Source organism: Struthio camelus, chromosome 1, assembly GCF_040807025.1.
Source record: "Struthio camelus isolate bStrCam1 chromosome 1, bStrCam1.hap1, whole genome shotgun sequence".
Classification (NCBI taxonomy): domain Eukaryota; kingdom Metazoa; phylum Chordata; class Aves; order Struthioniformes; family Struthionidae; genus Struthio; species Struthio camelus.
In genome coordinates this window covers 202,429,021-202,717,378 of record NC_090942.1, presented here as the reverse complement: position 1 = coordinate 202,717,378, position 288,358 = coordinate 202,429,021, and the positions used below count along the sequence as shown (strand labels likewise).

The 288,358-nt window shown below is 38.2% G+C and overlaps 2 protein-coding genes across 17 annotated transcripts; one reads left to right on the top strand and one right to left on the bottom strand.

Moving 5' to 3' along the window:
* Window positions 1–110,109: 110,109 nt before the first annotated feature.
* SGCG (sarcoglycan gamma) lies at window positions 110,110–253,165 on the top strand. 15 transcript variants are annotated; one of them, XM_068930233.1, is made up of 14 exons: window positions 110,110–110,488; window positions 111,396–111,497; window positions 112,164–112,302; window positions 131,651–131,726; window positions 133,033–133,148; window positions 152,404–152,495; window positions 154,283–154,411; window positions 169,733–169,930; window positions 185,617–185,718; window positions 190,849–190,936; window positions 209,660–209,779; window positions 220,262–220,334; window positions 248,492–248,615; window positions 249,418–253,165. In XM_068930233.1, the coding sequence occupies exons 8-14, from the start codon at window positions 169,736–169,738 to the stop codon at window positions 249,589–249,591; spliced, it is 876 nt and encodes a 291-aa protein (XP_068786334.1). In that variant the 5' UTR covers window positions 110,110–110,488; window positions 111,396–111,497; window positions 112,164–112,302; window positions 131,651–131,726; window positions 133,033–133,148; window positions 152,404–152,495; window positions 154,283–154,411; window positions 169,733–169,735; the 3' UTR covers window positions 249,592–253,165. The 15 variants fall into 15 exon arrangements, with proteins under 15 accessions (XP_068786334.1, XP_068786335.1, XP_068786331.1 ...); XM_068930234.1 differs by lacking the exon at window positions 133,033–133,148 and having other exon boundaries at window positions 169,736–169,930; XM_068930230.1 differs by lacking the exon at window positions 133,033–133,148.
* Window positions 253,166–256,949: 3,784 nt separating this feature from the next.
* Window positions 256,950–287,626, bottom strand: SACS (sacsin molecular chaperone). 2 transcript variants are annotated; one of them, XM_068930222.1, is made up of 9 exons: window positions 287,515–287,626; window positions 287,099–287,249; window positions 284,294–284,381; window positions 282,371–282,456; window positions 279,428–279,539; window positions 277,956–278,102; window positions 275,263–276,745; window positions 272,666–272,757; window positions 256,950–268,663 (listed from the first exon to the last, which is right to left on the bottom strand). In XM_068930222.1, coding segments are annotated over exons 1-9 (13,725 nt in total). In that variant the 5' UTR covers window positions 287,517–287,626; the 3' UTR covers window positions 256,950–257,099. The 2 variants fall into 2 exon arrangements, with proteins under 2 accessions (XP_068786323.1, XP_068786324.1); XM_068930223.1 differs by lacking the exon at window positions 272,666–272,757 and having other exon boundaries at window positions 287,515–287,571.
* Between the last annotated feature and the right edge of the window lie 732 nt (window positions 287,627–288,358).

The window sequence follows — 288,358 nt, the reverse complement described above, 5'->3', positions numbered from 1 at the left end:
CATTCAAGATGACTTCACTGCACGTGAAACATTGGTATGAAATTCCTCAGAAAAGGGTACTTCATGAACAAGATTTATTTTTTCAAAAGGAGGGGAGAATATTTTAATAAATATTTTAATTACAAATAATTCTGTCAACATGTAATATATTGTCTCTATTTCTCTTCCCTGGAAATTTTTCCAACTAAAAAAGTAAATATTTACTATCAAATCTGGACTTAAGAGTTTCTAATCTCTTTTCTTTACCAATTTTTTATGAGTAGGATCGTCATTGTATGTAAATTGTAGTTATCTTAGTAAAGTGAGACGATTAATGTCATTTTCTATGCTGTAAGGCTTTGGTCCCTTGCTGGATAGTTATGTCTCTTCCTTACCTGCAGATGTATTTATTTCTTTAATGTACTGGTGTCATTATATCATTTGTTCACATAGAGAACTATGTGTCTTCCCATATTCAGTATTATTTTCCAAACCAACGCAATCTTCCTAGCTTGCTCTACAGTTAGTGTTGTATTCTTTCTCTACGGCCCAGCAGCTTGTATTAGAAAAAGTAAGTTTTAATTTAAGGTTAGCTAACCTGAGGTAAAAGTCTAGAGGTGAAAAGAAAGTACGAAATTTCTTTTCTCTGGAAAGCTGGGAGGGTATCAGATACATTATTAGCACAGATGATTCAAAAGAGTTGAAACCCTAAAGTTTAACTTAATGACTCAAACTCCATGGTTGTTAATAGGTTTTCCACTCAATTTTCATAGGTTTTCCACTCACTAAATCCTTATTTAGTGAGAATAAGCCCCTAATTAAAATGGAGTTTTCCATAGCATATATAAACCATTCTAAGCTCCATTTTGCCTTTTATTTTCTCTTCTGAGACAGAAAGAAGTTGAAATATTAAATATACGATTATGTCAGTGTCATACAGGTAAATATCCTACTGTAGGTGACTTCGGGCCAGTTTAACTCTTACAAAAACGGTATGGGTCTTTTCATTTCTCCGAGGATTCAGTTGAATAACTGTACATACACGACAGCATCTGAACACTCTCTCATGCTTCTTCTTTGCATAGCCTTTCTTTTTTTCCCCTCCTTAACTTTCTCCTGTGACCAAGGAAACAACCGGAGTGGGATTACTTTACGCAGGCCTGGCTCATTGACAGAATAACACCTGTGGAGTTTGGAGGAGCCTTGCTGGCAAGATAAAAATGAAGAACTGAAAACAGCAAGACGACTTCCACAACTGGGAATTATTTCTATTACAACAGTGGCAAGACACTGGTCCCAAAGGTAGGAAGGGTCCCGTTCTGTTAGCTCCTGAGGGACATTCACTGAGAAGTCATCCACCACTAAGGAGCCTGTGATCTAAGCAGGCAAGGCAGTGTGTCACCCCGCCTCAAAGCCTTGGCAACTACAATTTCAGCTCCTGGGATACACAGCAGCATGGCTGGAAGTCAAAAATTACTTTCTTTTAAAAAAAAGTTATATATAAAAAAAAGAATAGTTTAGAACTGCTAGAAAGTGAAGAGAGGAGAGTGTTATATACCTAACCTAGCTCTGAAAATTAAGCTGAGAGGCATCTGGACTAAAATGGAACTTATTTAAATATCAGAACTGTCTATACAGCAGTAATGTTTTGTTAACCCTGGATAGCTGGGAAGGTATCAGAAAAGAGTGAGTGTATTTTAGGTGTTTATTTAAGAAAGGAAGGGTAACCCTGGATACAATGGCCAAGATATCAAATTCCTTGAACATGTGAAACAACAGAACAGATTCATCTTTGAAGAACTGCAAGGTAATATTCTGGAGGTAAGAAAAGCTTTCTCAAGCATAGACAGCTAGCAAGAAAAAACATGCAGAAACTAGTTTAAAGACTAAAAAATGGAGAAAAAGTAAATTTCCATCTTTATTTGACTTGAAAAAAGCCAAAGCCAATGTTCAGTTATATATAGAAAGCACATCACAGATACAACTGTGGAAAGGACCACAGACCACTAAGCAATCAGGATGAAACCCAGTGTTGCTTTAGACTTCTAAGATTTTTTCTGAAGCAGAGCCTGCTATTGCATTCTGCAAAGCGCAGATGCACTATGCAATGTTTTGCTGCCTAAGCAAGGAGCTTATTTTGTGTTTTCCCCTTCCAGGTCTGAGGCAGAAATTAGTACAGCCGTCCTCCGTTGGCAGATGTTCATCTAACCTGTAACAACCTTTGATACCAGGGATTCTTCATTTCAGAGCCACTAAGGGTGAGAGGAAGCCTGGAGGTGGCCCAGCCTTGGGGTTGTGACCAGTTCTGCCAGGTTTGGGTTGGCCACCACCAGCAGGCAGCCGGACAGCTCAGCACTCTAGGGTCACAGCACAGTGCAGTGCTGGTTCACATAAAATAGCTATGAAGGTTTGCTCTCTCTCTCTGGATAATCCCTCTCTCTAGAGTGGTGCCAACTGGATGGCAAAAACATCATTTTGTTGATGATTCCTAGCTCTTTCCCCTGGCTGCACTACAAGGTGGGAGGATGCTGCAGCACTATCGTTCACCTCTGCCTGGGAGGGTGCTCCCATCGTGTACAGACCTCTGGACTTAATGGTATAGCCCTTGAGAGCAGGGCAACAAACTTGTAAGTGTAACTGTGGCGTGTATAACAAGAGCTAGTTAAACTAACAGCACAGAAACAGCTAGAGAGTGCTTGAATGTAGCAGTCAGCTGTATGAAAATGATAGAAAACATGCAGAGTTGCACCAGTCTCCTAACGAAGCACAGCCTGGTTCCCTCCTGCACAGAGTGCAATACACAGTACTATGTCTGCCAGCAGAGCAGCACATGTTGGACAACTTCTCCACCTCAAACAACAGTCACGACTGGTAGAAATGGGGTTTACTGGGCTTACCCAGCTCTTAGCAGGTAAAGAAGCAGTGTCAACATCCCTTACTGCATCTTCAGCCTCAACGTCACACATCCTCTCCTGCTTCCCCTATCTCCATCCTTCGGTGTATCATCTGTGAGCTTGCTAAGGCACTACTGCACTACTGCTGTTCCATCCACCCACAATCCTGCCCTCCATAACCCAGCAATGCCTCTGCATTCTTTATGGAGTCACTTGGAGCTCAGCAAAGTGACTGCATGCACAGCAAGCCATTGGGGAGGAGGGGTGCAATCATCTCGGAGGATGGTGCAGGGAGGCACAGGGGTGGCCCCAGGGCACTGTTGTCTCCCCCAGTCAACATGTGAGACATGTGAGAGTCCCATGAACAGATAGCAGTCTATCCTATTTGGAGGTCTCCTCTGATCAAACCTCTTAGGATGTAGTCTGAAGAAGAGCTAATCCAACCCAGATACACACCTGCATATTTTTGCAGAGAGTCGCAGGTATGCATGGAAGCAGGCAACAGAGCACTCACTGCGTTGTGTGTCTCCAAGCAATGCTCATCTTCCACACAAGTGCCTGAGGAGGATCCACCATTGCCAGGCCAATACAGGCACCTGCAGTGAGGGCTAGGGCCATAGGAATTGGGAACAGAGAGGAAGGTCATGCAACAGACCAATGGGAGTGAGTGGTTCCAAAGTTGTGTTGGAAGGTCTGAGGCAGGGTCTGCTTCGAGGACTGAGCACTGCGGCAGGGCCCTGGCAGGGTGAGCCCACAGCACTCCCTTGGGAGACAGAGATGCCTCCCTGGGGCAAATAAATACTCTTTGATACTGTAGGTATAGGTTTTACTGCAATTTAAGCTGCTTACTGCTTGTCCTATCATCGGTGAATAATTGACAATAGAAGTGCCTTACATGGCAAAAATAATAATCTTACAGTCACTTTTCCTCATAGATAATATTTTTAAGCCTCTTAATGTTTTTGCCTATTTCTTCCAGAATCTTTTTGTTGTTATTTTCCTTTAAGTGAGGCACTGAAAAGCAAGCAGACTACCACCACCTGCATCTCGCGATCACCAAATAGAGCAGAATAATTGCCTTCAATGTTTCACATATGACACCGCTATTAATACTTCCCAGAATTAGATTTTCTTTTCTGGCAAGTGCATCTTGTCATTGACTCCTATTGGGTCTGAGTCATCATTGAGTCATGTTCAATTAGCTTTTCCAATCAGGGTGATTTCAAACAACCTAATCAAAAGGTAGGAGAAGCTCCTTCTGGAAAGAGTCTGCTCTAAAAAGGAAGAATTAACTAGGAAATTATTTCAGAGCACTTTATTACTTTGCAATTCTATTATTGAAGAAAAAAATGATACCTATCTACTGAGTCCAGGGGAACGAATTTTATGAAGGATTTTCAATCTGTAAACCATCAAAACTTGGGAGCTGTGAACTACTTCTAAAAGATCTGCAAAATGTACCTACAAATGGAAAGCCTGTTGTCAATAAGACTAACTTCACTATATGGAGGTGCATCTTCTCTGGCAAAAGATATTGACTGGCCAGTCAAAAATAGCTGAAATTCTCGAATTGATTAAATTGCTAAGTAGATTTACTAGGTGATACGTATGTTCTTGATATCCAGTGTCACTCAAATCTTTCTGTTGTCATTTAAAGACAATCAAACACAAATGGAAAAGTTTTCAAAGGCGATTACCAAATCTGCTGAGCTGCAGTGCAGTGTCTTGAGAGATATATCCATGTACACACACATACATACACACGCACACACACACATATATATAAGGGAGAGTAACAGCATATTTACAGATTTCCATACAGATTTCCATACACAGATGTAAAGTTTTATAGATGCAGTAGATATAGGCAAAGGCTTGGAAAGATGGATCCGATTGTTTAGTCTTGTTTAGCCGAGCTGCTAGCTACAGAGAATGTTCCCTTTATCCACGCCTTTTCCCCATTCACACTTCTCTTTCTACAATAGCATTCACTCAAGACAGACGAAGAAAAGGAGCAGACTGTCTACACAAATAAATAAATAAATAAATAAGCCCTGAAATGGTGTGAGGTTACAAAGCAGAAAAGCGCCAGGAGAATCAATATTTAATTAACACCTCTACAATGTAGTGTGAGAGAAACCTCTAATAGGTATTACCTACCAACACAACGTAAGCTTCAGGGTTAGTACAAATACTTCATCTAAGGAACTTAGGCTAAATAAGAAGTGCACAGTATGAAAATGAAGATAAAAATAAGATAAAAGTGGAGGGAAATCTTGTGTTTCAAGCTCTAGAAAGAAAGCCAGATGATTTACTCAAGAGAGTACAAGGAACGACACATTGCAAACAAAATTTGGATTTTCTCCTGTGTAAATTGTACCTTCAAATTCTAGGCTTTCTGGTGAACAGGTTAGTTTACAAAATGGTACTGAAAGGGCAGCAAGAAATAAATATTTCAATTTAATGAATAAATGTTTCTTTGTCTATAAAGATTTGGTAGATGTTGAGAAATCCGCTCTGTGTTGCTGGCCTGCGCTGCTTTCTCAAATGGGTGAGTTAGGCTTTGTCTTTTAAGCAGCAGAAAACATTAGATATGAATTACTTAATTATAAGTATTTCTGTCATTTTATTATTGTAAAAATTTCATTATATACCCCAGTGGGGAGATACATATCACCACTTGGCAAACGGGAAGAAAAACACACAGATACACATAGTGTGCTCCCAAAGATAATTGGACTTAAAGGAAACATTCCTAATTATTTCGTTGGTCAACACAGAAGTCACAGATAAAATAACTAGCAAAGCAGAAGAATGTAAATGGTGATTCTCTTGCAACTATATAGGAAGCTTTGGGTAGTAATGTTATATCAGACCTACAGACCTGAGGAACCAAGGCTCCAAAGCCTGCCTACATTTCCAAAAACTCTTGTCACGCAAAAAGGTAATGTGGGGATACTCCAATCAGGCATATATAGGTCAAGTAGTTTAAAAATATAACCAGAGTCACCTTTAATCACTTTTTAAAGATGAAATTTTTTGAAAATTTGGCTGCCTGAAGGGCTGCTACTCCTGACCCCACTGGAGCATTCCTTGCTCCTGCAGGTTCAAGCTCAGTACTAGGACAACGTGATGACAATAACATTCTAGGTTTCCAATGCTTTTCCAGGTTTTCAATGCTTTTAAGGCAATAAACACGTATTTTTTCTTTAGAATAGTCTTGCTTTCGCCTTTTCACATTGTGGCTTTTAACTAGCTACATTTGGGGTGTTCCCACCGCCTGCTACTTTTTCTGTGATTTCTAATGTGTTGCAAGATGACGGTGATTTTTAGATACTTTAGCTGAGTTTTGCCTGGCTCAGTTTCTGAATTTTGTTATTCTATTGTTTAATAGCTGCTTTCCTTCTAATCCAAAATCTATACGCTGCAGTTTCTTCTGCAATAAGCAGTTACCATACTGCATTCATGTATTTCCAGGTTCCTACTTCAAAATTTTCTTTTCGTCTTCTTCAACCTGCGATGTTTTCTCCTTTAATCAGAGCTCAACTCTCTGATTAGGTCGTCTCCTACCTATTATGACTGAGGACCTAAGGAGAATTGCATAGAAAATACCAAGCCTATCAGCATTAGAAACTTCAGTATGGAGTCACTTAGCAGTCACTTCAGATATGCAGATAATTCAGCCTCAAACAGCCTCAGCTGCTGCTGCCGCTACCTTTTGCCATACTTTTCAATGATGGCTAGAGCTGGCAGCCAAGAGTGGACAGAGGAGTGAGAAAAACGCATTTGTGTCATCGTCTGTATTTAGGGTAAAATGCAAAGCAGAAGGGACACACAATTTAGATTGGAATTTGTAACCAAGCAGATAATTCACACACAATAATTCATTAGATTAATTTAGGCTCTTGGTGCACATTCAAACGCACAAGTTGACTATGACATCCTTCATTGTTCACATTTACTTTGCAAATATGATATATATAATTGTTTACATAAATTTCAGCAGCATTGCTTGTTCCATGGCGGTCAGACTGGTCACATGAAGATGCTTCGCTTCCACAAAGAGAATTAGTGCCTCAGCATAAATTCTTACACTCAAAAATTTAAAAATATATTCTCAAGTGTATTTATATCTTTCAGACTCAGTCTTCCGTAAGTATTTTGTGCCAAGAATGGTCAGTCATACCGCAGTTTATGAACTCACAAGGATGTTCTTATGACTAAGCTCATGCTACAGTTTGAACAAGTTACTTCTGCAGTTCTTAACTCCAGTCTCTGATATGCACCACTGAGGCAGATGTTTCATCTGCATGCAGATGAACTCACCGATGCAAAGCGACAAGAACCCCTTTAATATATGTTTTTTAACTTGTGTGTGCTGCCAACATACTGGCTATACACACTGGTAAACAAGGCCAGCTCCTGCAAATGAACTTGGGAGGTTTAAAAAAGGAATTTAATTAGTAGTATCCTATTATCCCAAACTTTCAGAAGAAAATAAACTTTTCAGTGACTTTTCCTAAACTGTGTTCATTTGCAAATTATTATTATCATTTTAATTACATGAATGGCCTTTGCTCAAAACATAGCCTCTACTTTTTAATAGCAAAGCTACAGGAAGACGCCAGTGTTGTTTGACTGAAGGTGTTTATAGTAGAGGCCAGCAGGATCTTTTATTGCACTAGTCATAGAAAGCAGTAGGCAATGCACTCAAGCAGTAAATACAGCCCCAAAACCCCGCTGAGAAAACGACCCCCTACCTGGAATAGCTCAAATTGTCCACTCTCAGTAGTGTCCCATAAGCTTTTATCATCTCTTTAGTTGCCTCACTAGCAAAGTTGTAAGTCTAGTTAGAAAACATTGGCAGTTTTTTGGAATATGTATGTTGTACCTTTCATTTTTCTTTGACTACTTTATGGAAAATGGTGCTTTAACTTTTATAGCTTTTAGTCCAGATCTAAAGAATTCTGAATATAACTTTAAAATTCTATAGAGTGATTATTTAAAATATAAAAATATACTCCTCTAGACTGTTGACTGAACTTATACCCTTTGGTGTTACATTATATTACAATGGACTAATAGTTTATAAACATTACTTTATATAGACACCTCCAGACTTAAATTTGCAAACTATTTTGCATGCTATACTACACCACAGATAGATCTGCAATACCTATAAGAGAAGTGTAATGTACTGGAGATCATTTCCTGAGCTCTGTACAATCTATATTCGGTATCTCACTACCCAGCTCAGTATTCTCACTGTCAGCTTGGGGAAAAATTTACAAATGATCACAAATCTCAGTAATATCAGCTGTCTGGACAATTGCAAATGTGAAAGAATCTCCAGAACTTGCAGTCAGTATTTCTCCTCAGCACAGACTGTAAGCTCATGATAAAAGTGATCTCACTGAGGTGAACGTCAAATATTGATTCGTGGCACTTTGTGCGTCTTCAAGGTCATTTCACTACTGCTCACTCTGTAAGTGGAGTGAGCGCTCAGTACCCTTTTCGGATTTCCTCATTTTTAATCTGTTCTTTCAATCATTTTTTCTTTTTTTGCTAGTTCCTTCCTAGAACCATTTTGATTCACAGTTAGGTGCCGTGTGCTATGCTGCCCCCTCAGCTCCCAAACCGAAGGAGAGCACTTAGTTTAAAGCTGTCCTCTCTATGACGAAAACAGTAAGAATAATACCTAGCTTGGAGAAAAAGGTATATCCAAAAGGTTTGTACAGGGTAAAGCTTTTCTTCCTAAACCTTTGTGCTTTTATTAATCAGAAGTCTAGACATTGCTTCAGCTAGTGATTTCCTTTACCTGGCTGTGTTTCACAGCCAATGATAGACATATTCTCCACGAATTTGCCTGCTCCCTTTGTGAGTCTACCTAAATTTTGGCCCCCACACTGTTCTGTGACAATAAATCTCACAATTTAACAGTATGTTCCATGAAAACACTTTTGGTTTTGGCCTCATAATGTCACCATTTGTCCCCAAATCCCTGAGCTGTGATGAGCAAACATTCCCTGTTCACCTTCTCCAGGTGGTTTAGGGGTGATTTTAGGGACTTCCAAGCTGAAGTAGACTCTTCTCATGCAGGAACTATTCAATACTTCTGATCATATTGGAGCCAGTCCAGTCCTTTCTCTGTTATCAGTTGTGGACCTCTCATGCAAAACCCATGAAATTTGGATGTATGTAGCACTTGTGATGCAGGACTGGACACAGTCTAGTTCATACGGGGAGTACATCATTTCAGGAATCTTCACTTGCCCAGAATGGGTCTCCTCCCTTCCTCTTTCTTGCATTTAGCAGTGCTTGTTTCCTGTCCTTGATTTGGATTTTATTGTTTCCTCCATCTTTTTCCAGATTCTCTCTCTCATTCTCCAACTCCAGTTTTACCTATTTATCATAGCAAAATGCTAAGGTGTACAACAGGAAATTTAAAAATACACGTTCTCTTCAGTGGCTTAGGAAAGGAGATATGCATGAATGGCCAGGCTACTCTAGTAATTTCTATGAGATCATCAGTTGGTAAATACTTATAGATTCACCCTAGATAATAGGCCAGATGTAGAAAGATCCAGATAACTTTTTCTAATATTAAACAGGCCAACATCAACTGGATAACCAGATAATTACCAGATAATATAGCTGCTAGTCAAGAGAATTGATTCCTGATCATCTTGCATTTTATTAAAATAATTCATACCAATGCAAACTACTGGTAAAAAACTTCAAAACCAAAGGAAAACACAGTGTACTGGTGTAATTTAAAATAGGACAGTGATGTTGCAGCTACCAGTTGTTAATCTGAACTATCTAAATCTCACTGTTCTGTAGATCTAATGCAGAAACCTCGTGAGGCAATGCTCATCAGTTCCAAAGCAGACTGCTCTCATTTAGGTCTTTGCTATAAACCCTGGAAAACTGATATAATGGTGGTATCTGTTTCAGGATGAAAGAGCCCAACCACTCCCTGATGCAAGACTAGGAAATAAAGTAATGCATTTTTATGAAACATGGAACACTTCCATTTCAAAACCTTTTATTCAAAAGATAATAGAATTGTTGAGGTCTGCCACCATTGTCATTCATTTTGTCTGTATGTACTGGGCTGACCTTGCTTTCCAGCCCAAGACTGCAAATTGCTAGCAATTTCTCACATCTCAGGTCCAAGACTATTAGAGTATTTGCCTAGTTTACTGTCTTTTCTTCCAAGCTGGAAGCAAGGACTCTCTTTGTGAACATAACAAGGTCAATTTTGTTCCTAGTTACTGGGAGGTTATTACTTTCCCTATTTTTGGATTGTTTTGACCTACAGTGATTATTTATGACAGCAATGATGTTATTGCCCAGGTCTGCCAGAACCATTTGGTTATTCTAGGCATGAGTCCCAGAGTTTTAAGTTTCCACTTGGAAGTTAGTATCTTGTTCCAGAGAGTGTATAGAGGAGAAGACTTCATAAATCAATACATGCATACATGAAAGAGTGAGCTGAGTGACAATTTTTAGAAAGCATCATATGGTCTATGAACTCTTCTAAAATACAGAAATTCTTTTCTTTTTTTCAGAGGTGGAGACTACAATATATTGTAGTAAAAGAGCAAAATGCTTGAATTTTAATATTCATTTGCCATTAGCATTCCATGTCCTATAAAAAAGCCTAATGACCTCTTGAACACTGTAGCAATTTCAGTCCATTAGTCTAATAGTCAGGGATTAAAAGCAGAAACAGAGATCATTAACCATGAAAGTTAAACACATCTGTTCATATTCTATCATTAAAATGACAAATATTTCATTATTTAAAAACTTAGATCCAAGTGCAGGGAGATTCAATACAAATTCAGCTCAATATAATGTTCTGCCCAACTTACATATTGCTCAGAGGAGGAATTTTATAGTAGTTTTGGTCTTAGATGCCAAAGAAAAGTTCTAGTACAGTTTCACCTGGTAGGTGCAAATAAGGAACCATACAGTGCTGCAGTGCTCCCACCATTGCTTCAGAAATAAAAGTGCACATTCAAAAGAGTCAGTGACCCTGATGCATCTTCCCACTGCTTTCAGAAACTAGAAAAACGGTGATGTTGTGTGTGAGTTCTCCAAAGTCACCAGCTGTTCCTCTGGCGAAGATCCACCTCCCCTTTCCTGGTGGAGCCTATGCCACTGTCCTAACAGCTGGGGTGACCAGCTCCTAACGTGATCTTTGCAGCTTGGTAGAAATAGCACACCCCAGATTCTATGAAGTCCCCAAAACTTTATAGGTGTGAAGCACCACTAAAAACACTGTCTAAGTTTTCCTGTTCCTTGAGGCATGGTTTACTCAGTGCCTGTCCTTTCACCTTGGGACCACATGCATGCTGATGACATTGCAGAAAAGAATAAATCAAGTTTCTCATAGAAAAATTAAATGTTTATGCTTGATCACAAAGCTGGAAACAAAAGTGCAAAAAGGAAAAGTAACAAAATGCTTTATTCAGTTCTCTCTGAAGCTTGTCCCTAGTCCTCCTTTTATCCAAGCTTTTGTTCTAGGCCGTGTCACAGCAACTTGTGCTGACAGGATAGTCCAAGAACATATAGGCATCATTTCACAGCACCAACTCTTTTATGGTTTACCGTTCTCAGTCATTAGCTGGCCAGTCCTGTGTCTCAGTTGCCCCCTTTTCTGTTCAGTCTACTCCCTGGCTCTACTTATAATGGTTTGTTATTGCTCTTCTTCCATCCAGGGTGGATTGTCTTAGTCTTTTTTAAAGTTATATACAGACGCATGCCTTCGTGGCTGTGTTATCCAGAAGGAATCTGTGTTTAGAAACAAAAATCCTTTAATAAATAATTACGAATTAATTAATAACTGGAGAAACAGTTATTAAACACTGTAAAAAGTATATTTTGTTTTGTTTTTTGCTTTTTCCTGTAGCCTCTGGAGCTGAACTTCATCAATCTCCCAGTCCGTGGGAGTTTTAGTGAATTTAATATTCTATTATAAATAGAAAAGATAACTACGCTAGAAGGGATGTCTTAATTAATAAATACAAGATTGTAAAGACTGTTAACATCCCGTGTAAACCAAGTAGTTTACAAAGTCTTTAATATCCTTATAGTGCATGGCCAAATTAGCAAGACACCAGTCTTACACACAGGCATAATTAATATTTCTGGAGTTTCTCATCCCCTCACCCTTACCTGCTATCAGTTTTAGGGGACTCTATTACAGGAGGTAAAACTCATGTTCATGAAAATGAGTCTGAATTCCACATTTATTTATTCTAATTGTCATTCTGAACTGCTTTTTCCTTTGCATCAAGTGCTTTGCAAAGGTTAAAGGGTGCAATAGAAATAACATGTTTATTCTGCTTAGGCTAAAGCATTCACTCCTGGATTCCTGATGTCTGGCCAGCTGTATCAATCAAGCTTGAATGCATGCTGAGACAGACAAGACAGTCATTTAGCTGAGGTAACAGGGTCAAAGCCAGAGACTTTCTGCCATTGTCCTCCTGGGTGAGCCTGGGTCATTCATAATATGGGAATGCATCTGCCCACAGTGGAGAGAAATCAGTGCTTCTAAAGTGACTGCTCTGTCTACCGGAAGCAGAAATCTGAAAAAGTGCCTGTTTCTCTCCAGTGAGTGTATGGGGTGCTCATAGTCACTGCCTGAGGTGTAGGCATCTATGCATCAGGTGTCTGAAGCTACATCTCCTGGTGAGTGATGAGAGTAATGCTGGCTTCCCTTCCTCTGGCATCTGCTCTTCTTTGGAAAGGGGGAAGAGCAGTGCCTGGGCTTTTCTGGCTGTTGATGAAAGATGCTGAGAGAAGAGTCTTTTCCATGTTAAATAGCCTAGCAACTATATTAGCTGACGGAATAAGAGATGAGGATCAGAAAATATTGTTAAAATGTATCTTCATTTAAAAACACTTACTGCATTTGCTGTCCCCTAAGCATCAGCTTATCAGATAAACAGTCTCCAACCTAGTACCAGATAACCAGTTAAAACTGTTCCAGATGCAACGAGAACTTCAAACTTCTCAAAGTTCACCATGAGTTCAGGGAACAGCCGTTCTCCATTTGTTTTTTCATCACTCTTCTGTCCATCTCTAGACACCCTTGTTCCCAGATTCACTATTCTACATGGAATCTCCTATTCCTGGAAACAAAGAGCATCAGAATTCTTGTTAAAAAATTACTACGTTTACATGAATTTTCCAGTCCAGTAATGCATATCTAAGTAGCGTGGATAATTCACATAATTTTTCATACTATAATCTAAATTAAGACAATCCTAAAATTGTTTTAGGGCGTTATCTGTCACTAGACAGGCATGTAAATGAATAAAATAACATAGGAAGCCATACTAAATACGAACCTCCACTCTTCCTATATTACACTCCCATTCCTTTTAGCCTCAGGCAACTGTGTAGTAGTGTGCTATAAGGTGAAAGGAGCACATCTGAATTCCTGCCTATCATCCTTCTTTAAAGAATATCAATAACTCAGAAAAAGGCAATCAGAGGAAACCACAACAGGTGACCCCCTTTGGGAAACAGGCTTGCCTACTCCATTCTTTTCCTTTAAGATGTAAATCCCCTAGTTCCCTTCCCAAAAATGAGAAAAGCACTTTTATGATTTGTGATTTAAAAATACTTGCCTCCTTATAAACAAAACTGTACAGTGATCTGGAGTATGGGGCAGAAAAGGATCTTGTGGTTGAGTCCCAGCTATCCTTGAAACCTCTCAAACCGTCCTCTCTCAAGCTAGTTAAATGCTGGCTTAAAAGCAAGCAGGTGCAGGTGCTCCTACTGCCCTCTTTGAAGGTAGGTCCAGAATTTGACTGCACTGGTAATTAGAAATCTCTCTCTCATTTCTGATCTAACCATATTTATCACCAGTTATTTCTTATGCAAACACTGCTCGTTAACTCAAATAACCCTTCTCCCTTTCTTATATATCCCCCCCGGTGTATTTGTAGACTATACTCCCTTTTGCAAAGTTACTTAATCAGTGTTCTTTCTTTCTCCGCTTATCTAGGAAGTTTTCCAAGCCTCCCCCTGTCACCGCATACCTTCTCTGCAGCTGTTCATGTCTGAAATCAGCTTTCAGAAATAGAGCTAAGCAGAATTATCTAGTATCTGAGATGTGGCCTCATCAATGGCATTGAGTCCTTCCCAGAATGCTTTTCCCAGTGAGAGCAAATTTGCCTTTTTATGGCTGCCAGATGTTGGCTTGTAGTTGCCCCATAAACAAATATTATGCCAGGTTTTTAATCATCTTCAGTCACTTCCAAATGACGACCCAATAGATGACATTTCTGTTATACGTATTTTGGTACACGTCCTTGAATTTCAACTTTCTGCCATTCCTGCACTCACAGGAGTTATTTACTTCTTTAGACATTTGATATCTCAGTCTTCCTTTTGTGTTTTTGATACTCCAAATTTCATGCATACACTCTCCTTTTTTAAGATGAGATAATTAATGAAAATATTTAAAAGATCTGTCCAAAAATTAATCCTTGTGAAAGTCCAGCAGTGACTTCCTTTTAATCCGGAATTTCCTCTTTTGACACCATAATCTGCTGCCTCCCTTCAGTCAGTTTCCTACCCTTTTACATTTCTCCTGTTAATCCCTTCGTTTTCCACTTTAATTCCTAATTCGCCAGGTAGCATCACAGTGGATATTTTACTGGAAACTAGTTATTAGAATGTTAAAAATTTGAAAATCAGCGGTGTTTCTTTTCTAAAACATTAATTTTCTCATCAAAGAATGTTTGTTAGTCTATTCCAGTCTATATGTGATAAATGCATGAGGTATTTATTGCAATTTCCATTGATTTGTGTTTAGGAGCCTTGTCTGCAGTGCTTTCCTGCAGCCCTGGACATGACTGAAAATGAAGTTCCTGTGGAAAGCAGTACTACTTCTATAGAAGTACATCTTGGGCCATGCTTGTAATACCAATGTTCAGTATCTGTTGTGTTACTTAATATATTGCTAGTGGTTGTAACTTATCAATTTTAAAATGACCAAGGACTAATTTAGTTAAGAGATCATCCATGTCATGAAGCTGTGGTCACCAGGGTGGCTTGCTAGAAATCAAAGTGGGTTAGTGCTTCCTTCTAGAGAGCTTCAATTAGGTGATGTGATCAATGTGGAAAACTTGTCTGCTAGGGTTATTGGAAAAATCTGCGCATGTGGATGGATGTCCCATACTAATGAAAGCAGTGGCTCTTCTGTAGTTGTTTGTCTAGCTGAATTCCAGCTGAATTGATTTTATGCCGATCCTATTTAGCTGGATTGTCAATAGAGTGCTATAGTGTCTGAAGATTTTCAAAGGTGTCTTCTTCTCACTTGTTTAAATTGACACAACTAAATCAAGATATATGATGGAAAAGTAAAATGTCAGTGATATGTATGAAGACTTTTTAAAGCAATTGAATTTGGAACATTGTGGCAACCGTAATAATTCTGCTACAGAAAACATATTTACATTTGAATTTAAGTCCTTTCAAGTCCTGTTGTACTGCATCCGTCCTCAGACAGCAATTTGTTTTCTTAGGACACATCCTAAGATGACAACAGTGCTTTCTCTTACTGTAGAAATAGCATCTTCCCAGACCATTTGTCCCAAATTTGGCCTTCATTTCTCCAACTCAAGGATAAAGACATCGTCTCCTCAGAAATCATTTTTCATCATTTATCAAGATGCAAATACTTTTCGGATAAAATAAAATGGATAATTTAAATGCAGTCTGGTTAAATAGGACATTGTGTTTCTCTCCAAATGAACATTACATTGCAATAACATGGGCAATAAAATTATAATTTCTAACTAATTCCTAAATGTCAACTATCCTTTGGAAAACTAATGAGAAATTTAATTGTTCACGGCTAACTTAGACAAAACTTAAGGAAAAAAAGTCTCTGTGGGTTGTAAGATCTGAATTTTATTAAAATCAATTATTTAATCTATTTAAATACATAAAAAAATGATTGGGCAGATGGCAAAGTATCTGCGTTTTACTCCGAGATTTGAGAGAAACCATTTCACCTAGTTCTGAAACTATTCACAGAACTCGCAGTTCAAGAGAGGAACATAATTTTTTACAACATTCATTTTAGATATTATGCTCCTTTACCTTCTGGCTGAGTTTTCTCCCTTTCTTCCATCTCCAGATTTGTCCCCCACATTTTAATATGTAAGAACAGAGGGCTCCCTAGTTTTACAATGCCAGTATGAGTGAGCTAATTCATGACATCACAGGGTAATGGATGCCTGGAGCTGGAAATGGAGCCGTGGTGGTGTCTTTGGGATTTTTCTGATATAAATTTTGTTAAAGGTAAGCCATTTAATTGTCTTAAAGACCAGTAAATGGTCTAGCAAATGGTCTAGCAGAGGGATATGCAAACTTCATCTAAAACTCAGACCTACTTGGCATGTGAGCTTTGCCCTTTAGATCAGTTCAGCTATAATGGATTCTTACTCTAATAGGAGTGTGTAAGTTTTGGTTTAATATTTAATACCTCAGCTAAAATCCTCTGACTTCTAATGAGTATGCTTAGCTGCTTGAAATTTTGTGATGATAAAAAGCAGAGCACCTATTCCAGTCAAGTACCCTTTTCCTCCGTAACAAGATGTGAGAAAATCCTCTTGACCTATACAAAGAAAATTGGGCCAGTAAATGTTGAACAGAGCATGTTGAAAGTTCACGAGGAGACAGGCATCCTCCAGTTGTTGGAAATGATTACTCTGAAACTTCTATGAAGTTTATAAGGTATACGGTGGATAAAAATAAGAGAAATGACTGGCATAGGCATTTATAACACTTTTTTCCCCTCTGTTTCAGCCTTCCCCCCTCAGCCCTTGTGAATTCAGGAGCATGGCACTGGTTTTTGTACAAGTGATAAAAGAACACAGACATTATGTAAATAGTTTCAGTGGAGAAATGAAGTGGAAAAACTCATTTTACAATAGAAAGAATAAATGATGTTACTTACCATTTGATGGGACTGAAAACCACTGAGCTTTAGAGATATCTGATCATTTCCTCAAGCTTCTAGATAGAGTAAGAAGCAATGAATTTTAGGCAATCCATTTCCGGACACAGTATCCCACCTCAAAGAAAAGTAAAGCAGAGGGGAAAAGCTGGGTGCAGCTTCTGATCTCTGTAACATATATACAGCCAAAAAAAACAATTTACTTCAGTGGAACTATCCTAGATTTACACCAGACTAACTGGGAACAGAGCACTGATGCCAGTGTTATCTGTGCTAGCTGATGAGTTCTTCATGTAGTTCTTGGACATATTTGCATTGATTTGAAAAGTATTCTGTTTCAATAAGGAATGTAAAAGCTTATTCTTTTTTCCCCTTCAGAGCGGCAACAATATTTGTAGGATTTCACAATAAACTACAAAGGATTTGTAAACATTTAGATTGTTTCAAAACCTGGATGGCTGTGATATAAAGCCTTTGTAAATCATTTCATAGCCATAATGGATTCTGGATCAGGCCCGAGTGGAAATGCCAACCGTGTTTATTATTGGCAGTGCAATCATGTTGAAAACCACAGGCGAGTGAACAGCTAGTTCACATGATAGGTCTGCTCTAGTCCCACTGAGCAGCGCTGGGTAGGGTGCAGCACTGGCCTGAAGGGCAGGCAGAAGCATTGGCACCAACTATAGCATCGCTGCCTTATGGCCTCCTCCAACTTCACTGCAAACGCGTCTTGGTCAGCTTCCGCTGGGCATTTCTGTCCTGTGATTCTGCAACCCGCCTCACTGACAATGTTAAGCGATGTGAAGAGAAACTTTGACGTATCTTCCATTTTAGAAAGGAGCCATGGTAAACTGGCCTTGAGCTAGTTGTATCTGACTCCAAGCAGATAGGCCTAGCCACAGTTAAAACAATACCAAGCTGTCATGTAGGGGAACATAAACTCATGGGCAGCTATTTGAGACCAGTCTAAGGTGCAATTTAACGTATTTATGCACACACAGAAGTTAGAACAAATAAAAAATATATATATGCACACTCAGACACGCACACACAAATATCAGAAACGAGATAAGAGCTGAACAAAAAGCATACTGAAGGGAGCACAACAGAGACTGCAGAAGAGTTCGACTTCCAGTGACTGCTTCCACCTCAGCTTCATTACTCAACCTATTTAATAAGTTATACAAAATGCTACTACAAAAACTACAGAAACACCGTTGCAGTTATTTAGTACCCTCTGGAACGAAGGTAGTAATACTGAACACAAGAATACTAATGTGGCCAATAGTCCATTTTACACAAGTTTGTCATAATAACACTGATACTTAATTGGATTTTAATGCAATATTACAAGGCAAATGCATATATTAAATAATATAATCGGAAACACTTCTTCATTCAAATAGTTCCATTAGTTTTAACATAATCTAGGATTGTAGTAAGTATCATTCGATAATTTAGTATCGATTCATTTTACTCATTGAACTGGGATTTTGTCAACCTTTTCAATTACTGCTCAAGAGACTCACTAGGGAAATTCACCCCACGCAGGTAAAAGCATTCTCTTATAGCAGAATGGTTGTTTTTATTACGTTTCTACTTTTGAGGTGCAATTATGTTATATGCTCTTTCACATGCATGAATACGTTTAAAAGCAAGAACCTACAATTATTCCATAAACCAAGCTGTTACAGTTACCTCGCTCAAAAATCAGACTCTATCAAAGCAAAAGAAAAATGGAGAAGGAGGCAGAGACGGAGAGAGAGAAAGAAAGAAGGAAGTTAGTAAGGAAAGGCAGTTGAGGCAGAATCCACTTCTGCCACCTTCGCTTCCAGTGAAGGATTGCTAACCTCATTAACAGCCCTGTCTGAAATCAATGTACTACTAACCTTGAACTGCACAAACAAAATCAATGCTTGAATTAAGACTTAGGGAAAATAAAGAATAAAATGAGAAAAGACGCCTGAAAAGATCCTGCACAATATGTTACAGTACAGTTCGTTCCGTATTCAATGGCTTTTCATGGATAATTTTCTGAAAAGCTTCTTAAATCTGCTTGTTTACTTTCAGTCTCTACTTTTCTCTACAAACTTAATCATCTTTGCTACAGGCCTATTTTTTAATGGCAAAACAAAAGACCAGGGCGGTTGGTTGCTGTTAGGAAGAAAAAGTGCCCATTTTGAATTTAAAATTAAAAAATGACATGAACATGCAAAATAGTTAGCATATAATAAAAATGAAAGTCAGACAGACCTGCTCCACTAACCTTGCAGGGCCTCTTTAATTAAACTGAAAAATTTTAATATGCTCCATTCACAGTAGAGGAAGGGAATTTGAGTATTAGTTCTCCTGACCTACATTTGCACTCGGTTTGCTTAGCAGAGAGGAGTCAGAGAGGTGGGACTCATAATAAGGAAGGGTTATCAGGATATGAATTACTGAATAAAACACAAGATGTGCAGCTTCTCATAAGTGATTGGGAAGTTTTCTGAGCTATCCAAGAAATTAGGAAATAGTGATCATATTATGATACCAGTACTTACAACACACAGAGCCTGGAGATTTTTAACAGTTTGCTTGTTGAAAATATAGGATTTTCACAGCACAAAAAGGATGAAAGAGCAAGTTCTTGTTTACACAGGCTTTTCTCTTGTTCTTATGGCCCACTGACTTCAATTGAGCTATTGTGGGATGTGCTTCCTTTTCATGCCTTTTACAAAAGTCAGGGGAAACAGAATGTAAAGAGTAATTTTATTGGACGCTATTTTCTTTATCACTGATTTTAAACAGCACAGCCAGTGATTAAGCTCATGTTGTGAACCTTTTTCCAGTGCGGAGTTATGCCCAAGGGAAGTCTGATTCACATCAGCTTTGCCTAACTGCTCCCATCACAGGAACTGCTTACCATTACCAGGGGGAGACCCGTGATCTGGCTTCCATGCTTTGGAGGATCTCTGAAACCTAATCCTGTATGTAAAATGAACACAGTTAGATTTTTCTTTAGTAACATATCACCCCAGCATGGTGGAAATTAGAAGTCCCCCTTTGTTCAGGTAAGTATAGCAAAGATAAAAATTTCACACTCCTTTATTTACCACCCAGAGATCCTTTGCAACTTAGAAGCAGTAAGAATAGAATTGCAGAAACATAGCGTTTTGAATTATTATGCATCAGTGTTGGAACTTAGTAAGGAAGGAAAGGATGCTCTTATTTTTAAGTCCCCTGGGGGTTTTCCTGATGCCAAATCCACCAATCACTTTAAGTAATCCAGCACTGATGTATATCTGCATGGAAATAATACTTGCACAAATTAGATCTGAAAGTGAAGATTCAAAGCAAAGATTTCCTAACACCAGTTTGGAAGTGCAAAGGACCTTAAATGTGGTTTAACTGTAATGTACATCCGTGTTAAAACATCTTAATAATGCCAGTAGCAGGTGAAAAGGCTTCTGTGCAAATGAGAATTAGACCTTTCATTGGGAAGCTGCACTCTGTGTCCACTTCTCTGAGGAGCTGAGCACCTCTAGAAGGAATTGAACATACTCAGTATTTTATGGGATCAGATTTTAACTAGAGTGAAAACTAGTCAGATAACATGAATTCTATAGGCGATTCAGCAATGTTCAGAGATAATCAGGTAGGCTAAGATTAAAATACTCACAGCTATCCTCAAATTCTGTTCCCTGGAGATGGTGTCTAATATATGTTAAATCCAATCAGTGCCTTTTAGCTTTCTTCCCTGTCACAGAGTTTCAGTTTACTAATTAGAAATGTTCAGCCGCAATTCCTTTACATCACTTTCGCACAGGATAGAATTCAACACCCTCTGAGAATTTAAAAAGGTTGCACCACCATTTGTCAAGGTCACAGCAAGAAAGGTTTTTCATTAATTTTAGATTGGCAAAGAATAAGAAATATTGTAATTGCTGCATTTAAGCCATTCACTGCACCAGTTCTCTTTCTACTTAACAGACAGCCAATTAGGGACTTTATTTAAAATGTATGAATTGCATGACTGTCATTAAAGCCATGATTCTGAAGAGTTCACTTACTTTTTTTAATGCAAGTCTTACAGAAATGCAATCATTTTGCAGGACAATGATCCAATCATTCAACATTTGGTAAATAAAAATGGCTCTCTATAGATTTGACCACAGGTGGAGCCTCCATTAAAACCAGTGCTGGGTTGGCCGAGCTCTGCAAGGCGCTGACTGGCCATCGTGCCAACCCTGACCATCTGCCTGCTCAGCCTGACAGAAAGACCTGGAAAATTCCCCAGACTGTTGTGCTTTTTTGGTAGAAAAAAACAAAAACACAAACAAATGCTCTTCATTTGTGAAAACTGCATGGAGCCATCTACAAGGCTTGTTGTTGGTTAGTGCAGCAAAACTGCAACTCAGTTTCAATGAAGACAAAGCCAAATCGTTGTGACCCTCAGGCTCGGCTGAGCATGCTTTCAACTTGCTCTCCTGAACAAATGTGGTAATCATGACAAATAGCTACATTTTGCAATCTTTGTTGCCATTTATTGAAAATTAGATGCATCACTTCAGATTGATTTGTTTTATTCCTTTTCTTTTTTTATGTTTTGATGCAGAAGAATAAATCCCCTGTATTTCAAAGCAACGCATTTACTGCAAAGTATTAGAAATTTGGTAGGCTGAGACTGTATATTACAGCACGTTTTATGTGTACTTGTTTCATCAGTAAGTACATACCTCTGTCAGGCAGGACTGCTCCTGCAGACTGTAGGAGTATAGGAAGTTTATCTTCCTGAGGATTGTACTGGAGATAGAGGTTCCTGTTTTACCAGGAGAGATTTGCTTGGTCATGTAATAATGTGCTAGCAGAAAAGCTTTCTTAGGGATACATCAAACTGTTCATCCTTTTGTTTCCTTTACTGAAAATATTTTGGCTTGTAATTTTGTTTTCTTTTGATAAGAACAAAATCTTTGTCCCATCTGTACTGTTATCCCTGTATTATTTGCACCACATGCGCCTCTTTTGTTGTCATCATACAGGAAAGGTGTTTTTCCTCATTACTATCCCTTCCCCAACACAGGTGTGTAACCAAGAAGCTTTTTTTCCCCTTGTTTCCCTCCTCTTCACTGGTCACCAGAACCACAAGAAGATTAGATATTCAAAACACAGAAGACAGCATGGGAAAAAATAGTCTTTTTTTTGACTTTTCCATGTGAATGTGAATATTTTTATAACTCAAACAATATAAACAATAAGATTGCTCAAAAATCTTATGTCAGTAAAAGAAGTTGCCACAAATGTGTCAATTTAAAAATGTTGAATTTAATGCATTGTTGTGCCCTTTGGCTATTTTTCTTGGGAGAAATAAGTGGGGACAGTCTATATTTCTGGGACATCTTGGCCCCATTTGCGTTGGTGTCCACAACTGCTTATGTATTCTTTCCTCATGTTAAACTATGCTATGGTTAAACTGTGGAGTTAGGTGCTTCTGTGTTTCCAGGTCTGTGCTCATCTGCCTGCATCTGAACTCTACGTTAAGTAAATCTCAGATGTGCTAGCATGTATCATGAGATCCACCACCTATGACTTCATTGATGAGGGAAGGAACCCTGCATGCTCTGACGGAAAGGCATCCGTAGCAAGCTCCAGACTGGTCACTGACCAGGATAATTAGGTTGTGGGGATTGCCACATCCCTTCCAGACAGCCCCAGCAGCCAATAGCATGCTGGCATGGACAGCCTGGGATCCTACTAGGAGTTGGGGTAAAGTGGGAAAGGGAATCCTACAATAATTTAAAGCACAGCAAATTCACTCAGACATGGGACTGTCCGATATCAAAATTTAATGTAAGAAGAAAATCAAGAGACTCTTCATTCACTATTATGCACCATATCGAGAAAAGCATTCATTCCTCAGAAGTTTTATGATAATGGATGTTTTATCTCAGACCAGCAGACAGAGACTTGCAAATTCATGAGAATATGGGCTTTCATATTCCTTTTTTTCAAACAGTCCTTCTTGACTGAAGAAAAGCTTGAAATCTCTAGGTATTCTAAAACTGAAAAGTCAGAATTAATGAAAAAGACCCAATTTTTTTCATCTCATAATTTTGGGCTGTGTTGGAAGGACTTACCCAAGGTTTCAAAAATCTGAGTTTAACAATACTGATGTAGGTTTTTTTTATGAAAAGCTTCAGCATGCCTAGCAAAATTTCCACTCATGGTCCCACCATAATACAATTAATGTGATAATCATGATTAGATATCAGATATCCTGAAACAAATGATTCCTAGAGTACTTCATGACATGTGTAGCAAGAAAATGAAGATCATTTTAATCATTTCTGTGTCTTAGAGCCTTTCCAACTAGAAGAGAAACTTTGCTAACGGAAGGTGAAAGTGCAGCAGAGTTCACCTAGAACAGAGCTTGGTGAAGACAATCCTATTGCTTCTCCTAAAGCCCCCCTGACCCCCCTGGCAAAGGTGTGAGATAGATGAGTCAGAGAGGTGGCAATACTGAAGAAATAAGCTGAGAGATGTCCCAGGAGAAGCCTATCAGGAGGTAAAACTGCTCCAAGGTTGCTGGGGAGGGAAAGGTGCTGTGGCTGCACTTGGGCAGAGTGGCCTTGTGTGCTGGGCTCTGAAGACAGCAGACGGGGAGCAAGCGCATACAGGGAAGGGAGGACGTTTTATCCATTGCCCAAGGACTAGGCTACCTTCGTGTGCTGCTGGTCTCAGTGCTGCCTATCTTTCGTCAGGAGGGACCTCTGTTTCTAGAGCAATTAAGAGTGAAGCGGTGGGTCCGAAAGACTGAATTCCTCCTCAGGAAGGAAACTCTAGCTTCTGGGCTGTGCCTATGAGCATGAACTCTTACCCTGTGTTACCCAAGCTACAACTTGCTTAGAGTAGGTTTTAGAAACCTTCTGGTTTAAGATTACTTCCACTGAAAACAGTTCTAGTTTCGATTTTCCTGTTCATAATTATCACTTGATTAGGCTACTCTTGTAAAAGCAGTAGTGATCAATTAAAATAAATATAAATGTAACTTTTTGGCTAGGACATGATTGACATCAACGTGGTCTGGGGTCAGACTGAAAAGGATGGCTAATAACACACCACTTGTAGTCCCTGTCTGGAAAACGGTGTAGATTATACTAACTAAAGTAATTTTTTCCACCCTCAAACATGAAACAGCTAGCTTAACAAATATTTTATTAAATGAAAGCAATACCATTACATTACAAAACCAGGATAACCTGCACAGCAAGGCTCAATTCTCCCTGCTCGGTTCCTACGAGCCTTCTCTTGTCGCATCCTGCTCCGCCAGCCACAGTGTTTAACCACTGCAGCTATACTAACTGTTCCCATTATTTCAGTGCTTAGCAAGAATACATATATCACTGAGGTCTTATGCAGGTTTTGTATAAAGAAGACTCTTTAACAGCTTCTTCTCCTTTACAGACGACAGGAGACTTTGGCAAAGCCCCCTACCCATGGTTTTATTTGCAGGCTACAATTTTTGGAGCCAAGCACTGGTGGCTATCACCTTAGAACAGATGACCACTCATCCCAGATGCATTTAGGCAGAGATAGCTGGGCTGCATTCCCATGTACTATTACAATAAGAAACTTCTGTGCATTTCTCTTACGTTTCCTTTAACAAAAATACTTCTCAAATAATAAAGCAACATATCTGTTTTAGGTCTAGCATCAGTCCCTTTCATTTGTGCTCCTTTCTCTCTTTTTTTTCTGGGCTACCTAGCTATCTGTGAACAGAGTTGAAATGTTTCACTCTTGTTTTAAGCCTTTACAGCTAGCCTTGTTATGTAAAAATCTGAAAAACAGTAACAAAAAAGAGCAGCCTTGTAAGGACTCAAAGCTTATGACATTTCTGAGTTACCCTGTTTCCTTAAGACTGAGAAATGACACAGATTTTAACAAGACGCCTCTGTCATTTCAGGTAACAGAGATGCTGTGAGCACAACAATATTGCTTTCGCTGGCCTAAAGTACCTCTTCTCACCTCCAAAAGAGCTGAGCAGAAAGAAACAACTCCTTTGCTCAAATCAAAGTACCTGATGGAGATTTTTATTTCCTACCTGCTACATTTTCAGGAATAAAGTTGAAAAAGAAAGTTGACTAAAATTGAGAAAAAAAATGCAAATCAGAAGAACAGCATTTGAGTTAACGGCTTCAATTAATTAGCCAATGTAAATGAAGGTAGGTCTTAATGACATTGATTTACACCATGATCAGGCCTGTTGTTTTGGTACTATACCAGTAATATATCTCTGAAGTTCAGATCATTCCAGTGTACCAGATAAGGGTCTATTTTGTTCAATAAGCAAATATATGCAGATACTGCTTCTACTTGTTAACAAAAGCTGAAGGAAAGAAGTATATCACTTTAGTCATTGTGCATAAAAATTGCACTATAAATTGCATGATGAGCCTGACAGGTGTAAGAAGTTATGTTCTTTGCTGTCTGTTTCAAAATCTTCACTAAGCATGACTAGCCCTGGGCATAGCTAACAAATTTTTACATGGCCAACAGGTATTAAGTACTAGTCCCTCCTACATAAAAATATCTCTATGGAAGTTTCCCAGATCTCTCGATCTGTGAAGCACTAGAAGTATTAAGCAAGAAGTAAAATACTTGTTTTATTTAGGAAGATTTCATTTCTGAGAGCTGCCTCTGCTGATTTATTCTTTGATATTGGTTACATTGTTTAGTGTTTAAACATTATATGTATTATACATGGTGTATACACACAATCAAAAACTACAAGTCTGCAGAATAAAGTCTGCAGAATACATTAATTTATTTTGCTTAGTGCATCAAAAAAATACCTCCCAACTTGCTTGCACACTGTACTTATCTTAGACTAGTTATTGCTCAGCTGGAGGAAACAGAGGTACAACAGTACAGATGACACTATTCCTTAATTCCAAATATATTAAAGTCTATCCTTAGCTTTTTAGTAGCACTGTGAAATTTTGTAATAACCTGTTTTTCCTTATGAAACTGTTGGGACATTTCATTCATTCTGCTAAAGCACTGAGATATGCAGCTGAGTACTCTTAAATATTCCTAAGAGTATGTTTCTTCAATATGACATTTCAAGTTTTTAAGACCTACACATTTGGCAAACATCTCCCTTAGGCTCATTTTGAAATATTTTTCCTCTGGGAAGCTTAAAATCCTTTTTATGTTTGCTGTGATTCTGTGGAACCTTAAGAATGACATTTGTGAATGTATGTGACACTGAAAGATGTTTTTGATGTCTATACGCAGGAATACATTCCCATAACAATATGTTCTGGTTTTATGTTTCCTTGGAAAAAAAAAAGTTGCAGTTAGACCACCTCGTTCTTTTCTTTACAAGAGAACAAGCAAGAAAAGGCGAACTATTTGACCTTAGCAGGTAGAACATACACTCCTAAAAATGTACATCATACTTTTCTCACCCATGTCAGTATCATTTATGCTATCCCGTATGTGATTTACAATTTTTGCTGCCTGTGCCCAGGAAGCATATTCCGTTTAAAAAGCTAGTGTTTGATTCCATGACAATTGACAGGTGCCTCATAAGGCCTTTGTTGAAAACATGCAGGTGAGTTATTATACTTTAAAACAGGAGACATGGAGCTCAGGCAAATTTTCCTCAGCACATGAAGAACCTGAGAGTTAAAGTCAAATATTATTTTTATACCTGCATAAAGGATAAAGACCAATTGCAACACCTGCAATAGACAGTCAAAGAAAACATACTGCCCCACATGCTGTGGTATAAATGTAAGTGCAGGTTTTTAGCCAGACTGGTTTCTTCTTTTAGATGCTGCTGACTAGAGCAGAATCTCGAGTCCGTGTAGTGTCCTTTTCCTTTTGCTGACAAGTCAGACAAGCTTTCTTTAAAGTATAATAAAATTAACTTGTAGGCACTTTTCCTTGTTTTTACAGTTAGCTATTTTGCTTGTTTTAAATTACCTCATTTGATGAGTAGTAAACAACCACTTTTAGTATTATTCGAAATTTGAATTTATGTGGTATCTAATATTCCAATCTTCAGGAAAAACTCAGGCAGCTTCTTGTGCATGTCAGCTTCCTGTGATTATTGGTACAAATTAATTTCTCTGTTGCTTTTACCTTCTCAGGAACACAAGGAACAGTGGTATCTTCTTAACCCAGTATCTGATTCAGCCTCTGGAATGCAGGTTCTGCTTCCACTTGAACAACTGAAAAAGTAATCCACAATGAGACTGTGTCCTACAGGTATAGAAAGCCTCATTTCTATTGTTTCCAATGAGAATTTATTATCTTTGTCTACCCAGAGGATCAGACATATATATTACCATTTTCATTAAGTGAAAGAATTTAGAATTTGTTCTGGTGCTCCTGAAATCGTTGGAAAGACTCCTATTGTCATAACCTTACTCTGGGTGAGGTCAGAAGCCCACAGTCAGACTGAGCAAACCAAATGATGAAGCAATGCAATCTAGCAGCCTCCTCTGCTCCCCGAGAAGCGTGGTTAAGCTCAGAAAGTGAGAGAGAAAAGACAGAGACCAGCAAGATGGTGTAAATGAGATAAAATTAAAGAAATAACTTCTTTTAATTTCTCATTTTAGTTCAATTTTGCAGGATAAAAGAGAGGGTTTTCTTATCACTGAAATGTTGACATGTTTTTAAAGAGGCTTTACTTGTTAAGAATAAAACCCATGATCTTAAGTGAGTAGTTTAAAAGTTTCTCAGAAGAAAATCAGAAAGATGGAACTTTTTGATCTGTTCAATATATTGATAAGGGCTGTCATAAATGAGAGCAGTTTCTTAGCTCCTGCTCATGCCTGATAAGGATACCCTCAATACCTGCTAATAATAACATTGTTTTTCATGAGCTGTATTAACACTGATTATGTGTTTGTTTACTTTTTCGTGAACCTGCAAAGGCACCACTGCTTTTGGAAATACGAGTATTGACATTAGAAATTTTTCTGTTATTGTGCTTTTGAATTCTTTCGGTCAGTAACTTACCTATATCCTGCCATGTTCACTCAGTTATCTGGTACAAAACAGCCAAAGTCATTACTGGAAAGCAGTGTTTCACTGTGCAGGAATCCACATTGGTTAATCATGCTCTAAATGACAAATCTATAACAGGTGGCAAAAACTCTCAGAAATTAGTTTCCATTTGTCTCTCATAGGACAGCCCAGGACCACATCGCCTCCTTACAAATATACAAAGATTTAGATTTAACTCTAACTGAGAGGGAAGGGTCTCAGCTGCAGCACCACCTCCTAAGCACTGTGGTTTTAAACTTGTTTTCCAAGGAAAGCATGTGTGATCCTATTCTGTCTCTGCTTGTCTGCCTTGCCTCCAAATATCTTGCCACCCCAACAACCACTAGGCAGTTGCACCCACACTGGGCAAAGCTGCCCCGTTCCCAAAGCTATCTATCTGGCCCAAAGCCCCAGGGAAACGGGCAGGTGAGGCAGCCTGCCCAGGGTCTCCACTGATGAAACAGCTGCTGTGCAAGTTTAACCTTGATTAGACATCAGAGGATCCACATGGAGTTAGCCATGATTAATACTGCCAAGAAATGAAGAGCTTCATTCATAGATCTCACTTGCTTAGACATCAAAGTCGACCAACCTCAAAAGAAATCTGTGGGGAAGCAGGTGTCCTTAGTTCTCATACTGATCATGAAACTTGTGCTGAAAGTTTCTCATCTGATTTGTCGCAAGGCTTGACCTTGCAGAGGGAACACGTACAAATAAGACAAAGAGCTGTAATTTTTTTCGTATTCCTGAAGTTAACAATGGGTGAATAATTAATATCAAATCATGTATTTGTTAAATCGCCTTGTTTTCTGCACACACCTATCCCCTCAAAAGAATACATTTGAGAAAATGACATCCTTTTTTCTAATATTTTCATAAAATCTCTGAATAGTCTTTGTCCTGTAGCTTGTTTGTGCAACATTCATTGTTTGCTGTTTGTGAATCAGAACTAAAACACTGCAGCTGGGCACAAGGTGTAATTTTGTTCTTGCCTCAAATAGAAAGTGAATACAATATGAGAATGGAGCCATCAGACCAAACTTAGGAATTCAAAAAAATTTTCTAGGCAATTTCTATGCAATATTTTGTCCGGCCTTAATCACAGGCCATGCAGTGAAAGTTTCTTGATTGTACCACCCTTTCTCTTCAAGTTATACTCTTTCTCCAAAGGTATCTCTTATGGAATGCATTCATTTTGTTTGTGGAATTTCTATGGATATTACCTGGAATTCTTGCAAAGCAAATGAGAAGAGAACATGCAATAAAATTACCCATTGCTGTTCTCATACTATATCTGAGAATTAAAAAGTATCATTACCCTTTTGGACGATTTAAGGTAGGGCTTTCCATCAGCTTGTTTTAGGGAAAGGAAGTATTTCAAAGAACAAAACTATAATTGGACAAAGGCTGAAAAGCAATTCAAGGAAGTACCACATGAAATATATAAATATTTTGCTTAAATTGTGCCCAAAATTTTGATCTAAATGCAAAACTTGGACCTATTGATAGCGTGCAAACAAGAGACAAATAAAATGTACTGAAAACATTCTTTGTGCTCAGGAGATTCTTACATGTTAAATTTGATGAATGATCCATACATACTGTTTACATTGTTTTTAACTACTGAGTTTAATAAAGGGTTAAATAAAATCATTTACAGTGCATATTATTTTCTTTTAAACTATTCAAATGAAAGTAACGGAAAAAACAAGGTAAACTATTCAAATGAAAGTAACGGAAAAAACAAGGGAGTTAGCAGATGAGGAGTGAAGGTTATGCAAAGAAGCAATCCAATCTTTGCTGCATTCTTTCTCATATATTTTTTGTGTTAATATGAAAAAGTAAATTGTTTCACTTCCTTTCAGTCTTTTATTGTGGTCAACCATATCTTGATAGACAATAACATTTAATTTTGCAGCTTCAGTTAATTATTCCACTGACATCCCTCTCATTAAGCAATTCATATTCTTCTTCCACCCCCCTGAAAAGATGTAATTTTGACTTGTATCTTTCTTACGATGTTCTAGATTCCACCCCCCCCCTTCTTTTTGATTAAAATTCTTCCTAACACTGGGAGTCCAGTTTGGTTTCATTTCTATTATTTTGTTAGAACTTTCTGCTTTCCTCAACAGCCTCCTCCTCTCTTTACCAGGCTTCTTACTGTGTCTTCAGAGGGACAACTCACAAAATGTTTTTTACTCTGTATAAGAGAAAGAAATCTGAAGACAAGTGTTCACATGAGCCTAAGATACATGATGAGGGACAATCTGGATTCCCGCTCAGCATCACGCACGAATGAAACTATCCTCTCACATGAACTGATTGTCGGCTTGGAGGCCACTAGGATCTGCTGGGCCTGGTTCTCCACATCATGGCCTTTCCCTGCAGCTGAGTGGCTTTTCAGGTCCCTCTGCACAGGCACAGTGTTGTTGTGGACGAGTTGGTCAGATACGGAAAAAGGATGCAATGTAAAGTGAGAATGAGACTCCACTGACTTCAGCTTAGTCTTGGTTATACCCATGTAATGCAGAGCAAAACACCAACAGCTCCTGCTCTGTTACGCTTTTTTTTTTTTCCATTGTTTTCTCTCTAATCTGGAACGCTTGAAAATAAGATCAGAAAGTGCATAACTAAAAGGGAAACTAATAATGCTTAATTTATGCAATGCATGGCATTTTCTGAAAACATTAAAAAATCCCTCCGAGGGCAAGAGGGAAGTGGAGAGGCAAGCTGTCCCGGCTTCGTCCCGCTGCTCCCAACCCAGTGGGCACCGGCCACCGCCATCACAACCTCGTGGCTGGATGCTTAACCCAGCACAGGCTGCCCTGCTCAGGCTCTCAGGAGCTGCAGGCAAGGCTATTTCAGCTGGTAGATTTCTCTTTCCTCACTGGACAAGCTAGCAAACTCACTGTTTTTGGAAGACACTGACCTTGCTCACTGGCAGCCCTGTGCAGGGACCTTCTGCTGCTTTCAAACCTGATCAGCTCCAGAGCTGTCATCAGAAGAGCCTGCCTTTGACTAAGTCCCAAACAAGAGGGAGGAGTATTTATATGGGCACGGGGCTGCGTCCTTAACTAGTCTGTTTGTACTTTTATGGTCCATCCATCCTGCAGCTTGTGAAATAGTAATTGTATTATTTAAAAGTTGATGGCACATGTTTACAAGAATGTAGCTGTTCAATTAAGTATAAACTGCTAGATTAAATAGCCCATTCACTGCAATCTAACTAAATGCCTAATTAAATAGCAAGTGAGTATTAAATGGATTTATTAAGGTTTAACAAATATGTAAGCATTATATATTAATACTTTAAAATACACTATTGATGTTTGTACCTCATCAGTTAAACCGTACCTCTGATAAAAGCACATTAAAAGTACTTACACTGTCAACAGACCTGCTCCCTAATTTATATTACATCAATAGTGGTTTATTTTTCCTTGTTTACAGCTCCCCAGACACTTACTCAAAACCCCCCCAAAATATAATATTCTGTTCCCAGCTGTCCAACTTCAGTAGAAATAAAATGCACATTTATTCACTTTAAGGTTTTTTGAAGGTACAGTCCAAGATACAAAAGCTCACCTTGAAGTTATCTGAAAATTTCCTATGAGAATATCACTGAAATTCCAGCATCTAACTGAAGTCTAATAAAACGTCTTCTTTATTATATGCATTTTATTAAAAAAAGCACAGCCTAGTAGAGGTGCTATAGCTAACATCTTTCTTTATGAAAAGTATGTTTAAAAGATTTTTTTGTTCCGTAACATAAATGGAAGAGGGCAGGGGAAGTGCTTGTTTCTTTCCTTCTTAAATAGCTTGAGCTTGGCATAAGTCTCGGCATGACCTTGACGTGAGCTTAGCAGATGTACTACAAGTACGTATTTACTAGAGCTCGTAAAACTCTTTGGAATAAAGGAGCCCATGAAGTCATGCATATAATACGGCCTTGCCATTCTACATCATCACACCGTCAAATAATATTGGAGTTTTCAAATACAAATCCTTGTCCTTCTTAGTAGCATGGCAAATAATTGTTATTAAATCTTTTGTTAAAGATAACAGTAGAAAGAGGTGGAAATAGTTACAAACATGAAATATAAGGCATCTCAGTATTTTAACAGTATCTTTCCCTTTCCTTTCAACTCTAGGTAGCTTTTAAGAGGAAGGAAATTATTTTCTGCCATCTTGACAGCTCTCCCAGGCAGTGTTTCTGCCGTTCTTTCTCCATAGCCAGTTTTAGTGTGAGGACATCATTCTGCAGAATTTCCTTTTGTAACGGTCAGTGGAAGAGTGGAGAAGCTCTTTCTCAGGCAGTGGTGGTTTCATGTCAAGCTATTTGGAGGTGGCTTTTTGACCTTTTCTGTTTGGTTTCCTGTGTCTTCTCAGGTGCACCACATGTTTACTCCTAAAATTTATTTTACATTCAGGATATTTACTCCTGAGATTCAGTTACTAACATTGCAACAATGCTAAATATTTATACATAGCAAACTGTTCAGGCCATGCACTGTATATGATACCACAGTTCTCCTTTTGCTTCTGTTAGAGTGCAAGTATTACATCCACATAGGGCTCTTGCAAATATCATCACTCTAAGACATTTGTATTCTGTTTATTCCTGCTGTACAGACTCCTTCAAGTTTAAAAGTACTAGTACCACGTGGGAAAATTCCACTTCTGACTTCTCTTTCACATTCTCCCTCTTTCCTCTCACTCTTCCAAAGGAGTTCATTCCTCTGATTTTCTCACTTGTGACCTTAATTTCTTACTATCAAAATTTCCTTCTGTTTTATCTTGCCTTCCTCAACAGCCAAACTGTCTAAATTTTGCTGTCACTCTGCTTATTTCAGTGCTGTTTCTTCTATATTGCCTGCAAAGTGAAGATTGCAGACCTTTCCACCTCCCAGGAATGCTGTGCTTTGCAGTTACTCAGGTGCTTTCTAAATATCTTGTTTCAGGTACCAGAATATAGTTACGTTAACATCAGGTAATTGTTATGGTGTGTCTAAAAGACACATCCTTCTTATTTCCATCCTTTGGTGGAACCAGTCATCCAGTTAATTGCACTTTCTGTCTTGTCATGAATTCTCACTGTTCCTTTCCTGGAGGATATATCTGTTGTACAGAGCAACTCTGAGATAAATAGCTCCTGTAAATAACTCCTGATATAACTTCTGTTTTATCCTCCAATTAAAAAAAAACCACACATTAATATATTCATGATCAAAGATACTGTGTCTCGTGAGTGACTAACCTAATGACATAGCGGTTTTTGTATAGTTAAAAGTTTCCTGGGGTCTTTGGTCACAATAATTCATCTTCATAGAGCTTGCCACTGTTTCCAGGCTATATTGTATGTTTTGTGCACGTGACCAGCAGTGATTTCTTCACCAGTTTCCCATAGTTCAGCAGGCCAGCTGCCTATCCCTGATAAATCACCGGTTTCACAGTTTTTACTTTATTTTTACTCCTCCTTCAGATTCATCCCTGAGAGGAGGATTGGCCCATTCAGTATTTTGTGCATTTTAGTCTGTTGGTGATGCTGGGGTCAGTTCTAGTTGCAGGACTTTCACTGTCTGTAATTACTTCTGCCTGTCTTTGGAAAAATCTCAGCCACAGGGCTTTAGCTTAGGCCCATCCCTTAAAAGAGCAAAATTGAAAAAAAAAAAAAAGAATAAGAACAACAGTAAGCAATGCAGGATGAGTTATGCCTACTACACTGACAAGCTCACCCTGTGGTGTACTGCTACCACAGTCCCTCTCCTTTTAAAACATGTTATACTTATTGCAAACTCTTTGAGTAAGGGAGAAGTCATGTTAGGTCACATTCAGCAATAGATCAGTTATCAGTCGCACAATCCCATTGTCCCGTTTCACTTCTTACCCTTACAGCGGAAAACTCCATGAACAACCAATCTTCCCCTCTCAGGCAACTCATGAGGAAAAAGTGAGGTCAAGGACATCTGTGACTATCAGCTCAAACTTTCCTTCACAGCCCCAAAGCTTATGCAAGAAGCCAGAAATCCTTGGGCAGGGAGGGAGAGTCCTAGTCTTTGACTCACAAGCCACTTTTCCTGATGGATGACAGGGCTCAGGTAACTACCAGGACCTCGCAGTCATCCTGTTGCAGTAGGGGTTGCTCCTGTGTCTGCTCCACCTTACAGCGGCAAGCGTTTTTCTCTCCATATCCTACAACGCTCCTATATAAGCTAATAGTTGATATTTGGCCTTAATGCTCATGTTTACCCAAAGCTATACTAAAAATAAAACTTAATTGGGATAATTTATTTACTCATGACCTCCTCATTTTTCTCGTCTAAAAAGAAATGAGCTGCTTATTAAGCCCAAGGCTACCCAGCTGCTGAAAATTACTTCTTGTCAGAGGAGGGCCTACACGTTAAGCCGTATAGCCATATGTTCAATGAGAATTAGTCCTTATTCGCCCAGTCAAATCAAACAGGATAAACTCGGGGGAGGGAGGAGGAGCTGCTGCCCTAGGTAAACCTTCCAGCCCTACCTGTCTGCTGTCGAATGCCGGGTCAACCTTGCCAGCTTGAGGTTTCCTGCACAAACAGTTTTACTGCCCCTGAATTTGGCTGCCATGAGCAACCACCTGTTCCTGCTCGTAGGAGAGTGCTTGCTCTGAGTTTGTCATGGAAACCTGGGTTTAGGGGAAAAGTTAGGAAAATGGGTTTTACTGAGCAATGGGTGTAAGGTGCCAATCACCCTGTCCTTTTTGTAACCCCGGTGAGCCTGCAGAAACCCCCCACTGCCACAATGTAAGATCATTAGCGGAGGGCTGACGTGTGCCCCAGCAGCCCGGACCGGTCGGTCCGCAGAACGTTCCAGAAGGAAGGTGAGTCTGCACGGCATCTGCAAACAGGTCCGCAGTACGATTAGGGATCGAGACCGGACCGCTAAGAGCCGGGGGTCTAGACAACTTTAACCAATCGCTTGCCTGCGGTCCCTAAGTGGGACAGGGATAAAAGGAGCACACGCGAGCCCAGCAGCGGCTTTTGTGATGGCAGTGGAGAGAAGAGAGCTGAAATCACAGAAGTGGAAGTGGCAGAGGTGAAGAAGAAGAAGAAGCTGTCACCACCGAGAGCTGAAATCACTGAGGTGGCTGAGGAAGAAGCAGCCCCGGCGGCCTTGTCCAGGGCTCCACAACACGAGGCAGCCTTGTCCAAGGCTCCCCCCGCCTCACCGAGGGAAGCTCTCCGCCCCGGCAGGCTGCGGCCAGCCCACACCGCCGTGCCCCCCGATCCAGGACACCGGGTCAGGCAGCTGGGGATCCCCCACCGCTAATAACACTGTCAGCACTGCCCTCCTCCCCGCTCCGAGGAGCGGTAACCGAAGCGGCACACCGGCGCGGCTGAGGCCTACTTGCCTCAGAGCACGCATGGCTGCGGCACGCTGCGCCCGGCCCGGTGAGGCGGCACCAACCCCCCCCCTCCCCGGACGTGACCTGCTTGTCCCTTCCTCCTCCTCCTCCTCCTCCCCCCAGCACCTTCCCACGTAACCACCAGGTACCTTCACCCTCACCGGTCTGAGCCCATGTCTGTATTTGTATTTACTGTAATTGTTCCTGTTCTGTGTTGCGCGGGGAGTTCAATGTGTGGTTACCGATTGATTAATGGCATATTGCTACTATTGTTGATACTATTACTAGTTTTTAAATGTTATTGTTACCAGTGATACATATTAAACGTTGTTATCTGTTTCTGGCCGTTAATTGTGAACCCGTTCATAAGTGACAGGGACACCTATACCGCCACCCGAGCCTTTCGTGTAGGGCTGTGAGGAGCAGAGCGTGAGGGTGCTCTGTGGTGGCTCCGCCGCCCCTCCCGGGCCTCCCGCGACAGACTTCAACAGCAACTTTCCAATATTGGAAAAATCTCTGGAAAAAAAAACAGCATCTCATTAAAGGACTCATTAAAAATTTCATGAATGTGAAATTCAACAAAAAGACAAGCAGGCAATTGATGTATAACTTGTTTGTCCTAAGAAATGTTCTTAGGTAAAATTATATACCACCTGTACCTAAAAACGTCAATGCAGATGTGCACCAACACTAATTACGTGTTACAGAAAGGATTAGTTCTGCAAGACGCATCCTGCTGAGAAACCAAAGGAGCAGAAAGAAGAATATTAATTTTATCTAAACACAGAAATCTATGAGGGCTAATTAGCCTTATTTCAAAAAAACAAAACATAACAATGGTGAGAATTAGCTTTGTAATGTTAAGTTGTAGAGGGACTTTCTGCACAGTCCAGAATATATTTAATTAGTTCTTGTTTTCCTACAGTGACATGAACTAGCTTAATCGTCCTGTTGCCATTTAAATTTTGTTTCATATTCATTTAAAGTTCTTTCAGTGCTACGATTGACAGTAGTTAGTGCTACATGCCAGACTTCAGCATCCAGCCCAATTAGATGCTGTTGTCCTACAAATTATTTTTAGATATATTTCAAACTCTCTAATTATGTTCACTGCACTGCATAGCAAAGAAAAAAATCATTGCTTCAGGGTCTAAAATACTATCCAGGGACAAAATAATCTACAGTGAGATTGTTGAATTGTAGATAGATAAAGGCAACCACACAGTAAGTTCTCCTAAGCTGTAGATGCTGGAATGGAGCAACAGAGTCTTTTTTTAAAAAATATGCTGTTATTGTTTAGCAAAATGCAGAATTCCAGCAGATGTTTGGCAAATCTGGAAGCAAATATCCAATGACTTTCTTTAAATTTTCTTATTTTCTAAAATGACTGGCTAAACAAGCCTGGGCACTTTCTTATGTGAAACTATTTCTAATTATTAACGAGAAAGATACTAAATCACACCATTGCACTAAAAGAGCTGATAATGTTAACGGTAGCCTCACCTCTCACTACCTCTCCCCTATCTTCTCTGGAAAGGAACATCATCATTTTAAAATCAAAAATACATTGAAAACCAAGCTCATGCTTAGAGCTGGATGAAAACACTCTGAAGACACATGTTTTCCATTCAGTCCTCCCAGTTCTCAAAATCAAAACATGTCACAGATACACTTTGATTTCAGGGATGCTGACAGAACAGAGGTCATGTCTCTTTCTACTACTTTGATTATCCTGTTCTCAATGGCACATCTACCAGATTGCTCTGGTGCTGAGTGCCTCGGGGTGTCAAGGACTTTTGCTTTCTGGATACTGAAATGTTGCCCCTCCCTGACAGTGGCCAGTGGTTTTCTTTGCTGTTGCTAGGAAGTTTTCCATATACCTCCTGATCTGATCATATCTGCTCCTAAATATCAAATTAAACCCTCCCTTATTTCTCCACTCATGACAATATTGTCAGTAAACCAGTCAGTATCTCTGGTCTAATCTCCTTTTACATCTCCTGGATATCTCCTTTCGTCCCACTAGTGAGAAGTTACATTTCTGTCTCACCTCCCAGGCTGTCTATAATGAATGAACAATAATAATATTTCAGATATTCCAGATGTCCCCACTTGGTGACAATGAAGATTTTACTAGCTATTTTAATGCTCTTTAATCTCTCTGGGTGGGATTCATTTAATGTCTCTCTATGTCTAAAGTATAGCTGTCTAGATTCAAACTAGTCATCTTTTTTAGCCAGCCAATGGAAACAGGCACTTTCAGGGTAGCCATCACCTGACCTATTTTAAGTATCTGTTTCAGGTTGAAGTGTCCCATGCCTTAGAAGTATCTGTTTCTTGCCCAGGTAAGTTCAATCTTCTGTGTCTAATCAAGCTCTTACTGCAGCCAATGACCTTATTTTTCTAATAATTCTAACCTTTATTTACAAAGTAACAAGACTAGGCATCTTGAAACAGATTGTTCATATTTGTTCAGAGGAAGTCTATTCAAAAGATCTTCAAAACTAGTCTTCAGTCTAGCAACCTGAGTTTTCCGCCCTGTGAGAAGTTCTGAGATTTTTAAATTTTTAACACTATTTAAACAAAACAAAAAGTTAAACTGTTGTCATTTTACATGAAAAGAACAATTAAGATGAGTTAAAAACAATCTGTCTTAATATATTTGAAAAATCTATCTTCATTTTTCCTTTGTTAAAAAGACTTCACATCTTAAGGAAGGCATGTCATCAAATTTGAAAATGTAATTGAAATTTTTATTTAAAGTTGAAAAAAACATGTTTCAACCATGTAAGTACCAAATTAGGAGACCTCGAGAGCCCGATCCTTTCTCACGTTGAGTTTTGCTTTTAATAGAGACATATTTTTCAGACCTCAGAGTCTCATCTAAGGGTTCCTAGGCATTTTCATGTCAACAAAACAAACTGAAGAAAAAAAAAATCCTAACATAGTCCAAGGTAGGTCAGGCCCACATTTTGTATTCGCTCTAGCATATCTATATTCATTTCAAACTCATTTTCTATTACTATAGTAAAACTGAGTGACTCAGCTCAATTAGCAGTTACCACAGATGTTTCCAGATTGAGGTGTTATGAGCTTGGTTCAAAGCCAAAAGTCACTCCAAAGGCCTTCTGGAGCAAAACCATCTGTCTCTCAAAGGCCAACACCTGTTCAAGGCAGCTCTTTAAACCTAACATGATTGTCCAAATAAACATGCTGCTCTAAGGCGCATAATGGTACAGGAAAACAGTACAGGGCAAATATTTTCTTGCAGCATCACAGTGGCCTGATACCCAAGACTTTCCCCATATACTCAAATCTATTACAGCGTGTCTAGGAAAAACCTACATAATAGGTAATACGTGATCATGTTGCCACAGTATTGAGCAGAATTGAGACCTAGTCTGATTTTATTCTGCACCATCTAGAGTGACATTTTAGAAATATGAAGCTAATTATTTTCCTTGTCAATTTGGCAAGAGTTGAATTCTTAATAACTGCAACATGACTTACCTGACCATCTGTATCTCTTTCTGCTGTCATGCTGGAGAAAGTGCTAGCCCTATGCTCAAATCCTGCTAACTCTAATTGATATTAGACTATGCAGGATCAAACTGAGGGGCTAGAAAACTTACCTCTTCTGTTATCCTAGAACTTCTAGCTCTCAAATTAATATCAGAAAGGTAGACTACCTGTAAATTATGCCATCTGCTTCCTGCCTTGTCAGTACTTTGTTCAGTGCAGCTTTAGATGTAAAATGTATGTCTTCAGTGCTTCAAAAAAAAACACATGCAGCCAATTTGAGTAAATGTCTTAGCTATGTCAATCTGTGCTACAGCTTTTCATTGCTAAAGTAATTTCCTGACCCCATCAAAAGTAAGGTGACCTCAAGGTTCTGGAAATACGCATTACTGCTATTTTAAACTAAAAATTCCTTCCTAAATAAAAATACCTTCAGGCTGAAGTTTCTCATATATTTTCTTGGCCCAAAGAATGGGTTTGGAAATATCAGTCAATCGCATTTGGCTGCTTGAGATAGAGGAATGTCAAAAAGAAAGGTCTCTCTCATATTTTAGGAACTTTTTTAATCTGCTATATTTATACTTGGGTAATTGAAAGCTAGCAGCTACATATATACATACCCAACTCTATTTCCCCATGGACTTAATCTTGTTACATTTCTTCATAATTTCTTATTTAAAAGAGGAATAAATGCGCAAATGCCAAAATTCTAAAAGCTTTGGTCCTCATAGGACCAGAGGGTAAAAAGCGTTAGAAAATAAAATTTGTTATAGGGGTCTCTTGGGAATCAGCTATTCTGTGTTCTCTGCCTGTGCTGTATGAAAAGCAGGTATTGTCTCCTGTTACTGATATTGCACAGAACGGGCCAACATAAAATCCTATTTTGTCACTTACAGACAATTTTCCAGGGTGTTTCTGTATTTCAAAGGACAGATAAATGGCAGGGGAAATTCACCCTCTTTTTAGGTAATACATAACAGAGTTGGGACGATTCCCTCTAAGGAGACACCTACTAACTGCAGACAGAACCTAAACAACGAGGCTGCACTAAATGCCTGATGACTAGACAGCTGAAGTTAGGCATGACGAACGCCACCTCACGAATCAAAGACTTGAATCTCAATTATGTTAATGTTGCACAGAAACCTGCAGGAAGTTTGCTTTAATAGTGACATGGTTGCGCTGTGATAGCTGTATTTCCTCTTCCCAAAATGTAACAGATATAACGGGAGGGGCGGAGGAAGCGGCGGCAGGCATTACCAATCACATAATAACTGACTATATAAATCCTTATAGCTTGACTACACTTGGGCAGAATGAATCTTTGTATGTTAAAACGGAGAAAACAAAGCATATAAAGGAAGAACCAGAGTGTCCTCTGGGAGATCAGAGAAAACAGAGAGAGGACAGAGTGCTTGGTACATCCTGAAGTAGGTAGCTCACGTACCTAGAGGTTATTTATCCCTAGCACATCTAAGACCATAGATGGAAATTGTATCTCTTCTGCAAAATAAATAGCTTAAACATCCAAGCAAATTGTTTGGAAAGTTGTAGTTCAGCAATGTGCAGTCATTCAGAGATGATTTTTTAAATTTTTCCTTTTTTTTTTTTAATTGAAGACGCTGCAGGAGAGGCAGGGACTGGTACATGGTGAGGAATCAGTGTAGCAGGAAGTTTTCAGTTAAGATATATTGAGGCATAGTGCATATTTAGAAACAAAATAAAATCATTTGCCAATCAGCGTTCATCCTATCAAACAGCCAAAGAATCACTGAGCTTACCAGGATTTTTGATAAGTTGAATGTCAATAACTCTTTCTTTTAAGGGAGCAGCTTCTAATTAGTACCATTGAAGGGAATAAAACTCTGGAAACACTTACACTGTATTAGCAGTTTTCAAGGGGAGTAAATAGAGGTGTGAAATATGGCTATTTTCAGCAGACATTTTTTGTATTAGACAAAAATTGTAAAGAAAAACATCTGTCAGATGTATATTTTTTGAAACTACATATCCGTTTAAGAATAAGGAGGGGTAATTAGTCTTGCTAATTTTTTCCATTGTTGTTATCATTTTTCAATTATTGTTCTAATAATCATTTTATTAGTTACTAATTTTTCAGTTATTGTTTTTCTTCAGTTTTTTTCAGTTATTAATGAATATTGATAGCATACGCTTCCAGCCAAAAAGAAACTACTACCTTAGGTGCTTCCTTAAATTATTACAATACCCTGGAAAAGGAAATTAGATATGGTGATACTTCTATTGTATATCATTTCATTATGAAAGCAAAGGTAATAAAAAGACAGTAGATAATGAAGTATCTAACCTCTTTATTTTCACAGTATGGTCAATGGTTTCTACTAGAGGAATAAGACTGTAATTTATTCACACTGTACATTTATTCCAGACTAAATTTCAAAATTCTTAATGAAGTGGTAAAGATTCAGCTATTTTAGCATGGTTGGATAACATCCCAGTGGAAGTGAGATCACCTGCTCAAGAAATTCAATCTTCTCCAGGATTGAGATTCACTTGCAAATATTAGAGGACATTCCTTTCAAATAAATCAGGACAGTATAGAGAAAGTTTTTCTAAAGGATATCATAAAACTGTCTTTGACAGTCAGCTGATAAACAAAACTGAAGAAAAGTTAAAACAGGACAAAGGATAAGAATTGCTAAGTGGTTCACAAGAATGCATGTCCAAAACAGTATATGGAGAAGTCACTAATATTAATGGAAAACAGCATGTGATGATAGAAGCCACCAGGAACCATTGCAGTCCTTAGGCACACACAGTGCTTTCTGAAAAAGGAAATAAAGTTGCACCTTCTTGGCTTTAAAGCTTAAAATGACTTGGGAAATACCTTTTATTTTAGATACAAAACCAATCAGTAAGTTATTTACAATCTGTGAAGCAGTATGTGCTACTTTTGCAGCCTTTTTGTAAGTAAAATCCCTCTTTATATGTTGGTCCTCAAAGGTCTCACATTACTAAAGATCTCTAGAAATAGCAAGCTTGCTAAAGCAATATGAAACCTACAGAGGTATAACACAAAAGAAGGTGTACTGAGTAAGACTAAATGTTCCTCTAGCCCAGTTTCTTGTTCCTGGCAATGACTAATAGTAAGCGCCTAGGAAAGAGGAAACAAGGGAACAAGCAAACAGTGATACCTCCCATATATATTCTTCCCACATCTAGAAGCTGTGAATCAGAGACTTCCTCAGGCAAAGGTTGGGTGGTTTTAATTGTTATTTTTGTTTAATAGTCCTGTGTGAATTTTTCTTCCATGCATTTGTTCTGCCTTTTTTAAAATCAGTGTAAGCCTTTAAAAGTAGGCTGTATGCTGTCTTGCATAGAGGAGCTCCACAGCTTCACCAGTGCTGTGCGGACAGTCACTTCTATTTTGAACCTTCTAATTCCATTTCACTTATCTTCTAAATGACAGCAAATATTTTTTCTCTCTTACCTCCTCTTTGGTATTTGTGATTTTGTAGAAATGTACTGTATTTCCCACTGGTCCTAGCTTTTTCAAACTGCAGAGCTGTAGCCTGTTCAGTTGTTTCCTAGGTAGAAGCCACTCCATAACTTTGATCATGCTTGTTTCCTTCTCTATACTTTCACTCCTAAAAACTATCAATGTAGTACGGGCACTGGGCTAATGAAGAAAACCTTAAAGAAGTGTTAAATATAAAATATGACAAAACTCTTGAAATCTGTATGTTTTCCAAATGTGTTTTTAATGTATTTTATATAAAACCTGGTCTTCAAGTGGCTTTAATGGTGTTATTTTGAGGGGGGAAAAAATCAGCAATGTATTGAAAGTATTGTTTTTGTCTCCTCAAAGTTACGGAAACTATTGAAAAAAGTCTGAAAGACACCTTGAAAAGGTGATCCAATCAATCTCTCTGTCCAAAGGTGGCGTTAGCTGGTTTGGGACAGAAGATTTTAGTATGAAAAACCTTACATACAGCCTTTCATCCGGCCATGCTAATGCTGAATCACAATAGAAAGGTTTCACCCAAACCAATTCGTTAAACTGAAATTTCTCTAATCTGACTTAAATCAGTCTCTCAGGCTATAGAAACCCTGGAAAACCTTATTCAAAAAGGACAGACAAATATGAGATCATATTGATATGATTATTGGAAACATTCATAATGGTGGACAAAAAGAAATAACTTTTATTAATATTTGAAAACATATAGAAAAGATGGAAGATGCCAGTTTAAACACTCACCCAATATAGATATTAGTCCTCTTAAAAAGATGATTTTTCTTTATAGAAACCCCAAAGCAGTTGTTTAATAATTAATTTATCACAGAAGAATTTGCATAAATTAATAAGAAAACATATATTTTGATATTATTATATATATGTTGTGGATTACAAGAAAGTCACAATTAGGACTTAACATCAGATGCTTTACTAAAATTATGTATTTCTTTAAATTTATATCAAATATAAATGCTAATTGTTTAATTTTTCTGGCTTGACCAATCATCTCTCCAAAAAAAAAAACTTCTACAAGACACCTGAACAGTTAAGCCTCTGAAACAATCTGGAGGAGTTTTATTATTTTAGATATTCATCCAGTATATCAGCAAATAACAAAAGATTTGATATCTGAAGGAAGCGTAAGGAAAAAAAGAAGCAATAATAAAAAGGAATATTTTATCAAGGTTATTTCTTGCGTTTACATTTCGTCCATTATCATTCCAGATAAAGCAGAGGATGGTGTTGGGATGCTTGAAATCAGAAAAGACTGTCAGTAAGCATGAATTCATTTAAATGAATAGACAAGAGGATTTAAATACTATCTGGTACTATCAAGTCAGCCCATTTGAAAGCAATAGTGAATTGAAGATGCTTTAATCCACCTTTTAAATTTCCAGGAAAATAAGGTTATGTGAAACTTGTAATATGAATCTTATAAAAAATGGGCTCTTCAAAACTATTGCCATATCTTTTGGCAAATGCTATCTTCTGACTGTCAGGTAGGAGTAAAGATAAGGGTTACTATTGCAAGTATTTTACCGGAAACCATAATCCCACTATTTAAAAATGAGAGCAGGCCACTGAACAGCATCGGCTCTTGAGCTCCAAGGGGCAGATTGTGAGCAAAACAATTCAATGGTGCTACGAAGCATGTATTTCCCTGCTATTACAGATCCATTGCTCTTCCCTGGCCTTTTCTGATTTTCTGAGGTCCATCTTCCTAGTCAAACTCTTCTTCACATGGCTGAAATGTTTCCTAAGGGAAAATATAGGGTCTCCTGATCTTGCTACACTGAGAGAAGACAGCAGGAATTCCAGACATTTCTCTTCAATCACATGCTATAAAACTAGGGATCTACTCAAAGCTAATATTTTTATTCCTGTGTGCAGACTGTCATGGATACAAGCTGACTTACACGTTGGACTCTCAAGACAGCAAACAGGCTGCACACATGAGTCTTATCTTCACCTTAATTTTACCTTTAATTTAGCTCTACTTGGTGTAGCACCTTGCTGTCTCTGAGCATCCTAGTCACAACATGGTCTCTAGGTATTATCACAGCCTGTCAACATGTATGAGGGTGGTGAGGAAACTCTGGCCGCTTGTTTCACATCTATTTCTTTTTAGTGTGCTGCTGTCACTGGGGCTTCAGATTCACCTGTGCCATTTCTATACCTGGCTACCGTAGCAGGACAGCTGGTGGTCTGCCCCTTTGTTTTGCTTTGCCATTGTTTTACCTTCCCTATTTGCTCCTTTTAACAATCTCCTTTGTGTAATGTCATAGCAACCAGCTCATCAGGAACACCAAAAAAGCGTGCCGCAGCCATAGAGATATTACAGGTATTTCTCAGTTCATTATTCAAACGTGGGAAAAAAATAATGAAGACCATTCATATCATGCAGTCACTATTATTCTGCGGGTTTCAGGTCAATGATGTGCTGTGTAGGCAAGAGCAACCTCAGTGAAGGCAATGCTGACATACACATCTGTGTTAGCAAAGGATTTTGCTCACAGTATTTTGACACAGAAAACTGGATCCAACAAGCACTGATAGAGAATGAAAAGAAAAGGCTTTCTGCTACTAAAACAACAAAGAAACTAACATAGAGCATGTATATGATACTCTACCATCTATATGGCCTGATCCTCTATTGTGCTGAGTTCCCAGCTACCGTTCATTTTAATAGGAATCTTGTAGCGTATTCACAGTCCTCAGAATGAGGATTGTGCTACTGTGATGGGTATACTAATCAGTAACATGTGAATACATTAAAAATAAATTAAAATGTAATGGGTTTATCCGTGTTTTGAAATTGCAATATGTGGATAAATTACGGACAGAGACATAATTCTTATCACGTACATACATGCACGCAAATACTTTCCTTTTTTGGCTTGCCTTGAGCAAAGATAAGATGAAAAACTTCTATTGATCATTTAATTTTCTGAAAGAGATAGAGGAACAAGTCTGAAATACAATCCTCTCATCATCAGGTTTCTAAGGTATTTCAATAAGATTATACTCAGGACAATGGGTAATGCTTCTCTCGTAAGAGAGCGGTGCTACTGTTCTCTACCTCCATTGTGACACTGTAACGTCCAGCCTTTTCAGGCAAGGTTATTGTAACATTTCCAGACAAAAAGCAAACCTGATGAATAATACATTGGAATTAAACTAGATTTCTGTAAGATTTTGTATGGTTCATGTGATGCAGAACATAAAAAGTTCACATAATTAAAATCTATTGCACTTGTGAATTTTACTGTGCCTGACATTTCAAGGTCCATGGATGAAGAAGCAGAACTTTCTTGCTGGTTTTCAGTTTATTGAGGGTAATGTGCTTTATTCCCTGGCACATTTGTGTTGTTAAAGACTCACAATGGGCTTATTAGAACAAATCTTGAAATGATGGCGATATCATTCACTCAGATTTCAGTGAGATCAGACTGAACGTGTTACAGAGAATTCAGCCCTGACCCAGCAGGATATGTCCTTCCCCTTCAGGTGTTTCTTTCATCCTGGCTGGAGGTGAGGCTCCTGGTCTAGTAAGGCATCTGGATGTTGAGCTATGTGAGAAAAGCCTGGGGAAGGACTTACCCTTACCTCCAAGCCAAAGGGTGGGTTTAGTCCAAAGGCAACTGAGGTGGTGCTGAAGGGGGACTATGAACTGTTCCACAAAAAGAGGGAAAAGGAATTTCATGGATGTTGTTAGAACCACAGGGTTTACTTTATAGCATCACGACACGTAGTATGTCCTATGTGCATCCCTGGAAGTATTTTCTCACATGGAATAATCCCATGCACCAGTACAGGCTGGGGGTTGACCTGCTGGAAAGTAGCTCTGCCGAGAAGGACCTGGGAGTGCTGGTGGACAAGTTAAACATGAGCCAGCAGTGTGCCCTTGTGGCCAAGAAGGCCAATGGTCTCCTGGGGTGCATTAGGCAGAGTGTTGCCAGCAGGTCGAGGGAGGTGATCCTGCCCCTCTACTCAGCCCCGGGGAGGCCTCACCTGGAGTACTGTGTCCAGTTCTGGGCTCCCCAGTACAAGAGAGACATGGCACTCGTGGAGAGAGTCCAGCGGAGGGCTACCAAGATGATTAGAGGGCTGGAGCACCTCTCCTATGAAGAAAGACTGCAAGAGCTGGGCCTGTTCAGCCTGGAGAAGAGAAGATTGAGAGGGGATCTCATCAACGTGTACAAGTATCTGAAGGGGGAGTGTCAAGAAGATGAGGCCAGCCTCTTCTCCATGGTGCCCAGGGACAGGACAAGAGGCAATGGGCAGAAACTGAACCACAGGAAGTTCCATCTGAGCCTGAGAAAAAACTTCTCGACTGTGAGGGTGACAGAGCATTGGAACAGGTTGCCCAGAGAGGTGGTGGAGTCTCCTTCGCTGGCGATATTCAAAACCCGCCTGGATGTGATCCTGGGCCATATGATCTAGGTGACCCTGCTGGAGCAGGGAGGTTGGACTAGATGATCTCCAGAGGTCCCTTCCAACCTAAACGATTCTGTGATTCTGTGATTCTGTGATGTTTGGGGCTGAGTCTAGAAGCCACAGAAGCCCAGCTTAGTCTTAAACTGTAGACTTTGTAAATCTGTAGTTGCAGATCTGTTCTGACATGGCAAATGACCCTGCTGAGGAATGCAATAAACTGTATATTGTGACTATGAAAGAAAACCAGATGACATTTCTTGTTAATAAGAATATAGACTATCATATGAGTATTGTTAAACTGAACTCAAGAGTCAAAGACCTCAGCAAAACATAAAGGCCAGACTCACCTAAGTCTTAGTCTGGATCCATCTGTGCTTTTCCCAGGCTAGATCTCTCAGGCTGGTGGGCTGCCAACTTGCTCTCTCATGCTATTTCCTGCATTTTTTTTCCTTAAAAAAAAAAGATCTATTACATGACTTACACTGAATGTTCATTCCAGAGGGAGCTTATTGTTAGTGTCCAGCGGATAATATTTCCATTGTCTTCCCAAGGTGTCTCTTTATACTAAAGCCTCATTCAGCACCTGGTTCATTATGTGCTAATAACTTCATGTCTCTGTCTCTCAGCCAAAGGCAAGATTTTAACCCTGTCTGTGCCTTATCAACAGCAAGCTGGGGAAATTTAGGCCCTGCCATTGTAAAAGCATTACCAGATATTGTAATTCTCGTCACCATTTGTGTATGCATTCGCCTCTCTGTTTTCTCAAGTTAATGATTGTTTCCCTCAGTAAAGTATATTTGTTTTTAAATGGGAAGCTCTGCCTGTTACAAGCGTGCAGGGAAGGGGCATTTGCATTTTATAGATGTCTGGGTGACAGTGGCAAGCTTACTTAGTGGCTGGCCACAAGACACCCCCGTTGTACTGAGCTGTCTTTCCGCTCCTTCTTAGCCACCTGGCCGGATTGCTGTAAGTCGCAGTGCTGCACCAGGACAAGATGGGTCTTTCTGGTGCAGGGAAGCTGCATCTTGGGCTGGTCGTTTATCTCCGATGTGAACTTTACATTATTACAGCAGTGAGTAGAAATATACACATCATTTGGTGCCTGAAATTTTCTAGACCTTCAGCCACCAGCTAGCAAGACTATTACTTAGATTTAATGTGAAATTATGTGGTGATACCAGTGTATTCTGCTGAGAACGGGAAGCTCTGGAAACAGCTTTTTTTTGTTTTAAGTATTGTTAGTTGTGTTAATAGTTTACAATACATGTTTCCACTGTTTGATTTTTACTGTACATTGCTTCTGTATTTGCACTACAAAGTAAATCTTTGAGTAATGGTGTTTGTATTACCTGTGTACCCGTATGAGGAGAATAACCTTGGGTTAAGTCTCCTCCAGGATTATGAAGGCCAAAGTGCAGTTCTGGGCTCTTTACGGCACCACAGGATGGCAGGCCAGGTCGGGCTGCAGGGACCTCGTCACACGGCGCTGCGGTGGTGCTGGCTCCAGCCCCGCCACGGCCCTGCCCCTGCCCCTGCCTGGCCACCGGCCGCCTGGCCTCAGCCCTCTCCCCGTGGCGGTGCCCAATGCCCCCTACCCCGGGTTGGGGCTGCCCTGGGTGCCCGCAGGCCCTGCGCCCTCATGGCGGGGGGACGGGCCCTGGTGGCCAGCGTAGGGCTACTGCATAAGCCTGCCGATGCACGAGAGCTCTGCAGTGCACACAGGCCTGGTCAAGAGGTATGTGTGGAAACCTGCTACACGCTGTAGCTTGCAATAGCCAGCTGACTGCCAAAGAAACAAGTGGCAGAAAGTTACAAGACCCTTTACAAGTTAATGGCCTTTTTTTCTGTTTTTCAGCTGACTAACAACTAAATATTCTCATTCGGTTATTGGGAGGAAAATGACAAAGCCTTAGACAGAGGGAGTGGATGGAGCAGCCCCTACACTTCTCTCCTCCTCAGTCTCTGTCCTTTGGCTTTCAGAGCCGAGGTACCAGAATCACTCCACCATTTTTCCAACACTGCAGACCTGACTCCAAGCCAGGTCTGCCTACGACCACTGGGAACAGAAGCTAGGATGGTATTTGATGTAGTTTCATACTTTAGCTGCTACTCTGCGCATCCACAGGCCTTCCTGCCACTTCCCATCATCCAGCTGCATTGTTTCTGAACAAGCACCACTGTGCAAAACTCACCGTCTGTGATACTAGAAAAATTTAACAGAAGCACTAGATTAAAAAATACCCCTTACTAAGTTGGCAATGTAGCTATCTATAAAGAATGTATAGAAAACTTTTTCCTTTAAAAGATGAACAGAAAATACTTGAGAGGTAAATTATTGTCCATGGCCTCTTCCAAGTCATGAGTCATGTCCAGAAAGCATTTGTGAGACTTCTAGCTGTCAGAAGCCAGAGGGACATTTCCTGCACTGTTTAATTTACTAGCCCAGGGGTAGCACCTCTGGCTTTTGAGACAGTCCTAATAAGCAGTGATGTCCTCAGAAGAACAAGTTCCAATCAATAGCTGGGGGTAATTTTTCCCATTGATCAGAAGAGAGGGAGAAATGAATATCAGGAGAGAAAATATGCAAGGGCACACAGTTGTAAATTGCTTTAAAACCTTAAGAATTGGCTTAGCTTTACCCAAAATAAATGTGGAGCCTATAAATACATTGACTGAAACAAAACAAAAAACAAAAACAAACAAAACCTGAATAAATCTACCGTTCATCTTGTGGTTACTTGGTGAGAGTGACAAATCACTTGACATAACCCTCACACAATTTAATATGGCTCGAAAAACCTGATAAAGTCTTCAATACAAGGGAGATGGTATGAAACCTTTGCTGCAATTAGAGGGGAAGATGCCCCTGGTTATGCTAAGAGGTGAGCTAACAAGTTCAGTCCCGGTTTATGTTTAAGAAAAAGATGTGGATGGGCTGCTGCATTCAGAGAGGAGGTCTCTCCGAGCCTGGCCAATGGATGCAGCTGTTGCTCTCCCATTTGCGGGTTCAGCCAGCAGTGAGGCTGAGCGCGTGTCCCAGACACACACACACACACACACACACACACACACAGAGGACACAGCACGGCCAGCTACAGCGACTGCCACAGACAAGGTGCTGCCTTGAAGACCATCCACATGTAACACGACCAGACCTCAGGTATAGAGAAGTACAGATAACCGAGTCCCCTTCTTCCTGTCTGGCTGGTCAGGATTGAAGCTCACAGCACACATGCCTTCACTCTCTGGTTCACAAGCACATGCACATTTGTGGATCTCTCAGATATGAACACAGCCTCTCTGTCCCTCTAATATCCCTGCCCAGATCCTAAGCCCTCTTTCCCACTATGTGGACCTCCTACTCGCTGGCTAGTCTAGCTTGATGCTTGCTAACAAGCAGATGCATACTAGTGAATGGTTGCACACACTCACACACTCGTCTTGCAAGCAGCCTACACTCCTAAATCCCTCGAATATCTTCATGGCCTCTCTGTCACTGCCATATCCCCTCCCAGACCCTGGGACTCACTGACTAACTGAGCTTGAAGTTTCTTAGCAAATTGCACACAGTCCTGCGCACAGCAGGTTGGGGGGAAAACCCTCTGCCCTGCCAGCAGCTGATGCCCAGGCATGCAGGCACCGTGACTGTGGTCCTGCTCCAGTGGTTGGGGCTGAGATCATCACTCCACTTTCGTTCCGGCCTCCCAGTAGCTGGCACTGCGTGCACAGGTCCCACAAGACCCAGTCCGTGCCAGCGGCTGCTGTGGGACCCTCACCTGCCCCAGCTGCAGCACCACAGACACTGGGGGTCCAACTCCCGTTGCTGGCCCCAAATTCACTCTTGTTTGACCAGTTGTGGGCACCTGGACATGATAGTACTTACCCATGGGGTAGAGAGTGAGACTACTCCAAAAAATAGTTAAGAAAGGATTTAATAAGAAGTTAGGATAGACAGCGGTGATGAGGCACAGGGCTTGGGCAGACAAGCGCGCTGACTGGAAGCTGCTTACACTGACCAGTCCCTTTTATGACCTCCTAGCTATTCCCTCGTCCTTGCTCCTCCTCATACCTAAACTCTCCCCAGTACATTTCGCATAGCCCCATCGGCCCCTGAGGAACAACCCCAAATCCTCATGCCTGCCACCGTATCAGTTGCAAAGTCCAGCTGTTCCAGTATGCTCCTATCTTCTGAGAAGCATGTGCCATATGTTTTGCAGTTATGATATGATTTCAGCTCATCTATATATCCACTATTGAATCTCCCTTTTACAATGTACTTCCACGGCCCAGCAGAATTTACAAGGTAAGTGGCAAATACAGACATCAAGATCTTCCTAACAAAATACTTCATTTTTATGATGATTGCTTGTGAGGAAATCAGACGATACGGGAAATTGAATAAAATATAACTCTCAAAACAGCTAAGAAATTCTACAAGCTTTTACTTTCTCTTTGGAAATCAATTTATTCGGAAAAATTGTCAAGGCCATTGCTTTTTAAAACTCATTTTCCACTTCTGTATCCTTGAAGCACATTAAAAAAGTTTACTTGATTAAAAACTGACCACTCAACCTTGTCAAATGCCTTTCCTGCATGTAAAGACAAAGGAATGCATTGAGCTAGTAAATTATAAAAATCCCATAATCCTAAGAGCATGTTTACAGTGTTTTCATTTTACTAATTACCAAGGGAGTTGGCATTTAATTACTTTTTATGATCACCACACAATATTTCTCTTTTGTCTTAGCTTTTTAGATTAGACATTTACTCTTTTCCCAAATTACCTGAAAGATCCCAAATAACAAGAGAACCGTGTTTGTCCAATATGATGAAAGATTCCATTTATCTGTAATCTCTGGAGTTTAAATACACTTTTAATTTATTTTTCACGTTGAGATTCTGGATGTATTTGTTCTTTGACATCACATTATTTATTTTGCATTTATTTTGTTTTCTTTTGAAGTTATTCAAACTTAATAAATACATATCTTACAACTTGGGCAGCTTTCCAAACCATTTGATTAATTTTTACTCTTACAGTTCATAATAACAGAGGTTCATCCTTTCTTTTCTACTCGTTGGACCTTTGCCTAAATTCGTATTCAAGCCATAAATAAAGCTAAAAAATAGTTGCCAGACTAAATTTTTAAGGAGTACATCAGAACTCTTCAAGGCATAAATAAACTTCTCCACCAATACTGTTTCTCCGCTTATGCATATATTTTGTAATTAATGCTATAAAATATATTCCTACCTAAAGTATATAAAAAGTAAAACGTGAAAATCAGTAAAACTGCTTGCAAAATACAATGAATCCACAATGCTATGTGGAAAAGTGTTCCCCATATTGTTTTGAAACATTAAGTTCTGAAGAGCTAGATTTTAAAAGGGGGAAAAACAGTTTTGTTGATGAAAAAGAGATAGCATTTTTCCAAATATTTAAATTTTTCCCATTTATTTTTCAAATTAGAGCTCTTGACATTTAGCTAAAAAAAAACCGCTCAGTCCAGAATCATACCAAAGAAAAAAATGTATCTCCAAGCAGGTCTGCTTTCTTGGATCTTATTCCTTACAATCCTCTGCTCTGTGTAAACATTTTTATAATGTTAACAAAGACTCCCCATGTCTTGGCAAAATATTTGTTAGGAAGCATACAGCCAATAATAAGCTATAAAACATAACTAAAGCTGCTTATGTCTACAAATAGTATTTGTTGAATATTTCTAGTTAAAAAATGAAAAATAGATACTTTAAAAAATTTAATAAAAATTTAATAAAAAATACAATTTAACTATTTTCTTTTGTATAGTCTCTTTCTTTTGAAATCAATCTCACTTTAAAATGACTTTTAAAGATAGGTATCCCCAAAATAAAGTTCTATGCCAAAGAGTTTTACTTAAACTTCATGGTGAAACTCAGAATATTTTTTCAGTTTTTTTAGTTTCACAGAATCACAGAATGACCGAGGTTGGAAGGGACCTCTGGAGATCATCTAGTCCAACCTCCCTGCTCAAGCAGGGTCACCTAGATCATATTGCCCAGGATCACATCCAGACGGGTTTTGAATATCGCCAGCGAAGGAGACTCCACTACCTCTCTGGGCAACCTGTACCAATGCTCAGTCACCCTCACAGTCGAGAAGTTTTCTCTCAGGTTCAGATGGAACTGCCTGTGGTTCCGTTGGTGCCTATTGCCTCTTGTCCTGTCCTTGGGCACCACGGAGAAGAGTCTGACCCCATCCTCTTGACACTCCCCCTTCAGATACTTGTACACGTTGATGAGATCGCCTCTCAGTCTTCTCTTCTCCAGGCTGAACAGGCCCAGCTCCCTCAGCCTTTCTTCATATAGGACATGTTCCACTCCCATTATCAGCTTTATGGGCCTTTACTGGTCTTGCTCCAGTAGCTCCATGTCTCTCTTGTACTGGGGAGCCCAGCACTGCACACAGTACTCCAGGTGAGGCCTCCCCAGGGCTGAGGAGAAGGGCAGGATCACCTCCCTCCACCTGCTGGCAGCACTCTTCCTAATGAAGCCAGGATCCCATTGGCCTTCTTGGCCACAAAGGCACATTGCTAGCTCACAGTTATCTTATTGTCCACCAGAATCCCCAGGTCCTTCTCTGCAGAGCTGCTTCCCAGCAGGTCAGGCCCCAGCCTGAACTGGTGCATGGCGTTATTCCTCCCCAGGGGCAGGACCCTGCACTTGCCTTTGTTGAACTTCAGGAGGTTCCTCTCTGCCCACCTCTCCAGCCTCTCCAGGTCCCTCTGAATGGCAGCAGAGTCTTCTGGTGTGTCAGCCACTCCTCCCAGTTTAGTATCATCAGCACACTTGCTGAGGGTGCACTCTGTCCCTTCCTCCAGGTCATTGATGAGTGAGTTGAACAGGACTGACCCAGTACTGACTCCTCGGGACACCACTAGCTACAGGCCTCCAGCTGGACTTTTATGTCACTGACCACAACCCTCTAAGCTCTGCCATCCAGCCAGTAGCCAGTTTTCAACCCACTGTCCACTCATCTAGCTCGTACCTCATCAACCCATAAAGAAAGGTTTGTTTTTTTTTTTGAAGGAGTATTGCCGCAGTGAGGAGGTCACAGTCCTGACAAAGACCCACAGTGCAACGTTATGTGACGTTCATTGCTGTAAAACTTTGAATCTGAGCAAGCGAGTGTCTCCAGCGCAATATAGCGCTGTTTCCTTCTGTCCTGGGCAAACCTGCAGTTTCCATGGTTACCAAAGGGCAGCCTAGCAGAAAAATAGTCAGCGTTCTCTTTCAGTAGACATTTTATAGGAGTATCATTTTGAGAAGTTAGTACAGAATCAGTCTGTTATCACACAGACCCATGGCCTCTTCATTGTGCTGTTAAGTTAGCAATCTATGCAAAAACAACCAATTTTAAGCAAACAGCACACAACAACTTCAAATATTTCTCATTCAAAATCATCACCTCTAGTAACAGGTCCACGATCTTTATTCTTATGTGATTCTTTCTAAAATTATAAAACTCTAGAACTATGCTTTATTTCATACTATTTCAAAAATGTTTAAAAATAAAACTACACTACAGAAATATTTTTGTCTACAGGATTGAGCTTTAGATTTTATTTCAGTTGCTTATGGAACAACAAATGCAATTGTTTGTATTATTTCTCCTCCATAGAAGTCCAGTGGAAAAAAAAAAGAAGTGCAAGCTAAAGCCTTTAATTGAAAGGCAACTCCTTCCTTTCGAAGCTGATTTCCAAGTTCTGATCTCAGTCTTCTGCAACGATACTCGGTCACGTCTAAGTCAGTTTAAACATGTGGCTATAGCAACTCAGTTACTTGTGGCTGGGGTGACGATTTTACCTTTGGTCTTGTTTTTATATTTCTGTCAGAGAAAAACTGAGATTAATAAATACTGCCATTTATTTCTGTAGAAAGGTCTCCATCGAGAGTGGATACTTAATGGTACCTGCACAAGCTGCTTCTCTGTATTCAGTGAACACTAACTATATGTTTGAATCTTAGTTATTCTTACTTTAATTTGTCAAAGCTATTTTCCACACTGATTTCCTAGGATTATAGTTAATTGCCTTCAAGTAGCTGCCCCAAAACAACATTGGCTGTAACCCAGCCTATGCATGCCTCGGCTTTCTCCTCGTACACTAGGTTAGAAAGTCATGAGAGTTCAGTAGGAAAAATCATGTTAATAAATAAAGCAGACCTACTCACTGCTTTTCTGAGGTTTCCTTTCACTAACCGCGCATCCTGAGCAGATCTGTCCCCAGGAAAGTCCTTTACTGCATTTGCTGTTCTCCCTGAATATAGGAGGCAGAGTTTAACATTTGTGACTTTGTAACTTTCCCTCTGGTTGTACAGAAGGTGGAGAGGCTGGAGTACAGAGTCACCCTTGACTCGTTCGTTTGAAGGCACACAGATAGTTCACCTGTTACCACAAAGGAAGAAGACTGAACAGAGCCAGACAGATTGTTTGCAGCATGGTTTTCTAACTTAAACCAGATTAAATTACTACCCGTAATTTTATATCTCACTTTTTTGACTCAGACAGAAGGAACTTCAAATACTCTTATTTCTGTGTATATTCCTTTATTTTAAGGAAACACGACTGTGTGCCGTGTCTTTTATTCCCAAGACTACCAGATTTATATTCTGAATACTCTTTCTTCTGATAAAGACTTGAGAGATTTTACTGAATCAGAGTAGCAGAATCAGGGACTGAAAACTAATTTTAGGGATCATTAAGATTTGATTTTGTAAGTGTTTTAGGATGGTCTTTAAACAGTATTAAGGTCTGAAGGGCCTGAATATGAAACAAGACATTGACTTTAATGGTATTTAAGTACATACTTAAGTACTTTGTTTAATAAGATTGGAATTTGGGCTTACTATTCCATATGTATTTAAGTATCTTGCTGAATCACGATCTTACTATACCAAAAATAATGGTGAGAGTGATGATGCAGTATGATTAGTTTATCAATGCTAGGTGCTGATAATAAATATGCACATCACAGACTATCAATAGCACTGCAGACCCTTCTTCAGTAACCATCCAGCCAGAAGGAGTATAGGTCAGAATGAGGTCTATACATAGTCTATAGCCAGAGCTAGGTCTTTCAGTAGTTTCTGTTGGAGCAGAAGGCCTCTGAAATAAAGATCATGTTTAAGGTGCAGCTCTAGTAGAGCTGCGTAACATGAAACTATCACTGCCCTGCTGTAGGGCTTAATGCAGCTGCAGGGATAGTCGTCTTCTGTCTTCTGGCTGTATCAAGTTACAGATTAACATATCATTTGGTGTCCACTATTTCCTCTACTTTTCATGTTTCTCTCATATTGGTTATCTCTGATGATTTTCAAGCAGATCTATTAGTTTACCTTTCTCTAAGAGGAATTCTGAATTCTCATTTACTGAATATATTTTAAATATCTCCTTATTCTCTTGTTATTTTTGCTTCCTTCCCTAATATTAACAACAGCTCTGAATTTAGTATGATCCTCACATTTAAATAATATGCTTTCTACTCCCTGAATAATCTTCTCTGACAGGTCTGCAGTCAATACAAATTGTATCTATACTGTGTAGATACTACAGCTTATAAACTAAGTAGCCATGTACTACTTTTGATCCTTATTAAACTATTGCCTTTTCTAAACCAGTGATTTAACATATATACAGAAGAATGTAGTAAGTCTTTATAAGTCTTTAATTTTGTCTTTTGCTTCTGAGAGTTATTAATATTGCATACCTTAACCGTCTTCATAATTATCACTTTTAGTTAAACTGAGAGCGTCTTCTCTCAAGTATTATGATAGCTGCTTTTAAAATGTGACTCTGATGAATAAACCAGATACAGAAATATGTAGTTTGCTTTTAAAAGGAATTCAGCAATTCATTGGGTATTTGAAGAGATTTTAATGTTACTGTTTATCTCAGAGAATAGATCTCGAAGCCACAATGAACAACTAATCAAGCAGTTAAAAATAAAAATCAATATTCTCATAGACTTAAATGCCATGATGTCTATTACTTGTTTTGAATATTCAGCCATGTGAATTTGTTCTCACTTTTCCTCAGCCACTTTGAAATGTGACCACTGCTCTTCCTGCCAGCAAGGCAGCTAAATATATTGTCAGGTAGCCTCTCCAGCAAATGTGGATTTCCAGTATGTTTGGCAATGTAGCACATTCTGCTTAGTATTTTCATCAGGATCTTCATGTTTCTCCTTTCTTGTGAAGATACAGAAAGCATAGTATGTCTCCAGCACTGAGATTTGCAAAACATTGATTGATCCTTGACAACAAATAAAGGCTAAAATGTATCAATATACCCCTAGAGTTTTTTCAATCAGCAAACCAAGTCTAATTTCAAGTGAGAGCAAACTATCAGTTACTAAAAGGATCTTGCACCTTGTCATGGGTGTCTCCTGTTGGAGTTCAGGGCACACCTAAAATTACATGGGGGCTCAGGGGTCCTGTGTCACCTTTATTGGACGTGATCCACCACATAACATTTTGTACTGCAGGACACTTGTCTACATACTTCCCCTCTGAGCTGGGTTGACTGCAGAGGCGATCTCCTAGATAAGGGGTCCTCCTGAGGGAGGTGCCTGGACCCCAATCACTGCATTCCCTCAGTCATTTCTCCAGGGAATTCCAAACCAGCAATACTCAGGGAAACAGGTATGTGGATCTAAAACATCTACATAGTTGAAGTTAATTTAAAAAATATCACTTAAACTATTACTTTTTAAGAACAATTATTCAAGGGCATAAATATTAGAATTTAGACATGTTACAACCTCTAATCTGTGATCAACGGAACAAAAGGTAAATTGTACCTTCAAATTATACAAGGCAGCACCCATTTTTTATTTCAATTTACTTCTACGATAATTTTCTGTAGAAGCATAATTAAAAGCCAAGCTGTGGCCCCTCTGGTAAATTAGCTTATAACCTCGTCTATTTATAGACTTACGTATTTAGATCTGCGTAAGAATTTCAGGATAGATGGTTACTTTGCTGGAAGATACAGCACTACAAAGAGGTATAATTCAGGATCCTCTCTTTGACAAAGGAAAACAAACCTTTTGAATTTAATCATGCTCATAATTTCTGTTAGCAGCTTCTTAGAATTAAAAAGTCAAGAGCAGAATTTATCCCCAGCTGCTCGCAAAATGCTCTGTAAAATCTGTATTGGAACAAACTCTGGAAATCCCTTTTATTATGAAAAAGCTGGAGCAGGGGAATGCAAGTTCAACATTTTCACAATTCAACAATTCAGCATTTTTAACTCTAAAACTTTTTGTGAGATGCACCCGATGCCCTGCTGAATTACAAAAAATATTTTTTCTGCTGAGGTTAAAAGGAAACCACGGTCCTTGGAACAAGTATCTTTTTCCATACAGCTTTTTCTTATTCCTTTCCAAACTCTATGCTGGATTTGAAGTAGTCCCCAAAACCTTCAGAAACAAAAGAGAGGGATTTAAGTAATTTAGAGAATAGCTCTATCTGCCTTTTAAATCTTCATTTTTGGCAGCTTATGATAACACTTTTAAATCTAAAACATTCTGGATTCTAGTGAATTTTTTAATTAACCCAATACCAATTTCAATATCTGCATCAGATTGTCAAAAATGACTGTGCTCTGATGTTTCTTTGATTCACTGCTTTTAACGATGAGTTTGTTTGATCTGCAAGCTCACATTTCATTATACTTATAATGAAACTGTGAATGATGAATTTTTAGGTTGATTCCACTGTTTTACATGAAGCCAGATTCCATCTCTCTTACTCATTTTATGACTAAGAGCTCCTTATTCAATGAGGTTTTTTTGTAATTCCTATTCATTAATGTACAGTGCATTTATCTTTTTTCTGAGGTAAGGACATGAAAAAAATCTCTAACTTCACAGAAAAAAACAGTTCTTCGCCTTAAGCCTTAAAAATAAGCTGCTTGTGTGGCTCTCAGTTCCCTTTTCCAGCTGTTCTATTTACCTACCCTGTTGTTGCTGATGGGTATGCTGTCCCTGGTCAGGCGGTTGCCTCTGAAGCAATGGTTTCTCTCTTTTCTGCTGCTACCTGTAAAATGCTTCTATACTATAGCTTATTATACTGCTAATACAATTGCTAATACAATTTTAGTATGCCCATGTCTTGGCTTTACATATCTACATAACTTATCTCTGCCACTCTTAGCATGACTGATATTTTTTGGTCCTAAGATAACGGATGTGTATAGAGAAATACATTTCTGTATTTGCTATTTAAGCATCACTTTTGCCAGCATAGTTGAGAATAACAGGATAAGCATGTACCAAATCTGCCCTTAGTCTGGCTAAAGTGTTGTTCAGCACATCCATATAAAGTAACTATTTTGTAAAGACCAGTGATCTGAAGCTGCTTACAGCCTTGAAGCAGTCCCTCACGGGACCTGAGTTCTTGAGCTGTTTCTCCTTGGGGTCATATATTAGTGATGCTGATTTGAGCTTTTTAACTCAGTCACCAAATGTCATCTATCTGGACAAGCAACTGTTATTTATGGGTTCAGGAATACCTTTAAATGACTCTCATCTTCACCACTAGTTTACAGAACTGGCAAGATTAGCTTAAAATGAATCTAGTAGCTATAATGTCACTAAAATACAGACACTTGGTTTATCTCCTTAAGAGTAATGTTTGGATTTAGTAGCAGATAGCACTTATTTTGAAGGGTTTTGGCTTAAGGCTGTTCTGTATTGATATTTGAGGATGTCTTAAAATGAAATCAATCTTTAACACCTGAATTTAGACCTTGCATTCCATTATAGCGCTGATACTCCACGGCTCTTGGATATCCTTCTGTATCTGTCTCTGGCTCTACAGCACATTATTCATCATAGAGCCTTGCAACCCAGTGGGAAAATTTCATTTACCTGCAAAAGGAGATTGGGCAGCACATCGCACTACGCAGCACTCAGACGGCATTTCCCCAAAATTAGCACTTTAACTACAAAGAGTGCTCTGCCGCCATTAGCGTGGAGGCTTTGAAGTGTTTCCAAACACTCCTTTGTTTTAAGAAACAGAGGTATTCTGATACTTGATGTTATTTTCCAGATTTGAATGCTATTTGTTGATACCATATAAGAAAAAATTACTACATACTTCTTTTAATAAGGGTAGACAAAATTCTGAATATATTTCAAGTTTGTTCAAAAGCTGACTACAATAGTGAATAAAAAGATTTGTGATCAACTCAGTAAAATTTGGATTGAGGCTTGAATGAATTACTCCCCAGGAATACCTACAAATAAACCTGCAGTTTACATATAGTTGATTAATTGATAACAACAATAATATTAGCAATAGTATCCCATAAAACTTTTTTACATTTGACTTAAAGATAGTTATTTTCGAGATACTTTATCATTTTCCTCCAACTAGCAAATCCATATTTTGCCTTCATCTTTTACTTGAAGTTTACACTCTCTCCATCTCAGAGGCCCCAATTCTATTTTATGTTTTCACCCAAGAGGAGAACACTTGTTCTGAAATCTACATTTATTGATCCACTAATGATGTTTTACACAACGGCTTTTTCTGTTTTACAGAATAACAAGTTCTAAAACTATCTCTGCCTTGACATCTTAACCCATTTTCAATCTTTAAAGCTTACTTTAATCCAAATGCAAAGGTTTCTATGTTGCTTTAAACTTAGGTCAAGCTTTTCAGCTCCAGACAGTCAGGAATATTTGACTTGAAGTCTGAGATCCCATGTAGTGCCTTGTGGATGTGACAAGTATTTAGGAATTGCATTCTGAGCAGGAGCGCTTCCTGAAAATACTTTGTTCCCAGAAAAATCATTGAAATATTCCAGTAATTCCCATCTGCTTTGTTGAGTCTGAGATGACTCTATTTCCCAAATTTACTTACAGATATTTTGCAGTACTCTGCCTGAACTTCTCACTTCCCTAATGGGGAAGGGATGGGACTACAACATCAAATCCAGATTTTCGAAAATAGCTTTGGAGATCATTTTTTGGGCAGGATACAGGGAAACATATACATATTTTTAAGAGAGTATCAAGCCTAACAGAAATTTACTGTGGAATTAGAATGGGAAACAGCCACTGAACTTGTAACAATGGAATAATGCCTCCCTGTCTGAACGGCCTTTGCATGTGAGTAGAAACAACATTTTAATAGAATTTTGTGACACTGGCTCTGGTGTATGCACAGCCTGAGAAAATTCACCTAGAGATAGGTATATTCATCTAAGTTTTCAAGGCACTGTGAATATCTGGAGACAAATGAGTCCTGTTGACTCTAGCAGACTGTCACACAGTTGAAGTACTGTGCAGTACTCTGAAACTGTAGAGTTTCAAATAGCTTTATCTCTCACTGCACAATCATATCATTTTTCATTATGTTTCTGTCTATTCCTTTCATGAAAATTATTACGTTATCAAGCAGAGCAGGAAAATGAGACATAGGACTTAGAGTTTCCTGCAAAAGACTGCCAGACATAATAGTTCCCTCTTTATTACACTCTTTCTTAGGCAGCCTGCCAGCTATCGTCTTTGGCCAAACAAAGCTCTGAAAAGATTTCAGAATCTCAGAATGTCTGTTTCAAACAAGGTGGTTCATTTAAACACTTTTCAAACATTATCTACTGCATTAACAATAATGCATTTCCCAGTGCACTTACAAGCATCCCATTAGGTTGTGCCTAAGAAAGAGGTGTTTGTTGAATGGTCTGATTGACCCCAGAGTTATAAAGCCAGTCTTCTAACCATGATGCAGAGAAAAAAGTAGCCTCAAATAGACTTTCTGCTCCTTGTTGTCAGTTTTGACTGCTTGGCTTTTTCCGGATTACTAAGTTCACATGCGTGCCATGTTGCCTTTTCTTCCTCTGCTGAAATATTTTTAGGGAAATGAGATTCTCATTAAGGGCTCTCTACATGGACATCTTCCTATTCATTGGGCTATATTAATGAGGAAATTATCTGTACTTCATTGATAGATTCAGTTTTAAGTTTATCTATTTATATTGGAGGAAACAAAGGGTCCAGTAAATACTGCAACATGACCTGTTACAGATTTAAATACACCATTGCAGCAAAGCATATAGTGCACCAGAATAACTACGTTTTTTAGCTTGGGGTATGGATGACTAATAAGACTTTTCCCAGATAGCATCTAAAGTTTTTGGCATCCTCATTTTTCCTTTTGCTGAAGCGTCTGAATCTACCTTTGGCCAATGCAAAACAATTCTGACTGCAGCAACACGGCAGTGAATTGAAATCACTCCAGACCTTCATCAGCTGGAGCAGTAATGAGAATTGCAGGAGGAATACAGGTCCTTACAGATGAGGTGCAAAGCTCCTTGGTGCAGCAGCTTTATTGATCTCTTCTTTCAGACTTTGGAACTAGAGGGATCTCTGTACTTCTTGTACAGCTAGGAAACCCAGCAAGGAGAGGCCTGTGGAAAAAGAAGGCCCGTTACCATTTTTTCATCTTCTCTTCTGAAAAGATTGTCTCTCAGATGGTTAACTAATTTTAGCTGAAATGGATAAAACTGTAGCTTGCTATATTCATAGCCCTTTAGAAACACTGCACTATGATTTCTGAAAGATCCTCTTTTAGAGGTTAGTCCAAAATTTATGTTAGCTTTTCTGCATAATGCATTCTTCTTAATTTCACTTGGTCTATCATGGAATTTCTACAGTAATAAGGTCACTTACAGAGCGAGTCTCGAATTATGAGACTGTTCCCCTTAAGGATGTAACATAGTAAACTTCCAAAGGGATTGAAAAATAAATATCAAAATATGATCTAACATTAAATAATTTGTTTCAAAAAGATAATAAAGTGTATTTTTAAATGATAGCAATTGCTAGAAGTGATTTGGAACTACAAGAAAATGTTCTTGTTTTGGAGCAGGACTAAGAGATGTTAATCATCACATTCTATATGAAATTGTATTTATATAACTTGTCTGTTTTGAAAAAATATGTTTTGGTAATTTGAGTTTAAAATGACCAAACACTGAGAAAAAAGATGCTTAAGATTAATGCAGATTTGCTTATCAGTCAGCTGTTCACATTTCTGTCAGGCACAACCAGTCACTTTGTGAATCCTTTCTTTGTGATCACACTGTAAGCTGATTTGAATACCAGACACATGTTTTATATTGACTATTTCCAAAGACCTTTATCTGAATTTGGAATCCTAACTACATATTTTCTAATTTCAAAGGGAGATGTATTGTTTACTTTTGTATTTGCACTTGAAAGCATTGTCTTTAATTATCAAGGTGAAAAAACAGTTAAAATAATCTTTTTAGATAACATAAATGAAATAATATGAATATTTAAATAATTTAAATACCTATTTACTTCAATATAAGCTTGAACCAAGCTATTTTTCTTTAACAAGGAGAAAATATTCCTGACAGTACTCTATAAAGATATTTTTTTCTTCAGAAAAAGTTAAAACAATTAGAGATTTTTCTCCCTCTTGGTGAATTTCCTCTTTAAGACTTTCAATAGATATTCTTGAAGATGCTGCAGGCTATTTTAATATAGCCTAACATTGTTCACCTTACAAGGCACTTTTCCCCTTAATAAATATACTGGGTAGCTTTTGCAGGATTCTTGCAGCAGCCTCTAGAACAGGGCAAGAGCAGTCAGGCAAAGAATCGCGGCAGAGTCATTAGAGGAAAGGAAAAGTATTGACCAATAACCACAGGTCCCCAAAAGACTCATAAATGCCCACAAAGGGTAAAGAATTTTTCATTTTTTCGGTCTAACTAGACAGTAAGGTGAGTGGCATCCTGCTTGTCTGCTTCACTGTTTCTTTCTCCCTGCGCTTTCCAGGGAGTCTCTCGAACACAGTTATCAGTTTATTAAGGCACTCGAAACAGTGTTATAGAAATTAAAAACTAACATAAGCTATTTGTCAATTCCAGTAATGTGAGTCAGCCAGAATATGCAAAACTGCATAGCCTGCAGTTAAAATCAGTGCCTTTCTGGAACAGCAACTGCAGAGCATTAGCTAGTCATAGCAGAAGAACAACAGTGGAAGTATTCAGAGCAATTCGAGGAAACATCGTTTTATAGCAGATTTTTTGGATAGCCTTGTATTGTGGACTAAGGATACTAAAAAAACAAGCAAGGCACTAGTATGATTGTGTAATACAATTAGCAAAGATCTCTGTTAGTGCTAAAAGGTGATAGGAGCGATGAATCAAATTCAAATACATATCGATAACTGCCTCAAATAAAAAGGAAAATTCATACTGATTGCCAGGGTTTTGAGTTTTCATTTTAATTCCACATGGTAATTGTTATGGTTTTGGCAATGTCGTTTATATAGCCAAGTACATAAATTAAAGTAATATATACGAGTATGTTTTATCGATGAACATTCTGTACTGCATTAATTCTTTACTGGAGGACTGGTAGATTTTATGGAAATGGCTGGTAATTCTGTCATCTGGTTTACAGGTCCCCATGATTCTCAGAAAAAAGCAGAATAATCTCAGAGCAGAGATTGCTCATTAGTGACACAGCCCAGTGACCCACACGCCTGAGGTGACGGGCTGTCGCGGTGCTGCCCAGTTCCAGGGGTTTTCCTGGGTTTTCTAGGTTTTGGGTACCTCACGTGCTACTCCTGAGATGAACTTCTGCCCTTGCAACATGAAGTTGCACAAACACAGACCATGCCACTTTAAAAAACCCAGAACAAGGAAGAGCAGACTTGGGACAGTTTCTGATCATAAGCTTCCGTTGGCTTCTTTTGCATTTTTTCCATGTACAGGAGTAATAGGCATGGATTTGAAGGTCCTGCCATTCCTGAAAGAGGATGTTTTCTAAGTCTGTGGATGAATTTTCTAAGCTTGTATCTCTCCATTTTGGTATGCCTTTAAAGCCATCTGGCAATATTTTTTTTAATTTACATCATTTAGCGATTAGAACTTATGTCAAGTTCTTTATTTTCATGTCGTCCTTTGACTTTTGATAGAGATTATATCATTTTCTCTACATTATTCCTGACATTTTGGAGCTACAGGCAGATATGTACCTTCAAAGCATGCGTACACTGCCACTGAGTGACATAATAAAGCATTTCATATTTTAATTATTTCCCCTTAACATGTTTACAGGCTTCATTACCTTTTTCTCATCCATTTAGTTGTTGAGACTGAGCACATGGAAGGATCAAACAGCACAAAATATTTCCAGTAATTCTGACTAAAATGCACAATATTTGAGTTATTCTGGTCTAAATGACTAAAAATATAACTTTCTTCACATTTAGCCTTCATCCGGGGCACAACAGCATTTGTGGGACAGCAGATGAGGCATCATTAAGAATATAACAAATAATTGCATCACAAGGAGCATAGAAGAATGTCACTCCTTTACACATTGTAATTTGCACAGGGCTACTTAAACGTTCATCTTTATCAAAGTAGCTCATGAGTAAGAGGAGCACAGAGCTATGTTTTTAATCTTAGCTATTTTCTAAACTTAGAAAATACCTTGTAGAATGCACCTCTTCCAAGTTGAGTGTGTTAGGCTGGCCAACAAAATAATATGACTACTGTCAGCCCAGAAGAAAACACTATTCAGTAATCCAACCAACAGAATTGTTTACTGCCTTTGTTTAGTATTCAGCTAACTACCAGATTCATTGCTATGGGGAACATTAACCGTTGTTGTTCCCTTTTTCTTCTGCGGCTGGTAGTTTTGTGGTCATTTCCTTTAATTCCTAAGAGGTAGAGGCTGCTTTTAGCCTGTGTAAAGCACCGCTTGTCAGCAAGATCGTGGGATGCAGCTTTGGGGAAAGCAATGATTCTGTGACCTTGGCAGGTTGATTGCCACCTGCTCAGTATCAGTCATTCTTGCTGGAAAATTAAATGAATAGCAGAATATTGCTGAAAATTATTTTCTGTAAACACTGAATTTCCATAGATAAATATGCTACAGCATTTTAAGGAAGTAGAAAAAAAGATTATAATTTCAATTTTGCTGATGGTCACTGTGTTTACAGCCATTATACAAAAAAAAGGATAACGGCTCCTCTTGTAATCATCTGCTGTCAGAAGGCGGGAATCTAAGCTGTGAGACACGGCTTAGATGTCTATGCAAGCAAATAATTTTGCACAACAGTGTGGATTAGTAGACCAAAGGATTTGGTGTTGAGCCCCCTTATCCCAGATTACCTCTGACTCAGAGGTTTTATCTGACTAGATGTAGTCTGGTCCCCTGGACCAAACACCACACGTACCTTGAACCAATTTGAAGGTCCAATCTTTGGTACCTACCGCTATGTGCGTTTCTGGTTGCGGTGCATGTAATACACCCTCGAGGGGGCTTCCCATTTAGTTTCCTGTTAAAGAAACTCACAGAATCGTTTAGGTTGGAAGGGACCTCTGGAGATCATCTAGTCCAACCTCCCTGCTCAAGCAGGGACCTCTAGAGCATATTGCCCAGGATCACATCCAGACGGGTTTTGAATATCTCCAGGGAAGGAGACTCCACTACCTCTCTGGGCAACCTGTTCCAATGCTCTGTCACCCTCACAGTCGAGAAGTTTTTTCTCAGGTTCAGATGGAACTTCCTGTGGTTCAGTTTCTGCCCATTGCCTCTTGTCCTGTTGCTGGGCACCACGGAGAAGAGGCTGGCCTCATCCTCTTGACACTCCCCCTTCAGATACTTGTACACGTTGATGAGATCGCCTCTCAATCTTCTCTTCTCCAGGCTAAACAGGCCTAGCTCTTGCAGTCTTTCAACATAGGAGAGGCCTCCCCAGGGCTGAGTAGAGGGGCAGGATCACCTCCCTCCACCTGCTGGCAACACTCTGCCTCATGCCACCCGGGAGACCATTGGCCTTCTTGGCCACAAGGGCACACTGCTGGCTCATGCTCAACTTGTTGTCCACCAGCACTCCCAGGTCCTTCTCTGCAGAGCTGCTTTCCAGCAGGTCAACCCCCAGCCTGAACTGGTGCATGGGGTTATTTCTCCCCAGGGGCAGGACCTTGCACTTGCCTTTGTTGAACTTCAGGAGGTTCCTCTCCGCCCACCTCTCCAGCCTGTCCAGGTCCCTCTGAATGGCAGCACAGTCTTCTGGTGTGTCAGCCACTCCCCCCAGTTTAGTATCATCAGCACACTTGCTGAGGGTGCACTCTGTCCCTTCCTCCAGGTCACTGATGAATATATTGAACAAGACTGGACCCAGGACTGACCCCTGGGGGACACCACTAGCCACAGGCCTCCAACTTGACTCTGTGCCATTCACCACAACCCTCTGAGCTCGGCCATCCAGCCAGTTCTCAAGCCACCTCACTGTCCACTCGTCTAGCCCACACTTCCTGAGCTTACCTAGGAGGATGTGATGGGAGACAGTGTCAAAAGCCTTGCTGAAGTCCAGGGAGACAACATCCACTGCTCTCTCCTCATCTACCCAGCCAGTCATTCCGTCATAGAAGGCTATCAGATTGGTCAAGCATGATTTCCCTTTGGTGAATCCATGCTGACTACTCCTGATCACCTTCTGGTCCTCCACATGCTTAGTGAGCACCTCCAGGAGGAGCTGTTCCATGACCTTTCCAGGGATGGAGGTGAGGCTGACAGGCCTGTCGTTTCCTGGCTCCTCCTTCTTGCCCTTTTGGAAGACTGGCGTGACATTGGCTTTCTTCCAGTCCTCAGGCACCTCTCCTGATCTCCAGGACCTTTCCAAGAGGATGGAGAGTGGCCTAGCGATAACATCCGCCAGCTCCCTCAGCACTCGTGGGTGCATCCCATCGGGGCCCATGGATTTATGGATGTCAAGTTTGGACAAAAGATCTCTAACCTGATCCTCCTCAACCAACCAAGGCTTTCTCCAGCCTTCCTCTCTTGTCTCCAAGGCCTGGAATTCCTCAGGACTGGCCTTAGCAGTGAAGACGGAAGCAAAGGCAGCATTCAATAACTCTGCCTTCTCTGTATCCTTCGTCACCAGGGCACCCGCCCCATTCAGCAGCGGGCCCACGTTTTCCCTAGTCTTCCTTTTGCTATTGATGTGTTTGAAGAACCCCTTCTTGTTGTCCTTGACATCCCTTGCCAGATTTAATTCCATCTGGGCCTTCGCCTTCCTTGTCGCATCCCTGCACGCTCTGACAATGTCCCTGTATTCCTCCTAAGTGGCCTGTCCCCTCTTCCACATTCTGTGTACTTCCTTCTTCTGCTGGAGTTTGGCCAGGAGTTCCTTGCTCATCCATGCAGGTCTCCTGCCCGCTTTGCTGGACTTCTTCCTCAGAGGGATGCACTGCTCTTGAGCCTGGAGGAGGTGATGCTTGAATATTAACCAGCTTCCTTGGACCCCTCTTCCTTCTAGGGCCCTACCCCATGAGATTCCCCTAAGTAGGTCCCTGAAGAGGCCAAAGTCAGCTCTCCCGAAGTCCAGCGTTGCAATCCTACTCATTGCCCTGCTCCCTCCTCGTAGGATCCTCAACTCCACCATCTCATGGTCACTGCAGCCAAGGCTGCCCCCAACCTTCACATCTCCAACTAGACCTTCTTTGTTCGTTAGTACAAGGTCTAGCATTGCACCTCTCCTTGTTGGCGTCTCCACCACCTGAGTCAAGAAATTATCATCAGTCCTCTGCAGGAACCTCTTTGACTGTTTGTGCCTAGCTGTGCTGTCTTGCCAAGAGATGTCAGGGTGGTTGAAGTCTCCCATGAGAACCAGGGCCTGTGAACGTGAGGCTACTTCCAGCTGTCGGTAGAAGGCCTCATCGATGACTTCCTCCTGGTCAGGTGGCCTGTAGTAAACCCCCACAACAGTGTCACCCATGTTACCCTGCCCTTTAATCCTTACCCATAGGCTCTCCACTTGCTCTCCATCCACCCTGAGGCAGAGCTCCATACATTCTAGTTGCTCCCTCACATAAAGGGCAACTCCACCACCTCGCCTGCCTGGCCTGTCTTTCCTAAAAAGCACGTAGCCATCCATGACAGCATCCCAGTCACGTGAACTATCCCACCATGTCTCTGTCACTGCAACAAGATCATGGCCCTGCGACCGCACACAGATCTCTAACTCTTCCTGCTTATTCCCCATGCTGCGCGCATTGCTATACAGGCATTCCAGAGAGCCAGTCAAGCACGCAAGCTTCCCAGCAGAGGTGCAAGAGGATCCTCCATAGCCATGTTCCATGCTGTCTCCCCTGGCTGTATGCACCCGCTGGAGGCATCCTGACCTGAGCTGTGCTTTACTGACTCTCCTGCCACTATACCACTCCCCTTCCCCCATCTTGCCTAGTTTAAACTCAGTCCCTAGCTACCATTGCTCTAGAAACTGAGCCAGCACATGGGAAATGAGAACGCCTTCAAGCCCATGCTGTTGTTCCAAAGCAAAACCCTGATGGAGCCACAGACTCTGGATGTGAGGAAGGCTACTGGAAATACCTGCATTAGATTTGAAGAGTCCACAGAGACACTAAATTAGTTTATTACTGAGCATGACTATTCTGGATTTCACTTAACTCTAGGTAAATGTTGAAAGTCAGAACAGCACCATGGTCAAGCTCCATACTAGTATTAGTGATGAGTAGAGGTGAAATGAAGAAATGAACCTAATTGCCCCCTATGGCCACATTTCTTTCATGTGATCACATGGACACAGATCTATTGATCCTGACTCCTCTTCTCTGGTCCTTCCTCCTTCTCCCACTGCACAGCGAACACAAAAAAGAGCCTAAAGCTGTCATGCTGCTGTGACAGACATTGAAATCTCCAATTACCAGTATATACATTTCTCAGCATGGCTAAAAACATGAGAGAGAATATAAGCCTATTCCTTTTGAATTTAGAATTAAAGGATGGTTTTTAAAATGAAGTAATTTTCTGGTTTTTGACATCTTAATTTTTAGAATTATTTGTTAAATATTGAGTGCTATTTAAAGCCTCCAGCTAGAGTGCCAGGACAGTGATCTGCAGCTAACAATATAATAAAACCTTAGTGAAAAATGTTGTTAAAAGAAAGGAGATTGCAGTTGTAGTTTCAGAGGCAGCTCTCTTTGCATGTTGACAGAGCAGGACTGAATACCTTTCTCTTTTCCTTTTTTTTTTTTTAATGATTCTACTATGCCTAAGGAGAATTTTATATATATATGAGCATTATAAATTGCTATTCATTAAGATCAGACACTATAACATTATTTTCTAGGGGATTCTATTGGCTTTTCTGAGCAGAATACCAGAAAGAATGAAATATTTATTCTATTGCTGTTTTTGTTACTTGTCGTGTTTATTTCAGATCACAAAAATTAATAGACAAATTTCTTAAGAAGTAAAAACTGAATGAGATTGGAAGCTGCTTTGAGGCTTCTAAGTTTTGAAATAATAATATGAGAATATTGGAGGATACCTTCATAATACTGGACAATAAAGGCAATAAACTTTATTTCAATTAAAAGTACCTCACTAGAATATCAGACTTTAGTTCGTAAAATAAACCGTTATCACAAAATAGTGGTATCAGCCCTTCAGGTTCCTGTGTAGCAGCATCGAGCGGGAGTCTACTGAATTCATTGTGAGTGGGTGCTATTTCTTCATAGTGGGGTTCATGGAGCTACTTTTAGATACTAGACTTTAGATTTTCACACAAGGTAAATCATCAAAGCTTACTGATTTCATGGGCATCTGAGAAAATTTACAGCCTGTCACTCTAGGTATGTAAATCCAATGTTCTTTACAGACCTGTAAATCCAATGTTCTTAAGAAAAGAGGGTAATTAATAACTATCAGGTAGGCAAAGGAAGATTAAGTGTGTCTAAGGGGATATTGTCTTCAATACAAGTCTGAAGTTCTTCTTTGGTCGTGGGCCATCTCCCTATCCTGTTACTAGACAAATGTGACTCAGTGACCAGATACTGATACTTGTTTAGGTCCCTTCAGTGTCCTGGCTACAAAGGTATTGAGATACATGACATCTACACTTGCAATACAAAGGATGAACCTTCAAATTACCACTTTGCATTTTAAATTGCTTTGTTAACAAGTTTTCCAGTTAAGGTACATCATGTCATTTGGAACTTTAGTGTCACTAATTGCACCTAATGTGTGCAGATAGTGAGTTGCCAAACTTATGCTGTCTGTCAGCTACTGGTGGCTTCGAAAGTTTAAGGATTTGAATATATTAAAGAGCGTCCAGAATTGAGCTCTCTCGTATGGCAGAGAGCTGTCTCCAAATGGCATATTTCCCTTGTCATACCCACTTCCCTGTAGCTCCAGACTAATTGGCCTGGAAAGATATGCTATGACTACAGTCAAAAGAAAGAGGGATGGGGTGCATCTGTCCCACCATATTGCATTGCTCCTGGTTTTACCCTAGTGTTCAGTCTTCTTCCCTGTAGATATTAATTTTTTTTGAGGCTGTTGTTCTGATTAGATCTTTTTGGATTTCAGTTGTAAAATAAACAGTAAGTTTCTACAATTGAATGTGTGTGCTGAAGGGATTTTGAGGTCAGTACTGCTTCATTCCTGCCCCTTGTCATACCACCTACAGCTCTGAGCCAGGAAAGATATCTCCTTATAGAGCAGCTGAGCATGTGGCTCCAGGACGCACTGTGTGTATATAGCATAGACTCCATTGAGGCCATATTTCTACAGCTATGGGTAGTTACAAAAGCAGACTTCAGTAGGTACACAGTACCTTTATGAGAAAGGAACCTGACTGGATAAAAGACAAGTTCCCCCAAAATACCTGAGCCCAGGACTTAGAAGACTGACTGTAGTTAGTGCAATACCTCAGTGAGATGCTTCACCAGCAGTTTTATGGCAGGAAAAGGGAATGAAAAGGTAGATGCCTAACAGAGGAGGAAAAGGAAGCGGAAATTGTTTGTTGGACCTCTATTGAGTCTGGTGCACTATGCATAGTAGTGCTAGGCTGTGCACTGGCTATGCCTGAATTACCCTGTCTTTCCCCAGCTGTTTCTGAGCAAATTATCCCTCTGTGGCCTTATGCAAGCTGCGGTAGCACAGCAAACCAAAAAGTTATGACTGGGGTGTCCATATCAAGCTGTTACTAAGGTCTTGCTATATTGCAGTCACTCAATAAACTGCATAACCGATTTTCTCCTCCAAGAGTCGAGGATCCTGGTGAGGTCCCTACTGAGGGCTATACCAAAGAGAGACAGAGTGACCACTCATCTTCCATACTACTTAATTGTTGACCTACTTCCTCGCTATGTTTTGGTCAACTCTAAATAGCTCTTTCCTAGACACATTTACTATACAAAGTGTTGGTCTTAAGTAGTGCAAATGTGGAACAATTTATATTACTATTTCTTGGGTTCTTGGTCCTCCTTTATTTATTGTTGGACAGATTGTCCAGACAGACCCATGCAGTCCCCAGGAGTAGTTATCTCAGGTAGGTAGTTATGGCTATTATACAAGTGGGCTCCCCCATGCCACCACTGACTGTGTCTCATTGGGGAAATAGGACTGCCAGGCTGTCCTCGGTGGAAGATGCTAGAAATCCTAATGAAATAGCCCAAAACAGCTTCCACGAGTCAGCATGAAGATCACCCGAAACCTGCAGGATCCAATTTACAATTTCCAGTGTTTGTTTTGTTGTAGAATTTTTGGTGAGCTGTTCGAAGAAAATACTATAGTGACTCAGACTGCTCTAGCTCAACAGGAAGTTTGCTGTGAACAAGTGACAGCTTGGGGTGACGGCAACTGATAGCCTACTGCAAATAAAGCTGGTCAGGCTTATGTCTCTGCAGTAACAGCATTCCCATTTGTGTCTGCAATGTAATCAAGGAATTCATGGAATTCCTGTCAGGGTACCGGACAAGAATGCCATATCTGTACCAAACAGACTGAGGCTTCAAGAGGATGGACACAAGCAGAACATGCCCTGCAGCTTTGGAACCATGAGACAACTGCCAATGAGGCAGTACAGGAGCAACAGCACAGCGCAGTTTTCTCATACTTTAGATTCACATAGCACCAAATTAAAAAAAAAAGACCTGTGCATGCAATTTCTTTCTTTCTCTTTCTTTCTCTCTCTTTCTTTCTTCCTTTCCTTCTTTCGACAAATAATCATTCCAGTCCTGAGTTTAGTTTCAAGACAAGACACAAGCTGTTGAACAACTCTCTCTTCTGCACCACTCTTATTCTATGCCAGTGGATGGAGGATCAGTGACCGAATTGAAATTGCAGTGATTTGTCCATGCAGTGAGGATAAGATTTTATTATCTGTAGTGCCTGCATATGAGTTACTGGGAGAATAGCCCTCTGTGTGCTCCATCCTAGTATATGTGAGATGTGTCTAAAATATAGTGGCAGACAGTTTTTCCATTATACAGACAATCCTGCTATTTAATTGTTGTTTTGTCTTTATATAACCTTGAGAGTATATCAAAATCTTAGTTTCTGATATTTATGAAGTTATTGTCCTTTAGGAAAAAGTCTGTTTACTGTTTATTCAGCTTTCAGAATTGTCATAGAGTGTATACTCAAGGAGAAATACCAAGGAACCTCATTTTAAAAAGCTTTTTAAAACTCCAGTTTACTGCCAGTGGTTATATATGAATCAGAAGTAAAATATATGTCTGTATTAAAAATGACAGGACATTTGCAGCTGGTTCCCTAGCAATAATCCAGAATGTAAAATAATGAAACAGTGTCTTAATTTAAAATTGCCTGCAAGTACTCAGAAGGAACGATCTTATACTTGTTAGTGCAAATCCTGGAAAGATCTCGTAGGAGGCTTTAACGTTTTCAGTTCTTGATTCTAAAATAGAATATGTTTTACTAGTTTTTCATAAATTAAATGATGACAATGTTTAGATAAACCAGCTATTTAAAATATTAAGAGCTGAGGAATTATAATTTTTATATGAGTTCAAAACAAAAGTGTGAAGTGGTAGATAAGGAATATGTGCAATAAAATGATACTGATCATAAGCACATACAGAAAGCTGTTTTTGAAAAATCTTATTCTTTTTATACTTGAAAATACAGAATGTATAAATGAGTAGGTCTTGACTGTGTACAAAATAGGTAACTACAAAAGATTCAGATTGCGTGACTGATACTCTTCACATACTGACTAAAAATTTCAAAAATATCTAAAATGACTTCCATGAAAGTCACTGGTAATTAACCTTCTACATTTCTTGGGGGCTTTTGACAATACTTAAGGATTCAGGCTAGAATTTTTATGAGCTTGGAAACTCACTTCTGGAACTAGATTTTCAGAAGAGGTTAGCATTCAAATCCCACTTAAAAGCTAGAATAGACAGTAGTATTTCAACAGTTCAGAAGGACATCAAGTTTTGCTAGAGCTTGCAAAGGTTATTTGCAATAACAACAAACATTTCTTAATCATTTTAATTAAAACAAAACAAGGGAAAACAAGAAATTGGTTGAGAAGGTCAAGATGAAAGAATCTTGGAAAGGCCTCAAAAGTAAATGAGTACTTGCTTCAGTTGTCAACACAGATAACGATGTTGAATTTAGGCGCAAAAGCAGGACAGAAAACAGGAATGGAATTATCTCAACTTCAGTGGAAGCAAAATCCCAAGACATCTACCTTCCAAAGCTTTGAAAGAGCTAGCATATGAACTTGCAGATTCTGTAGCAAGATTTCTCTAGCCTTGTTCAACAAATATGTTTACCCTGTTTAACAAATAAATATCCCCAGGCCATTGGTAGCCTATGTCTCCTAATCTGTTTGTGTGGCACTTTAGTAATTATGATTTTTTTTGTCTTTTACTGCCTATCCTTAGTTATAAGGAGTTATTCTGTGGATGATTGCTACAGGTGGCAGGTGGAACAGATGATCTGCAAATCCTTCTGAACTAAACATCTCATGCACTGCTGGCCAAAATTATAGGTACTGGATTCAGCAAGCCAGGTAGCCCAGTGTTCCACGTCCATCCCCTTGAGAGCAGCAAAAGTAATGCTTGTACTCTAAGAAGACAGACAAATGTGATCTGAGTCACAGCAGGACAAAATCTGAAGGATGTTAAGGATCTACGTTAAGAGGAGGCTGCAATAGGTAAGTGCTGAAAGGGAATATGCAGACAGATTTCTTGCATGCTTTGCTGTGAATGAGATCTCAGACTCGTCTTTTTTAATATTTGCATAAATAAAACTGGCACATCTTGTGCTGAAGATATATAACTCAGAGACAAAATTGATACTGAATGGAAGCTTGATCACTGACAGAAGGAGTTCGAAGACCTAACAAGTAGGATCACAGGGTGCCCTGTCCTCAGATATGGGTTAATCTCTCTGTTCTGAAAGCACCTCTGACTGGAGGTGCTTAGATCTCTTCATCGTCTACACAGGGAGCATACCAGTTTGTACCAGTGTGCCACAACAAAATGCAATACTAGGTAGTAATACCTGTACAGGTAGTGACATGTTAGAGCTGTTGCAGAAGGTGCTTGAGAGACCTCATGCTAAGTGTGATGCATAATTCTTGTCACCAACACCCAAGAGCTTACAAAAAGCTTTTCTGGCTTACAAAAAGTGCGGAAAAGCACCACTGGGAAAATAACCTGTCCTCAGAAAGGATGTAAAAGGCCTTGATTTCTTTGGCCTGGCAAAATTCAGGCTAAGAAAAGGTATGATTGATTATTATAAATGTATGCTGGGATAAATGCCAAGAGTAAATAAAACTGTTTAGGCTAAAGAGCAATGCTTTCACAAAAACAACAGGGTATAAACTGAATATCTTTAACATCAAAGTTACTGAAATAAACCAATCCACAGAGCTGCCTGGAACAGCTTTCTAGAAAAACCAATGAGAACAACAAATGTTAACATGTTCAGAATGGAATTAAATGAGTTTGTGATGGGGATTTGTGTGTCTTGTTTGCTTGCAAGGGCAGAGAACTGACTGCAGTGACTGAGGAGAGCTAATCTTCAGTGCTATACTCTTCTGACTATCCACCAGTGAACAAGGGGATTAAAGGTGCTTGTTGCTGAAATATCTAGAAAATCTGTTCCAGCTGCACTGATGAGCTGTTGAAAAAGGAAATCTGTAATTTAAAAATAAAATCCTGTATATATCTGGATATTGAATAAAGATCAGACAAAAATGACAGTAAAAAGTATAAAACCTCATGTGTACTGTGAAGTTCTTTCCCAGCTGAATTTAAATTTCTAAGGGTTGTTTCTCACTCTTACTTGGGAACAGAAGCAGTTCATCATGTCTTTGCAGTAATCTCCCTATCAGATGGCCAGCCAGTGATTTACTTTTGCAGAAATACGTGCTAGGAGCAAACAGCTCTTCTGTCATTCTAGCAGAAATAAATCATATAAGCTGGGGACTATAAACAATGTCAATTATTCTGGACAGCTCCCCCCCTATTTCCCATAACCTTCACCCCAAAACAAAGCTATTCTTTGTGTTTTTCATGGCATATGGTTATCATCTGAGGAAAAGAGATTCCTTTGAGTTGTTAGATGAAAAATTTATTTCCCATGTTCAGAGTAAGATAGGTGCTGTGGGTGCTCTCTGACTGATGGCACTTTGTTTTGTTTTATTTTGTTCAAAATCTGGAACTAAGTAGGGAAATGGATGTTAAGGGAGTTGGAAGTCCAGGGATAAGTTGTGGTGAATAAGTCTATATTAGCACTAGAGAACAAATAGGTCAGTGAGAGATGCAGTCAAGAAGATTCAGGACACATTAAAAAATAGGAAGAAAAATGATTACTTAGGTATCTACAGAAGACACATGAACCGCAGGCTTAATCACACAGATGCACGTGTGCTGTAATCCTTTTCAGAGTCTTCTGCATTTTAGAGTATAAATCCTTCATGGCTTTAAACAAAATGAGAAAAATAGTGAAACTATTTTCTAAACTTAGTAGTTGCCAAATAGATAGCACAGACAGCAATGCTTATTACAATTCGGTGACTAGTGAAATCTTTCATTATTGTAAGAGAAAACTCCTTAATTATATACCACTTCTAACATAGTATTGAGTGCTGTGAATCTGAGAGCATGGGAGAGCCTTTGTGGTCACGAATGAGCATTTTCTGAAAAAAAAAAAACTCTCTTAAAATTTATTTGAAATACAAGAAAAAGAGAATGCTGTAATTTATAAATTTGATAACCCTATAGCTCATGTTTCAGCCCTGCAGACTGTGCATATCTATATTCTGATGCTAGTTCGTATTAATGGTCAAAATGAAAAGTCCAGTACCCACCTGGACTTTGGAGAAAACTTTTTACTATGAATGTTCATGTTTTTGTGTATGAAATCCTGCTGAAATCCTGTAACTGAAGTGCTAAACTAATCTCCTGTTTTGAGCAGAGATTATGGCATGCTAATAAGGACTTCTGACAAGTGACTTGTATTATTTAGCAATTAGCAACTGCTGCTGTAGTAAAACTGAAACATCAACAAGGGTAAAATGTGAAAAACGATTTTCTTTTTTTGCAGTGTTGATTTGACGAAGGTATTTTGAAATACATAAATATATTTATTTTATATTTCCTCATCAGTAGCTTCAGGCAGTCCACCAACACCAATAATTTTCTCCAAATCTTGTATTGTTTAAGAAAGATTATAGAGGAGACCATAAAAATAACTTTCTAGCACAGGAAGCACTGTTTCATTCCAAAGTGCAGCTGAAGAATTGCCTCTTCCTAAGACTGTCTTTGCCTTGCTGTGCACATTAATTTCTGTGGCTTTCTCCCTTCCCTAGGTACACTGTCTTAGATGAACCAGTACAAGTGAAATAAGGCATGAATGCAGCAAAAATTAAGAATGCAATTCAAATAACTCAGCTCCCTCGTAAGTTCTGTCTGGATTCCCAACTGCATTTTGTCTTGTACTCAGAAGAAGCGTGAGGCATTACCAGGGACAAGACAGGAAGGACAGGCATCGTGCAGCAAGCCTCTGCTTCCCCCGGTCCTCCACTGCTGCTGGAGAATAAAGTTGCAGCTTCTACAACTTTATGCTGTAGTGGGACGGGGTCACCAAGAACCAGATGGAAATGGCTGACAGCAGCATCATTATACCATAGGAGACCAAACCCAGTGGAAAAATCTAGCTCAAGCAGGACCAATTAACACAGCATAATGTGATAAAAGCATTCCAGCTCTTCTTTCAAAAAGTCCAACTAAATATATATGCCTTTTCTCAAATACTAGTAAAAAATGCGGTTTCTGTTGTTTATGTTAGCAAGTAGGTCAGAGCAAGTAGGATTTTTCCCCCTATTGTTGTCCCCTGCTTGGGAGAAAACGCAGAAGTACTTTTCTGGAATGAGGCAGGGCTTGCGTAAAAGATTCTCGAAGGCAATGGAGAGTCTTCCGTTAACTTCAGTGGTCATATATATAACCCTGGGAAGTAGCATTACGTTGGGTTTCTTTGAGTAACACCAGTTCCAGCAGCCTATCCAAATAAGACTTGAAAAGAAGAAAGACGATGACAAGACCTATATGTGCTTGAGACATTACTGCTGCTTTTGGGCGTACTTGCAAAGAAAACTTATAAACAGACTCTAGAGAAAGTAAATTTAGAGTATTTTCCTTTAATCATCTAAGCAGAGATATTAAAGAGGGACTAGTCCCTCTTTAATAAGGGAATATGTCCTGAATCGTGCGAAAGATTTTCTTAGTTAGCAGTGATTATTTAGGGCTGTTAGAAAAAAAAATTCTCAATAATTGAGATACATGATGTGAGATAAACTTCCATAATATTAAAAACAGAGGAAAACTAATAGGCGAAGAACTGTAAAACTAAACACATTTTAAAATAAATGCTTATAGTAGCTTTTAATCAAACGAAAAAGAGAAGCAAATTTAGCCAGTTTATGATGTTGCCTTTAAGCTTTTATTTTAAAAGTGGTTAAAGTGTTGAAATAATTGTAATATATATTGCATACAATCCTTAATAATCTCAATATCAATAATCTCTCTCAGCATCTGAAAATGCCTGTTGTGAACCAGTAATGCAGGTATACAAAAAACTGTTGCCTTAAAAACAAACAAACAAAAAAAAAACAGTGTAAGGCAAAAAGAAAGTAAAATATGTTATGCATAATGGGATGTTTGGAATTTAAATTGCTTAGAATTATTTATACTATAAACTACCCACTCAAAAGGGGAAAAAATACTTGCTAATGTGTATGAAGTTTTTTCTACCTCAAATATAACCAAGGGAGAAATTTCAGTATCGTCTTCTGTTAAAGCTGTACTACCCACCCATGTGCTTTTTATGGTAGGAAAACTAGAAAACTTACAATGGAGCTGCATCTTGAGGATCTGTTGAAAACACGAAGCAGGGGACAAAACTGTGATGCAAATAAAAGTTCCTGGAGAAAAAATGGAGAAGCTATTAATTATAAAATGCCTCATCTATTCAGATGGACATAGGTTGCTCTTACGACTAACTTATTTCAGAGGAGAAGACTGTTAACTGTTAGATGACTATGACTAGAAAAGACAGGGACTTTGACTTCTCCGTCACAGGTGATTGGCATCAGCTCAGAAAGGCAGAGGCGCACAGGTCTGCAGCAAGCAGACCGCAGGTTGATATAGGTGAGACAACGGGTGACATTCATGTTGCGTAATTTGAGATGTCTACAACATATGCACTTCTGCGCTCCTCACTTTAGGAGTTCTTCACCAAGAAGAACTACAGGCTTTTAGGTCACAATTCATCTGGCTTCTTGGAGGGATCTATTTTAGGATAAGATAAATTGCAGCTCAGCTTAGACACGCCTGTGTCTCTCTGACTATGAGGAAAGCCCACCACGACTAGGTCAGGTGTAGCTCTCTACATTTTGTCACATGGATTCCACCTGCTCTGTGTCAAGTTTACCTTGTTTCAAATTCATGTAAAACTCTGAGTTCTATCTTTTGGCAAGTAAATAATATTTTGTGTTTGGAGAAGTCACAATAGCGCTCCTTAACTCTTGGCAGGAAACCTGTGCAGATATTGATGTTAAAACTGTTAGGCTTGCAGTCAAGAAGAAAAGATGAACCCCAAATCTTTCTCAGTGAATAGCTGGATTTCTGTGTCACAGGACTGTAACTCAAAAGGTGTCTACCTGAGGGCTATAAGGGATCTGAAGGATCACCTCCCTTTAGCAGAAAAGCTCTGTTCATCTGGGCAGCAGGATAAGGAGGCACAGCAGTTGCTCCTTATGCACGAGTTTCAATGATAATAAAACTTCTGTCTTGCTGCTAGAGTTCCAGTTAGTGGAGCAGAGCCGGTGGAATGAATTAACAGCTGAGCTGCTGGCACAGACCGCTGCTGTCTGACTTTTAGGCGTAGATGTGAAACCAAGGAACAGACTATAACATGGAGGCAAAATTCATTTCCTTAGAAATTATACACTTGCTCAGCATAGATTTTAAGTCTGCAAGTGACCCCATGCTATAAGAAGTACCTGATATGCTTAAATAAAGAAAAGCCATTTCTCTATATATCTCATTTTAATACTATGTTATTATATACAGTTATATTTTCATTTTTATATGATTGTATTAACCCAGTTCTGATGACTAGTATGACACCTAAATTTTCCTTTTTAGAAATTATGTATAGATTTCAGTTTGTGTTTTCTTGTGGAAATACTTACGTAACAAAAGAAATAGGTTATACTCAACAGTCAGGTAAAATTAAACAGCTGATTTGTCACTGATCTAATCCCCAAGAGTAGGCAGCAGCCTGGTCACAGCTCTTGACAATCAGACTACTTATTAAGGTCAATGAATATGGACATAACTCCATAGACCTTTCCCCTACACCCTAAATTTGTCTAGAGGCCTCATGAAAAACTGTATAGCAGAAACAAAATACAAAGAAACATCTTCAGGAAGAAACATTTCGTATAATAGACAGGCCAGAATACCTGAAACATTATCCCCTGTCATGGAAATAAGAGCAAGTCCAGGAGAGTTCCTCGGCTCCTGACTTCCTGCAACCAGCCTTCACAGCTGCAGAAGCATTACCCCAGAACGTATGGAAAAAATAGCACACCTCCTAAGGCTGCTCCTGTTTTAAAATGTGTTTGAACTATTTTTCTCCTCCAAAAATTAAATAGAAAATTTATGCTGTGGTATGTGAGCACAACCCCATGGTGTGTTTATGTTTATAAAAGCTTTAAACTGTAGCAAAATCCTAACCATCTACTTCAAATTTCAGGCAGTGTAAGAGAAAGGACACTAAGGCAAAGGGAGACAACTCTGAACTCAAGAAAAATGACAACCGACACAGTGTGTTCATCACAGTCAGCGCAAGGAAGAAACAAAGCACAGAACCGGGAGGAAAAGAATGCTGTCATTTTAAACCTAAACCATGCCGCTTCTTCCTGCAGAGACAGAAATAGTATTGCATTTGTTTGTTTGTTTGTTTTCTATAACACTTTCCACGTCAGTGTGATAATATTATTTGTTTCTTTGACATAAAATGATGAGAAATTCAGGTGAAATGTAATTAGCCCAGCTTCTCAGCTGGTTGTTCTAGCTCAGTCAAGTTCTCTGGTCCATTTTCGTCCCTCTTTAGTTATCTTTCATAATTGCACTGACATTTTTCCTTTCATTTTCTATAAAGAAAATCTTTCTGCTTTATTTTTGGACCTCGTTGTGAGAACCCAGGAGAGTGCTTTGTGGTGTAGGACTAAAATAAGATGTTATTAGTTCACTTAACTTTTTCAGCATCAGAATCTTGAGTAAGAGTATCGATGTCAAAAAAGTATAATGCGGAATTTAAGTTGATGAGGTTTCTGAATGTTCTTTCTGCTTTCCAGAGGAATAAGATTCATATTGCTACCTTCAAATGAGTTCATTATAAGGAATTTTACTCACAGCAGAATGATTGTGACTGTAAGATAACCTAGATAATAATAATTTTTGCTTTTTAAAATTGTATGCAGTTTTTCTTTTCAGTTATGTTGCCTACAAGTAAGTTTTCTCTAATTATCATTTTTTCTACAATATCTATCTTTGTAGTACAAAATCATTTTCAGAGTTTCAGATATTCCTACCTTTTATGTGGAAGAAGGAATTTGAGAGCTGAGCTTTTGTGGCGGTTGTTGTTGCCAGTTAACCTGCCTGACAAAGTAGCATGGAAACCCATCCTGCAATTATTACATGTGGGAACAGATGGTTGCACCCTTATGGAGCTCCATGGATGTTTATAGGAGTTCTTTACTCTTTATGACTCTAATAAAGTCTCTCTTTGCTCTAAATGCTGACAACTGCAAGATCAAGAGCCTAAAGAGTTGAACTAGATCCCAAGCTTTCATGTTATTTTGCTAATATGGTCTGTACTTTTGATTCAGGGTTATGCCAAACCAATTGAAGATGTAGAGGAAATGCACTTTTTTATTCACGAAATTTCAAGATTTTGAAAAACTTTAAAAGTCACAGTGTCAAAAAATGTATTGAAAACTTGTAGTTGAAACTGCAGTTGGATTAATTACTATATTTCATTTGCCATTTTCAAGGGACTGCATGTCAGTTTTGATCTATTGGGATTTGTCCTTAAATCTCAGAGGAAAAAAGGATAATATGAATAACACCTTAAACATAAAAAAGGTTAACTAGGACTATGAAATGCTGTGTGTTTATATATTCATTATATATTCATATCTTCCAAATAAGGAGAAGGTACTACCAGAGTATGACAATTTTGCAAGAGATAAGATTAACAAGTCTTCAAAAGCTATCAAAATTTCCTGGTTTTGCAGTGGTAGAAAAAGCTATATATAATTGGAACATTCTTTATGGTTTTATGAAAAGTTATTAGTCATTAATTGTTTTGAGGTCAGTAGCAAATTATTTTTTATTAGCAAAGTTGAGTTAGCTAATTTTCACTTGTGTGCGTGCTAAATATAGGAAGAATTCTCTTGATTCATGTAAGGAATATTTAGAACTTTGGGTTTTCTTGTATTTAATTGAGGTAGTAAGTTTGGATCCATATCTGTTGCAAGAGTTTGGATAGAGAATAAGTTTTGTAAACAAAGGAAGAAATATTAAATTCTATTTTTAAAGGTATGGGGAGATAAGGGAGATGAGGCTAGCACTTTGAATTAGTATGTGTTCTATAATTAATTACTTGTATTTTGTTTATAAATACTTTGATATTTCTGACAATGTATTTCTCATCCAGCTTACAGTCTTCTGTTTATTTTTGAGTAACTCATGAGCTTTTAAACAACAGACTTCCTCTTATAACATGAAATTGTAATTTGCAAACTTTAATTAGAAATCCACATTGTATTTGGTTATGTGTTACGAGATTACGAACTGGCAGTGTTCCGTCAAGACTGTTTTCCATATTTTGAATACTAGAACGTATTTCTAATACCTGTGCTCAGGTAAAATGGGGCAAAAACATCATTTTTACTTGCTTTGGGTTTTGTTTTTCATACCTGACCAAAGTCTGAACTACTGAGGAGTGACTTAGGTTCCATGTTCATATGTTATGAAAGCCAAAGATAATTAAGAAGTTCAGAAAGACTTGCTAAGATATTTGGAGGGTTCTCAGTGACTTGAATTTTTAGAATCAAAGCTGGTGATCATTCCCGAAGGCTGCAGTTCAACCAGAAGTTATCGGTTTGAAACAAGATTTCTAGTGTGGCTGTAGAACTGTATGACCTAGGTTGGGCAGGCAGGCAGACCTGTGATTAAAATTGCCTCTTTTGCTTTTAAAATCTATGAAAAAAATCCAAATAAATATTTGCAGTATTCAGAGATGTGTATTATCTGCTCAGCTCATTAAAACAGGCAATGGATTTTAAATAGTTGAAAATTCTGTATTTTTATACAATTTTTATGAATTATTTTATTATTTATACATCAGTTAATCTCATACAAATTGTTCTACTTTCAGTATGTGGTACCATCAGTGCCAGAATGTTTCATTTGAATTACAAGCTTAAGTACATTTCATTTGAGTTTTTAATTGTACTGAATTAGCATTATTTTCATGACTGTCTACATGGAACCTGAGTTCTAAGTATCAGGTTTCATATTTCGTAGGATATCAAACAATCCAAGCCACTGTTTTCTGAGGAAAGAATGATCACTTTCTCTTTGAGAACAAGAATGTACAGTGTTTTATTTCACCTCTCTTTATCCATATTTTTTTTAAATAATAGCAAATGGTGTATATTCTTATAATTCCTATATAAGTGGCCTGATCCTTTAGCAGACACAAATGCCCCATCACTATGGGCTTGATGCAGTACAACTAATATAATTACAGGTTGGACCGCTAACAGCAAGGCTAACAGGAGATGAATACAAGTGAGAAAATGTATTTCCTCTGCAGAAGCAGAGCCAGAGATTATTAGAGATGTTAAACTAGATGTCCAGTCTGAACAAGCCTCCTAGACTCCCTTTGATGTCACTAGAAAGGGACAAGCACGACATAAGGCAATTCCTTCATTCTATCCAAGATAGCTGCCTAAAATAGGTAGAACGAATTGCCATTGCAGTGTTTCCACTCCATAAGAAGAGGCTAAACAATTATTTTAGAGTAGAACCTAATGTTTAAAAGAACTGGATCTCAGAACTCCATGTTCCTAACCGTGGTTACATCTTGGAACCTAAGCCTCCAGCTATGATTAATGTAAACCTCACAGATGAGATGATAAAGAATCAGTAAAAACTGCAGTGAGAATAATTTGCCAATTTGAAAGCTTTGAAACTGTTTCACTTCATCTTTGAAGTCTAAGGGAGCAAGACTGTATCAAGTTCTACTTTTTAATTTAATTTTCCTTTTGTTAAATGAGTCATCTTTTCATAAGCACGTATCATCATTCTGTGACAAAAATAAAGTATCTAATAGCAAAATATAAGGTCAAAGATGAGCTTTGATGACATTTGAAATTTGATGGAAGAAGCAAACAATTTCACTAATTATGGTTTTCAATTGGATTAGTAGTTTATTATAGAATAATTTCTATTCCAGAAAAGAAAGACAGCAGATTATTAGTTACTTTATTATACCTAGCCATAATATAGTTCATAGAAGTCTCAGTAAATTTTTCAAAGAACATTTGTAACTTATAAGTTTAAATCTTACTGAAAGCTCTCATGCTACTAAATCACAGAGACTTAATTTTGATTCATTGTGTTTATCCTAACTGAAACTGTGAAAAACAGAACTGATTTTAGGTGACCCCAGATTTCTCACCTACTGATTTATTGATAGGGTATTTTGGTACTTTACCAATGTTTAAAATGTATATTTAACATACAAAAGTCTTTTCTTCCAAAGGCCAGCTAAGAACTATTTACCATATTAGTGCCATTAACATCCTCACCAGAGAATTTCTTTTGGTAAAAGCGTGACTTTCACTCAGAAATATTTTAACATGGATGTAGTTAGAATTTAGAATTAATGTGAAGAGTATAGAGAAGTGCGCTATGTCTAGTCAAAAGGAAAATGTTTGCTTGGTTGAATGACAATCTAGTGTTGAGATTAAAAAAATCTAGGCCTATTCAAAAAGTTCTCTTCAATTTTACAATGTTAAGGTTGGACTTGAAAAATCAATGACTAATTCAAAGAGTAACACAAAAATGAATATCTTAATTCAGCAAAACAAACTGGGGAGCATGAACTCCTCTAAAACACTAGCCACTGTACGCATTGAGCAATTCTTTAAACGTCAAGATAATACTGACAGGATTCACCCCTGCAATCATGCTTTCTCTTTTTTGGTGCTCCCTTTCTTCTTAAATGGTTCATCGGTACATAACTTCCATTATCAAATGTGTAGGCTTAGTCTCAGGACAATGCACAAAGCATAATATTGTAGTTAACAGTAGACAAATTAATTTTTCAGATGGACAAGCCTAGTCTAAACTGCACTAGCAGCTCCTTCTACTCTTTACCCTTTTCTCTTAGGTCGATTGAAAACAAAGTTACCGACAAAAATTGTCACCCAAATCATAAGAGAATAGTATTAAGAAAAATAAATGTTTACGTGGACAGCCTAACCCTGCTCTGGAACCCTAGAAAGCCCTCTAGTTTGCTTAAAACATGAGTCTAGTTCTTGAGCTTGGATTGTCTGGAAATACTGGGGAAGGATTTACGGTCATGGCAGTGACATCCAGTGTAGTAAAATGTGAACATAGGAAATAAGCTAGGACCTAGGTGCTGAAGAGGATCATCTCCTCTGATTGCTTTGCTCACAGAAAAGCCAGCCACAGAAGCCACAAAAACCATGTCTAGATAAAGAAAATACCTTGCCGTCTCCCACTTGCCTTGCCCAATCTTTTAAATGCCCAAACTCCTAATGTAGGCTCTAGTTAGAAACATATCTCCAGGACTGCTAAAACCAGCTTACGCTTACTGAACAGTGTTACTCTTCCTGAAGCCACATTTAACCATCTCTGTGTTCCTACTGTGTTCTGGAACAGGACATGTGCAACCACATGGAAAATCTGACCAGACTGAGAATTAACCTATCAAAGGCAGTTAGGAGTAAATCTTATATAAACTTGTAGCTTCCAAAGACATCCCAGTTCTAGTCCTGGAGCCACACAGGCTGAGGGTACCCAGGGCCGATATCGACAAGGGGTCCTAGTGGCAGCAGAGCTGGGCCTCGCTACTAGGGCTCGTCTCACTGCCTCATGCAGGACCAGGGCACTGGGGGCAGCTGAGGCAGCCCTGTGGTCCACTACAAGCCCACAGTGATGAGGCAGGGCCAAGCCAGGCCGGGTATGGCCACAATGCAGCAGGGGCTGCAGCTCAGGTGGGGACCAGGCACGAGAGCCTCAGTCGAAAGTAGCTCCCAGGGCTCCCCACGGCATCAGGATCCTTTCCCAGGGGTATCACGGGATGGGGCCACCCTCGGCTGCGCTTGCCCCAGCCCAGCAGCCAAGCCTCCTGGAGCAGGGGATGACAGGGCGATGAGAGTCCTTTGCGGTTTCTTTCAGATCTGCAACTCTTTAGGGGGGAGTGATAAAAGAAGAACTTGGTGGATTTGAAGCAATTAAATCCCTAACTGGAGATTTAACCACTGCAAATTTCTCACGCTGAAAAGGGAAAGCACTAGGAAGCATGCAGAGCAGATTGTTAATATGCTCTCTCTCTCATCGCCCATGCCAGTTTGGGGCTGGAGAGTTGAGGAGACTAGTGGTATGGCAGGGGAAGGTCCCTTTGCAATCATAAGAGTGGACTGAGATGGCAAATAGTGTTATCTTTCCATTTTGCACAGTGCCCTTCAGTAAGATTTTACCCTGGTTTATTTTCTGGTGCAACGGGCAGATGGAAGATTTTAATAGCATATATTTCCAACAAATAATTTTTCCAGCCACCCCTAAAATATTATTTCTTTATACCACTTAAGGCACTGAAGATTAAATGTTTCATATTTTAAAGCTATATTCCTGACTTCATGAAATAACAAGACATAGTTACATATAAGATTAATCTACTATTTGTCCTCAGTAACATACACTAGGTGATCTGCAGCCATACAGCATGGATACAAAAGGTCAGTTCTGTCAGAAATGTGTGGTAACTCAATAAATATGCACACAAATGGGGGTGAAAGTAATTATTTTGGAACTATAGTAGAAATAGCTTTGGTGTAGGACACCAACCTCTCCTCAACTGAAATCAAAACTGTTAAATTTCTAAATAGACCTTGCAGGCATGATTCCCTCGAACGATAGGGCCTGGCCTCAGTTTCTTTGGTCTCCTCTAGTTCCTAACTCAGCAACGTGCTAATGAAAGAGGACTTTGCCAATTTTGTCAGGCAGGTCCTTAGAGTATCTCTTCATGGCAAAGCTCTCTCCCATTGTAGTTTTATAATGGTACTGTAAAATGCTACTGTGTTGCTCTTTGGGAGTAGAGGTCAGACGCTTAGATCTTTTCTGTCATGCTGAGAGATAAAAGACTATTTTTATAACTGTTGTTACCTGACAATATCACAATTACCTCTTCTCAAGTTCTAGTTACACAGAGCATTGTACCTAAAGCCTTCTAGCAACAGACCTATTACAATGAAACAATTTCCTTTTGATGTGTAGATTGCATATATACATATAAATGTATATCTTTTGATGTAAAGGTTATTCTTGAAGTAGGACAAAATGGGCCTAAAGTTCCACAGTCAAGTTCATTTTCTCTTCAGAGTGTATTTTCTGACAATGTCTTTTATTTCGATTTGAAATCACACAGACAAACATGAAATCGTTATGTAACCTTACAGTATCCTCCTGCACCACAGAGATATAGAAAACTTCAGGAGGAAGGAGAGCCACACTGCAGTCCTAATGACCCAGAATATTCGAGGGACAGCAAGGCCTTTGAATAAACCTGGGGATCAGATGAGCAGGAAATGACTGAACAAAATCTTCACATTGATAAGGCATAAAGATTTGTTAGAATGTTTTAAGTGAATGTTGGACAAACAGTTTTACAGAATTTTCTCATTATTTGAAAGTATTTGTGGTTCAAAGAACATGACTAGTGCATGTACACACAGCCAGGAAGAAATAAGCAGGATTTTCTCTTCATTTTGTTCCTTGTACAGAGCTAGGTATAATTTGATTGACGTAAGAGAATTGCTTACCAACCGTTCTGAAGTGATCTGGACGATGGCCCTCTCTAAACTTTTGATAGCAGGCAGAACCATTGCTCCAGGCTGCATCCTCAGCAAAGCCAGAAATCTTCCCAAGACCCCACCACAGCCCTGCTCACACAAGACTCAGAGAGCACAGCAGACTCTGTATCTGTGATGTGTTCCTTTCCATGATCGGGTTTGTACTTTCTACTCAAATATTATTATTCTAGTTACGAATGTATAAAATATTTCCTGAAGATACCAAGGATATGTTTTGGGTCATCAACTTTTTGTTCTGGATTCCATCCATGCAAAATCTGCTTATAAATTGTCAATATGTTGGCCGTTTAATGTTGGTGAAACTATTTTTAAACATGATCTCCTCTATCCTAATCTTTTATCTGTTTTAGTCAAATTTATTTCCTTCTTACAACTTGTTACAACTGATGATAAACAAAGGGCCATTTAGCAATTTGTACTGGACTTGTTCCAAAGTTCAGAAATCACTTTCTCCCAAACTGAATATTCTAGTTGTCTTTAAAAAATTCATTTATTTCTTCATTGCTTTCCCTTCCCAGAACTGTATCAACTGTTCCACTTCAAAACTGAGATAAACTCTAACTTAGATTCTACAGATAGTCTTGCAATTTTTCCAAGGAACTCTTAGCAATAAGGTTAAATCTGAATTATCAAAAACTTTTCTGTATTAGGATAAATAAATAAACTATCTATTTCTATGTAGATGAATATGTATATACACAAATTATGTATTGTATTATGTTATATATACATATACATGCATACATACACATATCTAATCTGAAGAGGCCATAAGTATTGCATTTGCAGGTTTTTTTGATTGAATTTTAATGACTTCTAAATGAAAAGCAGAATACTTTGTAACAATGTATTTTGAAGGGCAAAGCACTCCCTTTACCTGCTGTTGAAAAGCATTTGGATTTGAAGTATTATTTCAACAAAACATAGCAACATATCAGTATTCCAAACCTTCAGTATAGGAAGACAAAGCGCACACAAAAAATAATTTAGGAAGAAATTATTAACTTAGATTTACATTTTTCTAGACTACTCTGTTTAGAACCTGAGTTCTTACCAAAATACTATGATACCCTTTTTTTACTTAAGGATGGTCTTCCTCACCCAAACTGGCACAGTTCACAACCAGCTGTGAAGGCTGAAAACCCAGACATCACAGTGGTTTCTAACACTACGAGTTTGTACAAGTTCCAAAAAAAGAGTACTGCCCACTGAGTCATTAATATAACCACATTCAGGAACATAAGTTTTTCATGACAGGGTATTCAATAAATGTGATTCCACTTGTCAAAATCAGAGGCCAAGGTCAGACGGCTACAGGCAACTCCTATGCTACATGGAATACATTGTTATCATCTAAAAAAATGATTCTGAAAAGTTCCTAATGTTGATTTTCTTAAATTGTTGTTTTCTGTAACTAGATGACAGTTAATGAGAAAAATGTTGCTTTGATGTCTCAGAGACTAAAGTAAAACAGAATTTAGGAAAAGAAGCTTTTCTATTTGTTCTCTTTAATTAGCTATATTATTGTAGAAGGCATGACCTAAAATAAATTATTTCTCTAAACACTAAGGTTAATTAGCTCACAATACCAGACACAATGTAGTACTAAGCCAAATTCATTGGAGGCCTTTATTCTGAGTGTTAGGTTTGAACAAATTATCTTTCACCTTCTCTTGAGCTAAAACAAAAGAAATAGTCTCACAGTTTATTGCTTAAAGAAAAAAAGCAAAATATTAAAATATTTTCCTTTTCCTCCCTCAGCCTGTACCACTGATCTCATCCAGAATCTTGTTTTTCTCCCGTCCTGGAAGGTACCTGCAACTTGCCTCTTACTCGCAGTTTTTTTTAAAAGGACAGAAAATGTTCATATAGGTAACAGATTATGACCTCTACTCCAGCCCTTTTAAGGAAGGGAAAAGGTTGCAGAAAAAGGTTCAGCATCCAGCTTGTACTGGGGTATCAGAAATGTTTTACAGGTGAGCTGAATGGCTCTGCCGCAAACAACCGAGGAGGTAGCTGAAAAGACCAAGTACGGGATCTCTACACTCAGATATACACAGCCCATGCAAATAACGCTGTGGGATGCTATGAAAGAGTAGAGGGGAGCAAATGGGCACCATGGACGAAGAAAATAATCTCAGAATTAAGTTCTGCATTCTAATTTTTATACCAGTGTCATCTTTACCAGTAAGGATTTTCTCTGTGTGCTACACCTCTACAAGTCTGTGAGGGCAGGATCAGACTGAATGATGCTCCATGGTTATAAGGATGCTACCTTTCAGTCCTACTAAGCACTGGCTACCAGGACAATGAATTTATGATTAGTATTATCATTATCAACATAGTACGAGGGGCAAATGGTGGATGGCTGACAAGTCAGAGCAGGCACTCAAGCTCAGATGTGAGCAACCTCACCACGTGGATGTACCCAGAGAACATTACATACATTCAAGCATATCACAAGAGCTGTTTTTTGTATTTGCTTCAGATTTATGACTCTTCAGCAGTAGTTAAGCCCTGTCATTGGGCTGCAAATTACTTCATTACAATTTTAATAAAGTCACTAGCATCTGCTAAATGCAGATATTTGTTTTCAATGTATAATATAATCAAATGAGAATTTCTTCCATAGAATTGAACTAAGTAGAAAAGAAAACTCTGAGAGCTTGAACAATTGTGTTAGGTGAGTTTTATAATGAAGGTAGTTGGCAATGTAAAACTCTTTGCCCTACAAAGAGGATTTAGGGATGGTTATTATTTCATTGTCTTGAATTGTAAAGATTAAGCATCTCATTCGAAATCAAGATAATGGGAGTGAAAATATTATTGAAAGACAAAAACCTATTTTTATCAATTACTTGTTCTCCTTTGAGCTTGTAATCCTCATCAAGAAAGAAACCTGTAAGTAACTGGAAAATAAATCCTTCAAAATAATTTTCATAGCTACTCTCACTAGAATAATTTAGACTAAACACCTCATTATATTAATGTAAATTAGTTTTTATTATACAATGGATACTCTTAAATAAAATCATGTAATTTAAATAAATTCATGAACTACCAGAATGTTTCAGGAATGTATGATTACCCTACGCATAGAAAAGGAAAAATGGGTTTCATATGTCACTGGGGCTGAGCAAAAAGTTACAAATATATGTGGTGTACATAATAAATGTATGTTGCACATAGGCATCCATGTATAGCAAAGGCAAATGGCTTGGAGGAAATCACTCTGCAGTTAAGATTTTCTTAAGTTCATGCTTCACATTGATGTATAACATTAATTATTATTAATATTATGTCTCTATTTTGCCTTTAAAATCTGCAAGGTCTAACAGCTCCCTAAACAGATATACTTCTGTTCTGAAGAGCTTGTATAAGAATAGGTCTTGTCATTTATCACAGTTGCTTAGCTCCATTTACTACAAAATAAAATACATTTTAAACACGGATTTCTGTACCAAATGATTCTCATTTGCTTTCTGCTAAGGATTAATATCCATGAAGACCCAAAAAATCTTTTTATATCTTCTTTAAAAGCCTCAGATATTTCCTCCTTGTATTGCACAAATGGATGATAGGAATTTTTACAAGTTTAAAAGTCATTGCCAACAGCAATGCTTAATTCCAGAGCATCATTTATTCCTCTGTTTGATTACTTTCCTTTCAGAATTCCTGCTATATGATCTCACCACAAATCTTCTAAGAATCAGCCAAACTGCAATCGTAGTTTAGTAAGAAATATGAAACACTTTTTCTCTTCAAGCATGGACACTTTCTGCTATGCTTAACATTCCACCAGTCCTTATAAATAATTACACATATAATTGAGCGGGAGGACCCAGGGTTTTTAAAAACTTCTAAGAGAAGAGAATAAGGCAAAAAGCAGGATCACAGTCCTGGACTTCAGGACAACAGTCGGTCACCTGTTCAGCGATATCTGCTTGGAAGAATCCCGTGGGAGACCATCCTGGAGAGGAAAGGGATCCAGGGGAGCTGGTTGATTTTCAAGCATCACCTTCTCCAAGCTCAAGACCAGTCCATTCCCACATGCAGGAAGTCAAGCAAGGGTGGCAAGAGGCCTTACATGGACGAACAAGGAGCTTCTGACTAGACTCAAACATAAAAGGAAGCATACAAAAGGTGGAAGCAGGGACAGGTCACCCAGCAGGAAGACAGAGACACTGCCAGAGTGTGCAGGGACAGGGTTAGGGAAGCCAAAGCTCTCCTGGAGTTGAATCTGCCGAGGGACATGAAGGGCAGCAGGAAGGGCTTCTACAGGTTTATCAGTAGCAAAAGGAAGACTAGGGAAAATGCATGGGGCGGAGACTTAATGACAAAGGGTAAGGAAAAGGCCGAGGTCCTCGGTGCCTCCTTTGCCTTGGTCTTAACCGCTAAGACCAGCCTTCAGGAACCCCAGGCCCCTGAGACCAGTGGAAAAGTCTGGAGCAAGGAGGACTTACCCTCGGCTGGGGGGATCGGCTTAGGGAACATTTAAACAAACTGGACCTAGACATGGTTCAAGGAACCTGATGGGATGCACCCGTGAGTGCTGAGGGAGCTGGCCGATGTCATTGTGAAGCCACTCTTGATGATCTTTGAAAGGTGGTGGTGACCGGAGGAGGTTCCTGAAGACTGGAAGAAAGCAAATGTCACTTCTGTCTTCATGAAGGGCAAGAAGGAGGATCTGGGAACTAAAGGCTAGTCAGCCTCACCTTGATCCTTGGGAAGGTGATGGAGCAAATCCTCCCAGATGCCATTTCCAAACATATTAAGGACAAGAAGGTGACCGGGAGTAGTCATGGATTTACAAAGAAGAAACTACAACTGACCAACCCTGATTGCCTTCTATGATGAAATGACTAGCTTAGTGGATGAGGGAAGAGCAGTGAATGTTGTTTAGACTTCAGCAAAACTTTTGACGCTGTCTCACATAAAATCCTCATGTACAAACTGAGGAAGTACGGACTAGAGAAGTGGACAGGGAGGTGGACTGAAAACGGGCTGAACTGCCAGGCTCAAAGGGTTGTGATCAGTGGCACCAAGTCCAGCAGGACAGTTACTAGCGGTACACTCCAAGGGCCAATAATGGGGCCACTGCTATTTAACATCTTCATTATTGACCTGGATGATGGCATAGAGTGCACTCTCAGCAAGTTTGCAGATGGTAAAAAACTGGAAGAGGTGGTTGCTAGACCCCTCTAGGTTATGTTGCCACTCACAGGGACCTAGACAGGCTGGAGAAATGAGTAAAAAGGCATCTCATGAAGTTCAACAAAAGGAAATGCTAAATCCTGCACCTGGAGGGGAATAACCCCATGTAACAGTACAGACTGGGGTCAATTGTCTAGACAGCAGCTTGCAGGGAAGGTCTTGGGGCTGCTGGTGGACAAGCTGGACATGAGCCAGTAATGTACCCTTGCGGCAAGGAAGGTCAGTGGTACCCTGGGCTGCATTAGGCAGAGCGTTGCCAGCAGGTCAAGGGAGGTGATTATTCCCCTCTATTCAGTACTCGTGAGGCCACATCTAGAGAGCTGTGTCCAGTGCTGGGCTTCCCACTACACAAGAGATATGGATATACTGGAACATCTGTTATATGAGGAGAGGTTGAGAGAGCTGAGACTGTTTAGCCTGGAGAAGAGAAGGCTTGGAGGGAGCTATCTTATCAAAGTCTATAAATACCTGGTTAGAGGAAGTAAAGAAGATGGAGCCAGACCCTTCTCAGTGCTGCCCAGTGATAGGACAAGAGGCACTGGGCACAAACTGAAAGAAAGAAAACTCCAGTTAAATGTAAGAAAAAGCGTTGTTTTACTGTGAGGGTGGTTAAACATGGAACAGATTGCCTAGAGTGGTTGTGGAGTCCCCAGCCTTGAAGATATTCAAAACCCGACTGGATAAGGTCCTGAGCAATCTGCTGCTCCCTATTGGACTAGACGATCTCCAGAGGTGCTTTCCAACCTCAACTGTTCTCTGATTCTGTGATATTTACAAACATGGGATCTCCTTTCCAAAACACTCATGAGTTTGAAAGAACAACAAAATATATGTTCTAATTTAATATTTCATAACTAAAATGAAGGTTTTTTCTTTTTTCCCTTTTGTGAAAAGGTGTGAATTTCATCAGAAATAAACTTACAGAAAATAGTTCATGTAAAATATTTATTTTGTTCATCTCAGTCTTATTCCAACATTAAAAGGTAAAAAGGTTTAAACTGTCTTTTCAATTTTAAAATGTGATGTTCTTTTTGAAAGCCATTCAAGAGCAACAGCTGGCAAAGAGAGGTTAGAATTCACTGAGTTTCCAGCATTTTATATCACAGCTGGGAATTCTGAAAGACTATTGATCCAAAATCCCCTTCTAGTTGCTAACTGAGGCAAGAATATCCAAACTGATATGACACTAAAATTAATAGTTCCAGGCACCTGTAGAAGTCTAGCAGAATTATTTCCACTTAAATGTAGACTCAAAATATTGTCAAAAACAAGGGAAAACATAAAATCAGTCAAAAAAGTACTTAAGCTGTAAACGTGGTCCTTGATTAACCAACAAATTTATTGTTTGTAAGATTTGCAGGTACCTTTGAGAACCTGTTTTCTTCAACGCCACTTTATAACGCACTTTAAAATGACAGACAGTGTGAGATCTGCATGAATTAAAGAAAAATCAATTAGAAACTAGGACGTCAGTCCTTCAGATTTCGTCCCAAAAGTCTTTATACTACATAGGTTACAGTGAGGATTAAAGATCAAGAGTTCAAAAACTAATTTATGTAATTTATTTTTTGATGGATGATTGATGAAAACTGTCAAAATCTGGAGAGTTACTATTGAGGCAATACTATAAAGTACTTAGGTGACTTGGAATTCCAAGTTCCAATTTTGCAAGACTGGTTTAAGGCCAGAGTTGCAAAGACATTTAGATGTAGAGGTAGCCATGAACAATTTATATGCCAAAATCTCATTACATTCCCACTGATCATCCATCCAGATTTTCTGCAATTATATAACTACAAAAATATGTTCCTAGACACTTAGGAACAAAGAGATTTGGACAGAACGTTCAGAGGCATGCAAGTGATTCAAGAGTCTTAAGTCCAGCAGCAGTCATCAGGACTTTAATGACTAAATCACTCTGTGGAAACAGGACAGGCTTCAAAGTTACCTATGTGTTTTTGAAAAGGCCACCGTTTTTGAAAGTTAGTTAATATTTATCTAGCCTGGTCCCAGTAGCCTGAATAACATTAGATTTCAAAATCACAAGGACAGTGATCTCACCTTAAAAATCTGTTTACTTATAAAAATTAATGCTCATACATGAAGACTAGCTACATAATTTAAAACCAATGTTGAAAAAACCATTAAGGCTGCAAAATCAAGCATACTGACATTAGAAAATGTTGGAATTAAGGCTTGCCCATGTAACTTCAGATATTTTTTCAGGGCACATAAATGCTGTGTTTAACTATATGGTTATACATTATTTTTCTCCAAGGACCCACCTTATTCAGAGAATGACAGTACCCACAGAATTAATCAAAGTTCTGTAGCTAATGATGGTGTAACGTGATTGCATGTAAATTTACATGCAAATGGCTGGTTGTGCCTCTAAGTGGCTACTTGTTTGTGTCACTATCTGATTTGCATGTGTAATCCCTGTAATTATACAGTTTTAAAATGTGAGACCATAGTGTTTGCAACTGAAAAATGTGACTTAATTCATGTATTAGTCATTTCTGTTAATCAATCATTTATTTACAATGTGTTTACATTAATCAGTTGCTCTTTGCATAATCTACATTGACACCTTTACTAGACGATTCATCCTGTTCCTTTTCCCTAATCATTGTGTCTGGCATTTGAGAGATAGAGACTACATGCACCTCTGCCAGAGAGCAAGCTCCTTGTCTTATGGCAGCAATCTGTGATTTATGTACTTTGTTCTCAATTACCTGTAAAAATCTAAAACAATTTTATAAACTAGGACAGATTTGTGCATCATAATTATTTAATGTCTCCTTTTCAAGTAATACGAGGTTCTATTACTCCTACTTACATTTCATGAAATTTGTTAAAAAATCACCTTTCTTCTGAGTTTGTTCTCCTGCCTGGCCCCTCCACTCTGTAAACTAAGATTCAAAACAGTAGTTTTATAGTTCACAGGCTGAAGTATGCAAGAAAAACATGAAGACATGTTATTCTGATCAAGCAGATATGTTGTATTCAACTTCTGCGATCTTTTAATCTCATTTTACATTTTTCATTCATTACATGTCAAATGCTCAATATAGGCTAATATATTTTTCTCAGTTCCTTGAAATATAAATGGGAGGACCAGATGACCTCCATTTTCTCTATGGAATAGGCTTTTAGTCTTTTGTGATCCATATGTCAGCTTGTTCTGGTATATCATGCACTATCACTTGTATGAATTCCAGATAACAAATGAAAAGACATCAGCAAAACATACCATGCACATGGCTTTCATTAAGACTAGGAAAACAAATAAAATCTATTCTGAGGAGACCTTTGCCCACACACCTCCAACAATCAGATAATTATTAAACAAACGTTAACCAGTGAAAAACTGAAATGGAATTGAGATGTTAGCAGTGATGGGCATAATTATAACATTTTTAAAGGCACTATGATGCAGATAACTTTTCACTGTGTATTGCATTAGGAAGCTTGTGATAGAAGAGCTAAGTATAAAAATAGGATCTCTGAAGCCATGAAGTTAAATAATCGGTCAGATAATACTTTTTAAAATAAATTAAACTTCATCTTAAAATTAATCTAGTCTCATAACAACAGCCAGGTGGCAGCATGCTTCTGTGATGACCTTTGATGAGACACATCAATGTCTCAATTTCAATCAGATTGAAAGTAACACAAAGAGAAAGAAAATATTCTCTGGGAAAACAGGATGCAACTGCTCTGCACTGCACTCCAACACTCTGCAACTCTTGTAATTAACTTGGAGATAATGCAGAAGAGAGTAACTGTGTGACTATTTTACGGTGAGATTGTTTTTTACTGCATGAATTTAAGTAGATTTTTACAATTAATGAGGTGGAGTATCTGTCAGAATATTCCTTATGATACGCCTTTTTCAGGAGAATCGTACCAAGTTGAAACACACTACTCGTAATTCTCTTCATCCATTACTCTGAATGTTCAAATCACCTAAAAAGCACGTGCAGAACAAATTCTCCTGCTTGGACATGGGAAGATAAAACAAGTGGGGCTGCAATGTGTTCTTAGAGCTAGTAACATTGCAGAAGGGTTTGTATCATTAACATAAACCTAGCAAACCTACTTCTCTCATGATAGATGAGCATAATATATTATAATTTGGTTTACTTTCTAGAACACCTAACCAGTCCTTATAACATCAGTGTGTCACTGGGAGCACATTTGCAAGATTAAAAAAAATTATTTTTTACTTTCCAACAAAAAACCCAAGTTGTAGTTGAATGAATAACTTCTATTTATTTTCTCAGTGCACTTGAGCTCTTTTTTCCTACCCTTTACTCTCTTTTTCCACATCCTTACCTTTACCCAAATTAATATTTTTTCTTCAGTGGCGTTTATCTCCTTAAGAAATATCAAACCCTACTATTCCTACAGCTTTGGAACTACCTCTAGCTTTATTGCCTAAGCTGGCTGCTAAATGGCTCTGTCTAATTTTTTTTTTCTCTTGTGCTCTGTTCTCTCTTTGTTTTAACTATGGGGTGGTCTATGAATACTCTTGTGTTATTGAAGATACCATGAGCTGCACATCTTACATTTCTCCATGCTAATAAAAGTTATATTCATAAATCTTCAGACTGATGTGTGGCAGCTTCCATTCCTTGCTAAAATGAAGAAATAAACCTGTGAGAGTTATCCACAGGCAATCAAGCTACAGTCAATCAACTAATGATCACTTTTCCTGTGAGCCTATTAAGTGCATCCTTGCATGAATGAGTATGAAATAATGCCATTTGCTCTATCTAAGGCAGATGACAGTTGAAGCAAGGGGAAAAAGTTAAAGTAATCTCCTAGAAAAGTATTTTCAGCTTCACAGTGTGTGCTTTTAAAATAACCCAAATGTGGCAGACAAACCTTGGAAAATTAAAATGCAAGAATCTCCACTGTTCCAGAAACAACACAACTATGATGAGAATTTTACTTGGAGATTTTAAGGTGTGTTGTATCACCTGAAGTTTTTTATCTTAAATGAAATATCATAAAAGTGCCTGATGGATGTGTGTGAAAGTAAGTTTTTTTTTTCTGATTTAACTCTCTCGAGTTAAAGTCTATGGCCCAGATCTTCAACTCAGATCAACATCATATCCAATAACGATAAAGGATCCATGCCAGTTTACAGCACAACTATCCCTTTACACCCCCTCCTCCCACCAAAATAATATTGGACATGTAGAACCATTTACTCCACTTGTTTCTCAACAAAAACATTATGCAAGAATGTCTATGCGTTTATGATTGTTTTAATATCTCAATATCTATATAAAAAATCTGGATGAAATATGTTGTATTTCTTTCCTTGATCTTATTATAAAATTATAAAATTGTCTATTACTGTAGTTCCTAAAGATTCTTCCAGTTTATTTGGCTTTAGTAGTTAATACGATCATTAACTATCTCCTAGAACCTTAGGTTTAGGCTGTTGAGATTCATCTGTTTTGTTGCTATGTTTTGATAAGACTGTCACCATGCCTTTTAAATTGTTTATATTTGCAATTGTTCATGTAACTTTTGGAATGTGTGTGCCCCCATGAGAGGTACGTGAAAACTCAATGCTTACATTAAGAAGTTTTTGCTAGTTGGAAACCACAATCTCAGATTAATTGCTCAATACATAGGGAAGAAAAGGGTAATCAAGAGGAAAGATCAGCTAGATCAGAAAGAAAGACACGAAGATAGCCAGCAAAAACTATAAGTAGGGAAGAAAATCCAAACAAAGCCCTTCAAAAAGAATTAGATGTCCTAACTCTGGGCTTGAGGGAAGCATTCTCTTCTACTTGTAAAGTCAGACATTAACCTATTAAAATACAGAGTAACTTAGTTAAATGTTTAGATCTGACGGTAAGATTTCAAAACATGAACAAGCGTTTAGATTCTAAATCTTTTTCTTATTTTTAACTATTTCAGTTAGTCTACTGAAACATAATACATCTTTTTACTAACTATGGCTTGCTCTTATCACTAAGCAGTCACATATACAGCACCACCACCACTTTTAGCCCCCAAAAGTTCTATTGGACAAGAAAAAATGAAGCAATATATGTTATTTGGAAAAGAATGCTATTAAAGCTATTCTGTCTCTGTCTATTAACTTACTCTTTACAACATTTACCTAATATCAACAATGGCCTAAGATCTGGAAAATACAGATTCAGATCAGGTTCTATCTAATTTGATTCAGGAATTTGAACCCAACTCTCCCACTTAGGAGAATGCTTTATCCACGGTTAAATTACAGGTTCAGATCAAGAGCCATCAGTGTCTTCACTAAAACTTTCAGAGTTTAATGCTTTCCTGAAGTTTAACTGAGGTACAGAATTTTCCAAATGTCCTCATCTTAAGTTATAGCCCTAGAAACTAAAATTTCCCTGAGCTACACTGGGGGAACAGAAAACAGGAAGCCTAGACCAAAACCCAGTCCCCATAATGAGTCCACATAGCCTGATATGGGATCCCAGCATAGAGAGTGAGCCCTATGCAGACGGTCCTGACCATTCAGAACGAGACTTCCTTAATTATTCCTATGCAAACTGTAACATTTTGTACGAAATCATCATATTTTCATAAGTGCAGGAGCTGATACTGAACTCACTCCTGTCAAAACCTAAGCAGTTCTGGGTATACCCAAAGAAAGCTGTGTGGAGGCTTCATCTAGAGCCTTCTGTAGAAATTTAAATATCTACATCATTAGGATGGCAGAAAAATTAGGATTTTGTCAACATCAGTTGTGCCTGAGTGTTTGAATAGACAGTTAGGGGTCTCAGGTCTCCATATACAGCTAGCTTTCAGTTTTATGATTTTTTAATGGAAGTGTGGATTCAGTAGTTGCCAAGTCCTGTGGTGTGGAATGGTTGCTGTTATTCTCAGATCACCGAATGCTAGGCGTGGTATGGAGTACTTGAAGGGAGCAACCTGAATGCCACTTTTGCCAACATTTTTGAAAGTACTCTATCACGACTATTACATATGTCATATAAATCTATATTGCTTCAAATGGGCGATTATTTTTCATTGGCTGTCTCTTTCAAAGTTTTTATCTCTCATAATTTAAAAAAATTGGCTTTACTTCATTGCTTTGTAATTGTCTTGCTAATTCATGACTTGCCTAATCATTATTGTACAACTAAAATAAGCATGTAGAATCCTTAAAAACGCATGAAATTTCAATGCTATAAAGATATTACTTACAGAAAGGCAAAAACCAGATGTTAGTGCAAAACTAAACGTAAATTTCAGGTATCTGACACAGCATCGTTTTTACTCTCTGAACATATGGATGAAACGTATTTTAATACACCGTTTCTCATACAAACTTTAGAAATAAGAAAGCAGCTACAATTAATAAAAACAATTTTGAGTGAAATTATAATGTCTGCTGAATGCCTTCTTGGGCATGCAGGCAATGGCAAATCAATTTCTAGTATGCTTCATGACAGCTGAAAGTAGCTGTGCAATACTTAAGCTGAAGCAGTTTAATTAAACCTTGGCATTTTAACAGAATAAAAGAAAATTAACTATCCTATTTCATTTCCCTATAGTGTAAACACACAGCATGACAGGCATCTGTGAGATATATAATTAATCCCACTAGTCAAGAAAGACTTTCAAGGACTTCCACTGATATACACAATAAAGTTTATATCCCAAAGATATTCATTATGTACCCCTCAAACTACTTAATAAGAGGATTTATTTTCATATACACTGTGGAACAGACATCTATGGCTACATATATACGTAAAGGTATTACATATGTATAGTTATAAGAAAAGACAACTAGAAAGAAGATAGGAAAACAAGAAGGAACTATACCTACTAACATAAAATTTGAGAAAAAGTTTGCAAAACACATTCCATATACTACAAAAAGTGAGTGTAAGCAAGTAGCTATATTTTTCATTATATTTTAATAAAATATTTATTCATTGGTGTGAAATAAGCGTCAGTGAGGTAAGAAAAAAAGCATAGCATCTTTGCTAATAAAATTGAATGACATCAAAGTATGTTATTGAACTACAGTTTATGTTTAAATTGATTTTAATAAAGCAAGTAATTCATAAGCCAATTTTCAATTAAGTGATAACTGAATGGTGACAACAGGGTGACATACTACTGCAGAATGAAGAGAAAGAATCAGAAAGTGGAAAAGGTCTTCACTGTACATTCTGAGGTAAAGAACAAAATAAGCATGTTACGAGTTTTGTTAGCCGGGAAATGGTTACTGTCATTTGAAATCCTGCAAGGTGTTTTAACTGACCTCCAGCGGCCCCCCCAGAAGGACACAGCTGTCCCACAAATCCTGTCTCACATTTGTTAGATCCGCATTGATGTATCAGATATGCTACAGCACACCACACTCACTTAGTCGTGTGAGCAAATGAGTCAAGTGCCATATCTCTATTGATTATAATGAAAGCTTAAATCTTCAGTTTAGATAGATATACATGGGTACTCTACATGAAGGTGTCCTAATCTCAGACTGAATCCCTCCATCAATATGGGAAACAACAGAATGAGGAAAAGCAGATACCCACACACAGGTGTCTCATGTCATTTGAGATGCTTTATGCTGTCCAAGGAATCCATATGGGGCTGCCTAGATAAAAAAGGACATTCAAGAGAATGCTACAGTGGCAGCTGGCTGCCAGGCTAAATGCCCTTAGGCCATCTCAAAGGGCGCTGGATGCCTACATACAGGCAACTGAACTGACTTAAAACAACATGTGCATGGACATTAGATACCTAAGACAAAACACCTAATTTTACAGGGTTTCTGATTTGATGTTAAGCTCTCTAGTCACCAGCAGTTCTGCACCTGCACGTACTCAGAACAACTCTGCTTCCACAACTCAAATGGAAGAGATCCCACTTATTTTTAAGAGAAATAAGTTGAGCAGTCCAAAGGACCCAACCTGGAAGCTCTGCTCAAACCACTCAGAAGTGCTTCTTTTAAAAATATGGAGCAAAGGTGGTGGTTCTGCATCTCCCAATATTTTACCAGAACGAACAGGCACCAGGCTCCCCACTCACTTAGAAACATATAACAATGTGTTATGTATATAAATTTGAAGTGATCAGCAGATATAGGGAAGATGAAGCCAGCATCTTCTTACTGGTGCACAACGATAGGATGAGAGACAGCAGACACAAACTGGAATATAAGAAACTCCCAATGGATAGTAGGAAGAAAAGAATTTACCATGGGAATAGTCAAATCCTGCAACAGGTTGCCCAAAGAGGTTGTGGAATCTACATATTTGGAGGTGTTCAAGACTCAACCGGATATAGGCCTGAGCACCTGATCTAACTACACCTGCTTTGAGCAGGGGTCAGACTAGGTGATCTCCAGAGGTCCCTTTCAACCTAAATTGTTCTATGAAGGTAATTTTAAGCCTATGGCCTAAGAGACACAAACACTTAGGTGCTTAATTCCCACAAAAATGCATGAGATTTCAGCTAATTCTCATAAATAATGCCCCAGGCCACAAAATAGGAACCTGCATTAGGTATCTAAGTCATATGCAAAGTACAGTGAAAATCAAGTTTCCAAAAATGAAATCCAAAATAATGCTCATGTTAAGCAGAAGGCTAAGAAACACTGACCACAGAAAGGTAACTAAACTTTCTTTCTGTCATTTTTCACCACTTCTAAACAACGAAACTAATGCGCTCTCAAACACAACAGCAGAACTGCAGGTCTAAGAAATAACAAGCTAACAAGAAACTACATTAATGCTTGCCCTTCATAACAGTGAAGGTTGAAATGCTGAAGCAGAAGAGGGAATAGCAAATTTTATGGGAGATTTTGAAACATTTTTTCTACTTTATGCCTATACAAACAACTCTTACCTTTTTTAGCATTTAGTATTTAACAGGTTCTTTTTAAATGAATGTATATTTTGAGAAGGATCTTATGCCATGCACTGGGTACACAGAAGACAAACCTATTTGGTTGTCCTTTTCAATGTCATTATTGGTTTATGTTTTACGAAAAAAAAAATTAATATTAAAATAAAGGCCGAGATACTTTTTTTAAAAGGAAGAAACTATGCTAACAAGGAGTTCTGTGATTTAATAGTGGCGTAGTGGCTTTCTTCATTACTGTTTATTCTTAATTATTCTCACTGAAAATTCTTATGCAGTATTTTTCTGGAGCTGGGCTTTAATTTTGCAGAGCTAGCTGCAATTCTAAAGTAGGTTTTTAGTATCTGGCTGCCATTTGCTACAATTCATTCTTTCTCAATGGGAAAAATGTCTGTCTCTTAGTTCTGTTTCAGAAACGTAGAAACACAAGACTGAAGGTTTGGTATATTTTCTTACAGGTTATTAAGTGATATCACACTGGCATCCACTTTCAGAATCCTTCTGAACTTCTATAAGAACATGGTAGAAATACTTTTATAGGACATAAGGGAAAAGTTAAAATGCAATGTGTCTTTCTCACCTCTTTTTGAGGAACACGCTCAGTCATAGCTCACATATCAGCGTCTAGATGGAAGGGTGAAAGTTGCTTTAATTAGGTATAAGAATTTTGAAAGATTCATAATTGTGCAAGGATTTTGTAGTGGTCCAAATGTTCTTGTTATAGTAAGAGCAGAAACAAACAATGACAGGTTGCACATCTTTGTTCTGTATGTGAGATGGTGGAAAAAGCACTCATTTCATTTGTAGTTAATCCTATCCTGCATCTCATTAACTGTGCTAAATGGTTTTAACTTTAGGTACTATCAAGGAACTTCTCTGTGTATTACAGTATATGAACTAATGGTCCAATGTTTAACAATGTGTATAACCAAACATTCAGTACAGCTGAAGTGAGTTGTATATATACCTAATAGCTTACAAACACAGTAGAATTCACATACTATTACGTATTAATTTGTCTCCATATTAATTGTTGTAATAAATAGTATTTTGTTTTGTTATTTTCACTAACTTTCCTTGTGATTCTTACAGGCAGTGGTGATATCTATACTCTTAGAAGGAAAGAATACATGAAATAAAGATGTACGTAAAAATATAGATCAAACAAATTTGTATGACAGCAATGGCACTAGACAGCAGGAATAATTCCAAAACAACTACCAGTACAACAAAAAAATGAGTTAAAATGATATTTTAATGTAGTATCAGGGCTGAAGCACTACATTTAATATCACTTTTATAGAAAGGTACATTTAACAGACATTATACACGAGGCACGTGTTCATCTGGATGACAGAAACAAGACAAAATGACTTCTCTTCAGGACTACAAGACATTCTTGTTAAAGTTTGAATGATAATGCAAAAGAAATTTCAAAAGTAATGACTACTGCTATAAAGAACATAAGAAATCCACATTTTCCTGTATAATGTCCTAGAAGGCTAAATCTTGTTAGGTTAACAGTGATGACTTGAAAATAAAACTGTTATGCCACATGCATGCCCATAGCAATTTGGCAGGAGACAGAACACAATTTAGACAGAAAAGAACTTAAAAAAACCTTGTTAACAACGTCATAGCCCAGGTTTTTAGAAAGGCACTAAAACGCCCACCTACAACCACTGCCGGAATACATATTATAAAGAGTTATCTTCTTCGTACAATTACAGAAGTATGGTTTCCAGTATGTTCAGTAGATAGATCAATTTTAAAACAAAGACAAGTATATCTTAGTTGTTGTATTTGACTGGTTCAAATATAATACACTACTTAACATTTTATTTTGTTATTTTCACCAGCTTTCCTTGTGATCCTTCCAGACACCGGTGGTATCTATACTCTTAAAAGGAAAGAATAAGTGAAACACAGATGTACGTAAAAATACATTAAACTATTACTTTTTCAAACAACTCTCAAAGCACTGTAATTGCTTTACACTGCATGTTTCTGACCACCTTTACCATGATACCACCAAAATATTTACTTGAGTCTATTGCATCACTGACTGACTTCTGTTAAACAGACAGAATTTTTAAATTTTCTTTAACTTCCAGTCAATGTGCATGGCCTAATGTTACAAGACATGTCGTAATAAAAGGTTAATTTTTAATGAATAAATCCCGATTTAAAACTGCACCATGGCACTTAATATCTAATTAGTTTATTCCTTTCTCCATGGATAGATAAAGAAAAAATGTAAAATAGCAATTGACAATAATACAATATAAACTAGTACAAAATAGGTAGAAATGAGAACACCTATTTTTAATTAAAAATTAAATTCTTCTTAAAGAATTAATTAAAATCTTGTGTGAAAGACACAGTAACTGGTATAGTTGTGATGTCAAGAGTTACAAAAGAATGAAAGCTGAAAGACATTTCAGGTTGCATTTTTTAACTTTATTTTTTGTTTGTTTTCGTCAATAGCTTTTGAGCTGCAACACCAAACTGAAGCTTGGAAAAGAAGGGATGTTTTCATTATAAATTCAAATCCTTATTCTTTTAACTATTAAAAGAGAATGTTTGTGCAACAGAAGTTGCCAGTTTGAGAATGTAAAAACTGCTGGGTTTTTTTCTGGTCTCGCAACTTTGAGGGACGTGTACCTACCTCCCGGCTGCAGGATAGTTAGCTGGCTAATTGTAACAGAGGAGCCTGTAAGCAGCTCCCACTCAGTACCAGCCACTTGGCAGCACTCCACCTACGTCTTTATCTTAAAGTGAAGCAGCAAGTTCTCACATCAACATCATTTTGTTTGACAATAGCAGCGATGCATAGAATTTTCTTCTAAGAAAATCCTGTAAGAGCTCTAAAGATGCCAGCAAACCTCTACAGATGGGGTCTCCATGTGTGCAATGTCCTGACTACAGTTCCATCTGATGCTGCACTACTCGGGGCCCCCAGCATCTGAAGAGATGCAAGGTTTCCTACGCTATCCTCTTTTTCGTTAGCTCCTATAAATGCTATTTTAATCAATACCTTACAGAGTCCTGAGTGCCTTTCTTATTGGGATCATGACAAACACTTACCCCAGTGTACTATAGTAGGCTCCACAGGAATATACTTATTGCTACTAAGTTATGAGAGAAGTCAATGTACTTCTAAAGGTCTCCCAAGGGCTTCAATCCTCTGAATCATGAGGCAGGGCCCTTTTCATGAACACTGGCCTTAATGATGAAGAAACACCTTGTCATCCTATACTCTGATTTCAAGAGCGGAGCTATTATTGATACCTAATCATGGTGCTGAAATAAAGCTGTGTCTTTCCTGGGGGGTAATTATGTGCTCTTTCCTGGGGGGTAATTACGTGCTTGCTGGAAGGTCTCTGCTATATATTTTGTATAGATCCTCACGGAAGAAGCAGGCGATGATACATAGCCCCAGAACAGTTACTGCATCCTCTAGTTCTGAGGTAGACCACATTGAATTTTTTGGACCTTGAATTTATACTGTCTGAATAGTGTCCAGGAAGACGGCCTCATAAAACTACTCCTCTTTTTCTTAGAGGAAAGCTGATCACTCAGGCATAGTCCCTCAAAACATTAAGAACCTTGTTTGCTTTAGTGCTCAAGACAACTGTACTGGATACGTAGCACGAGCCAGAGAGATTTCACCGAAATGATGTAGCTGTTTCACAGTTCAGTATACCTGCAGTCAGGGCAGGGCACCCAGGGCAGGGCTATGTGGGCAGCTTAACGGCGGCACAATGGCACAGGGAAAAGTCATGCAACAACTCAAAGGCTGTATCTTTGAATAACTATGAATTATGAGGCAGCTGGGTACAAGCAAATCCATGCCGTCAGTTTGAGCTAATCTCAACCCTGACCTTGAGATTTTTATTGGGAAAGTCATTTAGCCTCTGTTACAGCTGAGTATAGATTCAAACAAAAACATAAACAATGTGGCCAGCGAGGGGCAGATGGGGAAGGGGACAAGGATGGGGATGGGGGTGGAGATGGACAGGGTGAGCTCAGCTATTCACATGATGGCATAGATGCTGCAAAACCTAACTGATGAACATGGTAGCCAGTCCATTACAAAAACAGATGATTTTCAATTCATATCTCACTCCTTGTTTATTGCATTTTACAAGCAACCTGTCTTCAAAAACAAGGGAATGTCCAGTCACTCACTCAAAATAGATGAGTCTTCAGGGATTTTTTTATTGCTATTGATAATACAGTATTTCATTTTCTGAAAACCAGATTCTTATGCTTAAGTTATTACTACCTTTAAGTCTAGGTGATCAACATATCAAATTCTACTGCTGTCTCAGAGATTAAAACATACTGTCAACATTTTACTTGCATTGATGATTTTTAAAATCGTATTTTGGATGTACAAATTCACATATATTCTGGTATTTTAGCAGATATATACTTCATTTACTCAGTTGTTCCAAAAACTACTGTTTGCTTCTCGCAGAAAAATGTGCTTGGGTGTGTGTAATTATAAGAAACTGCAGTTTATAAAGGCATATACACCTAAAAATACACAGAAAATATATATGAGCAAAATGTGCAATGTTCTAGAAAGGTGAATATTCTTTAGCTAGTTTTGCTTACCAATGTCATTCTTGTTCTATATAATCTTCTCTGCAAGAAAGATTTTATTCGATCACTAGCAACTTTTGTTATGATATACAGCACTTTTTTTTAGAAAAAGGAATGATTTTCCTCCTGACTTTGATTTAACTTGCTAGTGTATCCAGGAAAATAATTTGAAGTACATTAGCTCAAATTGAGATAAATGAGGGTTCAAGGGAGCAAAGGAGATTTGTTACGCACAATGCAAACTGGTAGCAAACAGCTCCTCTGAGTAGGGCCTTTCACAAAATTTTTCAAGATTTGTTACAAATTTTGGTTGCTTCAGACTCACCACGCAAAAACAGGGACAGTAAAAATCAGAACTAACTTGAAAATGCTGATCGCTTTCTTTGAATGTGCAGAATTTTCACCGGTTATAATTTTGCTAAGTAGCAACTAAGCAGCAGCAGCTCCAGTGACCAAGGTGTCTAACTTCTCTGAACAACCTGCTAAACAGTTATTATTAATCATTATTTTCAACAGTACTGTAATAGCACCTCGAAGTTCAGATTGGCAGACAGTTTTTATGCAAGAGATGACTACTAAAGCACCATCCTATAGATCTCTGGTAACAACTTTTATAAAAGTATCTATGCATACAAAATATTTAAAATTATTTTTAGACATTAGTACAGTGATAGGATTGGTTAAATAGGGATGATCCACAATAAGAAGGAAGACTGCACAACAGAAGGCAGGAAGAAGAGTGAAGAGAGAAAAACAGAGAAAGATAAAGATTACATAGTTCTGCACTAAAGCAGTTTGATATTTCTTTTTCTTTCCAATCCATATCCTGACTAACCTTTGCAGAAGTGCCTACAATACCTTGATTATTATTAATCACTCATACAAATCTAGTGCCTGCCACTAGATAGTTTACTCTAGCTGTCCCAAAATAGCTGAGATTTGAGAAAAGAGTTGGAAGAAATCACTGACTGATAAAAGAGAAACACTTTAAAGTGGTGTAGGTTGTGCCAATAGGTTACAGGAAGTCACTGGGGGAAAATATTATTCCACATACAAATGATAATCTAGACAAAAATGTGAATTTGTTTTGATGTTCCCTCACTCAATACTCCCGCTCTCTTCAAATAAATCCTTTCCTGTAATCTAGGATTTGCTAGTTCTTTCAAGCTGCTACTTGTTCTTTTGATCTCTAGCTCCCTTCCTGTCCAACAATTCCTGCAGTGCCTCTCTTATTTCCTACTTCCCCATTCTCTCCTGCATATTTTCCCTAATTAAAACCATTCCCCCAAAATGCATTTGCTAATTCCCCCGATAAAGCAGCCAAAATTCTCTTCCATAACCATGATCTCAATTTCACACACATTTCTTCCCCAATTTCTTCACCATTTCCTCCCAAGCCTCATAAAATGCTGGCCTCCCTAAACCTCTTATCATGCTCTTCAATCCCTAAAACCTTGCATCTGTCCATTTTTCCTTTGTTGCCTGATAACCCTTTCTTAATCCTCTCTTCTCTTTAGCTATCCTATTTGCCCCTGCCTTTCCCAACATCATTCGGTTGTAAGATCTGTCAGAAAAAAAAGCACTTGCAATTTGTCTTCCTAATCTGCCAGCCACAGTCCCTCTCTGTCCTGAACAACTGCCCTCTTTGCTCTCCAGATCCCGTTTTCCTCTCTCCACTTTCCCAACCCCGTATTCCCCCGACCTCCTTCAGCGCCCGCCTGCCTTGCTCCTTTCCCGCCCTTCACCATCTCTGTCCTGCACCAGCTCCCATCCCCAGTCCCGGGGCCCTCGAGGAAAACCAGCCCCAAACCTCTACCACCCACACGGAGCCTGTCCTTGCCCTCCCTCCTCAAGGCGCAATGCCGCCCCTTGCCCGCCGCCCCCCTCCTCCCCTCGCCTCGCGCGGCCGTTACCGCCGCGCGGCCGTTGGGCCCCCGCGCAGCCGCACTTGCGGCGCCACCGCCTGCTCCCTGCCCTCTCTGGCGGCCGCGCCGCTGCCGTCGGGGGGGCCGGGGGAGGGGAGGGGCGGTGCCGCGCCGCGCCCCGCCCCGCCCCGTGCGGCCGTTGGGCGGGAAGAGGGGCGGGTGCCGGCAGCCTCATGGCAGCGGGGTTCCCCCGCCTCCCTTCCACCCGTCTCCACGGCTGCTGTGTGGCCTCGCCGCGGCGTGGGGGCGAGGGAAGGAGGGGACGGGTCGTTTCCCGCCCTCTGCTCGGCCTCTTCTCCTCCCTCCTTCCCTCCCCGCTGCTGCTGCCGCCCGCGGCGGCGGCCGCCGTGGCATCGGCGAGGCAGCGGGAGCGGCACCGGCCGGGACGGAGGCGCTGCCTGCGGGGAGGAAGCTGGATGAGGGTTTGCGCCTCCGGGCGGGCCGACCAGCCCCTCGGGCATGAAGGGGGGCGCGGGGACGCTGCGCTGCCCAGGAGCCGAGCGGGCACCTCAGGTAGGCGCCGCGCGCGCCCCCGCCGGTGCCGGCAGAGGGCAGGTGTCGCCTGGAAAAGTTGTTGTTGTTGTTTGGGGGGGGGGAGGCAGGTGAGGAGGCGGCCCCGGGTTTGCCAGAGAGCTCCGCTCCGCGGCGCCCCGGCGGCTGTGCGTTTCCCGACGGGGGCGAGGCGGGGGAAGCGCGGAGGTTTACGCGGCGCAAAGTTTCCTGCGGGCGGGGCCGGGCCGGGGCGCCGCTGCCCTCCGCGCCGCTCCGCTGCCCTCCGCCGTACTTCCCTGCCTTCCCCCATGGGGAGGGCGGACGCGATGGAAGGGGGGGATGTTGCCTGCGTTAATAACCGCATCTGAGTATTCTGTGAAACTTGCTTACCTCCCTATGTCCGTTCAGATTTTCTTGGAAAAAGAAAAAAAATTCACCAAAAAGAAATGGATAGCAGTTCACCTGAGATTTCAGTGTATTCGTTGTGCAATTATAAATACACTACCATCTTTTCTGAATCACGTTTTACTGGTGGCTTTTTAGAGAGGCAATTGCAGATTCAGTATAAAGTTTAATGAAATATGTGAGTTGTCATTAACAGCACTGGAGATTTAAATGCCACTTTAAGTGTTTCACTCCCTCAATGACATTTGTTTTCCTTTGCTTATCGTTTACATTGAGGACAATAAGACAGGTTTGTTTGTTTATTTTTTGTGCTTACCTGTTCTAAAATCACTTAAGGAATAAAAAATGAGAAGAGTGCCCCGCAAAGGTTATAGGTATCTTCGATACAAACTGCAAAACCAACACTGAATGACCTTAAGGCAGAAAAATTCTATACCTTCAAAAGCCCAGTTCCCTACCAGACCACACAAAGACATATGCATTGCAAAATGCCCTGAGAGTGAAGAGATTTGGATTATTTCAGATAAGTGAAGTCTGCTAAAGATGAGGTCTCCGTCATAAAGAATGTTCTGCTGCTGGCTCCATTGGTTAAATCAGAGAGAATCTACCTTTAGAAGTGTATCAGGTATGTTTCACTTCCAAATTCTCACGTGCGGACATGATTGCACAGTGTTTGTTGCAAATAACAAAGGAAGAATTAAAATGTAACAAGCTTGATTTTATTACATTTGAAAAGCAGATGTAGTTTTTTTGTTATTATTGTTAAATAATAACACAAATTTGGAACAAAGTGTAGGGGAGCCCTCAAAAGGAAGCAAGATTAAGCAACATACATGTATTACTGCAGATAATACCTATAATTACTGATTGATGGACATTGATAAAACAGTATACTTCAAATGATTTTCAGATTGGGAAACTTTTCTTAATAAATATACCGTTATGTCCCTAATAAGGTCCATGAAAGTTAATGACCCTGTGCAGTTTTGAGATGACTTTAAGTGTGCTCAGTTTTCATGTTAATCATGTATATGGACTTTTAATATGGCATTAATCTGCAAGAGGGCTGAGGAAAAAGAAGTAATGGCATATGGAAAACTTAAAATGCTTTCTACCTTTGTATTTTTTTGGTTTTGTTTTTTAATTGTGAACGTCAGATATAGTGTCTCTGAGCTTTCATGTAAGTGGCAGAGCTTATTCAATATATGCAACATTTCTTGTAAAATGTTCTGTAGTTCTTACTTCCTTAAGAAGGTAGATATGACTAGACGATTATCATTTTTCTTGACAGAGGAAACTTACAGCAAGCATTTGTAGAACGTTAAAAGAAGAAGGTGTCATTCCAAACTGTCAGAGACAAACTTTTCAACATGTTTTTGTGAAAATGAAAGCATCTCTTGTAAAAAAGACTTTTAGGCAGTAACTAAGAGGTAAGATAAGAAATAATATGGTGATATAGGATCTAATAATTTAAGATATTGATTACAGATTTATATTTGGAGACCTGCAGTTTTAGGGCTCAATCTTACAGACGTTTGAGTAATTTTATTCATATGAGTATTTCAGTTAAACTCAAGAAAGTACTGTTGGTGCAGTAGCACTTAACCTGCCTAGAGGTGGAATATGAAATTTTGCCATTTGCAATATACTGAAGCAAAATGCTTTGTTTGCTATTAAGCTGTCTGTTCTGATAACATATCCAAATAGTTTGTATGTAGTTATTGCTTCAAAAGCTGGTATCGTACTGGAAGTCATCGGCTTAAACAGAACTGTAGGTCCAGCAGACATTCTTTTACAATATGTGGAATCTTGAATAATGAAAAAGTTCTAGGAATTAGGCCAGCTGAAAAAAGGGAGACGTACAAAATGCTATGAAGGTGTGGAAGTGTGAGAAGTTTGCTAAAAGGGAAGGAGAGAAAGAAGTTAGGAATTAAGGGTGTTGCAGCCACAGACTTTTTCCATAGATGCTGAGTTACCAGCCTCTGAAGGTAATATCTACCTTGAGGATTTGGGGTAAAGATGCACCTGAATAAATAATCCAAGCATTTGCTTTTAACTGAAGACTCTGTTTCCATTTTATAATACGTTTTCCTTGTAGTTCTGTTTCCAAACCTTTTACTCCTGTATTCTAAAGTCTTCTCTTAAAGGCTTCTCTTGAGCTAGGACAGATATTTTTTTTTTTTGGTGTGTGTATAATTTCATTGTTAAAATCTGTGTAATGTGATGGAACTAGGTGAATCAAAGTGAAACTGGTTAACTGAGTGCAGTGTTTCTATAAAAGTAACAGAATAGTATGAAATGGAATACAAACTAGAGAAAACTCTGTCCAGGTTACAGGCTTAATACCCAGGCACTGAGGGGTGCATACTACAGAGCTATGGAACACGAGTGTGAGGGCTTGTATTGCTACCTTTGGGAAAGGATTTCTTCTGGTGGTCACAAGCAAGTACTATTCCTGCAGATAGCAGAGTAACTTTTCCCTTCGCATGCCCATTTTGGGTGTTTTTGCTATCTTCTCTTATATCTCTGTTCAGTATTCTCTCAACTGAAAAACTCCTAATTACTTCAGTTTTTCTTTTAGGTCATCTTTTCTAGACCTCTGGCAGTTATTGGTTTCTGCTGAACATCTTCCACTTGTTCCATATTCTTTTAGTAGCGTATCCTCTATAAAAAAACATAAACATAAAAATATTCTGTTTTGAAATCTAATCTTGTCTACATCCTGACTTGTTGTTTTCTTGAGCTAGTGTCATGCACAGATTTAAGAAGTATATGCTATCATTTAAGTAATTATTAAAATAATTAATATCATTTATCAGGACAGATTGCTGAGGAGCCCCACTTCAGAAAGTCTTGCAGTTTGTCAATGAATTGGTAGTGTAATAAAGATTCTCTGAATACAGTATTCTCAAAGTAAATTCTATACAAAAACTTCTGTTAAATAAAGGAGATTGTGTTTCAGTCTGTAAATGCTGCATAAATACATAAGAATGGATGTTATTGTCTGTTACCAACTATTCCAGAACCCAAAGCAGGAGTGGTACGTATTCCTATTGTGTAGGTTTTTGTTATAAAACATCTTAGTTTTTAAGGAAAGTAAGTATTAATTCCTGAGGCTTCTAGTTTAGAAATTATCTTTTATATGAGAATTATTCATTGAAGAACGAGGTACTTTTTCCTGACTATCAGGTCAAAATACTCCTGAGTAATGTACCTCACAATCATATCACGTATACCATTTGTAATTAGCATGCTGTCCACAAACGTCATGAAAATTATCTGAGTAATATGAGTGCTAGTTTTAATTTTTAGTTTTTGATGCTTACTCTTCCTAGTCAGGAAATAATGGACAATACTTTGCCTAATTAATGAACTGCTTCATTAACTATTGTATTTTGTATGATAACTTGTAAAAGTTATTCAAGACGAACACTTGTGCACGTTTATGAAGATATTTGAGGAAAACAACAAGTAGTATTAAAAGGTAGTTCTATTTAGGGGTATATGTCCTTGAAATATCTTACCAATCTAAAATCTCTTAATAAATCATCTTTGTTCTAAATTCAATGTTAAGTTTACCTGCTTTCTGCTAATATGTGGAGGTTTAATTTTAATAGCGCAATACTGAACATCCAGTTGTCTCTTTTCACTTAAGGGGAGAGCCACAGTGACATTCCAAATTAATATAACTGTCAGTGTTTATGTTGATTTAAATCACATAACAAGTTGAAGAATTTGTTTTATAAAATGCAATCATGCAAAAATATCCAAATAAATTACTTACTTGTGACTCTGTATTAAGCATTCACTGCTTCTCATGACCAACGTTTATTATAACATTTTTTTAGAACTTCATAACATCTTGACTGTATAAATTTGGAGAGACGGCTTCTATTTGTTGATAATAATGATTTATGGAATTTGGATTTGTATATAGTGAAAAACATTACTCTTTATTACCATTAAAAACCCGGTAAAAATATGTTTCTTTCTGTTGTAGAACAGTTGGTACTCCTTTTAACTGTCTTATTTTAAAAAATGTCAGGATTACGGAAATTGTGAAATGTGTACAAAACAAAAACGTAAATTACAAAATAAGATTTATGTAATTTTATGCTAAGCCCCATAATTTATATTATTTTCTAAATGAGTAAATTCTTTGAATTAATATTTAGTTCTTTCTCTAAAATTTGATTTCTTAGTTAATGAGCCTAATTTGCAAATAATTTGAAAAATGATTTGTGAATAATGCTGGGATATGAAAGATCATAGTATAATACTGTTTCCCTAGTTTGATTTCTAGATATAATACTTCATCAGGCTAGAACGGTTTACATGAAAATTTTTGCCTATGGATTTTTCAAGCTCCCTAGTTTTGCATAGTGTTACACACACATGCACACGCACGCACACTGTATTTGGTATTTTAAGCAGCTAGTTTCACAAACCTGTAAACATTTGAATCAAACAGCAGAGAGAATTAAAACGGAAAAATGTGACTGATTAAGTACATCTTGCTGTAATCTCCTGCTCTGCTGCCCCTTCCTTCTCCCCAAACCAATTGAAAAAGAAGATTGTAAGCAGTCTTGAAAAGAGTACAGAAGCAGCCCTACGGGATTCCTACAGGTGAGGGTAAACTGTGAACTGACGGGTTGAACAATGGATTGAACTTTGAAGCTAAAAATTGAAGACATTTGTTAAGAATAGCAAAAGGAACAAGAAAAAATATATAACCAGTAAAGGTGATGAATAATTTCTTTGATTATTTTTCAAGAAGCCAACTGACTATCTTAAGAATGTGTGTGCTTATGTCTTTCTCTATGTGGTTGGAAAGGTTCCCCTTGCAGTATTCGTAGAATGTGTACTTTAGCCCTCTTTCTTCTGCTCAGAGCACCTGCAGCTATTTGATTCCCCTTGACTGCGATGTTAAGATGAAATGTTCCACTGCTTTCCTTTGTGTTTAGTTACTTTCCTTACCTTTTTTTGAATTTTGATATTTCTCTTGCCTCCTGAGCATAGTCTCCTGCAGCAATATTTTCAGTGGCAAGGAAGTCTTCCACCATACTACTACTTCTGGCCAAGTCTAAGATCTTACCGTCTTACCTATATATCTGTACTATTTTTTCTCAAGGTGGCTCCAGCTGTCTTGGCATCATTCTCTTCTATAATTGCATCAGTACTGGTGGCCCTGAGATGCATAGAAGTCTCGGCTCCAAGTTGGAATGGGTTTGCATGAGTATGCAGTTACATCACTGCTCTCCTTGTGGTATGCGTGCCTTCTCACAGTGGCATCCACGCAGGGCCTGCCACCCTTTCCTCCTTATTTAAAACGGCACTGCTCTCTGAAGCCTTCTCTTGTTCAGAAAGAATGTTCTGCTTCTAGAAAATGGTTTGTTGTGTCTTAGCACTGGCCTGAGCCATGTTTTGTCTAAAGCGCAAGGAGTTATTGCTTTTCCTTGGATGACCTGTCTTATTCATGGACCTAGAACAAAACCAAGCTGTTACCAGCGTGATCAGAGGTCTCTCAGGATCTCTTCAGGCATGTGATGAGCTCATTTAGCATTATAAAGGCAGCTAGGACCTGCTGGAGCTGGAATAGTGAATATTTTCCTGCTGTCTTCCTTCTTTCACTGCCTCTTTGCCTATTAGGGATGTTTAAGGGGCCCATTCATGCAGTTCAGCAGTCACCAGCTTCTTATCCCCTCTCACTGAATGGGAGGATTATCGCTTTTATGTGCAGAGATGGAGAATACGTTTATGCACATGCAGCAGAATAGTTTGGCTGCTTTGAGATCTAGCTTTGTGCTCTTGGGATCAGATAGTAAAGGGTCTGGAGGCCATGAGATAGGAGACATACTCATATTCCTCCCATTTCACTTGAAAAACTAGCAGGTGTTTTTTTGTGTTTGTTTTGTTTTTCAGGTACAAGTTTAAATTCCTCTAGAAGATAGTGCCTCTGCAAAATTCCACACCGATACTAAAGACTCATCGGTGTTGGAGATGCGCCATGCTCCTGGCCGTGCTTGTTGCTGAGAGTAAATTGTACGCTCCACGTGCTTTGGCTTTTCATTTCTGCTGCTTGTCCTAGATGCAGTGTTCAGCACTTTCTTCAGATGCCTGCATCTCTTTGAAAACTCTCTTTTAAAGAAACACCTTTTTGTTTCAAGGACAGAGGGGGAACTCCTCTATTTTTTAAAAAATTTCCAAGACATCAGATATCCTTTTGAATCTTCCCTGTGAACCTCGGAGAAAGTAGGCATTCCACCAACTCTGTCGTCTACCTTGCCGATAGGATCTACAAGCCAGACTCAGCAGCTTACCTCAGAGAAGGTCTGTTTCAGTTCTGTCCGTGGCAAATACTCACCGAAGCCCTGCACACCGGGGTATCTCTGTAGTCCCACGTTGCAGTGTCTGACTAAAGCAAGGCCATCCCAAGAAGTTCTTTGGTTGCTTTGTTCAATGCAAATGAACTCAAATTCAATAACTTTAATGGTTTTGTCAGTGTGAAGAGAGCTGTTTTGAGCAATCTATAAAATTATTTGAGGAAATTATAGACACTCATCTTGTGATTCCACTAGCTTCATTGTGGTGGCCTCCAACCAGTGGGCATTCCCTATTGTTGGAGACCCAGCTATGTATGTTGACTTGTAGCGTATGGTACCGTATACGTTGCTGATGCTTTATATTCTCCATCTGATATTTAATACAGTTTATTCACTTAGATGGCAGCTGCTTGGTCATAGACTAATTATTTCTTGAGACATCAGGCCTTTCTTCTTCTGGCGGGTTAACCAAACCCGTGTCAATGTGGGTATGCCTCTTTGCTCTTTGCTGTCAGTGGCTGCGTACTGCATGGGCTGGGGCTTGCCTGGTTCAAGATTAACGGTGTTCAGAGAAGTAGTTGCTTCATTTCAGTGTTTTGTAGTTTCAGGAAGTCAAAAAATACGTGCAAAATATTCTTACATCAACTCTGGGAATCGCTGGTGACAACTAACAGTCCTGATTGATAGTACTTCATTACGTAAACCAACAAGAAAGGGTAAACAGGTTTGCTCTTGTTTGTCAAGAAACCTTAATGTTTTGGGTGCGTTGTATCATCAGTGAGATTCATTTTTCATCAGTTAGTTTATCCATCTCCTCTGATGCTAATAGATGATTCAGCAGGATTACACGTTTTATATTTTATAATCACATCTCTTTTGAAGCTGCCTTACTGTGGTTATTTTTTTTCCTAGCAGAATTTTTTTTCTTCTTACTATTTTTGCCAAAATGGAAAGATCATTTTTGTCATATATATTGTATACTCTACCCATAGAAGGAATTGGAGATCAGCCAATCTGGAAAATATTTAGAACTGGATATCTGCGGTCAAGCTAATCCTTTACAAAAGGAGATTTTTGAGTTCTAAATAAAGAAAAAATCTAATAAAGCCTAGAAAAACACTAAACCAATTTTGTTGTTGACCCTATACTGCATCATTTTGACAACTTTTCAAAAGAGCAGATGCTTATCTGTTTACAAGTGGAATGAGTTAATTGAAGTTGTAGTTGTTTTCCTCTGTTCCCAAGAATGGTCATACAGGAAACCCATAATTCACTGAATATAGGATCCTGTTGTTTTGGGGGGGGGGGGGGGGAAGTATTAATGTATTTAAGGTACAGTTGAAAATTTAAAAAAAAAAAAATATTAATTTCTTTAGCAGTTTGTCTCAGGCCAAAAAAGATTTACTTATTTAGCAGGTTTCCATCATCTTACTTTAGGTAAAGAATAGTCTACAGAAAAGCCTTAGTTATGAGAAAGCAAGATGACGGATAGAGTTTCCATTCCTAACTGCAAGAATGGTGCAAGCCATAGGGATCACTTCATATGGCCTATGTAGCAACTTACTTAGCCATTGAAATCCTAAAAACGTGCCTGGTCTTGGCAGAGCGTTTGAGGCTTTGGCTTCAGTATCCAGCTTCCTAAATAAATGAAGAGTTCTGAAGAATGTTTCTGACATTCTGCGGGAGGGCAGATTCTTGTCTTTTCTTTCAAGACTGTTTAATCATTGTAATAAATAATTCTTTAGTGAAAAATACATGCTTTGTGGGAAATTCCCCTTTTAACTGTTGTGACAGAACAAAGCTACCTCATACTTATTGATGAATCATTTGCTGGTTTTATGAAGTTTACATTCTGCTTTACGTTGTGATCAGCTTTCGCAGGAAAGGTGATGAGTGTCTTTCTTCCAGCTATTCTATAATAGATACTTTTTTTTTGATGAAGCAGACACTCTGAGAGCTCTTTATCTCTGAGTGAAAGATAAATGTAAGAACTTGATACTTGATACTGTGCTGGTTGAGAAAGCTCAGATTTTTTTTTGTTCTGGATTTGGTGCACTTCTCCCCCCTTGCCTCCCCCGCTGGGGTTTGATCACTTTGGAGGATCAGTTCATTGTTACAGGTATTATTTGTAGACACAAATTCCCCACTGAAACCTTTGTCATGTTCACCTCCATTCTTGCTTCTACTTTTTCTGTTTAAAGTTCTGCTCTCTGAGCAATGTTCTTGATTCTTGCTGGTTTTTTTTCTTCCTTCTCCATCATATATGTTCAATGAGTATATGCTTTTAAAGAGCTGCTTTAAAATTCAGAGGGAGCAGGCTTTCTAAGTTGCTTGTACCAAATCTGATTGTGGTCTATTTTGCTAGTAATGAATAGGGTGCTCATGACTATTCCTGCACTATCTTACAAAGCTTCAGCACGTCCACCTGTCTGTTGGCCTATAGAATGACATAATTCTAGAATACTGTTGTAGGAGATAATTCTTTAGGAGTTTTATCTGCTGAAATGGAGAAACAAGAAATATGAAAGAACAAATATCCCTAAAGTTCTTAAAATACTTTTTACCAAAAATTCTAAAATAGCCTAAACTGTAGGAAAGAAGATTCTCTTAAGGTAATTAGATACTTAAAAGATGGGAAGAGAGGGTAGGAATAATGCGCAATGTATAGTCTTTTATTATTATTATTTTTTAATTTTCACAAATGAAGCGGATTACCAGTGAGGTGTTGGGTTTAGAAGTGTTGGAACATGTGCTGTTCAATGAATTAATAAATTTTTTTGAAGAAGATAGTGAGTAGGAAGCTGAGAAGGTTTGCTGAATAATAGTAAATTAATCAAGATAATGCTAAAACAGCAGCATTACCTACTGGGCACTTACTGGGAACTTCCGTTCTCAATAAATGCTAAGTAGCTTCTCAAAGAATCTTTGCCTTGACCCTTGCCCTCAGTCATCTCTCTTTGGATAGTGTTGGGTTCTCAAATAGCTATTATTATTCCAGAAAGAAATACTGAAGTTATCGGACATAACTTTCTGAAAATGTTTGTTTACTGTTTAGTGATGGTCAGAAAAGTGAATGGAATATTAGGAATTAGTAGTAGTATGAGCAAAATAGAATAGAAAACTCTTACATCATTGAAGAAATGGATATGCTTCTGTTAATCTTGAATACCATGTGCAGTTACAGTTCTTCTGTCTTAAAGATATAAGAAGTTTGTAAACCATTCAGGGAAAGGTAGAAAACATGTTAAGGAGATGCTCTACTTTCTGTAACAGGTGATCAAACAAATTAGATCTCTTTGGCTTATGAAAGAGGTGCTAACAGTAGTATGATAGAAGCCAATGGCATTGAATGGCATGAAAAAGGATGAAGATGGGATCATTATTTACCATATCTAATTCTATGGGATCACTCAGCTTAATTATTTAATATTTTGTTTTGTTCCTGACTGAAAATGTCACTGTCAAATTCATTGAAGCAGGATGTTATAGAGAGGAGACATTCTGGCCTAGGAAGTCTCTCAGTCTCTGAGTGCAGAGGTGGAAGAGCATACTAATGGCAGAAACAGTCTGTTCTTGCCCTGTCTCTTACTTTCTTTTCCCCTTCCATGAACATCTTGTTATCAGAAACAAGATAGTGACTTGATACATTACCACTGTTATGTTCAGCTGTATGCTGTGTATTCTTTGTTTAGCAGCAAATGGATGTCTGTCTCAAAGGAATGTATTCAGATAGCCTGCTATCAGAGTCTAATTAAATTATCACATCAAATACAGTGTTTTAGTTCAAGAACATTCAAGGCTAGCTCCCTGTTCAGGCAGTGGGGGAAAAAAGTTGCAGCACAAAACTGAGATGGTCTGAATCACTTATTGCTCCTTTGAACGAAATCATAGCAGTCATTACATTAAACTTTAGTAGTACTTGATTTTAAACACCACCAAGAAAGTCCAAAAAGCTCAGTGTTGGGGACAAGTAGACTTTTTCAAGGATAAGAAATTACCAGGAGGTTTTAGCCAAGTATGACTTTTACAGCAGTCTTTCAGACAATTTACCCAAGATGTCAAGGGTGACTTTTTCAATTGCTAAAAATCAGTGTCGGGATAAGCACTGTAGGTGTGATTCAATTCTTGATTCAACTGGGCACTGCTTTGACGTCCATGACAGTACTGTAGTATGTCCGTGACAGTATTGCAGAGGTCTTTCTTGATTTTTAAGTACCAGGGCATACATAAAGAAACTGAACATACAGTTGAAAGCAGTTCATTTTAAGGAGTGTAGTCAATTTGATGTTTAATATTAACCATGCTACATTTAGGCTTACAGCAACTTGAGGTTACTGAAAATTTGAATTCTAACTTCTCAAAAGAAAAGCAAAGTCAACTTTACTCTGACCAGCAGTGAAGATAACAGGGCTTCAAGGAAAAGGCATACACTTATGGAGGGGGGAAAAAAGGTCATTCTTCTCTTCCTTAATAATACCCTTTTGTTAGCCTATAGCTGTCTTCCAAAGAGCAAATTTGACTGATGGCTGAGAGCAAAATAGCAGTCTCATCAGACCTGCTATTTGGGAGGAACTCATTATACTACTTCTGCAGTGTCTGAGTACCATCAGCATGGATTGCTGGGTTCTTAATATTGTGTAATTATGATATATGTCTGATTATGCTCTTTGCCCATCTTGCACCTGCCTTTCTAATCCCTGTTTAGGGACTCTTTTTATGAGATTAAGGAGAGATTGTACCTTTTGAAATACTAGTCTTTGAGCAATAAAGGAAGTCCCTATACATCATAAGTGGATTTTCACACTCATTGCTTTCTTATACTCGCAAGTGAAGGCTAATCTTAATTCTGAGACAAATGAAATAGCTATATTAAAATGGAGCATCCCTAACCTTAAGGTAAAGATGGTGCTCGATACCTATAATATCTTGTCATTTCAGCTAAATGATTGATAAACTGTTCTCAGTTTGCAGATCATCATTTCTTGTGGTTATCTATCTAAGGCATAGGAAATATCTAACACTTTTATAGTGGGAACTGTCACTGTCATTATAGAATGTCTCTTATATAACACTTGCTCAGTTCTTAAGAATATTTGTGAAGTACATGTAAGTGATGGCAACTTACTTCTGGCTCTGTCTTGGACTTTTTTTTTTCTATCTAAATGATGGGTTATGCATCTGGATGCAGCCAGTTCAGTCAGTAACCCAAAACCGGCAGCTATTGTTATTGTGAGCTCAGCTGAGTCCAAAAATATGCTAATAACAAATCCACTCAGTCTGCTATTCCAAGAAAAAAATGCAAGCATGCCTAAGTATGCCAGTAAATTCTTGTCTCAGGTTACTTTACTTGGCACCTATACATATGGCTTTGAGCATGCCAAACTTTTATCCATGATGAATGCAAAACTGATTGAAGTCTGTATATTGCCAAATAATCATTTTTTGGACATGCATGCTGATTCATGTATTTTCTTTAGACCAATCGTTAAGCTGGTGAACAAGTGCAGAAAATATTTCTCATTTTTGCAGCCCGTGTTTCCAGCAAAGACATTTACTGCTTCCACTCTTGGTTGACAGCTTACTTCAAGGTCCTTGTCTATCCAGAAATCTACTCCGCATGCAAATATTCAAGATCTGAGGCCATCTGTGTAACCTGCTTCTCATCCATCATTAGGGTCTATTGATTTTACTGTCGTTTTTCAGGCATAGTCTCTGACACGGGACCAGTCTCTTTACCATGAGTACTGCAACTTCCACCTCATTGTGTAAATGATGAGCACAGATTTGCTGAGAGATTCTCTTTGCGCAATGTGTAGAAAATCCTAATTAACAATAGAAGAAACTATACTAAAATTGCATACATTTTTGTATACAATTACATGGCTGCACACGAAATCCTGATTTCATTTAAAATGCAACTCTGAAGTTTTGGAATACCTGGTGGAGCTAGAGAAATATGACTTTGTAATGAATTCACTACAAGCTTACCTCACAGTGATGTTTACAATTCATTCACTTGTTCTAGCAATTCTATTTTCATTCATGTGGAAAAAAGCTCTAAAAAATTGAGACAGGTTTATCAGACAGAAGACTCTTCACTGGAGCCTGAATTTATCTTGGCAGGTTGAGCTACTCTGTTTTTCTTGTTCTTACTTACTAGTTGCAACAGTCTTGTTAGTATTAATTATTAGAGATAAGGAAGCTACTCTTTTTTTTTTTTTGACATGTCTCCTATATTCAGATTTTTCATAGATAAAGAGCTTACTGAAATTTCTTCTCAAATGTCAAGGTGTCCCTCTACCAATACCAGTGTTGACACAAACAAAATCCTTCCTGTGAATTGTTAATTTCCAATTGTATTTCAGACTTGCTAAAACTTTGCAAATGTGATATCGTTGTCAAAGGTCTTCATACATGCTGTCTCAGCGTTTGATCTGCGGTAGTGATCTGTGAGAAATACTCTTCTGTTAACTTTTGTTGACCAGAGCGACAGCATAATTGTCAGCATACATATTTGTTAAATATTATGCTTATGTTTGATGCCGATTAAAAAATTTAGGAAAAAGTCCCAAGGCTACCTTTTAAAGTAGATAATTGGGGAATAATTCACTTGCCTGAGCATTGGTGTCTGGACCCTTGCAGATGCCCTTTGGTGTCCTGTCTGGCCTGTAGTTGCTGCTACAGAAGGACAGGAGCCTCCCATATTTGCCGGCTCTATGTAGATGTCTTAGATACTCTGGGGCACCTAAAATGGCACTAGATGCAGTTGTTTAATTGAATCCTCCTCTAATTTAGTTTGATCTCACTCTAGTTTTACAAAGCCAAAACAATGATGCTTGAAAATTTTCAACAGCAAAATATACATATGTACATGAATTTGAGCAATAAGAAATTATTACTATTATAAATAAAAGCTATGATTTTTTGCAGATGCATTGTAAAAATTATTAATGTATATAAGCATAAAAATATCCCATATCTTGGCCTCTTTCCCCCTTCCTTCATCTACCATCTTGTAAGTTTGGAATCTGAGTTTGCCAGAATTTTATTGATAAAGGAAACAGACCAAGTGGCCTTGCTCAGTGATGTCATACAAATTCTGGAAATGTATGAAATATCTATGCTGCCCCAGTCAACACCATTGATTCAAAGTTACCAGGGTGTCTTTTGTTGATGCCTGAATGCTAAAAATGGAGAATATGTACATGCAGCAGCAGAATATGTGCCTGAGGGATAAGTAACCATTTCTTTCTTAGTTCTCTCCCATTCTACACTATTCTGCAAAGACAATGATTGTATGAAAGCAGTAAGTTAGCTAAAAACATGAATAAGGCTATTATGGTTATTTTAATTCTGCAGTCCTGGAGGGGGGAGGAATACACAGCTAACGATAAGTGAAGTTGGTTGTAGTAACAAGGTACCTTTTCACTCACCTACAATAGAAATCAAATAGCAGTTGCTTGATTCTGATAACATTTGGAAAGATTGCCATGATTTTGAGTAACTTTGCCAAATAAATCCATTTATTCTGTTCATCTGGTTGAATAGTTTATTAATATGACCATTATTCTAAAGATGTTAGCGTGTATTTCTTTTTCTACTGTTAGTTTAAAATGTAAACTCACCTAGTATTAAATACATAAATGATGCTTTTTCACAATGTAGGTTTTCAATGAGGAAAAACAGCCATGAAATTGAGATGCTTCACAAGACAGCCATTGATACTGAATGAGAAATAAAGACAACTGGTGATATCTCTAATAGTCAAAGAAGACTAAAACAGGACAATTCTAATAAAAATAAAAGATTATATGTTTTTAAGAAACGTAGTATTACATTATATGATTGTTCTCTAGAATCAATTGAAAGTAACAAGTGAGATATTTAAACTGAAACTTAGACTATTGATAATAGGCAGAACAGAATGCTGGTATTTAAAGATGGCTGGGAGATATTCACACCAGTTTCATATGTCTACTTACAATGGGCATTATAATTGCAACAATTTTCTGTTAAGGGTTCTGGGAAATAGTATCCTCTTTCAGTAGTTGAAAAAAGTCTTCACTGACAAGGAAGGAATGTCTTTGTCTGTAATACATGGTGAATAGCATGTATGTCTCAGAAGAGCGTGTCAGATCATATAGTTGCCTATATATCATAGGACATAATATCCAGCGTTGGAGATAGCTTTCTGCATAGGAATATGTACAGAGATAAGCAGATATTGGAGTTGCATTGGAGTTGTGGAAATTGCACTTGTTATGTCTAATATAGGGCTTACTCAGCAGCATAGCCATGGCGATGTCATGGGAAGATTTGTGCTATATGCTATGTTTGCTTGCTGTTACTAGCATAGTTTGAACATGTTACACCAGGACATGTTAAACATGACGTTATGCTAAGAGGACTCTTGAACCAGTTTATAAAATTGCAAAACAAATTAAGTAACTGAAATGAAGTTATGTATTTCTTTTATTGTGAAGACTTAAGTAAGATTCTGAAACTAGAGCTTGAATTGGTAGTAGAGCAACTGAAATAAGAGTTTAAATTTTTTTTGCTGCATTTTTTTGTTTCGGACTCCGTTACAAGTAATGTTTCATAGAACTACAGGGATCAGATATTTAATTAATAAGTGATGAATTCCTGATGATGAATCCCTGATTTAGCACACTTCGAAATGTTACAAATAGCTCTGGAAGCTATACAACAACAACAACAAAAATTAAATGTAAGTAGTTGAAAGGCCTTTTTGTCCAAGGAAAAGAAGAGTTTTGGTGCACATAGATAGACACAGGTGATCTCACCTCTAGAAACTCAGCAAAAGAATAACTTCCATTTCAAAGAAATAGATTTTTACAGTCTTCACTATCCAGTCAAAAACTGAACTGAAGTTGGTTTTGGGTAATGCAGAGATGGTAGTTTCGGTTGTCTGTGTTGACTTGTATCCAGGCAAGATAATTTTTGCAGCTTTCAGATTTGTAAGTAGTTTTTCTATTTTCATAAGTACTACTGAACTTTAAAGGATAGATTCTACTCGTCATAAGATGTAAATGAACAAGCTTCTGTTCCAAACTGCACACCTATTCTTTCAATTAAACAACTCCTTAAATTCTTGAAAGGAGTAAAAACTTCTATAAGCTTTCAATGCTCAGTAGTAACGTATGCTTCCCTTCTAGTCCTATAAAATTCTGGCATTTGACTCTTTTCTGATGGGATACTCTTAATACTCTTATTTTAGGGCTAAAATATTTAAATAACTGTTGGTTATGTGATGTTAAATGACTGCCATTGCCTTTATGACTTTTCTGTTATTTTATATAGCTTTTTTATTTAGTTATTTTAAAACTTGATGATAACAATTGTGTTACTGTATTGCCTCCTCACATGATTTATCTCTAGCCATCATCATTGCTATCCAATGTGCTACCAGTGATACTGATGGCATTAGTGGGTTGTCCTCTCTGCTATGCATCTATTACTACCAGTGCACAGAAATACAATTTTCGAAGGATATCCTGGCAGTTTGCTATCCTCCAAAACATTTTAAGGTTTGAGAATACTGAGTTAAATTTCAGATTATATATGGAAGTGTGCCTTTCCAGCTAACTGCTTGGCCTTCCTTTTCTTTATATTCCTGCTTATTTCTCCATATCTTGTTCTATCTCCTATTATCTGCAGTTGTTCCTTGCCAGTATGCGTTATCACTACGTACTCGACCTATCTTCTCCAGCTTAGCCTAGAGGAAAATGTCTCACTAAGTGATTTCAGGAGGTCATCCCAGCTTAGTTTAAAATAAGATAGAAATAAAACATTTTGTTAGGAAGCTTTTTTTTTTTTTTTGAGCTTTGACTTATTGAAGAGTGTATGATGTAGCTATTGAAAGGGGAAGTAAATTAGCAGATAGCCTTTCTGGTCACAGCTGTCGTAAGAAAGCATGAGGTTTGTTTCAGTCAGTTCTAAATTTTATATAGGTCTTCTCCATCTCATTGTTTCTGAACAGTGATCTGTCCCATTAAGTGAATGACTTTGTCCATTACAGAAGTGTCCATTTACAGATAAGAGACCACTTTAATCAGTAGTGCTTCTTTCCAGAATTAAATAAATGTAACTAAAGCTATGCTTCTGGTAACTTACTGTTCTTGAATATTTCACTTTGGTCAATGGAAGTAGTTACTCAAATAAGATACTATTCGATGATATTGGAAGTGCCTGGCATCTCAGAATATCGGCTCTTACATAGGAATAGCAAATCTAATGTAGATTTAATGTAGTGCATGGAATACATTGGTAATATGTTATGACAAAGTTATGCCCTATTATGTGCCTAATCTTAAAATAAAATCGTATTCTAATTTTTGTAAACAGATTAAATAAACCTCGAATTTCCATTGAATAGATCTTATTTACTGAGAGGAGACACTTTCCCTGCCATGTAACCTTCGTTTCACTGGTAGCAGTTATAGCGTTACTTAGAAGTGTCAGATTATATTGCAGCCACATGAGAATCCAATTTTCTCTTTTAACTTTTGCTAAAGATTTTCTTCTTTTGACCAGCCATGCTGAAACTGTAACAAGAAACTATTCTACTTTGCAGATAGGTGGCAGAATCAACATTTTTGTAACTACATAAAGCTGTTGTTTTCTATTGCAACTTCTGCGTATTACCGTGTTTGGCTTTAGAAAGGTATATCAGAATGGAATGCCGATTATATAGTAACCATTTCCTCAGAAGAAGTTCCAGAGAACTACCCGTTTAATACATACCTTTTTATAGTCTGTTTACGTATTTACTGCTCAGCTAGACTTGTCGATGCATTTTGGCACGTAATGTTTCCTGACTGCGCAAATCACTTGTTTACATTTACATCAAACCTGCATTGATAGTAACATTAAGGTCACAGTATTTTTTTAGCTTAACAGTGCAAGTGTCTTATCAAAATGCTTGGTGTCAAAGCAGCTTGACCTTGTATGTGATTACTAATCGAAAGCAATCCTAGCAAGCAGTGCAGGTATTTTCACTGAACGAAAAAATTCATTCAACAAACGAGGCAGCAAACAAGGTTGCTATAACCTTTCTGGCCAAGAGCAGAACATTTACCAAACTTGGGATTAATTTTTCCTGCGTGCATCTCTGCAAAGCTGTAAGTAAAATGTTAGAGACAATAAATTAAAAAAAAAACTTATTTCCCTTTGTCCCCTGCTGCTCCCCAACCCCTGCTGAAACATTAGGCTTACTACACATTCACTGTGGACTTCCATGTGTGCTACCTTAAGTAACTTGGTGTGAGCTGCTGCCATCAAAAATAATTGATAAGTTTGCCTCCTCTTTTTGCAAGATTTTCATGGGAGAATACAGGGAAAGGCTGTGGTTATTCTGTGATGGCTGTCTAGTTCCAGGCTTTATCTTTTCCTGGGGACTTATGGCCTCTCCTTTGGCGAGAGATTGGATATGCCATCATGGGAGAGGAAGTGGGCTCTTTGGTCCTTTGGCAATCAGCCCACTGGAAGTATGCAGGCACTCCAGAAGTGTTTGTGCAGTCTACTGCTTGTTCCTTGCCTTCTATCCCAAGGATCTGGAGAAAAGAAGGCACCAGTGGATTGTCCTGCTTTTGCCAATACAGCTAATTCAGCCTGTAGCCTGACACTGAAAGTATTGTGGAAAAGAGGGTATCTGGCAGAAGGCAAAACGCTAAATGGATTATATGCACGCAGTGCTAATGAACAGGCCCTTTTCAAATACCTGCAAGAGCAGATGATAAATCTCATATATTGCATAGGTAAAGGGACAAATTCTGTTGACTGACTTTCACTGATCTCAGCATGTAATAAATATTATATATAATTTGTAAAAATTAAATATTTGGAATATTAATATTCTTGAAATATATCACACCTATTTAAAGTACTGTGAGACTAATTTGGTACGGATGAATATATAGGTAATAATGGATATAATAAATATTAGTAGGTGTCAAGGACTGGTTACATGCTTCTGGATACATCCCTCTGAGAAGAGGGATCTTTGCAAATATATCACATGCCCAGGCTGTCAGCCTGAAAAATTATAGGTCACAATCAGCTGAATATATATTTCTTATATTAATGTGCTTTGGCAGACTGTTTTCAGGACTTTATAGCAGGAATTTAGGTTGCATTTATGATTTACACTTTCTAAAGTTCTTGAAAGATTTGCATATGAATACTGCATAGAAGTGTGATTTACCTTCTGCAGGCTAAATAAAGAGAATTCTTATTATAAGAAAGAAAACATGGTTTACAACATTGAACTTTGTGTATGCAAACTTACAGAATAGACAAGAAAATGAATACCATCTCATAATGAGGGCTCAGTTTTTCCACATTGACTAGCACATTCCATATCCCTTTATTCAAGGATACTTTTGATTGGGAATATCTTTTGGGAGGTGTTTTCCAGTGCTAAACGTGACCTGTTGTGCATAGTTCAGGAGGTCTTTAAAGTAATTTATGACTTTGTGTACTGTGCACATATGGTTACTATAAAATAGAAATACGTAATCCTGTGGCTATAAATCTTAAAAGTCCAAAATTCTTTCTTCAGTATAGAATGAAGGTTATTTTACATCTGAGATCACTGAATTTGATTTTAATGTTGTAACTTGGAAAAGGGTATAGATGGTCAACTCTCCACCTTTTTGATGACAGGCAAGAAAAATTGACAGGAAGTGGGAGATCCAAGTGAGGCATGTGGAGAGTGGTTCTTTAAGTATGCTGGCAGGAAAAGGAAGAGTAAGGAAAGTGTGGTCCTGTTGGAATTCAAATCTACTAATTCTGGATTCCTCTGAGACTATGTCCTTCTTAGTTACTGTTACAATTGAGTCTGTATATGTGTATCTTTATACTTATATATGAATTACAGATCGTATATGTGTATATAACTTTATATAAATATATATATGAATTAGAAATTGCTGTGATTGGAGGGAGTGTCTATAAGACTGATAAATCAGGCTAGTCTTAAACTTTAAAGTAAGATTTTGCTAAATTTATTCATTAACAACACACTTCGTACTAATAGTTACTTCCTACAGCATTATCACTACATATACAAAAAAGTTAGTCTTTACAATTACATTCTAGATTAGCTGTGAATATATAAAATCACAGAGAGGATGCCATACAGTTAGCACTGATAACTAGGTCCTTTCATGGTCTTAGACGTTGAGGTCAAGGTGGTTAGGCTTGAGAGCAATTTGATGAAAGAAGGTAGAACTGAAGCAGGCTTGTCTTCCGTCTTTCCTCTTCATGCTGGAAGTTCTTATACTACTTGCTTCCATCCCTGAAAAAGGGAGGGAGGAAGGGTGCTCGCCTGCTACGAATGCTACTTACCTTGTTTTCCTTTGTCTTGCCAGTCGTCCTTCTTGTGTTTGTGGCAGGCTGTTCCTGTCTCTTTGCAGTCATTTATCTTGTGCTCATCTCGTTCTTTGGCAGCTTTGTGTTACTTGGAGGTCTCCTACATGCAGCTAAACACATCTTTGTTTGCCCCTTTGGTGGTCACTTGCGTACTTATTTAAGTTATCTATGCATTGTGTCTGGCTATGTTGTCAGAGTGGTACAAAACACTTGCATACTGCTGCTGTTTAGAGTATTTGAGTACTCTTACATTTGGGTTCAAGGCAAACTAATATTAATCATACCCTGGTTAGAACACTTCTGATGTCTAGGTGTCACAGACCTCTGTTTTAGCTACAGTTACCATCTGTGTCAGGATAAGTCCGAGGAATCCAAGCTCTCTTATGTCTCATCCTTTGTATTCAATAGTTTCCTGTGACCAGGGTTTTCTTAGGACCCTTTCAAAGTTCCAAAGCTGTGTTGGAACTCCACTTGAATCAGAAAGCTGTTTCTGTTTTCTCCCCCAAGCCTCATAGTCCTCTCAAGGACCCCTGTCCTCCAATTTTATAAAACTCAGACCCCCAGCACCACCCCAGGGGGTGAATTCCCCCAGCAGGTTCTGCTGTGAAAAGGCACTGCCATGTCCAGAGACTATCCAAGTAAGTAAAAGATGTGTCAGAACTTCCAAAGTGGTTCTGTCATCTTCAGTCATGGGTACATTCCATTAGTGTTCAAATCACATCAGCAAAATTGCTAAAGTATGTATTAATCCTAAATATTCACAGAACGGCTGTCTTCAGCTCCAGTCACATTTTTACTTACCCCTTTGTTGTTGAGGAGACGTGCAGGACTGATGCTGTGTTTATTTGATGGAAGAGATTTCCTCAGAGGATTTTAAAATCTGCTTCTAGTTATTTACTGAATATGCTAGAGCTCCTTGAACTTTCTCATATTGTGAAAGTACATCTAGAGAAATACCTAAATGAAAAAAACGGAGAGAGAAAATTCATCTGTGTGTAAGTATTGCTTAAATTGCATATTCCCTAACCTTTCTTTACCTAACCTACAGAATTTCTCTTATTAGGAGACCTGGGTTTAAAAGGAATTGAAAATCCTAAGACAATTACAGCCATTGTTATTGTTGCATTTCATGGCATAAGGTAAGTTGACACAATTTGTGTTCTAAAATTTCTGCTGATGCAAAAAATATCCAAATAAAATGCTTCCTACACCCACACCTTTGTCCGGACCCCAAAACGCAGAAGGCTTGCACACAGTGGGAATGTGCATAAGGACAGTATGTTTCAAAGAAATAAAAATACTGATGAATAATTTTTTTTTTTTAATCAAATGTACGAGAAAATTCTGAGCAGTAAGAGAAAAGGCCTCATGGAAAAAAAAAATGTACACTGAAAATAGAGAAGATTTGTTATATGGTATAAGAGCCTAAAGTTTTTAAAATCTGCCAGATTTCCTTGAAAAAAGTGTAGAGTCTGTCTTTTCAGGAATATTTAGATGCTGTTTTGCATCTTGAAATACAGGGTTTTTTTGTTAGTTTCCTTCCATTTTTCTTTATCAAGACCTTTAAACAATTATGAGAGAGTAGAACTACCTACAAGCCTGATAAAGCTGTGGTTTTTCTTTTGGTTCTATCTTTCCTTCGTTTTCCCCTGAAATGACATAATCTAGATGTTTGGATAGCTATAGTCCTTTATCTTCCGCATATAAAGCCGTGCAGGTCATCCTCAAGGTTGTTTCCCAAAAAAAAAAAAAAAAAGATGTATGCCTAAATTGCCATATATAGATTACCAGAGTAGATTTCAGGATTCCTTGCACTGGCTCGTGACATTGCTAAATTAACTCTACTTGAATAAAGTAGAATCATCTTTTTTTATGAATGACAGAAGATATTTTTCTCCTAAGGAATTTTGTTTGGTTTAATGACCTTTTCTACTTCTCTGTGAGCTGTAAGCTGCCTCTTTCTAAACAGACTTCCTTTTCATATTTTAGTGTGCACCTATCCCATGTAACCCTGAGCATTTAAACAGGGTTTTTTCCTCTCATTTGACTTAGAGATATCTGACTAATTTTAATTCTCAGAAAATTGCATTCTAAAATAAAAGTTACTTTGCATTCTGTCAGTCTTTAGCAATGTCAGATGTAATTTCTGTTCTTTGATGCACCTCACAGAAGGATATAACTTAGTTTTAGATGCAGTTTTTTGTCATCAAATTTTTTATTGCACCCCGAGAAGTAAAAAATGCTTAAGGAAATCAGATACATACTTCAGAAATTTAAGAATTGAATTCATCATCATGGCACAGCAGCCATGAAAAGAACTGCTGCCTTATAAAGCAAGTAATTGTACCCTGTTAACTTAGAATCTGGCTAAATGTCTGCCTCACCAGTGACATCTGCTGAAAACAAAAGCCAGTCTTAACAATTGCAGTTTAATTTTCATTCTAGGTGTGTGAGAACTGGCCTCATGTTTCCCTGCAGATTGAAAAGTATGTGAATAAGGATGATCTGGTTGATTATAGGTAAACTCCCAGTAGAGTTTGGATGTCACACTGCTGTTTTGGGTAAGAGATTAATTACGTGCAAGTGGGATGTTACGTGCAGTTGGCCTCATTGTTAGAGGATGGCCCCAGGTATATATAATTTACTAATGTACATATAACTTCAATTTTATATTGCAGTTAGGCTGGCCCATCATTGCTGTTTATGTCTGGTTATTAGGTGGAATTATTCATTATCTGTTCTGGGTGTCTCAGCTCCTCCTGATTACATTGCCTTGCATATTTGCTGTGTATGTCATCTGCTGTTTTTACAGAAGGACATTCCTATTTCCTATCTCATTTGCACTTTCCTGAATTTATCAAGGGAATCATGGACTCCTATGCTAAAAGGGCTTATCTTCCCCCAGCTAGATTTGTGGTGCCTTGTCTCTGGTATGTGATGCTACAGCACACATTTACACTAAGCAGTACTCTCTTCTGGGTCATGTGGTAGCATGCACCTTTTTGATATCTCAGGCCAGACTTCACCAGCAACAAATATAGGTCTCCTGGTACCACTCTGTGGATGAACAAATGTAAGTGTTACTTCAGATCTTTTGTAGTACCTGAAAACTTCATGGCTTAACCACATCACCAACGCAGTGCCTACAGACCTCATCAGCTGGGTGGTCTCACAGATGATAGTCTCAGGACTACTTGTGTTCAGATAAGCACAATATTAAAAGTAGTATTTTCGAGTTTTATGAAGTCCAGAACGCCTGTGTGGTCTTTCAGTCTCATCTTTTGAGCTCGTGAGTGCAAGTGTTGACAAACAATTTGATCTTGTGCTACACAAGTGAGTAAGGGAGATCAGCTGCCTCTGCTCTGCCAAAAGGTAGTGAAGCTGTGGAGGAAGGACATAGTCAGTCTGATTCATTGCTTGAAGGTTCACTTGCCCAATTCAATTCCATCATGAGCTGTCTGAGCAGGATCACAACTCTGTATCCCAAACAAGTGATCAGCTTCAAAATTCTGGAAGATGTTTTCTGCAAGTGGGCTGAGGCCATACTTACTTTAGGCAAACAGGCAGTGTCCATGTCCTTACTTAGGAGTGAAATGATATCCATGATCTCTATCTGACATGCTGTTACTTCTGTTAAAGATAATTGATCAATCTCTTCATTATTTCCACAGGTTATAGTCAAATGGGACAGGGTAAACTTAAGAGCTCTGAAATGGCTGCGGTAACTTTTTTTCAGGATATCCCCTAACCAAACAGACACTGGATTCAATTCTGTGCTAAACTGCTCCCTCTATTTGCCAGTATTACCAGCTATAGAGAACAGCAGAAAAATGTTTCACCGAACTGGCAGTCTTTATTAAATGGGCTAGATTTTATGCAAGCAGGGGAATGCTCACTCTCTCTCTCTTCTTCCTGTGACTTAGTCTCCACCTTTTTGTAGTACCTTCTGGACTTTCAACTCAGTAGAGGTTCATCTGATGTCATTGCTTCACGTGTATGTCTTCAGATGGATTGAATCTCTATTTTTGTGCTCCAAGTTCCTTGATTTCTGAAGGTATGAACACTCTTGGCCCATAATGTCCGCTTCATGATCTAGTTAGTGATTACTCCACATTCTCCAGGGACCCTTGTTTGAAGCTCTGGCTGCTTGCTCCCTTCACGTGTTGCTTGAGGAGGTGATATTACTGCTGGCCATTATTTCTGTTTCGTGGATGGAGGAGATTCAGGTCTCTGCGGCCAAGATTTTCTGTACGTTGTCCTTCTCAAAGTCAGAATGTCCCTCAGCCACCCACCTTGATGCTTTCCTAAGCTTGATACTAAGATTGCATTAAAATCCCGGCTAATCTAGGAGACTTGCATCCTGGTGTTCTTAGTTAAGCCTCTTACTATAGCCAACTCTGTAATGTTACATATTCAACATCAAAAAGGTGTCCTTGCTTTACTTTTGCAGATGTAAGTCTTAAGGAAAATTTCTTAAGGTGCTTGTTTCCACTGTGGGATGATGATTCTATTGTTTTAATACAGCAGTTTGTCCTAACATATCATAACCAGTCCAAACAGAGCACCATATACTTGCCAGCATTCTATTAGAGCTCAAGTAACCTTAGTAGCTGTATTCTTTAACATCTCGTCCTAGACGTCTGTCATACAGCCACATGTCAAGCACTATGCCACAGAGTGCACATTCCCAAAGTATGCAGTCACTTTTATAGTGGAACTTTTCAAATCACTGCTGTTTAACTGATGGTTGGGTAGTACATGCTGTCATCCATTCTCAGAATATATACGTGGGGGCCCCTCAAAGAAAATGGTTTCTAGTCTACGCATACATTACTTTCTCACTTGCCTTTTCCTTCTGAGTCTTTTTCATGTGTATCTTCATCTAAGAGGGACTGAGATAAGGTGGCAGAGGTATGTTCTCTCATATGCAATGTAGTTTGTGGGGTGGAGGGTTAGAACATACCTTTCTGTGGACACTGCAAAGCAAAACTTCTTAGTCTTATGTGATCAGGATAAATATGCCCTTTGTTAAAGTGCACCTGTGAATTGTCCAAGGAAAGAACACCATTACTGGTACTGGTAAGGAGAATTTTTCCCCTTGATTTTTAAAAGCTGAAGTCTGAGAAGGAGCTCCAGAAATGCAACTAAGCAAGAACATCAGGGTAAAGAGGAGTTTGAGGATATGCCAGCCTTTCAGTCAAGAAGTTATGGAAGATGGATGAGAGCAATTTTAAAAAAAAATTGAGATAAGCTTTGCTTTTTTGTCTAGCTACAATCTGCTGTGCGTATGAATGCTGATAGGAGAATTCCCATCTGTCATATTGAATTGGAGTTTCACAGACAGGAGCTTGATGAAAAGAGAATTTATTTTTGTCTCCTGAATTTAGCCCTATGGTAAAAAACTGTAAATTCCTTTACATCAGAGATAGATGCATGGCAAATAGTGAATGTTTTGTGCTTATGCTACAGTTTTTTGCATATTTTTGTAAATTAGTTGAAGCAGTTGAAGAATAAATATAAGTAAATAAAATGCAATAGCTGTTCACCTGGGAAAGTATAATTTAGTTTATAGACAAAAGTAGGTAATATACCATATATAATGTATGAAACTTCAATAATTCACTTTTATAAAAAAAATTTTGTTAGGACTTAAATATATTTCTAAGGAGACTGTTTGTTTGTTTGTTTTCTGGATATTTCAAAAATATGTTTAAATGTGTAATTTTTGTACCTACATAGGGACCTGATCTGATAAAAATCCTTTAGTTGGCCAATATCCTATATTGGGAGTTAGATTCAAGCCAGCGTGCTGAGTAGATATTAAGGCAGTGAGAGTGGCAGGAGGAATAATGAACACGCTTCTTTTTTGCCCTAAACTTGGCTAGGGCGTTTATAGTTAGCTCCTTCTGCTTTATAGGTTAGCTGAGGTTCCTCTTTCCAGGTGGAACACTTGGCACATACACACCTTTCTCTTGTTGGGCCCTGACTTTCTATTTTTTTAGGGCTCTCTGTGTGAGATTCTTTCACAGCCTCACAGTCATGAAATCCTTTTTTGTTTGTATCTTGATTTCATGAGCACTATAAAGGAAATGGAAAACATGCAATAAATGGACTGCAGCAGCCAAGGTTTCTGCATTACCGTGATTTTGAATAGTTTATGAAAATTCTTAACTGCTTTGAAATCTGTAAACTTTTCAAAGTATGCTAATTTGTAGAATTGTTTCTTTTGGGGATTTTTTTTTTTGTGTAAACTTTCAGTAGTTCCATAAAGTTCCTTCCACAGAAAATCAATATCCTTTCTCTTTTAATTATTAATTATTTAATGAACTAAGCATGCATTGATATTTTTATATATTTTAGTTTATGCAAAAGATTATTGTCTCTGATTGAGCCTAGACTAATGTTAATGTAGTAGAAAAAGGGTTTGTAATTCCACTAACATTATTCTTAATATTCTTTATTAATAGAGTTATTTGTTGTAAGAATTATCTTAACAGTTCTGTATAATTCTGATTTCCTAATGACTGCTAAAATTCTGCCTTAAATTGATTCACAGTGTTTTCTCTTGAGACTGAATGCTGGTTTCACAAGGTCAGTAGACAGATAGGGTCATCTCATTTCGTTTTAGCCATCCAACTAAGGCATCCCTCTACAATAAAAGAGCTTTAGATATCTGCGAAGGCAGGTCACCCCTTTCTGTGATAACTGAGATGAATCTTACCCCTAATTTCTTAAATCAATGGGAACCAGCTACCTAAAAAGCTTAAGCTTACATTGTTCACAGTCAGGGCAGCTTTAACTGCGGGGAGTTAAATATGTGCTGACAAGAATGATCTTTATGAATCTTTAATAAAGCTGATGAGATCCAGAATTACAACTAATTGTATGGGATTAGTTTAGGAATGAGGTATAAGATTTATTTATATGTTTCATTGTTACGGATATTGCTTTGCTATCAGCTGCACGTAGAGAAGCTACTTTTAGATGTAGCCAGTTGCCAGTAGTAGTTGTCCTGGACCAAATACGTTAAATAGGTATCTCTGAGACTAAAATGGTTATTGGTTTTCCTGGAGTGACACAGAACATTGCATTGATCCGTTAAAATTACCGTTTCAGTGAGAAAAAGGAATAGTAATAAAAAAAATCTTTCTGCTTTATTCTACTTAGTTGTCTTTGGGGCATGCTATATAAGTCTAAGGTGTTTTTGTTTGTTTGTTTTTGTTTTGTTAAATTTCACTTTAGAAGAAACTGACACACTATTAGTGGCCATATGGTCCATCTGTTGTCCTGCTACTTTTTAGCTCCTCTTGCTAATTGGGTCTTTTGCCCTCCTCTGGAAGTGTTCCCAGGGCCTGCACAGAACAAGCAGTTGATTTCGTGTGGCACTTCCAGTAAGGGTATTTGAAAATATAATTTTCAAGTAGTTCTCATATTTTTTGCAAAACTAAAAAACATAATAGAGTGCTAGTTTTACTGTTTATTAATTAATAAAGTAGAAGTGCAATTATGAATCTATCTGCTTTCTTTCTGTGCTTGTCGCATTTATTTTGCTAATACACTATTGAAAAAAATAAAATAGCCCCAAATATTTTCTGTTAATTGAGGTGGTTTTTATTTGTTATATACCTGTACTATAAGTAAAGATGAATGAGGTTGGCATATTTCTCCCATTATTTTTTGGTAAACCATAAAAGAATTAATGAAAGCAAATTACTTGTTCATCTTTATTAGCATAAGGTGAAGATTCAAATGGAACTAGCTATGTAAGAGTTAATAGACCATATGCCAATCAATGTTCCAAATACTGATGATTGTTTGAAAAGAAAGAAAATTATCTAAGGTACTTAAAGAATATGTCATGCGTAGAAATCATATTAAAAGCAAACCAAAAATCCCCACCATTGTAATCAATGAAACCATAATAATAATTTGGTGCATCTTTTTGAAAATTGACTTGTCAGATATGGACCAAACAAGACCAGGTAATTAAAGACTTGGGAACTTTTAAACTTACATTTACGCTTATGTTTGTCAGTAGGCCTCAGAGAGACATCTGTTTTCATTGTGCTTGATGTTTACTCAGGCAGCAGGGACTGGGGATTAAAAATATGGGGCTGATGCACCTGAATTAGTGCTCTGTAGAATCAGTTGGTGGAAGATGTAAGCAATATTCTAAGATTGGTTACTAAAGCAGTTGTTTCAGAACGCTCCTCTGTTCAAGGCCCATCTCTTTCAGCAGTGGGATTACCTCTATGAGTTGATCTCGGAGTGTCGTCAAACTTTCCAACAGTAGTTAACCCTCTGCCCTTGTCCTGATATCTCAATATATGGCCTTCATATGAAACATCACTACTATCTTCCTCAAGGAAGGAACTTGCTTCCCTAGCAACACATTTTTATTCAGCTCCTTCCAAACAGTTTCTGAATATGTAACACCAAGGTGGTTTTTTTCTCACCTTTTAGCAGTCACTTGGCTGTCCATGTAGCTGTAATGAGTGCTATTACTATGTGCCACAGGGTGCTGGATATCACAAATACAACGTTCAGTTTCTGTCTTCCCTGACTTTTCTGTTTTTCTTGACTTTCCTGTCTTCAGTTAACCACCTTTTCAGAGACTCTCGTGAGGGGGGGTCTAATGAACATTACTACAGAACTAGTACCACTCATGAAGTGGAGATAACTTATCTTCTAGCCCCAGTTGTCAAAACGCCAGTCCCTCCTTGATTCAGTGTTAAAAATTTGAGGAGAAAGTATCACTTCTCTCTCTGTACTATTCGTTGAGAAAACTTGAATATATTCTTGGCTAGATCTGTTCTTCCTGAGCTGTTCCAGTAGCCTAAAAAATCCTCCTTTTCACCTGCCCTGTCCTATGACTATCCTGTAGACACTTGTGTGGCAAGTCTGTGATGTGTAGTCACATGCACTCAGGTGTGTATCAGACTATGTTTACCTTTAAAAAGCAGCTTCATTTTTTTTTCTTTTTTCCCCCTCTCCTTTGGGGGCTATCGTATGCAAGGCAGCCAAGGAATATTCAATAGTGTAAGAAATAAGAACTATTAGCTGTTGGTAATGGATCAGTATGTCCTCAGACTAAGAAAAGCCTAAAACCCAAGCACATCAAGCACCATTAGTCAGGAAAAAGTACATTAGGTATCTGCTAGAGCTTGTTTAAGAATATAAAAATTAAGTAATTGAGTACTGATATGTCTGTTAAGCCCAAGATGAAGTTTGTTAGTCAGACTTTAAGGATCCTTTGAGGCAAGTAAGACAGTTGATTATAAAGTAATAACTGTAATTAAAGAAAAAGAGCCCCAGAGGTACGTGCACATTCTGAAAACCTGAAAGACTTGGAACTGACTACTCATGCATCACCGCTCATCTTTTATGGCCTTTCAGGATTCCAGGAAGCATGAAGGACACTTCCTTAGAAAGTGCTAGAGATGGTACAGAGAGCTGCAAGTCCTGGTTAAACTGGTTAGTGTAGGTAGTTACACTGTGAATAAAAGGGTCCCATTCTGTTTGTACTGCAGCTGACTGAAACAGCATGTTTATACACCGATTTTGGGTGCTTATTGGCTTTGAAGGACAAAAATACTCAGACAGTCATCTCCATCTCGGGAAAGAATTGATGAATTTCTGGAAGCAGTTTCTTCCTAGAGGTTGTGGTAGTGTATCTGCAACTTGGACTTACGTTTGGTTCTGCAATAGTTTTCTAACAGTTGATGGACTAGGTGGTTTGACCACACGGCTAAAAATGAGGCAGCTTGCTTAGGTAATATAATTATTCAGAGAGTAAACGATGATCATGTGAAACAAGTTAAAGCTGTTCTCTCTTTAGCTGATGCAAAGCCACCTAAGCATGAAGAGTAAAAATGTAAAGTAAAATATAAAATATTTTGACTAAATAACAGGGAAAAGGCCTTTTTGGCTGTCACTTCTGTTACTTTGACTAATTCTGAAACTATTACAAATGACAAGCTCACTATAGGGAGAGACTTAGACATTTTTGGAAGTTGCTTAGTACTAAAATCAAACCAGTTGTCTCCTGTTAAGTTGGAGTCATTTTGTCACCTATTTCTATTCTTGCTCTTGTTGTTTTTTTAAACTAGCCTGGCAGAATGGGATGACTAGTCGTAATAAACATTACTCCATAGAGCACCCCAAAAAGAATGTTATGCATGCTTTTATCTCTTACTTAATCTGCTTCAACTATTTATTTTCCCAGTATATTCTAACTTTACTCAGTAAAGTAGAGTATCAGATTAAAGGCTGCCAAAATTACTGATTTATACCTGTCAATTCTAAGTCAACAGTTCTACTATGGCTACTCTGCTTGCTGAAGTTACCTACTACTCAGCCTCATGGATAACACAAGTACCATAATATATTTGATACTTAAACTATCCCCTTACCTAGTGTATGCATTTCAATCAAACAAGAAATAGCTTATGGTAAATTCCCCGGTTGATTATAGCTTTTTCTATATTAAAAGGGCTACATTTATAATTTACTTGCTTATGCCAGATGGCAAGTTGCTAATTAAATACACTTCTCCTGTGCCTAATTTTTCTCCTTGCATTTTGGCAAAGCTAAAATCTCAGTAGGATCAACAAATTGTTGGGGTATATTATTAACATTAATAATTATTTTTACAGTCTTTTTAATAAGTGGCAGCCCCAAAAAGATCTAAAGGTTCAAGGGCTGTAACTTAACCTTTAGTACTAAGGTCTACTTCTATACAAGTTGAAATCTTCAAAACAGATTCTTAAAAATGATTTACTGTACAGTTCTACTCTTACACTTTAAAGTTGTTTGTGTATCCTACAGAAAAGGTGATGAGAGGGCAAATTATTTTATTAAAGCAGTGGTGGTCGGTGAGAAAAGTTGTTCTGTTTCTTTTCCATTTCCCTTCGTTTTGTCTTTCTGTAACCTCAGAAGTGCTAAAAACTCTGAGGATCTCAGCTAAAGGCTGAGATTCCGTTCTCTACCAAACGAGGGCAGTCATCTTGATTCAGAAAGGAGACTGCAGAAAGTACATCAGTCTGGCATTCTTAGATATGGTTTGGTACATAGTCTTCACAGAGCGATCTTAGGAATTCATCAGTGGAATTATACTGTTAAATATATCTGCATTTTTGTTAACAGAAAAGGTTCAAGGTGAGGAATTCTTTCCGTAAGCTGTTTTATTGGGTTGACTCTATATCTATATGCTACCTTAGCAACTTAGAAGGTAAGGGAGTCAGCCTCTTGTAGATCAGTTCCAGAGTGAAAAATGTAAATGCTACAAATTACAGTATATTTTTATCTTCTAAAACAATAGCCAATATATACCTGTGTTGTGCTGATTTGCTTTATAGTGCTAAAATACTTTTTCTTGTGCCTTTTCTCACCCACCTGGCTTTGATATTCACAAATGTTAAGATTTTTTTCTTGATATTCTTTGTTGGGTGAGTCATAGGGTGCAGTATGATTTTTGAGCGCTAAAGTGAGAATAATCAGCTTTGGGACAGTTTTACAGCAGCAACTTGTAAAATGGAAAATCACTAATCATTCACTGTTTTGTAGCATAGTTTTAAAGGAAAAATAAAATGCTTTAGGAAAATTGCTTTTTCTTGATTATCAAAAAACGTGGGAGATTATTATTGGATGAAGACGTCTTACGCTGTGGGCAATAAATGATTTCATTCAATAATAGTACAAATATCTGTGCTTTCAGAGAAGACATGCCTAGCTATAATACGACATATGCTGTATGAACTATTGAAATATAATTTATCCTTTTGCCCAATAATTTATTCATCCTACTGTGTAAAATGCTATTATAAATATAGGTGGGTGCAGTAGACTGCCTGTCTCAGGGTTTTTTGTTCTTCTTACTTGCTGTGTTCCATTAAGAAGAGAGACCGAATCAGGTAAGCCCTCTGGAAGAAAGGAAGGGTGTTCATTGCTGAGGGACATTGAAGTGTGCTCAGGGAAAGAAGGTTTCAGAAAATGCAAGGCTATCAATTATAAAAGGCAGAGAGAAGCACAGCGAGGGCTAGGAACCTGCAATTTCAGAGGAAGAATCAGGAGGATAACTTGCTGAGAAAAGGGCAGGGAACTGAGAGTCAAATTTCACAGGTGATAAAATGGAAACTTCCCAGATTCTGGAGGAAACTCCTCAGAGTTTTCTGCAACTCAAAAAATCACTGAGGTGACAGACATCAAGTCTGAAAGCAAGGATTCTTTTTGAGCAGAGAGAAATGGGCAAGACATTATTTTTTTATAAACTTTTGTCTTCTTTATGTTCTGCCTTACCCAGCTGCTTTGAGGTTTTACTATTAAAAAACAAAATGTATTATGTGATGTGGTTGAGGTTAAAAACCTTTGTGGAGTCTACTTTGAGGAGCTCACTATAAAGAAAAAGTTTAAGCAATCCACTTCAAAGTTCTGCTTATGTATTAAAAACAAAAAATTGTTTAGAAGTAGATAATACAAACATATGCAACTTTATCTGACTTGTATCTTCATTATTCCTTTTTTCTTTTACGCTGAATATTCATTACAATTGTGTGTGTAAGTCAAATAGAAATATTTTAAACTTTCGTCTCTCTTATTCCTAAATAAAATTTAGGATACAGATTTGATGTATGCTTATATTGCTTTCTCATTGATTTATACAAACATGATCTTTTCTCTTAGAGCAAGACTTAGCTAGGTGAGTGAACCACACTTTAAATATTAGCTAATACAGGCTTATGTTAATTCTTCCTTCAGTCTCGTCCTATTTTTATTTTTCTGTTTTCTTCAATTAGCTTTTACGTTTTGGTTCGTTTTTTGGCGGTAGTTGTGAGACTTTGAACATTGAGCCCATGAAGCGAAATCAAATCAAGTTCTCTTCAAACCTTATAAATTGTTAAGAATGTATTCATTTAATTTATATTAGCTGGACAGCCAGTCTTTCTCATTCTCTTTGTTTGAGCATGCATACCGATCTGCAGAATGATTGTCCCAAAATAACTTTATTCGATTATTTAGCAAAGAAGGAAAAAGCACTATATCAACATTATATCTTATCTCATAAATCCTTAACTAGTGCTCAGTCTTTTTGTTTTATTACTGTTATTGATGATGACTGTTTTAAGAAAATTAAACTCAAATGCATATTCTTCCTTTGGAAATAATTCAGTATTCAGTTGCTCTAAATATAAAGTTGTAATCCATTAAAACTTTCTGAACACTGAATCTGTCAGGGAAAGATATCTGGGACCATGGTTCCTGTTACAGTGTCCTGGCCAGAACAATGTAATCTTCGTATCTCCACTCGTCTTTTCCTGTAGTCTTTGGGAACATAAAACATTTTTCTTGTGTGCCTTGATTCTTTTCTCTCATGCTTTTCTTTCTTCGAGGATCCATGCTAGTACTGAATGAAAAGCTATCTGAACTAATGAAGTGGACACTGTATCACAGGATTTAAAGTGATTACTCCATCATAGGCTTTTATTTCAAATGCAGATTAAATGTACCTACTTTATTCTGTCAGAATTAAATATTGATTGTATTACTGAAAAATAACAAAATTTAATGAAAATACCATAAGAGGTAACGGGTGATATTTATAGTTCTTAGTCTGAATGTACTGCTGATATATCTGTAAGTAGGGAAGAAGACAAGAATAATGAGAGAAAAAATAGGAAGAAAGCAAAAGAGTGGCAAATTCATCACATACTTCAGTCTGTTTCTGTACAAACCATTTTACAAGATGAGAATACAAGTGCAGAGGCAGAAGTTCCAGGGCCTTTGAAACCTTTTCTGCCATAGAGGGGCAGTTTTGTGTTGCAATCAGCCAGCTCTAACAGGCAACAGCTGCTTATTTCACTTGTATTCTTGGGATAACCATTCAAGTATCCCAAGGCAGAAGACTAGACTATCCTGCTCTGGAAGTTTTTTGAGTTTTGGGGGAGATATTTTTGTTTTTAATAAAGCATAGGTGATCTGAAATGAAATGTTTTGGGTATACCAGAGAGCATGAAGCATGGTTCTCTATTTTTTTTTTTTTTAAATAGCTTTGACATCTGTTGGAGAAGTGACTTGACATTGTATAGAATGTCAACTGCGAATATACTGTTCTACCTGTCACAGAGTCCTTGCAGATGGAGCTGTCAGTAAATGTGCTACAAGAATTATCACAGAGTGGTTGAGGTTGGAAGGGACCTTTGGAGATCATCTAGTCCAACCCTCCTGCTCAAGCAGGGTCCTCTAGAGCACATTGCCCAGGATCGTGTCCAGGCAGGTTTTGAATATCGCCAGCGAAGGAGACTCCACTATCTCTCTGGGCGCTCTATTTCAGTGCTCAGTCACCCTCACAGTCAAGAAGTTTTTCCTCAGGTTCAGATGGAACTTCCTATTTTTCAGTTTGTGCCCGTTGCCTCTTGTCCTGTCGCTGGGCGCCACTGAAAAGAACGCAGTGCACAAAAGAATGAACCCATTAAAAGGGGCTTTATTCCACTCTTCTGCCCTGCTCTATATGAACAAAAAACCACTGCCTGTCTTCTTCCTGAGTCTTGCTCAAGCCAGCAGTAGCTGACCTTCATCCATGATACAGCATTCTCACAATGCTGTACTAGGACAAAATCATTCCAAATTTACTTTGAGTTGAGGGTGGTTTTTTTTCCCTTCACAGTATTGCTAGGTAACATCTTAAGATCCTACTACAGCTAACCCAATGCTGTGCTTTGACATGCCAGGCAGTTGGATAAGTAAGTCCTTTTATAAAATAAAATATATTAACAAGTATAAAATAAGTCCTTTTATTTTTATTTTATCATGCATAGTCATTTTGAGATTTTTCTTTTTTAAAAGTTAAATATTCTTGTTCGTACTCTAATAAAAAATAACTATTCTGAGTTTCAACGCTGTTTATAACTTCCATATGGATATCAATATAGTGAAAAGGTCTAGGCAGGTCTACCTTAAAGCTTTATACGTTTGGGATCCTACCACTTTTTCCACTTAAGCTATTTTTTATTTATATTCTAAAATATTACTTTTGGAGTTTTTTCCACCTTACTTAAATAAGTATTTACAACAGTCATAATTTTATAGCCAGAATAGACACAACAGAATGTCTTCAATTTGAATGTCTTCAAATATTTCCTTCTATTTATATTTAAAGATTAAGTTCTCTATTGGTTCACTTAATTTACTTTGTTCAGATTTAGAACTTAACATTATTTCCTAGATATGCACCTTATCTCTATTCTTAGAAAGCTGTAGGATCTCACTCTATCCAAAAATGGTCTACTATCCTGTCACTTGCAAACTTAAAAAAATACAGGAAATGGAGCCAGTTCAAAATGCTTTGGAGGGAAACAGTAGATAACTTTGTTTCTAACAATTCTTATTTCATGTTATATCAGATCCTCTTACAGCAGTGGGAAGTCAGGAGAACTAAAAAAAAATCTTATGTGAAAAAGTGATGTTTCTGTTGTATCTTTATTCAAGCTTACAAACATGGACTCAACAACAGGAATCAAGAAAACTTGGTCGTTTTTTCCTCAGCTCTCAGAAGTGCAGAGAAATATAGCTAGATTTGAGCACAGCCAACAGAGGCAGCGAACAGACGCAGCAGTGTCTGGGCTCTGCCTGGGCCTTTTGTGGGCCTTGTTGGAAGCTGTGGAGGCTTTCTGGGGACCCCCGAGGAACTAGACAGTGCTTGCTGCTAGCAGGAAGGGAGAGCTAGGCAAGGACTCCTGCAGGGGGCCTTGACTTAACTTCTCCTGGGAAGTTCTAGCTAGGTGGGACTGCTGCTAACGAGCTCTCTGGGCTGCCCTGGTCAGAGGGAGTTGGGGCTTTTGTTTCAGGTGGCTCCTGATTGGGTGGGTCAAGCACCCTTGTGAGTCACTGCTAGGCAGAGGCCTATATAAGAGCCAGGCCTAGAGCACAGCAAACAGAGGCAGCAGTTTGTGCAGAAGGGTGCCAGAAGGCAAAGAAGGCACCTCTCCATTTTGCACAGTGGTGTGTCCTTCCCTGGGGCATGGTCGTGACACGCCGCAGAGCACGTTCCCCCGTGGCTGCTGGAGGTGCTGCATCAGCTGTGTCTGAGGCTTCAACCCAAACAGACAGACCCTCAGACAGCAGATGCAGCCCTGCAGGTGTCAGGCTGCAGGGAGTGCCTGGGGCCTTTCTGTGAGGCCTGGGCTGACAGTCAGCTCTCCTGTGTGAGGTGTGCTGTGGTTGACCAGTTGCGTCACCAGATAAAGGAGTTACGGGAGGAGGTTAGTAGGCTGCGTAGCATCCGAGAGGATGAGTGGGAGATTGACAGGGCGTTCTCGGAGACTGTTCAGCTCCTGGAGTCCCCTGCCCCCACTGCAGCGGAGTTGTCAGAGGGCTCAGCACCGTGTGTAAAGGTGCATCATAACCGCTGTGGAAGAGGGCTGGAAGCTGGTGACCTCTCGTAGAAGGAGAAAGGCTCTTGCTCCTCCTCAAGAGTTGCCTGTGAAGAACAAGTTTAGTGCCCTCCAAGCCGAGGAGGAGCTGGGCGTGGCTCCAAGGGAGGCAACTGGCCTGGCAGACCCTGTGCCGTGCAGGAACCCCCGGAAGAAGCGAAGAAGCGGCGAGTGATTGTTGTGGGTGACTCCCTGCTGCAGGGGACAGAGGCACCTATCTGCCAACATGACCTCTTGTCCAGAGAGGTTTGCTGCCTGCCAGGGGCTAGAATAAGAGATGTCGTGGAAAGACTGCCAAGGCTTGTCCACGCGTCGGACTACTACCCTCTGCTGATCTTCCATGTGGGCACTAATGACACGAAAGGCAAATTGGAAGCCATCAAATGGGACTTCAGAGCTCTGGGAATGGTGGTGAAGGGTCTGGGAGCCCAGGTTGTTTTCTCCTCAATCTTGCCTGTGAGGGGAAAGGACAGGAGGAGGAGTAGACGAGTTTTCCAAGTTAACAGCTGGCTGCGCCGCTGGTGTTGGCAACAGGGCTTTGGTTTCTATGACCATGGGACCCTGTTTGAAGATCAACAGCTGATGGGGAGCGATGGGATCCACCTTACCAAGCGGGGCACACGTGTCTTTGCCAACAGATTGGCTAGCCTGGTAAGGAGGGCTTTAAACTAGGCAAGATGGGGGAAGGGGAGTGGTATAGTGGCAGGAGAGTCAGTAAAACACCGCTCAAGTCAGGATGCCTCCAGCGGGTGCATACAGCCAGGGGAGACAGCATGGAACATGGCTATGGAGGATCCTCTTGCACCTCTCCTGGGAAGCTTGCGTGCTTGACTGGCTCTCTGGAATGCCTGTATAGCAATGCGTGCAGCATGGGGAATAAGCAGGAAGAGTTAGAGATCTGTGTGCGGTCGCAGGGCCATGATCTCGTTGCGGTTACAGAGACATGGTGGGATAGTTCACGTGACTGGGATGCTGTCATGGATGGCTACGTGCTTTTTAGGAAAGACAGGCCAGGCAGGCGAGGTGGTGGAGTTGCCCTTTATGTGAGGGAGCAACTAGAATGTATGGAGCTCTGCCTCGGGGTGGATGGAGAGCAAGTGGAGAGCCTATGGGTAAGGATTAAAGGGCAGGGTAACATGGGTGACACTGTTGTGGGGGTTTACTACAGGCCACCTGACCAGGAGGAAGTCATCGATGAGGCCTTCTACCGACAGCTGGAAGTAGCCTCACGATCACAGGCCCTGGTTCTCATGGGAGACTTCAACCACCCTGACATCTCTTGGCAAGACAGCACAGCTAGGCACAAACAGTCAAAGAGGTTCCTGCAGAGGACTGATGATAATTTCTTGACTCAGGTGGTGGAGACGCCAACGAGGAGAGGTGCAATGCTAGACCTTGTACTAACGAACAAAGAAGGTCTAGTTGGAGAGGTGAAGGTTGGGGGCAGCCTTGGCTGCAGTGACCATGAGATGGTGGAGTTGAGGATCCTACAAGGAGGGAGCAGGGCAATGAGTAGGATTGCAATGCTGGACTTCGGGAGAGCTAACTTTGGCCTCTTCAGGGACCTGCTTAGGGGAATCTCATGGGGTAGGGCCCTAGAAGGAAGAGGGGTCCAAGGAAGCTGGTTAATATTCAAGCATCACTTCCTCCAGGCTCAAGAGCAGTGCATCCCTCTGAGGAAGAAGTCGAGCAAAGCGGGCAGGAGACCTTCATGGATGAGCAAGGAACTCCTGGCAAAACTCCAACAGAAGAAGGAAGTGTACAGAATGTGGAAGAGGGGACAGGCCACTTGGGAGGAATACAGGGACGTTGTCAGAGTGTGCAGGGATGCGACAAGGAAGGCGAAGGCCCAGATGGAATTAAATCTGGCAAGAGATGTCAAGGACAACAAGAAGGGATTCTTCAAATACATCAATAGCAAAAGGAAGACTAGGGAAAACGTGGGCCCGCTGCTGAATGGGGCGGGTGCCCTGGTGACGAAGGATACAGAGAAGGCAGAGTTATTGAATGCCTTCTTTGCTTCAGTCTTCACTGCTAAGGCCAGTCCTCAGGAATTCCAGGCCTTGGAGACAAGAGAGGAAGGCTGGAGAAAGGAAGACTCTCCCTTGGTGGAGGAGGATCAGGTTAGAGATCTTTTGTCCAAACTTGACATCCATAAATCCACGGGCCCCGATGGGATGCACCCACGAGTGCTGAGGGAGCTGGCGGATGTTATCGCTAGGCCACTCTCCATCCTCTTGGAAAGGTCCTGGAGATCAGGAGAGGTGCCTGAGGACTGGAAGAAAGCCAATGTCACGCCAGTCTTCCAAAAGGGCAAGAAGGAGGAGCCAGGAAACCACAGGCCTGTCAGCCTCACCTCCATCCCTGGAAAGGTCATGGAACAGCTCCTCCTGGAGGTCCTCACTAAGCATGTGGAGGACCAGAAGGTGATCCGGAGTAGTCAGCATGGATTCACCAAAGGGAAATCATGCTTGACCAATCTGGTAGCCTTCTCTGATGGGATGACTGGCTGGGTAGATGAGGAGAGAGCAGTGGATGTTGTCTCCCTGGACTTCAGCAAGGCTTTGGACACTGTCTCCCATCACATCCTCCTAGGTAAGCTCAGGAAGTGTGGGCTAGACGAGTGGACGGTGAGGTGGCTTGAGAACTGGCTGGTTGGCAGAGCTCAGAGGGTTGTGGTGAATGGCGCAGAGTCAAGTTGGAGGCCTGTGGCTAGTGGTGTCCCCCAGGGGTCAGTCCTGGCTCCAGTCCTGTTCAACTCACTCATCGATGACCTGGAGGAAGGGACAGAGTGCACCCTCAGCAAGTGTGCTGAGGATACAAAACTGGGGGGAGAGGCTAACACACCAGAAGACTGTGCTGCCATTCAGAGGGACCTGGACAGGCTGGAGAGGTGGGCGGAGAGGAACCTCATGAAGTTCAACAAAGGCAAGTGCAAGGTCCTGCACCTAGGCAGGAATAACCCCATGCACCAGGACAGGCTGGGGGTTGACCTGCTGGAAAGCAGCTCTGCAGAGAAGGACCTGGGAGTGCTGGTGGACAACCAAGTTAAGCATGAGGCAGCAATGTGCCCTTGTGGCCAAGAAGGCCAATGGTCTCCTGGGGTGCATGAGGCAGAGTGTTGCCAGCAGGTGGAGGGAGGTGATCCTGCCCCTCTCCTCAGCCCTGGGCTGAGGAGGACTGTGTCCAGTTCTGGGCTCCCCAGTACAAGAGAGACATGGAGCTACTGGAGCAAGACCAGTAAAGGCCCGTAAAGCTGATAATGGGAGTGGAACATGTCCTATATGAAGAAAGGCTGAGGGAGCTGGGCCTGTTCAGCCTGGAGAAGAGAAGATTGAGAGGTGATCTCATCAACGTGTACAAGTATCTGAAGGGAGGATGTCAAGAGGATGAGGCCAGCCTCTTCTCCGTGGTGCCCAGGGACAGGACAAGAGGCAACGGGCAGAAACTGAACCACAGGAAGTTCCATCTGAACCTGAGAAAAAACTTCTTGACTGTGAGGGTGACAGAGCATTGGAACAGGTTGCCCAGAGAGGTGGTGGAGTCTCCTTCCCTGGCGATATTCAAAACCCGTCTGGATGTGATCCTGGGCAATATGATCTAGGTGACCCTGCTTGAGCAGGGAGGTTGGACTAGATGATCTCTAGAGGTCCCTTCCAACCTAAACGATTCTGTGATTTCTAGTGACTGATTACTTTTGCATTTTCTGTCAAATTAATAAAATTATCCATGTAATTGCTAGGGGATTGTGTGGTTTTTTGTTTTATTTTGGTTTTGTTTTTCCATTTGGTAATTCGAATAGATATGTATTTGCATGTGAATTCCACCTTTCCAAAGTGTCTACTCTTTTATTATTAACTTGCTATCACTGTGAATTTTATCTGAACCTTTATCAAGGTGTCTTGAAATAGTCCGTATGGCCAAACTTCTGTTTCATCTGCAGTTATACATCCTTACACACTTAATTTTAGCCACGTTTACTGTTTGCCAGTTGTTAACAGTTGCCATAGTTCAACAGTACATTACTTTTATCCTTAATTCACCTCGTTATTAATTATGAAAAGGGATATCTCTTACAATGCAATTCTCACGATATGTGAAACTTGGAGTTTCTTCGTTTCTTCTGAAGAGACAGAGTTATTGAGAATGACTGATTTTAGAGGCCACAGAGAGATACTGTAATGAGGTAAAGACATAATTCCAGTACTAGTCAGATACTTTCTTCCTTGCCCAGATTCTTCCTTAGAATGTCTTTGCTCACTACAGACCATAAATCTTTGCAGATAAATACCTCCTTTTGACAAATAGTTGGAGAAAACCTAACATGGAGCCTTAAAGTAAAACTAATTAGTTTTAGTTTTATTTCTTTGTTTTTTATTATTTTTATTATAATGAACTATAAAATTCATATTCTACAGTATTTTATTTCTAAGGTAAACCCTGTTTTCCATAAAGACCAGAATATTTTTTTACCTTGAATGCTCTTTGTTTAATAAAACCCTTAAACTTAACCCTTAAGCACTCCTTAAGCATGTCACAGTCTTGAAAATTATCTGAATAAGTGAGAAAAGTTGGTACAGATAGGACCAAATGGCTTCTGTGACTTCTTTAGTTAAACTGGTCTTCTCTACCATTTTGTTGTCTTATACTTTGAGGAGGGGTAAGTGTTGCTGAAATCTGGTAGGTGTACACAGAATTTTTGTTAAAATTGTAACTTGTAGTAAAAAAAAATTTGAACTCCTTTGGTGGCGAAACAGTGAAAACACACTTTACATATGTTTTTCAATTGTTCTGCAGGGCATCATTTTGCAGTATCTTCTAGTTAGTCAAGTACTAATATGAGAGGGCCTTGGCAAGCTGGAAGATCAATATTTGCTTAGTTACCTTTCCAGGGCTAAGTAGTGAGTTATTGACTTTCAAAATCCAAATGTTGGTCTGTGGTGAGGAACAGGACTTCAGGGTTTGTGAACTGTGGAAATAACTGTTTGAGTGAGAGGAAGAGCTTGTTTTCATACACGTGAAATTATATCACCTAATGGAAGTCACTGTTCATTTCACTGATACATTGTAATAGTAGATGGAATTTTAATATTGCAATAAAATTATTTTCATTATTTTTCACATAGATTTTGAACTAAAATTTATTTCCCATTCCCTATAAACTATATTAACATGAACATTTGCAGCCAAAATAGGACTTGGGTGTTCACCATTTTATTTGCTTGTCTGCGTTCCATAATTTTAATTTTGGGGGATGCTGGACCATCACCTGAAAGACAGTGTCTATTAATATAGTCATAAGAGCAGTTCAGGAATATATCTTGTTCTTTTCCCATACTCATGAAAAATTTTCCTTTCCTTTCTCTTTTCCTTCTTTGCATTTAAATAGGAAGGCAGCTATCTTCAGATGATACAGGACTCACTGACAGTCATTCTTGCTCCAGTCCTACTTCATGAGCACTTGAGAAGATACTAACTGAGGTATTTATTTGTCTTTTTCATTTTTTTAATTTTTACTTTGCAGATATTAGATAGGTATAAGAGCAGACAAAAGATATCTCAGAAATAGAGACCAAGAGGAGTAATCACGCATAGAAAATACAGCAGTTTTGTCCACAAAGAAAGCTACTGAGTGATTTAATCTAACCCCTTTCTATAGCTGGGCACTATGCCAAGCAATCTTTTTTTATGAACTGAGAAATCAAATGATTACAAATATGCCAAAAGGAAACATATATTAAAATGAAGTTAAAATGTCGCTGCCCAATTTTATGTGATCCTCTGCTTATCTCCAGGAATAGATAAATAATTTTTCAGGAAATTGCTGGACATGAACACTCAATCGCCTAAATAGTGACTGTACTGAGCCCTTCAAAACTGTGTGACACTTACAGGTTTCTTGTCTAATACTTACAAGGAATTTCAGATAAAGAAAAGCTTTGATGTTAATACAATACACAGATGCTTACATCATCTTTACATGCATACATTTATCTTTCATAAATCCAAGAGATTAAATATAAAAGCTGTTTAAGGAAATTTTATTTATAGGTATTTTATATTAAAAATATTTGTCATTTTTGTCAGATACCTTTTATGTAGAAATGAACTACTCCATTTGTGTATATAAACAGTCTGATAAAGGATTAATGGCCAGAGAATTCATAAAACAAAAAAAGTATCTTGTAACCCTGTGATCAAATGGATTTATGTCAGTCCTAAATTTATGATCTGCAGCTGTTGAATGTCTGATAGGAGCTTCATCTTCCTAAGCATACTAACAGTGTGAGTCTCTAGTTAGAATAAAGAAAGCACTGTGCCTTGAGAAATAAAATTGTCTGAACATATGGATAATGACTGCAATAATTCACTTAGCACATGTTAACAAAACTTTTAATCTCTTACAAATGTATGTTTTAATGTTTTTTAAATTGCAGACAACTACCAGCACAGATTTTATCTAAAGTATTATGGGTTGAACAAAATGCCTGTGAATCAGTATTTGTGTGGTCAGTCTAATGTAAGCAGTGCAGGGCTGGAATTCTAGTTTCAGCATTTTGAAACTCAAAGCTAAAATGTCACTGAATAAAATATCTTATAATTTCTCTAATATAGTCTCTAAATATATAAAATATGCAACTTCATTTTGTATTTTTTTAAAGCTCTTGGTGTTATATGCATTTTTTCTTAAATATCAAGGATAACAACTTTTAGGAAAAGCTGATAATTAAATTGTTAATATAATCATATGAAATTCATATATATTATTTAAAGTATATTATATGTATTTTCATTTTAAAGAGACTGTATTTACCAACTAATATAGATTTTAGTTAGAATAATGTTACTATTAAAATTACAATTTATCAGAAAAATGATTATTTAATTTTTGTTGGACATTACATATTACATATGGGTGCAGAAAATAAAGAAATCCTTTATTTCTAATTTAACTCTGTGTGCTGCTAGAAGTTAACTATACTAGTAGTATATAGGTCCAAACCCTGTGAGGTGCTGCATATTCTCAGATTTTAATAGAGCAGTTGGGAATTTGTGATCTCATATATAACAGGTTGGGCCCTTTCAATATGCGTTATGGATTGGTTGTATCTCGTAGTGGCACACTTAATTTTTGAAGTCAGTGCACAACAATTTTAGCAGTAAAATTAGCCACTTATGTCATAGGTTAAAATTAGCTCTGTCTGTATGCCAGAGCAAGAGGATGGAATGTAAGACATGGCCAAACATGTGAACACATTTTCTTCCAGTGATATTTGGCCAGGCCTAAAATATCTTCCACTCCAAATTTGAAAGTAGTGGAAAAGTTAGACAGTTCTCTCTTGGGAAAAGACTGGTTGTAGTTAATTCCGAAGTCCACATTATTTCAGATCTCTAAGGTAAGTAACAATTATTTTAATTACTTTTTATGTGCATCTTATAACATTAACATATTAATGAGTAAGTTGTTTTGATTTTGCTCTTTTTTTAATATTTGGGTATATTTAGCTTCTCTTCCATCTGATTATCTGTGTGACATTTCAGCTGATTCTGTCCTCATTTAAGGATCATGTTGCTATCTGTATAGGGTTTTTTTTCCCAGACACAAATTTAATACTTAATTTTGTATATGTAATTATAATTTTGATCTTTGATAATTTCAATATGCTTATTTTTAGGATAAAATGCAGTATTTTAGGATAAATGCAGTATTTTAGGATAAAATGCAGTATTAAGTTGCACAGTATAGACTTATAATATCAAGATGATAATTTTTAGTACTTCTAAAATTTTGTCCAGTATCAGATGACTATTCAGAGACATTTCTATACTTTCTTATATAAATATGTCATTTGCAGCAGTAAGCTTCTAGTGTTTGTAGCAGTAAATTTTTCTTAGTTTCTCTGTCACATACTGAAAGTTTAATTTAGTCAAAAATGGATTCCTTGCTTTTACTGAACACTTTTCCTTTTTTTCCTTGACAGTGTGATACTAAATTTCTATCTATCTGAAGAACTGTTTTCAAAATCAGTTCTAAATTCTTGGAAGTTTACCTGAATTACTAAGGAGTGCCTAACTATGTGTATATAGATCTTCTTTAACAAGCTCGTAGTCTCCTTAAATCCACATATATTTCCTCCTGGATGATTTCACTGACTAACTAACCAGATATCAGTGGGTTACTGACTCATTATCAAATAATTTAGTGAAACATTCTTAGCATCTTTCTGTTAGGTGTTAGCACTGAATATTTAGTCATGTATCAGAACGAGGACATACATTCCTAAAACAGGACTTTGGCAAAGTGTAGGAATGTAATTGGTCATAAATATCAGTTTCTTAGGCTTCTTTTGGTGATTCCATTATCTCTGTCTTAAATATCATGACCTGGAAGTGTCAGTCTCTCTTCATTGTCTCTGAAAGGACCTAGATAAGTGTGGCTGATAGAATTCATCTCATCAAACACAAATTACATCTGATGCAGGTACATCAAAGTGAGTAATCCACGAGTAAGCCATAGTAGCTTTGTCCTGAAACTCTGCAATGAGTTAAAATTTTGGTCGTTCTGCTTACTATGCATAGTCAAAACTGAAGCCATGCCGGCTGAGCTGAGTCAGCTGGCATTTATCTTCTTCTAAACAAATGTGAAAGTTGCAAATTAGATGCAGACCTCTTTTAAATACGTAATGAAGAATGAATGATCCTAGGATACCACTGTAGTGTAAGGAACCACTTCATGGAGTTAAATTAAAAGTAAATGCTTCTAAATTAAGCCCAGTGCTGGGGGGGAGGGGAGAATATTTAAAAGACTGTCCTAAAGGAGGGAGACAAGGATTTGGTGTTTCTCCACTGTCTTAAGAAATCTTTTTTCTAAACCTTTATATCTCTGCTAATAATATGCAACTTTTTACTGGTCAAAAACTGAGTAGTTAAAACTAGGTTATGTTTTAATTTTTATTCATAATTATAAGGCTTCAATAACAATATGAAATTGTAATAGTCATCCTATACAGATATGTGTAACTATAATTAAAGTTGAGGATCATCCTGAAAAATGTACTTTTTAAGTTATGGGAAAAGAGTTTTGGTGGAACAATTGAAAAGAAGGAATGGATATATTGCTTCATACAAATCCAAGCCATTATCAAAAGACACCAAAAATGTCAGGGTGCACATATTCTTCCTTGAATAGCTTTGTTAGATGTATTCCTTCCTGTGAAAAATAATGCCTTTTGCATGAGTTATAAATCCCGAGTCCTGACCTCTTATAGTTATTAATTATTTTCATGACTTGGAATTAAATAAGCTGGATTTCCTGTGGATTTATTCCAAAGTTGTTTCTCTTAGAAGCTTAACAAGCAGTGACATAAGGTCTTCCATGACAGAGACGTTTACAAGGTCTTTCTCTTAAATAAATTTTCTGATATCTAACAAGAGGTGACAGTCTTCTTGCCCATTTCAGTCTCTCAGTGGAGACATTAATGGGCTTTCTTTTTCTCTGTTCTCGCTCATTTTTATAAAGTTTGTAGGAATGTAATCTTTCTGAGACCTTTACTTGTCTATTGAATTTGTTTGAAATTGTCCAGGAAGCTCAAAAACTATTGTGGAAAAGGGAGTGGAATGGGCGACAGATGGTACACATGTATAGAGTTGGACCGCATAAATCTTGTTTCTTTATTAAACTTGGCTAAAAGCATCATTGCAGTCTTGGTGACAGGTCAATTCAATATCCTGACTACATTTTGAGCTTTGGTAGCTGTGTTCTCAGTACTTACTTCATCTGTAATTCTGGGTACCTGAGTTAGTCTTCTCATTAAACCTTTCTGAGTATCTACCAAAAGCTGTTAAACAGTGACTGTATTTCATGCTATGGCTGATTATATTTCTGTGGTGGATGGAGTGGTTCGTCTGTGTAAGAATGTAAAGAAGAATATTTTAAAAAGGACTTCAGTATTTTTAAAAATGGAAGGTGGTATGTGATAGGTGTTGGTTGTTACTGATGTTAGCTATAAAGCATATGCCTGTCACTAAGACATAACACGTTTGTTTACATATGGGTGTGCATATATATATTCATTAAGGCTGTCTGTAAGAATCACATACATATTTTCAATAATGAGATATTCATGTGGAACTATCTTGTAGCAATGCCTGTCAAAATTCTTGAGTTGCCCCTTGTATATTTGCTGTATGATCAGTGCTCTGAGGAAGAAAAGGAATTTTAGTACCTCTTCTTGGCGCAGTTTTTTCCAATAGAGACTTTTTGCATCACGGTTATGAGTCCAGGATACTACTGACTCTGAGAAAAGGTTGGCTGTATAGCGTAGGTCAGCCTCTGCTTCAAGCTAAGGTCTCAAGGAGGTCCAGCTTTCAGTTTCCAAGCTACTATATCTACTCAGAGAAGCTTGCAACCTGTGTTAGTGATAGCTACTGACAAAAGAGAACACATGTGCAAAGTCCCACTGCTTCCACTTTCCTTAGTTTTGAGAAAAAGGAGGTGAAAGTAAGGGGCAGTAGTAGGTAAATAAAAAACTTGTCATGCAGACTTTTCAGATAGCTGAGAGCAGATTAGGTTTAAATGGTTCTTAAAAACATATGCGCTGGAATAAACCTGAGTCAGTGATGCGCTGTTATGGCAGTGAACCCTAACCGCATGTTGGCCAGCATTAGCAAGAGTATAGCCAGCAGGCAACATTCAACGGTACATTCCAGCTCAGCTTTGAACTGTAATAGATGATCTGCAAAGGTCCATTACAGCCTAAATTTTCTCAGAATTTGTTCAGAAAGATGTTTCTAAATACTCCCTATTATTAATTCTTTATAATTAATAATATTAATTATATTCTATTATTAATTCTTATCTACTGGTCTTCATTATTTCTCTGATTGTCTTGCTAGCTGACCCAAGCAACTGTGTCACATATTTCATGCCTGCTTTCAGTGTGAAGATGTCATTACAGTTTACCAAATGTGACGCATCATTGGAGAATGGTAGCTAGCAATATTCTAACATACCTTTTGGGTCCTTTGACCATATTGGACTTTCTTAGTCGTTCTCTTTCTAGCTTTGTTATGCTTGCCTTTTACAAAAAGAGAGTTAGTTTGAAGGTGCAAAGCAGGGAGCTTACAAATCCACAACAACAGGTGATTTTTTTTCTGTTCAAATAGATGAAAGAATATGAAATATTTATTTCCTAAGATAGATCATGATAGCTGTTATACATACTTAGTCATACCTTACCCCAGTGGCTTCGTAGCACAATGTGCTATTCAGCAGAATTAAAGATATTGCAGTCAAATTTAAGTCATATAAATAATGATGATGTAATACTACATCAGAATGTTACATTGAAGATTTGATCTATTATGCACTCTTCTGCATTAAAAAATGCTTTAAAATCTTCCTAACACCACTGGAAGATGTTCCTCATTTCCACAGCCGAAGCATCCCTTCTTCCAGATTTAGGAGGTCCAATGGCATGTCCGTCCTTCTAGTGTCAAACATATAAAATGGCATAGAAAAGACTACTAGCATTCCCACTAGCATTCCCACTAGCATTACATAATTAATTCATCACTTTGCCTGAAATCAGGATGTGTAGCTCTCTGCTTTCCCTTTGAACAAGCTCAGCTTACTTTATGGAGTTCAGGTAAATTAGTGACTAGATAATATGATAATCCAAATATAACTTCTGTCTTGGGAAGTCTTTCATCCTCTGATTGTCAAACGTAATCAAAAAAAGTATGATTCTGTTAGGATCCTTGTATTTTTCTTGCACAACTAATATTGACAACAGATTGAGTTATGATACCAGGAAAGATTGCTGAGTTATTTTTAACATCAAATAATGTTCGCAAAGTGCTTACAATCATATACATAGAATGCTTTCATCTCCCCATTTTCTTAATGATTAATTATTTAAAGAGAGGCTATCAGAATAAAAAGTTATATTTATTGGAAATATTATCTATGAGATCAGCCTTTAGACTGTTACAACTGAAAAAAAAAAACAGTTTTCCTTTGTTTTTTATTGGCTTTATTTATTTGAAAATATTTCATATATTTTCAGTTTCACAATTTCTTTTAAGTGTTTTTCCTTTTGCAATGAATCAGCATAAGCACTTTGTAAGAAATATCAGAAATTAGAATTTTTAGGAAATGAGGCTATTAAAAGATAATTGAGGTAACAGTGTTCCTTTAATTGACAGCTGATTTACTGGACATTGGGTTCATTGTTGTGGTAATCACTGTTGAAATGGTTTCCCTTTTCAAAGATCCCATGTTGAACTAAGTGATGAATTGCTCAAAGATCCTCTGTTGAACTAATTCTTGTTGATTCCCTTGTAATTAATTGCTTATGTTTAGTTTCCAATTTTTTTCAGCTTAAAAACACTTTATTGCTTAATTGCTTCAAGGATTCTTAGTCATTTCCATTATTAACTCATTAAAATAATTATTAGTTAATCATCTCAAGAACGCTTGTCTTTTTACTTCCTTATTTTTTTCACTTCGACCCACTGTGCTCTTCTTGTTTGTTACAATAATTGGAAAAACTTTTTAGGATATTTAAAATACTTTCATTGTCCAATTCTCATTATTTCCATTATTGCTATTACATTAACATGTTTTAGATTTCCTAGAGAGTGGCATAGGTGAATTAGAGGAGAGCTCAGCAGAGTTAGAAGGATGGAATGCTATTTTGTTTTTTCTTTCCCAAATTCATCATGATAGTAGAACCACCAAGCCATGTCTTTCTTCTGAGCAAAGCAATGGGTCCAAAATCCCTCTGAGTTCAGAATTCAATTAAACCAGGAGCTGATAGGTCCCTCTTCAATTTGGTGTCTTTCTCAAATGCTACCATTTTTGTCTCTTGGCCTTGCTAAGTCACTCAAAATCTGTTTGCAAACTTTGCACCAGTGCTATATACTGCTGCCTGCAAGTCAGGAATTGTTGTATGTCTCAGATGATACATGAGAAGGCATTAAGTTTATAGCATAAACAGACATTTCTGCTCTCTTGGGTGGGTGACTAGAGAAGGTGAGCAAAACAAGAAAATAAAAGAGAAAAATAAGTACGTAACAGTAACAAGTGATTCTAATATTAAACTTGAAAATACAAAGGTGGAAATGGACAGATTCAGAGTTTAAAGCCAATAAGTTAACAGGGAGGATTGTTTTAATATCAGCATTCTCTATGGGCTAAAAAATCACAAGAGGGTATTAAGGAGGCTGGTAGAAATGTCTGTAGTTACTGTTTGTTTGAATGAAAGTTTTTGCAGTAGGGATAAGAAAATGATAAGACAGATTTTACCATGCGGAGAAAGAAGAATTTGGATTTGGTGTTAGCCTGAATGCAGACAAAGAGGGGGAGAGAGAGAGAAGAATACTGTGAACGCTCCCGAAAGTCAGCATGGAGCCAGCTTCCCTATTTGATTCCCTCCGTATTTCTCAAATAGCATACCTTGTGAGCTTTGTACCTTCAGGCAAAGCCCCAAGGCTTGTAACATGTATTTCGGTTCAGCAAAAATGCAATCATATTTGAGGGCTAAAGAGGTGAAAGCTGACTCAGAGGAGACCAAGAGCCAAGTTTTATGTAGTATGGATGGATGTAGTATGGAGTTTTATGTAAATAGAGCCAAGTTTTATGTATTATGGGCAGCAAGACCAAGCTAGGAGATGGTAAGCGTTTCATGGTATTACTACTTTTCAGGCTATTGTATATTTTAACTATTTTTCTGATCTCAAATGCTCAAATACATCTGAAAAGGGGCTTGTGTGCCAGAAACTTGGTTACTTTTTTCAGTCCTACTGTTTGGTAGACTAAAAGACGCTGCTTTTTTCCCACAAATCTTGCCTTGCCTCACATTCTACTTTTAGCTTTGATATGTTCCAGTAGGTATTTTCCACTTAATTAAAGTATTGAAGAGTGAAGCTTCTGAAAACTGTTATCTTGTTTAAACATAGAACTGCACTATGAAATAGTATGTTTCTTTTTCCATGAAATTTTTGCAAAATATTTCGTGAGTTACTTAATAACTAGATTCGATGCATATGTGAAGATAATAAAAATAGAAAAATAGAAATTGGAGTAGAAATGGAGTTCTTATATTCAAGAAGTTGTGTAAGACTTTTTTTAATGCATTGTAATAATAGAGAAGACTGTTTATAAGCCGTATTTGATTAAATCACTTTTTGTGTTTATCTGAGTACCCCAAATTCTTTCTGAATTGTATATTTCATTGATGATCTGTTGGTGGTAAAATCTCTCAGTTTGTGAAAAGTACTTAGATTTTTTCATTTACTTTCATATCTTCTATTTATTTTGCTTTTAGTTAAACATTGATTGAATTGATAGTGCTATGATTCACAGCTTATGGTTTGTTTTATTAACTTAACTTTGTTAATATGTTTAGTCATGTTCATGAAAGATAAAGCCATATCCCTTTAACCGTATTGAAAACAGCTACAATGCTAAGAATATTAAATTTACTTTCGTGCTGGTTGTATCAGAAATCTCTGTTTCCTAGCAAAATACACTTTTAACTCATGAGAAAATTCAGAACCAGAGTTCAGAAACTTTGCTAGCAATAAGCTTTGATTTTGAGTTATTTAATAAATGAAGCATATAAATAGCTGTATCATAAAATGAAGAAAGCATAGGCAGCAGAGAACTAAATTATTCTTTCTTTGCGTTATCACAAGATTCCATCTTTGGCTACCTTTTCCTTTTTTTTTTGTGGCCTGTCAGCATTCCTATTGCACTTTCTTTCCCTATGTTACAATCTCATTGAGTTTCATGTATTTCCTGAGCGTTCCCACTACTTAACCTTTTTCTCTTATCCCCAAGGGTCTACTCACAGTATTTCATTTACCAGCTGTATGATTTTCAGCTTTACTATACAGTGATGATAGACTATAAAATAAGCATGCATTCATGTTTGTAAGTCAGTGTAAATATAAATTTGGTCTGAGCAGCCAAAAATTAGCATAGTGATATTGTTATTAAACTTTCCTGTTATAATAATATGATATCATCTTTTTATCTTCCGGGTCATTTTTTGGTACAGACAGAAAAATCTCAGACCACAGACTGATTGACATGTTAAGCACTGTTGTGTGCAAATCATTAGCAAAGAAGCTGCCTAATTTGAGAAAAAGGAAAAGTTATAAATGTGCTGTGTATAGATGTCTTTCCCCATGTACGCCCAAAAGATGACTTTAGAAACTTGACACGTATTTTGTGGACACTGCAATGTACTTGTTCTCTTGTCGTAACAGGAATTGGTTTTGAGTTTCCTAAAGCGGGGAACTCAAGCCATTTATTTCCATAAATAAAATATTTTCTGTGAAAAATACTACTTTGAGATACAAAGAATATATATATTATATCATAATGAGAGATTTTCTCTTGATTTACTTTGTAATGCATGCATATTTAGCTTGCATTTCTGGGTTTTGTTTAGGCTTCATTTATTTTTGCAGCTAATTGAAAGATAAGCTGTTTATTTTATCTCTTTTAGTTCCTTGCTATTGGTTTTAATCCAACCGGTGGCATATGTATCAAAAGTAATATTCATATGTTTTACTGTGTTACATCATCTTCTGTTTTTGTTACATTATTGCTTTGTCATAGTCACTAAGAAACATAGAGTCAGTTGCTGCCTAAATATTTAAAGTCAACCTCACCAAAAAAGGCTTCTGCAGCACACGGCTTTTGATGATGTCCTTATATGTCTAATAAACATTTAAATTAATCTGTTTTGTCTTCTGTAAATTGAGTACTAAAGCTGTTATGATCAGGGCTGCAGTGCAACAGAAGCTCGTCGGTTTGTGGTCATTTACAATAAAAATTCATCAGAAAAAATCGGAGATGCAAAATACGTAATGAGACACAGTTTACTTAGGAAAACATTGTGTGTACCTCCCTGCTGAAAAGGAAAGTGATTTTCAATTCTTTAAGTTTAGTTGCATATGCATTCTTTTGAAATGTTCACAATTAAGGCTTTCTAAATGCAAGGTCAAATAATTCTTTCACATTTGTTAAAGCCTAAATCTGTCATAAATCACTTGATTTAGGAAGGAAAGACATGAAGCTTCTGCCTCAAGTTCCATTCCTTGTTTCTTCAGTGTATTTTCGCTTCAGTATTCAAAAAATGCATCACAAAATATCACTATATCTCCATTCGCTATGTGAAATCATTCAGCAAGTTTGCATACGCTGCTTTTCCAGTGTAGAACTGTACAGGAGAAAGTAGTTATCAGTATTTTTATCAGATCTGTAATTGTTATTGAAGTCTACTGCATGAACTGGTAGAAAGCCTCTAAAGAGATAACAGCATCTTTCCCAGAAGTAACATTTTCGTAACAGTAACAAGCAGCACAGGAAAAAGAGAAAAAGTTATGCCAATGCTTATTTACGTATGTATTCAAACAGAGCTGTTTCTCTTTGCTCTCACAGAGAGTATTTCTTCACAGCACTGGGGGGAGGGAATACTTTTCCTGAGAACAACATTGTGGATAATGTTAAAGGATTTTTGCTGAAAGCTCTCTCCCAAGAAAAGCATGACTTGCATTGGGAACAGTATTTCTACAGGATGCATCTTCTACCTGCTGGTGATCGTTGCCATTATCAGGGAAAAGATCCACGATCACACACCTAGAAAAGAAGAAGATATAACTATTTAAAAGTATAGTTTGTCTGGTAGAAATCCACACGAGGTGGTGATAGCAGATATTTTTCATAATTTGTTTCCATCAGAAAGATTCCTCTCATTTGCTTCACATATTTAAAGAATTTCAAGCCTTTCAGCTTGAAAGCTGTTCAGCTACATTAGCCAAGACTGATGCTCCCCGCCAGCCCTGAACGCTGCGTTAGCTTTGTGATTCTGGTGTACCTATCACTTCCCCTATATGTAAATAACCAGAACAAGGATGATAGATGACCAATAAGTTTTGCTAATGTTTATGCCTACCAATATTTGAGTTTTCTGATGTTTAGGCCACAAAACAGGCCTATAAACAACTCTCATTTGCATATAATGGTCTTCGTCCTTAAGAAATGAAATTTCCGTTATGCACAAAAAAACATTATCTTCACTGAAGCTCTAAGTGACAAACTACCAGACCCTGTTTGCAAAGTATAACTTTACTATGTGGTGAAGGATCATGTTTCTTTTTTTTAAGATACCGTACATTACATTTCTTAAAATTACTGTACTGGAAAGGAGAAACTGGAAGTAGTTGAAAGCCAAAGCTTCATTCAAATAGCAATTCAAACAGCATGGCATGCATCCATGTTATCAGATACACAAGCAATCTACTTCTCACTATAAGGACGTGCAAACTATTCCTCTAGACTTCCTCTTTCTTAAAATTGTGACATTATTTTCGTTTCCCTTTCTATGAAGGGATAGTTTTTCAATTCAGATTAATTTCTCTTCAGTTTGAAGAGAAATTAATTTTTATGGAATTGTACATAATACAGTTTATTTATTCCTCATGTAATGGTGTTACTGCAATACAGAATTGAATATTATATTGAAAACAAAAATCTCTACAATCTCTATGAAATCTGTAACATACTCCAGAAGTCTCCTGAATTGCTTGTGGCGAGCAGTATTGCTCTTACAGCAGATATTAGAGTGATTAAAGGGCCTTTCCTTGTGAGGTTTCCCCCAGCTGTCTAAAGAAGTCTTTGTCAACTTGTTATTCTTACTCAGGCAGTCTGTAGTGGAGTTTTAGCATGGTATTGTCTGACCTTTGAACTTGACCCCCTAAACTCTTAAAAGTCTCATCATCTTTTCCAAAGCAAAGCTACATGCATTTGAATCACCCCTTTACACATAGTGCAGCTTTTCTGCTTGTGTTCCTGGTCTCTCTCTCCTGGGTGTCTGTATCCATCCATTGCAGCACTCATATCACACGAGCTGTGCAACCGTATCTCTGTAATTCCACTGGAATCACTGCTCTGCAGCTGTGCATGGACTTTAATTGCTGTTGTTTATTTTCCATTATGTGTGCATTCACGTATAGACACTGGAGATGGGCCCCAGTCATGCTGCTTTTATGGGAAAAGGGCAAGAGTCTCCTCTATCATGCTAATCCCAGATGCCTCTTTGCTGCCCCCCATGTATTCACTACTCTTAAGGTTATAGCAACCCTCCCCAATGTACCTAGTGAGCCTTACTCACTAAGTTTGCAAGCCTTTTGGTAAAGATCCTTTTTCCCACTTGGTAAGAAAGATCACATCTGTTCTGAGTAATTTGCTCTCCTCAAAGAGGATCCTATGGTCATAAGTGCCAAAGCTCTGGCTGTGACACTAGCTATGCAGTTAGGTGTTGGCAGGCAGGATGTGTCCAAGCCTACATGAGCCTTTCTTCTTCACTGGTAGGATTGAGAACACCACTGAGTCCTTGTGTCCTTCACACATGGAAGAAGCAAGTAATGATGAGCAAGTAATAGTGCAAAATAATAGCACAAGGCCAGATGAGCCTCAGTAGTTGCTCTGCAACATCCTGGATCTGATCCTACAGCAAACAAGACTCCCAAGACATCAAATCAGGTTAGGAAATGGATGCTTCTGTCCCCCACTGGAGGAAGTGCCCAGTGCCTGTCACCTGCTACTTGCTTATGCAGCTCTATTGCAAGTTGCCACCAACCATCTTTTTTGACTCTGCTGAAGGACATTTCAAGACTGAATGATTGGAAAGGAAAATGGCAGATGAAATTCAGTTTAGGTGGGTATGAAGCTTTGCACATGGAGAAGAACAAGGGTCTTTTTATAGAAAATGATGGTCTCTGAACTGACCATTACAACTGAAAATGTTAAGAAGGCGGGAATAAGTACAAGCTGTTTTTAAAAGCTACATGAAATATTACCCTGTTAAATGTATCTATTTGTATTTTATTAGGATTTAATATTATTTTCTTAATGAGTAAAGCTGATGGAATTCTAGTGTATGTTCACTACTACATTGCTACTCCCTTTTTTTTTTTTTGACTTTGCAGCTAATTTTCAGCTTGGTCTAATGAAGGTGTAGAGATCTTTAGGATAGCCAAGTTTTTTCAAATTTAGTGAAAGTTTCTTGTGAGGTAGTGCCCTCGTTAAAGTGAAGGAAAATTCTGTCCTCATACATTCTGTTGGCCTTTGTCACTCCAGTCTTCAAAAAGGGCAAGAAGGAGGACTGAGCAAACTACAGGCCAGTCAGCCTTACCTTGATTCCTGGAAAGATGATGGAGCAGATCATCCTGGATGCCATTTCTCATAGGGTCAGTACTGGGTCCAGTCTTGTTCAACTTTTTCATTAATGACCTGGAGGAAGGGACAGAGTGCACCCTCAGCAAGTGTGCTGATGATACTAAACTGGGGGGAGAGGCTAACACACCAGAAGACTGTGCTGCCATTCAGAGGGAGCTGGACAGGCTGGAGAGGTGGGCGGAGAGGAACCTCCTGAAGTTCAACAAAGGCAAGTGCAAGGTCCTGCCCCTGGGGAGAAATAACCCCATGTACCAGGACAGGCTGGGGCTGACCTGCTGGGAAGCAGCTCTGCAGAGAAGGAGCTGGGAGTGCTGGTGGACAACAAGTTGAGCATGAGCATTGGCCAAGAAGGCCAATGGTCTCCTGGGTGGCATGAGGCAGAGTGTTGCCAGCAGGTGAAGGGAGGTGATCCTGCCCCTCTATTCAGCCCTGGTGAGGCCTCACCTGGAGTCCTGTGTCCAATTCTGGGCTCCCCAGGACAAGAGAGACATGGCACTCGTGGAGAGAGTCCAGCGGAGGGCTACCAAGATGATGACGGAACTGGAGTTATCTCTCCTCTGAAGAAAGGCTGAGGGAGCTGGGCCTGTTCAGCCTGGAGAAGAGAAGACTGAGAGGGGATCTCATCAACGTGTACAAGTATTTGAAGGGGGAGTGTCAAGAGGATGAGGCCAGCCTCTTCTCCGTGGTGCCCAGCAACAGGACAAGAGGCAACGGGCAGAAACGGAACCACAGGCAGTTCCATCTGAACCTGAGGAAAAACTTCTTGACTGTGAGGGTGACAGAGCATTGGAACAGGTTGCCCAGAGAGTAGTGGAGTCTCCTTCGCTGGCGATATTCAAAACCCGTCTGGATGTGATCCTGGGCAATATGCTCTAGGTGACCCTGCTTGAGATCTGAGAATTAATTTACTCTTTGTCAAATGCTATGTCCATGCTCGAGAATTTGTCTCGAGGATGTAGGGCATAGCAGCAGAGGAACAATAAGCCGAAGTTCAGATGCCGTATTTGGAGATTTGCTGTGGAAGGCTCAGCTAATTTCATGATATTATGCAGTTTCTAGAGAATGGTCTATTTTCCCACAGCACTATTGGAACAACCTTTTAAGTATTCTTGGAAGTGGATTATTTTTTATCTTCCTCTCAAAAACAAGCAGTCTGTCTTGTGAAGGGGGTTTATGTTGCTACAGAAGTTTCTCTAGCTCTCATCTATCTCATTTCTTGTTATAGTGACCCTTTACATGTATGTGGAATGAAGGAAAGAATAAGAAACTCAGAGGATTTCCCATGTTAGAATATTACGTAGTTGTATGGTACTATATTTGGGCAAGAACTGTGCAGGTAATTTCTCTAAGTGTATCTGTTAGTGTCACCAGAGAGCAGTTGCTGCATTCTATCCTGTAAGTTTTAGTGTTCATGAGAATGAGAAACCTGTGCAGAAGCAAGGGTAAAGATTTTCCCAAGTGCTTTATGGAGTCCATTGTATGTATAAATGTCCCAATTTATCTTAACTTGGCAGAACGTGGTAAAAAAGGTTTAGGAGAAAAGGCAGCTTCTCTATGAGTGATATAACTTGTTATACAATGATTAGTGAGACAGCAACAAAACAGGCTCATAAATACACAATATGCTGTCATCAGTACTAGGTGCTTGAAAAATGCCTAGAACTGAAAAATATAATCTGATCTTTTTAAGCAAAAGTACTTCACACTGTCAATATTAACTACCATCTTGTAAATCTAAAAATTTTATTATAATAATGCCAATTTATATCAGAATCTGTGATTCTCTGCTAATATATCTTTACACAATTTTTGAAATTTTCAGCTAATGACAGGTTTTATCTACACAGGATCATGGGTTATTGGGACTGATAGCAGCAACAAATTAATGAAAATATTGTCTCATTATGGCTGTAGCAGAGTTACATTATGAACTGCCAGTGATCAAGTGTCATTTTTTATATGAATAAGCAATAAATTATAACTTTGAAAGATTTTCTGAATTGCAAATTTTTCAGTAAAAAATTGAAAAATAAGATGAATACTGCACATGTGCAAAGAGATAGATAATAATGCATGAACTTCAGTTTAATTGTAAACTTATATTGTATTCTCTGATTTGTAGATTTGTTGGAAGCTATGTAACACAAAAGACAGACGTATTTCTACAGATAAGGGTCAGAACTGAGAGCCACGAGCTTGTTAAAGACACAGGATGGCTGTGCAGGAGACTTAGAAAGAGCTTCTTTAATGATTTGGAGTAATTTAGCAGTTGGGCAAGGATATAATTTAATAGTGTTTTGAAAATTGTGTGTGCTGACAATAGTGATCTAATTCCCAGGAGTAAATTCAGAATTGAGAGGAGGCCTCATGTGAAATCTGTCTGAAGGCACTCTCATTTGGGAACATACTCTTGCAGGGAAGTGGAGCCGTTCTTGGATGTGGGATTCCCTTAGAGTTGCCTGGCTCATAGGAAGTACTTGAATTTACGATACCTATTTTCTTTTTGACATGTATTGTGTTTTTTTTTTCTTTTTGTATCAGCGGAAATGAGAGAGATGTCACCTACTGTTGCTCTTGATAAGCAGCTTCAGCTGTTGAGGTTTTATTCTCTCAGCTCAAATATGCAGGTTTATGAATGGTTTGAATTGTTGATGATTGCTATACTGTAAAGGTGGAAATCACTTCCTCATGTTTTAAGGAAGTGTAGTCCAATAAGATCTATCTAAATTTAAAAAAAATATGTCTTTGAGATATATAATACAGAGTAAAGGACATGATATTTCCCATGAAGTAATTTTTTTACTGCTAATACATCTTTAAATATTAATATCTGATAAGGAATTGAGAAATCATGATTTCTTTTACAATATTAAGAACTATTTCACTTATTTGTATACAGGTTTTGAAGCTTAGTATATTATATTTTGGCATTCCAGTGATATGCAGTTTAGTTTTGCAACACAAAGAATGCATGTGGTTACTGAATTGAGGACAAAATATATAGAAATGTTTTTAAATCCTGTCCTATCCTATCCTTGCAAGATAGAAACAATTTATTAACCATTAGCAACAGCAGTTCTGTTGTAAAATAATATTATTCTGTGACCCGCAGATTATGATGTGATTCTTTTAGATATTTATGATGAGGGAGTTAGAGTATTATGAAAATTGGAAGGAAAGTTTTGCCATTCTATTTAGCATAAAATAAATTTGCACCTACTGGAAATAGCAGTTAATGCAGTTAATAAGTTAAAACCACCCCACATTGTGTATATCAAAAAGTAAGATATGTTATTAATTTAAATGGGCCATGACGAAAATGTTTTCCAGGCAAAATTCTGCAAGAATTTCTAGTTTCTAATAACTTGCTATTAGTTATATCTTAATATTTACTTTGAGTTTCTTATGTGTTTTTTTTAATTAACTCAAATAACTAATCAATCTCTTTTTTTTCATTATATAGCAGATGGTACGTGAACAATACACAACAACAACACCAGGCACTAGCCTAGAGAGGCCAAAGAATGAATATGTCTATAAAATTGGCATTTATGGCTGGAGAAAGCGTTGTCTCTACCTGTTTGTTCTCCTTCTGCTGATCATCCTAGTTGTGAATTTTGCTTTGACAATTTGGATTCTTAAAGTGATGTGGTTTTCTCCAGTAAGTGTCTTCTTTAATTTCCCATTCTTTTTCTAGTCATATTCTGTTCTTTTTCCTGCCTCATTACTTCACTTATTTCTTATATTCATCAGCTTCTCTGTATGTTATTCATGGTTCTTTTTTATTCCTTCTCAATTGTAATTTGTACTTTGGCTGAAAGTATATATAAAATACCTATCTTTGAAGATACTTATCCATCTATAATTTCTGTATTAGTGATAATCTTTAAGATATTGAAGTCGTTGATGCCTTTTATTGAAGTAAAGTCTAACTGCAGTGAAAAGAATGTATTTTACTTTTATCTCATAGTCTGTTTAGTTTTTTAAAATGTATTTTCTGTAATTTTATCTTCCACAGAATTCCGTACTGTGAAAATGTTGCTGACAGTTAATGGTTTTTCTTAGCTGTCTTCTCCTGTTTATCAGTGTCTAAAATTTAACAATTTATTAGGCCGATTAATTAGAGGCCAGAGATAATTAATACTACTTCATGCTTTAGGCTAAGCAGCTCTGTTATTCAGGAATAAGTGTAATAACTTTCCACTGTGATATATATGTTAATATTTATAACATAATGTTGCATGTAGCAGATTAATAGGTAACTTAGGAAGTCTGCAAGATGTAACTATTGCCAGAATGCAATAAAATGCATGAGTGAATAGCAGAGCTAAACTAATTTATTCCTAAAATGTAGTCATGATATACAGATGATTTGAATAGACTTGCTATAACAAAAACAATAATAGTAAATTCCTACTGCTCTGCCCCTACCATTGAAGAAGGAGTGTTATACTAAAGTTCCAATCATCTGTCTTTATTATGCCTCTATCACTAAATGAAGGGCATTTTATGTTCATACAAGCATTTCTATACTCTGCTTTCTTTTACTTTATATAGGTGAATTTTAAGTGCTACTTGCTAATATAGTTATTACTGCTTGAATTCTCATAAAGTTCTTTCCCTCGCATAAATTTTTGTCAGCGGTGTTACTGTCATACATGGTACAGATGCAGAACATCTTAAATAGTGGAGATTTTCTGTTATATAGTTCATAAGGATGATGTACACTTAGTGACTGTACATCATGAATCACACCGAATGTGAAAAAGTAAAATTATTTAAAATTGTTTTCTGGTGACTCATTTTTTAAAAAGGAGTCTTTAAATTAATTTTCGGTTGTTTTTTCTTCTGTACGGAATTGGATATTTGTATCAGTCAGGTCTAAAATAATAAAATATCAGAAGCTCCATTTTCAGGAACTAATATCGCCTACTGCTTATCTACGAGGAAGGCACTAAATGCCTCAGTCTGCTGACCCACAATATTTTCATGCCTTGACAAAAAGAGCAGTGGGATAACAGCTCAAGTAATGCAGGCTTATATCCTTGCACAGGGTGGACTATAAATTCTATGATTATAAGGGTTTTCCCTAATTTTCTGTTAAAAATTCTGTATTTCTGACATATACAGTTAAATAGTGACTCAACAGTAACATCTTCATTCATTTAGGATAATTCTAGGAAAATATCAAATTCAGCTATAGAACAGTAAGAACATGTGTCCAAAGCACAGGCATATGTCACAATTCCCATTTTGTAGGATAAAAGTTCTTTCTCTTTTTGTAAAACATCCTTAAATCTTTGGTAAAATAATAACTTGGAGTATACTAAAATTACATGCTCTGTCTATTCATCTTATAGTATTAATGAAACTAGGAACAGAGCTTCAACAAGCTCTGGCATAGAATTGATCCAAGGACACATCTCCTATCTCAACCCGAAAAACAGACTATGTAATAAATTCTAACAAACAAGGTAAGCTGATAAAGGAAAACATGAAACAGGTAAAGACGTGGAGCAAGATGAACAGATTTTAATCTCCTTGTAGAAATTTGGAAGGATGATGAAAGAAGGACTCTTTTCTGAACTCCATTGTTTCAAAGGCCTTCAGAATTAAACAGATAAGAAAAACCTGTATGGAATTTCTTATCATTTCATAAAAGGAAAGTGGCAGATTACACACTCTGGACTTCAGGAGAGTAGGCTTGGCTTATTTAGGGAAATGGTAGGTGAGGTCCCATGAGAGGCAGCTCTGAAGGGTACAGGAGCTCAGGAAAGGTGGCAGGTCTTTAAAGACAGCATCATCCAAATGCAAGAATGATCCATCCCGCTACTTAGAAAGACAAGTAAATACAGCAGGAAGACGGGTAGATGTAGCATGGCATGGCTGAGCAGGGAACTCTTGACAAAGCTCCAATGCAAAAAGGCAGTACACAGGAGGGGGAGGTCAGGACAGGCTACAAAGGAAGAATTTAAAAATCTGCCTGGGCACATAGGGGTGCTGTTAGGAAAGCCAGAGCTCAGCTGCAGTTGAAACTTACAAGGGACATCAAGGGCAACAAGAAGAGCTTCTACGGCTACGTTAGTAGCAAAGGTTTGAAGAGGAAAAATGTGTGCTCATGGCTAAAAGGGCTGGATGATTTAGTAACAGCAGACAGACAAGGCTGACGTACTCATTGCTTCCTTTGCCTCAGTCTTTGCCAGCAAGGTTTCTGAGGCCTCTGTGCTTAGTGAAAGGGTCCAAGGTGAATGACCGGCAGCGGATGAGGGTCAAGTCAGGGATTAATTGAAAGAACATGACCCACACAAGTCCATGGGACCAGATGGGCTGGATCCAGTGGTGCTGAGAGAATCAGCTGATTCCCTTGCAAAGTCACCTTCTGTCATATTTGAAAGGTCACGGAGATTGGGGAGATCCCCAACAAGTGGAGGAAGTCAAGTGTTGCACCCATCTTCAAAAAAGGCCAGAAGGACAATCCAGGGAATTACAGGCTGGTCAGCCTCACTGCAGTGTTTGCATGCATGCCCAGTGATAATCAGATAATTTAATTGCAGGAATATTAGTACATCTATATCTATCTGACATGTAAGAAAGAGTTCTGAGGATCTGTATTTTGGAATTTGATTCTTAAATTATTTATATATCTCCCATGCTAACATATGCCCAACAAACCAAATCCATATTGACGTGACTCTAGGAGGCTGCATGACTGGCGAACACTTTGGAAAAGACAGTGTTGAGCTAATCTATCTAACAGTGCTTTACACAACACATAGCATCTGAAAGCTTTACAGAGGTTAGCTGCTCAGTAGGAGGTATAAAAAAGAAGTATTTGGCCTCTGGGTGAGTTTGTTCCATGACTAATGCATGATTTTACAACTATAATCTTTATTTTCTGAACTGCTTGCATTGCTGCAGACTGGTATTTCTGAGTTTGATTTTTTTTTCTTTTCTCGTTTTTACTTTTCCCTTCTCTGTATATTCTTTAAAGAAAACTAGGTTCATAATATTGATTTCACGTTTTCTCCTGAATGTAACAATCTTTAGCTGTCCTCCCCTGCTGTCACATACAAAATTAGTATTCAGGTCTTCAAAACTTCACCCATAATACCAATACATTATCCACATAATAATCAGTGAAGACTTGGACCAAAACTTTTAAGTTATTATTGCATTTGATGGATTATTAGCATAAGTGTTCTAAAATTCAGGTGTGAAAAATGCACCTGATCAGATGATTACCACTTCTGATTCAAAAGGAATTCTTTTTCAGAGACCCCACATTAATTCAATTATGGTAGCATTCAGTTATATAGTGTCAAAGATTATTGATAATTTCTTTTTAGCCACTGATGGAGAAACACATGGTTCCCTGTGTTACTGTGGAAACCACAACTGTCAGGGTATCCTGGAATAAGAAAGGTCAAGGAGATTCTGTACTATATTTCATGCTAGTAAGGATGAGTAAAAATGAAAAAAGAGTGTTTCCCAGGGTAACTAGTTGCCTTCCTCCAGTATGTAGTTTAGGGCCAGACTCCCTGGTGCCCAGCGACAGGACAAGAAGCAATGGGCACAAACCGAAATACAGGAAGTTCTGTCTGAACATCAGGAAAAACTTCTTGACTGTGAGGGTAACTGAGCATGGGAACAGGTTACCCAGAGAGGCAGTGGAGTCTCCTTTGCAGGAGATATTCAAAACCCGCCTGGATGCAATCCTGGGCAATGTGCTTTAGATGACCCTGCTTAAGCAGGGAGGTTGGACTAGGTTATCTCCAGAGGTCCCTACCAACCTCATCCATTCTGTGATCTAGTGTAGGTTTTCCTCTGAAAAGTTTTTTAACCACAGTGTAAGAGAGACAAATAGGTCTTTATGGCTCTGACTGTGCTATCAGTCAAACTACTGATTTGAACCTGCCGTCAATCCCATATTCTCCTGCCATTCATGTTAAGCCTTACTTGGGTTCTGAATCACTAATGAGAGGAAATTCAAGCCCTTATGCTAAGCTTTGAAACAATCTGTAGCTTACCTTATCACAACAGGAGTGAACTTGATTGTGAAGGGTCAAGCATGCTATGTCCAGTCTAGCAATGCATTTTTGAAACATGGTTCTTCCTAAGAACAGGACAAATTTTAGCCTACTCCTATGCCTCCACTTCAGATTCAGGCAATGAGAAGTAAGAAGGTCTGTCTGTGCATTTAAACTAGAGATTGGTCTCTACCTCCACTTTTTGTTTTATATGCACGTATTTCTGGCACTGGAACAAATTGTCCACCTATAGCAACTATACTAACAAATATAGGGTTTTCCAAGTATCTTTCAAAGGGATTTTCTTCTTCTGGCCCACTTGTAGTTAGTGAGTGTGCTACCCATATATCCATCACCAACAACTTTTATCACAGAGCTCCAACTCTCCTCATCCTCTTGGGGTTTCATTGGCAATTAATAATGAACACAGACAAACTATTAAATAGAATTTTTAAAATTATTTTCCAAAGTTTTCTATAAGACATTGTCAATTTGTTAATATTTAATTGTATGAGAAAATACTGGAAAGCTAACTACATATAATTTGCTAAACAATGGCTATATACATTAGTTGGTAGATAATGATACAAGTCTAGATCTGTATATGAATATTATATGTATTTTCAAATATATTAACTGATTATATGGTTAAGTACTTAAGTAAAAAACTTCTTAAGTACTTGGCAAGGTCAGACACCTAGGATAAAGAGGATGACTTAAGGAAATGGAAAAAATATGAAACTATAAATGATGTGAGGGATCAAGAAAGGAAAATTTTAACTGAAAATCAAGACGACTTCCTGACAGTGAGACGTAGTAGACTGTGTAATAGCATGCCATATTAAATTGGGAATGCCCAATCATTTGCAACATTTAAAACTAGACTAGACAGCAATAAAAATGTACTGTAAAGAACACACTTTCACAGCAAGAGCTCTCCTTCACTGCGAGGACGTACACTAATGAACTTGTAGATCCTTTCTGCTTTTTTTCTAGCAATATTATTCTGTGTTTTATCATTAACAGTGCGTGTTCCATGAAATTAGTTACCATTCTGAGGATGCTACATTTTTTTAAGTCAAATTTAAAGTGTTTGTTTACTTACTTACTTACAAATTCTCATCCTAATTTTTACTAAAACATTCTCTTGTCAGAGCACTGATAGTTCCATCAGTGATATTCATAGTGATATTCCTAAATAAGTCTGATCAGTTATATTTTGCTATTTTGTTTCCAGTTAAAGTAAATCTAATTTGTCTCCAGGCAGGCCACAGTCATTCCCATTGTCTCTGTCAGAGACAATAAATATTTAAATATTTTGTGCAAACAGGAATAGCTACAAAAAGAGATATTGAGATACCTATTGTATAAAATCAGTTATCCAAGAATGTAAAACTTCTCAACAATGTGATATATACATATATATATATAAAACATGTATTTCCTTAAAGTAAAAGCATCTGATTAGTCTGAACTATACTATGAATTAATCTGTGTTTATGTAAAACAGTATAGAAGAACACTTGTTTAAATGAAGAAATTTAAGTTTACTGTTGTTGGAATAATTTATAATATTGTTAAAGTTTTAACAATCCTAAGTACAGTGAGATTATAGTGTATAAATGGAGTTTTGACACTGGACAGGTGAGCTCAGAATGGTATGATTGCAGCTCCTGATTCTGCTTTACGAATTTAGGTTAACCCATGCAACTCAAAATTAAGCTATTCGTGGCAAACTTTCTGCTAGTGGAAAACCAGACATTCTGGACGCTTGGTGTGATATACCTTCTCCTCTTCTGAGCCTTGATGGTTTCAGTAACATTGTAACACACAAGTGCACATTTTCATCATTTTGCACATGTATTGTTGCTCCCAGGACCACGCAGTGCTCTTCTAATGTAGGAAATAAAAATAACAATGCATGGAGCTCAAAAGTGACCTGAAAAAGGTCTCCGTTCATGGAACTTTGTTTTTTTCTAGTGCTATCAGCTGACTACATAAAAGACTACCCTTCTAAAAAACCCTACAGGTTTTTTATATATCTTTAGATCATCATATATCCAACAAGACTATTACACAGATTCACCTATTCCGTGCAAATTTACTGTAATATTTCTTACAATAATGTAAGTGCACACAGTGATGTAAACGAGCAGCATTTCTAAAGTGTGGGACCCAGGGGCTTCCCAGTGCCTAGCTCCAAGTGTACACCCTGTTTGCACCTTGACTGCATGAGATCCATCTCCCATCCCCCAAGCACCCTGTTGCTTGCAGGAGTGTTGGCTTGCTGGTCTCTTCCTGCTCATCATCCACTTTCCGAACTGCTGTACTGATACAGGTGATCAGGGGACAAAGACTGTGAGATATGCTGAGAAGCACACCTGTTCTGCAATCTAGTGTCCAAAGAGTCTAGCCCAACATACTGAAATAACCAGAAGATAGAGAATTTGAAACATTTAGTTTTAAATTTTATTTCTGTGATCCATATACAAATACAGTACCTACATTCATGTATAAAAATTCCACTGTTTGATCAAAAACTTTCACTGTGCACAGTTTCTCAATTGCTATTTTTCAAGGTGGGACTACTAGGATGCATCTAGTGTCAAATTATTTTGAGTCTGACACTAAATGACCCGAGCCTGCTGAACTCTCAGAAATCAGTGAGACTGAAAAGTAATCACTGTTCTCAAATGATGGCTCCTTAACATATACATGTATTTACATTATATACCATGTTCCTGTTTATGTATTATCTGTCGTGTTAGTACTTGTAGCTAACAAATACCTTTTGTATGTTTGTGCAACGTCTAGCTCAAGGGACCAGTAAGCCTCACAAGACTATGATAGTACAATAAATATTATGTAACCGTCAATTTCCTGCTAAACAGATTCAACCTCTGATAAGATTAATCCAAAATTAAAAGTCCATTCTCCTAAAATATAGAGTACTCTGGCTTGCAGTCAATTTCAAGAATATTAATATTGGTTTGCACTTTTGGAGTTCTGTTGTTTATTGGTTCTCTCTCTTATCTCACATAGAAACCTACATAGAAATTATGTTTCTGTATAGATTTTTCATACAAGACCACTGCGTAGAAGACAAATAGATTCAGAATTTAATCTGTCATTCTTCAGAAAAATCATGCAATAGTCCATGGCTAAGTCATGCATGAATTTTTTCATTGGTGAAGAGTAACACGAAATTCAATGAGTTCTATGATTTTTTACAGCTCTTCAAATAAGATTTTAAGGCTTTCAGATCTATAACAAAGATTCTACTAGTACCTTCACTTCACTTCACTTACAATTCCCCAAATTTGTAAAATCCAGAAGCACCTGACCATTGTTACAATTTGTTCCATGCCTTTTTTATCTAGCATATTTTTTTGCGTTGTGAGCAATTCATTTTAAGAAACCTCTCTGCCCCACCCAGAGAAGTAAATGGAAAGTCTACATTTTTGGTTCCTCAAAGACCTTCCACAGCTCTTATCAGATCTCCACACCTTATACTTCCCTAGTGGCCTAAAACTTATATCTTTAGTTTTGTCTGTTAATTATTTACTCTGATTGTCTTTATTCCTTTTCCTGTGTACACCTTACAATGGTCTCATATGTTTGAAAGAAAATATTTCTCTTTTGGCATTTAAGATTTCTTCCAGATAAAATTTGTTTTTGTGACTTAATATCTGCTCAAACAAAATGATTATGAGAATTCGTATTTCTCCACATTTAGATTGCCTAATATACAGCTCTACTCAGTAATTACTAAACTGTTCCAAATATATATTTCTGCATACACACAGTTGTGGGGAAAATGTGAATAAGTGTAATAACATAAACAAGACAGGAATAAAATGTAATTGAATGAAAAACTTCTTATTAACTTTTGCGGGAAGTACATGAATTGTCCTAGAAGTTTCACCCACGCAAGTCACAGGTTAAGGTACTGCTCTGACTCGCCCTGCTCTCCAGCAGGGCAAGAGAAGACCCAAAGAAATGATGGCCTTCAAGAACATGTTTTTAAGTTACGTGGTCCACTGCTGACTTCTGTTGAAAAATTGATTTCATGAGTGCAAAATGTAGGCATTTTTTTCAAAATTTTATTATTTCATCTTGAAACAAATAAAAAAATGCATTATCTTTGAAAATGTATGAAAATATATAAAGTGTAACACATTTGAAAATATATGGTCCTAGACATGGAGTAAGGGATAGATTGAAACTATGATTCTTATCAAAAATTCCAAACATAATCAAAGAATTACAAAGGCCTGTTACAAAGGCCAGAACTGAGTTTGCTGTGATGCACTGTAGGGAAAATCAAAAAGAAGTAGATTAGTTTTCCCTTCCGTTTTGCTGGAGAAGAGTTATGAAAATGTCCTTTCCAATAATATAATTAAAGAACCCTCATAGTAGGTGTTTGCTGTTATATAAAAAATCTTCTCTGTGGTCACAGATACTGCGCGGTACAAATTTTTTTGACATAAATAAAAAATGATCATGATAACAATTAGCCAAGGTAACCAAAGCTTCATCCTTACACTTTCTTTATCAGTACTGCCTAGATGAGGGTAAGGATGGGCAATGCAGAACACAGTTGTGTTATTATTGGAGATGAACTATTTTTAGTTACAGTAGACTGCAGTGGTTACTATTTAATACAATAATATAATCTTAAAATAAATTTGCATGATAGCTGCAAGACAATGTACAGAAAAATATTTTACTCATTCTGTTCACACAGAGCTATGCATAGATTTGTTCCACAGTGCTTTTTGAGAGACATACAATCTCTTTTTCCTTTAAATTTCTTTCTCCATATTTGGGTCATCTTATTTATTTTGACAGCAAATTCTATCAGGGTGGAGATGCCTGTTACTGTGTACTTACACAAGGCATAGAGCACTGAGACCATAAGATCAAATGTGCCCAAGTTTAAAAGCTGAGACTACTCAATCCGTAGTCTGTGTAATCAGATACACTATACAAATACTCCTGATTCCTCAGACAAATTCAAGAAATAAACATCATGCACTATTGTTCACAGGAAAGTCCTTTCTGACAATTTTTATGAATCAAAGGACAAGACATAATTCCTTTTCTTTAACTAAGCTGCATAATTATAAATGTTATCATGATAAAATTAATTAGCCAGCCTTTTAAAAATACAGTTTCTGAATAAATGTATGCAACGCTGGGAATAGCAGTGCATTTTTCTAATGCTGAGTAGACTGGTCGCATAAGACATGCTAGATGTAATGACATTCTTACTAGCAGAGCATTATCCAGCTTTAAAATGTCTGTCCATGGGGTACAGAACTAGAAACAGAATTTGATCCTCTCTGAACAAGGAAACAGAGCTCAAGCTATTTTAGGAAGCTATTTTTTCCTCCTGAGTTATACCTGTTTTGATTAATACTTTTCGCTATTTCAGAAAGACTGTTGTTCTGTATATCAGAACAAAGAGGACCTGAAAATATCTTGAAAGCATGCATCTTAAATATTCATTCTGTTTTATAAATGAAATCTCATCAGAAATAGACAGATGCTGAATTTGCATCCTTTATATCCATTTCCTTACACAACTGTTGAGTTCAAAGTGGACATCTGCATTCTTAGAACATGGAATATTAATTACCTGCATTCCAACTTTATCTGGTATGGGTATTTTAGGCCTTATGCAGCCATTTGCTGGCCAGGTGAGATGATTAACTTTGATACCAGTAAGTATTAAATAAACCTCTTACCCATTGGAATGCTTGCTGTTGCTGAATGCTCCAATATGGCCAAGATCTTCAACAGAAAAGATCCCATTGTCATCTAAGAACAAGTGTCAGATAACCTTCTCTGTGTGAGCCCAGGAAACAGAATCCTTGCAACAGAAAATGAGATGAGGCATCAGCAATGTTGTTATACCAAGCATGTACTTAGCTCCAAAACAGATATTTTAAGTCAAACAGAGAGTCTCATCAGATTCATTACCAATCCTGTTTTTGCTGATTGCTCTTTAACAATCTCTACCCACAGCCCTATTATCTCAATGAAACAGTACACTCTTGTTTGCAAAGCAAGTTCTCTAAATAGTAATTGCTGCAAGAAATACTGCAGTGAAAGCTGGATCTATAAAACCATTAATTGAACTACCTTTGGGGCACAACAAATGATATCTCAGTTTGAACTTGCCAAGGTCTTTCCCTGATTTGACCTAGAAGTAAGATATAACTATTCTATAACTATGAAAAGGTATTACCTGAATGAAAATACTGCATCATATCTATTCTGAAGTTAATAACTTTACCCATTCTTATCGGTATCTACATTATGTATGGACTCTTAATAGTAAGAAAATTTGGAATATTCAGGGAGCAGGTATTACAAATCAAATATGCTATTAACTCCTGAGAGAAGAACCACTTTTATGTGAATTGAGTGTATATTAAAGCTAATGCTTGAATGGTCTTCAAATTTAACTGTGTCAACCATCTTAACATATGGATTAGCCTGTCTTTTCAGTATTTGATATCTTTCCAAAGTGGGAAAATACACATCTTCCTTTGCAGTTCTTAGCTGATAGACCAGAAGCTGAATTTCCATTGTTTAGAGAAATGTAAGGACTGCAGTTGAGCCTAACACGCTGAAAAGATGCAGGAACAGTGATGATATGATGTAAGAAGAAGAGTGGTTGACCCGATATAGCGAGCCCCGACGTGTGTCAGTTTCTGTGTTGTAAGGAAAATGCAAGTTATGGTTATTGGTTTTAATTGGGTGGCTAGAAACATTCATCATAAACAGAATAAATGTTCCTCATGCCTCATCCTCATTTCTAAGGGCCATGAGCCTACAGCAGATGAGCAATTACATTGTTATAATGGCTTGGAAGATAAATCATCTCATGATCTTTTGAATCCTTAAGTCATAAACAGCATGAGACCCAGCTGCAGTGATACCTTCTTGAAAGCACAAGCCATTGTACATGCAAGAAACCTAGACCTGCAGCTACTGGTTTCCGCTCTGAGTAGTCCCATCTCTGTGTATCTCTTTCCATGTGACTGTTTTGGTCGTGAGCTGGAGCAGCAGGTTTCACTATGACAGCATATGAAAGAGGGAAAGTTCCTACATCCTCAGCTTTAACAAAATAGGCTCTCAGTGCTAGCCATACCAGTCCTGTCAAACTAGCTTTCTCCAGTCCTTTCTCATTTTTCCAGAACACAGATATTCATAGCCATAAGAAGAAAGCCATTCCACCAGGCCCATCAGGATGACTTTTGGAACATTTTGGTCCTAATGAAGGACTCACTCTTCCACATCCCTCTGAAAGAGGCTTCACAGCCTTCCCACAGTTTGTGGACATACTACACTTCTCTACTGGCTTTGTGGAGCATGGAACTGCTTAACCTAATTTCAGAGGAAAATGATTTTAGATTTATCATGTGCAAGAGAATGATAATCCAAAATGGTCCTCCATCCAGATGCTCCATAGCACCATGAAGCTTAACTAAGATTCTAGTAGTGTTTGCTACTCATTTCAGGTGGTTTGGAGTATCGCTATCTAGACAATTGGCTGAATAGCTGCCAAATACTCTTTAGAACATGATTTTTGATTCAAAGAGTGTTTTGGTGAGCTTGTGTGAGGCTTGAACCCACTTAGAGTCTGAATTTATTAAAGAAGCCCTAGTCCCGATTTCTACAAGCACTTACCTCCTTAAGAACATTTTCAAATAATGAAAAAAAAGCTTCTACTGCTGTTAAATGCATCCTATTACTCCAACTACAAACTGCATAGCCTTAAAACAAACAGCTGGTTGCACCTTTGTGAATGCTAACGCTAAATTGCATTATTGGTGCCTAAGGGTTTGACTGTTGCCAGTCATTCCCACAGCAGTCAGCTCCTTACAGCGACAGCAAAATCCGCTCAGTGTCTACAGAGATAAATCATTTCATCCTCCTCTTCTATACAAGTCAGTCCTTGCCTTGCTGACGGTTTTATCTGAGTAGTTCGTAACCACAGAGTCTCAGGGTCAAACATACAACACTGTGTTAAAGTTAAGGGTCCGCCCGCTCAAGCAGTGACAGTCATCAGCATCAGGATAGCAGGAGTCCAGATTTATGATACACCCCCTATGTTTAATGAAACACTTTTTCTTCCTGATCAATAGCTTATTATGTAATTGCATCGCTTTCTGCATCTAACTGACATTTGGATCCTTTGCTCACATCAGTAGCAATATTTTTATTCAATGCTTTGAACAGGAATAGAACCAAATCCTTGAAACTGAAAGCATCAGTGTTGTGCATCAGTGCAAAAGTTGACTGTGTACTTAGTAAATAATAATTGGCTTCTCCTAAACTATTTGTGCTGCGATGTAAGAGGCAGAGTGGTTGCTGAGAGAACGTTATGTGTAACTATGAGAATCTTCCTTTCTTTGGAACTTATCATTGGATCTCAGGGCTTTAAGATGGCTATTGATCCTAAAACCTTCTTTTACATTTTATGTAACTTCAATTTGCCAACTATAAAAAAAGGATAATATAATTTTCCCGTCTCACAGAACTGCAAAACTCAGTACTTTAAAATCATGAGATGCTCAGATATTTTGATAGTAAGGGAATTATAACTATTTATAGGTCACAAAGTTGATAGAAGTAAGCATCGTTATGTGAAATCCACATTTTTATTGCTCCTCTGCATGTTGCAGCGTTCGTCTGTCATTAATTTATGCAGGTGACCCAAGTCTAAATTTCCATAGGTTTATGAACTTCGTAAATGGTCAGATGATGAGAATCGATGATGAGTCTTTTAGTTTGGACACGTGCGAACAAGAACATTGTGTCAATAATTAAGCGAAGTACCTGATGAAGAAGGCAAGACATACTTGAGTACAAACAAATCCCAAGTGACATGACTGGATGAATGAAAAAACAAGAACTTATCTAAAAGTTGAAATTTTAAGTTTTGTCATATAGTATATTATTCTTGGGGTAAAAGACATTCTACTGTCTATAGGGCATTTTAAGAATAATCATTACTGCAAGATCTGAATCTATAGAAAATGTGTGCTGAGTAAATTGCATAATCTTCTTTTTCAATATCAACTTCTTTTTCAACATCAGTTATAGTTTTTTATCTCTGCGAAAAAAACCTACCTCGCAAAGCCAAAGGCAGGATAGAGATTGCCACCCAGGAGCTTTTTATTTTTCCTGAGGTGCTTCAGAGTGAGAAGTAAATTGTACTTCTTGCTCTACCTTTTTAAATTTCAGATTTGTCAATGCTGTTGTTGCATTTATGCTGTAATACACTCTTTGTTTAGTTCCTCGTATTCCAAGAAAAATGTGAAAACTGTGTTTAAACCTGATGAAGTTTAACATATAGTAGAATTTGATAAAAGAATGTTAGAAATTATAGAGACTATATAATATACTTTCACCTGGTGGGATCAGAGCAGATATCAAATCCTAATTTTGGTTAATCACATGAGAGCCAGTTCTTAGTGGTATTTATTTAGAATATCTTGATATTTTCATGTCATATTTTTCAAAAGTGCTTGTCTTAAAACCTATGAATTTTTATTGGCTGAAATGATCTCTATTTTGAGTTGCAAGTTAGAAAAGAATAGTGCCATGCTCTTCACTACAAAAACATATTTAGAAGTCACTCAGTGTTGCCTAGTAATTGGGATTATGAAAGCTGTGGGGGGTGGGGAGGTTCACAAGTATTATTCTAGTTTTGCCTCATGACATGTATCAGTATGTACATAGGCACTTTTTAAAAGCTTTGCAATTGTCCTGAATTTTGAAATTCTGTCTAATTCCACTGAAGCAAGTCAGTGCACTATACATGTCAAAGTAGTAAAATACTTAACATTGAATAACAGGTTCCATAAATAGCTGTTTAAAAAGCCTTTTTCCTTAAATAAATCACTACTGAGGAAGAATCGCAGTTGTAGTCTCCAGTGGAGTGAACTGTTGACATTACTATTTCTTACCTTATGTAATTTAAGCAAAGCTTCTTTGATTCTCTCTGCTTCTCTCTCTGCAAGCCTGTTTAAAAAAAAAAAAAAGAGCAAAAGTTTTTCACTGAAGTTTGGTTAGATAAGTTGCCCATTATATATAATCTCTTTGGAGTTAACATGCAATATTTGAAAATAATTGAAGCTTCTTAAAGCTACAACTTTTTCTCAGTGATAGGTATAATTCCTTGTATGATTAGATTGTTGATGCATTGGTAGTGGCACACCATGCATCTCCTCTTCTCTCCTTACATGGAGAACGGTCTGAAAAAAAGGTAGAGTGGAAATACTTTTTGGATCTTATTTTGTTTGTTATTTAGCTCTTCCACCTATTTCTTGTAACTTGAGACAGTTTGTACTTGGGAAATTTTTGTTTGTAGCTGAGTTGTAAGGCTGAAATATTGTCTTCTCACTATTTATATGGGGTGGGGGGGAAGCCCTTTACAATTTAGCAGAATACCTGTGAAATGTCCTTCAGCTGAAGCCTGAAAGTCCTCAGATAAGCTCCAGTCCTTCAGTCCTACTTACTGAAGGAATTCCTCACTGTGTTTTTCACCCTGTCAGTTATATGATAATGGAGAAGGAAAGAAAAAAGAAAATATAACAGAAATGAGTTGAAAAGTGAAACAGCTAGAATCTGGAGCGAGAGACTAAAAGAGAATGAGAAAAGAAGAAAAACTAACAAGTGGGTGGCAAAAAGAGAAAGCAATCAGATTGTAAAAGACATAGAGCCTTAACCTAGAGGTAGAGGAGGACAAAATAAACCAAAGAAAGAAAAAATTATTTAAAATGAAAGAAATAAGTACTGAAAATGCAAGTAAGTAAAAATCCTTCTTCTTCCCTGCAATAGGTTCAGAAGTATTACGTTTCCTGTAAAACGTACCATTGATAGGATAAATCTTGAGAAATAATCATAAAGTTTATTTTATGTGAGTTCTCATGTGTGCAAAATTTTATTTTCTTTACAAATTTTTAGAAAGAACACACAAAGGGTATTTGAGCATAGCCAATACAAATGTTCTTCCTTTTAAATTAACTACTATAACATTGTATTTTTGTCTCAAAACATTTAAAATTTACTTTAAAATTTCCCTACTTCAACACTTTTTTTATTGAAAGCTACAATTTCTCAAATAAAAATATTCATGGAATAAATGAGAAATTGTCAAAATTGTAAATGCATTAGTACAGGTATTGTTATTGGTAGACTGGAGGCAGGGAGCTCTGGAGTGGTTCAATTTATGAAATGAACAAAAAATAAATACATCAACACTACTAAAGCACACATAATTCTTGCATCTTCTCCCTAGACTGGAATGGGACATCTGCGTGTTACGAAAGAAGGTCTTCGTCTAGAAGGGGAGTCAGAATTCTTATTCCCTCTTTACGCCAAAGAAATTCATTCTCGAGTGGTAAGTGGATAATCTTTCAATAATGCTAAAATAAATGTAATGGACTTATGCAAAGTTGAATATAGGCTAAATCCAGGCACCTATCAGGAAAAAATGCACACGCACACGCATACGCACACACACATGCACATTTTTTTGCATGCCAGTAATACTATGTTGTGAAGATACATATAAAAATGTTATTGAATGTACAATGGAAGAACATGGCAGATACTTTATAAACATGGTCAAGGTCAATACTCAGATACTATGGCAGAATTAGCATTTTTTTCTTAGGCTTGTCATAAGAAATTGCCTATAAGAAAATTATCATGGGAATTTTATGTAAGGAATACCAAAATATTAAGAGTGCTGTGGAAAGTTTTGTGATGTTTTTACTGAGACTACTTTTTACGCCTCTTTCCCCGGGATATCGTTTGTTTTGTTTACTCATTCAAACAATGCTTAGAGAATAGTTTAAATATCTCTAAAATTAGTGGATTCTATTGAAAACGACATAGTTTTTCTAATAAGTTCCACTTCTGTAGTTTCTTGGATACAGATACTGAATGTATGATTTTTTATACATATATATATTTATATTTATATTTATATATACAAAATGTGGAAGACTAAATGAAAAGATTTAGGATTGAATTTTGTTTAAATAGAATTTTTTATTACTAGTATTAAGGTAGAAAAGAGAAATAATGTACTTGGTCAAAGAAAATATTTCATAAGCGGATTAATTTTAAATTAGCAATGAGAATTGGTATGGTATGGTACTGAAGTACTGAATTTTCATGAAGGATAAAGTGCTGAATTGGTTTTGAAGTATTCAGGTGAATTCTGAGTTTAATTCAGGTGAATTTTTTTGTAGAGCAAACTATTTCTTGTCAAAAACTAAATATGTCTAAGAACTGTTTTCTGTCACTCAGACTCTCTCAAAATCCATATTTCATGAGCAATATCATCACCCTATGGGACAATTTCATAGAGAAAAATACTATTCAATGACATTAAGAGCCAAACATTTCTCTTTCATTACTTGAAACATATAAGCATCCTCACCAGATCCATTAGGAAGAAGAGTGAATATGTGACTTAACTGAAAGTAGGAAAAAAGTTAGTGTTTGTCTCTACATCAAAAGAAAATGTAAATAAGTTTATCAGAAAAAATGGCTGATACTGGAGTTAGGATGAGGTTGTTAAAATGCTAAATTACTGAAATTTGGTGATGCCAGTGTCTATTAAGCTTTTCTTTTTCTCTCCTTCTGCAATAAATATTTCCAGGAACAGCTCTTACTTGGAGAATGAAGTTCCATTACTAAGAACTTCTTCTTTTTGTTCCTTATGCTGTTCCTTTTCTGTCTTGTAGGCAGTGGGAACGCTATGTGCTTACATGAGTTTCCGTCGGGATTGTTTATCCAATAGGATGTGTAACTTTTCAAAAACCAGCATAGCTAATGCATAGGAACTCCTTCTGCCCAGCTAAATCCTTAAGTGATGTTGAGCTACTTTTTGTGCTCTTTTAATATTACTTCTACATTTAGTACAACATAGGAAAAGAGAGGTGTGGCAGCATCTAATATTAGCTTAGCTGTCTTATGACCCATTGTGATCGTTAGTAGCATGCATTAATTAGAGCCTTCAGGCTACTGGATGTCTTGCCCCCCATGAACTGATGACTCATCAGGTCTTTTTGCTTGTTTGTTTGCTTTTTAAAGTATTTTAACTCTCCAGAGACTTAAATGCCTGTAGCTTGATCTCTTCTATATATTTATTCTCATAAAGTTGCTTATTTGTTATGATTTCTTTTCCTAAATTTCTCTGTTAGAGAATTGGGCCTCGCATGGCTATCATAGCAGCTTTCTTCCTTGCCTTAATAGTTTTCTCCTTGCAGTCTCTTAATAGCTTTTCTCACCTAATGAGGTCTCCAAAGTGCTAAGAAAATATGCAGCAGAAAATCGACTTGCTGTGCATCATCTCTGGAGTCTATTACAAGTTTATGCTTTCATTATGAGTCCAACAGAGTTGTGGGCAATTCCTTGGCATCTTAGCTAATACATATTCATGTCAAGATAGAGAATGAGCGTTTTGAAATCTGTTACTAGTAGTAATTAGTCAACAACAAGTGTGGAAACTGCAAATCCAGAATATAGTTTATTTGCAGTAATTTATTTTTGGAATCAGCCAAGAGCAATCAAATAAGTCTAATAGACATTCCTAGATTTGTAGGTCATTTAGCACATGCATTTATATGTAATATATTTACCAAATAGTCTTTGTTGCCCTTTCTTCTCCACACCATACTAACCTGTTATTGTTGCGTTAAGTTAATATAAGATGAACTCCACAGTGTATATTGCTTTTACCATTGTTATTAGGTGTGTTTGTAATAAAATTCTTCATATAAAATTTGTTCAAAATTCTCATGTTATCTTATACTCTAAACACTGAATTGCAGTAGGAACATCACTCAGTAGTGATTTTCAGAGCTTAGCCATTAGAGGTGCTGCATAGTCTGGCTTCAATCTGCATAGTCTGGCTTAAATCCAGAAAAAGTACCTGAAGCCATCTGTGTAACAGAAACTGTTGATATTTAAGAATATTCCAGTAGTTAGAAACTATGTAGCTAGGGATGAATGAGTATTTCCTTTGAGGTCACTAACGAGCAGCTTGTTGATACTCACTTCACATCACATATTTCCTGCTACTTCCACAAACTCAGATCTGCTTAGGCACGCTTATCAGTTACAGAGCTCTGGTTGTGTACCTATGAGATAGATTTTCAGTATGAAAGCACTTGGGCTACGAAAATCATCCCCTTCACCACTTTTTTTAAGTCTACCAATTTCTTGCAATTCGCTAATCCAAATGAAGGTGATCAGCCATTTTGTCCCTGGTACTTAAAATCAAGTGAAGACAATGGCCAAGACTGTTTGCCTCTAAATCAGCTGCATTTAAAGACAATTCAGCTAGTAAATCTAAGAAAAACATAAGATGAACTGACTCACTCCTGTCCCCACAAAGGTTTTAGACACTTCTAAATGACTGCTACAAGTTCCCTTGTTATGACTCTGCTTCCTTACTCAGCCTATGTCTAGTGTGATGGAGCACAGTGGGCAGCTAGGTCTTTCAAGGCAGCTACTCATCTGCTCCTCAGGACCAGGGTTCAGTAGGGAGGGTCTGAGGGGCCCAAAGGATAGTGCTTTTAAGTGGAAGGTCTGGGAATAAGGAATGGAAACTCACCTGGGAGGAATTTGATAAGCATAATACCAAACCATGAGTTATCACATCTGGATGTTTCTGGTGAAGTAGTTCCATGCTGGCTGTGCTGTAAGAATGACATGCAATTTTGAATTGCCTACCGTAGCTAGTCTAGACTGTTCTGAGGTGTGGTAGAGATGAATGATGATGACAATTACACCTGCTCAGCCTGCCTTGGCTTCAAGAAGTAGCACAGGATGATGATTAGGCATATCCTGACTGCTCTTCAAGTGTCCTGGCTATGATGCAGCTAGCTGTAGTTGCTTAATGTCAGGTGTGCTTTGCCCTGCCTCATTGTAGAACATCTCACGTACTTGTTAGCAGACTGATGCAGGATTTGAAGTTCATGCTAGTAGGGTGGGAGGAAGAATGGAGCTTGACTAGAGGTTGAAAAGGGAGATCTGAGAAGAGTTGACAGAAAGTTAAATAAATGACACATGATGACTGTCCTTTCAAAGACGGTGTGCATTGTTGCAGCCTCTCTTCATGGCTCCTTTCCTTGGGTGAGAGACGTGTATCCCCTTCCCCTGGCCAGCTTCTTTTCTCCTGAACCTTCTGGTACTCTTAAAACTCACTGGAGCTCTCCTAGGTCATGGCAGAGAAGTGGATGAGGTTGGAGGAGATTTGAGAAGTTCATGCTCAGCCTTTGATGGATCTGGTCAGGTTAGGTTTCCTTTCCTGTGATCTCAGGTTCTGAGAAGGCATCGAAAGTTGCTGCCTAATTTGTTGGCTTTCTTGCAACAGACTAAGAGTTAGCCTGTGGTAGCATGGAGATGTACTGCCAGGGGTTTGGTAGTTGTCTCTCTCTCAGCTATATACCTTATTCAGCTCAGCATAGAATGACCAAAACATCATCTTCCTGATGGTCACACTCTCTTCCATGTAAGTGTGCAACTTTGGGGTTTCTTTTTTTTTTTTAACTTGCACTTATACGTTCCTATGTCCTATTTTACCCAGTCTATGACTTTACGTTGTTCCTTAGGTAACTTGAGAGCTACAAAGGTTTGGAACTGATTTTGTTTCCTTTAATCTTTCATAACATCATGTGTTTCTTTAATGCTCTAAGCCTTTTCTGAAACACAAACCTACTGGCAGAGAAGAGTTAGGTTAAATATGAATGTGTTGTTTTGTGATCTTCATATGTAGGTTTGTGTTCTGGAGAATCAGAAGTGGGACAACACAGGATGCACAAGGCTTAAATCATGGCATGAGGATGTGGGTGAGCAGGTGATGCTGCACAGTCTGCTGATTGAGTTCCAGAGGGGTGGGCAACAGGAAGACAATTTAATTCAGGCTGACACATTCTCATCTGTACTCTCATCTACTAAAGTCAGGTTTGAGCTAGTCAACCTGCCACTTTCCCCATCAATGACTGTTTGAATTTTCTTGCCGGGGAATCAGTGCCAAGTGCCTAAATCAAGCTAAAGCATACAGGCTGTATGGACTATTGAGGAGGTAGAACTCAAATACATGCTTCTGACCAAGTTACTATGATAGTGTAAATACACGAAGTGTACGAGGTACTCACACTTCAATTAAATGACTGTCTTCTAAGAGTTCAGTTATATATAGAAAGTAGTAAATTTAGGACTTAAGTCATTTTTTTTCAAAAGATGAAATATTAATAACTGTATTCATTGAGACAATAAAATAGATTTTTGTCATTTTAGAAGTATTCTCTTTAATTCTCCTTGAATTTTAAATATATAGTTGAAATAATCAGAAGTACTTGTCCAAATTATTTGATGATATCTGTGGATAGTTTCGTAACTGTGAACCTCTTTCACTGATTGAGTTAATATAAACACTAGACTAAACGATGACATTTATTTACAGTTCTACTTATTCTGCTGAGTCTGCAATCTTTTCTCCATACTTTAGGACTCATCCCTGCTTCTCCAGTCTACTCACAATGTGACTGTGAATGCTCGCAATTCAAATGGGGAAGTCACAGGCAGATTAAATGTGGGTAAGTCTAAATTATTTTTCCTTTTTCACCATTTTGGAAGCATTTTAATGAATATTTATAAGGAGTTCTGGTGATAGAAAGGGCTAGACGCGTGCTAATTTTTTACTGTTATGGCCGTATTTGAATAGTCCAGCTGCCACTCAGTAACTACTAACAGTATATTTTCCATTTCACAGTTAAGTATTAATTCTGTAATTATTAGAAACACTTCTTTATTGCAAAGTTATGCAGGAAAGGTTGCTGCACAAATTATTCTTTCTTGTGTAAATAGCTATTGATAGTAGCAAGTCATTTGCTAAGAAAATACAACAGTAAAACACTTGTAGAGAGGATTGTATGTTTCTCTTCACTTTCTAATATTCTAGAGACTGATACATTCAAGCAGATGTCTTAAAAAGTGCCCCAGTGAGTTCTAGACCAGTTCACAATTTGCAAATGTACATATTTTACTATATTCAGTAGCCGTAAGATACACTGATCTACTGAGTGAACTAGGTAGATGTAGGTCTAGCTTTAGAGCAAAAATAAGCATAGATTCATTCCCTCTCCTTAAAAGGCACAAGTCATGTTTATATCTTTCTTAGTCCTCACAGAGATTCATCTCACCAGTGCACATGCCACGCTCTTGAACAATACAACTGAAGTAATTAACCTGGTCTTCTCCTATAGTCAATATGGAGAAACAGTTACTCTTACAGCATGATTCATTTACTCAATACACTTACTTTACGATGGAATGAATTAAGGCCTGGTAGGGCCTATTAACTTCCATTGATTCTAAGGAAGGGTAGCTAGTAACTAACTCAAGTGTAAACGTCTAACCTGCAGACATGGATGTGGTGATGACTGAATAATGGTCAGATGAGCAGCACATGTGTCTTACTCATTCTGAACTCGCATCTTGTAAGTAGCCACCGGTTAGACTTGTCTAACTGCCTTTGCCTTTTAAGACTCAGAGTTCAACTATTTTTCCACCCTCTTTGCAGTCCACTCATTCCGTCTAAATATCTTCAATCTGGCCACAGGATGCTATGGGAGACTGTATTGAGATGAGGCTGACCAGCCTGTAGTTCTTGATCCTTTTTGATGTAATATTTGAATATGGGGGTGGCATTTGTCTTTTTCTACCATCATGAACCTTCTCTTCCGCAACATGATCTTTTAAAGATGATAGAGAACAGCCTTGCAATGACTTCACACAGCTCCCCCAGCAACATTGGAGGCATCCTGTCCAGTCTCAGGTTAAGAAGTTTTAAGGGACAATGCTATCATTAGGCAGCAAAAGCAGTCAGGCACAACAGGCTGGAAGTTCCGTGTAACAGCAAGACATAAAAATTTAACAATCCTTAGCCATTGCTGGAGTGTGCCTGAATGCAACCCCTGTTCTGTGGGGAAGCTGTGCTTCTCACGTCAACCCGTTAAGCCTGCTTTGGCACTCAGATACATGCCCATCTTACTCATTTCAGTCTGGTGAACCGTAGCTGTTGTGCCAGCCATTTCAAAATGGGACTGAAGCAATACTGAAGGTTGGTGCACAGTTCTGACAGCTGCTCTCCCAACTCAGCCTTCTTGACCCCAACTGAGGGGTCTGTTCATTTTCTACCAGATGGAAAAGCCAGTTAGGTAAGGGAATGGGACCAACCTGGTATGCAGCAAGAACTTCAGATGGCTCTGAACCAATCTGGGAAGTTCATGTAGTAGAAACATCCCACTAGCACACAATAGCAGCCTGTTCCTAATTTTAGGTTTTTAGTTAGTTGTTCAGGCTAGTAGGATTTGTTTTAGTAAGAATTAAAGAACGTGAGATAACTAGAGAGTCAAAGTTCACTCCTCCCAAACTACAATAGATGCAGCTGGTTTCAGCCAAAAATGAGCTAAAGCTACACTGAAATCCTGAAATTCAGGAGCAGCTACTAAAGGGTGGAAAACCACAGTGATTAGATTAAACAAGGGGTCAAATCAAGTGATCAAATTAAACTAGGAACCTCATGCAGCAAAGCATAAATTCATACTTACGAAACTGTAAGACTAGCTTGGTGTGCTTGAGTAGTTCAGTGGATTGGAACCCAGGCAAGCACAGATGAGCAACTCTTACATGTTGATTACACTGTGTAACTTCTGTGACAACTCCTGTTTGAAGAATGATTGTATCAATTCATTGAGCTTTTGAAAGCTTGACTGTTTATAAGCAAACTTCAAACAGAAAATATAATTTATAAGTTAAAAAAGAAGTCTGCTATTCCCATTTAAAATGTATGATTATACAATTAATCATATGTAGCTTTTAAATCTTTTAAATCTCTTTTATCATTCAAGTTAATTATAAAAATAGCAATCATTCCTCTGAAAAATCTACTCCTAAGTATTTATCAATTTATCATTTTGATAATAATGAAGGGTATGAAAAGTACAGTACTTCAAGTCTCATATTATTGGTACAGTTAATTATTTGGCAATAATTAACTATATTGTGATGACATGACCAAAAATGTACACATCACACGGCCAAAATTTCTGTGACATGGGGCGTACGCTGTGGATTCTGTCTGCCCCATACTGTTTGCGGAGTCCCATCCTGGGACCAGATATGCACTTGTGCTGTGGTTGTAAGTCCATCCTGCCTTATGAGAAAGAGGACTCAGGAGATCATTTGGGAAGGGAGGTCCGCAGAGCAGATCACTGACTACCACACTAATTCATCTAACCCCTACCTCTTGCCCAGGTCTGAGAAACTTACAGAAGAAATGTCAGACAGTGGCCCAAAGGCCTAAAAAATTGTTTGACAGGCTGTATTCAGCCCCCATGAGCTAGAACTGCTAATAGGAAAGATGTGATACAAAGATATTCCTGGTATTTGCCCCAGTATTGAACTTAGGCGCCTTTTGGATGAGTGACCCCAACATTTTGAATGGTACTTCTTAATGAGTGACAAAGGCTGCTCTGGTTTCTGCTGACTCTCAGTTCTGGCATCATATTTGAATATGCTCATGACGCGTTTAGAGGACTATCTCCCTCTGGAAATAAGGAACCTCCATATTTCAAACCTGCAATAAAACAGACCATTGGCAGGAGGAAGGTGCATTGCTTCTCAAACAAATGTTTCTGCATGAGCAGTTAGGAAACTTCTCAGGAAAAAGTGTAGGTCCTAGAGAGTGATATAGCTGAACTACTCTTTTAGACTTTGACACTGTGATTTAATTTAGGTTCCTATGCGGGCAGTCTGAAATTTTCACCTATATTGTATCATTCTGGTTAACAAAGAGAGCTGCAGTGATGCATGTGTAAAGGATAGTGTAAAGGATATATTTTACTGAAATAAAGAAATATTTTACTGCTAGTGCCAGCTAATGGGGATGAATCATATCTCAGGAAAATGAAGGCTATAAAAAATATATATATATATATATACACACACACATACACTTTATATATATATATATATGTATATATATATGCAATTTAAATTATTGCTTTCTAGTTGCTAGTTTAACTCAGTTCAGCTTTTGGCCTGTCAAAGATAACTACAAATCTCAGACCCATGTTTTCTTTTCCTCTTTTCCACTTCCCGGTCACCATGTAGACTTCTCCTCAGAGCATTGACAAAGAGAAGTACAGAAAGTGAGAAGGAAGTTGCCTTCTTAAATAAATAGAAAGTTTAAAAATATCTACTTTTTAGGGTAGAGACACCTAGACTGAAGAAAACCTGTAAACTGAAAACCTAATAGACTGAGAAGGGTCAATGCCACACACTATGCCACAGAATAGGGACTGTTGGGTGTGGGGGACAGAGTTCTGCTAGATAAAAACTTGATAGTAATGACTCATTTGCAGCAAATATCATCTAAATTTAGTACTCTCCCTTCTTATTGGCAGTTCAATTCTGTTTCCCTGCTCTTCATCACGTGGTTCTTCTGGCCCCATTCCCAATAATGTGCAGTTCAGTGTTATTGTATGTTATGATTTCAAGTCTCTCTAACCTCTTCCTAAAAGAAAGCCCAGTACTTAGTGTAGTCCAGAAAAAACATTGTCTAGCTGCACTTGGAAGCTGTGTCTAGCTAAGGCAATATATGAGGCACTTTTAATGACAACATTAAAAGTGGTCTGTGTATTAAAACAATTTAAATTCAGCACAGAATCAGTGAAGATCTGACCTGCAAGCAATTTGGCTTGCTCTTTTCAGAGCTACTCAAATAAATACTTAGGTACGAGGATGAAATAATAATTTAGGCCTGGGCAAATCAAGACTACATCAAAAGGAAGTGCTAACATTTTCATATTATTTGAAATATTTGAATTTAAGTGATCTTTGTTATTTTTGACTAGTAATTCTCTTTATTGAATTCATTAGCAGTTGGTCTTAAGTGCTCTCTGATATAGTCAGTACCATTGTAAACACTAACAGGAAATATTACCAATATTAAATAATCCAAATATTTTAGACTGATGGAAAGGCATTGAAAGAGTAGTAAAAATTTAATATTGTAAAGAAGAACTCTATTATGCCTAAAGATATGGTTGAATAACAATGACTAGGTAGCAATAGCTTATTAGAGTAAGTGACTATCTGTAAATAGCTTGATATTTTTAGCCATTATCCCAGTCATAAACTGCATGCACATAAGATAATGTTCGCTTATAAGAAGAATGAAAATTGTCTGTATGGCTTTATAAATGAGTGTTACTTCATAAGCACAAGCCTTTCCTAAAGAATTAATGCCTTCCACACTTGCCAGAATTCTAGAATTATCTAGAATTACCTGCATAGTTGCAATTGTGAAACACTTAAATGGATAAGTTTGGAGTCATTCCAAAGATGATAATATAATGTAACATCACACACAAGATCATAACAAAAACACCTTTTAACTCACAGAAGGTGGTGATTTAATTAATTTGTTTTAGTTCAAATACCCAGTCCTTAATAGAAGTAATTCACAAGAGAGTTGTGGAACAAATCTTTATTTGAGGAGTGTCTATGGAATTTCTCACATGAAGATAACAGGCTCTCAGGAATCACAGATCTACTAAAATTACACCAAATGCAAGTGACTTCCACCACGTGGTCTTGTGTTTCTAAGGTTTCTACATGCTCCTTGTTGCATGACATACCTCTTGTAGAAGTTATGCAGACCTTGTAACTTTTAACAAGTGCTGTAGATCTTGTTCTGTTCTGGACTGTTATAATCATTGGATGCAATTGTGTTTAACTGCTTAGCAGGAAAAAATTACTCACAAAATAACATACAGTAACACTGAACTGCACATTATTGGGAATGGGGCCAGAAGAACCACGTGATGAAGAGCAGGGAAACAGAATTGAACTGCCAATAAGAAGGGAGAGTACTAAATTTAGATGATATTTGCTGCAAATGAATCATTACTACCAAGACAGTTTCCATCTTAGCATTTCAGTTACATGATAAATTCAGTTAAAACTCATATATGACCAAAGAAACTTACATTAGATCTAATAAATAATTAATAAAACTAAAACAAAAAAAGGAAATGGGAAAAAAATTTTACTTAAAGGAATATGAGAAAGTGATTGGTCTGGAACATTTCTGGGAGGAATGGGGTTTAAGAGAAGGATATTGGCCAAGATGGAGCAAGGCAGTAATCTAAGCAAGGCACAGATGGGGGAAGTCGGAGGACGGACAGTCAGAGGGAATTTAGAAAGCAGCAGAGACAGAGTAACAAAGATATCTTACAGCAGATGGTACTTATTTTCATTAGTATAGCTTCTGTCTTAAAATCATGAGTAAGATTCAAAAGATGTCATTACCACAGCTTGCTCATCAACCTTAAAAACTGAAATATCTGGAAGTTTTCTTTGATAGTCCAAGCAAGCAGTTGAATAAAACCATTAACTGTCATCTCCAAGACTCCTGTTCTTTTCACTTCAAAGCCTATTCAGTCTTAACATCAAGGAGAAACTTACCACCTTTGATTTATACCTTGAATTATGATAAAGCAAGTTAGTGTCAAAATTTATAAGGTTATTATAATAATGAATGAATAAAATATATGTGAGAAATTTATAGACTGTATAGTCAATTATCAAATATTTAAGAAGATAATTTGTATTAAATAGTAAATTATGCTTCACCTACGTAAAAATATATATACAGCCTTTTACAGGCTGACGCATAGCTCTTCCTTACTAGCAGACAAATACAATATAGTCAGGATTTTGCAGTGGTATTCCAGCATATTGGAAGCAGAATATTAAGAAAACAGCTGAAAAGCAGCATATTTTGCAACCAATCTTTACTGAAAAGTAGGACCAGCTCCTGAAAAGATCTATTTTTCACGTATCACTTAAAAAGGCTTCAACATCCAGAGAACTCTTAAGTTCTGCTTGTATCATGTCTTTTTCAGGAGTAAAAAACATAAAGGAAAACAGATTTCAAAGTCATTTAAGGTCTATGAGAATAAGCACAGTGGTCTCCTGGTTCTGCTCCTTGTTTAATCATTTATGCCAGGTAACACCAATAGCTGCAGTAATCTACAGGTCAAGAGTTCAGTTTAAAGTATTTAAAACTAGAGCGAATTCGTTTAAATAACTGTGTTATGAAGCTGTTCTGCACTTTAAAAATGAGATCAGTGGAATATGTATTCCACTCAGAAAGCATGGGAATATGGTAAAAGACAAAATGATTTATGCAGTCTGAAAACACAATTACAGTCAAAATACTGCCTAGAAACTATCTACCATGTCTATCACATTAGTTTGAGCAGCTGTTAAAATGAGAACATTTGTCCTATCCTCTCCCCCTTTCTTTAACAGGAGCAACATTCTAATGAAACAGATAAGTGTCAGTACCTAATACACTACTTCATTAGCATTAATTGCCATCTGTAAAGTACTACTTTTCAGTGTCAAATCATTTCTGTTTTCTTATCAGCATTTTGACATTTCATTTTCAAGTGATGGTATTTTTTCATTAGAGACATAATAGGAAGAGAACAGTGCTAATGAAGCATGATGTATGTAAGAAGAGTTTGATGTTGTTTTTACAGAGAAAACCCTGAGGCCAATTTCATAAACTTGACTTAATTAATAGCATTGTAAAATGATTTAGCTTTTCCTCCTTTATTTTTCCCAGAAGGCTTTCATTAAAAACTTCATTTTTTGTCCAAATAGGTTCTCTCTTATCTTTAAGATAAAAGCCAGGACATATTTCCTGAAGATCTTTGTGCTGCAGGAAGATGATTATTTGCACAGCTTTAATTGCTGTCCAGCTGGGTTATAAGAAGCTAGGATACAACATAGGAGTAATTAATAGAAAGATAAATTGCAAACTTCACTGAAGTATTTCTGAGGTGATTAAGTCTTCCTATGATTAAGAACTTGCATTATTTGTTCAAAAGGGATGAAAGCAGAGATTTTTACCTCTGCGGTATAAAAATTTTAGCTATGAGTAAATCCAGTCATCTCAAGGCATACATGCTAGTTTTATTTAAAAGTAAGCCTTAGTTAACTCAAATCAGGCAAAATTTAGAGAATGACAGGTGGCTGTAAAACATTCTGCAGACTTTTTAACTGATCCTTTTCTCTTATTCCTGTTTTAATCTATGGCAAATGTGTTTCTGTTCTATATTAAGCTTATATGCTTTGTCTTTTGAGAGACCATTGTGTATTTAAATGGATATAATATTCAAATATATTAAAAGAAAAAGGGAAAAATAGTGAGTAAGACTCAATATGTATTTAAATTAAAGCTAGCTAAGCATATCTCAGTGAAAACTTTTTTTATGAACACAATAATTACAGCTATGGTAATAGTAACTGAAGTATATGTAGACCTTAATGAACAGTATCCTATTCTGTAAAAAATATCACGGATATCTATATAATATGCATAGTAAGGTGCTTACCATAGCAAGACTCACACCCTGGCCCCAAGTAAATAATCTTTATAAAGAAATATGTGATAATGTTCAGGGTCAGCAATGCTGACTGAAGCCAGACTCTAAACATCCTCTGGAAGTTAATCAGGTAGTTACGTGCATTGCTAACTTGCTGAAATATGCCAGCATTAAAGTTAAGGGGAATTTTAACCTCACCAAGGGGATTCCCTGTGCTGTCGCTTCTCTTCTAATTATGTCTAGAACAAGAAAAAAAAAAGGCAATAAATACATACAGGACTACACAGTTTAGCTCTGAAAATAGGCAGACATTTGGGAAATGATGTTTTATATAAAGTATTATAGGGAGAAAGGGACAGATATTGGATATTTTACTCTTATCAGAGAACAATTATTCGTCTGAGTGGCCTCACTTTCTGCTTATTTCAGTGGGAGTAAGGAATTCAAAACAGGTGAAGATAAGGGAATTATGAAATAATTTATACCCTTCCCACTTCTGCAGTCTCCAGTAAATTAGCAAACTTCTACAATATATTTTGTTTCATATGGTACACTAAGCGTTAACACAAGTGATTGGAGAAGAATTTGAAGATAAAAGTCAATGCTAAAGGTGAATAAGTTCCTGTACTCACTTCCTTTAAAATAATAAGGAAATTGAGTTATTGGCATTGGTTAACACTAGGTAAATTTATAAAAGTAAGGTTAAAATATCTGAAATGTATCATGGACTAAAATCTATTATAGAATGTGGATAATTAAGTACAAATAAAATCCTAGTCGTTTGAAGTGTGAAAGTACTTTCTTCTCAAAGCTTCCAAGATCCTGGCTGATATTTAGTGGCCATAAAAGCACTAGATCCCTATCTTTAAACAAGAGATCTGCAGAAAAAGATCCCCATCTCCCCGTCCTGGTGGACTGTTTGAACATAAATCAGCAGTGTACCCTTGTGGCAATGAGGGCTAATGGCACATCAGGCTGTATTATTCAGCTCTTGCCTGAGTTAAGCTTTGCTGCTGCCCCACTAGTATGACAGCACAACATCAAACTGGAGAGAGTCCCGCAGAGAGCCATTATGATGGTCATGGAGCTGGAGCACACAGAGTGTGAGAGGCTGAGGGAGATGGGTTTGTATAGCCTGGAGAAAAGAAAACTTAAAGGGGGCTTCTAATTGCTGCCTTCTTTTTCTCTATGGAAGATAAAGCTAGGCTCTTCTCAGAGGTGCACTGCAAAAGGGCAAGGGGCAATGGCCACAAGTTGCAATAAAGCAAAATGCAACTGGATAGAAATAAATTTCATGATTAGCCTGATTAAGCGCAGGAACAGGTTGCTCAGCGAAACTGATGACTCTCCATGGCTTGAGGTATGAAAAATCCGATAGGAAAATACCCTGAACGCTTTCCTCTATCTTCCAAGCTGGTCCTGCTGTGAGTAGGAGGTTGTACTAGATGACCTCTGGAGATGCCTTCTGACTTACATTTTTCTAGGATTCTATCTTTACCAGTCTTTGGCTGACGCTCCAGAAGGGCTCAGGTCACTTATAGATCGTGGGTCATACCTCCTAACCCTACACAGATGTCTTAGATATTTTAGGATATCTAAAATAACGAGCTGAAGGCAAAGCAGGGAGCCCTAAGGTACATGCAATGACACGACACAGCTATGCTTAGGCAACTGATTCATGCCCCATGTGTTTAATGGGTTCTCTTACATTAAGTCCTCTACCCAGATCCTGCAAGCATGCATAGAATATCCCTAAAACACAGTAGTAGAGCGGGTCTTATGAAAATACACTCATAGCTTATTTTTAAAAAAATATAATTGTAGGAAGAAGAGGTCATACAGTTATTCATTATATAGCATATACAGTGGTAAAAGTGTTCACCTAGGAATGAGAGACTCAGATCAGCTGTCTTCTCTTCAAATTATCATGCCTCATCTCCTTCAGTACTTTCCTTTTCACTTTACCTGTCTGATGATTGCATGTTTCACACTCTCGTGCTGAAGGTATTCATTTTGCAATAAATTCTGAATTTATTAGGCCTGAGAGAAAAGGTGATACCATAATCAAGTCACTGTGTGACAAATCACAGAATCACAGAATCGTTTAGGTTGGAAGGGACCTCTGGAGATCATCTAGTCCAATCTCCCTGCTCAAGCAGGGTCACCTAGAGCATATTGCCCAGGGTCACATCCAGGCGGGTTTTGAATATCTCCAGCGAAGGAGACTCCACCACCTCTCTGGGCAACCTGTTCCAATGCTCTGTCACCCTCACAGCAAAGAAGCTTTTCCTCAGGTTCAGATGGAACTGCCTGTGGTTCCGTTTATGCCCGTTGCCTCTTGTCCTGTTGCTGGGCACCACGGAGAAGAGTCTGGCCTCATCCTCTTGACACTCCCCCTTCAGATACTTGTACACATTTATGAGATCGCCTCTCAATCTTCTCTTCTCCAGGCTAAACAGGCCCAGCTTCCTCAGCCTTTCTTCATAGGAGAGATGCTCCAGCCCTCTAATCATCTTTGCAGCCCTCCGCTGGACTCTCTCCAGGAGTGCCATGTCTCTCTTGTACTGGGGAGCCCAGAATTGGACACAGGACTCCAGGTGAAGCCTCCCCAGGGCTGAGTAGAGGGGCAGGATCACCTCCCTCCACCTGCTGGCAACACTCTGCCTAATGCAACCCAGGAGACCCTTGGCCTTCTTGGCCACAAGGGCACATTGCTGCCTCATGCTTAACTTGGTTGTCCACCAGCACTCCCAGGTCCTTCTCTGCAGAGCTGCTTTCCAGCAGGTCAACCCCCAGCCTGTCCTGGTGCATGGGGTTATTCCTGCCTAGGTGCAGGACCTTGCACTTGCCTTTGTTGAACTTCATGAGGTTCCTCTCCGCCCACCTCTCCAGCCTGTCCAGGTCCCTCTGAATGGCAGCACAGTCTTCTGGTGTGTTAGCCTCTCCCCCCAGTTTAGTATCCTCAGCACACTTGCTGAGGGTGCACTCTGTCCCTTCCTCCAGGTCATCGATGAGTGAGTTGAACAAGACTGGACCCAGGACTGACCCCTGGGGGACACCACTAGCCACAGGCCTCCAACTTGACTCTGTGCCATTCACCACAACCCTCTGAGCTCGGCCATCCAGCCAGTTCTCAAGCCACCTCACCGTCCACTCGTCTAGCCCACACTTCCTGAGCTTACCTAGGAGGATGTGATGGGAGACAGTGTCCAAAGCCTTGCTGAAGTCCAGGGAGACAACATCCACTGCTCTCTCCTCATCTACCCAGCCAGTCATCCCATCAGAGAAGGCTACCAGATTGGTCAAGCATGATTTCCCTTTGGTGAATCCATGCTGACTACTCCTGATCACCTTCTGGTCCTCCACATGCTTAGTGAGCACCTCCAGGAGGAGCTGTTCCATGACCTTTCCAGGGATGGAGGTGAGGCTGACAGGCCTGTCGTTTCCTGGCTCCTCCTTCTTGCCCTTTTGGAAGACTGGCATGACATTGGCTTTCTTCCAGTCCTCAGGCACCTCTCCTGATCTCCAGGACCTTTCCAAGAGGATGGAGAGTGGCCTAGCGATAACATCCGCCAGCTCCCTCAGCACTCGTGGGTGCATCCCATCGGGGCCCGTGGATTTATGGATGTCAAGTTTGGACAAAAGATCTCTAACCTGATCCTCCTCAACCAAGGGAGAGTCTTCCTTTCTCCAGCCTTTCTCTCTTGTCTCCAGGGTCTGGAATTCCTGAGGACTGGCCTTAGCAGTGAAGACAGAAGCAAAGGCAGCATTCAATAACTCTGCCTTCTCTGTATCCTTCGTCACCAGGGCACCCGCCCCATTCAGCAGCGGGCCCACGTTTTCCCTAGTCTTCCTTTTGCTATTGATGTATTTGAAGAAGGCCTTCTTGTTGTCCTTGACATCCCTTGCCAGATTTAATTCCATCTGGGCCTTCGCCTTCCTCGTCGCATCCCTGCACACTCTGACAACGTCCCTGTATTCCTCCCAAGTGGCCTGTCCCCTCTTCCACATTCTGTACACTTCCTTCTTGTGTTGGAGTTTTGCCAGGAGTTCCTTGCTCATCCATGCAGGTCTCCTGCCCGCTTTGCTGGACTTCTTCCTCAGAGGGATGCACTGCTCTTGAGCCTGGAGGAAGTGATGCTTGAACATGAACCAGCTTTCTCGGGCCCCTCTTCCCCCCAGGGCCCTACCCCACGAGATTCCCCTAAGTAGGTCCCTGAAGAGGCCAAAGTCAGCTCTCCTGAAGTCCAGCGTTGCAATCCTACTCATTGCCCTGCTCCCTCCTCGTAGGATCCTCAACTCCACCATCTCATGGTCACTGCAGCCAAGGCTGCCCCCAACCTTCACCTCTCCAACTAGACCTTCTTTGTTCGTTAGTACAAGGTCTAGCATTGCACCTCTCCTCGTTGGCGTCTCCACCACCTGAGTCAAGAAATTATCATCAGTCCTCTGCAGGAACCTCTTTGACTGTTTGTGCCTAGCTGTGCTGTCTTCCCAGCAGATGTCAGGGTGGTTGAAGTCTCCCAGGAGAACCAGGGCCTGTGAACGTGAGGCTACTTCCAGCTGTCGGTAGAAGGCCTTGATGTGATCTCCTATTCTCACCATGGCTCCTGCATGTAAAAATCAATTTTACAATGAAATATTTCATATATTTTAATATTTTTTTATATTTAAATAAAGTATTTTGTAAATAAAATGCTTAGATGGTTAAAGACAATTAGTTACCTAAATAGCACTGAGCGTGGAAAGAACTGGCACCTAAATACCTGATCCGAGATTGGGTTGTGAGCATATGACAGTTCTTGCTGATCATTCAGAAACAGATTTTAAAACGTCTCTGGACTCAGAGATGTTTGGACAACAAAGTATAAGAATTAAATGAAAGTAAAAGACGACATTAAAGCATCCTTATTTTGGTCTGAGAGGGCATAGATTGTTTAATCCACTACATAAAAGGAGAACTGAGAGAAAAAGAGGAAATGGAAGTGGCAAGTGCTCTATTAATATGTTAGAGATGTTTTTAAAGGCAGTAAGAGATGAATGGAGATAAAATGTATACTTGTGGCATGCTACATATACTCTGTAATAAGTCATTTGTTCTAATAAAAGATGGGCAAGTGCTTCTACCATTGCATAGGAAAATCTGACTAATTTTATGCTTCTAAAAGTAATGGTTTTACCTTTATTGGTATTGCATTACTCACTGAAGTAGAACTGAATCTGTAGGAGTATTACATTTTTAATACACTTTAATGAGATCTTATTTTAAGTAAGGTGCTTTAATATAATAAAAATTAACTAAAAATGAAATTGCAGAGAGTACCCCAAAGCAGTGAGGAATTTGGCTTATATTCAACCCTTCTTTAATGATGCTAGGTGGTAGGAGAAGAGTGAAGCATACAGAGTAGGAGACAGCCATAAATTATCAGAAATGATGGATAATAGAGAAGACTGCAAAAAGAAAAAAAAAACCCTAAAATTAAATAAATAATATCAGTATTTGAAAGCCTTTTCTTCTGCAAGACCTAAAGACACATCAAACATGCTTAATATTTTGCAGAACTAACTGTGGATTTGAAGACTCTGTTTGCCTACATCATATCAATTTAATTTGACATTAAATCTTTGTGTATATGTATTATACGGCAGGCTCTATTTTTGTTAAAAGACTCTTTTCCGTCTCGTTGTTCTACATTTGTATTGGACTAGAGTTCCAAGGTTGATGAGACAGGAAAATAATTGATTTGAATGCTTTCCCACTGAAATGGAATCACTAAACGAAGGACCTTCTGCACTCAGGAAAACTGCCCAGGAGAGTGAGGCGAAGAAGCAAAAGGGAGGCTGCTTAGCAGTGCACTCACTTGCAGGGATTTATGGTGACACACTAGGGAAAAGCATAGGGGGTTACATGCCTGAGAAGACATAGAGTTATAAAAGGGCAGAGAGTCCTTTGCTTTTGGAGCCTTTTTTCCATCACTTAAGCTGTGGCATCCCCAGTGCCAAGAGGTATGTGATGTGATGATCACATATGAGGTCTTCGTCAACTGCATGGCCTAAAGGAGGAAGTTTAAAGAAACAATAGGCAATTATTGCTCAGCCTGGTTAGCAAAGATAACCGATCTATCCAGAAGTTCTTGAGACCTATTAGCAGCAATGGGAAAACAGTTCAGATGCCCTCTATAATCCTTGTTCCATATCACTGAGCATCCATGTTGACAAAACTGTGGCGCTAAAGATTCTTGTGAAAGCTTTGGTCAAATATGCAGGGACCAGAAGCAAATAGGAGAAAAATCTGGAAGCAAACCTAGCAGGGGCAGAGGCATGAGTGGTGGCTTCAAACAGCCATCAGTTAAGACTCCTTTGGGAAGTGTATAACATGCGGTGACTGCTCTCAGGGCTTGTAGTCGTTATTTTATTTAAATCTGGTTTTAAAATGTAATGGCCTTAACTCACAATGCACTTATCTTTAATCCTACCTAACTGCTGCTTCAAGTGCTTAAATCCTAAATTTAGATTCTCATAACTCCTGTTCAGAAGAAAAAAGTTTAGGGCCGTAGGCACCAAGCCTGTCTTAAGTAATAAAAATCCCTAGACACCCTAGTGAGTCACTCAGTGCTTGCCTAGAAGTATTTCATGTGTGAAGGTGCTTAACAGCTAGACATACACTATGTCTACACTAGTAACTAAAACAGGCCAGGAGCCACAGTCTGGCCCTGGGGGCGTGTGGCACAGCATGACCCTCATTATACAGTTAAACTCTCTTCTGCTCCAGAGCTGGACAGCATCAGCCATCCTGTCTGCAAGGAGTACCCCCCATCCAGGCCTTATCTAGGAGGTCCCTGTTTGACCCAGGTCAAAACTGTGCCGAGGACCATGCTGCCAAACAAGGAGAATGGGCAGTGCTCGAGTCTCCTCTGCTTCGACTTTCTCTAATTTATTACAGTTATACTCATTAGCTTCGTTAGAACTTAGTTCTCCTCTGTCACCTATAAGGCCTGATCTAGTAGCCATGGCCAGAGCATATCTACGTAAACCAGCCCTGCAAAATATACAGCTAGTTAAAGGAGAAGAGTTGGAGGTGATCTGCTGTAAAGGGCTTACTTGTCTAGGGTGAGCTCCTCTGAGATGAGTGCTTGTCCAGAAAGTCTGTTAATTCTCTTGTTCCTCTTCTATCTAAAGAGATTTGTCTCTGTTTCCTCCCATCCAAGTATTTTAGGGTAGGACTCCCTCAATTTCTCCTTTTAAAGGTGTTCTGCTTTGCATGGAATAATCAGATATTCATAACGTGGAAGAAAGTAGGAAAGCCCAAGAAGGTGATTATGTGGTCTAATATAAAAAGCAATTAGCAGGGAGCAGAAAGACTGGATCCCAGCCTTGTTCCACTTATTGAAATTGAGTCAGTGCATGCACAACTAGTTTAATTGAACTGGTTAAAATTGCATCCCCAGTTGTATCAGCATGACACTGTGAATGGACACCATGCCTGGGAAGGAAAAATTATTGAACAAGTTATGTGGAATTTGGCATCAGATATGAAAGCTGAAAAAGTCTATCTGTGCAACATGTGTTTGTGCCAATTATTCCTGTTCGCTTTGCTTAGGTGAAACAAAACAGAATGTGATCCAAGGTATGTAAATGCTACTTAGTATGTGTATATTTATCCTAAATTTGAAAAATTAAAGCAGGTTCTGTATCTTAGAAATATTTTCTGTTGTCATGCCACATTTCTCTGTGAATTAATCTGTATTCCATAAGAATCAAGTTAAGAGAAAAGGTGTCAATTTTCTAGCAATACACAGGTATACAAATTCAATTCACTAACTCATGCTGTTTAAGGTAGTTCTTTCCTGTTCTTAACAGAAAAAAACATGATAAATCATCCTTTGACAAGATTTCTTGTGAAATAGACTTAGCAAATTAGCAAATCAGTAAGATAAATGTACTTATGGATGAGACTAAGTTAGGCCTGGTGCAAATAATGTTATACTTCTTGAGTTCTTTCAACTCCACATTTTTTTTCTGTTATTTATATCAATGTGAACACTTGAATCTAGCAAGGCATGGAGAGTGAAAGAACAGAAGTGCCACTATTTGGGTCCAGTGATTTATTCTCAAAGCTGACTGCCTTTGTGCCAAGGCAATGAATAGATAGCATTCCGTCTAAACATGTAGTATCTTCATGGCATTAAAGTATCTTTTTCTGTGATCACGAGTAAATAACTCACTATGAGACATAAATTAACAAAATACTTTTCTGAGTTGCTGTCTCTTGGAGATATTGCTGCATATTGTTTCAAGCTTAAGCAATAGTTCAAATAAACTTACAGCAGTTTCTAATTAGTTTTTCAAAGATTACCTATACTATAAAAACCTCACAGCTTAGATCTGAGTCTATGGAAGGTCTTGGGCACCTGCTTTTAAGTACACATGTCTAAATGCAAACCTTCAGGATCCTCACTCGGTTCTTAATTCTTTTCATCAATAAATATTCTATGGCTATATAAAAATATTTGCTTTCAGCCTGCCAGGCCTATTAAAATAACAACAATAAAAGAAAAATATCTAACATTGTCAGACTCTTCAGAGTAAGATTCCTATTTCTATCTCATCTACTGGGTCTAATCCAGCAGATATTTTACTTGCGTGTTTTTTAGAATGAGTTCTGTGCAAAAAACAGGACCGGTAGAGTTGGTAGCAGTCCGACTTTTAACCAGTAGTTCTACAGCCAGGGTATGAACCCAGGAATTCGGGCAGCTGCGTTCCATTCTTGTGGAGGAAATCAGTGCTCCAGATAACACCTTCCTCCTCTATACGCTGTGAAACATTTTCAAGAAAGAAACTACAAATCTTTCCTGTGTCCATCCCAGCAGAAATATCGTAGCTTTAGTGTGCCTGAATCAACTGACCTGTATCATTTCAGATAGGGGAGGCTTCGAGTTATTTTTCCCACATTGTAGCTGAGTGCTGTAATCATGATGTTGGATGAATGGGGAGGATAAAGAGGGGAAATAGCACTTGCAACACCAGTTAAAGTTGGTAATAGACAGTTTATTTAGGACTTTGATTTGTTTGACTAAATAAGGATCTACTTACACTACGTAAATTGGCAGTTTCACTATTGCTGCTGAGCAGGAACAGGAATAATAAAAACCCCTTAACTAAGATTTCCAAGGAAGGCATTGATACTATCCCTGTTTCACTTGCATAGAATTGCCTTCCCTGCTGTTAAAAAGACTCTGCTCAACAAATTTTCACTGAGTGAAGATATTTTCTGAGATGATTGCTTTTTGCGATATGCTTCTCAGAAATGAAGCCACACACTTCAGAGGAGCTTTAAAGAGCCAAATTCAGATCTGTAAGATTGTGTGTGAGTACAGATGTCTGACAGAGTATAATCCACTGCAGAGTTTGGCCCTTTATCCTGACCATTCCCAAGCAGAATCAGTATCTGTCATTCTGCCTTAAAAGTAGTTGTCTTGGTTTAACAGCACCTCATGGCCTGAATAACACTTTTCACACTTGGTGGATGATTAAAAGCAATAGTTTGCATCTGCTTACTGAAGCAGTATGCAATTGGTATAGAGTAATACGGTATGCATCTCTTGCATCATCTCCTATGGAGATTTTAGGAAATGTCTGAATGTTTTCCTTTGCAGTGTCATTCCTCAGTCACCTAATGGCATTTTAACCTGAGATCTCCCCAAAATTCCCATTTATTTCATTTGAGAATTTTTACCTTGAAGGTATCTAATGTTGATGAGAGTAGACATATTAAAACAGATTTTTACTGACGTAGGAAGCAACTCAGTGCCTATCTGTCCCATGGATGATCTGTGAATTACCTTTATTAAAGAACTGCTGAAAAGGAATCTAAAGTACTTTGGCTGTTCTCTTGTAATTGTAATTCTGAGCATAAGATTACATAACAATTCTACCAAATAGACATTTCAAATTTATGTAATCATGAATTTTTAATTTCTCAGGTTTGTTTGGAAAGGGGATAGTAATGGCTTAGCTTATATTCACCTACCAAGCCAATACTGTAGAACAGATTTTTTTAGTGAATTTAGGATCTGGTAATATGTTAAGAATAGTAGTTGCATATTGCCGAATGAGGAAAGCAGGCTCCTTTTGAGCTTAATAGAAGCTAATCTCTAGCAGAATGAAAACATGCAAACATAGATTGTAAGCTATAAATTGCTAGCTAAGACTTCTGCTTTGACTGACTACATTGTATGTAGACAGCAGACTGTCCTGCACATGATTATTTTAATTTTTGGAGTACCAGATACAAGCTGAAAATACTCTCTCAGCTTTTTGGGTGTCTTCTAAGAACAACATGATCAGCAATATTTGCCAGATATGTGGAGCTAAACTTGCAGTTGTTATGAAGCGCTGAGGGTCCTGCCCTTACATGGAAAGGCTGTCCTTTTAAAGCATCCAAGTCTCTCTAATCATAAGGGATGATGCTAAAAATACCTTGATAATTCATCCCTGTGTTTTCAAAATTAAAAGATGTTATACTCATACTGATCAAAGAATTTTAGCAGTTTTAACGTCAAGAACATGAATGTTTGTCTTCATCAATTTGTAAAGGAATTCCTACATTCCCTGGAAACACGACTTGAAAGAGTGACTCCAGGCATAGCTTTAAACAACAAATTAGATCTTATAAATAGATTGATCCGATTTCAGTACTTACAGGGCCTCTGAATATCTGAGTGTTTCGTGATCTTAATGTACTTAAATGAGTCACTAAATTATTAAGACTACAATTTGAATAGTATTTGACAATTTATAAAGAGAGTTGAAAGAGCTGATGTAATTACTCCTTTATTCTGCTGTGCTTTGCAGGTCCCAAAATGGTAGAATTTCATGGTCAGCAATTTCAGATCAGCTCAAAGGATGGCAAGCCACTTTTTACAGTGGATGAAAATGAGGTTGTAATTGGCACAGATAAACTTCGAGTCACAGGTTTGTAATACAATTTTAAGAAATGCTCAACTAATAACCACAATAAAACACAGCTAAAATGATATTTTAAATAAACATTGTGTGGGAACACAAGTTCTGATTTTACCTCATTAGAAAACATAAATCTGAAAATAATCTGACCTTTTTCAATAAATAATCAATAAGAAATGTTAACAGCAAAATAATAATGCATGTATGTGTATATATGTGTATGTATTTTATTTTAAAGCCCATAGACTTAGTGATAGGAATTGTGCATTTTTTTTCTGAATTGTTTAACATTTCTAGTGTACACTGTTAATTGTGACTGAAAGAATCTTACATATTCTTGTCTGAGGAATCAGTTGTATTAAGTTTTATATGTGAAAACTTTTTAGAATCTCTTTGATATAAAAAGTGATAGCTTTATCTTTCAAAGTGAGAGCCACTGTATTTTTGTATGTCATAAAATGTTATTTATAGTGTATTATTTAAAATGTCATCTGTCAAAAGACAAGTTTGTCTTAAATTCTTTCTACAAATCACCAAAGTACCCATTTACAGGGTAAAGTAAGATGCCTCTGTCATAGTTATCACATGAAAAGCCATTTACTTCCATACGACCTGAAAAAAATCTAACTTTTCAGATGTAAGGTTGCGATAAAATGGATATGTCAAGGTGTAGTTTTACTTAAACTAGAACAATTCATCAATTAATTTCAAAATAGTGAAATTATCTTGTAACCTGTTTTCAGTTTCTTTTTCAATATTTTTAACCTAATTATTGCTATCATATTTAACTTTTGCTAATTACTGGTGCTCTGAAACTTAAGGTCTTGATTTTCATGGATCAATTCATATTATTTCACTGGGCACAAATACAAGTGTGGTAGTAAGTATATAATTAGCACTTCAAAGCCAAATTTAAGTTAAAATAAATGTTAATAAATTATGTTTACCCCTGAGGGGCTTATCTTAAGTTTTTCACTTTTCAACCTAATTGAAATTACAACTTTGTTTAACCAGGAAAGCATATCAAATGATTATTGTTTGCCCAGGGGATGCTAAACTTTAATAGAAAAGTATGTTTAGCAAAGATATGAAAAACTGTGTAATTTTTAACTGATTTGGAAAAGGTCTCTCTCTCCTCAAAGTAAGTAAAAATCATTCATACATGAATTGAAATTGTTATGTTAAAACGTGTATTCTGGCTTCTCCAATATTTGTCTTTACATTTTGTAAGGATAATTATTTACTTTAGTAGTTCTGGTGCAAAGGCACATTGCCTATTTCCTTTTACGCTGTAGTAGAAGTCAAAAGCAAATCCATTGAAGTCAGTGAAGTTATTTCAGTGTAAAATTAATGTAAGTGAAAGGACAGTCATGCCTACTATGCTTCAAATGAATTTATTAGAATTGTGATTTAAATGATGCTACTAACATGAAGGATAACTTCGTAGTACTTTGGGTATTGAGTTAACTATTTTCTAATATTTTAGATAGAGAGTAAGATCAATTTGAAGTAAGTTTTGAAAAGTGCATACAGTAAGAGATGGGCTCAAGATAGTCCAGGCTTAAAATTCACCATGAATATTTTGCAGTATTTTATGTACAATGTAATGAACTATTTGATTTTACTTCTTATTATTTATGTGAACTAAAAAAAGCTGAGTAACAATTTTTAAGAAAATCTCATAATTATGCAACTAAAATATAGTATAACAGGGAGCAAATACCATTGTGATTTATAATATTTCAGAAAAATACAAAAGTCTAAGAATAAGCTAAACCAATACCTCAGGAACTGTCTTTTTCCAACAAGTTTAGTTTATTTGGCCTGATACTATTACGCTTCAGAAAATTTTGGCATATGTGGTAGAAATTTGTTGCAATAAAATTGTGACAGGCTCTCTCCGTGTTCTCCTAAGAGAACATTGCAAAACCCATGATCAGCCCCTATAATGTAAGAAATTGGGCTGGAATTCAGGGATCTACGTTCAGGACTCCACAGTGTAGACATCTACATATAAGTGAGGTGTCTAAGCTCTCACCATGGCCCTGGGATGTATCACAGTACCTAGAAGAGACTCCCTTTCTTTGGTAGTGGCAGCTGGAGGCCAGGCAGGATATGCAAGAGTATTTTAAATGGCAGTAGATGCATATGCTTAGGTAACTAAATTCTGTTCACAAATTAACACCTGCATTGTAGACGCTTCTTAAATTTAGGTGTGTGAATCTGAAGCTGAATCCACCCTTAATTAAAGATACCTGGAAAAGCACATATTCCAATTAAATCCTCCCAAATCTAATCTCACTGCTGACCTGCACCTTTTGCAGATGTTTATTCTGCTGCAAAGGAAGTGTTGAATATCAGCATTTTGATCTGGTAGCATTTTATAGATTTAGCTGGCGTTGTTGACAATGAAACCCTCATGGTAACAAGTGCATTGGCTTTGGCAAAAAGCCAATTGCTTATGACTAGCAGTATTGTCATGGCAGGAGGAGTGAAGTCCTAGCACTGGCTAGAAGTCCTTGTATCCAATCAGCTAGAGTCCATAGCCGCTCTGCAAACTTGCGAACTAGAGAGCTATCTAAAGAAGGGAGAAAATAGGCTCAAGTAAATGAAATTATATGCAATAGAAAAGTAATTAACATTTATCAGTTATAAAGTGATCATAAATACTGCACAAAAAATATTTTTAACAAGTACAAATGGTTTATATACATGACTGTAATAAATGCTAATTTTTGATGATAAGTATAATGGAACATAAGAAATTAATAGAATGCAGTTGCTTACTCTCCATTCATCTTGAAGAGAAGCTGGCAATGTAGAAATGATCAGTATCTTTACAGAGAAACATTATATCACCTTCCCTTGAGTTTACTACTTGCCCTTTTGCTTGCTTGCCTTTCAGAGTCTCTTGAAGTATTTGCTGAGTATTGCAGGTGATTTTCTGGTGCTCTGTTCTATGTAAAGGTCTTTAGTTTGAATAGATAACACTGAAGTGCAATGTGAAGATGTATGTTTAATTTAAATGCTTATGCTCAGAAGCCAGGTTAAGTATGAGACAGTTTTAGGATATGAATAAACATTATTTTGCTGGACTTTTAAGAGGCGGATAGGCTTTGACAACAGGGGGAAGGAATTAATGAAACTTGCTGACCTCAATTTCCTCATTAAAAAAATATATATCTTGCTTTTCGATATTTTAGAGTTAATTGCAGAATCACAGAATTACTTTAATGAAGTCAAAGATATCGATTTAGGGCCATTTTCCAACAAACATTACCCCAATGTGTTTTTTTTAGTACCATACTGTTCAAAATTGGCAGTGTTGGGTGTTTTTCATAAACTGACAAGTAGGTTATACCATCTCTTTTTTAATCTTATCAAGCTACATCTTAAATGCAAATAAACACGGTTCATTACTATATAGCCAAATGTGAACTTATGTAAGAAGGGCTGTAGGACAAATACAAAAGGCTATATAAAAACTGGTCCCAGAGTGAGCTTAAGCAAGTTTGTGAAACAGACGTTTTCCCTGCTCTGCTATGGGTGCTTCCTTACTTGTGTGTGCACATCCCATACTGAGACATCATGTGGCATGTGGCATCCCACGTGCACTGGAAGATGTCCTCCAGATGCCTGTTGGCCCACTCTTGAGCAGACTGCAGATCTAGTTTTGAGCGTGGCTTTAAAAGTGACCTCAAGGCTAAGTAGGGCATTCTGAATCTTAATTACAAGAGAAAAGATAATAAAGTTTAGGTATGTTGTCAAAAAAAAAAAACATTCAGCATCAGAAAATATTACTAGGTAACCTAGTTGGGTCTTAAATAATCGGGTAGGGAGATCATGCACAGAGAGATAAGTCTAAACCTTGCTGACCTGATAAAGTCACATTTGCAAAATAATTTGGATATTCCTTTTTTACAGACTTGTCCTTTCCATTCCTATCACCTCTTTCCCAGTGTCTGTGTCGTCTGAAACTTCATCACGAATTATTTTATTTCTTCCAAGTCCTTGATAGAGTGTTAAATCACATAGGGCCCCACAAATAACACATCCCCTCACTCACAGTTCTCTGTTTACGATTATGTTTTAAGACGCATCAGCCAATTTAAATCTATTTAGTGCATTCCAGGATGATCTGTATTGCGCTAATCTCTTAATCAAAATGTCATGTGGCATCAAACTAAATGCTTATGGAAGTCTGTTACACCCATATTATTACCTTTATCAATCAAGCTTGTTATGTCATTTAAAATTCAAAGATATGCGTATATTTAATAATGGAATACCCACTGCTCTATTGCATACAAAACATGCAAGAAGTACAGAAAGTTGTGTTTAATTCATCTGTTAGAGGACCTTAGTATTTTGTGCTTGCCTTTCATGCTCTTCTTCAGTTTCTTGATGTTCAGCTGAGGGGTGGGATAGCGAGTATATGAAAGAGAGCACAATTGAATTTCTCATATATTTTCCCCTTAAGCTACTGATATAAATATCCATACTTAAAGCCTTTAATTTTACTGTTAATCAGTTTTGAAACCACTAATAGATGATGGTGAGTTACAGCTGTTGTATAGGATTCTGAAGATGGCAGAGGAATTAGATGAAAATTAGGCAGAGTATAAGAGCACAGAATCGAGCTTTTCATAGTCTATCCATGTTGGTGAGATGGAGCTAAAACTCACCAATTGAATTTTAGAGAGTGATAACATTTTCTTCTGAAATTGTTATTTTTTTTTTTGTAAGCAGATAACAAACTGTTTCCATGTGGTTAAACTGTTAGGTTTCACTTACCTTTTATCAATCTGATTATTCAAAATATTTGATTATATATAGAAAAAACATGGTTGCTAGATATGTTATGTCATGATACTCTGAAAATCCATTAGTGTTACTTTTGCAAGATATTAATGGAATTGACAATTTCCTTCCCTAATCTTTCTAATACTTAGAATTATATGGTTTATTTCAAATGGGTTAAATCAAAAAGATATTTTTTACACGTGGACATAAGAGAAATAGCTATAAATATACAATTGTCAGTCTGAATGTTTAACAGTAGTAAAATACTGTCATGCCATTAGGTTCCAGGGAGCTACTCCAATATGCAGTGGCTATCTCAGTACTTTTAATCTCAGGATCATACTTCCAGTAATGACACACAGTAACATGTAAATGGCTAAGGTGTTTTACAAATATGCCGCTCAAAATACTTCACTGGAATATAAGCTTTTCAGGAAGGACAGCCTGGGAAGATGAGGAGGTTATGTTGCCCTTTATATGAGAGAGCAGGAGGAATGCATGGTGCTTTGCCTCAGGACAGGTGATGAATCAGTTGAAAGCTTGTGGGCTAGGTTGTGGTGGGTGTCTGCTACAGATCACCTGGTGAGGAAGAAGTAGATGAGGATGACTAGAAAATGAGATGAGTAGAAGATACAAGATTCAGGCAACTGGAGAAAGCCTCATGTTCACAGATTCTGGCCTTCATAGAGGAATTTAACCACCCTGATATTTTCAGGAATGGAAACACAGCAGGGCACAAGCAGTCCAGAGGCTTTTTTGGAGTACATTGATAACTTCATAACACAGGTGATCGAAGAGCCAATTAGGACAAGTGCTCTGCTGGACCTTATACTTACAAGTAAGAAAGAACTGGTTGGGGATGTGCAGATTGGAGGCAGTCTTGGCCGCAGGGCCCGTGAGATGGTGAAGTTCAGGACCCTGAGGAGAGGAAATAAGGCAAAAAGCAGGATCACAGTCCTGGACTTCAGGACAACAGTCGGTCACCTGTTCAGCGATATCTGCTTGGAAGAATCCCGTGGGAGACCATCCTGGAGAGGAAAGGGATCCAGGAGAGCTGGTTGATTTTCAAGCATCACCTTCTCCAAGCTCAAGACCAGTCCATTCCCACATGCAGGAAGTCAAGCAAGGGTGGCAAGAGGCCTTACATGGACGAACAAGGAGCTTCTGACTAGACTCAAACATAAAAGGAAGCATACAAAAGGTGGAAGCAGGGACAGGTCACCCAGCAGGAAGACAGAGACACTGCCAGAGTGTGCAGGGACAGGGTTAGGGAAGCCAAAGCTCTCCTGGAGTTGAATCTGCCGAGGGACATGAAGGGCAGCAGGAAGGGCTTCTACAGGTTTATCAGTAGCAAAAGGAAGACTAGGGAAAATGCATGGGGCGGAGACTTAATGACAAAGGGTAAGGAAAAGGCCGAGGTCCTCGGTGCCTCCTTTGCCTTGGTCTTAACCGCTAAGACCAGCCTTCAGGAACCCCAGGCCCCTGAGACCAGTGGAAAAGTCTGGAGCAAGGAGGACTTACCCTCGGCTGGGGGGATCGGCTTAGGGAACATTTAAACAAACTGGACCTAGACATGGTTCAAGGAACCTGATGGGATGCACCCGTGAGTGCTGAGGGAGCTGGCCGATGTCATTGTGAAGCCACTCTTGATGATCTTTGAAAGGTGGTGGTGACCGGAGGAGGTTCCTGAAGACTGGAAGAAAGCAAATGTCACTTCTGTCTTCATGAAGGGCAAGAAGGCACCTCAATCCCTGGAAAGGTGATGGAGCAAATCCTCCCAGATGACATTTCCAAATATAGTAGGAACAAGGTTTTTGGGAATAGTCAGCACAGATTTATGAAAGGGAAACCATGCCTAACCAACTTGATAGTCTTCTACAATAATATGACTAGCTTGGTGGATAAGGGGAGCAGTGAATGTTGTTTATCTGCACTTTAGCAAGACTTTTGACACTGTCTCCCCAAGTCTAAACTAGGTAAATGGACAGTGAAGTGAACTGAAAATTAGCTGAGCTGCCAGGCTTAAAGGATTGTGATCAGCAGCACAAAGTTCCACTGGAGGCCGGTGACGAATAGTGTACCTCTGGGACTGATAATGAGTCCAGTACTATTTAACGTCTCCATTAATGACCTGGAGGATTGGACAGAGTGCAGGAAGTTTGCAGATGATACAAAATTGGGAAGAGTGGCTGACAGACCACTTCGGGTTGTGCTGCCATTTACAGGGAACTCAACAGGCTGTAGAAATGGGCAAAAAGGAATCTCATGAACTACAGCAAAAGGAAACGTCAAGCCCTGCACCGGAGGAAGAATAACCCTGCGCGCCCGTACCCGCCATACATGCCGGTACATGCTGACCAACTGGAAAGAACCTTTGCAGAAATGACCTGCGGGTGCAGGAGGGAGTCAGATCTTCTATGTTTATGAAGTCAGAACAGCCTTGCAGCATGAAAATAGTTACATAAATGAAAACACAAGACTTTCAGTCAGATAGATCTTACAAAAAGTTATACACTAGACTGTTCATATACCTGCCTGACTAGGACTATGGAAACCAGACAGTGCACACATCTAGAAGTACTGATATCCATCTTTCTCTCCAGAGTGCCAGTGCTACCAAATGTCCAGCCTTTCCTACATACCTTAAAACAAGGTGGAAATGGATCTGTATCCAGAAACCACACAAACACTCTTATTATGGGACACTATTTAGATGTCAAGAAACTAGTACAAAGTCAAATTTTACAGCAGTGACCTTCATGTGTAAGGCAATGCAGCCATTCAGCAAGGCATGAATTTTTAAGCTATGTAGTGTCACACAACTTGCATTATAAGAAGTTATGCAGCTTATCCAAAGATGGAAATTCATTTGTATCACATCGCTATACCACATCCTACTACACAGTACAGCTAAGCCGGTACTTAAAATTCCAAAAAATTTAAATTGTATAAAGGAAAAGGAAACAGATTCCAAACCACGCTCAAGTAGAAGAGCACTCCATAGAAAGTGTGTTGGTATGTAGATACATGCATGTATTTGTCCCTTTATCATTGGCAGTATTATAGCCAGTAGTTTTAGAAGGAAGAATAAGAAAAAGGGAAAAAAAAAGGAATTTAGAAAGGCCTTCTATAGTCAACCATTCAAAATGTGCATATACTTTAGCAATTAGCTCATTCAGGATTGTACTTTTGCTGCAGATGTAACAGTTCTGACAGTTCTTGCTTCCGACTGGTTTATGTTATGGAGGAGTCAGGAAGTGCATAAAGCAGATTCCTTTTAGATGAAACCAAACTGAAAAATGTGCTCCAAGAGTGAGTTTAGCGCATGAAGACTGCAGATAGTTATTAAGTCCACAGGACCAGACTAGAGCGGTCCAAAGTTAACCCCCCTAAAATCTATATAGGGTGAACAGCAAATGTTTTGAACCAAGTATATCACCCTTTGGGGGCCTAAAGATTTTTTTTTTTAACCTCATAATGTAAACATACTTAACAACTTCCCAGAACTGCAGTCGGAAGACATTAAGATCAAAGTGTCTCCCCTGATAAATCATGCATCTTGAGATTATTTAAATTTACTGATAAGTCTTTTGTTAGTACAAGTAGCAATGTGGCAGCATATATTTCACTGAAATGACAACTCAGTCACTATGAACGTAAAATGAAAATCTAGCTTAGGAAGATAATGAAATATTTGCTTCACTAAGAATTGTCAAGTAGGTCATAGTCGGAATGAAGGATAATGAGGGATCAAAACCTATTCTCTGAGGACCGCACTATCAGAAGAATTGCATATGAGGCAATCTGTGCTCATCACAGAAATACTCGAACTCTGGCATCTGAATGGCAATCAAAGTGAAAGTCAGAAGTTTTGACAGATCAGCATATTCCTGTAAAATATCTCAATTCTACTAGCAGTTTCTGATAAACTTATTTAATTCCTTAAGTTTTTTCATTACCACCAGTGTGTAAGGTTGCCACCTTGTAACACTAGCCAGGACAATAGCAAGAGCTATTAACTATGGCCAGCCAGATTCCAGGTTTTATCTTGGAAAATAATCTTAATGTTAACAAAGAAAAGTTAAAATCCTGGCTGATTTAATGAATAGTGTTATATTCATGCCAGTTAGCAGATTCCAAAAAGATTCATCTATTTAAACAACAGCTGAATAAAATTTAAAAGAAAGCCTAAAAAGCAGCTTAGAAATCCATACTTCAGTGAAGTGGTTTAGTATAGTGATTCTTATATCTTGTTTCCTATCTTTCCATCTAAGCTAAGCAGATTTCATTCTAAGGAGCTGTTGTTTTAGCTAGAGTCTTTCTCAAAAACTGCCACCTTTAATGCTTTCTTAGAGCATTCTGCGAATATCCCTCCAGGCCACCTGAAGAAGGCTTCAGACTGTCAGGTCTTCATAGCAGTTAGCTCAGCGGTACTTTTTCCGGGAAAGCCACTGATATATTCATTTTTAATGACATGTCTTGATTTCACTTTTGTCTTACTACCTTTGATCCTCTCTGTGGTTGCCCCCACTGATTTTCATTCTTTTCCCCTTTATTCCACATCTGCTCATTGATTATCCATTTCTCCTTATCTTTCCTTCTGGCTGTCTGATTCTACAAATAGTTTCACTTCCTCATTCCAATATCATCAGGACTTCCAGAAACAAAGCAAGAACTATTTTTCCTTTGCTTGCATGTATATTTGCATTTAAAATGTTAATTAGTACAAATTATGCACATACACTAGTATTTAAACAAGCATGTATGTGCATGTGAGTATATTCAGTAGCATGCAGCTATCTGCATGCTCGTATTCTCTTACCTGCTACAGAATTGCCAAGATGGATATGTGACAGTTTAGAGCTGTATCTTGTAAAAAGCTGAAAACGGACGTAGTAGCCTTGTTCTCAAGATGGAATCCAAAACTGTGACTTAGTTGTTTAGGTTCTCTATGTAGTACATATTAAAGGATTGCTATCTCTGTGTAAGAAACAAAACACACAGCCAAAAAGAAGGAAACCAGAGCCAATACAAAATGCTAAGCCCCAAAAGGTGAGGAATAATTCTAATCTTTCCAGAGAGTGGATACCTAATTTAGAGGGAGATGCCTGCAGAAAGATATCTCCATATATTTGCAATATACCAAGCTAGAATTCTTTCCTGAGGATAATTATCTGTTTTAATTTAAAGAGCAGCCAGCAAAAATCAATCATCTGTGGTATTATATTAAACTATATTGTCTTGCCTTGCTCCATCCATACCTGAAAAGTGATTTAGATACACGAATACGATAAGACTGAGAAAAGCACTAAAACTAGGCCTCCCAAATTTTGGATGAGTGCTTTATCTACAAAGCCAATAAACAGAAGGTGAAAGACTCCAACCTTACTGTAGTTGCTGTTGTTTGGCTGCTTTTTTGAGCGCTCTCAGCAATCTCTGTGTACTGGGTGCACTCTGAGAACACCTGCCGGATGGGGTGCTGTGGGGCTTTTGTGCAGCTTCAGCTAGTCCCCTCCTCCCAGGGAAGCCTGGGCAGGAGCTGGCTGCACTGCAGGGATGCGGCTCGTTAAGTGTCAGTATATATTTTCATATTTTAATTTCTGACATCAAAGTGGCCAGCTAAATCAATGTCGATATTTTTTCAACATATGAGTCGTTATAATATAGCATTTTCCTTTTTTTTTTCAGGGCCCGAAGGAGCACTTTTTGAACATTCTGTAGAAACACCACTTGTGAAGGCAGAGGCTTTTAAACAGCTTAGGTAAGAACTTCTACATAAAACATAAATCTAATAAATATATGTTGTTTGCTATACATATTCACATTTTTCAGACCTAGGGATTTTCAACAACATTTATAGAACTGCTAATAACCCTTTTTTTTCTCCTATGTGACATTTATAAATTATTATTTTGAAGGGAAATGGTATATTGCTCTGCAATTTTGAAATTTATTATGAGATGACTCGTTGCTGACATATTACATTATGAATATTTAAAGTCACATAATATACCGTCGAAAATTTTTCTGTAAACTTCTATTCTACAATTGTGGAACACTTAAGTATGACTTTTTATGATATGTTGTAGTAAGAGTTGGTTATCTGAAGCAGGTCATAGACCTGTAATTGGTCAAGATTTTTTAAAAACTAGTATCAATCTATCTGAGGAAAAAGACTAGTAAAAGACATTTTGAAATGTGCAAAGTTCTGTATAATTAAGGAGCAGTCTGTGGTGAGAATATCATTATAAAATACCTTTCATGTTCCAGAGATCCTTAATCCTGGGATAGCATGTCTGCATTGCTGTATGCAATTTGGAGTATCCCAGATTACCTTGTACTGAATTGATTATGATAAGGTGATAAACTCAATATGCATTCAGTCTATGACAAACTTGTATTTCATTTTATCTGTCAGTTTAAAGAAAAATTAAATGAAAGAGGACATCTTCAACAAGGACAATTTTGTACTTTCTTACCTTGGCAGTCTGCTACTTTCTATCATAATTTCTCTTCACAGTGTTTCTTCTCCAATAGGGCTAACTATCAGAGAGTATCAGAAGACGATTAAAACTTTCATGAACACTGTTTAGTGACTGAGTTTTCCAACTGAGGCTGGTAAATGAGAAGGAGACTTTATTACATTGCTCCTTTTAATTTTATCGTTGATATTTAATACGTACTTAAAATGAGATAATTGTGCTTGCATTTGAAGACGAAATGAACTCAGGACACCGGTTTTTACATGCTGATTTCCATTTTTAGAAATGTGTTTCTTCCATTATAGTAAAACCTGGATATTACAGACTTTGGCCAGCAATAGGATTCTGCACTGTAATGAATATTGTCTGGTTTTCATGGGAGTGGATTCCTTCTGTTGTAAATTTGTAATTTCCTATGATTATCTCCACTTTGATGAAATAGAATTCATTTGTTTAGTTCTTATTTGCGCTTACCTTAAAAACAATTACAGTTTCAAACAACATCAAGCTCATGGTAGTATAAATTTTCCATCTATTTTTGAAATAGCATATCATTTGAAGGAAAGTATTCAGACTAATTGAAAGAGCTCATAAAGTTCTCCTGTATGGGCGAGTACCTGGTGTTTTTCTGTTTAATCATTTTACCATGTCAATCATATGCACGTCTGATCTAGAGTGCTGCTACCCATTAGTAAGGCTCAAGTGTAATAAGTTAAAATCCCATTAAGTTTCTGTGTTTAGTAAATGGAGAATAGTGGGATGTACAGATTTCAGATTTTACCAAAAGTTCTGATATCAACTGTTTTGATGTCAGGGAAGTACCTACATGGCCATATCAACACTGATGCTTATGACTGATTTAATATCTGCCTCAAATCCAGACCTACTAGCCACCTGCACTACAAACCTGGGTAGCCTAGCCCTAGGAAAAAAATGAGTATCAGGGCAGGAAGCTGAGCTGGCTGTGTGCAGGACAGTCTTGTCCTCACAGGCCGCACATTAATCTGGTCCAGAGTGGTTTCAGAATGTCTTGCGCCTATATGGTTTTTGCTGTCTTTACCACCCACAATCAGTGCCAGGCCAGAAAGTAGAGATAGAAATGGTTCCTTGGAGGCCTTCCAAGGAGGATCAAAAAACAAATGCATATGTCTACAATGCAGGTGGTAAGTTACGACATAGACAGAAGAGCAATTTACAAAACTCACACTTGGATAAAGGTTGTTTTCAAGGGTAACCTTAAATTTCTTTGTAAGCAAAATTTATACATTCTGTTGTGAAGGAGCTGAAACAAGTTTGCCAATGAATTGCAGTTTTATAATGTTTTATTAAAATTCCATTTCATTCTTTGCTGTGGAACACAGGAAGTAACCTACTGAAAGGCACTTCAATATGAAGTTTTACAGTCTAATTTTAAGAATTATGTTTCTATTTTATGTTTGAAAAGACATATCCTTTGCAGATCAAGACAATGAGAACCAAGTTATAAGTAATAGAACTTATTTACTCACCTCAAGCCTTATCTCCACACTTTCACCATCTGATTTATTAAACTTCTGCTATTTTTTCCTATATTTTTAGCTTAGTGATTATGCTGTGCCATGTGAATGTGACATGCTGGATGAATGTGATATGAATGCCACAGGATGCAGCATTAAATATAGGGAATATACCTTTAAGAAAGCCCATCAAGTTCTAATGTGGTTGTACGTTTCAAGGAGCTGCCTGTAAAGCTGTTAATACTCATAACTTTTCAACTTGTATCATATGAATTGAGGCCACGTTATCTGCTATTCATATTTAGAGCAGTACTGCAAACAATGCTGGCAAAACAGCCTTCTGAATTACACGTTCTGCTGGCTTTCTAGACCAAATGCTGACTTTCAAGACAGACTGCTTTATTGGAGGTGAAGTGTCAAGTGTGTTATCTTTTTATAGCTAAGTAATGGAGACAGAACAATACTGTTATGCCATGGTCAGTAACTATTACTATCCATAATGTAAAGGAAACATATAGAGTCCTTTTCAGTCTAATAGATTGCATTCATGACTCATCCAGAAAGAAGAAGAGATGTGCTTGCATTTACTTCCAACTAATAGGGAAGAATTGTAATAAAGAAGTCTACACCTCAAAATTGAAGCACCCCTACATTTAAAATAATATTGCCTATTTTTGAATTCCCTTCCTGGAGTTCTTATATCTAAATAAGAAACCAAGTTTCTCTTCACAAAATTCATTAAGACTTTAGGACCTAGTAGAGACTTAAAAACAGGATTTCAAATGTAAGAATTGTCTGCCCAGACATCTAAGTTGCAAGTTTAAATACCCCATGCCCCGGCACCTCCTAGAAGGCTTCATTTGAGGAAGCCTCTTGGAGTAGCAGAGGCCTCATAGGAATAATTCTACTGGGCCATGGTCTGGTCTTGGCGGCATGAAGACTTAAGTGAAAGTTAGATACCTATCAGACTTTACCTACAGAAATGTAGGTGTCTGTGGAATTCTGCAGTAGCTGAGAGGAATTTTGAGGATTGTCTTGGTATCTGAATATGTGATTTAAACATCTAAAATGAAGTTCAATGTCTAAGTCCTTCTAAATGAAATCCACATATGCTAAATAGACCCCTAAAATCAAGTAACAGTACATCTAAAAGCAGAGCGTCAACCTTAACGAGGCTATTTGGAAAGCCAGTCAGGTGGCGTGACTCCTTTTAGAGGCAACAGGAAGATCTGGATATAGCCAGAAATTATCCTCCCCAGACAAACACCACTGAGGAGGTACCTGATTAAAAATAGCCAGCAGTAATCAGCAAGAATAAGAATATGTCTGGACTCCTACCTCTCTCTACACTTCAGTTGCCTGATATGGGCCTTCTCATGTGCCTGCTGCCTAGGTGGAGTCCAGACGCAGGAGCGCTTTTTGATAGTAAGCTCCTGTCTGATTGGGGTACAACTCATTTCCTTTTATTTCTGTGTAATCCTCTCCAAGAGAGAGCAAGCAAGGGGAAGTAAGTTACACTTGCAGTTAGCACATTCTGCTGAGCATGGGGGAAGACCTGGGATCTGCATTTATGACTAGAAAACTAAAAATATTCCTGGAAAAAGACCAAGAACCAAGTGAATGTCCTAACCATTAGATATCTATCTCCTCTTTACTTGCTCTATTTCTCACCTGATGACTTCGTTGTGCAATGACTGAAATTCAACCTAGAGATGGCTGTCATCCAGCTCTTCACTCCTTCCAAACTATTTTGTAGTTTGATAAATGGAGGTCACGGGTACAGGTTTCATTCCCCTCAAGATAAGGACAGAATTAAACTGATGCTTCATAATTTCTTGCAGAATAGCAAAATCAGTATGATATTATAAAAAGGTAGGAAGTGTCATCTCTTCTGTGGTTTTAGATGAAAATGGCCTCAGCACTTATACTTTGGTGTGTAACTGGCATGTTCAAAACTTGCCATGGACTTTAGTTGCCATCTTCATCCGGATCACAGCAAACTTTAGTGGAAGCCTTGCTTCCTAAAACAGGAAATTTTCACAAAATCATAGAAGCCCACATTCAAATACCCACATCGTAACCAAAAACGTGGGTGGGAAATGCATTAAAGCAACTAATGGAACTAGGCAAAGACATTTATAGCAGTTCTGTAAAAGCTAGCTTCCCCTTATATTCCATTCTAAGTACTGCAAGTACCCTCTTTTGATATTATGCAGTTTCATTCCAGCACGCATACCCTTTTTATACCCAATTTTCAAATAAGAATCTAGTAGTGAAAAGCAGTGTCTCAGTTTAGACATTTTTCTACTCTGATGCTAATATATTTTTCTGATAATGTATAGTACTTTAGAATATTATTTTGAATATTATTCTGTTCTTCCTATACTTTATATCCTTGAATAACACATAACCCATACATAGTTTTGTCATTTTGATACTGTTTGCTTGCCATGATATACATTGCTTGCTGTTTTGTAAGGAAAAGCAACAGATAAGCAAAGCTATATAAATCTCAAAACAATGTTTCTGAATTGAGCCCTCATATTTCCTTGAGCTCATAGAGATGCGCTTACAAAGTTGAGATCTTTTCATTTGTTGTGTAAATAATTGCGTACTACACTTAATGACTATAATGCTCATAGATGAGTAGTAGCTTTTATCTTGTATTTGCTGTTATATGGATACCTTATAGTAAGCAACGGTGCCTTCTGAGCAAAAATCCTTTGGGAATTCACATTAAGTACAGTCAGTTTTTGGTATTTTGTCAGTTCTTCAACTGAGAGTTTATATCCAAGTTCAGGAGAGAACTGCATCACTCCACACTTCGTAGATGTGCAAAGCACTATAGTGGTAATGAAGTCACTGTACCAGTGAATGAACTTTTGAGAGAATATGATTATAAATTCATATATGAACATATTATCAGGATACGGGTATATTCAACAGTGTATGGGTATATTCTGACGAGGTTTCAACATTTCCCGGGGAAATAGCCTTATTTTTGACAAATATGTCGTACTGATGTTCACTAAAACTTTAAATCCACAATGTAAGAAAAATTACTTCACATTTTGATGAAATACCTACGTCCAACACTAAAAAAAGTCTCAAAATATATATTTATTAGCTTATGACTTAAGTGTTGCAGACTATTGATAGTTCGAGGACATAATTACACTGATACACCTTCTCAGTTATTACACTGCTGGTAAACCTCTCTATATTTTCAGAATAAATATATCCCTTTGAATTTTGATTCCTGTTCTGCAACAGGGCAATAATTCCACTTTTTTTAATGACTCCTACCTCTCTCTGACTCTTTACGCAGGCTTACTTTTATCCTCTTCATTGCCCATTCATAATATGATTTTCTTTTGCTATTGAAGTACGGGTTTGTTAGGGTTAGATTGGATGATAAGATAGAGAGAAAGATTTGAAGCTGAAGTAGTGGGTTTTATGGGCATATGGATAAGAATTATGAAGGAAATCTAGAAAGAGCTATATAGAAGAAAATCAGGGTGAAAGATTTGCTAAATTATTATTCAGTCATATTTGTGATACTAATACTTACATGCTAATTGCCTAAAAACATCATTTAACTAATTGAAATACAGTGATTTTTATTTGCATTTATTATGCAAATTAAAAGCCTAGTCAATCAGAATAGAATGAATTACATAACAGAAAAATAAGTTTGCAGTTGTGAATCAGTATCAATAAAGCATGGCTTCTCCCTGACTAGTGAGACATTTTTACAGCAATATAATTTTTATGAGCCGTGGCATTAATTTGATTGATATAAATTTGCATTCATATATTTTTCTGCATTCAGATTAACCAAAAGAAAAATCAAATACTTCTGTGGGGAAGCTTAATGAAATTATTTCCCCTCATTTGATGGACAAAAATCTACAAAAAAGTATAGTTTAAAAGAACTGCATTGTACAGTACATCATATTTATTTTTTTTTCAGAAACATACCTGATTCAGATATTTAAAAATTTTTAATTTTTGTAGGTCTAGGTACTAGTTCACATCTGGTCTTCTTTTAAACATAGATTTTACTTGAAAATATCAATCCTAAAATGTAAAGAATTTTCCAAGTACAATTTCTCTTCTAGCATGAGTTGTTAGCTATTTGTATGTACCTAGGTTCTTGAAATATCTGTTTAATTGGGATTGAGTTTACAAATTATAACGCTAATTTTTTGCTTAAACCTAACAGTTCTTCGAGTCACTTCTCACAATCTGTGTCAATTTTTAAAGCTCTATCTTCATAAGCGCTTTTAAGTCGTATTTTAATTTTGCTCACTTTTCAGGAATTATATCTGAAATATCTTGTACATAGTTTTGTACTTTATATCCACTTTATGTGGACAAGATTTTTTTGATACATCGCTAGCATGTTAGAAAGAGAATAACAGTTGGGGAAAAGGGGCACTGACGTTTTTTCAAGGGAACAGAGGACTGTGTTACTTCAGCAGAGCTTCCAAATCCCAGAAAGAAGTACTTCAAAGCATTTACCCCTTTTTGACATAGCCTAAAATTTGTATCTGTCATGGTAATCTTCACAACATTTAATTTCTTTGTTTTATTTATAACATATTTTTGTTTTCAAGTTACCTTCTACTCATGTTAAAGGGGCCATCTACTATTTATCACAAACCTGATTATTCTAAGCTGCCAATTTATCTCTGTGTAATACAGCCTTTATTGAGAATTGCATTATGCATCACTGTAACAAGTATAAATTCAGACAAAAACACGAGCATTGTCTTTCATGGCCTGAGCAGACACATATTTTTGGAGAGCACATCTGTCAGCCCCTTGCCTCTCCAGCCAGAAGGCATCTGAAATGCGCCCAGCTGTACCCTTTTGAGATAGCATCATCTGCACCACGCAGTAAGAATTGATGCAGTTGTGGAGCTTGTAAAAGCTTCCTGGACCTGGTGGGCTTTGGAACATAGGGGAAGTTCTCCTTCCTGGCCTGCTGGAGATGGTTTGTTGTGGTGATGAGCTCGATCTGCTAGACCCAGGCTGCTGCGGTTCCCTGTCCCTGGGTCTGGGCCCTAACGAGGGTGAGTGCATACTCCCGATAGGTGTATACATGTCTGGACTGCAAACACTACTCACATGCCCATCCACACAGATCAACACAGAAAGCCATGCCTTTAGTGGCAGCTACGTAAACATGAGCCACGTGGATGTACATTCCTGTTGCCCCTCTCCAGCTGGTCAGGACTGAAGTCCGTTAGTGGGATATATGCTCACACAAAACGTGGGTCTCTCCTGCAACTGGCCTTAGATATTCAATTTATTTAGTAGGAGGCCCCAGGCCCCAGTCTCTTGTAGTGGCTGGCACTCAGACCACTTGTCCTGCTCTTAAGCCAGTCAGACCCAAAGTTCACTGCTGCTCAAAAACACACAAGTCCAGAGCAGGGAGCAAACTCACAGAGGAGATAGTTAGGATTTAGTAAGAATATAAGATAGACTTCAGTAATCAAGCAGAGGGCTCAGACTAACATGCTGACCAGCTATCTACCTATACCCAGCCAGCCCCTTTTAATCCCCTTTTTCCTCTATTTTCCCATGCTTGTTTTTCCCTTAGATTCTCCTTGATTTCTTCCTTTCTGGTCTTCCCCCTAAAACATCCTATAGCAAGTTTGACACAAATCAAAATTCTCTGCTCTATTTGAAAACGCTCTTCCTCCTGCATGCTATATTAAGTATTATTCTCCTGTAGGCAATAACCCCCTTTAGTTTGCACGGCTTTTTGGGAAAAGAGTTTATTCATTGACTCATCTTGGGGAGTTTTACATCAGGGACAACGGTCCCATCATTTTTCTTCCCTGGTCTTAGAAGCAGCCAATTCGGTGTGCTCAGTTTCCACTGAATATGTTACTAGTGTTTCTCTGCCTGTCGTTCTTTGATTCTCAGCAGCTCTTTGCTTATGTGATTAGCCTTTAGAGAGATAACCTAAAGGAACTGGCAGTGGGACAGGATCCATGCTGGCTTTGCTACTGAGAACATCCTGGGCCTGTGCTTCTGCACTAGGTCAGCAGCACAGTCTGGATCCAGATTTGAAGGTTTGGTCTTAACAGCCGAGGGGCCTCACTTGACTCTGAACACATTTCTGTTCCCCGAAATTAACAGTTTTGGGGAGCCATCCCCACATAACCAGACAGCTGGACACAGGTCCTCTTTTGTTCATACATACAGATAAAACTGAGTTGCCTGCCATTTTACCCACAATTGGGTGATGTACAAGATTTTCAAAAGCTCATGAAACAAATAGTCAAGGAGAAATGGCTGCATGCAGCTATGCAAAGCCTTCACCTGCAGGGCACATGTATAGACCATATGATCCTTGGAGATAAACTTACCTCTGCTGATTAGATTGTCCTCCCTTCTATAATTCTAAGTTTGCAGAGGGATTCTGCAGTCCCCCACAGATGCTGCCCTCCTAAGGTAGGAAGAACACGGGGACAGAGTCTCTGGTCTCCTAAATAAGCCTGTTTCCACACTGACGTGTTGGCAGTCACAGCTGCTCTTCTGAGCACCTACAACACTTTTCATGTTTCAAAGGGCTGCCAGGCTCTGAAATCAATGAGTAATACCTCAGTAACAAGAATAGAGGAAACCATGCACTGATGTTAGTTGCCTTCCTGCCGGATAAGACTTCCCTGAGAACACATGCCAGGTTTCTGCCCGCTGTCATAACTGACTTTCACATAAGCCAGTCAAACATGGGGCTCATGTTCTTCCTAAAGCCTCAGTTCTTCAGAGGTGTCACTTAGAGCATTAAAGAGCAAAAGGATTTCTTTCTGCTGCTTGTAGGGGACAAAGCCATTTACATATTTTCCATGGCTGCTTTTGTCATTAGTGCAAAGACCAAAAGTATAATGATTTCCGCACCTACAGTAACAAACTGGATACCTGAGAATGTCAGACTATTCTGCAAAATTGCTAAAATGAACTTGTCATCAGTGATTACAGCATACTCCACGAGAGTGCAAGCTACCGTGAAATCTTCATTAATGATTGTCTCAGTTACAGACACCTTGCAGCTGACCACCTGGAACTCTATTTGTAAGTGTATGATTGTGCTCTCACAGATCTAAGGGATTATACTGGACTTGGTAGAGCAGCCCTTAAATTGCTTTGCACCTGCATACCTGTCTGCAGGTATATTAAGGGAGCTAGCGAGGAAGGAGATGAAACTGGAGTCACTCGCCATAAGAGTGGACAGACATTAAAAGAAGAAAAGGGAGTATTTTCTAAAAGCATTATTTCTTGAAGATATGTTGTACACGTGCACATCTCCTGGGACATATGCTCTAGAGGACCCTGCTTGAGCAGGGAGGTTGGACTAGATGATCTCCAGAGGTCCCTTCCAACCTAAACCATTCTCTGTGACTGCTCACCTTCCTTCCCCTCTTCCTCAGCCAGTGTGTACGGTTGTGATACTCCAGTTGTGAGGAAATGGAGTGAGTGAGGGTGAAGAGAGCACGTCATACTCAGCCACTGTATTAGTGACTCACAAGGTGGGGTGGGGTGGGTATGACTTGCCTGTCAGCCACTGGGGAATTTCTGTTCATGGCTACTTGCAGAACAAATGAACATTGTGAACAGCACGTGCTGAATAATTGCAGTTATTTGGAGTCCTTCTCTGCTTCTTCATAGTAAAGAAAAAATTGTTCCAGGAAACTAACCAGACTTTTACAACAGTGATGCAAATAGTGCCATTATATGAAAGTAAAGTTTTATAATACAGTAAGTTGTTTTATAGGCTAATTAAAGTCATCCTAAAAAGATAGCTATGCTGAAAACATCTGTGCTGTGCCAGATTCAATCATATTCACTGGGGCATTGGTCTTTTTTAATTACCTTGAGAGCCAGCACATTATAAAATTGAGGTCATCCCAGAGACCTCTTTTGAATAAGCGCTGCTTACCACTCTTTGTCACAGCTGTCAGTCTTGAGGGAAGCTGAAGGTTCTGTTCTAATCATATCTCAGTTCTGATCTTTAGCCTTCATTCTTTCAGCATCTCTGCCTTAAGCGACAGTGGAGAAATGGGCAAAAATACCTTAGTATTTAAGAAGGATGGAGAGCTAGTAAACCAATAACCAAGCTGTAACAATCATACGTGTAATGTTTTATGAATAGGTTATAGAGGCTGTTCTAAATTGCTTTTATAGTCTTTTCCAAGTATCATTAAAATTGGGCAGTTTTATTCTCCTTTCAAGAGAATATGTAAATGTATTTGTCCTAGAAGTCTGATTTTTATTTTTTTTTAAATATTGCTTACATAAAATAAATCCTGTTAACCAAAACCCTGGGAACTGAAAACATCTGTTATTCAAATTTGGCTTTGCAATTCTGTTTGCACACACAGATCACCCCAAAGCCACAAGCAGTGTTGGTGTCTGCTGTGCTTATGCAGTTCAATTCCCTTGAACCCAGAATCTCATAATTCAGCTTCACCTGAATCATCTGATGCCTTTCATTGCAAATTTAAATGATAAAGATAGCACAAATTTAGAACATGAGCCATTTTAAAAAATAAAAATAGGGTGATAAAAAATTCCTTTAAATTAAAGAAAAATACACTGAAGACCACACTAGCTGATCTCCTCAAGAACGGCAAATACTCCTATTTCCACCACCGCCCCCCAAGAAATGGAGTACCTCAGGAATCTGCCAGTTATCCTGAACATAAAACAAGACAAGCTAAAAACAAAAACAAAATTCTGTTTCTTCCTAATACCTTGGCTGATTCTAAATGTTTTCCTCATTGGTTGTCATTCAACTGATAACTCAGCACATGCTTCTGGTTATATTTCAGCTCTTGCATATTCAGGCTGCATTGACACAACAGAGTCCAGATGCAGAGGAGCCCTGTGCCCCATGTAAACAGATACATCTTAGAAGCTCATCCAATTTCAAACCTCCCTTCTCTGCAAGCACAAACCCTCATTCAACATTCATTCATTCAAGCGCAAAGGGATCCTCCCACAAGATGCTGCACAGATGCTTTCTTCAGATAGCCTGATGTCCCTGGAGCACAGCCTGGTTCATAACTGCTGATGCAGGTAGTTAAGGTGGAATTGATCTCACCTCATTTAGACACCTGCAGTCAGATCTACACCAGATCATCATCTCCATCAGATCTCATCACCTTTTTATGGAAGGCAATAGAAACTCTTATGGCATGATGCATTTTATCCTAACAGCCAACTAAAATAGATTGGATGAATTATGTCTTCACAGTTTCTATTTCTCTCCTATTCACTCTGAAGAGTGCACTAGGAGATCACCTATACCTTTTACTATAGGCAACTACATTTGTTCAGAGGAACCTATTTAGTGACAATTCCATATATGGCTAAGGTCTAAAGCAGTAGAAATTCATCATGAGACACAAGGCCACACACAATACTAGGAAATATTCAAATCCCAGGACAGAGCTTTTTCTACATATACCCTTATATTCCATAAATTCATGTAAGTTGTTAATCATTGTTTATATAACCTTGTAACAAGGATTAGCAAATGCTGCCAATTAGTGGCTCTTGTTGGATATCAGGCACAAGGTAATGAGTCATTCTGAGATGATAATTAGCTTGGAGGCCCTAACCCTGCTGCAGCTGTGTCTTTTCAGGAAAGAGGTTATTCCATTCTGTCTACCTAAAATCAGGTATTTCTTTCTGAATTGATAAAAACTCACAATCCTCCTGTAGTCACTAATGACTTTGATAATAAATTGGAAACACGGTCTTAATGCTTTCAGTGCTATCAATTTACTGAATCTCTTCTTCCTTCAAAACTCTTTGCATATCTTCTGCATCAGATTCAGACTTCTTTTTTATCCAGTCATAAACACTGTACCTCAGACTCCCATGCTTGTGTTTATATGTGTATTTATTATTTTCTACAGCTGTTTCATTGACTCTAGCATCTGTTGTTCTGAGGGTTTTTTTCTAACATAGCCAATGTCTTCTTATAAATTACTTCTTCCTTAAAGCTTACAAATCTGAAAATTTGTATCAGGAAAGCACTTTGTCTAATCTTGAATCATCAGATTGCCCACAGCCTGAAGCACAAGATGGAAAAAATTTATATTGTTTGTGCTTTCCATATAGTTCTTAATAAAGAAGCCAACAGAGGAACACAGTCCAGTTTGGTTTCTCAGATCCTTCAGCTCTGATGTTGTAAAACTTAAAAATTAGGCACCTTGATTCAGCAGGAAGCTTGACTCCATATCAAGACTTATTGTCTTTAAGGGCAATAAGATTGTAATGAGTCCATAGATAAATTCATTTAAATGCAGATAGATGGATAAAGCAAATAAATGGATAAAATTACCAATGGACATAGCCCATCAGTAACAGCTAGTAGTGGGGGATCATGGGTTGCAGTAATTGATCCTTAGATTCTTTGTGTATTTTACATTAGACAATCACTGAATAAAAATCAATATTTAGCCATGGATAAATATCCATTTATCTATGGATAAAGCATGAAAATGGTGTTTTAAATACGACCCAATGCAACTCCAGGAATATTTAGGTAATATTTTGGACTATGCTTATGCTTAGACAGGAGCAAAGCTCTTGTTAAACCTTCAAGCTAAACAAAGAAAAATGTCCATGATTAGATGGCTGCTGTAGAATGAATTTTTTGATTTTGCTGTATTGTTGTTGTTTTTTTTTTTTTATCGTCTCTTTGGACTGAGCTGTACAAATTTCACATTGGTGCAAAGTATTTGGCGTTGCTCTTGGACCATCTTGTACAAGTCCTTAATTGGCTGGCCTTTACCACTTTCGGGTCTGGTTTATCTAGCTCTATAAGATGATAAAACTAGTAGTGTTGTAGACATTCAGAGGAAAGAAGCAGATATTGCATAGCATTGTGTCTTTTTTCCCCTTTCATTTTCTCACATCTCTATGAACAGTCCTTTCTTCCATCAGCACTAAAATCTTCAGTTCACCACCCTGTTCCTTGGCATATGGGGCACTTACTGTTGAAATATGGAGTCAGCTAAGATGAGGACATCTTTCTGGGGTGAGATTTAATCTCTGAAAACTTTAGATATTATGATGTAGGTGTTCTCACTCCAAGCTGTCCGTACAGTCAACGGAGAGTAAGAGGTACTTTAAAGTAGGAGTATTCTGATGCTAATGTAAATATCTAGACTGATCAGATAGATAGGCCTGAGAAGAGCCCCATTTCTCTGCTGTATCTGTGGAGAAAGCCTTGGGAGGCTAGCTCAGCTGTCATCACTGCTATACACAGCTACATTTGAGAAATGTGTTAGAAAATGTTCAGTCCCTAGAGTAAAGCCTTTTCACATGTAACTCTATCTATGACATTTTCATGTAAATCATACTTTATGCAGTCTTGTAACTGGGATTATGAATGCCATTCATTACTAGCTCTTGTTTTATGCCAGACATCAGGGTGTAATCCTTAGGCCAAGGCAATGATTAGGCTAAGTTAAATGTTTTTAGTCCATTCACCCAGCACAATGTGAATGATCATGGCTTATTTTCCTCTCATGGTAGTTAAGTCATATATCAAATCTAGTTGCTTTAGTTATTACTATTCCGCTGGATATGTCTTCTCATCAGCATATATTAGCCTAGCCAGGGCTCTAGGTAGTCTAGCCAGGATGCTTCTTGCACGAGTCACCACCAGCTCATCTATCCCTAATATATGCTGCACTGTTTCATAGAGTTATACTCTATGCAGTAAATATGAGGATGGTAGATATATCCAGTCAGCTACATTATTATAAGGTAAAGTCCAGGCTAAAATTCTTCAGTGCAGGATTGGCATTGATGGATGTTTAGCACAGATTCTGGCATGTGCTGGGCTTTAGTTCATTTTTATATCTGTATGTTTGTATGACATGATTCAATAGAATTGCATGCAAATATATATATATATTTATCATAAAATTCTAGATTTCTTAAAGACTTTCCAAAGAAAAGGAAATAGGAAAGGGAATTTGTCCTAAAAGCAAGTGCAACTCAGTCTTGGATATAAAAATTTTATTTATTTATAGGGATTGAAGCCCTACTATTCATTATGAAAAATGTCTTTTACTTCTTCTTAAGGATACCACGGCATCTTGGACTTCCATCCGTACAGCTAGTAAAAAGTGAGCAAAATAATATCTTACCTGAATGACAGCAGCTCTGTCACTGTACTACAGTTTCCTCATCCCTCCTCTCACATCTTCTCCACAATGACCATCTCAATGACCCTCTCTTAGAAGTAGTCTAATGGAATCCCATGGATTCCCTTGGATTTCCATGGATTCCTAGTCCCATGTTAAAAAATTGAAGTGGTATCTTGGCAAGGGGACAATATTAAGTTTAACAAGGAATTTGTCAAAGAATTCTAATATAAAATGAAATTATAAATCTTATCTGTAATTTTTTTTATTATTTAAGCCTCCTTGTTGAGATTAGCTTTTCTTTTTCTCATATAAACTAGTGATTTCTTCCTTCTAGAGGATTTGGCTATTATGACTGCTTCTGAAAACTGAGATTTTTACTCACCAACACATGAATAAAACACAAGTTTCATGTAATGACCACATTTTAACTAGATTTAGAGAAGAATGAAAAATAGAATTGGGTTCTATTTTATGTATGTGGTACGTATTTTGCACTTCAGCATGTCCCAAGACTGCAGAATGCACTTAAACCTATCTACTTATTCTGTGCACTGAGGAATACCCTGGGGTCCTAGCCCAGTGCTCACCCTGGCTGGCATCCAGCTGGAGCGGACCACGGCTCCTCCATGGAAGCAGGGAGTGGGAGGAGGAGACGTGCACGCTTTGATGTTCCCCTCTCACCCTGGTGAGAAGAAAGAGCTGCCAGGTTTTGCAGTATACACATAGCCACAATTAGGCATGTATCGTGATCTCAGTCAAGTACTTTCCAAGACTCAGTTTAAAAAATAATCAGATTGTTTGCTTGCATTCATCCATGCAAAAGTTCTTGCAAAACCTCTCTCCTTTTCTAATTGCTGTCCTATTGTGTTCCAGCAACAGATGATTTGGGGGTTATGTCACATTGTTATTTTTCTTTAATAGCGTTTGTCCATCTTTATTACTTACCCTGTGTTGCATTAGTAATGAATAGTCCTATTCATATGTAGTCCTATTCATAGTCCTTCTTCATATGTACTTTGATGGGATGGTAAGCAAACTTCTTTCATCTGTTGTCATGAGATGGGTTCTCCATTCCCTTGGCCATGCTAGTAGTCCTGTTCTGTACCATTCTGGTTTGAATTAATCCTTCCTGAGTACGTGCAATGATAGCTGTATGTAGTGCTGCAGATAAGCCTTGTCCTATACGAGACAAGAAACACTAGTGGAACATTTTGCAATTTGGTGTCACAACTGTTTTCTGTCAGCAGTAGTATGGAGAGTCTTGCGCGTTTAGGGTGTCTCTTTCAGGCTCTGGAATGAAATGTGCTCTCGTGGCCCATGAAACTTATGACCCTACCCCAAGCTCTTTCCCATCCCCATTTCACATCTCATAAAACCTGCTAAGTGAATTTTCTCTCTAAGTTTATGGTAAGACTGAGCATGGAGAACTTCCACCAGAAATAATATTTTTAAAATATTATTATCAAATGACATAATACAGCGGAAAGAATATATTTGTTTCCTTTCGCTGCAAAATGACGATATAATCAAAGACTTTGTCCAAACTTGACATCCATAAATCCACGGGCCCCGATGGGATGCACCCACGAGTGCTGAGGGAGCTGGCGGATGTTATCGCTAGGCCACTCTCCATCCTCTTGGAAAGGTCCTGGAGATCAGGAGAGGTGCCTGAGGACTGGAAGAAAGCCAATGTCACGCCAGTCTTCCAAAAGGGCAAGAAGGAGGAGCCAGGAAACCACAGGCCTGTCAGCCTCACCTCCATCCCTGGAAAGGTCATGGAACAGGTCATCCTGGAGGTCATCCAGGATGACTCCACTAAGCATGTGGAGGACCAGAAGGTGATCCGGAGTAGTCAGCATGGATTCACCAAAGGGAAATCATGCTTGACCAATCTGGTAGCCTTCTCTGATGGGATGACTGGCTGGGTAGATGAGGAGAGAGCAGTGGATGTTGTCTCCCTGGACTTCAGCAAGGCTTTGGACACTGTCTCCCATCACATCCTCCTAGGTAAGCTCAGGAAGTGTGGGCTAGACGAGTGGACGGTGAGGTGGCTTGAGAACTGGCTGGATGGCCGAGCTCAGAGGGTTGTGGTGAATGGCGCAGAGTCAAGTTGGAGGCCTGTGGCTAGTGGTGTCCCGCAGGGGTCAGTCCTGGGTCCAGTCTTGTTCAATGTTCTAGTCTTCATCACTGACCTTGAGGAAGGGACAGAGTGCACCCTCAGCAAGTGTGCTGATGATACTAAACTGGGGGGAGAGGCTAACACAGCAGAAGGCTGTGCTGCCATTCAGAGGGACCTGGACAGGCTGGAGAGGTGGGCGGAGAGGAACCTCCTGAAGTTCAACAAAGGCAAGTGCAAGGTCCTGCCCCTGGGGAGAAATAACCCCATGCACCAGTTCAGGCTGGGGGTTGACCTGCTGGAAAGCAGCTCTGCAGAGAAGGACCTGGGAGTCCTGGTGGACAACAAGTTAAACATGAGCCAGCAGTGTGCCCTTGTGGCCAAGAAGGCCAATGGTCTCCTGGGTGGCATGAGGCAGAGTGTTGCCAGCAGGTGGAGGGAGGTGATCCTGCCCCTCTACTCAGCCCTGGGGAGGCCTCACCTGGAGTACTGTGTGCAGTGCTCATGGCACTACTGGAGAGAGTCCAGCGGAGGGCTACCAAGATGATGAGGGGACTGGAGCATCTCTCCTATGGAGAAAGACTGCAAGAGCTGGGCCTGTTCAGTCTGGAGAAGAGAATAGAAGACTGAGAGGCGATCTCATCAACATGTACAAGTATCTGAAGGGGGAATGTCAAGAGGATGAGGCCAGCCTCTTCTCCGTGGTGCCCAGCGACAGGACAAGAGGCAATGGGCAGAAACTGAACCACAGGCAGTTCTACCTAAACCTGAGGAAAAACTTCTTGACTGTGAGGGTGACAGAGCATTGGAACAGGTTGCCCAGAGAGTAGTGGAGTCTCCTTCGCTGGAGATATTCAAAACCCGCCTGGATGTGATCCTGGGCAATATGCTCTAGAGGTCCCTGCTTGAGCAGGGAGGTTGGACTAGATGATCTCCAGAGGTCCCTTCCAACGTAAACGATTCTGTGATTCTGTGACTTTACTACATGCATTTTAAAACGCTATGGATCTTTAAAAAATAAAAAACAAGCAACACTACAACAGCTGCAGTTAGACATAAGGCTTCATTCTGAGTGACATTGTGGTTTTTTTTGCACCAAGAAAATCTATAGTTTTGCAAAAACATAGTAAATGGAAACATGCAGAAAAACAGAGATCATCCTGAATGCAGCTCAAGATTCTATAAAGTCATTATAAGATTATCTTAACTATTGAAAATGCATTTCCTGTAGGTGAGCTGTACTTAGTAGAACTCTGATTATTTATTTGTGACATAAATTCTTGGGTTCTCCCTTCTGTTACCAAGTGGTCCTTCATGAAATATTGACTCCATTGATATCAGTGGGATTTTGTCATTTCACTGTGGCTCTCCTTTGTTCCAGCCAAGCAGAAGAAGCCCGGCTGTGTCATGACAGCTCGTTCCTGAGAACTAACAGAAAGAGAAATATTAAAGTGGCAAAAGGGACCCTTTTTTCCCCTCCAGAGTTGAGAATTCACCCCTGAAGTGGCTGAGTTATGAAGTGCTCCTAGCCCTTACCACCACAGACATCTAGTAAGGGAAACATAATAATGCCTTTGTAGTCAACAGAAAATTTAGCTATAAAGGTAACAAATGCTTTTAAAAAGATATATATTTCCTTTGACCATACAGAATTCATTATAGATTTGAGAGGATACTTTTTAAGCTCTACAACCATACTCTAATATCAACACTTTTATACCTTGTTGATAAAGGACAAAAATACTTTTTTAAAAAAAGTAAATCACTTTCTAAGGAACAACTCTGCAGTAATGTTACACATGCCATGAAAAAGTCCAATGTTTTGTTTTGCTGTTAACAGCCCTTTGTAACAAATGTCAGCACTTCACCCGTTAGGAGTCTCTGTATATGTACGTATATAAATGTCAGGAACATGACTGTCCCAAGAAGACTACCAAAAAGAGCAGTGCCTGCTGCATTCCTGGGAGATTCTTTCAAAATAGCTCTGCGGTTATTGAAGTATTTTGGATGTTTCAGTGGTTTTCAATGTGCATTTGTGTCTATTTTTTTAGAGATTGGAGATGTTATGAACTGGCAGCAAAGCCTAGTACTGTTCGAGACTTTATCAAGTGGCTGGACGCACAATGACCTTCCAAAATGACATTTCCATTAATGCATTTAAGTATTAAGAAGTAGAGACTTTAATTCAAAAAAAAGTGTCTTTTAAATACAAATTACAACTAATTGCTCCATTATTTTATAGTTTCTCAGTTATAACAGTGCAGTTGAAGATTAAAAAAAAAAGTGCTGCAGAATTACTAAAAGAAGAGGTGCTTTTTGTACAGCTGCCAAATCATTTTGTTTTAACACAGTTATGCATGTAAGCACACACCTCTGAACAGACACCTCCCGTAGTATGTTGTTCTGAATTACACTGGACCTTATTTGTTTCCTTCTGATATTGTTGAGCAGCATTTCTGTATTTTCAAAAGATGCTAGTGCTTTTCTTTCTTAGTGCTTCCATGGTAAATTTATTTTGGAGAGGTATTATTAGCCTTTGTGTATTTAAATGGAAAGTACTCTTCTAACATTAAGCTGCATTCTAGTAGTATTATAACTTTCCTTTAGAATTTTATTTTGAAGGAACTGCAAAGAGTTCACATTCATTTTAAATAATTGTCATTTTATTTTGCTTCATTTAAAATACACTGTTTTGCATACTACATTTTATTCTGGCATTTCTTTGTTTCCTTGTAATTTCAAGACAGCACTATATCCCCCCGCAAAGTTACTATTTTTTCCCCCTAAACAGTTGAATCTCATTGAACAGTCATATAATTGCTCTTTTTGAGGGAAATAAAAACAAAATATTTTATTATGACTCTAATCTTTTGGGGATAGAGATGAGTTCCCAGTTGTGGTTTGGAACATGGTGAATATATTGGGTGTACAAAGCAATCCCAATTTAAAAAATAGTAGCCTAGCATGGGATTCGGTGTAAAGGAGCTCTCTGTACTGATGTTAGTTTATTGAAACAGAATATGTGTCTTAATGCAGATAACTCCCAGGAGGAATAAGCCCTGGAAAATGGTTTCTTTCAAATAAACTACAAAAATTGGGATGATGCAATTTAACCATTGACCAGCTAATGGACTTGACAGAGTAAAAATGGTTGCTGTTTTTTAGTCAAATTTTTTTCATTATAGTTCATCTAATTTAATTCAGTGAAGCTCAGACTTAGAGCATCAAAGTAAATGGAACAAATATGAAAGACTGCAGCATCCAAGCAGAAAGCAACTATTCCACCTTTAAATGTAAATGAGAAATTCAGCAAGTATGATGCAAAACAGGGCATTTTAGAAATAAAATATTTCAGTCAGCATTTAAAAGATTTGCAGTAGTTATATCAAATCAGGATTTTGTGTCCAGGCTTGACTAAGGAACCTCTGTGTTTTCTTTGCTGTGCAGAAACTGACTGGGGAAGCAGATTTAATAAATCATTAGTATTTTGTACTTTTTTAACATTCTGTAAGAGCTATCAAAGTTTACTGTTGAGTACTAATGTCCTTTAGATATAGACTATTGTTCAGCATATGCTGTGAAACTCATCTTTCCTGTTTGCAGAGAGGTGTCATTTTAGGAGACATTCCAATGAAAATAATTTTAGAAAACAAAACAGAAATGAGACATGTATCAAGACTGAGATCTCGGTTTGGCTGTTTTGTCCATTTTTCCATTTGGACCTGCTGGCAAACAACCAAAAGCTGCAAGGCAGAACACCAAGATCCATAGCTTTGGGTAATCATATTCTTCTTCCTGCGTCCTGATGACTGACTGTCTTGCCTGACCTCAAAACGGCAAGCTGCTGGTAATAAGTGAACATGAGTGGGAGTTAGCAGTGGGTGTTAGTGTATACCTCCTGCTTGATATCCACCTCTACAGTTCCAGCTTAGAAGAGGTATTTCTGTCCATAGAAATTCATCTTCCCCATAAAGAGAGAACATTGTTTGACATTCCATATATTGAACCATAAATAAATACTGAAACTTTTTTTCCCATCTAACTTAGTGTATGCTCTGGTTATGGTATACACCCTTACAATATCTAGCTGCATTGCCAGTGCATTAGACTACTTTCAGAATAATCATAAAGACAATATCCTCCTATTGCCTTTCAAAGTTTAACATACATTCAGAAAACAGAAGCTTATACATACAGAGAAACATGGCCAATTAAGCCCAGAGAATCCTTCTGTAGTTGCTTCTTTAACTCACAAGACTTTAGTTTCTTAGCAGGTTAAAGATTCTCCTCCTCCTCCTTTTTTTCTTATGGTTTTTTTCCTTTATTTCTTACCTTTTCTGCTCTTGCTCCGCTCTCCCTCTGACCACCAGTCACAGCCTAATTTCATTTTTGTTCCAAAGTCAAACCTGAACTCAAGGGCAGGCATAATGGCAAGATTCCTCTTCACGTACCAGAGGTATATATGGGATGCCCTTTTATATTTACAATGTGAAAAAGCTATCGGGTTATGTACCAACACCATCTGACTCTCTATGCCCCGTTTTGACCACCTATGTCCTATTTAACCTCAGGCCTTCTGCATTTTGTAATCTGTAATCTGCATCTTGTAGGCTGTAGTGAGACCTGTAGCCTTTGCTCTCCAAAATTTTCCTGTTTCTCTCAAGGAAATTAAACAGGAATGATGACAAGTTACATATACTCATAATCTCAAAAAAACCCCTCCAAACTTAATTGCACATTGAACTGATCGTAACAGATTTATTTGGGCTTGAAACAGTTTTGTCAAAGCACTTCAATTTTTTTTAACATTTTCTAACTCTGAGAAGTCCTGGAGGTCATTTACTGAGAGCTGAGTCAAACAACCATGTACTCAAGAAAGAAGAGTGGAAGACATCCAGAGATCATCATTTGTTTGATTTTAACATCTGCAGGAAAGTTCAAGAGAAAGAAGAAGAAAATGCTAGTACACACCAGTGGAGAAAGGACCATCAAAAAGCGTAGGCCTTTCTGAGATTTGCTTTCTGTAGCTTCTCTTTCTCCTTCATTCTTTTCTCTACTGCTGCAGGGAAATAAAGCATACTTGTTCCCGTATCAGTTCCTGTGAACCAGCATCTTCAGTCCTAAAAAGACTAAATGACAAAAAGAAAGGGGCATGGGTCTTTCACTCTCTTCTGACCCTCATTATATGACTTTGTCCTCTGACTTACAAAAGTTTAAATCAAACCTTAACTTATATTTTTTGGCCTTTTTGCATAGATCCTTTAATTTTCATTATACTAAAGCACTAGAGGAAGAATATACAGTATATTATAGAAGAGTAAATGATAGATTAATGTATTTTCTGCACTCTCTTAAGAAACAATACCAGGAGGCATTGTGAAAAGCTTTTAGTGAAAAGGCTGTATGAACTATCTACTGTTTAGGTGCTGCCTGGCCCAACCTCATATTCTTGTCATTGTTTAAAGGCTTCACAAAAAAAATCCTAACCTACTGCTGAACACCAGACCAATATCTTACTAGTGTTCTTGTTCTGAGCAAAGATACTGCTGTGAAATAACCCAGATGTAAAGTAATATAAGTGAAATCCAGTAGTATTTGGGAAATTATTTTCTCTTGTATAGCAGGGTCTTTAAAAAAAAAAAAAAGAAAGCTGAGTGAAGATAGAAAAATATATATATATACACACACACACACACACACACACACACACACACACATATATATATATAAACTCTTTTACTGAATTAATACCAGGTTTAAATCAAATACACTGTACACTGCTAAATTCTTTGCCATATCTTTAAGGTATTAGTGCCAGGCTTGCACTCCATAAAATTTTCTCTGTATAGTAAAACAGGTTACTTTAATCAAAAAGGTTAAACTGGACACATCAGTTGTTGGATGCACCACAATTTTAAAAGCAGTGTCCATCCATCTGTCCAGTCCACTTACAGTAACTCTAGTCTTGCTAAAGTAGATGCTGGGAGGAAAACATACATTTGGGGAACTTACATGCAAAGCCAAACCCGTGAATTCTGTTCCACTGACTTCAAGTTAGCCTTTGGATTCTACTAACTGTGCAAGTGCTGATCTATTAGGAAACCCTAACCTCAAAAACTATCCAGGACATTTTCAAATCAGCAATAGTTACTCTGAAAATTGACAACCTCTAAATGATGTGCCAGCCTGATATTGCCATTTATTATTAATCCTGCCTAGTCGGTCCTGTTAAAAGGTTCTTTTCCAGTTATTAAAACTTTAGTAAACTTCAGATATTGATGTTGAAGGTTTCTGCACTTTGGCTCTCAGACATTCCTGCGTCCTTCTTTAAGATGTTGGCTCATAAGATGGAAAGGACCAAAGATGGCCAGAAGGAAAGAACAAACTGTTCCCCAAATCCATAAGAGCAAGCTGGTCCAAGTCTGAGAGATAAGCACCCCCGCCACTGCAATGTGAGGGAAACCAGGGCTCCGGAAGGCTGTAGTGCTGATTCTCCAGTACTAAAGCCAGCTCTTTCTAACACCCTGTGGTCCTTAAAAGATCAGCAAGGAGCTCCTTTCATGTCCTGCCCGAACAGTAGAAAGGAACAGATAGGTATTCCTGCAGAATACACAAAACCTATCAGCTATTTCTTTACCACAACCACAGCAGGTTGTCACCCCTTTATATCTTCACTGCACGAAGCCAGCTGAGCAATTGCTGGTCATTTGTCATCTCCAAGAGCTAGAAGCATGCTTATAGGAAAGGTAGGAAATCAGTCCGACAAGATGTTGGGCCCCTTTCAGACCCAGAGCCTGGGTGTTGTCCAGATTGCCTCAGAAGACTTTCACGCAGTTCTGCATAAATTATTCTGCACACCCCAGCACTAAACAAGCAGCACTTATGTAGCCAGATGGGACCATATAGTGGACTTCTACGACTGTTTTACCAGCTAGAAGACAAAAATTAAAATCTTATCTTCCAATTGCTTTAGTTGCTACGGACAGCTGGAGGGCCAGTATCCGACAGATGACAGAGGTATGAAAGACATTGCCTTGGTTAGCAGAAACTGCTTACTTGCGCCCCCTCACTGCCGTGCAGCATCCCTGCACTTTGCCAGCAAACCTCCAGCAGGCTGCAGGGATCGCTGCGTGGCAGTCGTGAAGGAAAGCAAGGGAAAAGATTTACTTGGCAGGTGACCTTGGGTGTGGTTTCCATTGCTTCACATTCTGCAGGTGTGTCTACATCAGCATTTTAATTCAAATTAGAAACATGCTTTTGATGGAAATCTCCCAACTGCCTGCGCTCCCCACACCATGGTTCTCATTGTGAAACTGCCATGGTGCACACAAACTGCATGGCTTTTGGATTACATTAGAGTAAAAGCTGTGCTCTCTCGGAGTGCACCTAATGTGCTCCCACTTTTCTAGGTGTTCAGTCTATAGGGCCAGGCCATACCTAGTCGAAGTAATCCCCAAAACACACAGAACGTGGATGTCAAGTCCTTCATATCTATTTGTGCCTTACAGACCAATTGCTTTTGCACCACACTGCTTGTATGGTAGCTAACACAGTATCTGGAAGCTCCTGGTCTCTCTCCCCAGATAAGATACAGACAATGACAGATGTTCCATTTGAGGACAGCACATTGCATGGATTAATTCCTCCAGGTGATAAAGAGCCTCAGCCCATTCTATTCAATTAAATGTATATGTCTGTAATTTAAAAAATAGATAAAGTCACTGGTAACAATATATTCCCTCATCATTCTATGGCCTGAATTCAGGTGAACATTATACAAAGCACAAAAACGCTGAGACAATCAGCTTCCCTCTTCTGATTGCCCACCACTTGCAAGCAGACTGAATCCTTGTTTTGCCAAGACTTTTGAGGGATGCACATCAACTTTTTGCTCAGTTTTGCCCTTTTTTATTGCCTAGGGAATGCATCTTGAAACTTTCATTTCGGCTGTTACCTGCACACAGAAGTGTATCTGCTTCCTACTAAACCAAATGATTAGGTGTGCAGAGCCACTCCCTCTAGTCATCTCCTTTAACTAAATCCACCAGTCACTGATCATAAAGCTCTTTTTTCTTTATTAGTCTTTTTAAAATATCACCACAGATAATAATTGCAGTGCTCTATCCATATCTTTCTGAGACACTCTGCATTAATACAGGTGTCCACATGGGTCAGCTCTTCTGGTAGGGCAGCTCTGCGGTCCTCAGGCCTTAAGTGTTCAGGAGGGGTCCGAACTTGCCACAGCGACAACCTGGAGGTGCTCCTAGGCTGGGATCACTGAGGAGTAGAGGTAAATTTAAGGTCAAAGTCAAAGGGGCTGAGGGAGTCACATGCCTTCAGTACCAAGTGGGCACTGAGATGGTATATTCAAAATTAGAGGCACATAATTTCCACAGTAGGTGCCTTCTCCCCTTTTTGTAGGTCTGCCTTTGAGACACTGAATCTTTGAAAGCTGTATGAAGAAAAATATCATTATCCTTGTTCAATTTGCTTTGCTAAAATTTCATGCATAATAGTTCCAGTCAGCTTTAAAAACCCTGCTTAAGCTCCACTGCAGTTCCCATTGCCAGAAAGCTCCAGTGGCTTGCTTAATTAAGTAAATCAGCCCTTACTTAATCTGGAAATAGGAGCTATATAAACAGCAGAAACTTAGAATTGTGATTAATATAGCAAATGTAATTCTGTGATGTAATTTAAATTATATATAAATCAAATCATAAATCTCTAAGTGATTCAGGAACCTTTACACTTCTTGTCAGCATTAATTTTGGTAGAAAGTAGAAAATATTTCTCTGGTATTTGATTACTTTTCAAACGGCAGGTCTGATGTGCTCTTCAGAAATCTGTCCCAGTCTGCTTTCTTCTAATACTCAACAATCCTTAAAAAGAAAAATGTATGCCTACATACACATTATTTATGTAACTGAAACGCTTTACAAAAAACATAATCTATTTCAATATTTATAGCTTTTTCCTAAAATGAACTAACGAAACAGTTGTATTCCTGTCATATACAACTACAATGACAGTAACTTATGAAAATATATTAAACTAAAAAATTATTCAAAATATGAACTTTGATTAATTTTTCATTGTATGTTGTGTACAAATGTGCCTCTCTAAAAATATTCCCGTGAAACTTACACTTCCCATGTACATCACGCAGTGAAAAACTGAGTTCCCTTTTCATAAAAGTGTAAGCTAAATATAGCTATCTATCTAAAGCAAAAAGTAATATAAAAATTGTTAAATTATGGACATTGCTTAATAAAGATTACTAATAGTAATGTTAGATGTCTGATGCAGAACAGCCTGGTGCTTGTACTCAACATGATCATAATAGAGGCCTGCAATCTCAGAGCCTTGAGACTGTGGGATCAGGTGTTGGGTTGATCTTATGGGTATGGCCCTACTGTGCAACCATGATACTGTTATCCACTGCTAAGAATTTAAATTATCAATCTGGAGATTAAACTGATTGAAGGTGACTAAACCAGGAATTGTCAGGGGAGCAGCACATAGATGCTTCTGCTTCCTTGGAGCAGCAGTGATGAGCAAATATGGCCTGAATCACTTTCAGCTCTTGGGATATAAAATGAAGTGTCAGTGATCTTGCTCAGATATCACTTTCTTAGGTGTGGTAGAATCAAATTATCCTCCACCGTCATTATCAGCTAGATTTAGCTTTTTTTCTTCAGATGTCTTTAGATACAACTGAAGTTTTATGCAAGCACAAACAAACTTCTCTTAACTTCCAGTTGTAAAGCATTAATTGCAAATAAAGAAAGAACTGAAGCGGTTTCTGAAGGTAAATGAAATCCATCAGTCAGCTACATCAGGGTTGCGTGTGAAAACTTTTCATTCCTCTAGCATGTGATTGGCAGGCAGCTCCTAGACTTACTGTGGGAGGCATACCTGGTGAAGGACCTCCTCGGGGCACAGTCCTCCGCTCATCCAGACCGGCAGCTGTTCAGCACACGTGACGGAGCACACAGCACCAGCCAGCAGCATGTGCTCGCACACACACACACTAGATTTCCAGAAGGTGGACACCAAGACACAGAGGATGGGGAAAGCTGGTGCCTGCCTGGGGCTTGCGTCTGATGCTGCTGAGTTATGGTGGGTGCACAGCTGCAGATCAGGGGGCTGGGAAGCACGACTGAGGTCCATATTATAGATGTAGCCTGTGTTATGCTACGTTTGTACAGAATAGGAATGTGCAGAATAGGAAAGGTAACATGGCTGTAAGGTAAACTGAGACCACTGAAATGTTCGCATAACTCAGAGAAACTAGAATTTCCCCTGAAGCCTGCTTTCCTCTTCTCTTCCTTCTTTCTTGTCTCATGCTATTAGCTCCGACAGCAGCAGTCAGACAGCTGTCCAGGTCCCCACTCCTATGACACGAACAGTTTAGTACCTAGCAGAAGGCCTGAGGTCTTTCAAAAATTATTTCAAACGAAGTAAAAAAAAAAAAACACTTGAAAAAAAATCCATGTGTGTCAGGGCAAAACCAACACACTTCGGCAAAAAAAAAAAAAAAAAAAAAAAGGAACATGTATCTGCTTCCCTATTTAAAACATTGAGGATTAAATTTTCTGATGAAAAACACAGAATCCTTTGATTCATTTTCTCTAGGACAAAAAAGAATATATAACACAAGCAGGGAGAGTGAAATACCCTTCCTATTCACCTGATTAATCATAGTGAAAAGTACAAGCTGGTGTCATCAGGAAGGGTGAGACAGTATTCAGGAATGAAAGACAACATGCAAAAAGTGCGGTACTGTGGAGTTCCCAGTGCCTCCAGACGAAGCAGTTCTCAACTAGGTAACCCTCAGAAGAAGCTATATAATGACTAGCTTGTTGCTGAGTTTGGAGTTTTTCTTTCCTTCCCGTGATTTTTATCCGTATTGTTTATTGTGGAAATGATGCCAGACCTCTGAAGAAACAAGACCTTATCTCTTCGGAAAATAAAAATCCATTAATCCTGCATAGCTGGCCCAATGGAGCGATCATTCGGGTAACACGGTCCCTGTCTGCCATCTGGTGGCACCGCAGGGTTTGCAGCTCTGTGTTTTCCTTTGTATTGCATAGCCTTTATTTGAAACCAAGCTATTGACTTTGTAGGTCTTAAACGCCTAAGTAGTTAAACTACGCATATGCATTGAGTGAAATTTGGCCTAACTGACAGTAGAGGTAAAACTCTTGTTGATTACAAGCTTTCTAGAGTGCACTAAGTGTACAAACTGCAACACTCTGTTATGGCACAAATAAAAACAAATTCAAACTAAAGAATGTAAAACTGGATTCTCATTTCTAAAGAAACAATAAATTACACTTACACTGAAATAAATCTCTGAATTAATTTCAGAGGGTTGGTACTTATATATTCCTTGCGTCTGTATTATGATCTTGAATTCATTTTTTTTTTTTTTGGGGGGGGGGGGGGGGCGGAATACAGTAGTGTTTAAACAGCTGCCTATTTTTCCAAATCTGCCTGACAAAAAAGGAGGCGGTCATCTTTTATTTGACTTCAGGTGATATCCTTCAAGTATTTCTTTGTTCAATGTTTACTTATAATTCACAAGAAAGGAATATACGAGAATGTGCTACTGTCAGATTTCCTCTTTCTGCTTTCAGACTGGAATCACCAACTCGGTCTTTGAGCATGGATGCACCAAGAGGAATTAATATCAAAGCACAAGCTGGGAATATTGAAGCTCTTTCCCAGATGGATATCAAACTACACAGCAGTGATGGTGTGGTGAGTAAAAGCATTCCTGTTTCCATGACTACAGTGGCTCTTACCAGCTGATTAAATCTCAGAACATTATGTCTTTTTCGAAGTTCTAACTCAGTTCTTCACATTTTAGGAGACAGGATATTAAAACTAATAGTGCCAGTAGTAAGACATTTATTTTTTTAGAGGTCAGAGTAAATAACAGTATCAATCGAGTTAATGTTGCATTAGTTTAGAGAAACGTTTTAAACAAAACTCTGATACTGCTCAGCTCCCAGGTAACACTAATCCTGAGGCACTCCAGTGGGATTCTTGCACCAGAGGTAAGAGATTCAGGCCCAGAGTTTCAGAAATATTTAGGTTTCTAGATAGAGGAGTGAAGCTCTACAGAAGTTTTTAAGAGCTTCCCAGCAGCAGCAGCACTAGAAATGCAGCAGTCTATTTACCTGCTATGGTGCACCGCAGACTGTGAGTTCTTGCACCCAGCAACTCAGGCCAGCCTGTGTGTCCATTCTTAATGCGCTGACACAGCTGCAAGGCTTTAGCAGACCTGGGCCGCACGACGGCAGCAGTGCCCGTGCCCAGCTGGCCAGCATGCGGGTGGAGCCACAGCTGCACCCATGCCACGGGAAGGGCACCCTCTCCCGCCCTCCAGCGCTTGCCTGAAGAGCCCAGGCCTTAGAGCAGGTTTGCGTATGAACAGCTTAGGCCAAAGGCGATTCTGAAGTCACCATCTAGACATAGTCAAGCTGTCCTCTGGAACAGTTTCTTCTTTATTGTATTATTATGTCTAACAAACCCCTTTGTCCTGCTTTCTCCCATGCAGCTTTTGCTTGATGCTGAAACTGTGCGATTGCCTAAATTGCCAGAGGGTACAAGAGGCGGATCTGGTATTTCTCAGGGGCTCTACGAGATCTGTGTTTGTCCGGATGGAAAGCTCTATTTGTCAGTGGCTGGCGTGGGCTCCACTTGCCAAGAATATAGCCGTGTCTGTCAATAAAGTCCCAGAAAATGCCACATATTCCCTTGCTATTCTGAGTTTTATATTACTACTAACTGAAAGCAGAAATTTAAAAAACAAAGCACTTCAGTTTAGGAAACAAATCTGTATTTAGAAACCTGGACTATAAGGTGAAAGGAGAAGCAGAAGAGCACAAGCAACAGCTTCAGAAGAATGACTTGACTCACATGAAATGTTTTGGCAGTACCGTTTTGAAATCAGCCATAGGAACAGCATAATAAAAAATAAAAGGAATATGTTTCCAACACCGAACTATTATTTGGTCAAATGATATTGTTAAAATTTTTTGAGCTCCATGTTTTTTTCTCTCACTACATGTAAACACTTACTGCATTAGTGGGTGAACGTCATTTGAAGGAATTACTTGAACTATTTGATAAGATAAAGCATTATACGGGGAATTCAGAAAGTGCCAGCAAATGGTCTATGCAATTTTGTTCTTGCAATAACACAAAATATGAAAGAAAATGTGTTTGTATGAGTTTTGTGCAAAATGTGTTAATTTTCTGATAGCTTTCTATATTAATTTGGCAACATATATGCTCATTTGCTTATTACTGAGATTCACATGAAAAACAGACTAATAGAAAAAGCTCCACAAGTTACTAACTTATACCTTCCTGTGTCTTCAAAGTTGTTAACTGTACAAAAGAGAAATATGTTAGTATATTTTATAACAGCATAGTTTATTGTACTGCCTGTACTATCACACTCATTTAATCCCTTTTATATTTTAGGACATGCTAATTCAACAAGACTATTTGCTCTGCCAGCTGGACTAGCAAAAAGAAAAGAAAAATCTTTAATGTAGCTCCAGATTGTCTGATAAAAGGAACTGTTTGGGCTGTGGGAGAAAAAAAATCCTTTTTTGTAGCCTGCAGGATTCGATTAAGAGGACTGTGTCACTTCTATCTGCAGCTGTCGACTGGTATTTCTGATCTTATCAAAGTGAGACCCCATCACAGATAGAGTAAAACTACCCTAATATTTTTTATATTAGGACTTTGAATATAGCATAAATGCTCACCAGAGTTGACAAAGCATTTCCTGACCTTGTAGAGAAACGTGACTGCAGACCCATTTCCCTGTGTAGTGTTGCACTGAAATCACAAATAAATTGTTTGCACACCTCTGGATAGCAGGATTTGTAGTTAATAGCCTGTTGTTTAAACTTCACGGGTTTTAACCCCTTTGATGCTATTTTGTATATATTTGCTGATAGTATTACCCAGTTAGGAGCTGCTGTCAGGTAGTGCCCTTTGTGTTTGTTTATAACAAAAGCTTAAACAATAATCATTATTAAAATCACAGAGCGTCCTTCCTTTAGAGGAAAAAAATGTTCATTCTTAAGGCAGTAGAATCAGAACAAAGTAAAAGAATGGGCAAGACTATACCGTTTATTAAACTTGCTACTTTGGCTCTAGTAGACAATCAAAGAAACCAACACTAGGTCAAGATCCCAAGTACTCACAAGAGACTAAGTGGGGAAAGAGCTCCCAGTTAACAGTATCTGCTCTTATTGCGGTATAGCCCTGGGTTGTCCTTGCCTCAAGGACCGCCTTTGTATTTTATCCAACACTGTTAATGTACAATACTGAAATTGCCCTTCATCAGCTGCGTGGAGCCCACAGCAATTAATGCAAACCAGAAGAGCTTCAATAGGAAAGAGTAGGACACACGTGTGAGAGCTGAGCTTTTGGGTCCCTTCAGGCAAAGGAGGCAAGTGAATCAAGGTCTCTCGTGTTACTTGAAGAGTGCTCTAATTGCTAACACATTGCCTATAGGTTATCCACATCTTCCATTTCTGAAATTCCCTCTTCCAGGGCTTACACATCTACCTTCAGGAGTGAGTCCGGGGCTGTTAGCCCAAAAGTGAGCAGTATCTCTCTACTATTTAGTAATGCAAATAAGCCTTCAGCTGAGACAGGCTTTAACAGAAACCTCTCTCCAGCATTTCTTTAAGGTCAGCTTAGGTGGTTTCAATTCATGTACAATATGGTGCAGACCAAGTTATGAGCAGTCATTCACTATATGGAAATCTTATACGTTATCAGAAAGGACGGCAAATTCCACTACATGTGCCAGATACCTAAGAATTATCACTACAAGCAACCTGGAGGGTTGTAACAGTCTTTCATAGGTCTAGCATAACAGCAGGACAGGAACTTCAATCCTTAGACCATTCAGCCACTAAGTAGTCTCAAAGGCATCCGAGTTATCATTATATATATTTCTGACATCAAGGATACATATCTACTCACTTTCATACAGTACGAAACTACTCATTCACCTAGTTTAATCCCTAAATTTTAGCCAGATATTGAAAATAAGTACATTAGTCACAATCTGCCTGTTCTGCTAAGCAATGGAAAGATGGAATTTGAAGCTACACATCTTAAGCTTTCACTTTGGAGGCACATTTTCAAATGTGCTTATACACTTAATATAGAGCTTGAACCCAGGTTTCTCACGTAACACAAGTGTAACCTAACCCCTAAACTATAAGGCATTTGGAAGCAACTACTGTTGAACCTTTTCCACTGAAGTTGCTCCATTTGAGGTAACATTTACGTAGCTGTAGTATTCACCTAGGAAAAACACGGTGCACTTCCCTGGCTAATAACGCTACTGAGCATTATGGCACCTCAGTAAGACATTGCAAAACTGCTGCCTTTCTAGGGCAATCATCCTTTTTGACATACCTAAGTTCACAAGTGAGTTCTGTAGCAAGACAGGATACTAAACACATCTCCTGCAATCCCACGCCAAACCACTATCCAAATCACCGATATCCTCTTCAAATCACCAAATCCTCTTGATTTTTTCAGCGCCAGTTCTCATTTTCACTACGCTACAAAACTGACACTGAACACATAGTTGCATTGCTTCAGTTGTGAAGGCAAAAACTACAGGCTTTAAAAAGCATGGGTGGCAACTTCTTTTGTCACTGAAGAATATGTTGGGGATTATTTTTAATTATGGTAAGTGGAGAAATAAAGTTATTTCTAAAATTATCACAGTGTAATCAGCTGATCTTAACATCTGAATTGTGGTTGATCTCAGTGTAGTTTAAACATCACTAAATTATCATTCACGATATCTCCATGCAGATATCTTTCCTTATGTCTTATAATGCTTGCAAATTATTGTTTCCATCTGAATTAAACAAAAATACATGGTTACAAACTAACAGGAAATTATGGCACAGGAAAATGCAAGTATGCACTTCTCTAGCTTATTTTGAAAAGTGTCATGTAAATGGAGGAAAAAAAATACTACCTAGCATAGTGAACTGTATCATTTGCACAGATATTTTTTCCCCAAGAAAGAATAATTTACAGCAGTTCTTGTTATAGTTGGGATTATTACACAATGGAAAAATTAAGAGATCAAAATGGTAGTAAATATGGGAAGTGGCAAAACACAACACTGTTTCCATTTCACAGTCCTTTAGTATTTATATTTGTCTATCTTTATATAGCTTTATGCATAAGGAAATTGCAAGAATTACCTGAAAACTGAATTCTTGAATAAACTTTATACATTTTGAAAAGTCTGTTTCTCCTTTCATGTTCAAATGAAGCATAGCTTACATGAATGTTTGTTTTTTAAAGAAAACATCTTCCTAACACTCTTAAAAGGTAAAATGTACATTATTTTAAAACATGAATACTAAATCATGACCACGATAAAAAATTCATTTTCTAAAAGCATTTAGAATATGCTTTACAATTTGGCTTCACTGGACATCTAGAATTCATTTGTCTTCATCTGTGGTAGGTGAAAGTAAGCAAGAAAGATGTCAGTGCTACTGAATTAACCATCCAGAGATACTGCACCAAATAAAACAAACAGAGTTAGTAAAAAAAAAACAAAAAACAAAAAAAACCAACTCATCGACAAAAACCTCCAAGTGGCCTTCATCAAATGTAAATATCTACTTTGGTTTCTTCACGTTTAACTATATTTATACTATTTGCCCTTCACAAGAAGCACTTCTGCCTACGTTCCACAATAGCAGTCAAGCCACCCTCAACTGTTCAGACCCAGCAATACAAAATCCAAACGTTGGTACTACCCTTTTTACTTTGAGGATTTGCAATAGGTTTTGCTACGACCCCTTTTTAAAGCAAACCAAGTACTAACTGAATGCAAGCCATATACTAATTAAACAAATCTTAGTTTTCAAATCACCACAATAACTTTATTTTGATTCTGCTTTTCACTTTGGTCTCTTATGCAAACAGGACTGAGACATTATTTGTGTACAAATTTTGCAAGCTGTGTTTCCTTACAAAATAATGTTTCTTTTTAATAGCTGGCTGCATAAAAATCTATTTCCTCTGAAAAAGGTCACATCTTCTCACTCATAGCTGAGGCAATGAACCATAACGCTTTCTTAGAATAGGTTTTAATGGTATTGTTGAGAAGAAAATTTTGAGGCTTCCACAAATAGATAAACTGTAACAAAAGTGCCATGGCTCTACCACCACAATTCTTTAAATTCAATTACTAAATGCACCGTTCAATCAGTTTTCTGTACCAGTTGTCCTGGCTAAACCTCTCGCAACTGTAATCCTGGGAGATGGGACTGCTGAAGCTGCTTTTGAAGACACATGTTCCTGTTACATGTGGAAGATCAGTAGGGCATGTCCCTGTCTAAAAGACCCTTAGGCTTACATGAACTTTTGTAATGTGCAGAACTACTTGTCAAATATGTTAAATATATGTGCTTGTGGAACGCACATGCTAACATTCACTTCTACAGACCCCTGCTAAGAATCATCACACGCTGCTTTTCCGAGCTTCCAGGCAGAACTTAAGAACAATTTTGCTATTCTCTATTTTCCAATTTTTCCAGCTGAACCAAAAGGAAACAAATTAAGCCAACATAATGAGATTAAATTGCACTTACGAAACCAGTTTCTATCACAATACAGTTTCCTGGTCTTAAAAGGCCTTGTATTTAAGCTACCTGTTACGTTCAACTACACAATAAAAAAAAAAAAAAAAGATAAAGGATACTTCCAATTCATACAATCACTCTTGTTTGTCTTTCTGCATCCGTATGTAAATATTGTTGCAACTGATTGATGGTATTACACCAGGATTAATGAAATAATATATTAATTTTCCTTTATCTTTCAATTTTTCTTGCTCACCTTGCCCCAATATTTAAACTTAATTCAGATTATTAGCTTCCTAAGGACTGGGACCATTTTCTTTCTCACGTTAACACTTGACAACTTATACGGTATAATTAACAAAATAACTTAATAGCTCTGTGCCAGCCATTGTAATGGTTCATAATAATATTGACAAAGCAACATAAGTTGCTTACAAGACACAGTTACATGCTTAAAAGTCTTCCTCCCCCAAAATCTCACCTAAAAACTGAAGTGTTCTCCTGTTGCTCTTCAACTTGTTTCCACGCTATCCTACTCTCTGATGTTTTAGGCATTTAAACTGAAAAAATGCAGACAATGTTAATTGTTTTTCGTTGTTAGTATTTAAAACTGTGTTATTTGCCTACCCAGAATACTGTTAATCTGACTTAATCAATACACAAAAGTAGAATGAGCCACAAAGCAATCTATTTAAAAAAAAAAATCCAGGGAACAAATTGAACTAATTTATTTCATGGCATTACCAAGATTTGTGGTTTACTTACATGCAATTTATTGCAAAAATCAGCAAAATGTATTTTTTTTTTTTTTTTTAGAAAACTGCAAACATTTGTCATTACAAGAAAAATGCAAATTTTTTCCTTTCTAACTTTAATATTTGACAATTGCTTAGAATGAATTGAAAAAAGACTACATATTAACTTATCTAAAACAAAGCTTGAAATAACAGGTAAATTTAGTCTCGCTTATAAAACCAAAACACATCAGACCAAAGTATATGTTTGCATTTTTCTTTATTAAAATTATGGCACTTAATATTTTACAGCAGAAATAACCACATGGCTTCACAAGCAGTACAGTTTTCCTAACAGCAAATTTCTTCCCATTGCCAATAATTACTTGCAAGATTTTTCTGACAAGAACAAGCCCTTTTTAATTTGCACAAAGCAGAAGCCTTTGTCATGATTTTTTCTTTTGGATTACAACACTCACAGCCATATTAACCCTGCAAGCTCAGTGTTGTTTATTTTCCTGTACATTCTGTAAGTTAAATTACATTTTTTCTCTGTGCTATCAAGTAAACAATTGTAACAGCAACTCACTTGTTAATGATTAACATTTATGTAAAACGTGGCTGATTCAGCAAAGAAAAATCATCTAACAAGATGCCCCCTCCCTCTTTTCTTTTTACAAATAGCTAATGTGACATTATCAAAAGTATTACAAATTAGAAAAGAAAGGGTGTGAAATAAAAATCAGACTTGTCTAGGGCTGTAGTGAACAACAAAATAAAAAGAGCATTACATTGCAGCACCTTGTAACGTGTAACAAAAAAAGTGCCCCCTGTACACTGAATTGTACTATTACCAATATTTTTTTGTGGAAAAAAAACATATATATATATATATATATGTACACAAACAAAGGCACACACACACACACACACAAAAAGAAACTCAAGCAATTTAGACCTTTGAAAAATGAGCTTTGACCTGTGGCTTTCAAAAAAAAAAAATCATAAAACACTGCATAATAACGGTCAGTTTTACATCATCCATATTCATTTTTCTCATTAAACAAAAGATGACAGGCTCTAGAAAAAATGTAAATTAAATACCTAATTATTTTATAATAAAGTGAATGCACTCAATGCATGACATGAAGTTGCATGTTAAATCAAGTATCATTACTTCAGATTAAAATACTGTACCAATTCACAGGCACTGAATTATCCTTTAAATGTTCACAATATGATACTGCAGCAAATTCATAATCAGATCCAGCTGATAAAGAGTATTACTACGAGTGACATGAATGTCCACAGAACACAAAAGAATACAGAAATGCTTTGGAGCAACACCTCTCCAAAGTTATTTTCATTTCCATCCCACCTCCTATTTCCTAATATATCCAGTCTTAAGATTAGTACATTGAAAAATGGCATTACCTTTCTGGAAACACAGTATTAAATGAAATAAGATCTAATATGGAGTTTTAATTACAGGCTTCATCTAACAGAAAGCTAAGCTTTGGTTATATAAAGTGCAGTTCAATAACGTGCCAACTCACCACAATACTGTATATACAGCTAATTTTTGCAGCTCAGTTTCCTTGCAATTTTTTAAAAAAATTCACGTTTTACAGTTTGCTTATACAGCAGGCTCAGTTAAAAAAAAAAAATCCTGTTTAAATTATCTTCAATTCTAAGTCCTCAGTACCATCCACATATATGCACTGTATTTCTAAACTGCCTGGCCATATGTAACTTCTTGCCCTGCAACCTGCACAATTACATTTGTATCTCATGATATTAAACACCTAAGCTCTTGAGAACACAGTCTTCTAATCTCTTCAAATCTCTTACACTTTCTGTTGTATAAAGTTTTCAAGTTTTATTATGATACAAGCAGTACATTCCATCACTCTCATAGCAACTTCTGAAGTAAACCTATCATTTGGAATCTGTGGAAAAGGGAGTAAGTCAGGATATCTAGTTTTTAAGCTATCTACTCCATAAGCTTCCAACGTTTGAACATCATTTGTAAGCCCTTCAAGTTGTTGACTGTATTCCTCTATCTTTTGTGCAAGTGCTGCTGGTTTTACATCTTTATCTGACTTACCCCTCACAGCATAGTCAGCTGCAACCAAGGCTAGTTTAGTAGAAAGGTAGCACTTAAAGCATACCCATTCATTGGCATTCTTATGAAGATCATTTCTTGCAGCTGAGAAGTTAGCTCGGGCCTGCCTAAGCCATCTACGTGCCTCTACAGGATTGCCAACAGACCTGAATGTGGGTGGGACGAAAAAACGTTGCGAATGAGATGGCCCTGTGGAAGGAGGGCACTTCTCTTTATACTGCTGCCTTTCAGATTTATGGCTTGTTGCTTCTTGATTCCATGAAGTATAAAATCTCTTAAATGAAAATTTATCTGACTGAAATCGAGAAGCAGAGGATGAAAATGTTCTTCTTGATGCTCTGTCCGTATTTTGATCTATAAAGGCCTGTTTTTCTAGCCTGTTAATCTCATTCTGCAAATGTTTGAAAACTTCATTAGCTATCTCAAGGTTTTCTGCATTTTTATCTGGATGCCATTTAAGATACAGCCTTCTAATTATCTTTTTTCTTTCAGATTCTGGAAGCTTCCAAGCTTGTTCAATTACAGATGTCACCTCCCTTAATATTTCTGGCAAGGAGTTCGGCTTTATCTTTTTTGGAGTGTGATGTTTTGAGGACATTGCTTTGTGGCTCTCTTTACCAGTGAAGAGAGGTGGAATCGTCCTCAGTCCATGCACTGGAAATTCTGTAGGACTGGTTGGGGTAGAAGGCGTGCTGTCCCTACTCTGAGAACTTTCTTCAGGCCTTGAAAATTTGTACAAGTCAAGAGAGCTCACTATTTTATATTCACTATATCCAATATCAATCTGATATATCTTGCCTAAAAAACTGGGACTTTCATCATCTTCTCTTTCTACTTCTTGTACAATGATTGCGTATGTGTAAGTTGGTTGATATGATCCATATATATCACCACCCTCAGCATCAACAAGGTATCCAACATATTCACCAGGATAAAAAACATTCATTGGATCCATAAGAAGTGTATAGTGAATTTCAGCTGGTATAGGAGTGCCAGGTGTTGGTAGTTCAAGTTTTGACGGCTCTGAAGAGTCATACTTCACTCCTAAACTGTCAAGCTTCTCACTAATCCGGTAAATATCGTTACAACCCAGCATGGCAATTAAGTATGAAGTATCAGAAATCAGATTGTCCGTTGCTGATTTTAAGGTCATTGCTAATGCTAACAGGAAGTTTATGTCTTTGCTGTCAGAGTGCTGTATATACAGCAGTATTACTGCATTTCCATATCTCTTTAGAAAAGCAAATGTTTCACTTTTACTGTGGGGAATAGGAGCAAAACCTTTAACTCTCAGTGTTGTTTGCAACTTCTCAAAACAGGAAACTTTCAAACCTTCTCGCAATGCTTTGCAAAGTCTTATTGCCTTTTCTTCGTTAGCTAAAAAAGCATTGTCGTTTTCATGCTTCATAATCCTAATAAGTCCTGTGATGAACTGTTCTGAAGATAACAGTAACTGTAACCTTCCCTGCAGAGAACACAATGCTCCAAATTGACAAATTTTGGGAGACTCTTCATCCAACTGTTCCTCAAGAATACTGCTAAGCAAGCGAGGTCTCAGTTTCTGAGGAAATAACATTATCAATTTAGTGTGAAAACCATGGTCTTTGCCTAAGTAACACTGGCTAAGATCAACAAGCATTTGCACACCAATGTTACCTTGTATTCTACTTTTGTAGTGGGGTGCATCATCAAAAACTAAGATACTTGACTTTACTAACCTACCATCTTGACTGGGAAGGTAAAGGGCGAAATCCCTCATATTATCAAGATCATTCCTAACCTTGACAGAATCATTCTGAAGACTTTTGAACAGGCCAGAAACTACTCTTTTAACTGTGCGCATTTCATTAGGATCCAGCTGCTTCCCTTCTGAGTTCTTGAATATGCGACCTAGAACTTCAACATACTGCTTTGTTGAAATAACATCTTCAGTACCCAAATGTTTAAATAACTGATGGAAAGTGCCAAGCTCTAAAGGAAGTTTGTAAAGGTAAGGTTTAAAATCAGATTCATACTCAAGGTTTATTACCACTTCTTCAGGCTTCAGGAGCTTCCAACCTTCTTCCACCATGACAAAAGAAACTCCTCGAAGCTGAAAGCGGAATTCTCTTTTCTCTGTACTAAGAAATTCATAAATGCTTCTTAGGACCTTGGCTCTAGTTTTCACCATGTCCTCATCCAAAGTGGTTATATTGCATATGTTCCTGCAGTTATTGATAACTTTGTCCAGGGGAGGATCCAAATTAACATTCAGCATAGTTAAAACTTGCTCAAGCTGCTCTTGTGAGCCAAGACTACTTCCTTCTTGTTCTTTGATGCTCAAGGGTGTTGCTTTCTCAGGAAGAATGGGACATGAAGTCCACAGCAACTGTAACACATCTGTCTGTTTGAATTTAGGATTTACCTGTGCACCGTTGAATCGTATAAGAGGAAGCGTTCCATTAACTTCTTGATACTGAGCATGAAATCTAACAAACTCTGCAGGAGCTCGTTCAGGGCACAGAAAGGGAATTAGTGACAATTCTTTCAGAAAGTTTCCTGACAGCAGATCAGTTCTTTCTTGAAATATGTGATGAAGGAGGACATCAACAGTATTCTGCAGTGTTTCTTTAGACCAGTTTTCTGTATTAGCCCTCATGCTGATCTCCTTAGCAAACTGCAGTAACTGTTGCTGTGAAATAATGAATTTTAGTCCGATATGCCGCAGGAAAGTTACCCATGATGTGAGGAACGCAGCTTGATTCTTCGGTTTTGTAAGTTGTTCCAGTTTCTTAAAAAAATCTTGAGGTATGAAGAATTTTTCAGGAAGCATAACTTCAAAGACTCTTACAGTTCTGTCATAAAAATATTTTGCAGGTTTTAATCTATTGCTTGCATCGTGAATGATCAAAATGCTTTCTAGCTTTTCAAAGAGCTGTTCTTTCACTTCTGAAGTTTCCTCAATGCTAGTTAGTCTATTCTTTAGGTAGATCAAGTGTTCTAATTTTGCATCGTAAGACAGACTTTCAATTTTTGGCAAAAGATGTTTCAAGTACACTTCAAGATCATCCACAGAGACACAGCCAAGCATGGTGTACAAGTCTTTCAAGTGAATTTTTTCTTCAAGAAAAGCTGATGAAGTAGACTGTGTCCATCTATCTACCTCTATCGATGGAATGCTTTTTGTGAGAACATAACACGTCCCATATTTTGAAATGCTGATGTATCGGCCACTAATGGATTTATAGCATGGAAGAGACTTTAAAATTTTAATGTCATCCTGAGATGTCAAATAACTTAAATTGCAATTGAAGTACATTAAAAGAGCCTCAAAGTCACTTTCTGCTAATTTTTCCGTCTTAAAAGTTGATGTCTGTACCATATATTGTATGGCTTTCAGAATGCTTGAAGGATTGTCTATGTTTGCTGTATGTCCTGACAACAAAGGCACTAAAGCACTGTCTTTGGAGCAAATTTTGTTCAATGCCAGCTGAATACAACCTGTTTTCATTAAAGCATGAAAAACTTTATCACTCTGAGCATTCGGAAAAACAGCTATATGCATAATGCTGAGGGGCAGCAAAACATCACATTCTGGCACAACAAGATGATTAGCTGAGACAGTAAACTTTACACCTGGAAGCAAAGTCCAGTCCTTCAAAGTTTCAATAACATCATCAAATTTTGCTTGCATATCTTCTTGGTCTTCCTTAATGTTTATAGACTCACTAATAAAATGCCAGGCATTTTTAAGCCAAGATTCACTCGCAAAGTTTTCTTTCCATTTCATGCAGCTTCTAGTTTTATATTCTCTAGGCAACACAGACGATAACAGATCAGCAAAACTTGTGATATCAAAGACTTTTGCCACATCACTGCTAAGTAAAATACTGTTGTATCTCAAATACAGCGTATTCATAAAGAGATCCTTGCGAGACGGAATCAGTTCATGGTATGTTGTTAAGAACTTTGGTCGCTTGGAATCAAAAATTTGCAAAACATTGTCGAGGGTAATAAGAAGTGGTAAGCCCTCAACTTGGATTTCATTTTCTTCTGCATCCTTAAAACAATAGTCAACCAGAAGTTTGAGACTGTGGAAGAGTTTCAGATTTGTCTGCTGAAGACGACAAGGTAACTTTCCAATGTGGCAATTAGAGTCTGGAAAGGAAAAAGTCATCAAAAAGAGTCGGACGTCAGCAGGCGTCACATAGGTAACAGGAATATCTGCATCTACCAGACAGTGATAAAGATTTGCAGTTTCATCGCAGTTATACACCAAATTAAATCCAATTTCTAAAAGTAAATGCTTGAGTCTGTAAACATTTTCGGCCACTGTCTTGCGCGTTGTGATGTTGTACTCCGTGTTTTTGAGGTGCTGCAATTCATCTTGTAGTAAGTTGTCGAAAAAAGGCCTACCTTTGTTCGCAGTAGACATATTAACCCAGGTGATGATTACAGCAGAATGCAAATCAGAACCATCGATATTTGGAGCTCGCATAACAGGTAAAAGCCGTTTCAAATCTTCATAAATGCAACTGTAAACTGCTTTCACTAAACAATACCAATCTGGCTGAATATCAAGTCTGTTAACTGGAAAAAAGGACAAAAATTTTTTTAAAGTGTCTTTCACAACATGAATGGGTGTGTTTTGCAGTACTGATACTGTAGGATCAGTGCCTGGAAAATACCGTTTTTTTAGCTGAATTAGCAGTTCAACATAGGCCGGTGCTATCAGTGCTGTCATTAGGCTGTTATTCCAGTCACTTCTTACTCCAACTCCATTATCATCGCGCCATAGATTTCTTCTTGCAGAATCCAGAGCAAAGTGCCCATTCACATGAAAAGGTAACCCTGTTTCTAAAGATAAAGGTAAGAAACAGAATGCTCTGTGGGGTTTTTTGTAATTATGAGTAATGCAAGCTGCTACTCCACCACGGGGAAAAAGAGTAATGTCCTCATTCTTGTGTGCTGATACAACACTTTTGGATACCTTTTCCATTGCAGAAAAGCCTGACCTGTTGCAAATTAACCAAGTTGTAAGATTCCCTTCAGAGTCTTCAGTATCCATTGTGTAAGTTATCTGTTGCACAGGTATTTCACTTAGCTGCTTTTTTTTAGTTACACTGTCAATTACAGATGCATGGAATTGCTTTCGCTTCAGTCTGTCTCCGTCAGTGATTTTGCCTTGTACAGAATATAACACATTCAGTAGTCCTGTTGTTTTTTCTATCTCACAAATTGAAATTTTTTCCATGTGGTTCAAAAACATTAAAAGTTCTGCTCCATCTGTACGCAGTTTATCTAAAAGATTTTGAACCATTCTATCTGAACATGGAACTGAGGAAATTTCTGATACTTTTGCCATTTCTGCATTTCGAAGAGGAAACCTAAACATTGTACAGTTATCCAGTTTAAAGTGATTTCCTAAATAGAGGTCCAAAACATCTGAGAACTGCGTTCTGAAATCCGCATCCAAATCTCTAAACATGCGGCCAGGACTTGTTGATGTTGAACCTGGTGCATATCTAGCATGGGGATCAAAAATACAAAGTATATCATTGCCAGATATGAAAGAAGGGCAATCAGTAATATGATAAACAGAATTGAAACCAATACCATATTGGCCAGTTTTACAGGGATTTCCTACTTTTGTACCTTTCCCAAGGTTCTGAATTCCTCTGATATCATCTTCTGTAAAAGGCTGATTGTTGTAAACACACAGAGCTGGTCCTTGAAGTGGCGCCCACTTCTCATCAAATATTCTATCAGCTGGATGTTGTCTAGGATCAAACACGAAACAGATCTCGGTAGCTTTTGCATCATCCGCGTTCTGAAGGAGCTCTTTCAGCATTTCCTTTTCTGAAGGGTAGGCATTAAGGATGCTTTTAATTCTACTTGTCAATTTTTCTTTCTGGCCAAATTCTGTTCCAAGGGTAGTGAAACAGATATTAGATGCATATCTTTCTAAAGCTTTATGTCGTTTTGGAATTGCTCCAAGCTTTACTGCAACTTCCCTTGGAATATCAGCATGACAATATTTAACAGTTGTGTCTTTAACTTTAATCCATGGACAGTCATTGTAACACAAAGATTTTGCAGGCAGAAGTGCAAGACGAGTATCAGGCAACAAAATCTCACCATACTTTTTCTCACAAAATTCCTGCTTCTTCTCTCTAATGAGGCTCCATATTCCTTCACTAATTATTCTCCTGCAAAGCTGAAAATTGTCTTCTGTCAGTTGTTTGGTTCCTCTTTCCTGATTTAGTGATTCTAGGACTAGGGCAAAATCTTCAACTGTAAAGGCCTGTCTCACACCTACGCTTTCAAATAGTTCACGGAAACTATTTTTATATTTATTAGGCAACTGATAGAGATAAGGTGCTGCCTCAAAATTCAAATGGAAAGACACTTTTGTTGGATCAATATACACATTTTCAACAAGAATGAAACTACTGTTTTTCAGTTGTTCAATTATCATAGCTTTTGTTGATTCATTTTCTAACATTGCTTCATGCAGATGTTTGTAACAAGCATTAGTGATATTTTCCTGATATAATGTAATTCCATCAAACGACTTGGCAACTTCTTCCAATTGATTTATGACCAGATTAACAGCAGGTTTCTTAAGTAAACCTAAAAATTCTTTGACAGCTAGTGACAGAGCACCACAACCTTTAAAAGAATGGGAGTTTTCATTAAGAATTGGTTCTATTAGGCAAACTGTATCTTGATGATCAGCAGTGAAAAGATCAGTTGCTGGAAACATTGTTTCAGGCTGAAAATCACTGCCTTTCCAGTGCAAGGAGAAGCCTGCTGGCTTGGTAAGGAAAGGAAGGAAAGGGATGGTTTGACATTTTTCAGCAAATTCTTTAGCTCTAGGATCCCTACACTTCAGTTTTTCATCAATTAGACTCAGTATAATACTGCTTCTGAGACAAGCTGCAACGTGATCAATCCTATTAATTTCTGCTACTGACTCTGCACGTTCTATCAGATCTTCCCACAAAATATCATCTTTAGCCATTCCTAACTGAACAAGTTTAACCAAAACAACGGGATTAAGATAGTCCTGAGTAGTGCCATAAGGAAATCTTCCATCTTCAGCAACATATAACTTCGCAACTCTTCCTTCAGGATGGATCAATCTTGAGGGTGTAACTAATGGATGTCCATCCAAAGAACAAGGAATACAAGGAGTAACACGAAGAATTCCTAAAAACTCCTCAACTTTTTCATTGAGAACATAGTGCATTAAAGGATCACGCAGCTCTGCATCAATCTCTTGAACATTAGGGAAAAATACCTCAGAAAAGAATTGTTTCTCAGAGAAAGTGTTCTCCAGTAATATGTATTTGCATCCTGCTTCTTCAAATCCTGTCTTTACCCAAGAAGGGAGATCTACAGCACACAGGTTTTTGGAACCTGTTTTTTTAAGGTACTTCAGAAAGATCTTAAAGGCTGACGGTCCAATGTCTGGTCGTTTCAGTATTGAGTCATCTAAAAATCTTACATCCTTCATGGAAACCCAAGAGAAACCATCAGAAAATACTTTGATCCCTTCTTTGCTTTTCATGTGAGCTATATCTTCATAAAACCCTTGACAAATAACAGAAAAATCATCATGAACTGAATCAGGATCTGGCCACACTGCAAAGTAACTGTAATCAACTAGCTCACCGCTGACTGTCATGTCACGTAAAACACAAAGTGCTTCTAAGTAGGCTTTTACAATAACATGCCTCATGAATACGGTGTTCCATCTTCCTTTCGTGTCTGTCTTCCATATCTCTTTCCGATTCGAAGTAACTGCAAAGCAGCCATTTATGTGGAGAGGTAAGCCTGTTTTTATTCGTAGAGGTAAATAGCAGAATACTTCCCCTACGTTGTTGCAATTAGGTTTCACAATCCACTTTTGATCCGGAGTTTCAGAAAGCAACACTCCTACTCCACCACAGGGAACAAGGCCTAGTCTTCGTCCACTTTCATGTAAAGAAAATTTTAAGGCCTCTCCAGTGTCCATGCAAGAACATATAAGCCATGTTGTTGAATCTACTGTTTTCTGTGGCAGCTCATCCGCCGACCTTTTCATCTGTCCGGATTTAGCCATTTCAAAGAAAGAAGCTGGATCATCTTCTGGACCTCTGAAAAGCGGAGACTGTAAATCAGCAATCCGTCTAAATACATGATGAAATTCTTCTACTACTATCCGTAAGATACACGAGGACTTTGGTGTTTCAGTGGGAAGCTTTCTATTACTGCTGCTGCAGACCTTCATTAGTTTAGCTGCTTCCTTTAAAACACTTACGTTTGGTGCAGTCAAGGCTTTGGAAGAATACTGATTCTTTTTAATAGTGATAATATCTTGCGCCACCCCAGGATCATCTTCCTCAATTTTCAAGTATTTCAAAACCATTGAATTTACACTCTGAGCAAATATTATCAGCCTATGACCACAAATGCTAAATTCATCCACAAGGGAATAAATGTCTGCTGTATTGTAGCATGTACTGCTGACTTCACTCACTTTAGCTTCCTGCTGAGTTCTAAAGGAGAGCCTGAAAAGCGTTCCTTTGTAGCTGTAAGGAGATTCTATCGTCAGTGGTAACTGGCAACCAAAAACTCCTATAAAGGGCTTAAACTGATTTGGAAATTTTCGCAGTCTCTTCTGTTGCTTACTCCAGTTAATTTTGATCCCTGGGTTAGACTTATCTCTAATATGCTTGCTGATATGGTTAACATTTGGATCAAACATAATCATGAACTCCCGGCTCAAAATAATGGGAATATCAGTGATATGATAAACAGAATTGAATCCTAGTCCAAATTTTCCTACTTTGTCAACTTCACTCCTTTTTAAAGACTCTCCTAATCGAGTTATATTTAGAAAATCAGAGTCAGAAAATTCAGAATTATTGAATGACCACAAAGCTGGACCATGGCATGCTGCCATTCCTGGATCCAAAAGATTCTCTCTTATGTCCATATTTCGTCTCATGTCAATCATGAAATTACATTCTGTTGCATTGGCATCATCAGCATTTTGAAGAAGCTCTTTAAAGATATCTGAAATGGAAGGATATTCTTCCAAAATGTTTTTAATTCTCACAGTCAGAGGCTCTCTTTGTCCAGACTGCTCAAATCCCATATTTTCTGGATTAATCAATCTTGTACTAAGGCATGGAACGTTCAACCACTCCGCAGTTTTCATTGGTATGTCTTCATGCACCAAAATTATCGGTTCAACAGAATCTTCAAGTAAATCATTTAAATCATCAACTTTGATATCACAGTAACAGCACTCATGAATTGGCCTCATTGCAAGTTTATAAGGAAGTTTGCCACTGTACAGAGGCATGGGTGTATGCAAACTTGCAGGAATCTGATTGCTATAGAGCCACCTTATAATACTCAACATGATGTGAAGATTTTGTTTACTCTCTTCTTCTGAGAGAGATTGCTCACTTTTTAGATATATCTTCTGAATGACCATAGAAACATGGTCTGGTGTTAACTGCTCAATTGAACCACAACATTTAAACAACTGGTGAAATTTAGCCATAGTTTTTGGCACATAATGTAGATAAGGCTGGAGGTCAAGACCAGGTACTGATTTTATTACTGCTTGTGTGAGGGAACAAAATGTTTTACCAGTCCAAACCCAAGGAAATTTCAAGGCTTTAAAAGCCTCTTTACCTTCTTCTAAATGATCATGCATAAATCCATAGATTTCAAGCAAGATATGCTGAAACTGATAATAGTCCTCATCACTGAAGGTTTTAGAACTGTGCCAATCAACTACCACCTTGAAGTGTTTTAAGACTGCTTTTATACTAGGTTTGAAGGGGATGCCAAGTGCTTTTTCTATATTCAAATGCACATTTTCCACAAGGGGAACTGAGGAACCAACTAAAATTGCATGAGATACATCACACATTTCTGGTGGGGAACACAGATTACAATGATCTCCTTTCCAGACTAAGGATCCTGGATAATTTGGAGGTCTTTCCTTACACGCAGGAATCCATTTCATTTTTCTCAGTGCTGTTTTTGTTTCTGATGAGTGAAGCAATGTAGGGTTTTTGTTCAAAATCATCAAGAGAGTTCTAGCTTTTCTTAATAATAAATCATGATCGGTGTTAGAACTAGCATGCAAATTTTCAATTTTATTTGCCACTCTCAAAACATCATTTTCATCAAGACTGGCTTCACTTTTTAAGCCTATTTGTCTTAGAGAATGAAGAATATCTGAAGAAGCTGTAAAAATAACAGGTGGGAAGCAAATTTCTTCCTCAGCATAAAACAAATTTTGCAGTAGTTCTACCTCAGGATCAAAGAGTTCATTTGCTGACATTATCTTTTCCTGTGAAATCTTAATAAACTTCAGAGATGTCAGCCAGTCTATCACATCTATACTCTCATTTTTCAGAAAAGTCAAATTTTCAAGAACCCATTGCATTATCTGTGTTGTTTCATCACAGGAATAAAAATCACCTCTAATGTCTTGTATAATAAACTTTAAGCAATCTGTGCTTTTCAGCTGTTCTATTTTTAGCAGGTTAGCTAAGCGAATTGTCGCTTCATCACTGCTGTCAATTATTGCACTAGAAAATCTTAGACCAGGAGGAATTTTGGCAGTGTGATGTAAAACCTTACAACCTTTTAGTCCAGTAAAAACAGGGACACACTCATCACATGATTTTTCAATTTTTTTAAATACCTGCAATTCCTGAATAATTCTTCTCTCTTTTTCACTTGCATCAGTTAAACTAGCTAAGAATCCCCTAAGAGCATCTTTATGTGTTGATGGGAAAGATGCAACCTGACTGCATAGCTTCTGTAAGGACATTTTTTCCATTATTTGTAAAACAGCACTTGGTAAAGGTGGATGCACATATTTTTTTATAAGTGGATGTTGTATAGACGTATCTAGCTTCTTAAGTACAACTCCACCAACTTTCTGAATAATATCAGCTAAATATTCCGGGAGCTGAGTCTCAGATTCATCGTCCAGAATGACAGGTGATGGATTCCTAAGTCTAACCAGTTCCATTGATGCCTGGTTTTCTTCCAGCAGTGTCTTGGGAATAAGTGGCATGTCATCGAACATAGTTAAGTCATCAGAAAAATGTATATACAGGTTCTTCCAGACCATCTTAAGCCAGGAAACTGATGGGTGATTTTTGTCTTCCAAACCTGGACGCCACTGTACCACCATGTCTCTGCCAGGCCACACACTATTCATAACTTCTTTAATTAGCCGGGCAAATCTTTCTGGGTTCAAAAGCTGCAGCTGAGTACACGGCCTTCCTGAAATTACAGCAAAAGGGCAAAGCCATAAAAATTAGAGCTGCGCAATAAAACGCTTTTCATTGTTAGAAAAAAAAAAAAATCTAACTTCTGTGTACTGTCTTTTCTTTTTGTGGAAAACTGTTAAATAATTTTAGATAAGAGTTCAAACATCTCCCCTTGCTTTTAGGAGTTAATTAAAATCAAATACATTCCATATTAGTATAAAAAAATTGAAAATGATTAATACATTATTACATTTGTTAATCTGGCAAGTTTTTCAGGCATACAGAACAATTAAGGAGTTACAAAAACTTCAAATACATTTTTCTAGTTGATTCTTTACACTACTTATTTACCCAGTAATTTATTGTTTGTTCATAATTGGAAACATTATTTATTAGATACAATAAAGAGCAGCCCAATAAAACTCAGCTGTTCAATAAATGCTGAACCTAAGTTTAAACGCATATGCTTCTATTCTTACTGTCAAAGACTGCACTAAAAGAAACATGTTAACCCTCATATCTCAGCTATCATTAAGACAACTCATAAGTAAAAACTATAGAATGTCTGTAGGGTAGAAAATAGCGCACAAAACAAAAAACCCCACTTTCTCCTGATGACAATGAAGATTACAGAAATAGAAGCAAGACATATCTATCTGAATTTCAGTTCTTTCTTTCATCTAAATAGTACTGCTGTCTCATTAAAAGCAATGGTCCAACCAACAATATTATCTACTATCCTTGCTCTGCTGAAGATAAGCAGTAAAATATCCTTCAGAAACAAATTAGTTTTCTTTCACTTCATGCTCACAGAGCTATGCACTATGTTAGTTATGCTGTTAGGAAATGACAGCAGCCTTATGAAAAGAGAGAGAAATAGCGGGAGCACTGGGTCAGCAAGATAAGCATACACCCCCAAAAACTAAGCTCGTTATTATGCCCAATATTTAAGCATAGAAATTGAAAAATACTGTTTTAAAACCTATGCAGGTGATCCTAAAACCCTGGAAATCTACCTACAGTATGGATTTTAATTTAAAAAATATATATATAAATAAACTAATGAAAATGTTAATCACTTTCCCTGTGAGTGTTAACTACAACGTTTTTTCACTGATAAGCACTTATAGCTCTTTTCATTAACTGTCTTTGGTAGCTATCTTTTGGCAAACTTTGTTTCCAAGAAAGCTGAGGTAATGAGAATAGCGAATCACCCAATTCACACAAATACCAAGCTCCAATCCAATCCAGTACATCTTCAGTCAATAACCATACCTGAAAATCCCCAGAGAAGCTGTTGGGCTAGAACATAATCAAATCCGTTTTTTAGAAAACATTTAACATCCAGTGAGTTGCACATTAACGCACTATATAGAGTTATTCATGTTTCCGTTTGCAATAAAAATGAGGTATACGCTTTATGAGAGAAAAAGTGATTCAGTTCTTTTTGTACAACACAAAAAAAAAAATCCATACCATTTCCTGAAAGGAATCAGGAAAAAAAACAAACCCTTTCTTTATATCTCTGCAACTGTATCAGGAATATATCTGATAATTTATGGAACTACGTAAGTCCAGTTCTTGACAGGGGGGATTTCAAAACTTCCCCAAAAAAGAACGTTAATATTTAACAGTTATAACAACATCACTTTTTAAGTACTGCAGCCATACTTCACAACCAAGCAAAATCTTAGAATATAGAATAATTTAGGAGGAGGCAGAACGAGTACAGAAGGCCACTACAAAGTTATCAAGAACTATGTAAGAATCCTCAGGCATTTTCAGAAGAATTATACTTGTCATACAGACATATATGTTCTTCTAATCAATGAGAGACATACCACTAACCAAGAACAGGTCTCTGGAAGAACGCAGTTCAAAGAAACTGTCAGAGGAAAAAGAAGAGAAAACTAGATCTCAAAAGGAACCAAAAAATCTTCCTAGGAACTAGTGGGACCACACCATTTGTTGCAATTTGGAGACCAAGCCTGGAAGTGAAGGTATGTCCTAACAGAACTCAGTAAGAGACTAGTTAATGAATATATATCATTTTTTACTGTGTCGTAGTCACCTCTGCTTTCTCTCTAAGATACATTCTTAATTACTCTATATTCTATTATTCAACTATTCTGTATTCTTATATTCTGTTAAACCTCACTCTTCCTTCTTTTTGAAAGCATGTTTTTGGACTTTTTGTCAAATTCACTTGCAGGAAACTGTCTAGGACAATCCATCTCAAAAGTCAGTTTAGAGTTCCATCACAAGAAACTGGCATTCCTTGCTACAAATAACCACAAGGAACTGGTGTTCCTTCCAAGCTAAAATCCATTTGCCACACAAATTGTCACCCATCTAATCTCAATGTGGCTGTCCTGATCTCGACTTCTTTTGAAGTCTCAGCAATTATTACTTGCATAATAATAGCTCTCTATGGTTCTAACACAGATTAAGAATATTCACTGTTGGGATACATGATTTAAAGTACTCACTGCATCCAACAGTGTATAGCCTGTATTATAACAAAACAAAATAAATGAAAAACAGTATTGGGAGAAAGTAATACAACAAGGAAAACTATAACAAGCATATCCTACCACAGCTAGGAATAGACACAGCACCCTACCTCCCATAACAAGGCAATAAGGCTTTGGCAGTTCTGTTTTTAGAATAAAATTTTTCTATACAATAATTTCAAGTTTGCTGGTCTTCCTATTCAGTGAAAGTCCCAGCACTGATTTTGTATCTTCTCTTATTTATATTAAATATTTGCACAGTTTGCTCCGTGAAACACATTATTCCAATTCTTTCAATCTTTTTTGCCATGGTTTTAATATCTATGTTATTTGCCTTAGAATTATCTTATTTTTATATAATTTTTGATAATCAAGCAATAATTTAACCATGGAGCACGTTTCCAACTGAAGGAGAAGAATAATAAACAAACAGAGAAGATATGAAGGATTGGAAGAGAAAAAAAAAGAGAGAACAGGCTGAAGAAAGAGATTGTCGCTGAAAAGACGATGATGAAGTTTATCAAGAAAAGTAAATCAAGTCAATGATGCCTAGGATGCCATGTCTGGTTTTAATAACTTCAGTCTAGAAAAGAAATCTGATAAACTGGACAATTTAAAAGACAGATAAGAATGTTTCCGCTGAAAGGCATATTTTCTAGACACTGAAGAGTAAAATATCTCACCATACGGTCACACTATTAAAAAAATAAGCTGAAGTGTAACTTGTTTGCAAATTGCCTTTATTTAGGTGAAAAGACCTCTGAGACAGACTTCAAATTTACTAATCAAATGCATAGTGAAATACAAGGACAGAAAGTTAAATATAAACAAATTCTCACTAGAAAAGAGGCAGAAAATTTTAACTCTGAAGGAAGTTAAATGTAGACGTATCTTATCTACAGATGCAGCAAATTCGTTTTCACTTAGTCTTTAAATCAATATTGGAAGTCTTTCAGTAGATCTACTTTCACTCAACCATAAGCTATGAATTAAGGCTCAGGAAATACTTTGTGAAATTATATGGTCGATGGTATGTTCAGGCTAGACGAGTAAGATAGTCTCATCTGGTTTAAAAAAAAAAAAAATTCATTGATGGGATCGCTTCTAAAGCATAATCCACACTAACCAAACACATGACATAGTTATTGCATGTTATATATACAGAAAGAGTTAAGTAGACTGTCTTCAGAGGAGGAATACCATTTGCACAGAATTACTGAACCTTCAAGATATGCCTTACTAAGTGGTTATCTATTCTTTTATTGTAAATCTATAGCCTTCCTCTCTTCCCTTTGTCTTTTTGTTCATTTACAATTTTAATTTGTCATTCTAGTTCAAATTGTGAAATGACATAGACTCTCATATCTTAATATTTTTGAGATGATCAACTTACTTATGTGAACTCAACTAAGATATTGCTTTAAACTTGGATTTAAAACTAGTCTGTCCAACCACTAGCAATCTGTTTCACTATAAATAAGAGAATATAAAAGATTTATTACCTCGGCTTTTGGCAGCCTCTTTCAAGGCAGCTAGAACCTCAGGCTTCAGGTCATCAGAAAGTAACCTTCCTTCAAGGCCAGGAAAGAGTGATCTAACACATCATTAAAGAAAAAGAAAAAAAAAGAAAAAACCCACACATACGCACACACACAAAAAGAAAAGATTTTAGCAAAGCATCCAATTCATTCATGTTGTTATACAGAAATTACTGGCACAGTAACGCAATCCATGCAAAGTAGTTGCTTATATATGTGGAATAGTGCTTTCAGAGGACTTTTTTTATAAATAAGTAAATAATGCATTTAGAAACACACAGTAATAAGAAACTAAATTTTCCAACTATGCTTCTTTTCAAAGCAAGTTTAAGCAAATATTCTCTTCATAGAAATACTGCCATTAGAAAATTATTTTCTTGTATTTATGTTCTAGAAAAAAAATTGTCAAATAGCAGCCAGGGTTCTATGTCTCTTAAAACGATTCTACTTGAAAGCATAAAGACATTGAATATGAGATCTCAGGACTTCACACACATCCTTGGATTCCAAAAGTCAGAGTCAGACAGTGATTAAGACTACTGCTACTAGGAGTTAGTTTCATCCTGTCCCTCCTTCTCCTTTCTTTATCTTAGCACTTCAAAAAAAAAAAAAAAAGAAAAGCTTTTTTTTTTTTTTTTAACAGTTCAGGTCTTCCAGAAAGAAATCCACAAGTATCCAATTATACATAGGCCAAAACAGAATCTTACTTGTTCTTTCACAGGTATATATTAACAGAAATCAAAGAAAAAGAAAATACTTCAGTCTTTTAAGCAAGCTCCAAATTTGAATACGCAAACAGGAAAATTCTTAAATCCTAAGTGTGCTTAAAATATCTAGCAATATAAGTCATTTATCAGATTTGTAACATTAGAATTAAAAGTATTTCTTGTAGGCAAGAAGAGAGGAAAGTAAAGCATTCCTATTTCAAATTTCTGTATTACTATAATAGAGGTTGGCAAATAGATTTATGCTTGGTATAACACACCTCTGTATCAGTTTTACAAGACTAAACAAAGTCCATTAATAACAGAACATGAACAGAATGAGATACAGTGGTATCATAAATTACCGAAAAATTGTTTTGTGATTGCTTTGAAGCAGGCCTGTGACAATGAAAACCTGTTACTCTCTTCAGGGGAATATATTTTGTATTAGTACATTGGCTTCTGGAAGGAGAAATGGAAAGCAAGAGAATGGCAAAAGGTAAACCATCCTGCAAGAGATTCTACAGGATTTTTTTTTTGTTTTTCCTAAGACGACACCACAGTCCTTGGCTCTGAGGACTGTGTTAACACCCGATAAGTAATCTGAAATGTTTAGAATAAGAAGAATTAGAGTTTTAGAATATAATAAAAAAAGAGAAGAGCAGCAGACGTGAAAAAGCAAACTATTCTCAAGCAACATGGGAAGACCAACTAGCTACCTACAGCTGCTTTTCTGGAAGATGTGTTGTCTATATGTACATTCAAACCACCATTTTACATAAACATCCTTATCTGGAATAATTTTTCTCCTTAGTGTTATCTACAGTGGCACACTCCAACCCACCTCTCCTTCCCTTATACATAACCCCATATGGCTGTAAAAACAGCAAAGTCCATGCCACCTGGCACATTCTTGCAGCCAGAGGATCTGAAAATTAGTGGAACTCTGAGGGAAAGGAGAAGGAGGGCTGGTTGTGAACACACATACAAGTAACACTTCTTAAGGAGGGATAGCTACATTTAAGTACAGACTAGAAAGAAACACCAAATTTCTTACATTTACATTCTGACTGACTTCAAGCAGTACCTGTAGGAGATTACTTGGAGAAGGGTCCAGATTTTAGAAGAGTTTTAAACATTCATAAGCCAGTACAGACATCAAAAGAAGCAGTCATGCTTTCCCTCAGTCCAAGGTAACTTATTCCTGCTTTTCTGCTCTTTCCTATCCCCTCCCTCCTGTCAGCAAACATTTTTTTACAGCTGAAAAGTGAACCAAATTGGAACACTCATGCAGCTGGAAAATACACAAGGAAAAAATAAGAATTAATTGCAGGGGGACAGGAAAGATCAAAGGGGGAGCGTAAGTAGAAAGAAGACAGGCCCACTTCTTTCCCCGGTAGTGACAGCATAGAGTATTTACGGAAAATAAGACGTGTTTAGTACTATGGTATTTACTGCAACTAAAGGTACTCTAAAAAGCAAGTCATCTCATGCTTTAAGTTTAATAAAATTTTGTATCCTAACATACTTCCTAGCATGCATGTTTTTAACCTCCTCTTCTTTATACTGCTTGGATGAAAGCTGATCTGAAATATAACATGGAGTATGCCCTTTAAGTCAAATGATTCTTTATATTGGTAAGTAGCTGTCAAACTTTTCAAATGCATTGAGGCATACACACACCAATACAGACATATATACAGAAAACTGAGTTCTATCTATGCATTATTCCACTATTCTATAGGTTGCTGCATGTCATCTTGTTTTGCCAATAAGCAAATGACAGTCTGAAGCTCTTTAACAGTATTTAAATTGGAAAAAAAAAAAAACCCACAATACTTAATATTTTAAGTTTACCTTGGATAATCTTCTGAGATTATGTAAACTACATCCTGTTCTGAAACAGAGGAGGAAAACGGAATAAAATTTCCATTCTGTAACGGCAAAAGCTCTAATCCAATCAGCTCACTGTAGACGCCATCAGAAAGCACAAATTCTAAGAGATGAAGCTTTTCTTCAGCAGGTCCACTGTGTCCAGATTTCCTTAGTGCTTGCCGTACTACAGCAGGAGTCACTTTTTTCACAGCTTTAACACTAGAAATAGTAAGATGTACTGCACTAGCAATATTTGCTGGTACCTTGGCAATTTGCTTCCCTGAATTCTGGAGGTAGTTGAGAACAGACTGTGTGTACTCCAAGTTCTCATCCATTTCAGAAAAGTGCACCTGCTCCACCTTTATCCACTGATTACTCATTGAGTAAATAACTGCATTCTGGAGCAACTCTTTAAAGAGAGGTACTACAATTGGTTTCCAGGGTACTCTGATTTTGTTTTCATCGGGCCATAAACTGTAGATTCTTTCAGCTGACAAGGGAAAATCTGAATTCTTCTCAGTCTCCATTCGTTTGATAGCTTCCAAAATAAGAGTAGTATATGCCTTCGGCACTATATTCACCACAAGAAGATCATTCCACAAAGCTGCTGGATCCCTCCATTGATCCAGCTCTCGCCATTTGATACTCCTCCTATTGTCAGTGAGACCAAAGAAACCACTAACATGAACTGGGAGACCAGTTTTGCTTTCCTCACCTGGAGGCAGAGGAAGAAAACAAAATGCTCTTCCTGAAAAGTCTGCTACAGCTCCTTTTTCCTCCCCATTGGTTGATAAAGACATGGCTATTCCAATAGTAGGAACAAATTTCAAGTCATCAGCCAAACAATCCAGTTCAGTACACATTCCTCGACCACCTACACAGTTACATACCAACCAAGACGTTTTCTGTGCATCCTTAACACTCTCATCTTCTAGCATTATATTTACATAGTATGTCACACATGTTATGCTGTTGCTTGGAACACCCTTACAATACTGATTTATTGCAGTTCCTAAGATTTTGATAGAATTGGGTCTTTCATGTTTCAAGGCCTTGTTCTCACTAGCAGTTACTCTAAAAATCAGTCTCTCAGTTCCATCAGCCTCCCTAACATGCAACGAAACATCCTGAACGTTCTTCAGGAAGAGCAACACTGTGTCTGCATCTGCTCTGAAGGATTCAAAGAGCTCCAAAACCTTCTGTTTGTCATAAACATTGCTGCTCAGTTGGGAAGGCTGCAGGCGAAGTGGGAAACGAAAAAATGTACCCGGAAAGTTTCCATTCTTAAAGGTTTCCTTAGTGCTGCCAAATACACCAATGAATGGTGCAAACTGGTCTGTAAGTTCACTGATTTCCTTGCTGTCTTCTTTTAGATTCCAACATTGGCCTGATTCGTGAGGTCCAAAAAGGGTCTGATGGGGATCCAACATTCCAATTTGGTCACCACTGAAAATACTAGGGACATCTGCATAAATCAAATCCAACAAATGTTAATAAAACCCTAAAATAACACATTTTTCAAACACAGTCTTATAAAATGAATTTAATAAGGTCAAGAGAAAAAGATGTTATAAAACTCCAATGAATCTAGTGTAATTCTAACGACGTGCATCTGATAACGTGTGATTCAGTACTTACTGAGAAACAAGCACATCCCTATCCTGCAGTTAAACACATAGTCACACAAATATTTGAATTCTCCTAAATATTGAGCAAGAAAAGTATTACTTTTCTAATACTTTCAGGAAAAAAATTTCACTAATTTACTGAAGATGTAATATAAAGCATGTCTATTACATTCACACTTGGAAGATCTTTAAGGCTTGCAAACAGTAAAATTTGTACATTTAAAAGTATAAATTCCTAAAACTACCACACCATTGAACCTATTAACAAAGCTTTTATCCATGCTCTACTAGATAAAATATTGAGAAAAAATATCCTGTGCCTTACAGGCTCACGTCATTGGAGGCACAAGTTAAAAATGGTATTTCTGCAAAAATTTGCCTCTTACCTTGTGCTATTAAAAATATCATGTCAACTGCAAGTACCATTTACTTTGCCTTCTTTTTACCATACCGTAGTAAAAGATTCCACCACAATAATAGTTTTCCAGATTTAATATACCAGTTTGTCAAAGAATATCTTAGCACTTACTATCAGCATATTCAAGTACTTCTTGTTTTAAGAAAATCTCTCTCTAGAAGTAAATGTGTATATATTTCTATTATGGGGCATCTTTTTTAATATTAAGTAAAAAGGATCACTTCTTATTATGAAAAGAAACCGTACAAAAGTATCAGTCTAGTCTAAACATACATGTTTCTACTTACATACCTACCTTCTATCATGCATCTCTATAATGTGAACTGCAATGCACAATTGAAATAAAAACGTGGAGAAACGTTCATTTCAATATAAGGGACTAAGCACATAACAACAATGCAAAAAGAAATGAATCTCCTCTAATCTTTCAGCTATACTCCTTCAAAGTCCAAAAGACAGAATTCCAGAAAATTTAGAAAAATCTGAACACTCCTTAAGGATCTTGGAGACTTTAGTCAGGTACCCAATATAAAAGCACTACAGAGAATCTTACATGTCTGATGAATGTGTGTATAATTAAACACTTTACAACATCAATATTGTCATTTAAAACTAACTACTGAGAGTACCTGTTATATGATAAACTGAGTTAAAGCCAATTCCAAATCTTCCAACTTTCAGGGGATCGTCCTTTTTCCTGCTTCTTGCTATTTCCTGAATACCATGCCAGTCCTCAGGGGTGAAAACTGCATCATTGTATGCATAAAATGCTGGCCCTAAAATAAACAGGGGAGCGTGAAAAGGAAGACAAAAGAAAGCTACTGTTGAAAATTTCTAGGAAGTAAACTTATAAAACTGAGAAAGCATGTTTTTAAGGAAGTATGCGTGTGCAAATTTAATGGGAAAGCTATGACTCAAGTTGACGTCACATTATGTTTGGTGCTGAAAGGGATGCATAAACAGAGGAGCAGCAAGAGCAGAAGCAGGGAGATGAATTTACCTCTGAATATGCTACTTATGAGGTTGATATTCTAACGTGATATCCAGTTTTGGTGTCCAGATTTTAAAAGAATGGTTTTGAAAAACTGAACAGAAGACAGAAAAGAGCAATAAAACTTCTGAAAGAAAGTGTCCAGTGGTGAAAGACAAACTCAATCTGTTCAGTATATTGAAAATATGTTCAAAAGGAATACTAATCACAGTCAATATATTAATACCTTCGTGGGGCAAGTTATAACAATAACCAGTGTCCAGAAAGTAAGACAGACAAGTTCCAAATTAGAAGACATAATAATGAGGTAGATTAACAGCTGGAAAAACTTAGAACAACAAATTAGTGGATTATCCACCGTTGAAATCTTCATATCAGGACTGAATACCTTTTGGGATGATTATGGAAGCTAATTTCTTTCATAACACGTCAACAACGGTTACATATTTATTAGTTTTGTTGACATAAAAACCTTAAAGTTACAAGAAACTACATCTGCAGTAGACAGATACCATGAAGACAAGTTTGGTGTAAAAGCAAAGAATAAGAGACAGGGAGGAAAACAGAACTGCCTGAAGGGTGTTGAAGAGTAAGGGGCTTAGGTCATCAGTCCACTACAGCACGTTTACATTAGAAATTGCAGACAGGACTCAAAAGATGGGGATAACATATGAAAAATTGAAAATGCTTGTCCAATATCCCAAGTGTTCTTGCTTATGAGGTCTTGTTCACTTGTTCCACAAAAAACCCTTTCCTGTATTTTGGAATACCACGTGAACCCAGGAAAATAAACCAAAAGATACAGTCTCCATGGGAGAAGTGTCTTAGAATACATCAGAACATGGACACTTTCTTACACAGCATTAACTGGAAGCATTTGGAAAGCTGCTGTAGACAATCTGCAAAAAGACAGGGCAAGACCTTCAACACCAGACACTGGCTTTTGAAAAAGATTATCAACATTGGAACAAATGATAAAATGTCCACCTAATAAGGTGAAAGTGGCACTGCAGTCATTCCAATATGATCATATCCATAAAGCAAACAGAAATCGCAGAACCATGTGCATATTGAAGGATAACAGCTAACATTAATGAAATGCATACTTACCCTGATACCGTGCCATGTCCTTCGACCAAAGAGTTTCTGTTCCATACTGAGTTTCATCGTATAAAAACCTAACCTCTGTAGCACCAGCATCTTCTGCATTCTGGATCAGTTCCTAACAGGGGAGTGAGTAGAAAACAAAACAAAACAAAAGAGTAATGCAGTAATGTTGTATGTATTGCAGTCACGGCTTCCCAACTTAAGCAGCAGAAAACAATTTTCACTAATCGTGCAAAAATGTAATTGTTTTCATACTTTTTCAATCAAATCTATTTAATCCAGTTTACCCAAACAAAAATAGACATCATCATCATAAAAAGAACAATCAGGCAAATATTAATTGTAAAAGTGGTTCGAATTTGGCACTCATACTACACACACGCAGTATTATAAACTTTAGAAATAAGCTATTAAACTACTATTATATTATCCCAAGTTAGATTAATACAACAAGTCTGGTGGAAGGGAGGAAAAAAAATTAAAAAAAGTTTATTGTTAAGACCACACAACAACTGTAAGATAGCGGTGTGGCAAAAAGTCCTGAAGGGACAATACACTGTAGGCTTCTTTACATCAACTGAATTCAATTTAAGTCAGCATTTCACAGTATGAACTAACAGTTCAAGAGCCAGCATGCTCACTTCTAACACCCCCCAGAAGAGGGTTGAAAAACAGCTCTGAAATTAACTTTATAAACAGTGAAGCACTAGAGCTCAACTGTCAAAGCCTCCACAGCAGAAAGACACAGAAGACTGTTAAACAAATATTTGTGAATAGGATCAGTAATGGTGATAAATAGAAATTGCTGATGGCTGGAATGTCAATAAACTAATTCTGTAAACATTACCACTGATAAAGTGTGTCTTTCTAATCCCATTCATATCAATACCATTATATATCGTAGACGCAGAACAATGATTACCAACACGGGCAGGCTTAGAGCTTCCTAAAGCGTTCTATTTATATTGGATCACGAAACATATCCCAAGTCTTCAAAGATATATCTATAACTTATATAGAATACATATGTGCATGCATGTATATATGTATGTGTATATATATAAAAATTATGGCATCAGAAAATGCCTGAGCTGAACTGAAAGACTGTGTACATACATCACATCATATCCAAACTATCTATACCAAATAAATGTCATTCAATAGAAATAAAAAGATTTGCTACAAAGATGAATCTCTCCCTAGGAAAACATGTAACTAGCACCAGGCATTTTGGATTAGGCTGCATTCTAACATACTGCTGACAGTAAAGTAAGTTCATTGTTATCTAATACCTGGCTTCAAATCTGTAACCTCACAATTTCTCACTTTATGACAATACATTCATTCTATAAGGCACATCATGCAAAGAACCAAAACAAATTATTCATATTGTAAGACCTACATCATTTTGAAACAAGATGGGATAGCAAGAAAAATACCCACGGTTTAGCATAAATAATAAGCATTTACAAAATCTCTATATGTGGTATTCCAACTTTTAAAAAAATGCAATTCTTCTAAAAGAATAATTACCACAACCATGCAAGAAATATCAAAAGATAACCAAAGCCTCTAGAAATATCAAATAATAAGTATGGAGACCACCTGTATAGTCAGAGACTTGCATTCATTCCATGGCACATCCAGCATCCACAATTTTTGGCTTTCACATTTAAAGAATTCTCAAGAGTGAAATTAAATTTAACATAACAGCAGAATTCCTGCAAAATTTCCTTCCTTAACACTCTGCAAACTCTAAATTGTAAAGCACAAAAAAGAGGAACACTTACACTTCTAGATCTACCTGTCTGACTTCTAAGGACATTATCTTATTTCTTCACGTTGGCAAGAGAAATTGGGGTTAACTTGTTAAGAAGTTCCGAATCCTCTATAATTCACACGCATCTTATAGACTGGCAAATACACAGTGAAATGTAAGCATCCATCACAACCATCCTGTAAACAGACACTTCTAGGAACATAACCAGGATAAAGTCTGCTGAAACAGTTGAAGATATATCTTAAGCATTCATAACCAATTTCAAGTGCCATAGTTGCAAAGAAAACCTTTAAAATGATGCCAGGCAATATCATCATCTGTCGTGATTTAAACAGCAACTTAGTGACCACAGTGCTTGCCTAGGGAATTTTTAAAGAAAAAAATCTGTACCAAATCTTATTAGTTAGAACCTAGAAATCCTATATACTGACAAAATGAATCCCCTAACCTCAACTCTTATAAAGCACTCTGGGTGAGAAGAGTTCAACATCCAAATATGAACTGATCACTCCAGATGCTCCTAAAAAAACAACCAAAAAAACCCCATGCACACATCAAACAGTGGAAAACTGGCGCTTCTAGATTGCAATTTATCTTATTTTAACACAAAAAAAAAAAAAAAAAAAACAAGAAACCAGACAACTCATCTTCTACAGGTACCATTCTTTTTGCTTATGGAACTTAGGGAACTTTGAGCAAACACCTCAGACATCTGAAAAAAAATACAGATTACGTAAGTCTAAACTAAGGTGACTCTAACAGTTCCATATTCTATTTACAGTGGTTTTTTTGGGTGTTTAGGTCAACACCATGTTTTTCATCCTTGGGTTGTCCATGTAACATTGACTGTTCTAAAGCTGAGCATCACAGTATAATAATTATAACTACAATAGCCAATAAAACACCCAAGTAGAGAAAACTGTTTTTATCCTATTCTCTTAGGAATTACAATGACATCTGTGAGAAGTGAACTCAGACACCATAAAATAAATAAAAGAACAACTGATAAATCATTTTACCTTGTACACAGAAATGGCAACATGTATCTATTGTACCCCAATGAATATTTGATGAAGTACCACTGTAAGAATTTCTAGAAAGTGTTAAACTAATGGTAGTGTGTCACGCATATTAAATTACTCCTAAAAATACTAATTATTGTATACCTTAAGAATCTGCCCTCCTTCTGGGTATCTTCTTAAAATATCCTTAAGAAAGTCAACAAGTGGTGGAGTTGTTTGTCCAAAACGGCCTAAAAACAGAAAAAAAGAAAACCACGTATTATTCTACTGTGCACTTAATTTTAAATTACAAATACACTCACCAAATTGTTACTAGGGACTCAGAATTTGTTTTTAAGTAACTCGGGGCCTGATACTACAAAATATCTCACTTCTAAAATAAGTATTTAAAAAAACTTAAGAGCAAATAACAATATTGTTAAAGTCAACATGCTGTTTTATCTGCAGATGAAAAATCCTGGCGCTAAAGGCTTTTCCTGAGGTATACTTCAACTCCTTCTACTAGCTATTGAAATACAGGAACTACTTTGTAGAGGACAACTTTTTACGTAGCAGGACAGTATCAGATGGCAATAGCTCTGAAGCTTTTATAGCCAGTGACGATCCTTACTGTCAGCTACTCACTGGCACAGTATACTTTGGTTCTAGTGTACACCTCCTGTTCTGGCACCTTGTAGTGCTGGGCCTGGCTTAGCAGAGGAGCGAAATGAGATGCAGAAAAGTATTACCAAGGGTTATAAAGTTCTGGTGCACATGGACTCCGCTAACCCTAAGTTCTAAGAGAAAGGCAGTCCATCATTGAATGAAACCCTACTGAGCTTTGCCAAACAGAATCTTACTTCAAACAGACATCTATGGTACTCTGTAGAAAAAATTGTTTCTGCTTAACTGTAATTCTCTGCAGATGTATCAGAAAGAATCCATATTCTTCAATTCAATCTCCAGTCTGAGACTAAAGAAGAGTCCCCCAAATTCAAATTCTAAAACCCATACTTCATTTAAAGACTAATGACACAATCCCCACAAAGGAAAACAGACTCTACCACTGTCCCACCTATCATTTCCTCACAAATTTATTAGTAAAATAATTATTTTTCTCTCTCCCCTGCATATAACTTTGTTTATCAAGTATACATGCAAAAAAACCACACTATATATACACCCGTATACTATAATACCAAACATAAGACAAAACACCACAGAATCCTCAGCAACGTAGGAAAAAAATGTGATTTACATAAGAGACGTCTCACTTTATCACTAGGAAATTACCAGCCAACAGACCTATGGCTTATTAAGGTTAAAAAAATACTACTTTTTGTGATACCAAATAAAATGCTTAGATAAAAAAAAAAAGGTTCCTTCTTGCTCACAAGTCCATCTAATTTTCTGTTTTCCTTAATACTAAATTAGTGGTGTTCTACCATCTCATAACTTTGTATTTCGTTCTTCAGCATTATCTTACAAGTAAGTTACTGTTAAAAGAATATTAATGCTAGCAGTCAAATAACAGAATTATTTCAGAAATGTTTTAATTAAAATCTGTAAGTAATTCAGAAAACACACAAACAGATATACCTGCAATTCTTGTAAGAAATATTTTGCTAAACATACACAATTAACAGCAAACAAAGACAAAAAACAGAAGAATTCAAAGTTTTTACAGCAGTGGTAGTTTTCTACACCTTAATTACTGAAAAGATATGCTTTTATACACTGAAAGCATATTTTTTCAGGAACAATCTTGTTTACTAGTATTCAGCTTATTTTATATGAGACAAGGCAGCTATCAACTCTATTGCAAAGTGAGATTTATCGATCTCAAAGGGTGGTAACATTAAAAAGTCTATATATTAAATTACAAACTAAAAAAGAAACACCAAAGCACCTAAAAATAATAATAATTTATCTGAAGTAGAATGAGAAGAATAAGTGAAGGGATACCCTCTGACATAAGAAAAAAATACTATTCTTTGAATGTGAAGCAATTACTTCGATTTACTCCACATTACGTTAGAAAATGTTTTGACCTTCCAATTCATAAACAGAGACAAGTATTTTTCATACCTCCTCCCTTCAACCCTTCTGACTGAAGCTTTAGAAAAATCTGATCTTGAGACTTTCGAAGATCCAGAATCTTGGTATCATCGGACAACTGAAACAAAAAAAGAGAGATCTTGATAAAAACATTTTACAGTGTAATTTACAGGAGCTTTGTTCCATACATTATTATACGATGAAGTTTGTTTTTATCTAAACATATATAAATACCTTGCAACTTCCAGTATTCAGTTTAAGCAACAGTTTAATTCTCTGAGGTCTAAGATGACCTCTCTTGCCTAGGGATCTATATAATACCCCTCAGATAACGTATCATTTTGTCAATAGCAGTACCAGCAAAGGCCTACAAACAAATCAGGTGGGAAATTTTTTCTACAGAAACATTGTAAGAGCAAAAGGTGGCCTCAAAATTTTATGTTTGAGTAGTTTTAAGTGCTGGGAACTTCTGGAAGCAAACAATGAAAATACCTATTGTTCTAAGGGACATGCCATAAAGAAAATAAATGCATACAAAAAATACCTAATCTTATGTACTTTTTTATAGTACATAACGGCATGCAATTTCAGTTCTAAACTAAGGTATATCAACCCAAAGCAACTAGTAAGACAAAACATGCAGAGACAACAGTATGTTTTAGCAAGCCTCCTGAAAAACCTGACTGCCTCATCTACCTGTTATCTCTACATGCAGTTCTAGGGACTCACAGGGGGTATCACACAGAAATAAGGTTAAACTAATCAGAAAATTCCTTAGCAGCTATAGGAAAAACTACTCAGTATCCATAACACATCATGTTTTTGTTGAAAATTTAGTTTCATATAATATATGTCCCTGTCATATATAGCAGGACAACAAATATAATATGATAACAAATGCAGAATTATAGGTTGCACTGCAATTCCTAACATTTGTACAGTCAAATTCCAAAGTGTTTTTGGTTAAGCCTTGAAGAACCCCCCAAAAAAAAACCTACCAAAAAACCAAAACAAACAAAAAACCACCAGAATTCTTAAACAAACTGTGCTAACCTGAAATCTAGCCAATTCACATTAGCCTTAGTCTGTAATAAAGTTCAGGACCACTTTCTCATCTCCATGGGTTAAAACTTAACCAATCACTAGAATGAATTTGGTGCTTAAACAGACACAGACGCTTACGACTATATTATCATAACTTTAATACTTTAACAAGAAACAAGTCATATTTTTCGTTTGCATTAGTTTTAAATAGTACTTACAATAACATTACAATTAATATAAGTTCCAATAGAAATACTGCACTTAAGCTGATCATGACTCAAGATGTAAAATAGCTTAAACTGAGTATATGAACCCACTCAGGACTCACTAAAATAAAAAGAACTCACAGAATGCTGTAACTGATCACCAAGTATTATAATGACAGAATTACAGAAGTCTTCCAGAGCATATTTTTGTATCCAAAACACCAGCACAGACAAGGAACAATGAAGAGATTTGTATTAACAGTTTATCAGTAGAAGGAACTAAGAGAGAAACAGATCTGGATTTTATTTAACATCTGTAAATTGCAGGTAGCAGCTTTAAAGTGGAAAAGGGATTTATCAATGAATATTCTACTACCTCAGTAAAATAAATAATAAAATAATTTAATCCTAGGAAACAGGATTTCAAAAGGTTATAAAGGATTTTCAAAATTACTATGGTAGAAAAGAAATATTCCCACAAATTTTTTTACTTTAAACTTAAAAAAAAAAATCAGAATAGCTATTACAGTCTGCTTAATGACTGTTTCCTGCCAAAACATACACTTTTGTGCCAGTTAGAGTGCTGTTCGTATATTAGCTTCTAGATGAATTTTCAAGGGTGATCTACACTACAGCTCTCCTTCCTCCCAAAACAGGAAGGCCTGGAGAGAACAAAATCAAGGACACGCAAGAAAATAAAAAAAGGCCTACACAGGTAATTTGATTCAAACTCGAGTGATCAAAAATTGTGCTCCCCACATAGGCTCTTAAAAGCTTCATGAGCAATACAACTACTAACACCTGGTTTCCTATGTATTTGCACAGCCCTTTACCCTACTTAACCCTCATTTCCAGGCTCCTCTCCCCTTCTTCTCAAGACCTTGCCATTGCCCCCACCAGCATCTCCTGCTCCCTTCTCCCAACAGCATTCTTCCCATGACTAGCAGCATGCCAAACAGCACCCGATTGCTGAGCTCTGGCTGATGCTTTCAGCAGAATAAGAACAATCTTTTGGGTCTCTCTCCTCCACCAGACCTCAGTTTTCAACTTGCAAGAGCCTCCTGTCTTGGTGACATCAATTCCACTGCTGAAGTTGGCCAAGAAGTAGAAAGTCAATCATGAGGGGTGAACAGAGCCAGAAAGGCAGGCAGAACAAGCACATCACAGCAGTTTCAGGGTGAATTTCCCCCACTCCCCCAAGAAACAAAGATAAAAGCACACGAATTATCTCAGAAGTGGCAGAAATAACATACATTAAGTGAAATACAAGCAGAAAAAATAAAAGATATAAAGGCAGAATATAGGAAGCGGACACCATCAAAAGAAGCCAAACGGTTCTCTCCCTTCCTATGAAGGGCTCACGCCTGCAGCCACCACACGTTGCGCCGCGCCGCGCCCCCACGGCGAGACCTGACGGCAGCGAGACGGGGGCTGCCAGCTCCGAGCCCTGACAGGCCCCCAGCGAGGGCCAGGCGCTCCCTTCCCCTCCCCTCCCCTCCCCTCCCGCCGCGGGCCCGGGCCAACGGCCACCCGCCGCCCAACGGCCGCCCAACGGCCGCCCGCCGCCGCCCCGGCGCCCTCTCACCTCTCTCCCGCAGTGCCACAGGCGCTGCCGGGCGGCGGGGAAGCCGGCGTCGGCGTGGATCCGCGCCTTCACGTCGCCCACAGCGGCGGAGGGAGGCAGCTCAAACGTCCTGCAGCCCAGGCAGTCATGGAGGACGGTCACCCGGGGCAGCCTGCGCGCACACAACAGAAAGGGGCTGAGCGGCCGCCCGCGCTGCGGAGCGGATTGGGGCGGGTGGAGGGCAAGGGAGGGGAGCGGAGCCGCGCTGCCTCCCGCCGCCCCGCTCTCCCCTCCCTCAGGCCCCACAAGGGCCACCAGGGCGGGCGGCTGCGCCCTCCCGGCGGCGGCCAGCGGCCGCCCGACCGCCGGGCTTGCGAGGGGAGCCGCTCCCGCAGCCCCCGCGGCCTCCGGCCCCGGCTCGCCCCGCCGCCACTCACATGCCCGCCGCGGCGCACAAAGGACCGTTAGTTCCGCGGCCGCCGCCGCTCCCCCGCGGGGAAGGGGTGGAGCGCGGGAGGCGGGGCCCGCCCCGAGGCCTGCGCCGCGCAGGAAGAGGAAGGAGGCGGGGGCAGCGGCGCGCCGCGGCGCGGCCGGGCGGAGCGCGGCGAGGGCGGAGGCGCCTCGGCCGACCGCGGCCAGGCGCCGGCAAAGCTGCGCGCTTGCCGGGCCGAAGGGCCTTGTGCCCCCGTGCGCGGGGCGGGGTGCGCGGCCCGGAGCGGCCGCCGGCGCGGGGGAAGGCGGGCTGAGCCCCCGGAGGTGCGCGCAGGGCAAGGCGGTGACCCGCGGTTAGCTCCGGAGAGGTGGCGGCGTGCGCGGCCCCCCGCCGTCGGCGCGGTTCGCCAGGAAAACGCACCAGCGGGGCCTGACCAGTTACTACAGCACCTCTAGCACTGTGTGATACACGCGAGGCAAACCTGGTTTCACCTCTTTGTTTTGTTTTTTTGTTGGAATTGCAGTTTAATCTCATGAGGAAAGCAGAGCTGTTTGTTGTTCCCCCCAGTACCTCCATCTTTAAGTGCCCCTATCTCCCTGCCCCTTGCTTCCTTCACAATTTCATTGTGTGAAATTCCTTCAAATTTCACACAATTCCCAGCCTTCGCACATGGGGACAAGGAGCACACCGAGGCCGCCTGTGTAGTCCGCCGTCTCGGAAAAAGCATGATGATCAGCAGCGCTCCCCAAGAGTGGAAAAAGCCATGTTTATGAAAAACTGAAAGGCTGCAGGGAACTATAGGCCAGTAAATCTCACCTCAGTCACAAGACAGATCATGGAGAATATCC

Coding starts and splice junctions, on each gene's coding strand:
- SACS (XM_068930222.1), bottom strand. Junction 284,382..287,098: donor TGTGGCACTGCGGGAGAGAG/GTGAGAGGGCGC, acceptor TTTTTGTTTCAG/TTGTCCGATGATACCAAGAT. Junction 279,540..282,370: donor AAGGAGGGCAGATTCTTAAG/GTATACAATAAT, acceptor CTCCCCTGTTAG/GAACTGATCCAGAATGCAGA.
- SGCG (XM_068930224.1), top strand. CDS start 169,736: ATGGTACGTGAACAATACACAACAACAACACCAGGCACTAGCCTAGAG. Junction 169,931..185,616: donor AAGTGATGTGGTTTTCTCCA/GTAAGTGTCTTC, acceptor TCTTCTCCCTAG/ACTGGAATGGGACATCTGCG. Junction 220,335..248,491: donor GAGGCTTTTAAACAGCTTAG/GTAAGAACTTCT, acceptor TTCTGCTTTCAG/ACTGGAATCACCAACTCGGT.